The sequence below is a fragment of the Peromyscus eremicus genome, chromosome 1 (genome assembly GCF_949786415.1).
Source record: "Peromyscus eremicus chromosome 1, PerEre_H2_v1, whole genome shotgun sequence".
NCBI classification, from domain to species: Eukaryota; Metazoa; Chordata; class Mammalia; order Rodentia; family Cricetidae; genus Peromyscus; species Peromyscus eremicus.
The window spans coordinates 14,273,037-14,505,732 of record NC_081416.1 but is presented as its reverse complement, the minus strand read 5'-3'; the positions used below and the strand labels follow the sequence as shown (position 1 = coordinate 14,505,732).

At 44.4% G+C, this 232,696-nt stretch overlaps 3 protein-coding genes, 1 long non-coding RNA gene and 1 pseudogene across 6 annotated transcripts; 1 reads left to right on the top strand and 4 right to left on the bottom strand.

Annotated features, from left to right (window-relative positions):
* Nucleotides 1–4,458: 4,458 nt before the first annotated feature.
* Col17a1 (collagen type XVII alpha 1 chain) lies at nucleotides 4,459–51,468 on the bottom strand. Its single transcript, XM_059256711.1, has 54 exons — nucleotides 51,279–51,468; nucleotides 45,723–45,802; nucleotides 42,704–42,748; nucleotides 41,377–41,481; nucleotides 40,185–40,316; nucleotides 39,224–39,271; nucleotides 38,274–38,309; nucleotides 37,284–37,331; nucleotides 35,702–35,845; nucleotides 34,173–34,334; nucleotides 33,291–33,362; nucleotides 31,863–31,934; nucleotides 31,126–31,194; nucleotides 29,960–30,121; nucleotides 29,488–29,568; nucleotides 29,044–29,088; nucleotides 27,992–28,207; nucleotides 27,223–27,438; nucleotides 26,901–26,930; nucleotides 26,521–26,547; nucleotides 25,662–25,688; nucleotides 25,490–25,552; nucleotides 24,856–24,960; nucleotides 24,016–24,078; nucleotides 23,360–23,395; nucleotides 22,747–22,800; nucleotides 22,475–22,510; nucleotides 21,971–22,006; nucleotides 21,073–21,135; nucleotides 20,064–20,099; nucleotides 19,739–19,810; nucleotides 18,520–18,546; nucleotides 17,638–17,673; nucleotides 15,763–15,798; nucleotides 15,434–15,514; nucleotides 14,426–14,461; nucleotides 13,693–13,770; nucleotides 12,808–12,861; nucleotides 12,643–12,684; nucleotides 12,414–12,467; nucleotides 11,796–11,855; nucleotides 11,038–11,088; nucleotides 10,460–10,582; nucleotides 9,848–9,985; nucleotides 9,335–9,397; nucleotides 8,798–8,938; nucleotides 8,305–8,394; nucleotides 8,100–8,210; nucleotides 7,418–7,564; nucleotides 6,867–7,223; nucleotides 6,222–6,359; nucleotides 5,918–5,980; nucleotides 5,729–5,809; nucleotides 4,459–5,416 (listed from the first exon to the last, which is right to left on the bottom strand). Exons 2-54 carry the CDS (start codon nucleotides 45,772–45,774, stop codon nucleotides 5,364–5,366), a joined length of 4,413 nt encoding a protein of 1,470 aa, XP_059112694.1. The 5' UTR covers nucleotides 45,775–45,802; nucleotides 51,279–51,468; the 3' UTR covers nucleotides 4,459–5,363.
* A 30,852-nt stretch (nucleotides 51,469–82,320) lies between these two features.
* On the bottom strand, nucleotides 82,321–84,970 carry LOC131905906 (uncharacterized). The gene is made up of 2 exons (XR_009378071.1): nucleotides 84,068–84,970; nucleotides 82,321–83,514 (listed from the first exon to the last, which is right to left on the bottom strand). It is a non-coding gene; the product is annotated as an uncharacterized LOC131905906 (long non-coding RNA).
* A 23,898-nt stretch (nucleotides 84,971–108,868) lies between these two features.
* On the top strand, nucleotides 108,869–113,923 carry Sfr1 (SWI5 dependent homologous recombination repair protein 1). 3 transcript variants are annotated; one of them, XM_059246121.1, is made up of 4 exons: nucleotides 108,869–109,151; nucleotides 110,228–111,108; nucleotides 111,797–112,189; nucleotides 113,199–113,923. In XM_059246121.1, the coding sequence occupies exons 2-4, from the start codon at nucleotides 110,254–110,256 to the stop codon at nucleotides 113,388–113,390; spliced, it is 1,440 nt and encodes a 479-aa protein (XP_059102104.1). In that variant the 5' UTR covers nucleotides 108,869–109,151; nucleotides 110,228–110,253; the 3' UTR covers nucleotides 113,391–113,923. The 3 variants fall into 3 exon arrangements, with proteins under 3 accessions (XP_059102104.1, XP_059102096.1, XP_059102099.1); XM_059246113.1 differs by lacking the exon at nucleotides 108,869–109,151 and adding an exon at nucleotides 109,158–109,272; XM_059246116.1 differs by lacking the exon at nucleotides 108,869–109,151 and adding an exon at nucleotides 109,723–109,841.
* A 2,407-nt stretch (nucleotides 113,924–116,330) lies between these two features.
* On the bottom strand, nucleotides 116,331–223,127 carry Cfap43 (cilia and flagella associated protein 43). Its single transcript, XM_059256700.1, has 38 exons — nucleotides 222,983–223,127; nucleotides 221,550–221,803; nucleotides 217,024–217,120; nucleotides 209,667–209,834; nucleotides 198,866–199,016; nucleotides 191,367–191,526; nucleotides 188,028–188,095; nucleotides 186,052–186,183; nucleotides 181,701–181,817; nucleotides 173,810–173,890; nucleotides 171,141–171,289; nucleotides 162,978–163,081; nucleotides 161,270–161,410; nucleotides 159,998–160,170; nucleotides 158,262–158,411; nucleotides 155,426–155,556; nucleotides 153,563–153,719; nucleotides 151,729–151,815; nucleotides 151,045–151,122; nucleotides 149,671–149,796; nucleotides 148,006–148,110; nucleotides 146,866–146,982; nucleotides 145,383–145,610; nucleotides 143,698–143,904; nucleotides 142,116–142,205; nucleotides 141,802–141,882; nucleotides 140,751–140,876; nucleotides 134,235–134,354; nucleotides 130,825–130,932; nucleotides 129,239–129,325; nucleotides 128,475–128,563; nucleotides 125,615–125,828; nucleotides 124,306–124,418; nucleotides 123,045–123,204; nucleotides 119,122–119,286; nucleotides 117,597–117,677; nucleotides 116,872–117,025; nucleotides 116,331–116,698 (listed from the first exon to the last, which is right to left on the bottom strand). Exons 1-38 carry the CDS (start codon nucleotides 223,045–223,047, stop codon nucleotides 116,532–116,534), a joined length of 5,001 nt encoding a protein of 1,666 aa, XP_059112683.1. The 5' UTR covers nucleotides 223,048–223,127; the 3' UTR covers nucleotides 116,331–116,531.
* Nucleotides 223,128–232,549: 9,422 nt separating this feature from the next.
* Nucleotides 232,550–232,696, bottom strand: part of LOC131902771 (small ribosomal subunit protein eS12-like) — a 2,383-nt pseudogene continuing 2,236 nt past the window's right edge.

Genomic DNA, 232,696 nt, shown 5'->3' with positions numbered 1-232,696 from the left:
TACCCTTCTCACTGAACATTACTGTTTTACAAACTTGCTTATATTGCCACTTAATATTTATCCTAAAACAAATGTACAAAATTTGGGAAGATGAACGAACTAGCTTTAAAATGTGCAAATTGAACATACAGAACTCACCCCAGTCAGTAGCACAGACTGAGCTCCCCCACTTACTCCCTCATAAGAAGCCCACATCTCAGCAAGTTCAGTTTCTCAGTGGAAGCTTAGAGGCCTCTGTGCCCCGAGCTTCGGTCACGACTGCTGTTCTGAAGCTGGTCTTAGAAGAAGCCTTTGTCCACAAAGGATTTTCATTCAGTATCAGGCACACATGCAAAGTGACACTATATTGTTTCAAATGGGGTTATTCAGGTGCATTTTGGTTTTAGCTTGTTCCATGTTTAAATTAATTACTTTGAGTCAGAAAAACCTGAAACCTTTATCGTGTGGTTGCTGGTACATGTGATTATTAATGAAATGTTCACTCTTCGTTCCTTTTGAAGCTCAGCATCTCACCGGCGTCAGGTCAACAGTATTATAAACAGCACATTTGCGAATGACGCTTGCTGCCTGCCATTGGCGACCTGCTCTCTTCTAAGAGTGCTGGGTACCAAATTGTAAACGTTTCTGGTTTAGTTATATTTTGAGGTTGGTGAAGACTAGAAATGTCAGTGTAATGTTATGGAAACACCAGTTCATATTAAGAAAATGTAAATGTTTGTAGTACTTTCTTGGAGTTCATTCGAAAACTTTGGATGCTGAACTTTATCTGGTTTAAAAATGCATGTGTAATTTTAATTTTATAATTATTTTGACAAGCTTAATTTTCTTGGACAACCTTGTAGGTAGCCTTAACTTTCAGCCAATTTTGTTTTTTATATAAATATATATACATATATATATAAAATGTATGGTTGTAAATTCATACACTTATCACATGAATGTGTTACTGTATACAGAATCCTTAATGCTTTATTTTCAGATGCTGGGTTGAAAACTGTTTGAAAGCCTTTAAATATATATCTTTATAAAGTAATATTCAGGATGATGATGGAAATTGTTTATATTATTATGATAAAAGACGGAATTATGTTGCCCAGTGTATTTAATGATTTATTTGAAGAGGGAGAGGGGAGGAAGGCTCTTATACACCACTTTCTCCTTTGAATTTTTCAGTTTACTGGATTTTTACAAGTGACTACTTCAGTCAGTGGGCTTTCTTTTCAGCATCATTTAGGTAATTGTAGACATGATTTGGTCTGACTATCTGCCCTTCCTGGTCCTTTTCAGCTTGACATTTAGAGTATCGTATCTGGGATGGAGGCTGGAAGGGGTGTCTCCCTGCAGCCTGCCCTCCAAATTCCCTGCTGCTGCTTGAGGTTTCTTTCAAGCATGGCTGTATTCCTGTGGGTGCAGGGACTGTCCAGTGGTACACGTGGGGAGGGGGACACTCCTCTCAACATTTCAGGTTATATATAGAAAGTGTTTTGTAATAGAACATGCTCTTTCTAAACTTGCCTGCTTCTTGTAAGGCCTTATGCCATGTAGATAATTATGACCGTTCTTTGCTGCATGAAGTGTAGGTGGGGAGTGGCTGGGGGCACAGACTTCTTTGAATCTGAGAGTACAGTCAATCTATCCCCCGATTAAGTTGTTTGGTTGCTGTGGCAGAATGTGGCCATCAGTGCATAAAGGAAATTCTCCATGGAACCTCCCCTTTCCCTACATGCTTTGGACACGCCACACCTCCACCATATTTCTGCAGGTCCAGCTCCTAGAGCCCAAGTGCAGGGTTTCCGTAGACCTTTTGACCCACAGGCTGTGGGTTGCTGAGTTAGCTGCTGTTTTAGGTGGAGTCACAGTAAGCTCGCTCTTACCCTTTTCTGTGGGTGAGGAGGAAATTTAGAGTGCTTTTACTTTGCTGAAAATGGTGGAACCTTCCCACATGACAGGACATGGCAAACTGTAACTAAGTAAGAAGCAGAACCGGAGCTACCTCTAAGCAGTGTTTTCTCAAGCACACGATCTCAGGCACATGAGACCCTCCCCGTGGAGGCTTCTCTGATTTCTTGAGCATCAGCAAGTCTCAGAAGTGACTTTTTTCTACTCTTCCTGGTCCCCTGCACCCTCATACTTCCCCCATTCCACACTGTGCTTATTATATGACAGAGACTCTTTTAAGAAGCCAAATTCGGCCAAATTAATAGGTAGGAGTATTGCAGAGCAAAGACGCGCCCGGGACTGCAGTGGAAGAAGGGGGTCCGTTCTAATAGCCTTCTGGTCCTTCCTGGGAATGGTCCTGGAGGACACAACACAGGTGGTGTTTTCAGTGCTTCTCTTACGTCAGAGGCAGCAGTTAATGCCTCTGCTGTTCCTGTTCTTTGGCTGACATGGTTTTGATAATGCTTTAAAATTTCTGCTACAAAGCTTGGGATAGAGTGTTTACCAGTTTCAAATGTTGGCTGCAACTTAAAAATGTTATTCTTCACAGTGTAATAAGTTCACAAGCTAAATTTTCAAAGAGAATTTCTTTTCACATTATGCTTCTTGTCTACTTGGAATCAGAAACATGCCTTTTCAATCCCAGGATTGTCAAACAATAAAGTTATTTCTTAATCTATTTTGGGAAGCATTTTTTTTTAATTAAAAATCTCAGACATGAGGTCGTCCTGCCTGAGACACTTTGCAGTTTTTTTTTTTTTTTTCTCCTTCCTTTTTGGTCCTAGTTATATTTTTAAAATTTCACTCTTCTCTGTCTTCTGGCCTTCCATGTTTATCATCGGTCCTAGTCATCTGTGGTAACCAATCTCTCTCTCCCCTGACATGTACTTTTTAACTTGCTGGTAAGTACCTTCTAACATGCAGACTCCTCCTCCAGGAGGTACTTCAAATGTCTATTGACATACAGGATGTGTGTGCTTATATTTCCTTCTCTTCTCCTTGAAGATAGAAAAGTTGTTTTACCAAGTGTTTCAAATCCAGTGAAAAATCCTATGCTGAAACCCTCTTGTTACTTGTCAGTTGATGTGTTCAGCACCGCTCATAGACGCCGGCAACCCTGCTTGGCGTGTGTGCAGCTTGGCTAGAGGGAGGCTGTGACGTCATTTTCTAATCTCAGAGCGTTGTTCACTGTTGAGCTCACTCCTGACCACTCCCCCTTTCCCAGTGAAACAAAAGAGGCTCAGATCCACTGCTGTCCAGCTGAAGACATGACTCATGTCTGTCGGTCCTCTCTCTGGGTTTTGTCTGGAGAAGGTGGTACAGTTGGACTTTCCTCCCATTTCTTCTGAGTGTAGAACTCTGTGAAGACTTAGATATCTTTGTAAAGTCTAGTAACAAGGGAACATTTCCTAGGTCTGATTAATCAGGGTAGGAATCATTAACATGTAGTACTGAGCCCCAAAGTAAAAAGTACTGTTTCAAAAGGTTTTTATTATGAAACTGATAAATTCTTTAAAAATTAAAAGACACATTGCAGTCTTTGTTTTTCACAATAGGTACTATTCTTCCCTGTGGGCGGTAAAACAAGTTATCTGAAATTGTGAAGGCTGTATGAATTCATGTACAAAGATTCTCATATTGATTCTTGTGGGTAGCCATCAGGATATAACAGCTAGGCCGAGAGACCATGCAGCATTCTGATGATGCAGCGTTCTGATGCTAGGCTTGTGTTGATGCTGCTGCAGCTGCTTGTTGGAGTGAAACTAAATCATGTCTTTTCTCTGGGATGATATGTGAGGTACTTAGGAGAGAGCATAGAAAAGGAAACTAAGTCCCACCGGGCAGTAGTGGTGCACACCTTTAATCCAAGCACTTGGGAGGCAGAGGCAAGCGGATCTCTGTGAGTTTGAAGCTAGCCTGGTCTACAGAATGAGTTCCTGGACAGCCAGGGCTACACAGAGAAACCCTGTCTTGAAAAACTAAAAAAAAAAAAACAAAAAAACAAAAAAACAAAAAAACAGAAAGAAAAAAAATGGTAAATCCTGCCTTGGAAGGGTAGAGATGTCAAAGTGGGTTTACATTAATCCCATGCTTATTTACCCAGCAATTGAGAGTCGCAGCTTGTGACAAATTACCACTGCCCGCGTGCAGACCCCTCTGGTTTCACCATGCATTTCTGTGGGGTGTCTGATACGTGTACATTTTCCTTAGTAGACATCTTTGTGGTCCGTATATTTGCCCTCCAGTCATACATTCATTGCAGAGAAGCTTGCTGATCTGTTGTATGTGTGTTTATATGTCAAGGAACCTAGAGAAAGCAGACTGCTTTGTCCGGGGTGTCCAGGTTGGTCTAGTAGCTTCAGATAAAAGCCTGCCTTTAGAGATCGCAGTGATAAATGCCGAAGGCTGGGCCTAAAATGCGACCAGTCTTCTCTGCTAATTTTGTAATAAACCATGTTAGAGTCAGACCCAGTTAACTCAGATGCTTTTTTTTTTTAAACTTTCTTTCTCACATGATTCATAATAAACATACTAAAAAAGAAAAAAACTTTAATTGAAAATTTTACAGTTGAAATGATTTTTCATCTTACAGATTACATACAAATGTTTTTAGACAGTGAAAAGTGCTTAAAAACCAGCTGCACCCAGGCTCACGTGCCATTTCCTACGTACAGACAGGGCCTGTGGAAGCCATGTTTCCCTAGCATCAGGGATTCCCTCTTCTCTTCCTTCCTTGCCCACTGCCCCTCTTGTTCTGTCTGCTGTGGTCTAGTGTGGTATCATAATTGTTACTTCTGGCATACACAGGGACACGGACCATAGCTACGTCTAGTCAAGCTCGGGAGGCAGCGGGAGGTGATTGGCATCTCTACTGTGATACCTATTTGAAATATCTCCTCCTTTGAGGAAGTGAACTTCTCAGTTGCCCTTCTTGTCTGAGACTGGAGAATGCAGAGTGAACAGGAAAGGAGCGGAAAGCATAGCCTTGGTAACGACCAGAAAGCACCCATCAAGTGTCACCCCTGCCAAGGCCCCCATTCCCGTTTCCCGGGCTCATTTTTTAGGCAAAGCGCCACGACTCCCCAGCCAACGTTTATGTACCTGGCTTCTCTGAGGCTTAGGCCTGAGCTAAGTGTTAAAGAAGCCAGGGAGCTCAGATCTATATAGCAGAGAGGTTAAGTCTCATATTAAATTTTGCAGCTATTCTGAAGGCCCACCCAGTCTATGAAGCCGTTTCTGATTGTGTGTCTTCGAATTTTCTGGATGTATATATTTTGTTTAGACTAAAACAAGTGTTGCTAGGTGATGTGATCTCAGCAAGATGTGGACCAGTTCCAGTTTTCACCTACAGGGGACACTTGACATAGGCACCAAGCACATTGCAAGAACTGGTCTGAGAAGTTGGTGGCTCTGCCAGGTGCAGTTTATGGCTTGATGGCAATACTTCTCTTCCTTCTCCCAGTGTAGACTTGGTCTCCTGAAAGTCCAGAGGTGAAGAGGGGTTAAATATGTCATGGCCTGTGACCTTAGTAGGACCAGAGATACCAACAAGTGATTGCTAAAAGTGGCTTGAAAGGTTAAACCTTTGTAAAACTTTTTTCTTCAAGTTATTTCCCCTATTTTGTTACCAGATTCTTTCTCACTCTGTGACAGCTCTGGTCTTCTTCCATCCCAGCTGTGCTAAATACCTTTTTCTGCGTTAGTTTGAGTTTCTCAGGCTAGTCTGGAAGTAAATTACCTTTTCTCTACCAGGCCCTGGAACCTCAGAAGCCACAACATCAGTACTCACCCCTGTCTCCTTTCTCTCCTTTTTGCCCTTGAGGGCCAGGTAGCCCAGGAGGACCTCGTTGGCCAGCAAGGCCCCTGTCACCTAGAAGCACAGAGCGGGTGTGACGTTAGTGCACGAATACAGGGCTGAAGGTGTGGCACAGTGTGGCACCAGAGGTGGTCATAGCACGTGATCCCTGCTGCCACCTACCTTTGGGTCCTGGCCTGCCCACCTCTCCCTTTTGCCCAGGTGGGCCTGGAATAGCTCCATATGCTGCAAGGAAAAGAATTTGGCTTTAGACTGGAGGTTGCCGGAGGCTTGGGAGGCCAAGCGGTTTGTTCAGAGCAACACAGGTAGGTAGTGGTGGGATCTGGACAAGGGACTGGAGCTAGGCTTCACTGGTTTGGGCATCTCGGCTACAGGGAGGAGGAGGGTTGTCAAGCTGGTATTTGTGTGTCAGCCCCATGTGAGACTCAGCGGGTTAGTGCTGGGGAAGCCTCGGGGGTATTCTTACTCCGGAAGAAGTCCATGAGGTCCTGTGTCACGTTGCTGTAGGCAGAGAAGACCTTGCTGATGCCAGGAGGACCTTGGGGCCCAGGAGGGCCTGGTGGGCCCTGGACAGTGTAGGCCATCCCTTGTAGCAGGCCTTGACCTGCAGAACACCAGGATGCAGGTGTAGGAAGCAGACTGCCCTGTGCTGTCTTCAGACTGCCTTTCTCAAAGCAGCTAAACTAGGTGAAACTGCCCTGAGAAAAAAGCCCTGCAGCCTCCTTCCCTGTTCTGAGACCGGCCAGGCCTGTTGGGACATTGCTCGGGGGCATTTGGACTGCAGGACTGTGCTGATAGCTAGAGGGAGAAAGGACTTCCTGGCTAACAACCTCAACAAAGTTCCATGCTGTTGTCACCGTCAGGCTTGCTCTGAGCAGAGCACCAAGCCCTTCGGTGTGCCCTGGTCCCCACAGCTCAGGTATCAATACTGGGGTCCCCTGCACTGAGACAGTGGAGACTTAGGGAGGGGTCTCCCCTCTTTCAGTCCCTGCTCATCTGATTTCAGAGTTGCTGTCTTCACGTACACTAAAAACAAGGGCCAGTCTGTGAGACTTCTATGCTAAGGTGCACACATGCTCTTCCCCTCTGAGGTCCGAGGGTTCTAACTTACGCTGCATGCTCTCCGACACCTGCACTGCCAGCTTGTTGTAATCCAGGTCTCCAGGGAAGCCAGCCCGGAATGAATCGCCGTTGGCGCCATACATGCCTCCTGCACCTGCCCCATAACCTCCGCCTGGGCTGACGTCAGTTCCATAGGGGCCCCCATCTCCTGTACCAAAGGTTCCACCTGCGCCCAGGGAGCCTGCGTTGGCCCCCCCTAGGCCCATGGAAGAGCTGTAGGAAGTGCCCCGTCTAGCCGAGGAGCTGCTACCCCAGTTGTAGTTCTCCCTTAAGTGACCGTCTCCAGGTGGTCCTTGGGGCCCCGGAGGGCCTGGAGGGCCAACGATGAAGCTGCGGACATCGGGACCTGTGGGGTAGGAAGATGCATTAGCCCAGACTGTGGTGGACAAAAGACTTGGGAGCTAGGGATCTCTAAACTTTGAGGCCCTTGTACATGTACAGAAGGATGCTGGTGAGTAAGAAACTGGTTTGTCTGGACTGCTGACAGTCTTGTGCCACTCAAAAGTCACGAAGGTCTAGAGAGGGAGGGAGGGCACCTACTTGTGAGGTAGCTGATCAGCTCGCTGCGGAAGTTGTCACTGTTTTCAGCTGCATAGGTGGCCAGAGCTGCTGAGACACCTGGGGGCCCTCGAGGACCTGGGGGTCCAGGAGGACCTGGAGGGCCTGGGATGGAGGACAAGCCAGCAGCTGTGTGGGAGGAGAGGGTAAGAGGAAGGTCAGGGTCCTTGGCAGAGAAAGCTAGATTCTTGATGTCCCTTTCGCCTACTGTGGGCCCTCCATGGGTGGAGAAGAGGAGGGTAGGGGTGTCTACTGGGCCTCTTGCATGCAGGAGGAGAAAGGAGGCCTACGTGGCCCCTTTCTGGCATCATCCAGGAATGGCTGCTTCCAAGGGGCCCTTCCATCCCTCAACCCACATCTGTTCTCCTTGACCGTCACTACCAGGCATTAGAACGCTTATTACACGACTGATTCCACCGCTCATGAGTTCTGCAAGGGCTACAGTTAAGAGCTCTGTTTCTTCCTGTTTTTTCCCCTGCCATGGCTCATGGCTCCTCACAGCTGTGGGGCCCTCTTCAGGGCCCCAGGACACATTCCTGTGCATGCTTCATTGGGGAATGGCACATTGATTCACTTCTCCATGGTGGCCCTGTCGAGGACTAGGGATGCCCTCAAAATAAGGCTGCAGCCCTCTGCCTTCTCCTCCTGCTCCCTAGTGTCCTACTGTGCAAGTAAGACGAGAGGTCCTCCACGCTGATGCTGGACCACGCGCTGCCTGGCATCCCGGGTGGCCCAGGTGGTCCTGGAGGTCCAATGATGTCCCTATAGTCAGACCCTGGGACATCAATGGGCAGTAAGGAGTCACAGCCTGAGCCAAGGGTTCAGTGTCCGTCCCAAACCTTTTGATGGATGTCCCTAGTTGGCCTTACCTCGGAGCATGGTGAGTAGCTCCTCGTAGGATGTTCCTGGCAGGCCAGGGGGTCCTGGTGGGCCAGGATGCCCAAAGCTGATTCCAGAACCTGGGGAATAAGGTCCCAAGTTGTTGGAGACTCACGTGGGACAGGGGAGAACAGACACAAATGGCCTGTCAGGGAGGAGGGCAGTTTGGACAGAAGTGGGGTCTGAGGACAGGAAAGATGGAGAGGAGTGAGATGCAGATGTAGTCTGGGCAGTGACACCCAGTGGGGAGGGCCCTGAACAGAGCATAGGTCCACACTGCTTAGCAGTGCTGGATGTGGAATGTGCATGCTTGTGCATGCATAGTCTCAGGTGCTCGTCTCTCAGACTTGCTCTGGGGCTTGCACTTTCTCTGAGCAGCTCTGGAGACCCTGCAGGGGTCAGTGCAGCTGGCAGAGGGGCACTGGTCAGTGGCCATCTCAGTGATGTTGGGTGCTCTAGACTTCACTTCCCCTGACCACTTACTTGACATATAGTTGAGAATGTGTCTGCTCAGCTCTCCATAGTCCAAGGACAGGAGGGACCCATCTCCACCAACTCCTGGGGGACCTGGGGGACCTGGGGGGCCCACCAGGTGCTGACGTAGGTACTGCCACACATCATTCCCTGGAAAGGAGAGGGTATGCTTTATGGATCAACCCAGAAGCCCAGTCGGGCCCACCTGCCCAGCCTGGCTCCTAGTAACCGCTGGGAGTTCTTGTTTCTTGGGACACACACACACACACACACACACACACACACACACACACACACACGCAGGTCAGGGAAACCAGCCTGCTTGTAGGTGCCTGCAGTGGAGGAGGGTAGGAGATTCACTCTCTCATTTTTGATACGTTTGTGACTCGGCACACAGGGTGGAACAGCGAGTGAGTGAGTAGCTCCCTGTCACAGAGGACTTCCTCTTGTAGTCCTTACAAAGCTCAGCCTGAGACCAGTGTGCCCACCAAGTGAGGTCAGAAGAGAGCAAAGAGGCCTTGTTCTAGCCCACGGTAGGTGACTCACGTCGCAGCATGGCCAGGATATCTTCTGAGGAGGCAGAGGACAAGCTGACACCGTAGCCTGACGCTGTGGGAAGAAGACCTCAGGTTAGCTCCCTGGTCTCAGAGCAGGCCCTCTCTGTCCAGACTCTGAAAGGTCAAGTCAGCTAGGCATTGTCTTTGGGCAAGATGAGCAGATGGAACACTTCAGGATAGTCAGGAGGCCCAAAGAGGCCCAAAGCAGATGTTGACTTTTCATAGGGAATGCCATGTTCTAGAATATGCTTTAGCCTGACTAGATACTGCCAGGCAAGGATCTCTCTTTGTGAAATGTTTTTCACGCCTGCCCCTATCATGCCTCTGTTCCCAGTGACCCAGTGTTTGCTGAAGCTGGACCCCTGTGGCCCAACTCTGATGAGTATAGAACCGAAGGTTCTATAGTTAGGGGAAGTATGCAATACATAAGAGAGGAGGTTCTGGGAACAAGGGGGACTCCTTCGGAGGAGGGTCTTAGAACCTAGAAGAGTGACGAACTTACTCCGCAAGTAGCTCACCACCTGGCTTGCCAGCTGGGAGTAGTCCAGAGTCTCTCCTGTGATGGTGATGACAGGACCCGGGGGCCCTGGTGGGCCTGGGGGACCCTGGGCTCGAGAGAGATAAGTCCTGATGCTGTCACCTGCCAACAAAGGGGTGAAGCAGTCACGCCTCCTGCCAAGAGCATCCGACCTCCCTGTGGTCACAGGAAGGAGGGAAAGTGTCCTGGTCTACACAGGGCCTGAGCCATGGCCAGCAGGGAGCCTGGACTGCTTTGCTACTGATAGAGAAAGAGGCTGAGGCCTGTGCTGTCCATGAGGGTGTGGGCTGACAAGACTCTAGTAAGCCATCCATTTGATACATCACCTACATATATATATATATATATGTATATATATGTATATATGTATATATATGTATTCATTTTAGTGCATGTGTGTAGTATGCACATAAAGATCTCCAGGTAGGATGAAGATGAGGCTTACGTGTGGACAGGTATGTTGGCCAGATCTCTGACCTGCAGGCCAGGCTTCATGGGTGGAGACGTGGGCCTGCCACATACATGACTACCCTTCTCCCTCAATCTCCTTCCCAAGCTGGGTGACCGGGCACTCACTCTGCATGTACTCTGCGATGTAGTTCTGGATATCCTGGCCAGAGCTGCTGAAGGAGCCTGGAGGCCCAGGGGGCCCTGGAGGGCCAGGTGGGCCCTGCATGTACAGAGTGCTGGATGATTCCCCTGCAGGAAAGAGAAAGTGTCCTGACTAGATGTCTTCACTCTGGGTCAGGCCCAGGCATCGTGTCCCTGCCTGGTCTAAGGCTTTCTCTGTGGAGAACATAGAGAGTGGTAAACAGAGGGCCGACCCAGGCCAGCTCTCCTACCCCTTCCTTTCCTTCACAGTCTCTCACGACCTCACAGCCTCCCTCCTCTCCGGCCACCCGTAGCTCCCAGGGCCTGCTCCATTCTCATCTTTGGTCCCCAGGCACGGTCCGCTAACTGTGGATATGCGTGCACCTTTCCTTCCATCCACACAAGCCTGTGGCCACCTTAAAGGTAGCTCCTGTGGAGCCTCTGAGGAGCTCCCAAGTTACCAAGGAAATCAGACATGAGATGAATGGAGGGATCACCATCCTCATTGGAACCCTCAGCCTCACTGGGAGGATGAAAGAACTTCATTCTCTTTTAGTTCTTACCGTGAGAGTGACCACCAGGAATGCCAGGAGTACCTGGGACACCAGGATCACCTGCAATCCAAACCCAGAAGCCCTGTTTGTACCACCTCCTCCAGGCAGCTCCCTAGTTAAGTGCAGCACCCTTAGTGGGTGGCTCAGCAATCTTTGCATGTCTACTACAGTCTTGCTTGCAAAGATACTACATCTCCCTTTGGAGAGGCTCCCTAAAATCCACCATTGCTGGGCCTGCATCCCTCTTTGAGCAGTAACACACACACACACACACACACACACACACACACACACACACACACACACCTGCACTGCACTCAGTTCTGTACATACTTAGTTATTCACAGTGACTCTCTGATCTACTTGTGTGGAGCAAATGCACTTTGAATAAGCTCAGAGTTCTTGAGGGTCAGCTCTTGCTACCTCCCCCCTACCCCAGGTTGTGTATCATGTACCCTGATGTCCTCTGAGGCCCGGATGGCCTTGCAGAAGGACACCTACTGCCAGATACTGATTTCGATTGGCCCACTGTGAGGGGATGGGTTTTCCGGTGTTGGAGTAGACAAAGTCAATCAGGTGGGGATTATTGGCAGAGTTTCTGACCACCCTGCCACTCTCCTACTCCCATCCCATTCTGCAGGCTGCTGAGCTTCTCATGGGACATGGCAGAAGTGCCCTTGCCTGTCCAGCCTCATCCAAATGCTTTGGCCACCAGGCAGATGAGCAGAGGACACTGGCTTCTGAGATCCCCGAGACACAGATCTTACCTTGGTCTCCCTTGGGACCTGGGGGGCCAGGTGGACCCGGAGGGCCAGAGAAGAAGGTTTCTGCGAGGAAAGACATAGTTGGAGTGTGGGTCACATGCTTCTGAGGAAGCAGCAGCTAGCACAGTGCTGGGCACACTAGAGATGCTCAGTTAGCACCTGTTGTCGTATATAAATGAACAGAAAGATGACTAGGTAGACAGACGGGGGAGAGGGTGGAGGAATGGGTGGATGGATCTTCTACAAGGAACACGCTCTGGCTAATGCTTATTCTTAGGTTATTTCCATACATTGTTGTTAATATTGTTGCCCTTATTTATTGCCTGCATCTTTCCTACTTGATCAGATCCCTGCTCCCTGCGTACAGGAACCAGGCCTCCTGCTCACCCCAGAGTCTCCCAAGGGCAGAACTGGCTTTTCCTTCTGGTCAGGTTCCCAGTGTAGCTGGGTTGATATGACATATTTTTCCAAAATGCAGCAAATAACGGATTCTGTATTCACTTTCCTCTCTAAAGCCAGATTGGGGAAGGCTGGGGAGCCAGTCAGGATGACCGCACTGCTGAAACCTCACCAGGCTAGGTCTGAGGGAAGGACAGGTGTGACTGGATGCCCCAAAGTTACCTGAGTCAGCCAGGAACGATCCTGGTGGGCCCGGGGGGCCTGGCACACCTTCCCCTAGGGAAAAGAAGCCCAGGACTCAGTAGTGCCAGCAAATGAGCCAAGAGCCCTCTGCCTGCAGAGGAGGCAGGGATGCTCTTCCTGGAGCCACCCCAGAAGGACAAGGCTCTGCGCCTCCTTGTCTCCCGCTTCCCCTGTCCTTGTCCCTCCCAGCAAAGAGTTCAGCTCTCACCTGGAGGGCCTCTGGGTCCTGGTGGGCCTGGGATGGAAGGTCCTGCAGAAGGCAGAGAAAGTACTGGCCTCAGAGGGCTGGTTGACTTCCTGACTTCCTCATAAAATGCCTCAGGTCCCCTGGCCCTCAAGACTCCCCACCTCCCAAAGATCAACGAGATCTCACCTGGTGGTCCTCGTGGACCAGGTGGGCCTGGGGGACCCCGTAAGTCGACACCTTCTGTAGAGGGAAGCAAATAGGACCAGAAGGCTATGGCCAGGCTCTTTACCATGCTCCTGATCTCTCACCGGGATGGCTAGTCTTGGGGCTGCAATCCAGGTCCTGATTACACAACCCTCTCTAGGGCCCCATCTGCTGAGATGCCCCCCATTCAGAAGCAGGATGGGCTGCAAACTATATGGGGGTGGAGTAACAGCAGGAAGTGGACTTCCGTGACAGCCAACCAGAGCTGAATGCTCACTTCTGTGTAGCTAGCTGGCAACTTTAGGCAACTTTTCACCCTCTCTCAGCCCGTCTCCTCCACCATAAACCACGGTCACTGAGACCTGCCCCGTAGGGATGCTGAGATGACTCAGACTCAGCAAGATGCCACCAATCCTGAGCCCCTAATGTTCTGCCTTCACACCGCTGGGGCTGGCTGCCATCTTTGATCCTCGATGACACAAGTGTTCAGGTGGGAGGTCCAGCTGCAGCTCCCCTTGGGCTCTTGACAGAGCTTTGTGGACAGGAGGCCACAAGTGTTGGACCTCTCACCATTGTTCGCTGAGTTGGGTATGCATGACTCCCGCCAGCCACACTCACTCCCGAGGTCTGATCTGACCCAGGTCCTGCTGGAAGCCCAGAACCTGTCAGCTGTCCCATCCTGGTGACGGCCTCTCATGCCAGACAGAGCCGGCTCTTACCGGCTCCCATCGCAGAGCAGGGAACGTGATCATTCTGACATGAGACTTTGCAGTGACTCACACATGCAGCTGCCCAGGCCCTGACAACGCTGTCACCTCTTCCGTTCCCTCCCCAGTGACACCTGCCCTGGACAGTGGTCGCACTCACGGGCAGAGAGGACCTCGGAGATAGAGCTGCCACTGGTTATGAGTGAGTCACCGGCAAGTCCTGGCTCCCCTCGTGGGCCTGTGGGGAGGTCACAGAGTTAGGGTGCACACACACACACACACACACACACACACACACACACACACACACACTGCCTGCAGCAGAAGACTCCTCTGGGGTGGGGCCAGATACAGGGTGGGGCCTAGTTGGAGGGTGTGGTCGAGTCAAGGAAGGGCAGGGCCCAGTGAAGAGAGGCTGTATTCCAGTTGAGCCAAAGAAAGAACGGCTGGTAAGTGGAGAGCAAGGCCAGGCCACTGATGGCTTCAGCCTGTGACCAATGCCCATGGCGACTTGGAGCAGTTTTCCCAAAGTCCACTGTTCTTCTAGTACTTGGAGAAATCGCTGGACAGTAATGTTATTATCAGGGTGGTTGTCTGAAGCCCAAGGCTATGAACATAGTCTGCTTAACCTTGACCAGGGCACCACAGAGCCTCAGTCCTCCTGTCCTGAGGACCCTAACCCTCTCAGAAATAAGGGGAGGAATGAGAGGAGGTGGCTTCCACCACGGTGGAGGCTTTGCATGTATCATGGTGAAAAGCCTGAAAGGCCCCGCTGTTTCTTCCAAAGCACATAGCTCCCCTTTTATCTAAAATTCAGGGACTTTGACCCCACTTGGGAAGAATGTCCCCCGAGCCCAGCCCACAGCCTGTGATTTTACAGGCTGTGACAATACCTTGTTGTCCTGGGAGACCAGCAGGGCCAGCAGGACCTGAAACAGTTAGTTAGGAATTACAGAAAAAGCTAAATCACCCCCCCCACCCCAGGGTCGCAGGAGAAGTGGGGGAAGGGGCGGCTGCCTGGGGATCCACAGGCATTCTCCCACAGTGTGGACTAGCTGGCTATGACGGGAGTGATTAGCAACCCGAGGTCAGCCCTGCATGTAAGACTCTCTCTGACAGGAAGGGGACCCCAAAGTGGGCAGGGCTGCCCCTTTTGACACTTTCTTTACCAGTTGGGGGACATCTATGTCTCTCAAATGTCCCCCACTCACTGGAGCATGCTTGCATAGGACTAGAGCACACTTGCTTTGGGTATAAATCATGTACTTAACTTGAACATAAATATTTTAAGTAATTGAAACACATAACAAGATAGCAAGCATTTGGGAGAAATAGGAAACAAATCACAATCGCTTCACTTCTGAGCATTTTGTTTTGTTTCACTTCTGCAATTTGTTGTGTAAGAATGTGGTTGTAACCACAGAGCTCACACATACCCCCGACAGTGAACTCTTTTACATAATGCTGCTACCTCCTCACAGCTTTTCTCCACATTTCTGCAGCCCTTTCATGCTGCTGGAGGATTTGGGGGTACTTCCTCCTCATAGAGCACTGGCATTTGTGTTTCCCTGGATACTGATTAGATTATTTTCTAAGAAACAGGGAGTTCAAGACCCTTCATTCTAATTGGGCCCAAGCTTCTGGGGGGCGGAAACCCTCCCCCGCTGTTGGTTGGCTGTGTGATCTTAGGCAAGTAATTTACCCACTCTGGTCTCAGTTTCTCATGTGCAAATGCGGAGAGTAGCATTGGGTCCCCTGTTGTGAGCAAGGGCTTTCTGGAACCCTCTTTTCTCTCTTTCCGTAGTTCCTGCCCTTGGTGTCAGGATTTGAACAAATGTGGCTAGAATCTGTTGCATCCATATCTTGCTGCTGATGGAGGCAGAGCAAGAAGACAGACTGACCTGGGGTCCCTGGAGGTCCCGGGGGTCCCATGGCACCAGGAGGTCCGGGAGGTCCGGGGACAGTGATTGTTGATGATCCCTCTGGAAACAAGGGACATGGAACACTGAGCCCCACTCATCCCCTTCAGAGGTGCCAGCACCCCGGTAGGCCATGGGCGAGGCAGGCCAGACTCTGCTTCTCACCTCGCAATGCCTCTCTTTCCCTGTGCTGTTGACTCACAGAGCTCACCTTGACCTAAGCGCCACCCACCCGCTGGCAGAGCTACCCTAGCTGGCCCACATAGGACAGGCAAATAGAACTCAGGGAGGGACCCTCCCAGGCTGCATACCTGAAGTCACGACTCTGCCTGGAGCGCCAGGTTCACCTGGGGAGGACAAGAAGCGTGGACAAGAGGATTAATCAGTGGCTTGATAAATCATCTCCAAAGTTTCTCATTGCGTGTGAGGAACACCTGCGTTTGGCCCTCTCACCCTCAAGCTAACGAGGTTTTAACAGTGAAGGGTACACTGAGCATTTCTCTCTCAATTGAGACCCAGGGCCCAGAGCATCAGTCATCTCTCAGAGAAGGGGTTTCCTGGGAGGCTGTGGAAGAGTCGGCCCTTCCATGAGGCCAGAATGGGGCTAACATGAGACTCAGTCTCAATCTCACCCACCCCAGTCTTTTCTTCCTCTAATGGCCATAGGTGGGGAATCTTTCTGACGGTCAAAGGGTAAATAAAAGCCATGATCTTGTGTGTGAATTCCAGTTCCCTGGGTGACAGGATGGACTGGACAGCAGGAAAAGGGTTTCGGCACTTGGCAAATCTGGGTGATCCTGAGTTACATACAAGGTCACGGCTCTTTCATGCCATTGGTCTTAAGTGACAATAACGCAAGCATGAGTGACGGACTTCCAGGAAGAGCACCCAGGATTTGTATGTCCCCAAGCATATCCACCACTCAGGCATCTCTTGACTGACAATCATGGGTGGATGGGCTTGGAGACAACAAAGGAGCAGGTAGGACGTGGAAGAGATCCTGGGCTGGGAGCCGGGCTCAGTGCTGAGCGTGCTTGAGGCCTTGAGTTTTACTCAAAGAACTAAAAAATGAAGCTCCGTCGACCAGGATCCCTCCAGGCACTCTTCAAGTCTGTGAACAATTATTAAGCTCCACAGAGAAAGGGCAGCTTTGGTTTCCTCCCAGGGAGAGCGAAAGGGTAGCTCTGGCACATTCCCCCAGCAGGGCGTCAGGGCCACGGCAGGAGAGAGTGCTTGAGTTTGTTCTGAGAACACAACCTAAGAACTGATAACCTGCCTCTGTAGTACATCTTGTTCCAGGAGGGCCCGAAGCCCCCTTGGACGGGAAGTCACCGAGGAATAGTTTGTGGTGCTGTCCCTGTACCTGTGAGGCCTCACTGAAGCCACCAGAGATGTGTTGGCCTGGGAAGTATGAACTCAGCTGTCGTATTTTAGGGTTGCCTTCATTTATCCTCAAAGATCTTTTTGGCTCAACTGCTCATTGGAAATTACAGTTTTTTAAAAACTTTTTTTCTAGGGTCCCACTAACGGTGACCCTGAGTGCTTGTGGTGGCCTGAGTGTCATGGTTCGGGAGCATGGGGATACAGGGACAGAAGACAGTGTGTCCCTGAGCACCCCGAATTCCTTGCATTGCTCAGGGCTGAACAAGAGTGTCACTGTATGCCTCCGTGGCACTGTATTGCACCAACCAGACGCCTTTTGGTCCTTTGACGTTGTCTCTTAGTGGGGTTGAAATACCCCTTCCTTCCTTCCTTCCTTCCTATGTCAAGAGCTGTTCCTTCCGATCTGATGTCACATATGGGTGGAGGAAAAGGTCTCAGAAAGCCCCAGTCAGCGGGGATGGAGCCTCGGTGACAGGAGTGTTTGAAAGGCAAACAAGGGCTTGGAAAACTTGGGGACAAGCAGCTTCCTCTTCCTACCTTCCTGCCACAGGGCCTAGGACATGAAAATGAGCTCCAGACTGAGAATGGATAGATGGCAAGAGCAGGTGGGCCTGAGGACTCGGGGCCAGGATTGCTCTACACCAATCTGAGCGCCCCGCCTCTCAGCCTTCGGTTGGAACCACTAGATGCCACTGTTGGTCCAGGCTCTGGTCAGACGGACCTCCCGCCTGCCACCCCCTCCCAGCTGTAAAAATGGCTGATGAAAAGAAAAAAAAAATACCTTATTGGGAAAAATCACATACCTTTAGTCCCTGGTCGGCCAGGGCTACCAGGAAGTCCTGATGTGATTAAACACAAGTCAGTCACGATGACTAAAGCCCAGCAGTTCTGAATGTCTATGCTCCCCCCCCCTCCATCTGGCAGTAAGCAGCACTCTGTCACTCAGCATGGCCACACTGGCTGCCTGATCGAAGCGGCAGGACTCAGGTCTTGCCTGGAGTCACCTGGAGTGGGAACGGGAGACTCTCACCCAGAGCCTGTCTGTGTTTGGGAAATGGAGGCACACAGCAGGCTTGGGTTGAGGCAGACAGAGTCTCTGAGGGATTCCGGTCTCCCTGGGTTACAAAGCTGCCACCGTCCCTCTTCCTGTCCACAGCAGGACCTGCTGTGTCCAGAGCAGCAGCAGCTGATGGCCTTTGGGTAGCCTAGGCTTGATTTCACTCTGACTCTTTGTCCAGTTGCTTTTTAGAAAATAAGGGGCTGGGCGTGGTGAAGATAATAAAAACCAAGCAGATCTTACAGGATGGCTCTAACACAGCCAGTGTCCCCGAGGGAACCCCGAGAGGCAGTGCAGTGTAGGGAGCAGGGGAACCTGGGTCTGCTGGCTAAGAGAATTCCTAGCCAGCAGTGTTCTCATGGCTCGGGTCTTCTCCTGGGCATTCCTGCACCAGAGGGGACAGAGCACAGCACAAACAGGATCTGATGTCACTGACATCAGAAAGCTATCTAGATTATTCTGTGTGTGCTTTTTTTCTTACGGCGCTTCTCAGGATTCACTAAGGCAGAAACTGAGCCTGTTTTGCTGAAGCTGGGGAGGAAAGGACAGGGTCATATCACTAGGGAGACACTGGCCAAGGTGTCTGGCCTGGGAGGAGATGGCAGCTGGGAAGAACTGGATGACTCACCCTGAGGTCCTTGGGGTCCTGTGACACCTACAGAAAAGAAGACATAGTTGAAGGGTTAAGGACTGTCTCCAAGGAGCCATAACCTTGCCTGCAGGAGCCAGTGGGCATGACAGTGAGGGGTCAGAGGCTGCGGGAGGGTAGGCCTCGTAGTGGTGCAATCCAGAGTCCTGTTGCCACTGGGCAGAGAGTGGTTCTGTGAGTTTTGCTGCGAAATGATCCAAAGTCTGTGGTTCTCGACTTTCCTAATTCTGCAATCCTCTAACAACATAGTTCCTCAGGCTGCAGTGACTCCAACCATAAAGTTATTTTCATTGCTACTGTTATGCATTGCAATGTAAATATCTGATATGCAGGATAGTCTTAGGGACACCTGTGAAAAGGTTGTTTGACCCCCAAATGGGTTGTGACCCACAGTTGAGAATCGCTGTCCTAAACCCGTTTGGATTTATAGATGCTTCAGGAATATAAGGAGGGCCAGGAACCCAGAAAGTGCACTCTCTCTCTCTCTCTGTCTCTGTCTCTGTCTCTCTCTGTCTCTCTCTCTCTGTCTCTGTCTCTTTCTGTCTCTGTCTCTCTCTCTCTCTCTCTCTCTCTCTCACACACACACACACACACACACACACACACACACACACACACACACGATGCCAAATGTTACCACCAACCCCTCCATTACAGTTCACCTAGGCACCAGCCAAGGATTCCTTGTGTCAGGATTCCTGTGTCCTCAGTGTCTCAGGGAATGGTCACCTTGCCTGGTTCTGATTTGTTCTTCCCACGCACCTGAGAATCTTGCTCTTGTCTGGCCCTCAGTGGAGATACTAAGAAGGCCTCTCCTCTCTGGCTGGTAGATACTAGTGAAGGCCTAGGTATAGCTCCAGGAGAGGAGACAGGGAAAGGCTTGGGCAAGATATGAGCTTGAGTTCAATCTGCAATTTTAAGAGCACCCCAGAACCCCCTGCTTTCATCTGTTAGTCCCTCTTTTCCAAATGTCCAGACTTGGTGACTGATGCTGGGCCCATGCCTACCACACAGCACAACTTGCCGTTAGAGTTCTCTGCTGAGCTGCTCAGGGCAATGGGGTAAGGCTTATGCACACACATACAATGAAACACCCATGAACCTACCACATCCTCACAAGTGTTCATACACACCTGACAATGCCTGAGTTGCACACACACACTCAGAAGACTGTGGCTTTCTTTTCCTGTCTCATTACCTGGCTTTCCTGGCTCTCCAGAGGGTCCTGGGAGGCCTCGGGTTCCAGGCATCCCCGTCAGGCCTTGCTCACCTGCAGAGAACATGAAAAATGGGAATGCCTTTCCCTGGGGAAAGCACCTCCAAGCCAGTGGGTTTTCCTGAGTGGCATGCTGGCAGATAGGCAGGAGGAAGCATCGTGACCAAGACGGTGTTCATCTCCACACGCTGCATGCCCCTTTGTCATTAGGATGGAGGGCCGAGGCATGCATGTGGGGGTGAAGGAAGGCGGGGAGGGACAGACAAGGGCAGCTGGTGAGAATGAGGACCATAGAACAATGACTAACCTCTGGGGCCTTGCTGTCCGTCAGGGCCAGCGGGACCTGGGAAAGCAGAAAAGTGAAGTGTGTCAGGTACTCTTGAGGGGTTGTTCTGCGACTCTCTCTCTCTCCCTCCTGTCCCTGGAGGCTTGGAGCACACGGTCTCCTGGGTGGTAGGCTCATGTAGCTCTCACTGTGGCTGTCAACCTCAGGAGCTTTGTCGCCGTGGTACCCCAGGGTACAGCCTCCTTCCCGCACCTTCTCCTAAGCCAGCATTTCCCCGCTGGGAATAGTCCAGGACACCCTGTCCCCCTTACCTGAGGACCCGGAAGTGAAGGTCCTTCAGGCCCTTGTCACCTCTGCTCTAAGCATGTTCCTAGCCTCCTTCTGAAGTGGAGCCCCTCTGGGACTGGTCTCACTGGCCACCCCTCTGTCACCTCTGCGTGGAGAGTTTCCCAAAGTGGCCATAATCAAATGCTTCCTAAGTTTTTAGGAACATCTGAAATGCCACTTCCTCTGTCCTCCATGCTGTAAGCAGTCTCTTCTTGGATTGTATCCTAGGTCTCTGTGCCTCTCATGGTCCCTGTCACCAACCACAAGCTTGGTCGTAGCTTGAGGGGATGAAGCATGCCACTTCCCAGCAGCTTACTTGTCCTGCATACAGTAAGCGCTTACTAATGCTTTGTTAAGTGAATGGTAGCGTAAGTGTCACATCTCCATTGGTGAAGCTTGAGCTTCTGTGGGACTCAAGGCTGAGGCCAGGCTTCCTGGAGCTTCCCTGTCCTGGCATAGACACCTCAGTGATGGCTAGTCAAAGGGTGGTGGCCTGGATCTGGCTTTGAAGCTCTCTACCCCTGAGGTGAGCTACTTGGAGTTCAATGACCCTCAACCCTTGTCAGTCCTTAGCGGACGGGAGGTAGCCGGGAAGGAAGGGTCATGCTCATTCCAGAGCAGTGAGAAATTCCCAGAAAACTGCTGCGAGCCCCAGGAAGGACACCCAGCTCGAAACTGTCACCTGTCTGTGTGGGACACTTACCCATTGCTCCTTTGGCTCCAGGTTCACCCACAGCTCCAGGCAACCCTCGGGTGCCAGGCTCCCCTGCAGAGAACAACAGGTCTGCTGCTGGAGGCTAGCAGGGCTACGCCTGCTTCCACCGTTGGCAGAATGCACGTGCCTGCTTCCACCGTTGGCAGAATGCACGTGCCTGCTTCCACCGTTGGCAGAATGCACGTGCCTGCTTCCACCGTTGGCAGAATGCACGTGCCTGCTTCCACCGTTGGCAGAATGCACGTGCCTGCTTCCACCGTTGGCAGAATGCACGTGCCTGCTTCCACCGTTGGCAGAATGCACGTGCCTGCTTCCACCGTTGGCAGAATGCACGTGCCTGCTTCCTCCTGCTGCTGCTTCTCTCAGAGGAGCTGAGGGAGGCAACCTCTGCCTTGATGCCAAGGTCAGAACCACCCATCCCCTCCACTCCGTGGGCAGCAGGTTCAGACTGGCTCAGAAGCACATGTCTGAGTCTGCTTTCCTTGGAAACAGCAAGCTACCCTTTGTGGTCAAAGCATTATTACTTTCAGCTTCCTTTAACCCGTGCGGTTGGCAGGAGGTGAGCAGCGGAGAGGAGAGGGCCAGCAGTGCACGCTTTATGCTTTATGCACGTTTAATTTTCCCATCCAGATTCCTCCAAATAATCTACGGCAGCTATAACCTCTGCACCAGACAGACACGGTTTGTAGCTAAATGGATTGCGTCGAGAGTCATGCTTAACCTCCATCCTGACCTATGTTATTTTTGTCGGGGCTTTTCTTAGCTCATATGAGCTTTGAGGGCTTGAGATGGAGATTCTGCCTCATCTTTCTGTATTTGTCTCGCTGTCTGGTGACTGCTAGATCTAACAGGTCACAAATGAGTTAAATTCCTGGTTAGGACTGACCTGTGAGGCCTCTGGGTCCTTTCTCACCCTGGTCACCTAAAACAAACACGGAGTTGGGAGAGGAACCGTTAGTTGAAAGCAAGGGAACAATCTTCCCTCATGATGAGGAGCCCTGTAAGGTACCTGCAGCAGGATGCTGGTGAGTCACTGCATTGATGAAGCTGAGGAGCTGGTCCGCCCATGGTCCACCCACCAACTGATTTCCCCCAACCTCTGCTGTGGACACATATAGGTGTCCTGGGCACAAGGAGGACAAGACCAGAGGGCAGACACCTCAGAATGTGCCTCACCACCGTGAAGAGCACTCAACCCTGCCCTTGTGATGTGGGTACTTTGTTTCCCTTTCTGAGGCTCTGGAGAACAATGAACTCTTAACCCCCTCTAACCCCAGGGCCCAGGAACCAGATTCATATGTGCTCTGGGATCCTGTACACAGGTTGTGTCTGGGTGCCTAGGAGCAGAGGAGACCACGGTAATGAGTGAGCGGCAGTGGGAACGGTGTACCTTTGGGTCCTGGTGGTCCCACAAGTCCTTTGTCACCTGAAAGGGAAACAGATACCTTGGTGTAGAAAGCCACGTAGGGGATGACCAAGAAGGGTCACTGGCTGACTCTGAAGACAGACAGCTTCCCCTCCATAGTGGTTTCAGCCCCCCCCCTTGTACTTTATAACTTGTGGGTCATGTCCATCAGACCTCTCTGAGCCCTGAACTCCCTGATTCCTGTTTGAATGAGAGATCTCCACAGTCTTTTACTCCATGCCCCTCCCCCAGCTTACCTTTGACACCAGGGAGTCCCACTTCACCTCGGAGCCCTTGGGCACCCATAGAGCCTGCCCCACAGAGGAAAACATATGGTCAGAGGAGTGTCCCATCTTTGGAAGGGATGGACACACATGTATACTTGTGCATGCACACATAGAAGCACATACACCCTGAAGCAGAAGTCAAGGGCTGCTTCCCGTGGACTCCGCATCTCCCCGTGCTCCTGCTGGCCATCCTGGCCCACAGTCCTTGTCCCCGCCAGTCACAAAGCTCAGGTATTAGAATACCCCAAAGGGTCCTGACAGAGAACTGGCTGAATCGCAAGCTCTCAGGGTAGCAGGATGGTTTATTTGACCCACTGGGACAAGGCAGAGGCAGGATGGGAGCTTCCTATTGGTCAAGTTACTGAGAGGTCTCAGGCCTGACATCAGTCCAGAAGTGATTTGGATAGGACCTACCAGGACACCCAGGCTCAGCCACAGGGTACGCTGTGGACTTCCATTTCGTATGTCCAGTTGGCTCTTTCTGTAATCACTTCTTTGGCTTTTAAAAATGTTTGGTTTCCCCTTTAACACCCGTTTCTTTACCATGGAAGCAGAACCTATTTACAAGAAGCAGTACACTTACCTGGGGGTCCCTGGGGACCAGGAGAGCCACTGGGACCTGAGAAACAGGGGGAGAGACAATCAGAAGGCCAGGGACTGGCTGGGACAGCTGATCCTAGTGTGAAGGGCAGGTGAAGGACAAGGAGCTCATCTAAGGGCCATGTGGCCCTTGCTGGGACAGTACACCAGGGGGTTCAGTGGTGTGACCCTAGGGCCATGTCCTCCCTTGAGGGGAGGTGACAGCTGGGCAGGGGCCAGAGACCTTTGATTCTTCCTAAGACACTGAGTCCGGCTCTGAGGTGGAGAGAAGAGGTTTCAGGTGCGCATCAAGTGCTTGCTGCGTTGTGTGTGTGTGTGTGTGTGTGTGTGTGTGTGTGTGTGTGTGTGTCTGGGTCCTAGTCAGGGCAGGAAACCATCTGGTTTCTGGTACAATCCATCCAGTTGCTTAGACACCACCTAACGTGGCCACTGAACAGAAACAGAAATGTGTCCCAAGCCCCACTATAAAGCCAGAATTGTAGCCCAGTCTTGACACCCAGAACTGCCTTGGGGAAGAACACTTTGTGTGGCCATCTTGTACAAATCTGGGGCTGCCAAGCAGCACTCTTGGGGAGCCCAGGACCTTCTCCTCTGAATGTGGCCCCTCCCTGCAAGCTTGGGTTGGTCTTTCTGACATACCTCTGGGACCCACAGAACCTGGGACACCAGGAAGGCCTCGAGGACCTTGTTCTCCAGCAATCCCTGAGGAGAGATAGAAGAAACCTGTTGAGGAAGTCCCAGCCCATAGCCCAGCAGTCACATTTGGAAGGGAGGCTTTCCACCCTGACAGTGGTACGGGGACCATTTGGTGCCTCTGTGAGACCACTCTTCAGTTCCTGCGCAGAGAAGTCTGGTACCTAGAAAGCACTCAACAATACTGGCTCATTCTAAGGGCCATGTGGGTCTTTGCCAGGACTGGACACTAGAGGATCTGGCAGGGACTTTACTTGAGTGACCTTTTTTATTATTTTTTAAAGAGAATGTGAGTCTAATAGCTTCCCTGCAGGTTTTTGGCACCAAAAGATGCCTGGTGCCCTTCTTAATTTCCCCGTAAAGTTAGTCTCATGGTTAAGGAGCTGAGTTCCAAACCTCCCAGCCCCCTGAAGCACTAGGCTTCTGACTCAGGCCTTCTGCCTTTTGCCCTGCTGAGTCCCAGCTCCCAGAAGCCACAAGACCTCACCTTCACCCCACACCCGGCTGTGCTCCCAGCTCCGCTGCCCTTTGCTCTCTGCCCTGACCTGGCTTGGCTCCTCACCCTCTCTGGAAAGGTCATATCCTCGGGACCTCTTTCTCTGGTTAAGTCCCCAAATCACAGCCTGTTTCTTGGCCTGACCATCCTCCATCATTAGTGTCTATAGGGTTTAGTACCGAGCGTCTTCACCGTCCACCTCTGCAAGCGCTCAGCCAGTGATGCCGGAAAAGGGTGCAGATGGAAGGAAGGATGCAGCTGGTCCTCTTGGTAAAAGTGCCGCCTCTTACCTCTGTCTCCTTTCTCTCCAGACCCGGGAGGCCCAGGTTCACCACGGGGTCCCATGGGGCCTTCTAGTCCTCTCTGGCCGATGGGTCCCTCCATGCCAGGATCTCCTAAAGATGGAAATGGCCCCCCTCACAGTTAGGGTTCCATGCCATGGCCCTCAGACAGCCCCTCCCCCGCAGAGCCTCTCCTGGGACTCCTGTTTCTCTTCCCCAGCAGCCTCACTCAGCCCAGGACCAGAGTGACCCTGTCAGTACATGACGCCCCTCCTGCCTTTGCCCCAGATCTGCAAGTGGCTTCTCACTTCCCCAGGAGTAAAGGCCATCTCTATGCTGGCTTTGCCTTGAGGCCGCCCACGGCTTGCCGCCCTGGGCCAGCCCTTCTGCCTCTTCAGCTTTCAGTTTCCTTATCTACCTGGTGTCCTTCGAACTTGCTTTTGGGGCCTTGGCTTTGGCTGCCCCCTCTGCTCAGAATGTGGCCCTAGGTCTTCTGCCGGCCACGCCCTCTCCCGTTTCAAATTCCAGGTTTAACTCCCCATCTTTCCCTGTTGTGGTCACCCTTGTCTCTAAAACAAGATCTCCTTAATACACGCTCAAGACACAAGCGGGGAGGAGACAAGAGAATAGAAGGGGCCCTTACCAATGCTGCCTTTTTGTCCCTTCGGTCCTTCCGGGCCGGGGTGGCCCAGGGGCCCAGGGGCACCTGTGGGTATATAAGAAGACGCCAGTCTGTATTTCCTCCAGAAGTTGGCAGCCAGGACTGGTATACCCAAAGGAACACACCAGGTGTATAATCACTGCAGGATACACACCTGTAATCCCAGGAAGGCCTCGGTCTCCTGTGGGGATGAAAGTAAGGGAACTATCAGAGGAGGGCATGGCCTGGTCCCCCTAAGGAGCCGCTAGCGGGACTCAGAGGACTCAGATGGCCTTCCAGGGAGCAAATGCATCCAGTTACATTCAAATTGCTGCTAAAACCACAAATACGTTTTTGGTATCGTTAGGCCCCATAAGTTGCTTGGGACCCAATTATAGTGAAAATTTGATGTTTTTCTGAGTCCACCTGTACTCAGGAGTCCTGTACTCTACCTGACACATCCCCAGAACCACCAGCCCCCATCCTAAGCAGGAGCAGGAGGACTTGGGATTGTAGGTCTTGGGAGGTGGACTTAGGTAGGGATCCAGGGTATGTGTGCTGAGGTTGCAGGTGTGTGGAAACCATGAAGGAGCTAAACAGGAGTGAAGGGCGGGCAAACAGAGGAACCCAGTTCCTGCCTGGGGTCTCTTGGGAAGTGAGTTAAATTGGAGTCACGGATGGAGATGGACCTTTCACCTGGAATGGTGATTCTTAGGGAAGGTACCCCGGGTTCAGAATCCCTGAAGACAAGAAGGTTCCTGGGCCCGTCCACATCCACTTAATCAGAGGCTCTGGGAGGGGCTCAGGATCTTTGAGTAGTTCCTTCCCACTCTAGAGTCGACAAGACCCTCAGTGATATGCTTCAGGGAAAGCTGCCTTGTGTCTGGAGAGGGGCAACTCAATTGGAAGCCTCCTCCTCAGGCATGTGCAGACTACAGCTTGTTAAATTGCCTTTCTCAGCCTGAGGGCTTTTCTGCTTGCTGTAAAGCCCCACCTCCCCAGTGTTTAGGGTAAATTGTTTTTGGAATAGTTACCTTTAGGGCCTTGACTTCCCATGTCACCTAAAACCAGAAAGACAGATACTGTGAGATGGTATATTAACCAGAAGCTGCTTTCTTGCCCATGTTTCACAGCCGTTTGGCAACATGTGAACCACATATCACAGTGAGATCACAGTGAGAGATGGGGCCCTGTCAGAGGCACCCCGGCACAGACCACTAGGCTTCTCCTGGACGCTGCCTAGGCTCCCAACCCTGCTGTGATGTCTGACTGGAAAGTCAACGCCCTCCTCTTTGACAGACAGATAGGTGGTATCCGCACTCTCCCGTTTGGACAAAGAGAAGAGGATTCCAGTCCCGGAGAAACATGCCTCCCTGCAGAAGTGAGCAGAGGAAGGCTTGGGCCACTCCAGTACCTTTTGGACCAGGGTTTCCTCTGAGATTTCCTACAAGAAAGAGTAAACTTTGAGTCAGTCTCTCTCTCTCTCTCTCTCTCTCTCTCTCTCTCTCTCTCTCTCTCTCTCTCTCTCTCTCTCACACACACACACACACACACACACACACACACACACACACACACACACAGAAATGGGGATCCCAGCCCAGCTCCCTCTTGCTTCTTAGGGCAATGGAGGGTGGGATGGGAGGGAGAGGGGCTGAGCAGTGTCCCAGGACACACATAAGGCCACCCAGGCCCCGGGTTCTGGGCTAACTGGCCTCGTTGCTGCCTGTTCTCACCATTTTCCTGCTCTGTCATCAGCTTGTTCCTTATGAACAGCCAGATCGCCTCCTGGCTGTGGCCGTCCAGCTCCGCTTTGCCTAATCCGGGTCCCAGGAAGGGCGCCTCACCCAGGAGGCGGTCCTTACTGCTTCTCTCCATCTTGTCTTCGGAATAGTGCGCCCTGCTCTTCTCCAGCTCATCCACCCGGGCTTTCAGCTTCCTCACCTCCTCCGCTGTGACGGACACACGGGGACCATCCATGAGGACCGGGTCTGGCTCTGCCCTGGGCCCTGGGCCTTGGGGAGGGGGCTTCTTCACACCCCTGGGCACATATTTCAGGAATGCTTATGCAGAGACAATCCTTGTGGCCAGTAGCAGCCAACATCCTCCTGGGCCTCGAGGAAGCCTGGCCCTGTCACCACCCGAGCTGAGCACAAAGCTGGCTCTCCTTCCTCTGGGAGGTGGAGAGGGAGATGGCAGGGAAAGAGACGTAGATGCTCAGGCAGGGTAAAGGCCTGAAGACCACAGGGAGTGAGGCCTTATTAAAGGCCATCAGTGCAGGAGCCGAAGGTGGAGCCAGGGCCTTAGATTCCAAGTGCCCTGCTTAGTGACCTCGAGACTTGGGCCAGGTGCCTCGAGGGGCCGTTTCCTGTCTGTAGGAAGACCCGGTTTGAGCTTGTAATCTCCAGCCCCTTGGCTACAACACTCAGGACTGCTTGTGGTTTCTCATCCCTAGGAAGGGGTAGAGGGGCTAAGGACTTCAGGCTCTGTGGCCTCGGCACCTACCCAGAGCAATGAGGCCGAAGAGCAGACCCAGCAGCAGCAGCCAGGTGAGCAGCAGACCCAGCAACCACTTCCACCAGCTGCAGCAGGAGCCACAGGGGCACCAGGCGGGTGCAGCCCCCCACGTTCCTCCGCCACCGGCGGCACCGCCGCCACCACCGCCGCCATGGCCTCCTTTGCCTCCGCCACCACCGCCACCTCGGTCATAGTTGTGGTTTTCTGTGGAAGGAACAGGGAGGGTGAGCTGAATTCAGGAGGCTCCTGCCAACCTCCCTTCAAAATGGGTGGCATCATGTGGGTCGGGTAAGAAGGTTGAGTTTATGTGCAGCTTTTCTTGAACGCAGGCTGGAAAGTAAGTCTGAAAACCCGGGCTTTGGCTGTGTGATTCTGACAAGACGGTTCTTTATAAAATGAGGTTAAAAGATGACCTGCTTCATGAAACAGTTATGGGATGAAACAAAACAAGATCCTTAACTAGTGGAGGACGTAGCCCACAGCACGGGGTTTAAAACATCTTCATCATGAGGAATGTCACATGCAGCTGCCACAATGCCTGCCCCTGATTAGCCCTGGACCTGCATCTCTGGTCACTAAGCCTCACTTGACACAGCTCACCCTTGGTGGTTCCCACAGCGCCTAGAGTTACACTTAGCACCATAAACCCAAAGCACATTTTAAAAGGTAAGGGCGGGCGGTTCTCTAGGGAGATGGGAACTTCATGCGCTTCTCTTCTAAGGCAAGGGGGGAGGTTAGGAAAGAGCAGCGGGCTGAGCAGGCCCAGGACAGTGTCATCTTGGGCCTGTCCTGTTGTGCCTGCTCTGGTGGGAGACTGTGGGCCTCAGGGACCATGGTGGCTGGCCATTAGGAGCTGTGAGGCCCATGGGACATCTTTGTGACCTCAACCTGTCCACTCTCATTTCCACCCTTCTCCCTTTGGGGCCTTTAGGAGGCCAGATCTGGGTAGCTCATGTGTGCACAGGCGAGCGCCATCACCTGTCCCGCAACCAGGGCCAGCCTCTCGATCCTTCACAGCAGGGACCCCCATTCTTACTCACCTATGGAGGTGGCCTTGCCCTTTGTGGACACAGTATTCAGGTCTCCTGAAAGTACAAGCACAAGTTGGGAGTTGAACTCGAGGGCTGGAAAAGCACACAAGCACATGCACACATACTCCCACACACATGCCCCCTCCACACGTGAACCCACACAGTACAACCCACACACATGTGCACCCATACACACATGAACCCACACAGTACAACCCACACAGTATACCCACACACATGTGCACCCATACACACATGAACATGCATACACACATGCCCATTCCCTCATAAGAACTGCAACTTCCCACCCAGCAAATCTGAGGAGGACTGGATCCTACACTCCTAACACACTCTTGGGTGCTACCAGTGGACCCCACTTTGTGCGTTGTGGTCCCAGAGGACAGAGAAATGAGGTGTGGCTTTATTGAAGTAGGCAGGGTCAGTTTGTCTTACCGTTGAGACCTGCCTTTAGGCCGGTGTCAGCTGCATATGCGGCCTGCTTTTCTTTTTTCAGGGTGTCTTCTGTAAAAGAAGCTGTGCACAGAACCAGTGATAACCTGGTCTATCCTCCCATAACTCTCCCTGTCTGTCCCCCCACTCTCCCTGTCTGTCCCCCCACTCTCCCTGCCTGCTCATATCCCCTCGATCCCTGGGGAAGCCTGGTAGGAAGCAGGTCCAGTTTTCCTGGGTTAATCTCCTTCACTGAGGCTGTGGTTAACCTCCCAGTGTCCACAGACTCCCTGAGGGAGCTCCAGAGATTTCCAGGCGCTAACTACATTCAAGGCAGGTCCGGGCAGGTATTTTTCCATTAAAACGGGATCCCGTTGGCTTGATGACTAATTGGGCTCAAACCACCTTGTAATGGCATTGGGCCTCCCGCACAATCTGCCCCTCTGAAGCCCACGTCACCCAAGCTCTGGCGTACTTGAAGAGATGCTGGCAGGGGAGGCGGTGAAGACCTTCCCACTGTCCTTGGTCATGATCAAGAGTTCCATCTCCTTCTTGGCTGGCACGTTGTCTTTCTCCAGAATCAGGAACTTACAGTCTTTATGCAGGAGGTCATCGCTCTGGACACTGGTGGTGCAGGCTGTAGAGGGGAGATGTGGCTGAGGAGGAAGGGAAGGATGCCAGAAGAAAGGAGAGGGAAGACATGGACAGAAGAGGAAGCGGGGAGGAGGAAGGAAAGGGGTTTGCCACTGTGTTTGGGGGTTCCTCTTTTAGACAGTGGTGCTATGAAGCATCTTGGGGACCCTGCCGGCTAGGTCTGGCCGTCACGAGGTTGGACCAATGATGTCAGTGCTGGGGACTGGTCTATGAGGCTACCTCCCTGAAGACACAGGGTCTTCATTGACCTTGCCGAAGTCTCCTTCATCAGCCAGGCCCTTCTTTAACTAACATAATAGATTAGTTTTACCATCCTGGGGAGGCTTTTTCTGACCTCTTCCCTAAAACTGTGCACTCTCATACCCGGACCCCACGTCCGCCACATCGCTTGTTTGCTTAGGAATCACATCCTTGTCTGTCATTGTCTGGTATACTTCGTCTTTGTCCTCGTCATCTGCTCACTCCACTGGCATTGTCCTGATCTCACCAGGACTCTGTCCCGTCTTGCCCACCTGCTACTCTTGGCACCTGGAAAACCCAGCTGCCTGTCTGATATTAAATAAGTGCTCAGTAATTTTTTATTTTAAATGAATGACTTGCTAATTAGAAGGAGACACGGCAGGACCTAAGCACTGGAGGAAATAGCTCATTGCATGGGGTGAACCCACATTGATGGGGTCTGTAGAAAGCAGTGAGGGCGTTGGCAGCTTCGGAGGGGCTCCCAGCCTCTCCTAGGTTACAGGTAACGAGAAAGTCAAGAGTTTCTGGATAAGTGTGGCAGCTTGAGTGTAACAGCAGGCAGGGGTGGGGGTGGGGCTTCCTGCTCCCGGGAGGAAGACCAAGGTGAGTTCAGAGTGTGCTCATCTCTGTAGAAACCTCCCTGAGACCACCCACGGATTCCAGCCTCTTTTCCAGGACACCGTGCATCATAATGGCACCTCTCACTATGGGCCAGCCTGGGCCCTAGAAGTTGGTGATAGCACTCACTGGCAGAGGTGGACACACCGGTGCTGGTGACTGTGGGTGGCTGTGGCACGTTTTTCTTCACACCATATGCTGTAGGAGAGAAATTACCAATGAGCTGGGCGAACATGGGATGGTGGCTTGGGAGCAGCCTGATCAGGTAAGAGGAAGCCTGTGAAATCAGGCTTAATTTCCTAAGTCTTTTCCTGGTTCTTAAGCCCACTTCCTTCAGGAAGTCCTCTTAGACCTCATCACTCTTCCCTTAGTTCCTATTGTTTTACGGGGTTCTCTTATTGCTTCCTATGGGTTAGATGTTCTACTCCGACTAAGGAGTGGGCAAGTTGAGTGCAGGCGCTGAGCATCACCCAGTTCCCTTGCTCTAACCCCCAGGTCTGCACAGGCGCAGTGGCCTGGGTGGTACACCATGAAAACAACCACGGAGATTTATTTGAAGTGACAGTGGGTGGCACAAGAGTGGGCTATGAGCTGGAGAGACCACTGTCCTGACCAGCTGGGCTGAGAGATACATGAACAAGATGTCACGGGGTGGACATGCTGGCTTCCCAGGCTCTCCTGTGTGTTTAACTCACAGTGGAGACAGTGAGGGATGAAGGTTGGCATCTCTAGGCTGGGAGCGGGGCCTGTTTGACTGATGGGAAAGGCCTTTGGTCTTTTTAACTCTGTGAAAAGGTGTGATGGGAGTTGTAGGGTCTAAGGGGGGTCCATTCCCAGTTCCTGAGCTCCAAACGTAGGCTACCAACCTGTGGAGGTGGTAGCTGTGCCATGAGATAGGACAGAAGAGCTGGGGGCCAGATTGTTCTGCATGCCAAACACTGCGAGAGAAATGGAGAATGGGTGAGAGCCGTGAGTGGGAGGATGCCCTCTGGATGCTGCAAGCATCCTGAAGCCCCCAGACCATTTTCCTGAAAACTGCCTCTACCAGTGGCAGATTGCAAAACTTTCTTGGTTTGCACACTCTTAGTAACATGGTCATCTCCCACCCAGAATAAACTTTATTAATGATTGTTTCAGAGTAAGGGCCGTGCGACTAAACAGCAGTAGTTCACACAGGGCTGACAAATACTACTGCCCCCCTTAACAATCTGAAACAATCTGAGTCTGTCCCTGCAGCCCTCTCCGGCTCGTTGGTACACGGAGTGGGAACTGAATACAGACACACTGAGCTGAGAAGCACTAACATGGCAGGTTTCTCCCTGTCCTTTCAACTCTTTCCTCTGACTCTAATACGTAAAACTCCCTGGTCCCCACCTCCCTTTGAGACAGCGTCTCTTCTTCACACCATACGCTGCAAGAGAGAGAGAGCACCATGAGCTGGGCCAACATGGGAAGGCGGCTTCCATGGCGCGGGAGCAGCCTGATCAGCTGAGCACGTGAAATCAGCTCTCTCCAGTGGGGGTGGGGTGGGGGGTGGGAGACTTAATTTCCTGTGCCTTTTCCTAGTTCTTAAGCCCACTTCCTTCAGGAAGTCCTCTTAGGCCTGTTGTTTTACGGGGTTCTCTTATTGCTTCCTATGGGTTAGATGTTCTACTCTGACTAAGGAGGGGGCAAGTTGAGTGCAGGCGCTGAGCATCACCACGGTTCCCTTGCTCTAACCCCCAGGTCTGCACAGGCACAATGGCCTGGGTGGTACACCATGAACCACTGAGATTTATTTGAAGTGGGCTATTTGAAGATCCCCTTTTGAGACAGCACATCTCCATACAGCCCTGGAACTCACTATGCAGATCAGTATGGTCTTGAACTCATATATCTATCCATCTCTGCCTCTGGAGTTCTGGGATTAAAGGTGTTTGCCATTATGCCCTGCTAAATCCTTGCCCCGATTTTGACTCCAAGGCTTGTGATTGTTGGCTTAACTGTCAACTTGACATAGCCTGGAATCACCCAGGAATCACCCAGTTTTCAGTGAGAGATTGTCTACCTTGAGTTGGCCTGTCGACATGTCTGTGGGGGGTTGTCTTGATTGCCTTAACTGGTGTGGCTCCCAGTGCCTATATGGAAACTTAAGTTCCAAGTCATCTCATACCCCTTCTATCCCCTGCAGGCACTTCACACTCATGGTGAACAAACATCCATGCAGGCAAAATTCTCGTTCACACAAAATAAAAATGAATAAATGATTTCCAAAACAGTGTGAGAGGAAGAGGTGACAGGATGGCGGCACTGACCTGAGGAGCAGCTGCTGAGTCCGGGGGGCAGGGTGGGAGAGCAGGACGCCATGTTATTTGGCATTCCGAAGACTACAGAGGGGAAAGAGAAGGAAGCTGACAGTAAGTCTCAGGGCAAGGCAAAAGCTCAGATGCTGTGGACGCGCCAGAGGAAAGGCTCGGTCTGGCTCGAATGTTCTGTTAGATTTTTGATTTAGAAAAAAAAAACACCTTTAATGTTCAGTTCTCTCTCTTTGCTTCAGAGAACCGGACATCAGCCTGTGGCACCCTAGGATCTAGCCAAAGAAGATCTTGGATAGCTAGACCTGGAGTAGACAAGTGCGTCCAGTTAAAGGCTCTCCTGTTAGTGGCCCCATTTTATAGAGTGGGATCTTGGAAAATTAATTGGATTGTTCAAGATTCCCACAATCAATTCACACTCGTTGATACATGGTGTCCTTATCTATTTTTAGTATTCCTTTCCATTACATTTCTTCTGATACTACACATTGCCTGTTCATTCTTTTGTTTATTTGTTTGTTTTTTTGAGACAGGGTTTCTCTGTATAGTTTTGGTGCCTGTCCTGGATCTCACTCTGTAGACCAGGCTGGCCTCAAACTCATCAAGATCCACCTGGCTTTGCCTCCCAAGTGCTGGGATTAAAGGCGTGCGCCACCACTGCCCAGCGCACGTTCATTCTTTTAAAAACAGCTTCTAGATTAAGTTGAAATGAATGATGTTCCAGTGGGAAATGCTTCGGACATTTGGCCAGACAGACAAACAAACAAATCCTTCCCAGGAAGCCCTGGGGATGACATACACAGAGGGAGTTCTTCAATAGAAGAGGAGAGCTGTAGCATTCCCCATTCTAGAAGTGAGAAGCCAAGAGCAGCCCACACCCACCTGATCCTGCTGAGTAGGCGTTGGTGTTCAGGAGGGACGAGCTCTGGGTTGTCGTCATGTTGTTGTGATAGGTCCCCATGGAGGACCCTGCAGGCAAGGTGGAGGACCACATGTGGGAGGGAAGGTTGGTATCCAGGATCGTCGTGTCGTAGGTTCCTGATACTGGAAAGAGAAACACACGCATACCTCACCGTGAGACAGATGGGCGCTCCTGCTGGTGAACTTGGCTGCTTGGCTCCCTGGGGCTTCCCTGAACTTAGCACTGAAGGTCCATATCCCAGGAACTCCCTCCATTCAAGACAGCCTGGGGCACTTAGTCATTCTATTTTGACTGAAATCATTGATCTCTTAGATCACAAAATTCTTGCTAGTTCTTGGTGAAATATGAAAATAATTTTTAGTGTCCACTTACTGTATCTCCTTCTAAGTTTTTCTTTCTACATCTTGATGGCCTCTCTCTACCAGTGGGGATGTCCCCTTACTGCTCTGCCATTTTTAAAGATGCCAAGGGGTAGTTTAGTCAGGAGCTGCTTCTAGTCACCCTAGCAAATGTGGGGGATGCATCGGACTATGCACTTGGGAGGCAGAGGCAGAGGCAAGCGGGTCTCTGTGAGTTTGAGGCTAGCCTGGTCTACAAAGCGAGTTCCAGGACAGGCTCCAAAGCTACACAGAGAAACTCTGTCTTGAAACAAACAAACAAACAAACAAACAAACAAACAAAACAACAAAAAACCTCCTTGAACATAGCAGCCTTCTTGGTTAGAACCCCATTAAAGCCTCTCTGTGAATCAACCAGACCCAAAGGCTCTCTGTCCTGACAGGGCTTTTCACGCTTCTTCCAATCTGATGCCATTCCTACCTATTACTCTGTGAGAAGGAGCTGGCCAGACAGCTGCTAACATGCTTGGAGACTTGGTTTTATAGGGAGGCCACACAAGGAAGGTCACGGTATCAAAGCTTTCCAGAAACAGTAGGACATTTACAGAAGATGTGGCTTGTCCCCACCTCTCTGTAGCTCTGCCAACTTCTCTTCCTGTCATCTGAAGAAGTATTTCCCTCATGGAAGACACACGTCCCATGAGGCTGCTAGGTACTATTCATCCCACGTGACCCTAGTCTCTTGGCTTCCTGTTCAATTCCCTCAGAGACCCTCCCTTCCACCAGGGCATTGACCACGCCTCTCTCGTCCAGAGCCTTTTCTCAGGGATTGACACAGAGCAGGCATAGGATAAATACTTCCTTCCCAATGATGTAAGTGCTACAACTTCCCCTCATTCTTCTCTCGGGGAGCCTGGACAACACATCTGAGGATGTGGTACCCAGCTCTAAATCCTCTCAGAACCTGCTGGGGAGAATCTCAGTCTCAGGGACTTAGAGCTGGGTACCACATCCTCAGAAGACAGCTGAGCAGGTGGATAAGAAAGCCCTGCCCAGACATTCACAGTGTGGAAGAGCAGACACTCAGAGCTTTCCTAAGTCTGGCACATTGTCCCTAACTCCCCATGGCAGCCTGGGGCTCTCAAGCTTACCTGAGTGGGAGCTTGCTGTCACCGTTTTGGTCTCTACAGTGCCTTTCTTGGGGATGGGGAGTGTGTTCGAGGCGTTTCTGGTGGGACTTGCACTTGCAGATCGGCTCCCCTTAAGCAAACGCTTGACTTCATCCAGTTCTGTCCCTGTGAAGAACCCCAGACCTTCACATTAGGCCTCGGACCCTTTTCTAAGTCCAAAGATCAGGGAACGAATGTTGATGGCATTTTGATATCAGAGAAGCTGGCATCTGCCTCATAAGTGGGGATACTTTCCATTGGCTTTATAATTTTGAGTTTTGACAATTTATAGCGCTTATGAACCTGCTGGTTTGTAACCGGAACAGCCTCATAAATACAGTGCTTCACACACGGAGCTCAGAGCCCTTGGGAGATATTTCCTCATCAGACCTCATTAGGCACCACAGGGGTGACTGCACCTGGGTGACCTGGTATGCCTGCGAGTGTCAAAAGGGATTCAAGGTCTGTTAACTCCTAAACATTACACTGTGTTCAATGTGCTCTAGTTTCAGGTCCATTTGGCTGGAACTATTTGTAACAAGGTGAACTATAGAGCAGGGTCCTTGTATCCCTTTAGACTGGCAAACAGGGCGGAAGGGAGGTATCAGGCAAGGATAATGAGCAAGAGACAAGCAGATTGGTAGACAGCAGGTGCTGGGAAATGCCCTGCCTCTCTCCCCGGAAAGCTCCATCCGCTGGGATCAACATCTCTCAGTCTGGAAGGACTCAGGTGAGAACGCATTAGACCTGGAGTCAGATCCCATGACCAGGGCAAGCTCTGGGGCCAGCCCGGCATGGGGTCCTGAGTCACCTACCAGCTCCTCCTCCTTTCACTCCTTGTCTGTGGATTCCACCCTAAAAGTCAGGCTCATTTCCAAATGTGCCCAAGGAGCCTCTAACAAGGGCACCAGGAATCTAAGGTTTCCAGGGCCCTGAGACTGGTGAATCTCTAACCTTGGAGATGAAGTTAAAGCCCTTATTTTTGACTCCCAAACCTTCTCTAATCTGCTCTCTCCTATTGTGACTCTGTACAGAAACGCCCTTTGAATGTCTCCAGCTAGCTCCATCTGCTGAGCCTAACTCTGGTCCAGCCTTCTGTCTCTTCAGTCAACCCCAATCACAGGAAGGCTTCTCTGGCCCTTTCCTCTGTCTCCATCTCCCTGGGCTGTGTGCTCCCTTTCACACTGAGCTGTAGGGGTTGACTGGTTTTCCATTTTCTGTATTAGACTCTGAACTACTAAACACTGGCCATGACCCTTTTACTCAGCAATTTATCTACAGACCCTAGGCCAGGGGCCACCCCCAGGAAGCTCTCAAGAATGTTTGATGATGCATGTGTGTGTGTGTGTGTGTGTGTGTGCGCGCGCGCACGCGCGCACACACACACACACGCGCGTGCACACACACACACACTGAGAGAAAGAGAGAGAGAGAGAGAGAGAGAGAGAGAGAGAGAGAGAGAGAGCGCATTATCCCCTGACTCCTCAGTGCTGTTCCATCTGTTTCTGATTTACTCTGAGGATTTCCTGGGCACTTTCATTGAAGCAGGATCGTGACCACTTACATCTGGTGGATGGTGACGCACTCTGCAGTCGAACTCGAATTTCGCTCTCTGTACAAAGGGAGAGAAGAGAAAGAGAGGCTGTGGATGAAGGAGTCTGCACCACTGTCCTGGACCCCGAGTTCTGAACAGAGTGTGACTTGTTGGACTACTTTGTGTGTTGCTACAGAAGGGATATCTCTTCCCCCACTGCACTTGCCAACTGCACACTCCTAGGTACCTGAGACTTAACGAAATCCTAGGCTGCGCAAGGAGACCCCATGACACTTTATCACCACCCACTTCACTGTTGCCAGCATCAAGCATCTTTCTGCCTCTGAGCTCACTTGAGGTGGGACAAGAGAACTCCAAAACCTCCAGTGTTCACTTAGTCATCTGAACAGGAAGTCAGCAAGTCAGCAGTTTAACAGTATTAACTTCAGCTAGAGAGTGGGCATCTCTTAACTCTCATCCTAAAGCTGTGGGTGCCTGGTGTAGCCCGAACTTAAGCTCCTGATGATGCACAATGGGAGCATAACGTGGTCACGAAGAACACGCAGAGCCTGCAAAGGACTCTGCCTTCAGCGCAGTCTAACACGAGGCTCCCATGATCATGCAGGGCTCTGCTAGGGTGGCTTTTCCTAGGGTCTTTCTCTCCTCTATCTTATCTAGATGATTACAAAATTGTCCCTTGCAATAATTTGAAAAAGAAGTGCTTTTGCTTGTCTTTATGCATAAAGGCAATCAAAGCACATCTGGGAAGCCAGCTGGGAAGACAGATGTGGCATCTGTATCTCTTAGATTGTCACTGTGTTTGGGTTCCTGCCTGTGGAACTTTTTAGGTTGTTCTCAGATGCTCCACTCCTGTGCTCATGACATTGTCCGGGATTCCTTCGGTACTCTGGACTCCTCAAGCAGATGCTCTGTCTTTGCTTCTGTGCTCTGCTTCCTGGCTCCAGGCTACAAGTACTGTTGCTCAGAGTGAATAGAACTGAATTCAGTGGTGGCACTCACCTCGTGTTTGGCTTCGTCCTCTGGTTGAAGAAGATGCTGAGAAAGAGAGAAATGTGGTCTTAGGCACATATAAGAGTTGGCATCCTGAATATATTTTGACACTTGGGGATATTTTCACGGCGTCTAAATCCAGATGGGGGATTTTACTGTATAGAAGATGCTAAGTAAATGATGCCCAGATGCTGAAGGGCAAATCATGTTTTTGCAACATCTCCATGCAATTTAGCTGAGCAAATGTTGAGTTAACTGATGCTGAGAGCATTGTGTCTGAGATATGTGTGTGTGTGTGTGTGTGTGTGTGTGTGTGTGTGTGTGTGTGTGATGCATTTGGACCAGCTGAAAATACTGTCAAATGGACCAAAAGACTGCTAAATCTTTAATTTGTTTATTAAAGCCTGCCTTGGTTTTCCCAAAGTAAGCAAATATAGACAATTATAACCATTATGTAACCACCGGTCCTAACCTCAGTTCTTCTGTATATCAAGACTCTAAGAATATAGACCAAAGACTTAATTAAGGTCAAGTGAACACACAGCTTAGCATGGCACAGGTGTGTGATGTGGCCCTTGGAAGAGAGCTGTAGAGGAGGAGTTGGGACGTCCAGCATTTGTACATGTGACTGTTGCTCCTTCTTGGTGGCAGGTCTCTGTGAAGCCCATGGAAGGAAGAATCCCTACAGTTGTTGCGTGGCCTTAGGGGCTTATGTGCCCTAGCATCAGCATTGTACACAGCTTACCGTTTTAATAGTGTCGTGAGCCACTGCTGACGACAGCAAGTTCATAGGACTGGCCAAGATGTGTCAGAGCCAATGGGAAGCAAGTCAACAGGACTCAAGCTCTTTGAGAAGAAACCATTTGGCTCATGGTATCCCCCGCCCAGCATCCCACCATTCAGGCATTTTCTTCGTGCCACATTAAAGCATTTTGATGGCAAATAAGGAGAGGACTTACCGAGTTCCTTCCGTGGGTACTCAGGGGAGGAGTTGCCACTGGAGCTCCCTGGAGAGTGGATGGAACGCTTAAGGCTTCCTAGGGGGTGGGGGTGCCAGCCACTGCAGTCCCAAGGCCGGAAGCATTTCAGGAGGGAGTGAGTTGCTCTCTTAGCAGAGTTCACCCAAGCAGGGGCCTTCCTCCTGACTTTCCTGTTTCAACCGTTGGCACCACCTTGAGCCCAGTCTGCGTTTGAACCCTCGTGGCACGGCTGTTTCCGGTTCTACTTACGTTCATATCAGCTCCAAAGCCTGACAATTCTGCCTCTTTTATCTCCCACCTCCCAGCCCCCACTTTACTGTTAAAAGCTTAGTCCCAGCCCAGCTTTCTCTCTTCTCGGCTACTGAAGATTTTCTTTTAACTTGTCACCTGCCCATGACTTTCTGGGGCTCAAATATGATCAACTGTTTGGCTCAAAAACCTCTGTGTGTTCTTGTGTGGAGACTGAAGTCTTATCTAGCACAGAATCTGGGCCTCCCAATCCCTCTCTGGCCCTGGACTGTCCTGTCCTTCCGTCTATGAGTGGCATCCATCTAGGATGCCAAGGCTTAGCACCACCTCCATAGAGTCACCCTTGATTTCCTCGGTGGAAAAGAGTGACCCTTCCACTCAGTGTCACTGCTTCTTTCTGTCACCTTAAAGGGTCTATAGACTAGAGGGTTCTTGAAGACAAGATCCATGAGGCATTTCACACAGCGTAAAACATGATAACGTGCTAGCTGAAAAGCGACTAAGTGGCTAAAAGAATGCATGAGAGAGATAAATGAGTGCATGACTCTTCCAATGACGTGAGTCCGCAAGAGCAACCAAGAAGGGAGGAGAAAGATGGGGTGGAGTGCAGACCCAGGAGAAGCCAAGAAGCCAGTATGCAGAGGATGAGCAAAGTCACACCAGGAAGAGAGGCGCTCTCTTCTGCGGATACCTTCGTAAGTTCCATGGCGGGTCATGTGAGTTTTCCTTTCAAAGGTGGAGCCTGGAGAGTTGGGCAGGGTAGAGGCCGGTGAGTGAGCTCTCCTGTAACTGGAGGTGGAAGTGTTGCCCCGGATGCTCCCACCTGCCATTGGGAAACAGTGTAAATTCTCGTGGTACCACCTCACCAGAGATGCTCCTTCCTACTACATGGAAACATGGTCCTATTAGCCAAATAACCCCCAGAATACTAAGTGAGGGCCCCGAGTGGGGGGTAGAGGACTCCAGGGACACAGATGGAAGGCAGGATTGCTGCTCCTGTCTTTTCAGTCAGATACTAAGAGGTAAGGATGTCCTCATATACACAGTACGTGGGAGTTGTAAGGATGCCTTCGAGTTTTCTTGAGGACTTGATGTCAATCAATTCATTTTAATTTTCTCTACCACATCCAATGGCTTCCAGAGTTGGTTATGTGACCGTGTTTGTTTTGTCATACTTTTTCTGTCTTTTGTTTTCATGTGAAAGATTGCCTCATAGGGAACAATAGGGTCATGGTGGGTGCTTGCCCGGAATACTGCAGCTCAGAACTACATGTCTTTAGACCAGTGGTTCTCAACCTCCCTAATGCTGAGACCCTATAATATAGTTCCTTGTGTTGGTGACCCCTAGCCATAGAATTATTTTCAATGCTACTTCATAACTGTGATTTTGCTACTGTTATGAACTGTCATGTAAATATCTGATATGCAGGATATCTGATATGTGACCCCTATGAAAGGATCATTCAGTCTCTGAAGGGGTTGTGACCCACAGGTTGAGAACCACTGCATTCAAGTTCCTCAGCAGATCAAATCTGTCTTCACCTTTCGTTCTGATTGTAAACCTTAAACATGCACAGCCTTTCCTAAATGATGTGGCGTAAGCAGAGGGATTCAGTGGGAAAGCAACAATCCCCTCTCGAAGGCTTCTCAACTGATGAGTGTTACCTGTCCTGGAGACGAATGAAAATGGAACCCATCTCATGAAGGTGCCCAATGCTGATGATTTGGGAGTCATACCCTCCCTTGTCATTTGGGTGAGTGTTGGGGGCATGTGGAATGATCGGCAGACAGGGCAATGGCCTCCCTCATGCAGCTACCGCAGAGGGTGGATTTCCACTGTCTCTCACCTCTACCCCCCCCCCCTCGTACCAGCAGCTGCTTACTTGAGTTGATGTAGCCGCTGCTGCCGTGAGTCAGGCTTTGTTTCTCCAGCCGACCCCCTCCACTGAGAGAGCCTGTCTTAGCGTATCCATTGCCGGCACTCCCTTCTGCAAAAGCAGGTGATGGTCTCAAGGTGGATCCAGGCTAGGGGGTCTCCCCATCCTCTGCTCTACGGAGCCTTCCCCACTTTCTCGTCAGGAGCCAGGATCTCTCTTCTACCACACTCCAAATTCCAAGCTGCCCTTTTTTTTTTTTTTTTTTTTTTGGGTTTTCGAGACAGGGTTTCTCTGTGTAGCTTTGCGCCTTTCCTGGAACTCACTTGGTAGTCCAGGCTGGCCTCGAACTCACAGAGATCCGCCTGGCTCTGCCTCCCGAGTGCTGGGATTAAAGGCGTGCGCCACCACCGCCCGGCTCCAAGCTGCCCTTTTGGCACTACTTATTTTCAACACCGAGGGCTGGAATGAATACCCTGCTTGATGTGCATGAGAGCTTTCTGGTGGAGCACAGAAAGTTAGTCCCTAGGAAAAACAGACTAGGCAGCTGAGCGATGCGAAGCCCCCTCCCCCACCCCAGATGAAGGTTGGGCTTGCGCCCCCCCCCCCCCATGCCTCATCAGAACCCAGACACAACAGCCACTAGAGGTGCCGGAAGGACTCGGGGTGGCTCTGTTCCACTTGCTTGCTTCCCACCCTGCTGTGGCCATTCCAAAGCCCTGTGGGCTCAGGGGTGGTGTTGGGGCTTGATCTCTGCTATGAGAATCCACCAGGAGGATTGGAATCCACTAAGACTCCTGAACAGAGGTGGAGTGAGATGAAATGCTCAGGGAGGACAGGGTTTCCAACACTCTGCTGACTGTACTAGCAAATCCACAAAGACAGGCAGCAGACATGCCCTGGGGCCAGGGAGAGCAGAGGGCAGCGGGGCATGACCAGAGGGCTCATTGGAGGGGGTGAGGGGAACATCCTCGAATTAGACCGAAACAAGAAGCTGCTGTGCACTCCAACCGTGAACCACACAATTCCGACTGGTCGCTTTTGTGGTGTGTAGACCAACATCAGCATAACTACTAGCAAAAGGATACACCAAGCTGGGTGGTGGTGGCGTACGCCTTTAATCCCAGCAAGCGGGAGGCAGAGGCAGGCAGATCTCTACAAATTTGAGGCCAGCCTGGTCTACAGCCAGGGCTACACAGAAAAACCCTGTCTCAACCCCACCTCCCAAAGAATGTATTCCAGAAAGCCTGGATTTTCTCAGTGGGAAAGTGAACTCTGTGTTCAAGATCACAGCATGGGGTCTTCCCATGGGACCTACTGAGACAACGCCACTTACTTGGTGGTAAGGATGTGAGTCTTGTAGTTACTGTTTCCGTGATAACTGAAAAAAACAAAGAGAAGAGGAGATGCTGTGGCAGGTACTGACATGGCCGGGCTTTGGCATGGCCTGGTGTCTGTCACAGGTGAAGCCCTACTGTCAGGCTCAACAAAGGTTTCACATAGCTGTGTCTTATGACAAGAAATCTGATCTACTCTACACGGAAATGTGAGCAGTGACGATGAGGCTCACTGTACCTAGTCTGTAAACTTTCTCTTGTGCCTGTGGTGTCTTGAATAAAAATGGCCTCCCATAGGCCCATAGGGAGTGGCACCATTAGCCTTGTTGGAGGAATTGTGTCACTGGGGGCAGGTTTTGAGGTCTCAGATGCTCAAGCCATGCCCAGTGTGGCATTCTCTTCCTGCTGCCTGCAGATTGAGATGTAGAACTCACAGTTACCTCTCTAGCACCATGTCTGTCTGCATGCTGCCATGCTTCCCACTGTTGTGGAATATTATTTTAAGAAGTGTTACATTAGTTTATGCTGAGGAATATTTGTTTAATGATACAAAGATGTGTTGCATTCTTTTATGTTGCATTTGTTTAACTCTTGAAGCTCTGTTACTTTGCTTGTCTAAAACACTTCATTGGCCTAATAAAGAGCTGAATGGCCAATAGTGAGGCAGGAGAAAGGATAGGTGGGGCTGGCAGGCAGAGAGAATAAATAGGAGGAGAAATCTGAGAAGAGAGATAAAGGAGCAAGAAAAGGAGGAGGAGGACACCTGGAGCCAACCACCTAGCCAGATATAGTGTAAGAAATAAAGAAAATATATACAGAAATAGAGAAAGATAAAAGCCCAGAGGTAAAAGGTAGATAGGATAATTTAAGTTAAGAAAAGCTGGCTAGAAACAAGCCAAGCTAAGGCTGAGCATTTATAAGAAAGAATAAGCCTCCATGTGATTTATTTGGGAGCTGGGTGGTGGGCCCCTAAAGAGCCAAAGAACAAAGAGTTAAAAAAAAACAACAAACCCTACATCCCATCATGGCAATAATGGATTGTAAGCTGCCCAATTAAATGTTTTCCTTTATAAGAATTGTCATGGTCATGGTGTCTCTTCACAGCATAGAAACCCTAACTAAGACAGTGCCTAAAGAAGTTACCCACTGATTGGAAGAATGAGTTGTCTTGGCACCAAGACCTCTCAATGATCGTTTCAGTCCAGGCCTAAGTTTGAGTTTGAAAGAGGGTCAGCTTTTCTTATAGCCACACATACCATCTCTGCTTTGTTCCTTCCCAAAGACCCCTGGGCCAGCTGGGGCCAACACCCTGATGAAGTTGGAGGTGTCTCTAGGATACCATGATTCGTTCTGGAGCCCTCAAGGACATGCGTGAGTGTGAAAGGTATGGAAAGGAAGGGCAGATTGAAAAAAATCACTTTTGGAGAGCAGTGAAATGAGCCATAAATAAATCCCAGAGGCAGACTTTGAGGAACACCGTCTTACACCACACAACCCAGAATTTCTCTGGTGTCAAGTGGTGCCACGTATACAGAGAGGCTAACAGCTTCAGGTGTCTGAGAAAACACTGTCCAGAAACAGGACCTCTTTCCTCAGGAGTCAATCCCCTGAAGTAGCATGAAGTTTGGGTGGATTCCCAAAGCCACAGCAGGGCCAACGTTTTATCTGACTGTGGCCATCAACACTACCTCCCTCACTCTTGGGCCTCATCTGGCTGAGGCCACTGCGTGTGTGGGCATCCATGTGCCACAGTATGCGTGTGGAAATCAGAGAACAACTTGTAGGAGTCAGTTCTTTCCCACTACCATGTGGGGCCTGGATATCAAATTTAAACTATCAGCAGGTTAGCGCCTCTACAGGCTGAGCCCTCACTGGCCCTTTAAAGACTTTCCTGTGTGGATGTGCACATGTGTACAGATGTGGTTATGTAGAGTGCATGCAAACGTGCACGTGGGAAGAGGGTGAGAGAGCAGGGTGGAAAGAGATGGTTCGGACCACTGTGTGCCACGTGAAGTCGGCTGTTGCTGGAGCTCCAGCCATGCTGTCCGTCTGTCCCTGTCCTTCACATGACATGTTTCTAATTAGCTCTCTCACCCTCCCAGGAACACAAGGTTATGAATGCAGTGAAAACAGCACTCAAGACATAAAAGGGAATGGTTTTTCACAGGAAGGTGGCAGCTCCATCTGAATAATGGCCCTTGAGCTCCCAGTAACCTCTCGCTGTACAGACCTTTGGGATTTTTTTGACACATAAAAATAAATTATTTTCTAACCTAAGGTTCAAAGTCTGTGCAGCCAGAATTTTTTGTTGTTGTTGGAAATAAATGAAAGTTACATGTTAAGTGGAAAAGTTCCCTAATATGGAGTTGCTGGAGAGACAGTTTAAACGCCCCTGAATTTATCATTTGGACAGTTCCACAAAGTAAATGTATGTGTTTTCAAGTTTTAGTGTAGATTTGGATTGTGACACGTCTTATTTCAACCTAGTCCCTGACACAAATAAGACATTATACTTCTAGATTTCTATTGTCCTACATCCCTATGTAGAGAAGAGTTACATAAAAGAGTTAAACCACAGAGGAGTAGGTAGTCATTAAATAACAGAGTATTAGGCAGTTATTAAAATTCTGCTCATGAAAACTATACATAGAAAAGAAAATCCTTCTTTCTTCTTCCCACCCTCCACCCCTCCCTCCTTTTCTTCCTTTATTTCTCTTTCATTTTCTGTAGTACTGGGGACAGTGCCCTGAGCCTCATGTGTGCTAGGCAGGTGGTCTACCACCAAGCCACACCCCTGGGCCCAGAAATGGAAATTTTCACCCAGAACAAGATGCAGAACTCATTTGGTTATAAGCATGTGGAAGTAAAAATCGAGAAGAGCGCTCCCAGGAAAAGGAGTGGAGTCTGTCTGTGAAGACATTTGGAGATACAGTGGTGGCCGAGGGATTAGAGCAGATTATTGACTCTGTTTCCAAACGAGCTAAAACAGTTCCGAGGAAAAGAAATCCAAACACTTACTTCTTTCTGTGACTTCAGTGCCATCTCGCTTGTTTTTCTTGGTCACATCCATCCCATAGCCACCTGCAGGAATCAATCCCCTGAAGGAACAGAAGCCATTGCTTTTAGCAAGCCTAGCCCCGACACACATCCAAGCTCTGAATAAAACACCTGTTTCTTAGCACTCAAAGCCTGACTCCTGTGCATGCTTTGTACAGACACCATTCCCAATCCTGGCCATTGATTGTAAAAACAAAAATCCAATACTTCCTCTGTACAGCCTGTTCCTTTTAGAATCTAGTGGGACAGCCTGCCCTCTGCTGAGCATCCAAGGGCTTCGTCAGGCAAGGTACCCTGACCTTTGTCTCACTCTAACATCTATACTTCGCTAGGGTGATGGAGAAGCACAGGGTGTGTGCTGAGGCATTGGTGGGATTGACTAAAGTGTTTTGATGTGCCGTGTAGTGTTCTGTGTTCTAGGGCTGGGAGGGGCTCCATGGATTAAATGCTGGTGAGATGAACGTAAGGACCAGAGGGTAGATTCCCCCAAACCCTCATAAAAGCCAGGCAGCCATGGTGGTTATTTGCCATCCCAGCACTTGAAAGGCAGAGACAGGGGATCCCTAGGACAAGGTGGCTCATTAGAGTAGCTAGAATTGGCAAGCCCTGGGTTCAGCAAGGGATACTGTTCTAATAAATATGGTGGGGAGTGATGGAGGAAGACACCTGTTGGCAGCTCTAGGCCTCCACACACATCTGTACACACTCACATTTGAGCACTCATACACAAAAGAAAAATAAAATACCAAACCCAGCATTCTGTGTTCTAGGTGGAACTCTGAATGTATGACCTGCATGCTGTGTTAGAGTTTGGGTGTGAAAATGGTGCTTGGATAAAAATCACATTCTATACTTGCAAAGATCTTTAGAGTTTGCAAAGTATGAAGTGTGCTCTCCACAACAGACTAGTCCCAGAGACTTACATGCAGACGCCAGCAGGAAAACGCATGCAAACCAATTGCCTTGCCCTTACTGTGCTTTGGAAGGAAAGAGATCTTGGCCGGCATGTTCCTAAGCACAGGAGGCATCGGGGAAAGGTGATGGACTGGGGGCTGCAGGTTCACACAGAGGAATGGACAGGAAGGATCCCCGTCCCAACGGGGCTCCTCTTGCCGTGGTGCTCAGCACCAGCTTGTGGGAAGACTCAAAGCCAACCTTTTCCCTGTGCCTCGCTTCTGCTATGCTTCTCTTCAGCTTCATCTTTCGGTGCAATGCTGTCCATATTGTAGAATCCGAGCTGTTTCTGCCCAGGGTGCCCCCTACTCCCTTCACCTGCCTTATGGTTCCATGTTGCCTTACTACTTTGGCACAGGGAATAGTGGACTGCATCTACAACGTGCTTTTGTTTGTTTGTTTAATTTTATGGATGAGTGTTTTGCTGCACATATGTCTGTGTACCACATGCATGCCTGGTGCCTGTGGAGGTCAGAAGAGGCATCAGATCCCCCGGAACTGGAGTCACAGATGGTTGTGAGCTGCCATGTGGGTTCTGGGAATCAAATCTGGGTCCTCTGGAAGAACAGACAGTGCTCTTAACTGATTAACTGTCTTTTTAGCCCCACAACATGGTTTTGGGTTTGTTTGTGGTGTGTGTGTGTGTGTGTGTGTGTGTGTGTGTGTGTGTGTGTGTGTGTGTGTGTAGGAACCATAAAGTTATTTTAACTTCTTTTAAAATCAGAAGGGAAATAAATATACTCTAATCTGGATTATGTTTTTCTTAAGAGGTTTTTGTTTTGTTTGTAATGGAGGAAGGAACCCACAAAAGCAAAAATATCTAAGACTCATCCATGCAAGTCATAATGCAGCCTGAGGTGACTTCCTTGATGAGACCATGACAAAATAAGACCAGCATCAGCAACCTGGTGGCATTAGCCAAGACTGGCAAGAGTTCGCTTCGGGGACTGGCTGAGTGTTCCAACTCCTTGTTCACTGGTGTTTCTTAAGCCTAGCTCTAGACAAGGAATGTGGCATCATGGAAAAAAATTTAGCTGCATCTGAGATGCCACAGAATGTCTTTACAGGTGTGTTTCCTGGGGCTAAGAGGAACGGCTCCATAAACAGCCTAATAGGGGAACCTAACCTTGTTAAAGGCCAAACCTGGCTGGTGACCATGCCGGAAGTCTGGCTATGGCCTATTGGACTGTGCATGCCAGTCTATGTGAAGCTGGACATCCTCTTTGAAATCATTAGTTTAGGAATTAATCATCTCAGGACCTCCGACATTCTCTGTCGTGTTGTTATCACTGTCATTATCATTAATTTTTTTTCAAATTGACCGTTACCACGAGCCAGGAGGAATTTGAGGAGATTAAACATTTCAGTACACTTGGATGCTGGTTAGGGCAGTGACTGGCTGTCTAGAATGGTACTTAATCAATAGGAAATATTACCCTGAAATCTCTGTTTAGTGTAATGTCTGAATCCTTTACTATTCAAGGTATCATTTTTTGATACTTCCACGAGTGGTACTGATGGGATTAACTGATTCTCCTTGTAGCTATGAAGGCAGGTGGGTGGGTGATAGCTCTGTGAGAGTCCAGTCTCCACAACTAACAGGCTGATTCTGCTAGTTTTCGTGTATCCAGGACAATAACAGACATTCCCAGGCTCTTCATCTTCCCCCTGAGTTCTAAAAAACGAGCCTCCTGTTTCTATAGCATAAAGCCACAGGTTCCCCAGCTTCCAGAAGAAGAGACAGCTTGCTATAAAGGCAGATGTCTTTTTGTGGCTTCCCTTTCTTTTGTGATTTTGAGCCATTTCTAAGCACTACCTGTGAGTCCCTCAGAGGAAGTACACTGTGGTAGGCACAGACCTGGCTGGGATTGTCTCATGGCAGAGAAGTTTTTCTCACAGAACTTCTGTTTGAATCATTCCAAGAGCTGGTAGTTTTTTTTTTAAGTGTAACATCAGGGAAAAGACAGTTTGGTCGGCTTCGTGCCTGAACCTGCCATTCCTGGCAGTCCTTGGCTGTGCTCTGGAGATCCCAAAGTACCACTTAATGGGTGCTTTGTCTTCTGACAGAATTTCTAACTTCCTAGATGTTTGGGCTGCCTCACTAGCATGAAGGAAAAGTTCTTAATTGCAAAGTTATACTGATTTCCATCTCTAGCCCCCCCCCCCATATTTATTTTTATTTATTTTGAGACAAGTTCTCATTATGTAGCCTGGAATTTGCCATGAAGTCCAGGCTGGCTTTGAACTCATATCGATCCACCTGCTTTTGTGTCCTGAGTGATGGGGTTAAAGGTATATGCCTGGCTCTCAGATTTATTTTCAAGTTCCGTAGTAAATGTGTGTTATGATTAAGTGCATGTACCTATGCAATGATCCAGTCATGGTAAAAGGCATTCCCATCTTCTTAAGCCATTACCTGTTCTTTTGAGCATTGCTACCTACAAACTTTTCTTCTAGTTGTTTATAGAATACACACTAAATCGCTGCCACCTCAGGCAGCCCCTCGTGCTGTGGGACACAAGCTCCCCACCTGACTGGTAACTGCCAGGCAGCCCTGTCTCTCTTCACCTCTCTGGATTCCTCAGCCTCCAGCAATCACCATTCTTACTCTTTCTATGACGTCAACTTTTTTAGCCTCCCGGTGGGTGAGAACATGCCCACCTTCTGTCCTTAGGAGCTGCTTTATAGTTATTTCATGGCTAATGCTTTTTTTTTAAATATCCAAACAACCCCACATGACTTTTCTATGTATGAAAACAAAATTTGAAAATCATTTTCTACTTTAATGAGTATTTTCCTCCCTTTACACTTTATTTGAATGGTGTCACATCCACTTAAAACTCTTCAGGCAGGGATGTGGTCTAACACACCCACAAGCAAAGACCAAGTGCTGTCAGTGTGACAGCAAACCATGGCCTTGACCTTGTCTTCTAAGGACATATAAAACACCTGTTCTCGACAGAGGAGAGGATGATGAGGGTAAATGCGTGTATTTATGGCTTTTAATCTTAGGAATAAAAGCTCCTATATTCTGCTAAAGAACCAAAATGTTTTTCAGCTTTTTGTTACTCCAGTCTCTATAGACATTACATTTTAAAATAAAGTAACATCGAAATTGCTGCAGAACAAGAAAACCATGCCTTGGCCGTTTATCTGACGGCACACAGGAGCCAAGCAGGTTGAAGGTCAGGGAAGCCAGAGCCCTGGTGCTCGTGTTGTGGGGTCGTGCCGTGGGTAATGCCCTACGTTTGCTGCCTCGTACATTTGGCTACCTTAGATTTTCATGACCACAGCTAAGACATCAGCTTATGATTATGTCAGCTCACTGGCCACTGTGGCTGCTGCCACCGTTGATGGTGAATAAGCCAAGCATTGCCAACAGACTACTACTGGTTACAGTCTGACTGTGTTTGGTACCTTGTTAGGCCTGATCCGTTTCCCCAGTCAAAGGGGTTTCTGTGCAGATTTAAAGCAGGGCTTTTCGCTGTATCTGACCCATGTACATACTGGTCTGACTCTTGTGAGATTTTGCAGGGCCTACGAGCAAGACAGACCCCCTTATTATCTGAGGGCATCCATCAGCAGATGGACATGTGTTAGTTTTTACTTAGGTTCCTGCCTCAGCTCCAAGAGAGGACACAGTCCCGGGTTTCCAATAAGTACCTTAACAACTTCGCCAGGTTTTGAGGATCTAACAGTTCCAAACTTTAGGCTGTGGAATAACCACTTCTGGAGAGAAGTGAGATGGCAGAGGTTTGCCTGGCTTTCAAAAATGAAGGGACGGTGTGCTAGTTACCACAACTGTGGTCCAGTTGGACCTAAACTGCTAAGTCTAAATCCAAAGTGATTTTTTTGGGAGGAGGGAAAAGAGAGGCCACATTGGCCAGTGAGAGCATATACACAGAAAGTGTTTGCCTCTCTCTCTCTCTCTCTCTCTCTCTCTCTCTCTCTCTCTCTCTCTCTCTCTCTCTCCTCTCTCCTTCCTTCCCTCTCTCCGTTACTTCCAGTTTGACTCTAGGAAATCCCTGGACCAATTACACCATTCAAAGATTTCACTTTTTGTTAAATGAGGGATGAGCAGCAATGTCTGCTTAGGCCCAAAGCTTAATGTGAACCTTGCTGCAGCAGCAGAGGCCCGGGGCAGCCAAGGCTGTGCCTGGGGGGGGGCCTCTGCTCACCTGAACTTGAACTCCCCTCCTGGGCCATTCCACTCTCTAGAAGGAAGAGAGAGACAGAGGGAGGGGGAAGCCACCCGGCAAGAGCAGTTTACTACAAGCCGTTTTTCAGTACTGACAATAATGGAGTAAAGTCCTTGCTGGAAGAGCCCACTGGCTCTCCACTGGCCTTCTTTGCTTTGCCTTACACGGCTCTTCCTTGGTATTCCTTTAAAAGACCAACCCTAAGCAGCATGCATGCACGAATGTGTGACCAATTATCTGCTCCAAGCAGAACGCCAGGCATAAATTTCCTCTTACTTTTCCCCCCATAAACATTTTACAATCAAAAGCAAGCCTCAAACCAAAGTCTCAGAAAGGGAGAAAACGCCGTGTTCCCATAACTCACCTGGCTTCGAGTCTGGAGGAACTGGAAACAGCTTCGAGCAGACACCCCCTCTCTTTCTTCCTCGGATACCTTTCTTCTAGAAGTTTGCAGTGGCACTTTTTTTTTTTTTATCCAGACCCAGCCAAGGTGTGTTAAAGCTGAGTGATCTTTCAAAAATGTTCGCTTCTTCTCGCCCTCTTGTTTCTTTCAGCGTTTTGCTTCCAAACAAGTCCTGACAAAGGTGTGCCGAGGTTTGCAGTCTTACTCCACCCTTCCAATTATCTGACACTTGCTGGATTTAAAAAAAAAAAAAAAATCTGCCTCCAGGAACCAAACTTTATAGAAGGCTGGCAGAGAACTGCTCCTGCCAGCTTATTAACCGTTTACAGACCTGTGGGGAAGGGAACAAAGGACGGGCCCCCAGGAAATACCCTTCACAACTTCTCTCTATCTCTGGTACCTGGGGAATAACCATAACCTAGCAGTTCCCTTCCTCCAAACCACAGGGTACCTGAACCCCAGTGTACGTGATTCACAGGGCATCTCAGCTCATGAGGGACCTGTGGGCAAAGTGCCTGAGCTCTGGAAGAAGCATGAAGAATGTATATTTGAGATGTTTCTCCTATCCATGCCTTTGCCCTCTTTCCTCCATTCTGGCCAAGCCAGGCCAGACTCACCTGGATCAAACAGTGAAGTGATGCCTAGGTAAATGCCCAAGACAGACGAGCTTGAGCAGTTGGTGGGTTAAGGTTGCTTTTTTGAAAGAGGTTGACCTGGTATGTGATGATACCTAAAAGAAGCACCATGTTGGTAATGGGCATTCAGCCACCAATGATGGAGAAAGATGCTCATAGAGAGGGCTAGGGAACTTCTTGTCCTCCACATCAGGTGACCACACATTTCTTGTTATAAGGCCACCAGTTAGATCGCATTAGGGCCCATCATAATGCCCATTTAAACCAATCACTTCTTTAAAGGCCTTTTTATTCCAATACAGTCACATTCCCAAGAGACTTGTGGCTAAGACTTCACACATGACTTGGGTGGGGGTGCATGCCACAATTTGATCTGCAAGAAACAATATGTATGTAAGGTTATATAATTAGGAACGTGACAACTGCTGTAAAAAACAGTTCTGGATACTGTGAGGAAGCAGGATTGTGAGTAGAACTAAATACGTGACATTTGAATTGATACATAGCAGAGATTGCCTAGGTGAGGGGAAGGTCTAGAGTATTTTAGAGCCTGGACAGAGGCTCTGAAGTGGGACAATCCTGGTGAGTTGGAGGAGCAGGGAGGTTCCCCTCTTCACACACGGCTTCACATCCTCGGCAGGGGAGTGGGTTATGGTACCTGGAAAATGTTCTTAAACTTTCAGTCTTTACAGGCTCTCCCTGAGTGCTTGAGTTACACATCTGGAGGAATAACCTGACAGAACTAATTTTCATGAGGCCTATTATATGCTATTTATTTCACACACATTGTTTTAACAGTCCCTGTTGTATAAGGGATTATGTCAGTTCTAAGAACTGGGCTTCATTATTGTCCCGATTTTTATTATTATATGTATTTATTCATTCTCTCTCTCTCTCTCTCTCTCTCTCTCTCTCTCTCTCTCTCTCTCTCTCTCTCTCTCGATGTGCACATGCCAAGGTTCAGAGCCAACTTTTGGGAGTCAGTTCTCTCCGGTGGGATTGAACTCAGGCTGTCAAGTTTGGCTGCAAGCGCCTTTACCTGCTGAGCCATCCCACTGGCCTTGTCCCCACCTTTGTAGCAGAGAAAGGGTGATGTTCTGAGCAGCTGGGCAATCGGGTCAAAGGCCCTATACTTCACAGAAGGCTGAACCTCTAGTCCACTTGACCTTTGATCCCTTTTACCACTGCCTTGTAGATCGTTAAATTTAAGTATACCCTTGGTTTGATTTTCTTCTGCTTTGAGGTAGGATCTCATTATGTAGACCTAGCTGGCCTAGAACTTGCTGTGTTGACCAGGATGGCCTGGAACTCACAGAGATCCACCTGCCTCTGTCTTCCAAGTACTGGGATTAAAGGCGCACAGCGGGATGGCCTGGAACTCACAGAGATCCACCTGCCTCTGTCTTCCAAGTACTGGGATTAAAGGCGCGCAGCATCATGCTCAGCACACCCATGGTTTTGAAAAGGGGGAAATAGTCACTATCAAACAGATCAGACTGCCTGCAAACAACAACCTAAAATAAAAAATGTGCACACGGTGGGGTTTTTCAGTCAATAGCATTAGGATACTGAAGCAATTTATTGATAATAAAAGGTAAGATAGAAATCTGTTTATTAAGACAACCGACTAACTACGGCTACTATATAAAACATGCTAAGCAACCACTGCATAAACATGGCTGGGCTTTCCACCTTCTGGTTCCTGTAATAATACTGATATTCTCCACATTCCGTGAAAAAGTCAGACCCTTGAACTAACTTAGCAGCTAATAAGCCTGTGTGTACATATAAGCACATATGCTCCTACATATTCATCTGTTTGTTTGAGTCCTGCCCATAGGTTTTACACTAGGTACTTTGGGGAAGAAGAAAAGGAAAATTCAGTATTCATCCTCTGCCTCCCCAAGGTCTTTAGTTTCCAGCTCTTGACAAAACTGTATGAGACTTTCCATGGTGCATGGAGAGAGAGAAGCTGTGTTCTGCCAATATTCATGTGTGACACTCTTAGTACTAGGAATGTTCTAGAATAACTAGAAAACAAGGGACTTCCTGCAGAAGTGAAGAGGCAGAGAGTCAGCTTCCCGAAGCGGAAATGACTAAGACACCAGAAGGCACGCTGTTCATCTCTCCTGTTTACAGCCAGAGCCGTGCTAATGAGTCATTAATCAATTTTTTAAAAAGATGGATTTATTTTCATTTTATGTGCATGGGGACTTTGCAGGTACTAAGAGTGTGAAGTACCCTACGAGGCCAGAAGATGGAGTTGGGTCTCCCTAGAACTGATGTTGCTGGTGGTCATGAGACACTATGTGGGTGCTGGGAACCAAATCAGGGTCCCCTACAACATCATCAAGAGCTCTTAACAACCACTCATCATCACTTTAGGCCCATTAACTTTTGACTGGCTAGGAGTCCAATCAAAGTTCTTTAAAAGACACCCAAAATATTCCTATTCCCAAGTGTATCCAATGACTTTTAAAAAGGCTGAGAAGAAAGGATGCCTTCTCACATGTGGTGCAGGTGGACGTCACATGACCAGATTCTTCACTAGCTGAGCAGTGTGGGAACGGGTGGACTCTCCCATCAATGACAGACCCATTTCTGAAAAGTGACAAATAAACCCAGGTCTTGGTGGCTTTTGTTAAGTACTTCCTGTATATATCTTCATATGCACACATTCTCCTTTATTTGGTTGGTTTTGATGACTGTGTCTCACAGACTCCACCTATTCTGTGGCCTTCCTCCCATAAAGCATCATCAGTTGGTAGTGATGCTTTAGTACTTCCTCCCATCAGACAGCATCAGTTAGTAGTGATGCCTTAGTACTTCCTCCCATCAGACAGCATCAGTTGGTAGTGATGCCTTAGTACTTCCATCAGACAGCATCAGTTGGTAGTGATGCCTTAGTACTTCCTCCCATAAAGCAGCATCAGTTGGTAGTGATGCTTTAGTACTTTTATCCAGAGATCCTAGATTTTGGGTACTCATTTGCACATTGTTCCTAAGAGACAATCAAAAGTAAAGGGCATTGCTGGACTTGGTGGCCCACGCCTTTAATCCCAGCACTCAGGCGTGGGATCTCTGAGTTCAAGGGCCAGCCTGATCTACAGAGTGCATTCCAGGACAGCCAGGGCTACACAGAGAAACCCTGTCTCAAAACACAAAACAAAACAAAAAAGTAAAAGGCGTCAAGAAGGGAGTAGGGAGAAACAAAATAGTTTTATATTTTTTATATATTTTGTGAGACCACTCTAATCTCTATATCTGTTGATTCAACTCTTTTATTGAACAGCAAATCCACTGATTTTTTTAAAGAACTAATCCCCACGTATTAAAATAGAATACAAAAACTACTTTTTGTGCTTTGTTATTGCTGCTGCTAGGACTAGACAGCAGCAGTCTGTCTGCCCGGACTTCCCTGGTGACCATGTGTTTCTGGGTAACAGAACTTCTCCATAAAGAATTATGATAAGGACATGTGTTACAGTTTGTGGAGAAGTCTGGCTACCAGAAAGGATGTGGGAAATGGTAACAGCCTCCCTTCCCATGTGGCTTTAGGTCTCTGTTTCTTTTCCTGTCTATAATCCTTCCTGAACAGTCTGTCCCGGATATGCTCCTTGCTTCCTTCATTATAATAACAAAGGAGCTGGTTTTCTCTTTTCCAGTTCCAACTTCAGATCTATTCACTCACTCATATAGCCACCCCAAACTCACACATATTTGCTGAATGAGGAAACCACCACCTCCCGAGTGTGGACCATGAGCAAGTCATTGTAAAGTGCCTGGTGTCGACTGAGGTGGACTTCAGTTGTACAAACAGATATATTCAGTATGTATGTGCAACACACAGAGAATGTAAACAATCAGAACTTTGGAGACTCCTCTAGCCTGGGACACCACTGGAGCCAGATCTTGAGGGTTGGGTGGTATTAGAAACTGAGGTTGGAGGAAGAACTTCAAGTACAGGGTACAGTGGGAAAGAACAGGGCTTGGAGGAGGATGGGCCAGCATAGTGTGAGCAAAGGAGAGCAGAGGGGAGGGGTGGAAGGCTTGGATGGGTGTGCAATCATTCCGAAGGTGAGGGGGAATTATTGAAGGTGGAGACAAAACGGTGAGTTCTGGGCCGAGGAATGAATGACCAACGACAACACAGAGACTGAAGACAGAGACTGAAGACAGAGACAGCACAGTGGGATAAAGTAGTGAGACTTCAGGGAACGATAAATAAAAAGAGGGCTTGGGAAGATCGCTCAAGCGGTAAAGCGTTTGCCATTCAAACACGAGGACCTGAATTCAAAGCCAGACGAAAAGCCAGGCACATGGCTTGTGTCTGTAATCCTAATGCTGGGGAGGCTGAAACAGGAGGATTCCCGGAGCTGGCTGGCTAGCCAGTCCCGCTGAATCAGGTTCTGTCTCAATCAGGGCGGAAGGAGGTCTGTGGCTCAGCAGGTCAAAGTGTGTGCCGTCAAGTCTACTGCACCGAGTCTCATCTCCGGGAGCCACATGGTGGAAGGAGAAAACTGACTTCTGCAAGTTGTCAGTGACCTCTGTGTGTCCACACTCTTGCACACGAAAACACACACAAATAAAAATAAATAAATAATAAACTATAATTTTTTTAAAAAAAGGTGGAGAGTGAGTGACGAAGGAGCCCATGTTGACTTCTGACCTCCTCATGCCTGGGTGACCCCATGCACACTTGCACACACACATGTGAACATGATCCATTAATTACAAAGGAGCTTGGGGTGGGAGGTGATACTAGTGAGGCAGGACAGAGACCACAGCATTTAGTGATGGTTGTTAGTCTGCAGAGACACCGGGCACTGTGAGGGTGTTGAGATTTTTCCAAGGTGCCCGCCGACCACAGCAATTTACCTTCTCTGCCAATCCTCAAACCTCCCTGAGTTAGAGCTTGCATTCCAGTGGGGGATATGAAAACAATAACAAGATTATTCCTTTTGTTTCCAGTCTCCCCTGCTCCCACCCCCATTTTGACCTATGTTCACCCCCGACCACATTGTAAATGGGAGACTTAAAAATAGCCCAGTTTTCTGTCTTGAAAGAATTTAGGAATTAAGCAATAGAAAAATACTAGACCATGTCACCTCTAGGTGACACATCTAATTGGTGGGAAACCACCATATGCTATTTCTGACACATACCCTACAAAAAACCTGACATTTATTTCTAAGTATTTAATATTCATACTCTTTCAGCAAAAGAGCACAATGTACTCAAGAAAAATACCTGATGGGCTGGCCTTAGTAGTCGCCTGCTTTTACTGTGGCCACGGCCTGTTCCACCAAGGTCACATGTTGGAAACTTAATCTTAAAGCAGCATTGAGAGAGGAGACCTTTCGAGATGATTAAGGTCATAGGGAGTCTGCCCTCATGAACAGACTGATGCCACCATTGGTTCGTGGGGTCCACACAGGAGGGGGAGCTTGGCCCTTCTCTTTTCCTTCTGCTCTGAGATGTGTTCAGCCATGTTAGGAGAAGGCTGTCATCAGATTCTGGGTCCTCAATCTCCCAGAGAGACACGTCCCTCCCCACTTTTTTCTTTTAAATTGTCTGTTTCTGGTAGTCTGTTATAGAAGCACAAAACAGATAGCTTTTATAGCTGAGAAAAAGTTCCCCTGGGATGATAAGACAGTCTTTCATTATTAGTGGGAGAAAGGCAAATCCTTGTGTCAGGATTGAAGCCCTTTGTAACCTTGAGCTTGGTGGTGTTCCCCGGCCCACCCTGGTGGAGAGAGCCTGGAGCAGGCGGCTCCTCCTCATGGTATTTGTTCAGAAATGTCTCAGGAACTGTCAGAGCATAAGCAAAGCTCAATACAGGGAAAGATGTGCTCTCAGAACCGAATTATTTTACTAAATGAGTTGTTTGAGATTTGTGTTCCGCTTGATCCCCATTGGGGAACAGGAAATAAAAACAGTTCGATGAAGCAGCAGGAAACGGCTTGACAGCTGGATTAATTAGCAGATTTTTATGCTTTTAGGCCAAGAAGCTGAACGATCTGAGTCAGGCGGTGATCATTCTCTTGTGCTGTAGGCCATGATTCAGGAGCTGGGTTTGCTTTTCATAGACATGTTCACACAAAGACTATCTTCATTAGCATGAAGGCCGCACCCTATTATCTATTCTGTGGTTACCAGTGTATTCCCCACGGGTATGTCTCCAGCGCATAGACTCACACTGAGAATCAGGTCTCCGTGCAGACACACCCATCGACTCAACATGCTGCTGGCTAATAACATTCATCTAGAAGTTCCTGAACTAATTACACCAGTGGTCTCCACCTTTGAGGACCCTGGAGCTTTAACAGTTCACAGTGATGTGCTGCTTGCTTGTTGACATTCAGGAAAATTGACCCTTTCTGATGTTCTGGGTTGGTCTTTGTGCTGGGGATCTGGCCCAATGCTTATTTGTTCTCACTGAGCTACACCTTTAGGCTCTAGGGAGTTTAGTGAATGTTTGTAGCCATGTAATCACCACTATATCCAAGACACAGCGAAATTCCTTACACCCCCAAATTCACTGGTGTTCCACTTTAGTCCGTTCTTATTTCCAGTCTCCAATCACCTACCACAACTACTGATCTGGTTCCAGTCTGTGGCTTTGCCTTTTTCCAGAGTGCTATTTACAGGGACTGAACAGTATACAGTCTTTCCTGTTGATATTTGAGAGTCATCCACGCTGTAGTATACATTAGTCTGACTTTGTTGTGGAGTAATTTTCCATTGTTTACGTCTCTTACAGTGATGGACATTTGGATTGTATCAATTGTCTTGAAGTGTCAAGACAGGGCAGGTTAATACATATTTAGCTTCATAAGAAATAACAAAAATTTGCACTGTACTGTTGGGACTCAGAAAACATCTCAAATTGTGGTACTTTGATTTTTTTACTTGCTGAACTGGGAAAAAATAATCTTAGAATCAATGTCCCTGACCTCTAGCCTCCCTCTCCCAGTGGGGACAGTATTGGTGTGGCAGCTGATGGTTTATCACGTGTTATGGCCACCAGATTTAACCAAAAGAACTTGTATGCCTTCTATTTCCACCTTGAGGTCCCACTACGTACTACAGAGAAAGAGGCTGAGAAATGCAACCTTACCTGAACGGACTGTGTTACAGGACAGTGCCTGTCCTCTTGGCTCACTCAAATTCCAAGGAGAATTATTTTAGAGGCTAATTTCTCTCTCAGGGTCCATTTGCTCCCCTAATAATTATTCACCATTTCTCTGAGTTGCCTGTATTCTCACATGTCTTTTTCCCTTTGACGAGATCATTACACATGGGACTCCACTGGCGTCATGTGTAATCACACTGCTGTGATTCATTCTTCTGCCTGTTAATACATGTGTGTATCTTTTCTCCTATTGATTTGTTATCACCGGGGAGAGAAAACAGTCCTGTGGGGTGCAGGTTGTTCCAGCAAACCTTCAGAGGGCAAAAGAAATGCTTTCCCTGAATCCCACGCTACTGTTTTCTCTCCCCAAGAGCAACATAAGAGAATTCTAGGTGTTCCGGATCCTTGTCAGCTCTTGGTATCATCTGTTTGGTTTTCGCTGTTCCAGTAATTGTGGAGCAGCATTCATTGCCATTTTACTATATACTTCTATAACGAGTAGATGTAGATCATCTTGCCATAGGATTATTTGCTATTCATATATTTCCTGGCGAGGTCTTTGTAAGAGATTTTGTCTATTTAAAAATGGAATTGTTTTATTGTTGTTGAAATTTGATACTTCTTTATACATTCTGCATATTAATTCCTTATTAAATATCTAATCTGCCAGTGGCTATGCTTGCCATTTTCTTCACAGGGTCTTGTGAAAACATGGTCAAATTTTTATTTTTTTTCTATTATGAATCCTACTGTTGGTATTGTATATAAGAAATCTTTGCTTAACAAAGTTCACAAGGGTTTTTTTTTATATATTTTCTTCTAGAAGTGTTATTATTTTCAGCTTTAAAAAATGATTTTGAGGACTTTTGTTTATGGATTGAGGTTCTTGGTCTTATTTCATTGCTTTTTTCAGATCAGGCCTGGCTGGATATTTGTGCTAAACTTTCTGTAGCTGTGACAAATAGCAAGAAAACAGCTTGAGTGGGAAGGGGCTCTCTTGGCTCAGGATTTCACCCATGGCAGCTTGTGTTGGTTTGAATGTAATTGTCTCTTCACAGCAATAAAAACCCTAACTAAGAAAGAAGTTGGTACCAGGGCCTGGGGTATTGTTGTGATAGGCCTGACCATGCATTTGTTTGGAGTAGTATGTATGTACTTCGGCACTGTGGATTATAAAAGCAGTTGAATGTTTTAAGCGCTGCTTAATGGGCCATACTAGTAGGAGCATGGAAGACAGTGATGCTGAGTGTGACTTGATAAACTGTGGGGATCAAGAGGTTTGAGAGGAGAAGAACGTTACTACATGGCCCAGAGACTGGTCTTGTGATATTGGAGAAGAATGTGGCTGCTTTTTGCCCTTATCTGAGGAGTCTGCCTGAAGCTAAAGTGAAGAGTTTTGGATTAATTCTGTTGGCAGAGGAAATCTCAAAACAGCCTAGTGTAGATTCTGTAGTTTAGATATTAGTGGTAACTCTAATGAAGATTTATAATGAGAAGGAGCAAGCTGAGCAGGGTAAATTATAAAATGTAAATTTTGAGGAGAAAAAGAGCACCAGGGAGTGGAATGGAGCTAAATCCTGTGTTCAGGGAGATAAATGGATTAAGAAATGGAATAAAGGGAGTGGTGACCTTATGGCAAGATCCCACTCAGCTTAGCTTCCAACTTGTGGAAAAAACTAAAGAAAAGTTTAGAGCCAGATGTGGTGTGGCACACCTTTAATCTCAGCACTAGGAAGGTGGAGGTTGGTGGATCTCTGAGTTTGAGGCCAGCCTGGTCTACAGAGCAAGTTTCAGGACAGCCAAGCTTAGGCAGTGAAAGGCTGAAAGCTGTTGAAGATGTAATTGAATGATGTGGCCATGTTCCAACCGAAGCAAGCAGCAGAACTTGGCAGCTTAAGCCACGTGGTTCTGTATTTAGAGTTAAGAAAAGGAAAAAGGAGTTATGGAATAGAGCCACTGAGGCCAGGCATGTGTCAGGAGTCTCCCTGAATGAAGGCCCAGAGAAGCCATTGTGTGAAGCTGTGAAGTTGAAGCCTAGATTGCCTTGGAGAATCCAAGATGTTAAGAGATGCCAGAGTTGTTGGATACCTGCCAAGGAGAGCTGCTAACAAGAAGTGGAACCAGCCCAAGAGAAAGAAGTGTGCTGCAGTCAAGAATGCTGAAAGGAATTGGAGATGTGGAGAGCATTTTGACATGAGGCACGGAGACGCAAAGTTTGGAGTTTGCCCAGCTGGTTTTGGTCTTGCTTTGGTCCAATGTTTCCTTGCTATGTTCCCTTCCCTGCAATTTGGAATGGTAACGTATATCCTGTGCCAATATATGTTGGAAGTATGTGATCTGCTTTTTGACTTTGATTTTATAGGGGATTACAGTTAAGAGACTGTGTGAATCTCAGAAGAGACTCTGAACTTTGGATAGACCAGGGAGACTTTTGAAGTTGGACTAAATTAATTTTGCATCATGATATTGTTACAAGATTATGGGGGCCAGGGAGTGGAATGTGGTAGTTTGAATGTAATTGGCCCCCATAATCTCACAGTGAATGGTATTATTAGGAGGTGTGACTTTGTTGGAGAGGGTATGGCCTTGGTAGAGGAAGCGTGTCACTGTGGGGGGGGGAGGGGTTTGAGGTTTCCTGTGCTCAGGATACCACACAGTGTCTCAGTTGACTTTCTGTTGCCTGTAAGGTGTAGGACTCTCAGCTACCCCAGCACCACATCTGCCTGCATGCCACCATGTTCTCTACCATGATGATAATGGACTGAACCTCTGAAGAGTTGTAAGAGTTGCCATGGTCATGGTGTCTCTTCACAGCAATGGAAACCTTAACTAAGACACAGCTGTGTCTGGTTTGTGGTGAAACAATAGCTCATGGTGGCAGAGGGGGATAGTAGAACAAAGTAGAAATCACAGCAGCCCAGAAGCACACACAGAGCGTGCCTTCTCTAGTGAACTATTTTCTTTCCTTTCATCGCTTCTGGGTCCCCAGCCAATCGGATGGTGCCATTCAGGGTGGGGTTTCTCACCTTGGTTAATCCTCTCTGAAAATACCCCCATAAATATATCTAGAGATTCATTTCACTGATCTCCTAGGCCTCTCAATCCAATCAAGTCAATGGTCAAAATTAACCATCACAAGTCCAGTCCTTGTAAACTTGATACCTAATCACATCACCTTAAGACATAAAATCTCACCCCCTGGACCTCAAAAGGTTCCTGTTAATCTTAGAATGCAAAATTCATTCAGTCTATCTCTAAGAACCCTCCTAGGGCTAGCATTTCCAACATTGCTCAGACTCTCTTCTGAGATGCAAGGCAAACATTTATCTTGAGTTTTTGTAAAATTAAACAAACAAAACCACAAATACCTTCACTGTATATAATGCCACAGAGTAAGCATTTCCATTCCAAAAGTGGGAATAGGTGACGAGCAAGGAAGTATCAGTCCAAAGCAAAACCAAGACCCTGCAATGAAAAAATTAAATCCTTTAGCTCCACGTCCTGCATCCTTGGCACATGGTATTGTGATATGAGCTCTGGTGGACTTGGTACTTTCTGCCATAAGCTCCCCGCTCTATGGGTCTGCTGCCTGTAGCCCACTCACAGCAGACACTCCAGTCCACATTCCAAATGTCTCTAACTTCCTTGTGTTTCTTTTGTACCTGAAGCTTTGCTTTCACTGCTCCATGGATTATGATATAATCATGCCTAGAGAACCTGCTCCTGCTGTGTGTACATTCTCTAGTCTCCCAGGCTGTCCTTTGAAATCTGGGTAGAAGTCCCCATGACCTTTGTTGTGGAATATTAATTTAAGATGTGTTACGTTTGTTTATGCTGTGGAACATTGGTTTTAATGATGCAAAGATGTGTTGCATTCTTTTATGTTGCCTTTGTTTAACTCTGTGAAGCTGTGTTACTTTGCCTGTCTAAAACATCTGATTGGTCTAATAAAGAACTGAATGGCCAATAGCAAGGCAGGAGAAAGGATAGGTGGGGCTGGCAGGCAGAGAGAATAAGTAGAAGGAGAAATGTGGGAGGAGATAGAGGAGCGAGACTAAGGAGTGAGAAGGGGCCAGCCACCCAACTATACAGCCAGACACAGAATAAGAAGGAAAGAAAAGATATACAGAAATTAGAGAAAGGTAAAATCCCAGAGGCAAAAGGTAGATGGGACAAGTCAAGAAGTTGGCTAGAAATAAGCCAAATTAACTAGAGCTGGGCATTTATAAGAAAGAATAAGCCTTTGTTTGTATTTATTTGGAAGCTGGGTGGCTGGTCCCCCAAAGAATAAAAAAACAACAACTACAGACCTTGTAACTTTTGTATTTTGCATACTTACAAAAGCAGAATCATGTTGATTGATGCCAAGGTCTGCTACCACCTTGAGGAGTAACCAAATCTCTTGGGCCATGACTACAACAGCTGCTCAGTGCCTAGATGGAGAGGGGCCTTTCTAGGTGGCCCTGGAAAACAAGGAGCCCTGAAACTCTTTTCTTAAAGCAAACTCTTTCCAGTGAATTCAAACTTCTATGTCTTTGAGCCTGTGAATGGGTTGGGCCCAGCCTATTTCTAGATGCCCTGAAGGCTGTTGTCCCACCGTAAAGAGCGTGGCTTCTGTTTGATTAACCTAATCTCTTTGATAGCTGCACTATCTCTGGCCTCAATTTTGCACTTCCCTCCCTACAGACCGTTGGTGTTAGTGCTAACAATTCTTACTGTAAACTTGGGTAAATAAATACCTATGTCACAGCCTGAATGCTGAACTGCCTTCCAGATTCCTTCCACCAGTTTGATTAGTCCATGACCTTTAAACTCCCACAAAGTGTTAGAGCGTGGATGAAATGTAGACAAGTTCTCTCCCTAAGGTAATGCAAATAGCCTCTAGTCCTAAGGGAGTCTGCATTCTCCCTTGAGACCTCCCGAGCAGGAGCCCTCATTTCTATGAGCATTCTGATCTTTTGAGTTCCTCCCAGAATTGATTTAGTCTGCTTACAGCATTCTAGGTTTCCAGTAGTCTGTGTAGATGTAACCAACCGTCTTATTAAATAAGAAACACAGAACCAATGCAAAGAAGAAAACCAAGAGGTCAGAGCTAAGAGCTAAAAACCTTACCCTTCCTCTCGTGGTGGTCCTACCTCTCCGAAAGAGACCTACTTCCTGTGTCTGTCTTTTTTTATAGAGTTTCTGTTCTGCCTTCTCATTGGTTGTAAACCCAACCACATGACCTCCTAGTCACTGCCTGTCTGTACAGACCTCCAGGTCTTCTATGGTTGGTATTGAGATTAAAGGCATGAGTCCTCCATGATGGCTGTATCCTTGAACACACAGAGATCTACCTAGCTCTGCCTACAAGTTCTGGGATTAAAGGCATGCACCACCACCGCCCAGCTTTCCTATGGCTTGCTAATAGCTCTGACCCCCGGGCAACTTTATTTATTAACATACAAATAACATTTTAGTACAAATAAAATATCACCATAAGTCTGCATTTCCAAAAATTCAAAATTCCTCTGGCAAATTACTTCAAAGGTGCCCTGTAGGGGAGTTGCAGTAATGACCTACTTCTGTTATGCATTTTATGTGCTATCTAACTTTCTTTGTCTGTAACAAATATAGTTGAGAAATGACTTAAAGGAAGAAATGTTTCTTTCATCTCATGTCTCCACAGGTTTCCATTTGTTAGTTTTCTGAATCTGTTTGTGGCTACTATGCATCATGGCAGCAAGGCATGATGGGAAAAAGCTAGTCACTGCACAGTACACAATAGCCAGGATGGGCAAAGAGAGAGAGAGAGAGAGAAAGAGAGAGAGAGAGAGAGAGAGAGAGAGAGAGAGAGAGAGAGAGAGAGAGAAAGAGAGAGAAAGAGAGAGAGAAAGAGAGAGAGAGAGAGAGAGAGAGAGAGAGAGAGAGAGAGAGAGAGAGAGAGAGAGATGCTGCTCACATTCCAAGATTTTCTCCTTAGTTAATCATTTTTGGAAATGTTGTCATAGACACCCCTTTACTAATGCCCCAGGCCTGTCTGAATCCAATCAAGTTGACAATCTTGATTAGCTATCAACAGCCCAGACTGGTCTTGAGCTCATAATCTTTCTTAGCCTCCCAAGTGGGAAGATTACAATCATTTGCTAATGTTGTGCCCAGGTCGCAAGATCCCCAAGCAAGACCACCACAGAGCCGATATCCAATGTAAGCACATAGGACTTTATTAATAACAAAGCAAGCCCGGGCTTTGTCCGTGTCCAACACCAGACACAGTGGGTAGAGGAGGACAGCCCTGAGCACTCACCTCGAGGGGTTTATATAGGAAAGGTTTATGTGCAGAGGGTTACATATCTTGGGATTGGATGAAGGGACTAGGGGTGAGATAGCCCTTTGAAGTTACTGGCTGAACTATAAGCATGAGGTTACTAATGGCTAACAGGATGCAGGGTATCTAACCAGACATAAATTTTTTATTCCCTATGTCCTGTTTTTGCTGAGCCCAGGATATATAGATTTATTGTTTCAGCCTTATCCCATGAGTTCGACTTCTGGTCAGTTCTAAAACTGCTGGTCAGCAAATACCTTTAGAGGAGGAGAGGGGAAAGAGTGTCTCTCAAAAGGGCTACTGATTTTTTCCTTTCACTACCATATCTGGATCCTTCATACATGCATGTATTTTTGATGCCTGGTAAAAACCTACTTTTAAAAAAGTCATGTATGAGACACTTTGTTTATTGGTAGGTTTCATAATTACCTTGTTTTTGAAAACTTAGTGTTTTAAATAACATAGCAACTCTTAAAATCAGCAACTTTTAAAATTCACTTCCCTGTCATTACTAATTGCTGCTTTTTATTCATGAGTGGTCTCAATTAGGTGACAAAGTCTCCATTCTGGTTGTGTATGGACAATAAAGTCTCTACCCAGTTGACTTAATGTGAGCAAATAGATCACCTTAAATGCTTAAGCCAATAAATGTCCCCATCTGTTAAGTTATTCTATGCATGTAGTAGGGCACATGCTCAATATTCATCCAGAGAGTTGACTCCTCCACCTTAACCTTTACTTCCTGCTTTCACAGAGCCTTACAATTGTAACGAGAAAAGAAAGACTTGAGACTTGGCTGAGTGTGTGTGCAGGCATATCCACATTTCTATGCATGCATACAGTCTTCTAGCTTCCTAGAAACATGTTAAACACCAAACAGCCCTCTTGTGTGGTGTTTTGATCACATTCTGACAATAAAGTTTGCTTTGAATCAGAGAGCAGAGCTAGCCACTAGCTGACCAAAATTAATCATAGAGGTTTTGGAGGACTAAGGACAGATAGAGAGACAGGGAGTAGTAAGGCATAGCTTAAAGAGAATCTCAGTCCCTTTGGATGGAGAAACAGAAGAGATAGGATGTCACTGGTTGCTTCTCTGATCATTCAGGTTTTTACCCTGATATCTTTGACTCCTGATTTTTTTATTGATAAAGAATGATTAGATAAACACATCATCTGGCATCCAACTTGGGGCATGAAATCATGAGATAGTGCTCGCCCTTGGCCTTGCAGCCTCCAGAGCCGCAGACATAGCTGCTGGAATTGCCGCCACCAGCTGGGTTTTCCTCCCTTGCCCCAAGCCCTCTGAGTCAGTCTGGGATTGTCTTGTTGTAGTCTCTCTACATCAGCCTCCAGCTGCTGCCCAAATTCCACAGGCCCCAAACTCCACAGGTGCCTAAGCTCCAAACCATGGAGTTAGTTGCCCATGACCAGCTGGCTCTGCCTTTAGGCAGCTCTGCGCTCTCACTTTCTGCCATGTGTGCTTCTCCTCTTGTTCCCCTGTGTCCACTTTTTCAGATGATTGGATCCTTCTCCCTATGGGTTGCAGGCTTCCCCTGGACCCTCTCCTCAGCCATTGCCATACCAGGTCAGCCACCTCAATACACCCTCAGGCTTCTATTGTGGTTGTGACCACCACACACTCTCAGCTCACAGCTATACATGAGCACAGCTAGGCTGTGCACCACATGTGTTCTCTGCCCAGCCATGCTAAACAGAGACAGGCAGCCACACACTTCACTGTCATCATCAGCAGATCTGGTGAGACAACTTGGAATTCTTAAAGGGGGGAATTAGTTTAAAAAAAAGGCTTTCCCCCCCACATTAAAAATAGGAACTATTACAATGCAGGTTGTTAGGTCTCTGTATAGTTCCACAATGGATGGTTTGAAAATGGAACAATTAAATGAAGAGATAATCAACTTAGCTGGGATTGACATAATGTCAACTATAATTATTATCATTTTGATAATTCATGTTTTATCCCTAAAAAAGTCATTTGATATCAATGTCAAATATAAAAAATTGATAAGATAAAATCCTTAGAAAGATACACTAATGAAACTAAGAAAAATATTCATACATGGACAGAGGAGTTTAGAGCAGAAGCTACTGCACCATGGCATTATGAAACTAAAGAGGAGTGGCCCAAGTTTATTAGAAAACCAACCTTAATTTATCCAGTTACCATTCAAGAATGACCATCAGATGATAGGTACCCCCAAAGCTATTCAGAAGTTAGCTGGGATCCTATAGAAATGCTCAATTTGAAGAGATTTAAGGAAGCCATAGTTTCAATATGGTATGAATTCACCTTTTATGAAGCATATGATAAATTCATGGGCCACTGGGAACAGAATTATTCCACAAGACTGGGAAGATTTAGTTACAGCAGTATTAGAAGATGGTCCTCAGTTACAGTGGAAAACATGGTGGAGAGTTGAAGCTAGGGTCATAGAACAACAAAGTAAGGCTAGAGATTATGAGATTTCCCAAGAAAAAAATTCTTGGTGAGGGCCATTATGCTGATTTGGAAAGACAGATTACATGTGATGATCATATCTTGGTCCTATGCCATACAGCACCTTTGAATGCTTGGGACAAGATTAAAGAATCAGGAAAGAGGACTGAGCCATTTACTAAAATTATACAAGGCCAAAAAGAAGCCTTCATTAATTTTTTACAAAGATTGACTTCGGCTGTAAATAGAATGGTATCAGATCCAGAAGTTAGATAAATATGATTGAATCTTTGGCTTTTTAAAATACTAGTTAAGAATATAAAAGGGTGATCAGGCCTTTGAAGGCAAGATCAGCACCTATAGATGAATGGATTAGAAATACAGCTGATATTGGATCTCACACTTATGATGATAATTGGATAGAGAAGAGATTTCTAAAAATTTTAAGAAAAAAAATCAAAAGGTTAGATGTTTTAATTGTGGTAAACCAGGTCATCTGAAAAGGGATTGTAGGCAAGGCATTCCTAGGAACAATGATTTTTCTATAGATAATCTAAACAGAAGGCCCCAGCCTTCCAGAATACGCAGAAAGCATGACAAGGGCCAACATTCGTCTAATGAATGCAAATCAACATGGGACAGCCAAGCTAACTCTTTGTCATCAGGAAATGCCTTAGGGGGGCCTCTTGCAGGTCCTCTGTGTCAAATTTGGTTCAATCATTTCCTGTCAGCATTGGAGAAACTCCTCCATGGATCAATTAAAAGACTTAATGCCTGTTATGGAAAACCATACTGCTCTGGATGACAGAACAACTTTAGAGGATAAAACAAAATTTTTGGAGAAACCATAAAGCAAACATTTTGGCCAACTTCTATGAAAGACGAAAGTTAAAAATATGAATAAATGGCATTGAAATTGATGGTTTGGTAGACATAGGGGCAGATGTAAACAATAATTGCACCAAAATCTTGGCATCTAAAATGGCCTCTTTCTGGAGGTAAATGATAAGCTTTCAGGAACTGGAACTTTATCTCATGTAAAACAAAGCACAAGATAGGTTGAATGTATAGGGTCAGAAGGACAGAGAGGAAAATTAAAGCCACATGTGACTAATATAGCAATTTAAGGGGATGTGATTTGTTACAGCAATGTAATACCCAGATTAACATTCCTTCAATCTCAGAAACAAACCATAAACTAATGTATGTTTCTGAGAAAAATATGAAAGTGTATTATAAAGAACAGTCATCATCAATCATTCAGGTTGTACATAAACAGGGCACAACAGCTGCTGACCTTCCAAAGATACCAACAGCCCTACCTTTAAAGTAGTTAACTGATAAATCTGTCTGGGTGAAACAATGGCCTTTGACATCAGAAAAATTACAGGCATTAAAACAGCTGATACAGGAGCAGTTAAATGCTCCATATATTGAAGAATCTACCAGTCCTTGGAATTCTTCTGTATTTGTCATTAAAAATAAATCTGGAAAATGGAGAATGGTAACAGATATAAGAGCTGTTAATAAGGTGATTCAGCTAATGGACTCTTTACAGCCTGGAACTCCCTTACCTTCTCTATTACCTAAAGGATGGTCTATTATAGTGATTGATTTAAAAGACTGCTTTTTAAAAAAACTATACCTTTACAAGAAAAGGCTAGAGAAAAATTTGCCTTCACAATGTCTACTTATAACAATTCCCAGCCTGTTAAAAGATATCTGTGGAAAGTTCTTCCACAAGAAATGTTAAACAGCCCTACCTTGTATCAGTGTTTTGTACAACGGCCATTGGAAATAATTTGTAATCAGTTTCCTTAATCTATACTTTACCATTATATGGATGATATCTTACTAGCTGATTCAGATGCAGATACCTTAGAGAAAATGCTTTAAGAAGTAAAGAAAATTTTGTCTTGTTGGGGAATACAAATTGCTCGTGAAAACATACAAAGAGGAGATTCTATTAATTGCCTAGGATATAAGATAGGTTTACAAAAATTCAACCACAGAAAGTACAAATCAAGAGAGATCACTCATGAACTCATGATTTTCAAAAATTGCTAGGAGAGATTAACTTACTATGGTTCACAATTGGATTGACAACTCAAGAACTAAGTGATTTATTTCAAACCTTACAAGCTGATAAGAACTCACATAGTCCAAGAAAATTATCAGCTGAGGCTGAGAGAGAATTGGCTTTGGTAGAAAAGAAATTACGGGATGCACATGTGGATCATTTGGATCCAGACTTGCTTGTATTGTGGTTATTTTACCTTCTATACATTCTTCCACAGGAATTCTTATGCAGAGAGAAGATAATATCTTAGAATGGATATTCTTACTACACAAACAGAGAAAAAAATTAAAGACCTATGTAGAAAAAGTTTCTAAATTGATTCTGAAAGGAAAATTAAGACTTCATCAATTAACAGGAATAGACTCATCTAGGAATTGTGGTACTTATAACACAAATTGCTAAATGGTCTTATAATAAAAAACCCAGAGCCAGATACTGGCGTAAATGCTGAAAGATCAGAGAGACAAAGGTGCAAGCCACTGTCAAGTCTTACCTGTAGGACTCTTCAGCATGAAAAGCTTTTAGTTCCTGTTTCCTCACATCTTATATACCTTTTTCCACCCAGTCATATCACTACCCTTCTCAACCTCTCTAGTGCTGGGACTAAAGGCATGTGATTCCCAAATACTAGAATTAAACATGTGTGCCACTATTGCCTGGCTCTGTTTCTCTTCTAGACTGAGTAAATCTCATGTAGTCTAGGGTGGTTTTGAACTCACAGAGATCCAGATGGATCTCTGCCTCCTGAGTGCTAGGATTAATGGTATGTGCCACCCCAGCCTGGCATCTATGTTTAATCTAGTGGCTTGTTGTATTATCTTTCCTTCAGGCAAATTTTATTAGGGTACACAGTAAATCACCACAGGTATCTTTTACTAATGCTAAATTTCCTCATTATGAACAGACAATGAACATTGGCAAAGGGCTTGCAGGATTTTTTTTGGAGATATTAACAACAAATATCCCAAAAGCAAGAGACTTCAGCTTATAAAGAAAATTGGACTCTTCCTCACATTGTACAGGGAACACCAATTTCTGGAGCCCCTATATTCTATACTGATGCAAACAAATCAGAAAAGGCAGTTTATAAATCAGGAAATTTAAGTAAAGTGTTTCAAAGCCCTCATGATTCTTATCAAAAGTCAGAATTATATGCTATTCTCAAAAGTCATCTCAAAATTATTAGATTTTCCAGAACCTCTTAAATATAGTTTGACTCTCAATATGCAGAAAGAGTTGTTTTACATATTGAAATTGCTGAAATTATTCCAGATGATTCAGAATTAACTTTGTTATTTATTCAATTACAAGAAATAATCAGAAATAGAAATAATCCCTTATATATAACACATATCAGATCCCATATGGGTCCACCAGCCCTATAGCACAAGTTAATGATGAAATTGATCAGCTATTGGTAGAAATATGCTAGAAGCCTCAGAATTTCATAAGAAACACCATGTTAATAGCAAGGATTTGAAAAAAGATTTTTCTGTCACTTGGCTACAAGCCAAGGAAATTATAAGGAAATATCCTACTTGTTCTTTGTATAACCAAACTCCACTACCTTAAGGAAGTAACCCAAAGGATACTCAAAGAAATGAAATTTGGCAAAGGGATGTGTTTCATTTCGCAGAGTTTGAAAAATTAAAACAGGTACATGATACCATAGATATATATTCAGGATTTCAATGGGCAACTGCTTTGAATTCTGAAAAGGCTGATTCTGTAATTACACATTTATTAGAAGTTATGGCCATCATGGGGGATATCTGCACAAATTAAGATTGACAATGCTCCAGCATATGTCTCTAGTAAAATAAATATTTTTTGCATATTACAACATAAAGCATATTACAGGTATACCACACAATCCTACAAGGCAAGAAGTTACAGAAAGATCTAATCACACTCTAAAAGATATGTTTAATAAACAGAAATGGGTAATAAAGACCCCCAGAGATAGATTGCACAATGCTTTATTAACTTTTAAATGTTAATGAGAAAGGAAATGCAGCTGTGGAGAGACACTGGATAATAGAAAAAAACTGCTAAATTAAATCATCCTGTATATTTTAAAGATGTGCTGACTTCAGAATGAAAACCAAGATATGTGTTACATTGGGGAAGGAGTTTGCTTTTGTTTCCACAGGAGAAGAAAAGCTGTGAATACCATCAAAACTGATAAAGATTAGATTCAAACAAGAGAGATCTCTTGATTAGAAGAGGCAATAATTCATCAAACAGCATGATCATTCAATTTAAACTAACTTATAAGACTAATAAATGCCTTTATTTGATCAGATATAACCTGCCAAAAAGGAAACTCCCCAAAGTTAAGGTTGGGGCAGGGTTTTGTTCTTGTATTTCCAGGAGAATGAAGGCATCCGACTAAGGAATCTGAAGACCACCGGACAAATGAGACATTTGAAGACTAAGGACAAATCATCCAGAGAAAATGTCCCAAGAAAAAGAGTAAATTGGCCTAATAATATAGCACATTTCTAACAGGATAAAATTTCATAAATTTCCCCAAATGTTTGTTTCTGCTATTCTCTACAGACATATGAGGTCTCTAAGACATATATGGTCTTTTTGTAGTCCCAGTTCAATTAAAAATTAAAGCTGGCTTTGGGGTTGGAACATGGCTCTCTCCTTCTCTAAGCCTAAGCATGCTTGTTAAAGGAAAATCCAAAATCTCTGTCTCATGTCAGAAGAACCTCCTGTTATAGGACAGAAGAAAAATCAAAATTAAGGGACTATTCTATTGCCACTAATTTCATAATCCTTTGGTTTTATTTTGACTCTTTAAAACTTTTCTCAATGTATAAATATTATCTCAACATTTATAAGATATATATATATATATTTTTTTTTAAACTTTCAGTTGTGATATTAATGGTCATATAGAGTACTAATTCTAGAAAAAGGCTTAATCTAGCTTCCTATACATGATTTTGGGCCTGGGTCTAAATCGGGTAACTAGGAATTAAGTTTTTGTACTCTGGATGTACTTAACAAATTGTGGTCCTTTAACCTCTCTGAGATCTGCTGCATATGACTTTAAAATGTTTAAGTTTTCTGCAGTGAATAATGAACATTCCTAACAGTGACCTTTAAAGTCTTTGAAAGGATGGGGCCCCACAACAGTGATTCCACCTGGATTGTGGTAGTGCCACTAAGCTGACAAACACCATCCAAAGATCAGCTTTGGACTACAAACTGCTCAGGACAATTTCAAGATGGTTTCCTGAGACAGTCTAGCCTCATGCACTATTCCAGCCAGGACTTCAGATAAGTCCTACATTTTCCCATTACACAGAGTCTGACAACAAATGATACAGCCAGCTCTCCCAGGACTTGACCATTATCCCAATCTTTGCAGAGTCCCCTAGAGATGCTGTGGCTCCCTACACAATAGGAAGCAATCTAGAGAACATGGTGCCCACATTTCCCAAGAGGTGGGATGGGTGGCTTTTGGAATTCACTGGGTTGTGGATATTTGTCATCATTGGGGGGTTAGTTACAGGTTGTTGTTGGTAATGACCAGGAAAAAAGCTGAACAAAGGAGATTAGATTCAGGGATCTTGTTCTGAAAAGAAGAAGGGGATATAGAAATGATAATATAAAAGGGTAGATTATTGAATCTACATTTAAACTAAAAAATTAACTACTAGTCATAGATATTTTACATTGGTATGAATTTTTGTATATTGATACAAATTTAAGGTTATTTTTGTTATACTGTATATGTTTCTACTCTTGTTTACAATATTTTTGTATTTTGATATAAATTTTGGTTATTTTTTGTTAGAACATAGTATACATATGTTTCTATTCTTGTTTAAGGTATTATATCTATGCAGCACATTTAACAATGTAGTATACATTTCTAGTCCTTGAAAGTTATTATTACAAACTATTTAAGATAATAAAGAAATATAAGTTAATAGTTAGTTACTTATTACAATCAAACTTGTAGTCTTGTTAGTTAAGTTTTCAAGTCAAACAGAGACATATTTTAGATAGACAGATGGTCTTCAAATACTTCAGAGATATATAGAATATGGCATTTAAGATGTTTTAATAATACAAGGATTTTTTTATTATTTTTTTATATTTATTTTTACAGATTTTATACAATTGAGACATGTCTGTTCCTGGCAGTACCAATCTACTTCAGAGAAGATGATGGGCATCAAAGAAACTCCATATGGAGTTTACTTTCTTTGTGGCCAAAGTTATTCACTGGGCAAGAAACTGCCCTTTCCTCGACTGCTGACAGTATGCTGTCCAAGTGGGACAAGCAGGACACAAAAGAAAGTGACTGCTGAGCCTTTCCAAGACAAAGCAGGACAGTCCTTCAAAATTTCTGTTTCACAGAAAAGTCTGTCAGATATTCCAAGCCTGTAGGTTGAAGATGGATGCTCCAATGATACAGAGGAACCTTGGGTGACTGTCTAGGCAGCCGGGTGTTTCTATCATTTCTTACTTTTGGAAGTTGTTTTCTCTGCACTTCCTATTTACTCAGGTAATATTTTATTCTTCTTGGATCTCTGATGGAGTTGATGACTAGATAGTTATAGTTTTCCTTGTTAACAAATTCAGAAAAGAAACTCACTAAAGAGATATAAAGTGTATAAGGTTGAGAGACATAAAAGGACAGTTTTGGGTTGTTAATGCAAGTTAGGACAGAAAGTGAATTAGGTACAACACTTTGGACTCATCAAGATAAGATAGATAATGGAGTATTTTCTCTGAATTTGCCAAATGCAAATTTAATGGACATTGTGAAAGTAATTCTTAGCTGATAATTGTTCTTATTGTATATAGTTTTACTATGTTACTTCCCTTTCTATTTAGACAAAGGGGGAAAATGTTGTGTGATATTTTGATTGCATTCTGACAAGAAAGTTTGCTTTGAATCAGAGGGCAGAGTCCCTAGTCCCTAGCTGACCAAAATTAACCATAGAAGTTTTGGAGGACTGAGGATAGATAAACAGGAAGTAGTAAGGTGGGGCTTAGAGATGATCTCTGTCCTTTTGGATAGAGGAATGGAAGAGATATGAGGTCACTGGTTGCTTCTTTGCTGCTTCTCTGATCATTCAGGTTCTTACCCTGATATCTGACTCCCGATTTTTTTTAAACTTTTTTTTTTAAAGATTTATTTATTTATTATGTATACAGTATTCTGCCTACATGTAGGCTTGCAGGCCAGAAGAGGGCATCAGATCTTATTACGGATGGTTGTGAGCCACCATGTGGTTGCTGGGAATTGAACTCAGGACCTCTGGAAGAACAGCCAGTGCTCTTAACCTCTGAGCCATCTCTCCAGCCCCTGACTCCCGATTTTTTATTGATAAAGAGTAATTAGATAGGCCGGACGGTGGTGGCGCACGCCTTTAATCCCAGCACTCGGGAGGCAGAGCCAGGCGGATCTCTGTGAGTTCGAGGCCAGCCTGGGCTACCAAGTGAGTTCCAGGAAAGGTGCAAAGCTACACAGAGAAACCCTGTCTCGAAAAACCAAAAAAAAAAAAAAAAAAAGAGTAATTAGATAAACGCATCACAGCACTCATGGACATCTTATTATCTGTTGCCTCAGTCCCATGCAGTGTACAACTGCATGCAACTGTGACAAATACTCTAGGGAAGGGCTTGTTCTACTGAGTGAGTTCTGGGTCAGGTTCAGTGGCAGTCACCTTAGGCCTGGGGATGCAGTTCTGTAGTGCTTGCTTATCACGTGTGAAGCTCTAGGTAACAAGAGTAACAAAAGGAGATAAAATGGTAGAGATGATTTTGCAAGCTCCTACCCCCATTTTCATGTTAGCTTTTCTTTTTGTGTGACACACTGACTGTAAGTGTAGTTCTTCACATGGCGTGGGTCGGGGGTTGTGACTGGAGCATGGGCAGCTAACCAACATCTACAACACTGACCCCTCCTCCTTCAGTATTTGTTAAGTGCCAGTGGCCACTCCTCGATTCATGATGGAATCATTGATGGGGCCAGTCGTGTGGAATTCTGATGCAGATAATCACAGCTGTGTGATTTAATGAATGTAATGGCCATGTCATGTCAGCACTGGTCCCCGTCAGCAGTCCCATATAGGGCTGAGCACTAAACAGATCTCACCTGACTAGTTTTGTTCTCATAGTCTTTTCAAAAATCGATTAATTATTAATATTATTGAGCTTACTTATTGTTTTTGTGTTCCCAGTTTCATTGTCTTCTGATGTGTTTATAATTTTTGTCTCAAAACAGGCTTCCAATTTTGTTTTACTACTGCATTTTTTGTCCTTAAATGTTTTAATTTTTTTTAAAAATTACATTTATTCATTCACTTATTGTATGTGTGTGCATATGAGCATGCATGCTGTCATGTGCATGGATATCAAAGGATAACTCTTGGTTGTCTCCTTCCCCTACGTGGGTCCCTGGGATCAAACTCAGGTTATTAGTATTGATGGCAAGTGCCTTTACCTACTGAGCTACCTTGCCAGCCTTTGAGTGTTTAAGAAAATACATTTTTTATTATGTTCATGTACATGATGTGTATGTATGGGCACATGTGGCCCAGAGTGCTTGTGGAGATCAGAGGAAAACTTGGTGGTGTCAGTTCTCCTGTTCCACCTTTCTGTGGGTTCCAGAGACTGAGTTTGGGTCACCAGGTTTGTGTGAAAGGGTCTTCACCCACTGAAAGATCTCTGTGGTCCATTAGTACTTCCTAATTCTCCTTTCCCTTTGCTTTCAAAGTTTGGAACCCAGCCCAGGACCTTGCTCATGGTGAGCAAGTTCTTCATCACTGAACTACACCCCTAACCTGGGTTAATTCATTATTTCTCTGGATGGGGATGTAGACACCTGATTTGGGACATTCATTCTTTTTCTAATGTTACATTTACCACTATAAACTTCTCTCTAAGCATAGCTTTTGCATATACCACAATTTTCTCTATGTCATATTTTCATTTTCATTTGGTTCAAGATATTTTGTGATTTTTCTTGTGATTTTCTCCTTGACAATGAATGAGCTGTTTAATTTTGAAATGTTTGGAAGTTTTCTAAATAGTTTCAGTTATTAATTTCTATTTTAATTATACTATAGTTAGCAAATATACTTAGTGTGATTTCAATTCATTTCAATTTATTATATTTGTTTACATTCTAGATAAAGTCTATCTCTCTCTTCCTTTCTCTCTCTCTCTCTGTCTTTGATATACTATCTTGTAGTCTGGGTTGATTTCCACCTCAAATGTAGCTGAAGATGACCTTGAATTTCTGATCCTCTTGCCTCTACATCTTGAGTCCTGAAATAATAGTCTTGTACCAACATACTCGGTTTATGTGGTGCTGCGGATCAAACCTAGGACTTCATGCATGCCTGACAAACACTATACCAACTGAACTACATCCCCAGGCTCAAGATTAAATCTTTCATAAACTGTAAAAAAAATAATTTGTTTTACTTTATTTATATGAGTGTTTTGCCTGCATGCATATATGTGCAGCACATATGCCCAGAAGAGGTCATCAAATCCTATTGGGCAATATTATTGTAAGGTGTGTTATTTTAGTTTATGTTGCATTTGTTTAACTCTGTCGAGCTGTGTTACTTTGCCAACAGCAGAATCCCGTGGAACTGGAGTTGTGAACAGTAGTGAGCTACTGTGTGGATAAGGAGAACCAAATCTAGGCCCTCTGCAAGAGCAACAAGTGCTCTTAACTGCTGAGCCAATGCTCTGGTCCCAGAACAGTCTTTTTAAATGAATATTTCCTATATACTTGAACTAAGACTTTAAAAACCTACTTGGGTTCTTCTTACACATTTGGAAGGTGACTGGAATTTCTGCCTTGTGTTCTATCATGGGTGACCCTCAATACCATTCTCCTTGGAGAAATATTATTGTTCCTAAGATTTCAGGTTATTTGAACAATTGAGCAATCCAGAGAACTACTTTGACTCTAGTAACACTTAAGATAGATTTATATTTATTCTTCACAATAGCACCTGCACATATTTATAGACTACTATTATTGTCTTTGGATGTTTTCAATTCCTATATTCCCACAGCAGTGATACCTTTGTGGCTGTGGTGCTTTAACGGATCCACATTATATCCCATAATAATGTCTGAAAAAAGAAAAGGTCTCTCTCTCTCTCTCTCTCTCTCTCTCTCTCTCTCTCTCTCTCTCTCTCTCTCTGTGTGTGTGTGTGTGTGTGTGTGTCTTCTTAGAAGCCATTAGTCTTCCTCAAAAGCCCATGTCAGACTTCTCTTCAAATACCATCAGCTAAGAAATGGGCCATGTTAATTCCTAAATCCATCACTGGTACGGACAATGGATGAAGAAGAACAGTTTGGAGGACAGAGTGGAGAGGCACCCACCATGGCCACTATGATGCACACTGTATTCTCAGTCTGCAAGACTGCTGTGCACAGACCCATTGTAATAATGCTATGTGTGCTGCCTACTTCTGTTCCCAAGACCCTGAAAATTCTTGATTAACTCTTCTTTATAAGACCAAAGTCTATTAACACTCAGGACACTGTTAATTATTTATATTCTTACATGGAGATAAAAATCAATTAATGGTTCTGCGATGCTAGAGGTATCACAAATTACACTGCAGAGCCTTAGTGACAAAGAAAAAGATCAAAAATATACATTGGGAAAAACCCCACCTCTTTATAAAACAAGAGGTATGAACTTCAGGATAAATACTTATAATACTCTCATGAAATTTGTAAGAGCAGTCAAGTAGTTATTAATAAAGGCAGGCTTGGTGGCTCACACCTATAATTCCAGCGCTTGGGAGGAGGAGGCAAAAGATTCGAAGTTCAAGGTCACCTTTGGCTACGTAGTGAGTTCAAGGCCATCCTAAGCTACATAAGACCCTGTCTCAAACAAAACAAAAAGAAGTGATTAATAATATGTTGCCACAACTTAAACTGTAAAATTTAAATGGGTGATTTTGGAAGCAAGGGAACAATTTTAATTGAGAACCAGAACAACACTAGACATTACTGGGAAGAAACACCAAGCTGATTGCAGAGCCATAATTAATATCCTACATGGGAGTCCTCATGTCGATGCTCAAGGCTGTCTGTTTTTCAGTGGCACTGTGGGTATAAAGCAATGCTCTTGTTATAGAAAAAAAAAAGTACAAAAGAGGACTTTTCCTTCAAGGGAATAAAAATGCAAGAATCTGCTCCTCAGATTTCCATTTTTCATTTGTGTAGGTCAATTGAGGTGTCTGAGGAGGGCCTGGGAGGTGAGCTGCTTGTGTGAATCTTTGTCAGCCTGTGAGAACTTTTAGAGGAGACAGAAACAAATGAGTGGCTGATGAAAGGCATGAGTTTCCTTTGATGCTCACACAAATGGAGTTGGAGAGGTGTAGTGTGGGAGGTCATTTCCATTAACTCTAAGGCCTCACTAATTAATGGTCAAAGGGAATTTCAACATAAAAACTGGGAAGTGTTTCTAAAGCGGAAAATAATTTCACGAGTTCTTGTAAGATAGACTACATTGCCTACAGCAATGACGTGCTTACAGGATAGTAAAAAAAAATTCTTTTTTGAGAGAAGATCTTGGTATAGAGCCCTGGCTTGTCTTGAACCCACAATCCTCCTGCTTCAGTCTCCTAACTTTTAGGATTATGAGTTGGTCAGTTTTAGTCAACTTGACACAAACTAGAGACCCCTGGGAAGAGAGGAGCTCAGCTGAGTAATTGATTGGTCTGTGGACATACCTTGGGACATTTTAATTAATGATTGATGTGGGAGGGCCCAGCCCACTGTGGGTGATGCCACCCCGGGGCAGGTGGTCCTGGGTTGTATAAGAAAGCATGTTCTCCATGGGGAACAAAGCCAGTGGGTTTCTCCATGGCCTCTGCTTCAGTTCCTGCCTCGCCTTCTCTCAGTGATCAGTTGTGACCTGGACATGTAAGCCAAATAAACCCTTTCTTTTCCAAGTTTCTTCTGACCATAGTGTTTATCACAGCACTAGAAAGTGAATGTGGTCAGATTACAAATAATCATCACCAGGTACAGCTTTACCCCCTGGACATTCTTACAGCCCGTTAGATAAGGACTACAGGAGCAACATAACTGTCATTAGGGAACTGGGGAGCAGCTAGGCACGGTTAACTGCTTGTAAATGCTGCTGAGGAGGTTGGTTTTGTGTTGAACTCTCTTTAGGACTTTATTGTAAACACACTATAATGTTTTCCCTTTTCTTTTTTTTTTTTAATTTTTTTTTTTTTATTTTTTCAAACTTTCATTGATGCTCCTGCTCTCGGGCCCTTGGGTCTGGCTCACCCACACTCACACCGTGAGAGCCAGTTCTGCTTTGCTTAGATGAAGTGCAGGGCCCTCCCTCCTGATTGCTGTAGAGGACAGAGAGGGGAGGGGGCGGGGTCAGCTCTCCTCAAGCACTTAGGGCTGGCTCACCTGTGCCCCCTGACAACAGGGTCAGCTCTAGAGTGCTGTCCAGGCTGGGTGCAGGGTCTGCTCTCCTGTGCACCGCAGCTGGTGAGAAACAGGGCTCATTCTCCAACTCTCAAGATCCTGGGGCCAACCCTCTCGCCTGCTGTGATAGCAAGGAGTGAGGAGAGGGCATCTTTCCCTCACCCATGCCACCACATGGCAGATGGGGGGGCCGGTCCGCTCTGCTGCTCTCACTCCCTCAGGGCCAACTCATCTGCATCCCCGACACAGGGTCAGCTCTAGGTGAGGTGCATGCCCATGGTGAGGAGTGGAGCCATCCTTCTGGATTTTGGGGGCCAGCTCTCTTGCTGCAGTGACCAGCGAGGGGCAGAGCCAGCTATTCCAGGGCCAGTGAGGGGCAGGGCCAGCTCAGCATGGTCCTCGGACTTCAACACGAATGGTTCCTATGACCCTCCATGGGCATGGACAACAACACAGATCCCAGCTGCAGCAGGACCATAGACTCAGACATGGCCCTCGGTCGCAGCTTGGGCCTGGGCATCACTGTGGTCCCAGTGGCAGCACAGGCCACCCAGATCAGTATGGCCCTGGTGGCAGCACAGTCTTAGGACACCAACATAGTCTCAGATGGCTGACCAGACCCTGGGCATCTGCATGGCCCTCAGTGGTAGCATGGGCCACAGACATCAACTCAGATCCTGGTTGCTATAGAGTCGTTGACCCAGATGTGGCCCTTGGCAGCAGGCCTGCCCCGAAGGACACCACGGCTCCAGGTGACAGTGCAAGCCACTCAGATCAGCAATGGCCCTGGCGGCAGCATGGCTCCTGGACACCCACATGACCACAGGTTGAGGCCTAGACCCTGGCCATGCTTGTAGCCTTTGGTGGCAACATAGGCCACAGACATCAATACAGACTCTAGCTGTGGTAGGACCAAAGACCCAAACATGGTCCTAGGCCATAGCCTGAACTCGGATGTCACCATGGCCCCAGGTGGCAGTGTAGGCCACCCTTTTTGGCAGCATGGCCCTCAGACACCAACATGGCCCCAGGTGGCAGCCCAGACCCCTGGCATTGGCATGCCCTATGATATCAGGAACTACAGACATCTCCACAGACCCTGGCTGTGGGAGGGTCACAGACCCAGACATGGCTCTCAGCAACAGCCCTGGCTCGGAGACACCGTGACCTCAGGTGACAGTGTTAGCCACTCAAATCAGCATGGCCCCTGCAGCGGCACAGCCCTCAGACACCAACATGGTCACAGGCTGTGGTCTACATACACTCTGGGCATCCATGTGGCCTTTGTGGCATCATGGACCACTGGACATCAATACAGACTCTGGCTGTGGTAGAATCACAGACCCAGACCTGCTCCTCGGCAGCAGCCTGGACCTTGATGTCACCATATCCCAAGATGGCAGTGCAGGTCATTCAGGTCAGCATGGCCCCCGAGGCAGCATGGCCCTCAGCACGAACGTAGCCTCAGGTGGTGGCCCAGACTACAGGCCTCTGCACAGCCCTCAGTGGCAACAAGAGCCACGGACATCAACTCAGGCCCCCTTGGATGCTTCAGGACCTGGGACCAAGACTGGCTCTTGGCAATAGCCCAGGCCTGGACATCACCTTGGACTCGGGTAGCAAGCAGGCCATATACATTAGTGTGTTCCTCTCCACCCTCACCTCCTCAGATCCTCGTCTCCCCAGCCCACGAGCCCCTCCACCTTTCTCTCTCTTCTACTGTACTTGTTCACCATAACGGTGCCCAAACGCCTGGTGCCAGAGGCGTGGATGGCACGGAGCTGTTGCTGTGCAGAGCACAGGCACGGGCAGCCTTTTGATTGAGTCCTGCCCCTGCCAGGCACATGGCATGGCGCAGGGCTGTTCTGTTTTTACTCTCCTTTAATTTTCTTCTGAAAATCAGTAAAATCACTAGAGTGGGGCATTCAGGTCCTTGGATGTCAGCAGACAGACCCTTTATTCCCGGCAGACCTGAGCAGGGAACTGCCAGCCACATACCTCCTTTCCTGATCACTGGACAGATAGCCCTCACTGTTTCCTGGCTAATTTGGACACTTTACAATCGCTCTGTGAACAATCCTAATAGCTGTGGCTGAAGACATGGTTCAGTCACGACCACTCCAGACAGCCTGCCCTGGCTTTAGGAAGCAGCATTCTAAGCAAGACAAGCCTTGACAAACTCCAGGTCACTCTGTACCCATTTTCACCTAGGCAGAACAGGGAGCACTTCCCACAGCGACCCGGCCGAAGGCTTGCATCAGTGTGAGCACGCTACCCCACCCCCTTCTGACAGTATGACTTATTTTTCAGCTTATTTTTCCAGTCAGCTAGGGAACACCTTCCTGTTCTTTTTAGTAGTGTAGCATCTGGCCCAAGAAAGCCTTCCAAATGCTTCTTCTTTGTCTACTTTTGATTTTTATCACAAGTAGAGAGGGCTGAGATGATAACGCAGAGCGGAACAGTAAATATAAAACGGCAGCCACAGTGGCAAGGGGGCACCCGAACAAATAGTTCCCGAGAAGGGATTGGGGCAGAGACTGCAGAGGGGATAAAGTGTGGTCCAAGTAGGAAGGAGGCTGTGGAGAGCTAAAGCCAGGGGACTGTGTGCTCTGCATTCTGACACCCAAGGTTCGTGAGCTGTAACAGCAGGACCAAGGGCCCAACACACAAGGCTCAAGAGCTGTAGCATTAGCTGCTGTGATGAGCTGTGGGTCCCAGCATCCATGGCTTGGGAATGATGGTGCTAACTGGTCCCAATGGCTACTGCTGTCTGCTGCTGCTAGGAGTCCAGGATTGTGTTAGCTACCAAATGCCAGGCCACTGGCAATCAAAGCTCAGAGCAATTTGCCTGCAACCTGAACACTTAGAAACATAAGTCTTCCCCTGTAGCCTGGAGCCAGAAGAAGCCTCTAGTTCTCAGCAGCTACAAGCTTCTGCGTCTGTCTGTCTAGCCCATAAGCTCTCGGTATTGAAGAACCCTGGTTGGCCAAAATTAGAAGACCTCTTCCTTTCCTAGTTGTGACTTCCGAGTACAGCAAAGAGACCTCAGCCAGCTGATTGGTAGAGCTGACCATACAGAATTTGATGGACGCGTCCTTCCCCAAGCTTGTTCCTGATCCTGCAAAATGCATGGGAAGAAATGTAAGAGGTCATTGGGAGTTCAGCAAAATCTGCACTACGTTAAACCTCCTAGGGTCATGAGGCCTTAAAGTAGCCATGGGTTTTCCTTTCTTACATAAAGAGAAAGACTATCCCCTACTGAAAGATCGGTATGCACTGAAGAAAGGAAAACCAACAACGGAAGAGCAGCCACTCACAGACGAAGCCAGCTGGAAGAGCTTGGCCTCAATGTGGCTTCAAAGGTCAAAGCCGCGTTTAAGACCTATGGAGACCATCCTGGCTGCTTGGCCCTACGAAGAAGCTGATTAGCTGGCGTTTTCCACTCCTCTACATGGAGTAGATCTGACCACTTTCCTCTGGATATGCTCAGGATCTTGTCCTTACTCTTATATCCTCGTTCCTAGCTCTTTCAAGTTTTCCTAAAGCCATGGGAGAAATGTGGTTGGTGTTGTATCTTTCCCTGTAGTCTCAGCTACAAACTTCACACATAGGCTATTCAGTACGGCTTTTTCCCGAGAGTGTCTGGCTGGCATTTCCCACTTGTTGCCCACCTCTTGCTGCCACATCCGTCCATCTCAACATGTTGAAAATGGGATCTGCCACTTCCCTCTGCTCCGTTTAGTCCTGGCCCTGCAGTGCGGTCATCTGTGTTTGCCAGGGCCTGTGTACTGGGCTTACTGCTGGACTATCGAGAGGGGGCCTCAGGGGAGGAGAAGGGGAAAGGATGAAGAGATATCTAACATTAAGAACACCACAAAGGCCACAAAGGCAGGGGAAGAGAGAGAGGAGGAGGAAGTCGACTGAGAGGGAAAGAGGGGATTTTAGGTTGGATTTCCCCAACCTTGAAGGGGTAGAATTAATTCTAGAACCTTCCCGAAGGAGAGCTAGAACGTGTGTTCACTTCCTTTACTTCCTTTCCAGTATTTTCTTCAACTTCCTCTGGTAGGTAGGTCAGATCTTGAGTGTTCTGGGGGTGTGGCGAGAGCAAGGGCTTATGGGCACAGTCCCTGAAGATGGCGTCAGGCTGAAGATGGCGTCAGGCGCTGGATTCATTTCCACTATGGCGTGTGAGTTTGTGTAACAGTTGTTACACACGGAAAGTGTGACCAGGCCCTTGTCTCTAACCTGGTAAATTCTTTCTTTGGTGCTAGGGGTGGAATCCAGGGCCTTCCACAAGTTAGGTAAGCGCTCCACTGCTGAGCTACGCCCTGCCCCAGCCCAGCCAGCCTCCTGCTCCTTCAGATCATGATCAGAAGTGGAGACCTGTTTTTCCCACAGGGAGCCAGCCATCCCTTGGTTTGCCTCAGGAAGGAAAAGAAACAAGCTCTTGCTTGCTCTTCTGGTCCCGGAGGGTTGATTGCTATGTTTACTTTTGGAGTTCTGTTGCCAGCTCCTTTAAAGTTAGATGCTCTGATCGCTGATCTCTTTGAATAATGACATGTCACAACTGTAACCTCGAGACATTTACAGGTAAAGGCAAGACACGGGCACTCCTTGATTTTGTCTGTGGGAAGTGTGTTCTAGCCCTCACAGAAAGCAATCCGTCACTGTCAGGAAACTGGAAAAGCCGTGCTGGCATTGGCAGCTTTGAAGGGTGCTTAGAGGTCTGTGGATGAACATTTTTCAGAGAAGTAATTTTAAGTATTTGTTTGTAAGTGAGGCTTAGAGAGCACCTCTGTTTTTTTTAAGCCAGGGTAAGCACCCTATTCCTTTTTTTTTTTTTTTTTGGTTTTTGGAGACAGGGTTTCTCTGTATAGCTTTGCGCCTCTCCTGGAACTCACTTGGTAGCCCAGGCTGGCCTCGAACCCACAGAGATCCGCCTGGCTCTGCCTCCTGAGTGCTGGGATTAAAGGCATGCGCCACCACCGCCCGGCAAGCACCTTATTCCTAAGACAGCTATCCTCACTTGCCTCACATTGATCTACACACTAGCTTTTTGGGGCCACTGTATTTTATTATTATTTTTTTTCCAACATAAACATCCTGAGTCAGGACTTGAGGCATGGCCCAGAGGACTGGAGGCTCCTCCTCTTCCTCCTCCTACTTCATTTTTTTTTAAAATACAAAACTGTAAGAGTATTTGTAGAAATAAATTATTTACACAGTACAGGTTTTAATTAAGAGTTTTCTGTAAATGTGAATGAATATTGAAAATACAACTCTATTTGTTGTCTACAGGCATAATACTAGGAAATTATGCAACAATATAGATTAAGGCTCAGTACAACCACGACAACCCAAAGAATTGTCATAGAAAAAAGCCCTGAAGTGCACAGTCAAGAATTATTTTCACAGCTAGGTGATGGTGGTGAATGCCTTTAATCCCAGTACTTGGGAGGCAGAGGCAGGCAGATCTCTGTGACTTGGAGGCCAGCCTGGTCTACAGAACAAGTTCTAGGGCAGCCAGGACTACACAAAAATCCCTGTCTTGAAAAAAAATCATTTTCATGTAAGAACAACATATTTATCAGTTTTTCTTTACCTCTGCCATGTCATTCTGGTATCCAAGCTGTCTTGAACTTAACCTTCCCGTCCCTGCCTCCTAAAGGCTGGGATTACAAGCATGTGCTGCTACACCTGCCAGCATATCCATTCTGAATAAAACAAATCACACGGAACATACAGCAATGGAATGAACACATGGCTCATTTTAATTATTATCATTATTTAGTGTGTGTGTTTCCCCCCGAAGGTCTCATATGTAGCCCAGGCTGGCCTCAAAATCACAGAGATCTAGTTCCAGAATGGCTCCTTTTAAAATGGGTCCCAATAGCATAGAAATCATGAAAATCCCACATATGAGCCCTGCATCCTCTGGCCATCATTTATTTGTGTAGCTCTCATGACCTAAATGTATTAAACAAGGGCTCCTCAGAAAGAGAACAGATTGACTTGCTCAGAGGGAGGGTTTCAACTTCTCTTAAACCTGCAAGTCATGGCAAACTGTTGGGTAATAATATTTTCAGAAACGAAGGCAATTCTATATATTTTCTATGTAAAACTTGTAATCTCATGGATGAAGGTTTCTAAATAGGAATAAAGATGAGTGATGTGGGAAGGAAACTCGGCTGCTTTGAGACCTCCTGTGGGCATCAGCAGGAAGGATGGAATGTAGGGGAAAAGTCAGAATTAACGAGTGTCAAGTGCCCACTCCTGTTTTGTCAGAACTGAACTCAGTTTGGTACACCGCTCAGATGGAGGTCCTGGGAGAACCATTGAGCAAGTCCTCATTATTATGCTTAGAAGTGTAAGAACAGATGTCGGAGTTTTTAAAACTTTTATTTTCTTAGCATTCTAAGTAATTCCCCCATAATCTTATCTCTTTAATAATTTTTTTTTATAAAGAAGAAACTTCACCGAGCCTAAGATGATGGTGAATCTAGTCCTTCTCAATACTCTGATATAATATAAAGTCAACAATGTTATCTAAAGCAGCTCAAAGCTGTTGAGATGGGTTTTTCAACATTGTGAACTGGTCAGCCACCAGGAGGCTATGTTGGTGTAACCTCAATATTGTTCAATTTAAAATACTGGTAAACTCATCCCATAACAACTTTGGACTGTTTTCTTCCCCCTTGGGGTAGTAAAGTTGTTATGTTCAATATTTAAAAAGTGAGCTAGTTAATCTCTTCCCAGTGCTTAGAGTGGACATGTCCAACAAAATTCACTCTTCAGGACCAAACTGCAGTCTTAGAATTTCCCTTTAGCCTTGAGCATTCACCAGAAGCCATCTTGACCTGCTCCTTCTGGGCAGGAAAGAACAGCTGTTCGCTTTTCCCATCAGCACGTTAGTCATCTCTGTCACCCTCGGGAATGCAGCAGAAGCAGCCAGAGAACAACCGCTATGCTCACATAGAAAAGTGTACTGAGCCTCGTGAGATGACTGAGCCAGGAGCGGGATCTGGCGCATCCTTGTCCTGAACATGTGTTGATTCAGAAGTATGACTCACAAAGCCCAAATATGGGAGCTGCGGTCAGAACGGCACATGGCCAGTGTTCCTTCCAACATTCCAAGAACATTGACACGTCTTTCCAATTATCAAAGACAAGTGGAAGGCAGGCTTGCTCTGAAATCTTAGGCCTAGAAACTAACATCTCCTGCTCAACTGCTTGCTCCTCAATTTAAAAATGTGCCTGCTATTTCACTTAAGTCGTTGACTAACGGCATAAGAAATTCATAAAGAAGATAAAACCAATCAGTAATGGAAGTGAATAATCACTACAAAAACTGGATGAAGCTGAGGAACTAAGATCAACTTGAAACTACCTACCTAACTCTAATGAGGACACCTATCACTATACATCTGTTAAAACCCACAGGATTAAACAAAACTGGGGTTTTCCACGGTGGTTCCAACTTCCATTCCCACTAGCAGAGTAGAAAGGTTCTAGTCAGTTTCTTCTATATTGGTCACACTAATAATGGTATGGCCGATCTTTCTCACTTCTGCCTCTTTGGTGGATATGTGGTGGTATCTCATTGGGGTCTTAATTAGAACTATCTGACCACTAATGAGATTTTAAAATTTCCTATTAATTGGACATTTAAATGTAATCAACATGAGTGGATCTTGGTGTCAGTTGTGGATTTTAATAAATAATAATGTCTCAGTATGCCTCAGCAATTGTAACAAATTGTACCACAGTAATGATGGAAGATGCCAATGAAGGTCGTGCTTGTGTATTTGTGGTAGACGTGAGGACACATATGGAAACATTTTCCTTCCCAATCCTTTCGTAAACCTAAAAGTGTTCTAAAAATAAAGTCCATTAATTTCAGAAGGAGTATTTCAATGTGTATATATCATATAGCCTCCACATAGTTTGTAGAAAAACTCCATGCTGCTTCAGAATCACTGAATTCAGAAACAAGAATATATCTCAAAACACTTTTAATTATTTAAACTTTGTATCTATTTACATTTTTATTTTATTGCCTGCATGTATGTCTGTGCACCAGGTTTGTGCTGGTGCCCGAGAAGGTCAGAAGCGGGTGTCAGATCCCCTGCAACAGGAGTTACTGATGGTTGTGAGCCACCGTGTGGATGCTGGGAACCAAACCCAGGTCCTCTGGAAGAGCAGTCAGTGCTCTTAACCACTGAGCCATCTCTCCAGCCTAATTTTTCATCAATTTTTTTACACAGAAGAATAGTACATATACAGAAAAAGATATAAGCCATCAGTATCCAGCTCCCTGACTGCCCACAGAAATGAGCACACCACATAGCCACCATTTACAGAAAGCACCTGAACACTGCCCAGGAACCCCACTTACTAGGGACTTCTAACACTATAAACTAGTTTCGTCTGTTTTAAAATTAATAAAAGAGTCATGCACTGTCTGTTTTTGGGGGGTGGGGGCTGGTTCTTTTTGTTGTACATTGTGCTAATGAAAGCCATCTGTGGGTTTGTGTAACGTATTTTCATTCCTATACAGTTTCCCATTGTGCAAATATAGTAAAATTTCTTTCCTCCGGGTGGATAGCATCTGAGCGGCTTCAGACTTTATTATGAAAATGCAGTTACAAACATTCTTGTGTCTTTTGTTGAACATGTGCATAGCATTCCCACTGGCTGTATGCCTAAAGGAGACATTTCTGGACAAGAGGGCACATGTGCATTTAACTTTAGTAAATAACCCCAGGTTTTACGTGATAATTGTTCTGAGTTCTCTTCCCTTACCACCAACATTTCTGGTTGCTCTCTGTCCACCCCAGCCCTGGTACGGGCAGCCTTTCTTACTTCTGCCCTGTGGGTGAGCACGTGGTTTTACTTCATTGTGGTTTTAATTAGAATTCCTCTGATTACTGATTATTCTATTTTAATATTTATTGGTCATTTAGACGTCTTTTATTGCATAATATTTTTTGATTATTTGGGGATTTTACATCATGAACCCTGATCACACTCAATTCCCATGTCTCCGAAGTCAGCCCCTTACCCTTGTGAGGTTCCAAAAAGAAAAAAAAAAAAAGAAAAAAAGAAACAAAAAAGTCCAATTTGTGTTACCCAAGCACGGTCAAACTGCCAGGGGCCAGCCTCTTAAAGAAAACTGAGTCCTTCCCCACCCACATCCCCACCAGAAGCCATCAGTTGAGGAGAGCTATACTTCAGCATCTTTATCACAGTTTTAAAGAGTTCTCTTTTAAGGCTTTCTGTCTAGGCTGTCACTTTTACTTTTTGGGGGGTGGGGTGGGAGCAGGGGTTGTCACAGAAGCCTTCTCTGTCCCTCTTTATCAGCTGTGAGTCTGCAATCATCAATTCCATGGCAGAAGTAGCTTCCTTGCCCTTTACAGTCGGGGAGCGTGGATCATGGACTTCCATGTGGGTTCTGGTGACAGCATGGGCCATGGACATCTACACAGTCTCCAGCTTCAGCGCATGCCGAGGGCCCCAGCATGGTCTCCAGTGGCAGTACAGATCATGGACATCAACATAGCCTTCTGCTGCAGCACAGGCCACAGACAGCACCATAGCCCTTGGTGGCAGCATGGACCACAGACACCAGCATGGCTTCAATATGGCTGGCCCCTGGTGGCAGCACAGCCAACAGACATCCACGTGGCAACAGGCAGTGGCATAGACCATGACATCCACATGGCCTTCCATGGTAATTCTGACAAAGACACACACACACACACACACACACACACACACACACACACACACACACACTGAGGAAACGGTTTCATTTTCCCCACATGGCTCTTCAATTGACTATTGCTGTTATTAAAAGACAGGCTGTGGCTTGGGCATAGCTCAGTGGTAGAGCCCTCGTCTGCTCTACAAGGTCTTGGGTTCAGTCTCTAACACTTAAACGAAAACAAAAAGGTTTATCCTGTCTCTTTGTGGTGCTATCATTTTCATGCTATCATCCATGAGTGTGCATGGATGCTTCCAGACTCCGTTTCCCACTGGCTTTCATGCACTGTCCCTGCTCCAACTCTGCAGGGGCCCCCGTGTCAGGTCAGCTAGTGGAGTAAGTCACCGTCCTTTCTGTTCTTTCCCAAGACACCTTGGCCACTATTTTGTATTTTCAGGCAACCCTCAGAACCAGCTTCTTAATTACAATGATACACAAATGCATACATATGCTAGAACCTGCTAAGAATTTCTTACAAACTGAAATTGCACAAAATCCACAGGTTAACTTGAGGGAAATTGACATCTTTAGCATACAGCGTCCTCTAGGTCATGAGCTCTTTTTATGCCTCCATTTACTAAGGCCTAAGGTTTGGAGTAATATTTCATAGTTTGATGTATTTTATATGTTTTATAAACATGTGGTTTATATGTCTTAATGTTTATGTGTTTGTTTGCTTTACAACAACTTTTTATACATTCTATAGTTTACTTTGTGTGTTACCCTGGCTGGACTCCTTGGCCTCAAGCATTTGCCCCAGACACCTGAGAAGCAGGGCCTATAGACATGCGCCATTGTGTCTGGATGTGTTTAATGTGTTTGGCACCATTTGAAACAATATCCACGGGAATCTCATTTTCTGTTAGAGACTTAAGAGATTTTTTTTACCATATTGCCTTGTATGTAGTGAACTTGCTGCACTTGGTATTAGTGAACTTGGATGTTGAGCAATGTGTTTAAAGGTTCTTTTTGTCTTTTCATAATCTCATTCATATCTTCTGCAAATGTTATATTTTTCTTTCTAATCCTTATACATTATATTTCCTTTTCTTCCCTCATTCTTTTGGGTCCTCAGTAGAATCTTGAATAGAAACGACTATAGTAAGCATACTTAGTATTCTGGATTTTAATGATTTTTTTGTGGCCCTGAGGGTTAGTCTCAATTTTAAAGGAAGAATTTCAACATTATACCACCATATTTATCATGAATTTTAAAATTAAATCCTTTATCAGATAAAGAATCTTCTTTAATCATCGATTTCTATTCTATCTTTCTTTTGCAGTGCTGGGGATGAAACCCAGGGCCTCTTATATTTGGGGCAAATGCCCTGTCATTGGACAACCCACTCCAGTGGTTTTTGTGTTTTGTTTGAGATAGTGCCTCAAATTATCTGGCCTCCGACTCACCATCTTCCATCTCAGTTTCCAGTGTGCTAGAATTAAAGGCCTATGTCTGGTTCTGTTTCTCTCTCTCTCTCTCTCTCTCTCTCTCTCTCTCTCTCTCTCTCTCTCTCTCTCCCTCTCTTCCCTCGTGTGTGTGTGTGTGTGTATGTGTGTGTGTTTGTGTGTGGTGTGTGTTTCACACTTGCCATGGCACAGGGGTGGAGGTCAGAGGCTAACCTGTAGAATCATCTCTCTCCTTTCACCTTTCAGTTTCAGGGATCAAACTCAGGTCATCAGCTTTTCATCCTGAGGCAGCAAGGGCCTTTGCCCACTGAGGTAGATGCTAGCCCCAGGCCCTCTTTTCACGTGGGTGCCCGGGATATGAACTCACGTTCGCACAGCAGGCACTCTACCTGTGGAGCCCTTCCCCTGCTCCAGTGCTTATCATAACTTCCTATTCGGATGGTCGTGTAGGCTCCAAATGTTTGATTCTGTTAATGTTATGTTTATTGTCTAAGATTTAATCAGCTCCACACTCCCATAGTAAGCTTACTTTGGTCATTTTTTTTTTATGCCTTAGTTTACCTAAGAGTAAAAAAAAAGAATCTAGTGCTTTAAGTCCCAAGCAGATAGAGCACAGGAAAAGATTCTGTGGACTTAAGACTTCGTTCACTATATGCTTACAATACCAGGGGTCAGTACCCACAATGAAATAAGACCTTTCCAGGAAAAATTTCTAAGAGAATTTAGAATTAGAATTCTGAATTCTCCTTGTTTTTAAAACTAAATCTAGGAGCTGGAGACATGGCTCCGTGGTTAATCCTGCAGAGGACCCAGGTTTGATCCCCAGCACCCATGTTAGGCAGCTCATAACAGCACGTAACTCCAGTTCCATGGGCTCAGACGCCCTCTTCTGGCCTCCATGGGCACTGCACACATGTGGTGCACACGCAGAGAAGCAGGCACACACACATGCATGTAAACAAAAATAAACCTGAAAAGTGATGTTAGCTATAAAACTTTTTAAAATAAATCCAACTGTAATCAGAAGGTGGAATCGCTATTCCTAATTTTTGTTGGCCTATCAGATTCACTTATAGTAATAAAACCAGCAATTAAGACAAACAATAAGCAAAAATTCAAATTAAATATATAGTTAGGATAGCTCCTCAAATGTAAAGCATTATTTACAAAGCTGGAGCTCAAACTGATGTGTTCATCCTGGTGTTCAGTGGGATGAGACCATCCAGAAAAGCTGGGTATGGTCCCCAAACCATGCCATGTTCTTCAAGTCTTTCTACGTGTCTGAACAGCGAAAGCCCCTTTCTTTCACACCTCTGACCAAGCAAGAGAAACACAGAAGGACAGATAGCAAAAAAGCAGCCCCAAGCTGCCATTTGATGAAGGTTGCCCAAGGCTGATTGACAGACGGGTGTCTGTCAAACCCAGGGAAAGTTCTAGACTCACCTGCTTATCAGGAGAAATAGCCAAGTTACTTACTCTGAGCTTCAGAGAATTTCTGAGGCAAGAATTAACGATTGTGCTTCCCAAGGCTTGAGCAGCTCCCTGTGTTGTTACAAGCTGTTCACTGCTAGTTCTCACTTCTCAGTGGCTGGTGGAGCACACAGCTAGGGCAGGATGTCCTTTCTCTGAAGTTCCATTTTTCCTTGTGCCTACGCTTTGGGATGTTCTCAGGTATTGTGTGGCCACTAACAGTAGAACTATGCAGCAGCAGCAGCAGCAGCAGCTACTTTGTTGTTTTAAGTCTGTATTTATAAAGATGTACTCCTTTGAAGTAGAGCTTAGGAGAGGAAAAAGCTGGGCTCTCTATGGACGTTTTAACAGTCTTCTTTGGGGGTGTTTTCAGAACCAGAATTCAGACCAACAAACAATGGGTCCTGGCAATAGCAGACCACACAGTTCTATAGTTGATCAAGGGTTAGAGTGCTGGGGGACATGAAATAAAGTCATTTTGTTACATTGTGGCAGATGTGGGGTCTCCCAGTTCTATTCTTCGTGGGTATGAATTCAGTCAAGAGACATAGACTGTTTAACTGTAAGTTTACTTAGCAATGCAGCAGTTTAATTCCCAAAGCTAAAGGAGCACTCTAAAGGGACTGGAGTGGACTGTCCCAAGCTGTGGAACAGCGTAGTGGCTTCTGTGTGGATTTTTAAAAAAGGTTTAATGAATATTTATGACATGGATTGCATGCTCATTAGGTAAGGTGACTCTTTTTCTGTCACAAATCATGGCAAACTAGATCTTCCTTTTAGAGTATTTTCTACCATGATCTACACAAAAGGGGAGGGGTATAAAAACCACAGTTTGAGCAATATTATAATGACAACATGACTCCCATAATGAGGATGCAAACCCTTTGTGTATTAGACAGGGTTCTCTAGAGTAACAGAACTTATAAGATGAATCTCTTTATTAGAATGACTTACAGCTGTGGTCCAGCTAATCCAACAATGGCTTCCTATGAATGCAAAGTCCTAGGATCCAGTAGTTGCTCAGTCCATGAAGCTGGATGTCTCAGCTGGTCTTCAGTGTACTCTGGAATCCTGAAGAAGTAGGCTCTAGAGCAGTGATTCTCAACTTTCCTAGTGCTGCAACCCTTTAGTGCAGTTCCTCATGTTGTAGTGACCCCAACCATAAAATTATTTTTGTTACTACTTCATAACTGTAATTTTGTGCTACTGTTATGAATCATAATTTATATATCTGTGTTTTCCAATGGTCTTAGGCAACCCTTGTGAAAGGGTTATTTGACCCTCAAGGGGGTTGCAAGCCATAGGTAGAGAACCACTGTTCTAATGCCAGTGAAGGAATGGACATGTTAGGGAAGTGAGAGCAAGCAGACAAAGAGCAGAATATTCATTCTTCCATGTCTTTACATGGGCTACCAGCAGAGGACATGGCCAAGGTTAGATAAGGATGTGTCTTCCTCAAGATCCAGATCTTTTCCCAGCTCAAAAGATCTGGATTTGAGGTGTGTTTTCCTACCTCAAAGATCTAGATTAAATGTAGTCAAGTTGACAGCCAAGGTCAAAGCTATTACACTTTGTTAATGGATGTGTGAGCAAATGCTACTTTCTGATAGAGTAGGGGGAACTTAGCTGTAATGTCAAGGATACTTACTTCAAAAGGGTGTTTGTCAGGAGACACAGCTTCTAAGATGCAACTGTTATTTTCCCTGGTTACCCCATATCTAGCTCCTTGTCTCTGGGGTGGTCTGTGGCAGTCCCTTCCTGGAATAGTTGTTTTAGAAGCCATCCTTACCCATAATAATAGTCAGTTGTTTTAGAAGAACTAGAAGAATCTGTAAAAGAAAAACTGTTCTGGCCTGTGCTCAGGGAGGCCTCCTGGGTGCCAGTGAAAGATTGCCTTTGTTCATTTTCTCTGCACTCCCATCCTTCATCTCACCTGGTCAGCTTGGCTTTCTCATGGCCAGATGCAAGACCTCTTAATCCTCACCTCCAGCATTACTGATCTTGTCATTTTAATACCAATGGTCCCTTTAACCCTAATATCTGTTTTCACCACAACAATGTGAATTTGGAGCAGTCATACTAGCAAGAAAGTGACCAAATGACATGTTTACACGTATTTAGAATTGTTTTTCTTTATAGCCAAGGCTGGCTTTGAATTTTTTATTTTCTTGCTTCAACCTCCTGAGTGCTGAGTGAGGGGCAAGATAAATTTAGGCAAATAAAATGGATAAACAGGACAAATAAAACATCTGTTTTTCAGAGAAGTAAAACATGTACGTTCTTACATCATCCCTGAAAAGATTCATGTCTCTTTTTTTCAGATATTGTACTATTAGCATGGTATTTAGCAAAATATAAAATTTGTATTTTTTCTAAGTTGTATCTTTAATTAGTAAATAATATTTGTATGTTAACAGAGTACAACAGGCCATCTAGATACCTGTATACAACCTTGAAATGAAAATCAATATTCTCTGTATGCTCTCTAGCATACACTTACTTATGCTAAATTATCTGACATGTTTTCCTAGAGCTGGAATATGGGTTGATTTCTCCTGACCTTACTTCATTCTATCTTCTGGCTACATGGACAATGTATGCCACTGCTCATAAGAAGAGTGGGCAAGGGTTGTATGTGTGTTATTGTAACAGGCCCCCAGACCTTAGCACAACTGACTCCATGGTGGCAGTAACCGTTCTGACCATAAAACTCAGCATGTAGACAGCACCACCTGCCAAAATGAAAGCAAAGACCTAGCTCATCAAAGTCCATAGTTCTGGAAAAGTCTCTAAATGTACTAACCTTGCTTTCTGGCTTCCATAGTTCTTCTGGCTAATTGTTCTTGTTAACTGAAGTATGTCAAGCCAGGATATGGTTTTTATGCTTAAAAGCCCACCATGAGAAAGGCTTGGTTCTTCATTAGGATCCCAAATACCTGTTGTAGCCACTGGCTGGCTAACAAAGATTTTCTACTGTTTTAAACCCATATCTGAGTAGTCTTCTATGGTGGATACCCCACAGCATTTCTGGAGCTTCCTGTAAGGTCCCCAGAGACTAGACCTCAAGACACAGGGAGTCTCAGAGCCTCTTGGAGTAGGGAAGAGTATGGTGGTCAAGAAGCTCCTAGGGGGTGCACAACCTGAGTTCCATGTCCCCAAGACTGCCTTTGATCAATTGCTGTTTAATGCTTCAGAAGAATCTGACACCTCCACCCTAAAAGGAAACAAATTAAAAAATTGCCTGGTCTGTCACCTCCAGAGGTAAGTCTGGTTAAGGCACCTTCTGTTTGGGCACATAGGAGAGGTTGGACAGGGCAACGGATCCAGAGTCCAGGATCAGTGTGAGATGTCATCAGATTTCCCCTGACTGTTCAGGTGTGTGGTTGCCTTCCCTGCTTGTCTTTACTTTCCACCTCTTTTCTCTCTCTCTCACATGACATGGGTGCATGGAAATAGCAAAGCCTCTATAGACCAGCACAAAGCAGGTCAATGAGCCCCCTACTCTGGACTGAGACTAAACAAAAGGCATTTGAGGCTTTAAAATCAGCTCTGACTTCAGCTCCAGCCCTAGCTGATGGATTCACAACACGCCCCCACGGTTGGGCGTGTTTGCGCATGCCTGGCGGACCTAGACACTTCCGCCTAGCCAGTTCCAGGTCAAAATAGCCATTTCCGGGTCAAGGTGTCTCTCGTGACTTTTCATGGTTGCATAAGAGCGCGCAACGCAACCATGTGATCTGTGCATGCATGGAGTAGTTACGTCGACCTGTGTACGCGCGTGCACCACCCAGCCTTTATAAGCCGGCGCCATATTCCCAGCTTCTCCTTCTTCTTCTCCTCCACACACGTGTCTCTTCCACAAGCCTGAGCACTCGTCTGTCTCTTTTATCTTAATAAAACTCGTGTTAGTGGATTCTGTCTTGTTTCGTGACATTTCCTCGCAGGGTAAGAGCGCCGCTAAATAACTAACACCAGCACTTCCAGATGTCTCCAAACCTTTCCATCTGTTTGTCCATAAAACAAAAGACAAAAAGGGTTTTAACCCAAACTTTGGGACCATAGAAATGCCCTGTGACATCCCTGTCCAAACAATTGGACCCTGTAGCCATAGGCTGGCCCATCTACCTAAGAGCTGAGTCTAATAAAAAACAAAAAACAAGTTAACTCTGGGTCCCAATGCCATTGAGGCCCTCCTCTGAGAAACACTAGAATGCTGGCTGTTTAATGCCCGTATGACCCAGTACCAGTCCCTACTCCTAGACCACCCTCAAGTCCAGTTTGAGATCACCATCAAAACTGCTTGATGATGACCTCTCTCCCGATGACAACTGGCAGGTGCTCATTCATGACTGTCACAAGATGAAAGATGAATCCTGGTCTGTGGGAGCCATCTTCTCTGGTAGATACCCCACAGCCTTATGATCTGAATATGAAATCTCCCCACAGGTACACGTGTTGGATACTTGGTTCCCAGTGGGTTAGCTATTTCAGAGGCTCTGGAAACTTTAGGAGGTGGGACTTAATTGGAGGAAGGTCACTGGGGGCATGTGTTGGAAGGATATGCTTGGACCCACAGTCCTTTGCTTGCTCTCTGCTTCCTGTCTGCCATGAGGCAAAGAACCCCTTTCTGTCACACACTCCGTCAGTCACAATATCCTGCCTAAGCACATGGGGCAAAGCAACCATGGACTGAGCCCTTGGAAAGTGTGACTCAAAACAAAAAACCAAAACCGAAACAAACAACAACAAAACCAGGATCTTTTCTCCCTTAAGATTTTTGATGTTCAGGTGTTGGAGCATGGCTGGAAATGATGAGGGCTAACTGATGAGAATTAGTCTGGAGCCCTGGGCTTGGGAGGGTGATCTACAAAGGGTGTTACAAAAGGAAAGGGGCCATCACCTCTCTACCTGAAATCTTAGCATTCTGGGGACTCAGGAACATCAACAGTTTCCATACCAGAGCTGGAGAGATGGCTCTGTGGTTAAGAGCGCTTATTCCTCTTATACAGGACCTGACTTTGATTCCCAGCACCATATTGGTTCCTAACTGTTTGTAACTCCAGCTCCAGGGGGTCTGATGTCTTTTATCTGGCCTCCACAGGTTTTTGCAAACACCTGAGCATGCACATAAATATTATATATATAAACAAAAATACATATTTTTTAGAGAGGAGTTTATGACCAGCTTGGGCTACAGAATTAAACCTTGCCTCAATGAAGAAATAAATAAGGGAGGTCACTAAAGAAAATAATTTCTATGCCAACTTTCTCCAGGGCGGGCCCTGACTGAATCTATGTGATATATACTGGTGTCCAATTTGTAAACTCCTTAATATATGTTTACTTCCTCCCACCCCCCAAAACTAGCATATCTTATATGGTATTATCATATTCCTTATTTCTAGGACATTTTACCCTTAACCACTTCTCTGGAGGAAATTGGTGATTTCTGTAGTATCAAAAATGAATACAAACTGAACTATGGAAGCACAGATCTGGATGCTCTGTCCAAAATCCATGAAAGAACACTGAGGGCATACAGTTGTGTCACTTGCCATAGTTGAAAAAGAGCTCAGCTCCTCTGAACAATTCATCCCTATCCCATGCTGAAGCCATCTTGCCATTGGAATGAAGTAATGAGGGGTGGGGGGAATTGCAAACATTAGTAAGTATCATTTGCATCCACCAAAGTTTGTATTCAAACAAAATCTCCCAAGATTTCCCCACGTGTCTCAATTTAAACTGACAGCCCGTGATTATCTCTCTTGAGAAAAGATTTAAGCAACCTCACCTTCCCCATTTGTGACCACAACACATTTCAGCCCCGATTCACTGCACATAGCAGCGAGAATCAACAAAGATGAGGTCTAGCGTGCAAAGGGAAACCCAAAGAAGCAAGGTCTGTGGCTTTACAGCCTTGGCCATTCAATGGTTTCCTTACTATAAAACACAGCTTATCAAACTTACAAGGTATAATCAGGTTGAACACGATTATCATAACATCTCACCACTCCTAAGAAAGCACACGTGTATCCGTAGTACCTGCTTACGTCTTTATTAATGGCAGAAAATTGACATATCATAATCCTTTATATTCAATTATATCATAAGGCCTTAAGAACATGACTTTTCCAGATTTTTTTTTATTTTAAATTTTATTTATTATGTATACAGCGTTCTGCCTGCAGGCCAGAAGAGGGCTCCAGAGCTCATTACAGATGATTGGGAACCACCATGTGGTTGCTGGGAATTGAACTCAGGAACTCTGGAAGAATAGCCAATGCTTTTAACCACTGAGCCATCTCTCCAGCCCCGACTTTTCCAGAATTTAGTTCAGTCAATGCACTCAGAGTTTACAGGGTTTGGTCTGTTGTTTATAGCTCAAAATCAGTTTAAATCTGCAGAATCATTAATTCTATGGAGTAAACAAGTAGTGTAGTCAGTAATTCGTTATGAAAAATAAATGTCCCTGAACATGAGCTGTTTTGCTTCAGGGCAAGAAACAGTTCTTTTCTCTCTCTCCCTGTCCCTTCCTTGCCCCAGTTCTCTCTTTTCTCGCACAATCCTTGGCAGAAAATGTTTGAACACTCACGAGGGGCCTTACTGCAGTTAGGAACACAGTGGTCCAGGGATGCTTGCTGTATCAGCTTCAGCAATCATTGATCGAAAGGGGATGAATTTTCAAGGCTGGCTTTGGGAGCTGCTAGTTAGTATGCAAATGTTTAATTTCACCTTCCTAAATACCCTCCTAAATTCACACAATTCTTACCTGTGGTCTTTCAAGCATGCAATAACATGCCATTTTTTCACTCATCAAAATCAAGCCACCAGGTCCCAATCCACTCGGTCTTCTCTTTGATAACTTTGAACTTACTTTTCTCAAATGAATTTTCTTTATTTGTTCTAGGAAACTTAATTCTATTATGAGGAAGGGAAAATTCTGATTGCTAGTTAGAAGATGGAGTCTTTTATATTGTAAAAATAGGAAGTATTCAGTGCAGACGGGTGGTATTGATTTGAAAATGGGTTGATTGATTCACTCTGAAGATTAGTGTCTGAAAATAATGCCTGGAAATAAGTTTTCCTTGTAGATAATTATTGGAATGACACAAGGTCAACTTGATGGCTCCCCAAAACCCATGAAAAGTAGCTCTGAGGAAAAACATGAACCAACAATGCTATTTCCTCCTCTATCCCCTCCTCCTCTTTGCTCTCCCCCTCCCCTTCCTCCCTCTTCTTTAAGCAAGAAGGGCTTGCTGAAGATTCACTCATTCCTTTAGGCTTAGCTTAATTACACAAGCTTTATGCTAATTACTGTTGTGCTGCAGGTTTGGCAGTTTTACAAGAATCTCAAACGTGTGCACACAGGTTCAAAAACTCTTTCAATGGCCTAGAGTTAGATCAGGAAGGTGTTTCAGATAATGCCAACCCACAGTAAGGCTGTCTTTTTTTTTTTTTTTTTTTAACTCTTGTGTAGCTTTTAATTTGTAGTTTCGTAGGAATTTGTTTAACTAATGTGTGGATGTGATTAGCTGCCTGCTAATCTAAAGCCCAAATCTATAGTCCTTAGTGTCTGAGTATGTTGACTGCTAAATGACAGATACAAACCTAAGAAGTCTGAGTCTCCTAATGGGTGGGTGCTACCCCTGCACTTGCCAGGTATCCTCCTCACCTTCAGCAACACAGAGGCTGCATTTCCAATATTCAGCACTCATAGACAGCTGTAAATTCACAAGTCCTAACAGGGCAAGGGGAAGGAATAGACTAAGTCACTCTTCTCTCTGAGTTTGTGGGGGTGGGTGCTGGAGAAGAGTTTTCTCAGTGAACCATTTCTTGATTTAAAAAAGGGGTTGAAAGTACCTGTAAGAAAAGGACCCTTGACTTGGAGGAAGTGAGACACTGTGGGTGCTTGATAAACGTATAATAATAGTTGTAAGAGAATCCTTTGGCAAGAAGCAGAGTGTTGCTGGAGAATTTCTCTCCAGCTCCCACCACCAAGTCCCGCCAGTCTCAGAGCCCACTTATAAAATAAACACACAGACTCTTACATTATTTAAACTGCTTGGCCATTAGCTCAGGCCTGTTATTGTCTAGCTCTTACTCTTATATTTAGCCCATTTCTATTAATCTTTACTTTGCCACATGGCTTGTGGCTTACCGGTACTTTACATCTTCCTTCTCCTGATGGCGGCTGGCAGTGTCTCTCTCTCAGCCTTCCACTTCCCAGAATTCTTTTCCTTGTCCCGCCTATACTTCCTGCCTAGCCAATGGCCAATCAGTGATTTATTTACTGACCAATCAGCAACACACTTGACATACAGACCATCCCACAGCACTTCCCCTTTTCTTTTCTTAAAAAGGAAGGTTTTAACTTTAACATAGTAAAATTACATATAACAAAACAATTATCAAGCAAGAATTACAGTTACAATATTAAAGAAGAGATCCTATCTTATATTTGTAAGTTTAAGGTTTTATATCTAACTTATCTTTTATTATAACTAAGGAAAATTGTAAGTATCTAGTCTTTAACCACATCAAAGACCTCAGAAGGATATACTACTACCTGAGAAATGGAGAAGGATATAAGCAACTTTTAGGAGTCTTGTAGGGTAGACAGAGACAGCTGGCAGCCTGGACAGTCATTCAAAGTTCTCTTGTAAAGTTGGGGCATCTGTCTTCAGCCCACAGGCCTAGAGTCTCTTATTCACTTTTCTCTGTGTCCTGTAGAATGTCTGGCAGTTTTCTCTGCAAAGCAGGAACCTGAAGGACCATTTTGTCAAGCAAAGTTCAGTGGTCATCTTTCTATGGGTCCTGCATGTCCAGTTGATCAAGCAGTCCAGGCAAGAACAGTTTCTTGCCCAAATGGCTATTTTTGTCAAGGTGAAGATAAACTCCATATGAGTGTCTTCGATGCCCATCCTCCTCTCTGAAGTAAATCGGTGCTGTCAGGAGCAGACATGTCTCACTGTCCAAAAAGTCTAAACTTTTAAAACATTTTAAATGCCATATTCTGTAGGTCTTCGAAGTGTTTGAAGACTACCTATCTATCTGAAATATATCTATGTATACCTAGAAGACTTAACTAACATGGCTACAAATATTATCATAGATGACTAACTATTAATCTATTTTTAATTATCCATTACAATTTTAAATGAGTTACATAAACATAATACCTCAAACAAGAATAGAAATATATATACAGTATAACAAAATTAAGTTTAAATTTGTATCAATAAACTAAAATCTATAGCAATGTAAAACATTTTAAACAAGTTGTTACTCTTTAAAAGTAGGTTCATTAATCTACCCTTTCATCCTATCATATCTAAACTATCCCCTTTTTTTCTTTAGAAAGAGATTGTATTTATAATCAACCTGATTTAAATAAAAATATTGTTTTTTCTCTGTCCCACACCAGAGGGCTCTTCTGATTTGGGACACAAGAATCTCTTAACCATTTTTTTTTTTTTTTTTTGAGCAATATGTCTGGGTTTAGAGGGGGAGTGAGCCAATTCCATCTCTAAAGCCAGCTTGGTATATTTGGGAATTTGGGCGTAGCTTCTCTTACTACTTCCTGCTGGAGGGGGGCGCTGTATCTTATGGGGACACGAAGAAAATTTTAGGATCATGGAGTAGTCCATGAGGCTGTATCGTCTGAGCCAGTTGCCTTGAAACCATTCTGGATGTTGAATCATCTGGGCCATGGTGTCACTGGAGACCTTTCAGGGGGTCTTGGCTGGTCAAACCTGATGTATCTTAATCTGGAACAAATCCATAGTCTCTGGCTTTCTGTGGAAACAAGAGCAGAGACTCTTTTCCAAAGCAACATATCCTTATATCCAAATTTTGAAGTCAAGGTACCTTTAAAATATACATTTTGGCATAACTCAACAGCTTTTACAATCAAATGTTTTTCTGCAGTTACGAATATCAAAGAGAACATAATCCAGATTCTCTGTGTGGTAGTCATCTTTACGTGGCTTTTTTTTTATATTAGCTTGAGCCTATTGCTTTAAAGTGCAGCCTTCTAAGCCTGAAACGGCGCAGTGGCTGCTGGCTCCGCCCACTTCAGCTTCCCAACATGGCGGCGGTCCGCTTTCCGCCAGCTCTGGGAGCCATAACTCTCAGAAATAGTGGGTCTACACTTTTACCAAAGTAGCGTGTAGCCCAGAAACCTCTTTTTTTGTTTTGTACTAGCAAAGGCTAAATTCACCACACAGTTTAATGTGCTACTTGCAGAGGCCTCATTCCCGCCATACTGCAGGTCGAGCATGCACGCCAGGAACCCGCCAGTAGCTCAAACCGGCAGCTGCCGCTTATTTGAGAGAGACAATTAGGAAGCTGTTTTTAGGTCCGTTTTAGAATCTTTTTTCTAAGTTTTTAGGTGGAAACTCTTGCCACCACGTTGGACGCCATTTGTTGCTGGAGAATTTCTCTCCAGCTCCCACCACCAAGTCCCGCCAGTCTCAGAGCCCACTTATAAAATAAACACACAGACTCTTACATTATTTAAACTGCTTGGCCATTAGCTCAGGCCTGTTATTGTCTAGCTCTTACTCTTATATTTAGCCCATTTCTATTAATCTTTACTTTGCCACATGGCTTGTGGCTTACCGGTACTTTACATCTTCCTTCTCCTGATGGCGGCTGGCAGTGTCTCTCCCTCGGCCTTCCACTTCCCAGCATTCTTTTCCTTGTCCCGCCTATACTTCCTGCCTAGCCAATGGCCAATCAGTGATTTATTTACTGACCAATCAGCAACACACTTGACATACAGACCATCCCACAGCACTTCCCCTTTTCTTTTCTTAAAGCAGAGCTAATTAGAAATTGAGTTAAAGGTTGTTAACAGAATCTAAGTAGCTGGGTAGAGCGTGGAGGACCAGATGAGGCTTCTATCCTAGCTTCTTTACAATAAAGCTGCTAACTGAAGTTCCTGGGGGAGGGGGATGAGTTACATCTACATTAACCATTCAACAAGGATGACAGACTGATTAGAATTGGAACATGGTATTTGGGGCAACCTGAATCTATGTTCCCAGGCAATTGTCATCATATTTGGGTCCATTATAAATTATCTCTTATTCCCTGTGAGGTGAGAGCTATGCTTTTGTGTCAACAATATTTATCTATGCAAAGATATATTTTCACTATTAGAAAATAGTGAAGTCATAGACCAATTATGGGCCATCAGCTTCATCATTAAACTTGTATGTTATTTATACAAAAGTGTAATGGAGTCAGAAAGCTAGTTAACTGACAAGTCATATGATTCGGACGATGAGCAGGGAACAAAAGCAATGAGTAGAATCTTGGAAGCGGGAAGGAGATGGATGAAGAGGTGCGTCTGCCCAATGAAGTCATGGCTGCATCTCTGGTCATGCTTCTGTAATGGTCCCCACTGGGGATTCTGCTGCCTCCTCAGGAGCTCTGCATCCAGCATGTTTGACACTGCTTATGATTTAAAAAAGGGGTTGAAAGTACCTGTAAGAAAAGGGGGATGAGTTACATCTACATTAACCATTCAACAAGGATGACAGACTGATTAGAATTGGAACATGGTATTTGGGGCAACCTGAATCTATGTTTAGTGAACCAAACAAAGCTCATGGTAGAAATCTAAGACATTTTGTCTTCGCAGTAGAGACTTGGTGTTTTCTCCTGACTAGTAGGGCAGTAGGAAAGAAATTCGGTTTTAGTTTAGCTTTTGCATCCTGAATTACGGTACAAAATTTCTGGTTAACCTAAATTCACGTGTTTGATCCAGTACTATATTTATCTTCAAAGCTTGCCAAGGGGTGGAAGAGTAGACGCCAAACAGCAGTAAGATCCTAAAACATGGCAGAGTGGTCTCTTAACTCTCATTTCTTGCTTTCTCTTCCAACTAAAAAAGTCCCCAAGAAGATTTTACCCTCAGGACTGAAACGGTAATGAGAGGCAAGGATAGAATACTGAATGGACATGTTTACCGGCACTTCAAACAGATTTCAATACTGTGAAATTATCATGGGAGTTGCTATCTCTCCAACTTCAAGGTGGTTAAAGATGATTATAAGACAAGTTTGGTTGCTCAAGGAGTTGCTGACACCTAATGCCTTTTTTCTTCAAATGAATTCAAGGGCGACATTTCTGAGTTAATAAAAGATCTGAGAAAGATGTGGCCCTGAGCAATACTTTAATCCTTTCTCTTTTTATTCTCTCTCTCTTCTGCCACTATCCCCCTTTCCTCAACCCCACGTAGCCCACGTCCTTCATCACCATTGCTACTCTAACTTGAATCATGCCGTTCTTTCCGAGGGAACAGCACACCCAGTACCAGCCGTAAACCAGACACCTCTGCTTCTCTAGTCTACAATGGACTTGACCAAAGTCCAGAGCCTGTAGACTAAAAGAACAGGAACTTCACAGGAAGGGAGCTCTTTAGGTTTTTTGTTCAGTTCATTATTCTGCACCTTGGTTATCAGCAGCTTTCCCAGTTGCCCGTGTTAGAAAGGTTTCATCACAGCAATAACATCAACTCTCATCATCATATCTCCTCATTCTAGGTACCCGCCGTACTTAGTGAGGCAGAAATTTAGGGATGCCTAAAAACAACTAAGAGCCCTTTCATCTTGGGGTTTAAAATACAATTCCTTCATGATCAATATAGCTGAAGAACAGTAAAAAAAATATTCACAGAGGTCCCTTTGGTAATAGAGTATTTGAAAACCTCTAAAAGTAGATTAATCACACATTTTTTAATTCCCCATAAGATCTTTAGGTAACAGAGAAAGAACAAGAAACATATAGTCAATTATTCTCAACAGGAAACTTGAGAACTGACAGAGCAATAGAACCCCTCTACACCATTGATAGGTCTATAAGATGCCGCGGGCAAGAGAAACCTAGACAAGCATCCTTGAAGGTATTTTTCCATTTACATACAAGAAAATGTCACAGGAAATAGTTAAGAAATTTTACTGAATTTTTCTTTTGTGCTACATATCAACTTAATCCTGTGGATTTTATACAATTCTTCACACAAATGGATTATAATCATAGTTTTCCAAGTGTTTATATTTTAAGAAAAAAAATCCTTTAGATACTAGCTGTGTCTTCATGAGACAATTTTGGGGGTGGGGGTGGTTTTTTTTCTTTGTCTTTTTTTTCGAGACAGAGTTTCTCTGTGTAACAGCTCTTGCTATCCTGGAACTCTCTCTGTAGACCAAGCTGGCCTTGAACTCAGAGATCTGCCTGCCTCTGCTTCCCAAGTGCTGGGATTAAAGGCGTGTGCCACTGCTGCCTGGCTCAAAATGTTTGTCAATATAGAAAAGTCTATAAAATAAAATAAATTATCCTGAGTTAATGTGAGGTTTTTGTTCTTAAATGCTAAAGCTTCAAGGTTAAAATAAAAAGAAATTTACTGACAATTTTAATTGTGCTTTAAGGTACCTTTATTGTTGCATTGGGTAAAAGAGAGAGGAAGGAGGTAGGAGGAAGAAAGACTATATACTATTGTTTTCCTGCACTCATAAATTTCTAGGTATATGTCACCATGCCATCAATAGTAATCATAGAAGAATGGAAGACACATTTACCATTTAGGTATATGTCATCATGCCATCAACAGTAATCACAGGCTAGAATGGAAGACACATTTTACCACTCCCTGATGAATAATAAGGGCGTCAACAGTAACCTTGGGAATTGAAGAAACTTAAAAACACAGAGAAAGTCTGACTTAGGATGAAATTAATTACTATTATCCCTGAATCCTAGAACACTTCTCCCATTGTTCTCTGTGGTAGGGTAAGGAGTCTTTGTTGTCTGGCTCATAAGGCAGCACTTTTACTACTTGAAAATTTCATATGAAAATACAAACGTCTTATGTGACAAACACTAAATGCTTTGTAGGCAAATAGATTTGATATCACCAAAGTCATGGAAATATTTGTCTAAAGACACATGGAAACTTTAATGGAAAATTTTAATTAGGTTTTTTTTTTTTCCAGGCTAATGTTCAAACAGGGCCTCATGAATGACAGGCAAGCATCTTACCACAGAGCTTCATCTCCATTTGAGTAGGGGTAATTTATACATATTCCATATTTTTTACACTAAATTGAGGATGGTAAGTAAAATACAAACATATGGGAAGAGCATTGGCACTTAACACACAGAAGAGATAAAAATCAGCAAACGCACATTTCTGAACTAACAGGTTTTCCCGAACACTGTTTAGAGGTCCTTTGAAAGTTTGGCCAGTCTTATTTTAATACAGCAGTTTCACATAAAAACAAGTCAGAACATTTGCAAGGCAAGATACTATTTTCTTTTATGTAGCTAACAAAAACACAGCTCTAAGATTAGGTTGTAATAACAAAAGGATTTGGGTGCAGCTGATTTTAGACTCATAAAAACAACTCACCCTTATGCCTCAAGGCATCGAGAACATGCAGAATGTGCATTGTGTTTCAGTGTCAAGGCAAGTGAATCTGCTTTTTGCAGCGAGATCAACTCATATCAAGGAAAAAAGAGAACTAGTGTAGAGTGACCTGTGAGTTGGCGAGTAACACCTGTATCATAAAATCATACATTCTGGTTTTGGTGTCCTAAAGTCGGTAAGGTTAATTTGTTTCCTAAACATTTAGGAGTGGGATATTTATTAATAGTCATATACGAAGGCTCCAAATTTTCTTGTATTTATGGCTTGTGTGGAATTTTGGAGAACACAGCATCATTTTTTAAAAAAATCCGTGCCTTTGGGAAGAAAGGTAAGGGATAAAAGCTTGTGATACATAACTTTAAGTCAATTAGGGAATGACGAATATGCTTGAATAAAAAAAAGACATTAAATGTTTCTTTGGTACTTTGAATTGTTCTATCTGCCGCTCATAAATTATCATTTAATTTTCCTGTCTCTAGGAGGTATTCTTTTACCAAACCATCAAATTGAGATACACGGCCACTACATTCCATAGCAAAACAACAAGGAAAAAAAAAAAAAAAAACCAAAAAAACACAAAGAAAAAACTCAACCCCCAAATCGCCAGGGTACCAGGACTTGGAATGGAGGCAATTAACTGCCTGCAACATTTACAGGCCTAATCAATTACCTCATTAAGTTTCTTTGGGTTCTGTATTTATAACTGTCTAATCACTTTTTTTCTGGCTACTTTTAAGGCACCATTAGCAGACGTTGGTAAAGAGAGTCGTCCCTCGTGTACTACAAACTTCCAAGTGACTCACAAGATCCTCAGCTGCCTTTCCCTACCCTCAGGGCTCCACCCAAGCAGGTTCACTGGGCCGTTGCATAGCAACAGAACATCGCGAACACCGGAGACCGAGGGGCGTTTTTAGGCTAAGATGGCAGCCTCCCAGGGTCTAACAAGGGGCTTAGGCCTCCAACATCTGAATTCTGGACCGACCCAATCGGTTGCTGTCCTGCGCCATAATAAACTTCCTTAGGTCACGTTTTCTCAGATTTGACCAAAACACGTGAAGCCAAGCAAGCAGGGGTGGACGCAGCCCCAAATCGAGGGGCGAGAGGAGAGCAAGGCCAGCAGGAGATGATCGCCAGGGACGGTGCGGAGACGCCCCGCGAGATTCCCATCATGCCTGCTTCCTCACAGCCCGCTCCTTCGTGACCACAAAACGCTTCTGCAGCCTTCGCCAGCAGGGAGCCGACCGGGCCCCTCGGCTTCCGGCCCTGCCACGTCTGAGGAAAAGCCTTCGCTGTGGGGAACGCGGAGGCCCGACTGACTGCTAGGGAGCCGGGGCGCGGGGGCGGGGCTCCGGGGCGCGCGGGGGCGGGGCTCCGGGGCGCGCTTCCCCGGTGCACCCCCCACGCCCCCAGGAGGCTGCACGAGCAGGCAGCCCGCGAAGTGGCCCGCGGAAGCGCGCCCCCCTCAGGCCGGTTCGCAGGCCTAGCGTTGTCTTTCCCCGGACGCCGTCCCCAGGCTGGCGGCCGCGCGCGCCGAGCGGAGCCCCGAAGCGCGCCGGGCCGATCCTGCCAATCACGAGCCGCGCCCGCTTGGCCCCGCCCCGCCCCGCCCCATGGCTGCGGCTCGCGGCTCTGCGCACGCGCGGGGGCCGGAGCTGGACAAAGCACATCCGCCCGCTGCGGTCAGGTTAGCCAATCGCGCGTCTCTCCTCCGCCGGGGCCCCGCCTCCGGGGCGAGGTCCTTCTCCTGAGGCCGCTACGCTGGCTGTGGGTGTGTTGTTCTGCTGCCGAGGGCATGGCTGATAAAGGTATTGTGCTCTCTCCCGGGGGCTGGCGTGAGCGTCAGGCCTCCCGGGGTCTGTGGAGCTGATGGGGAAGCGCTTCCCGGAGCCGCGGCAGCGCGGCCTCCCTGTTCTGTGGGGTAGAGGGTCGTCTGTGGTGGGGGGGGGACGGGGGAGGGGCGAGGCTAGATGGCTTTCTGTGGTGAGGCGGGCGGGGAGGCGCCGCTAAGGGACGGGGGGGGGGAGGAGGGGACGGGGGCGAGGGAGGGACGGGGTACAAGGCTTTCTGTGGTGAGGCGGGTGGGGAGGCCTGGGAGGGGACGGGGGGGGGAGGGTCGGGGTACATGGCTTTCTGTGGTGGAGGCGGGAAGGGGGCGGAGAGGGAGTGGACGTGGGGAGGAGTTGGGGTGGGAGGAGATGGGGAGTGGGGAGGAGCTGGGGGAGGGGCTGGGGAGGGGGGCCGAGAAGGAGTCGGGGAGGAGGAGATAGAGAGGAGGGAGGAGATGGGGCCGGGGCAGGCTTCTACCCTAGTAAACCAAAACAGGGCAGACGCTGCTTTCTGTAAGGCCTCAGGACTGGAGCATTCCTGGTTCTAGGTACAAAGCTTTTAAGATTCAAGATGTTTACATTATTCTGGCTGTATTGCTTTTATTTACGAAATTATAACAAAATTTAAAATTCTCGACAAGGTAAAGTTAGTTCCCCTCCTCCCTGAGGTGCAAATTTTTGGAGACATTTTGAAAGGACAGTGAGAGTCAATTACATACTAGCCAGTGAAAAAAAACAAAACCTTGCTACTTCCCATGTGGAGAGGTAAATGAAAAACTACAAAAAGAATTGGAATAGATTACAGCTATATATAATTGGAAGAAATTACTGGCTTTTTGGTGTTTTTTGTACACTAAAGAAAATTTTGTTGATAAATATTAAGGTGTGTGTTGAGATATTAATTTGATCACCATCCATGCCTTTTCATTTTTAGAAGGAAATCAGGAGTTTGCTCCCAAGATGGAGGGCCCATCAGATTCAGCATCCACCAAGAAGGAGAATATATCAGATTCAGCATCCATCAAGATGGAGAGTGCATCAGATTCAGCATCCATCAAGATGGAGAGTGCATCAGATTCAGCATCCATCAAGATGGAGAGCACATCAGATTTAGCATCCACCAAGATGGAGAGCGCATCAGATTCAGCATCCATCAAGAAGGAGAGCGCATCAGATTCAGCATCCATCAAGAAGGAGAATACATCAGATTCAGCATCCATCAAGATGGAGAGTGCATCAGATTCAACATCCACCAAGATGGAGAGCGCATCAGATTCAGCATCCATCAAGAAGGAGAGCGCATCAGATTCAGCATCCATCAAGATGGAGAGTGCATCAGATTCAGCATCCATCAAGAAGGAGAGTGCATCAGATTCAGCATCCATTAAGAAGGAGATTGCATCAGATTCAGCATCCATCAAGAAGGAGAGCTCATCAGATTCAGCATCCATCAAGAAGGAGAACTCATCAGATTCAGCATCTATCAAGATGGAGATTGCATCAGATTCAGCATCCATCAAGATGGAGATTGCATCAGATTCAGCATCTGTCAAGATGGAGAGTGCATCAGATTCAGCATCCATCAAGAAGGAGAGTGCATCAGACTCAACATCCATCAAGAAGGAGAGCTCATCAGATTCAGCATCCATTAAGATGGAGAGTGCATCAGATTCAGCATCCATCAAGAAGGAGAGCACACCAGATTCAGCATCCATCAAGAAGGAGAGCACATCAGATTCAGCATCAACTTTACCTAACACTCCTGAGATGAGTGAGAATCCACCATCACTCAAAACAAATAGTTCAGGAAAACAAGTATGAAAATCTTGATATTCACCATCATTCTGTGTTTCAAACTATTCTGGTAGTGGCAGTTTTAAGGACACTGGAGTGTGAATTAATGTATAGCCTGTGCCTTCCTGTCTTTGCCAGATTTTCTTCTTGAATCAGTTCAATTTGTTGAGTTTCTTAGCAGGTTATTGAGAATTTTCAAATTGAATCTGTACACTATTCCTTAGGGGAAGTCTTTGGTGGCAGGTCTTTTTCCTAGTCTGCAGTTTTGAAGCTACAGTTTTGAAGTATTGTCAGGCAAATACTAGCTGCTGAACAAACGCTCCTGATGACTGGGAGAAGTGTCTCAGGCCTATTTTGGGAAGTTAACCTTGCTAAAGTAAGACTAAAGGAGCTTCTGGAAAAAAAAGACATTGGTAATGCTTCCTTGAGATTTGTGGAGACAGAAAGCCACTCAGGGTACCTACCATAGAAGTGTAAAGTCTTTATTTCTAATAGATTTACTTCAAGAATGTTTTCTTAGCTGGGCAGTGGTGACACAGTCTTTAATCCAAGCACTCGGGAGGCAGAGGCAGGTGGATCTCTGAGTTTGAGGCCAGTCTGCTCTATAGAGCTAGTTCCCAGACATCCAGTGTTAACATAAAGAAACCCTGTCTTGAAAAACAAACAAAAGAACGTTTTCTTAACATTTTTAATGTTTTGTGTCTTTCAGCCTATGAGTGGAACACTTAAAGAAAGATTAAAGAAAACAAGATCTTCATCTCATCCTTTTTGTAGTGTGGTGAAGCGACTTAAAGTAGAGAATGAAGAAAATGATGAGATTTTTTCAGAACCAGGAGCATCTTCAAAAGAAGAAAGCTGTTCAAAGTTCCAAGAGAGTTTGAAACACATAGACAATGAATCTGAAAAAGATAGCTCAGAGAATATAAATACATGCAAATCTAAGTCACTTGATACGGGGTCATCCAGTGCCCCCCAAAATGAGTCTGTGAATGAGAATACTAAAGAAAGATTGAAGGAAGAAAAAGCAAAATTGGCAAAGCAGGTTCAAGAGAAGGAAGACCTTCTTCGGAGATTAAAACTTGTCAAAATGTATAGAATAAAGGTAAGAAGAATTTCAGAACCATTGCATAATTTTTACATAAATTGCAGTAAAGTAATTTCAGAATTTGGAAATCATTTTGGTTGATAAACAAGAAGCCAAATTAGGAGAAACCTGGTTTACAGGAGCTTTAACTGAAGTAGAAATAATTGATTTAGAATGAGGTAGAACTTAAGAGCTTCAGCGTTTGTCCAGTACACAGTTGAAGCTTCTTGGCTTTAATTTCTAGCCAGTAGCATAATTAGAAGTATAAATTGTTAGATGAAAGTACACTGGGAACAGAAATAAAATACACTGGGAACAGAACTAAAAATAGACCACAGATTACAGTATAAAGTACTTTTAGTAGTGATCTTGTATCTCTAAAATGTCAGGCATTTTATTTGAGAAAACACAGATTTTAGGTTTCAGCTCCCATAGTTTGAATTGAGTAGAACCTGGATGTTTGGAAGGAGGTGACGTCTTTATCTGGATAGTTCTTACCCATATAACACCTCATTCTTCCCCAGAAACATGGAATAAATGGTAGGACAGTGTATCTTATTAGTGGTTTTGAATTTTTGACTTTTCAAGAGGTGACTTATTTCTAAATGTTGAAAATACTTTTAACTTGAATATTTTCACCTTTAAGAACAGTTTGAGGGGTTGGGGATTTAGCTCAGTTGTAGAGCACTTGCCTAGCAAGTGCAAGGCCCTGGGTTCGGTCCTCAGCTCTGGGGAGAAAAAAAGACAAAATAAAAAAAGAACAGTTTGAGGTAAAAGTTAGGAAGGTACAACATAGCATTATATCTTAAAAGTATAGTAGTAACACAAAAGTATATTGAGAACTTCAGTTTCTTATATTTAATATGCAAATTTAATAATTTTTTCCCCCAAGGTTAAGGTTTGCCCAGAGGTTGTAGTGCCCTGGGGTATTAGCCTTTAAAGCTAGACAGGAACTAATTTAGCTGCTTTGATGGTGTAAATTGAAATGCAGGACTGTCTGATTATTGACTTATTTTTTCTGTTTCAGAATAACCTGTCTGAGTTGGAGATGTTAATAAAGAAGTGGAGGAAGTGCAGCCAGCAGCTGCTCTATGAGCTGCAGTCAGTTATGTCTGAGGATGATGAGAAACTCAGCCTCACCGAGTTGATCGACTACTATGGGGTAGATGAAACAGTCGTGCACTATAATAGAAGTGAAGAAGAATTTACAGGGGTTTGATAAGTTTTTTTGTTGTTGTTGTTGAGCTTTATTTTCTCTCCTTTTGGGGTGATGGGATCATGCCCAGGGCCTCAAATGTGCTCTTTTCCTGAGCTGTACTCTTGGCTCCTCTATGGAATATCTTTGAGAATGACAATGTGAAAAGATAAGTGTTTTAAAGGGAAGAAATACGTAAGCTGTTGTTGTAGCTTAGAGAACAGTATCTTGAACAGTTTAGGTTATTCTGGTACATACACAAAATTATAAAGTGAAGCTTAGTATTTTGGATATGTTTGCTAAAGAAAATATTTAAGTATTAAAAAATTAAATGATGTTTAAAAGGAAGTTTGGATAATTCTGGAAACCAGGTTTAATACATGATTTTGTGGCAAAAGGTTTTATATTCAGTGTTAAAAAGTAGTCTATTGAATGTCTAAACCTCACTTGGCCTAATTGTAACCTGCCCCTCCTGAGTTTATGAACTTTGTCTTCATCTGCTTACTATATCTTTCCGTCTGCTAATCTAGCAAGTAATTAAACGTGTATGTCCACAATTTTTCTCCAGATTTGTTCCTTGTTTTCGTCATTTATTAAAACGGCTTTCTCTTTCTTGGGGAGCTTCATATTCTTATTTCCCACATGGAAGTGTTTATTCTTGGTGTGAAAGGTTCTTCACAGTTGCCTTTGTAGCTTTCTCTGTGATGTAAAGTGGAAGGGCTGGTGAGTTCATAGTGAGCCCTCAGCTAGAAACCTAAGTTAAATAACTAGGATACCTATCAGCTGTGTGTGGAGATGGGCCTTAAGCTGGCTCAGTTGCTGAGAATTTAGAATGATCCCAGTGGGAAAAGCATGTTGCTGTTGCTGAACCTGTTGTATAACCTTGGGAGAAGCAAGGCTGCCATCTTTAAGTATAGCAGGTCTGTACAGACTGGTGGATGGAAGGAGAACTTTGTGGATCACTGTCTTCCTTGTTCTGTTTGCCAGTTATTCCTGAAGCCTTCACAATTTCTGCTTTGGGATCTAGAAAAAGTAATTCTATATTAGTTTGTAAATGGGCACTATTCTTGAGCTCTCTCCTAAGAACTTGCTTTCAGCTGAGCAAAGCCCCCACCCCATTCCCTTTGCTGTTTGATTAAACAGGGAACTCAAACCTTTTTTTTTTTTTTTTTTTTTTTTTTTTTTGTGGTTTTTCGAGACAGGGTTTCTCTGTGTAGCTTTGCGCCTTTCCTGGAACTCACTTTGGAGACCAGGCTGGCCTCGAACTCACAGAGATCCGCCTGGCTCTGCCTCCCGAGTGCTGGGATTAAAGGCGTGCGCCACCACCGCCCGGCTAGGAACTCAAACCTTTAACACACCCCCAGCTACACACAAATTCCGTCTTGCTCTCTGTGTTTGTGGGTCTAATTTTCCTGTACATAAGGCTGTGCCATGCTTGACCTAATTGACTATAGCACTTGTTGGTAATTAGTTTTAAAAAGCTATGCATTGCTGTCCTACAGGAGCTGAGAGGCATTGGCACCATGAACAGTACTCAGAGATGAGTTAGGGCATGGTACATGCACCCTTCCAAAGCATCTTCTGCTTCTAAACATACTATGAGAGCAGGTGTCCTTCAAGCCCAGCTCATCTGTGCCTCCAAAGCTGAGGAAGGACCACCACCTAGAGTTGGTGATAAAACAAATAGCACAGGCTGTTTGGTCTATTAAGACCAGAATTAGCCAGTGGAATTGAGGACATTGTCTTTTAGCTAATGGAGTATCTAGGCAACTAATTTAAGTGTCATGGCATTTGTAAACTAGAAAAGAGAAAAATCAAAGGTATCCATGGTTGACTCTGCAATTGCCAGAGAACTGGCAATCCCATGCTGAGTATAAAAGTGCCTGCTGTATCTCTCACCTTACACACGCTCTTGGATCCATCTCCACGCTTCTCAGAAAATGCTGTCTCAGAAATGTTACCAATGGGTTCTCTGCTAAATCAGCTAAACTGACTACTTGTAGTCATTATAGTTGTGAGGGAAGTCAGTAAGATGGTGTTGGCTCTGCTGCTTACCTTACGTCCCCAGGAAGCACTGAGCACTAATGAGGTAATCAATTAAACCATGTTGAGGGTTTTTTCTAAGTGGAAGGTTTTTTTCTACTTAACATCTGTGATAAAAGGTAGTTTTGAATTTTTTTTGCCCTTTTATTGAAAATACTTTTTTCCTCATATAATATATTCTGATTATGGTTTCCCTTCCCTTTTCTCCCAGTTCTTCCCTACCTCCTCTCCCATCCAGATCTACCCCCTTTCTGTCTCTCATTAGGAAACTAAAACAAGCTTCTAGGGGAAATAATAAAATAGAAGATAAAGACTAATACACTGGAATAGGACAAAACAAAGTGGAAATTTTTATTATTTGAGGTAGAGTCTCATTTAGCCCAGGCTGGCAGCCAACTCTCAATCCTTGGGATTATAGGAATATCCTCTAAATGAAAGATTTTTTGGTTGTTCTTTTGCTTTATCTGTTCTAGTTTGTATTAGATACGGTGTTATGTATTAAGCTTAAATTTAGATTTTAAATTTCAGAAAAGTGGGGCGTAGACTGCACTTGGAGACGACGATACATGATCCTGATGAGGCCACCTTGGAGTGCAGCAGACCACAAGCTGTGGAAGGGTGGACGGATTTTTGTTTGCCAAGGAGTCTTACTAAAGAATTAGTATTGGCTACATGAGTAGAATGAACTATTTCAAGGCAATGAGCCCTTGTTTACTGAACCCTGTTAATTCTATTACAATAGGTAAGGAAGACTATGTTTCCAAACAGAATTTACAAATGACTTAAGTCTTAGGAGAAATGATGGTTTTCTTTGGTTTCAATGGTAAAGCCTCCAAAATTCTGGTAATTTTAATTGAACAAAATAAGTCTTGAGTGTTTCCTGGCTGAAAAACACTGTTCTTTAATGAATATAATTGACACTTTGCGGTATTTTACTCATTTATTTATGTAGGACAGGACAAATAGTTGTATACTGATTAACCTAAACTTAATTTATTATTAAAAACGTGCAGCTAAGAGGTGACCTACTTAAATTCCCTGATAGGAGAGAAAGGGAAGTCGCTTTTCTCCAAGTGACACTATTTTGGGGTAAGTAGTTTGCCTTCTGCTCTTGCTGGTGTTCTACATTGGAATAAGAGCAGGGAATGTTTTCATCCTTAATCTTTCGACTTCAGCCTGCAGTATTGAAATCTGCTCAGCTTGCTGTTTGGAAATGCTGGTCAGCTTCTGCTTTTTCAGTAGGTTCTCGTATCGTTCTTTTGCAATCTTTTCACAAGTCAGCGTAGACCCTAGTCCAGAGACGGAGAAAGGAATTAGTTGAATTATTTGAATACAGAAGTAACACCTAAGATCATTTTGTGGAAGAGATGCTGGTAGTGTTTTGATGGTTGTTCAGATAACTGATACTGGTTAGAATACCAGTACCAATTACCTTTAGTTGATTGAAGGAAAGAGCGCTCACCAATTTCATTGCAAATATCTTGTCTCTCGGAGACAGCTACCAGCTCTTCCCGTAGATTGCAGCTCAGCGTGTAATTTGCTATATCTTTCTGATTACTGTATCGTCCCAATTTTTTGAGTAATTTTTTGCAGTTTTGTACATTCTTCTTGTGAGTCTGAAATTTTTGTTCCCATAAAACCCCAAAAACAATTTTGAAAAAGTTTTAAACATTTGTACCTTTAAAATATTTTATCATCACTAATATAACGTACTGTATCCCTAGTGCCTGTTTTATGGTCTGTCCATAGTAGACACTCAATTTTTTTGTTAAAAGAATGTTAATACTACACTTTAGAAAGATTTTGTATGGTCTTAAAAATGAACATTTTAAAACCTTTGCTTCCATCTTATAATCTATGTAGTAAAACTGATTTTGTTATTCAGTTATATAAAGAGGAAAAGTTCAAAGTACCAGGAAAACTATAAGTACTTATGTGGCTCAGGTTTAACTAATGTAAAAGCAAATCCACATGAATTCCTAGATACTAATCCTAATATCCAGAGAAATGCTATAGTCTATCACTGGCTTTGGTTGCAGAGACAACATTCGGGTACCCCTGATTGTCATGAACATCAGTAAATTTCAAGTTACTTTAGCTTCTATCTGAGTTTATGACTCAATTATTACCTTGCCCACATAATTCACAACTGTTGGCATTATAATGATTGATATGCTTGAGACTGACCTTATCTATAACATTAATTGTTTGCTCCATTATTCCAATCTGAATAGCAATCAGGTTCTCGTAGTTTGGTTCATTTAGGTACTTTAAGAGGGGGAAAAAGAGATAATCACAATACATGTAAGGATTTTTTTCTATTTCTTTTAGTAGGTAACTATGAACAGTTTTGAAAATAACAGTGTCATAAGTAGACAGTAAGTAACAGTATCAAAGTAGACACAAAGACAGATAACATGACCTAGCCTTCAGGAAAAAGAACACACAGAAATGATTGGTTACCAGAAGATATGTCAAGTGTTAGCAAATTCAAAGGCAGTTTGTGATGGAGTAGGATTTCTCTAGGCTTGGGAAATCAAGAAGGCTGGTGGAGAAAGTGGCATAAGACAAATTAGGTAGATGGGAGGAGGGGAGGGGACCAGGAACAGAGGAAGGGAAGAAATAGGAGAGGTTAGAAGATGTTCCAGGTTGAAGAGCTAGTGTGAGCAAAAGGCAATCCATTTGGGCACTTGGGAGATGGCTCAGTTGATACAATACTTGCCACACAAGCTTGAAGATCTGATTTCGAATTTCCAGCACCCATGTAAACCTCTAACTCAGCATTAGCAGGTTCCCAGCACCCATGTTAACCTTTAACCCCAGCACTAGGGGTCCTGGAGCTCACTGGTCAGCCAGTCTAGCCAAAATATGTGGGGAAATTCCTGAGGAAGACATCTAATGTTGATCTCTAGCCTCTGTACACACCCACCTCTCTTCCTCCCTCTCTTCCTTTCTCTGTCCCTCCCTCTCTCACTCCATTTCATTTAGAATACTGATGAATAAGAGGTGTAGTGGCATCTGTTTCTCTTACTTGCCCTAAAGGCAAGTTGAAAGACACTGTCCACCCAGGGACTTCCTAATGTACTTGGTGGTTAAAGAGTATTGTTTAATATAATATTTGACCAGGGTACTGATGTTACTAGAATCAAGTAGGAATTCAGTATGACAGCAGTGTACAAATAATGACATGGATTTTGAGAGAAGGGAGGGGAGAGGAAAGGGACGAGAGAGAGAGAGAGAGAGAGAGAGAGAGAGAGAGAGAGAGAGAGAGAGAGAGAGAGAGAGCGAGCGCAAGAGAGCGCAAGAGCGAGTGCTCAGGTCAATAGGCTAATTTTAAGACTGCATATCTTTGCATATCTTACTTCAAACCAGAGAAAATGGAGGGTTAACATGGCTAGGCATACCAGCAGCAGAAACAGGAGACAAAAGATAAGTAACTAAACTGGGAAAGACAGGTATAGTAAAGAGAAACACTAAAGCTGACTCAAATTTTTAAGCCAGAGTGAGTCTCTAGAGAGATGAGAAATAAGCATGTGAAGGGAACAGCCATGAAATTAGCAAATTAAACCTCTGTAAGAAAAAGAACTCAGATGTGTTCACAGATATGTTAGGAATATGCTTGGAATATGCTTGCCATCAGGGAAGTTTCCTTTTAAGTGAATATTTGTGACTGAATGGGTGAGGTGAACTCTGGGGGCCAGGGGAGACTTGCCTTTTGACGATCTCGTGAGAAGAACAGCATCTGGATATCCCAGGCCTTCTGGTTTAGATCCTCCATCTCCATCTCCATTTTCTTGTGTTCCCATTCAATCTGATAGATTCCTTTGTGGACTTCTTTACTTTCCATCATGCTGGCAACTTTCTTTTGTCCTTGAGTCTAAAATGGTACATCAACAGTCACACTGATTCTGTACACAGAACTACAGACTATCTGAAGCTGGTTTTTATGATTTGAACTGTAACCTGTATGTGTGAACCCTCCATGTCTTTGAATTGACTCTCTGGATAAAGCATGTGGTTAACATGGCTAGGCATACCAGCATCTACCTGGCAGCTAGTAGCAAAGAAAAAAGATATGACACTTAAAACACTCGGCTATTTTGTACTTCATTTGAAATAACGGTTATTCAATATATTTTACTAGGTTATATATTCATATATTCAATGTTATATATTCATATAGGTTATTTAATAACATGAAATTCAGGGATATTTTAAAGTAAACAATATTAAATGCATTAAATTTTATCAAATAAAATATTAAATACTTAATTAACTCTTAAGTATTAATATTACATGATCTCAATTTAATATTAATAAAATTAAGGAATATCAATATAAACAATATTTAAATTAAATAAAAATTGCCCTGAGATTACTAAAAATGAAATTACCATGTCTCTAAAATGAATTTATAGCCATGTGTGGTGGCTTCTACCTGGGATTCTAGGACTTGGGAGGCTGTGAAAGGAAGATTGCCCCAAGTATAAGGTTAGCTTTGGCCACATAGTAAGTTCTAGGCCAGCCTGGGCTGTACTGTCAATCAGTCAATCAATTTATGTAAGAATCCCACCAGTTTCCATTTTGCATTCTTTTTCTTCTTTCTTCTCTTTCCAAAATCTAGCTTTTTGAAGTGCATGCCACTAAGCTACACCCCACTGCGTTCTACCCTTCTATTATTTTCATCTTTTGATCATAGCTTGGGCACTGAACTCCTTGCATTTCCTACTTTTAATGACTTTTAAAAATTGTATTTCAGTCACCTTACCCCCATGCTCACACACTTCATCTGTCCATCAGTAGCTCAAAATTCTAAAGTTTAAGCATTTCTCTGCAGGAAAGCATATTGGCCCAGTAGAGGGTGTGCATGGTGCTAAGCAGCCTACACAACATAGGGCAGCCCCTGTGGAACACAATCTGTCCCAGATGTCAAGGGTGTTAAGGTCGAGGGCCAATGTTTTAGAGCTACACCTCCTTTCTGTTTTCACCTCAGCCATTGTTGTAGGATGTGCTTACGTCAGTGGATTTACTTCCCCATGTCACGTGACCGCACCTTTACTCGGGGCAGCCTATCCTCAACCCTCTCCTGAGATGACTGCTGTCAAGTTGTTGATGCTGTGTACACGTCTCTATCTACTCCTTGGAATCTTTGTTCTTGTGGTATCCAGGAGACAGTAGCCTAGTTTTCTTTCCTGCTTTACTAGAAGCTGCTCCTCCTTCCCTGTTTCCTTCTGTGTTGGACCTTTCAGAGCTGGGTTGGAGGTGTAGACACAAACTCCCTATTTTTTGTCTACCTAACTTCCTGGGTTGTCTGGAGCAATCTCATGGCTTAAATAACCTATAAGTAGATATCTGTATGTAATAATCCACATGCAGTTATTTACATGTGTTCTATAGAGAGCACATCTCAACTCTGAACTCTGTCAAGTTGGACATTCCACTGGAATGTTTTAAGTACATCTCAAATTAACCAAGGTCAAAACACTTCATTCTATGACTCCAGCCAAAGCTACAGTCTCCTATCTTTCTACCATCAGTTAATGATATTATCATCTATTCAGATGCTCAACCTACAATGTTAGTAATTTTAAGATTTTCTGAGACAAGATCTTGGTATGTAATCCAGGCTGGCATTGAACTTGTATCTTTCTACCCTGGCCCCTGAGTTCTGAGATTACATGTATCACCAAACTTGGCTAAGCATGGCGTTTTCTGCAACCCCCCACTATGTGCTTACAGGGAGAAGGTGGAAAGTTGGCTTTCAGTCACTGAGAGAACAGCAAACCCTGTCTCAGAAGAATGATTTTGGCTAGGGAGAGGGTAAAAGAAACAAAAATAGAAAAGGCAAAGCAAAGCAAACTCTCCCAAATCATATACTCCTAGAGAAGAGATGAGGAAGAAAATATAGAAACCAAGAAAACGGGAAGAACACCCGCTGCAAGCCCCGTCAACCAAGAACTGAAGAACCTTGTAGTTACAAAAACTATGTTTCAGAAATGAAGGCTAAGCTGCCCCTCCTGTAGTCCTAGTACTCAGAAAGCTGAGACGGAAGGATCCTAAGTGTGAGGTCAGCCTAGGTGATGTAGCAAGACCTCAAAAAACTAAACAGAGAATGGGATATTTTTTTTTTTTTGTTTTTTCGAGACAGGGTTTCTCTGTGTAGCTTTGCACCTTTCCTGGGACTCACTTGGTAGCCCAGGCTGGCCTCGAACTCACAGAGATCCGCCTGTCTCTGCCTCCCGAGTGCTGGGATTAAAGGCGTGCGCCACCACCGCCCGGCTGGGATATTTTTAAATGAAAGACAAACGACATTTTGAGAGGAGCTAAGTGGATGGAGAGAACCCACTGTAGTGGACTCGCCCTGTAAGAAGAGACGCTAAAGGAAGTCCTTCACACTGAAATAAGGGATAGTAGAAGAAACTCAGAAAAAGAAGGGAATAAAAACTCTACCTAAGACTATGAATACATATGTAAATGCAAAATTCAGCCTGGTCCCTAATTACTCCTTTTCCCTCATATAACTAAAAGGAAAAGCCACACAACAGTCACCAGGAAGCAGTGTTAATGAGTACATACTGTGGAAAGACAGTATAGCACGGAGGGGGAGGGGCAGAGCGTTAGGGGGGCAGAGCTTTGAATACTGCTAAAGCTAAGTTGACATTAATTCAAATTTTCTTCTGACAGTTAGGAAAAAGAATTTGCATCAATAATTTAACTTTATGTGCCAGAACAAGAACAAGCTAATGTAAAAGCCAGCAGGAAATAGAGTAAAATGGAGCTAAGTGAAATAGGAAATAGGAAAACAATAGAATCCATGAAATTAAAGGTTGGTCCTTTGAAAAAGATCAGAAAGATTGGCAAACCTTAGCTAGATGAAAGCACCTGTCGGGGTGGGGTGAGGTAGCTCCTATCAAAATCCAGAACTAATTAGAGATGTAGCACAGCTATATAAATCAAACAGATTATAATATGCTGAGAATTACATAAACAATATATAAACTAAGGTATATTAGAATGGACATTTAGCCTCACTGTCTTCAATTTTAAAAAATACTTACATTCTGGGCACATTTACAAAGTTCCATGGGTGATTCTAACGGCAGCTACTGAGAGGAAACACTGAGGGAGCTAAATTAGAGTTACTCTCTTAGTCAGGGTTACCACTGCTGTGATGACACACTACGATCAAAAACAACTTGGGGAGAAAAGGGTTTGTTTGGCTTATACTTCCACATCAGTGTTTATCATCCAAGGAAGTCAGGACAGGAACTCAAGCAGGGCAGGAACCTGGGGGCAGGAGCTGATGCAGAGGCCATGGAGGGGTGCTGCTTACTGGCTTGCTCCTTCTGGCTCACCTAGTCTTCTTTCTTATAGAACCCAGGACCACTAGTCCAGGGATGGCTCCACCCACAATGGAATGGACCCTCCCCCATCAACCACTAATTAAGAAAATGCCCTACAGGCTTGCCTACAGCCCAATCTTATGGAGGCCTTTTCTCAGTTAAAGTTCCCTCTCTCCAGTGACTCTAGCTTGTGTCAAGTTGACAGAAAACCAGCTGGCACACTTACCATGGGAATGAGAGACACTATAAAGCATTTTATACGGAAGGCAATATGTTCAAAAACTATAGTTACCCGAATCACAGAATTCAAGTCTTCAATTATGTTCTTATTGATGAGAATTGCATCAGAATATTCCAGAATCAACTGGAAATTCTCCAGTTCTACTTGTCCTTGTTTAAGAAGAATTTGTATGGTTAAATTCACCTGGAATTTCACTTTCTCGTCCTGTAATCTAAATGGGAAAAGACTTCAAAATAAGTATTTGTAGAGTATACTTAGGTTTTCAACTTCATTTATTATCCAAGAAATAAAATCCTAACCAGCCTAAGGAATGCACCCTCAGTGGAATGAAGAGCAGCATTTTCCCAAAGACAGTCTTCCTGGAAGTCCCTCCAAGTGCCTCCTCACTTGATCTGGAATTCTAGTTGGATTGCTCAAACAACAGTATGGACAGAATTTGTCATTTTACTGTAAGATTAAGAAAAAACTGGGTAATTTTAATTGTAATGAAAAGAATTTTAAAGTGAAGTAGAAATATTTTGAATGGTAAATCTATTAAAATTATGACCTTATAGTTTTTTTTTTTTTTTTTTTGGTTTTTTGAAACAGGGTTTCTCTTTGTAACAGCCTGGCTGTCCTGGAACTCACTTTATAGACCAGGCTGGCCTCAAACACACAGAGATCCACCTGCCTCTGCCTCTTGAGTGCTGGGATTAAAGGCATTCGCTACCATCACCCAGCAACCTTATTGATTTTTGATAATACACCAACAATATTAAATCTATATTCTACTTGTCAAATTTATTGCCTAATTCATATTCCCCCTATAGCCTACATCTAAAACCGATGTATACTGATGAATTTGGGACCATCACTGAAGTGTTTATGCATGTGGGTATACATACGGCTTTTTTGAAGCAAAGACTTTATACAAAGCACTTAGTAAAAACCACCAGGCTCCATAAAGATAACACAAACCTGATGAATGTTTATGGAGAAATTGTTTGGAAATCTGCTTGGTTCCACTCAGCCTTAAGCCCGGAAGTCTCCATGGGCAGAGACCGGCTCTTTGTATATTTATGTGGTAGGGGCAGATTTACACAAAACTATGACTCTTTCCCCCTGAAGTCTGCTTTGTGTTAAGAGCACACATGGCAAGGCACATTCTCTTTTGAAACAAGTCTTGTGTAACAAGGCACTCTCTATAAAAGAGAACATTTAAGCACGGTGCCCAGCCAGGATTGAGACGGACAGAGCCAGCTGTGGCCCAGCCAGGCCGGAGGCAGGCTCCGCAATGACAGCCCAGCCCAGACCGTGGGGAGGCTCGAATTACCTGAGGAGCTCCTGGAACACTCTTTCGATCTCACGCTGCACGGCCTCATCATCCTCCAGTCTTTTCCGGAGAAAGGTCGTCATTTCCTGGAGGCCAGCGGCCTTCTGTTTCACCTGGGAAAGCCAACCGCCAGTGTGTCAGAACATGTGGAGACAACATCTGTCTTGGACTTTTCCTAACAAGCCCACCTTTCTCAGAGATTAATAAACATTTACATCTCTGCCAGCAGGTGAGTTATGTAAAACATGGCTGGCATATTCCATGAGAGATTTAAAGAGTATCAAATTGGCCTCTTGCTGAAAAGCAAGTACGCAATTGACGTGTGTGTGTGTGTGTGTGTGTGTGTGTGTGTGTGTGATATACATATCTATATCCATCTTGAAATCTGCTATCATTTTAGATGAAATTCTAGAATCATAAACACTTAATAAAAAATTGTCAATCCAGTGTATGTGCACTAACTTTAGGGAATTAGAGAGAGGGGCCAGAGGTGGTCAGGAAATGGAAAGGTCTCTTCACAGCTGACCATGTTCTCATACCTTCACCATTACTACAGCCCCATCCTCTCTTCTAGCAAAGGATGAAGCTGCCTCTGGTGAGTTAAATATAGTCTGTGCAAAATGCGGTCATTTCTAACAGTGCTGTCCAGGAGAAAAGCGATATAACAATATGTGTAATTTTAAATTTTGTGACAGTCACTTTATAAAAAGTGAAGTGAAACAGATTAACTTAATTTTACAATACTTTATATTGAACACAATCTATCCAAGATATTATTCTGCTTATAAGCAATATAAAAATATTCACAAGACATTTTCCACTTGTTTTATGGTAGGTCTTCTAAATCTGTATGTGTTTTCCACTCAAAGCACTTTTCAGTACTGGTCACATCTCTTTCCAGCCCACACTAACTGCATAGCAGCAGTGGCCATCATTTTGGATCTTGAAGATTTACAGCAATACAAATAACATTATTTGACTTGTTATGTTATTATTAATATTACTAACTACTACCCAGCAGGGGGATCTTTTTTTTTTGTTGTTGTTGTTTTGTTTTTTTGTTTTTTTCGAGACAGGGTTTCTCTGTGTAGCTTTGCGCCTTTCCTGGAACTCACTTGGTAGCCCAGGCTGGCCTCGAACTCACAGAGATCCACCTGGCTCTGCCTCCCGAGTGCTGGGATTAAAGGCGTGCGCCACCACCGCCCGGCATAGCAGGGGGATCTTAAAACTTAGTTTTTCTGGATGTGCTGACAGATGTGATATTTGCTATTAGTACACTTAAAATAAAATTTAAAACGAAGTTATATACTTTGTATTCATTTTCCACTTTTGCTCGTCTGGTTATGCAGAAATGTTCCCAGACTGTGGGGTCCAAGCCTTCTGGCATGTTATTGATACTGTCCAACTCATCCATGGATTTCATTAGCTGGATAAAGTTTTCCTTATTTAACTTGCCAGATCCTGGTCGCTCTCCATAAGGAACAAGACTGTTAACATCCGCGTGTGTTTTCTGTTTGTGAACCCTGGTATCAGCAAGAAAAGACCATCAACCTTTCATACTCTCACAAATACCAAACCAAACAAAACAAAACAAACACAAAACAAAACATACTGCTAAGTGACAGACCATTAGCATAAGGCTGACACTGTATGTAATTTCCTTTGTGACTTCAGGGCTGGTGAGTGGTCTACACCAGAGATAAGCGCCCACTTTGTCATTCCATACTCTAGGTCCCCAGACATGCCCTGGACTTACAGGCGTCCCTGATTGTTGCTGCCACTGGCAGCTTTCCCCATGCTAGGAAACTCTTTTTTTTCTGTGTGTTTTAAGCAGGCAATAGCAGTGTATGTGCCCCCTGGGTCTGTCTGGCATAGCCACTTCTGGTCTCTTTTCTTCAGTAGGATATGCCTGGACATATGTAGAGCTGGAGAAAGGCCCTCTTTGTCTATATTAATAACTTAGTTTTCTTGGGCTGCAGCTGGGGAGGGACGAAGGTTACAAAGAGCTGGGCTAGGCACTCCCCTTGGAGATACTCGACAGTGTACAGCCATAGTGATGGTTCCACCCATATCTAGACAGGATAGTCAGGTTCTGGGAGAAGTTACTGGCTCAAGGCCAGCTTTGGGTCTGAGAGACAGTGGAATCAGATTCAGAAAAATTCTATTTGATGATCAAGTGTTTCCTGTAACACAAATTGCTAAACGGTCTTATTAATAGAAAACCCAGAGCCAGATATTGGGGTGAAAGCTGAAAGGTCAAAGAGGCAGAACACCCAGCCACTAGCTTACTTCTACAAAACCCTCAGCCTCAAGAGAGTGAGTTCCTGTTTCCTCACACCTTATATTCCTTTCTGTGTCCTGCCATATTACTTCCCAGGATTAAAGGCATGTGTCACCACTGCCTGGTTCTGTTTCTCTCATGTAACCCAGTGTGGCCATGAACTCACAGAGATCCAGATGGATCTCTGCCTCCTGAGCGATAGGATTAAAGGTGTGTGCCACCACTGCCTGACCTCTATGTCCAATTTAGTGGCTGGCTCTGTCCTCTGATCCCCAGGCAAGCTTTATTGGGGTACAAATATATCACCACATTTTCCCCTGGGTTTATAATTAGCACACTCCTAGCCAGACCTGGTAGGCCACACTGTAATCTCCGCACTCAAAAGGCAGAAGCAAGAAACTAACTAAAAGTCTGAGGCCAGTCTGGACTGCATGTTGAATTTGAGGCCTGCCAATCCTCATAGTTAAGACTCTGTCTCAAGAGATGTAAAGTAAAACAAAAAAATGAAAAGTGCTCTTCTGAAATAGGGAAACTGAGCTAGGGAGCTATCTCCATCAGTACTGAGCAGGATAAACACCAGAGCTCAACCCCCGGAAGCCCACCGCCGTGGTACACACTTGTGATCCATCCCAGCACTGGATGGGCAAATACTGGAGCCTCTCTGGCTAGTCAGCCTAGGAGATTTGACAGGACCCTGGCCAGTGAGAGAATCTGTCTCTCACAGCAACAAACAACCCCAAAGGGTGGAAGGTAACAGAGGAGTCACACACCACAGGTTGATCCGTGGCTTACACAGACAGACAGACACACACACACACACACACACACACACAGAGAGAGAGAGAGAGAGAGAGAGAGAGAGAGAGAGAGAGAGAGAGAGAGAGAGAGATGGGGGGGACTAAGATATGAGACAAGTCCTAGGCTAAATTCTCAGAGTTTCTGGTAAGCTGCCCAAGGGGAGAGCATGAGTTTGTATCCCTCACATAAACTGTCTCACTCCTTGGTGACAGACAGCACACTTATATATTGCATTTGAAAATTTCAATTTATTATATTAGCAGTCAGCAAACTATTCCAATATTCCTTCCAGCTTAGAAACATTTCAGAACTCTAGATAACCATTATTTTGAGCTATCTTTCTTTTGCATTTTTTATTTTAAACTTTATTATTTAAGAAACATGGCAAATAAAAATTTTGCCACGAACATGAGATTCTCCGAGGAAAAGCAATTTGTGGTCAGATACATTGGGAAGATGTTGCTGACTCATTTCCTATCCCTGGAAATCCAAAAGCCACTAGCAAGTTTTGGGAGGTTGAGCAATAAAGAATGCCACCTAGCTGTAAAAAGCAGTATTTCCTCAGACGTGTTTAGTCTTAGAAACTTGTCTCATGTAAATATGATTTACACCATAAAGAAAGACTTCACGTTTTCTCGGAATATGTCTTGGGAGAATCTGTAAGCCAGCTATGGTTTAAGACTTTTCATGTATGAAATAAGAATACAGACACTTAACTATTTTTTAACAGTGGGAAGAAACCGTTACACTTCATTCCTGATCAAAAGACACCAGCATGACCTCAGGATGTTTAGCTGGTTATTTCTATCTGATTGGGAAAAGGTAAAACTTTATAACTATTTTATTTTTGACATTTTTTTTGCTAGTTTGTTTATTTTTGTACATGTGCATACATGTATGTGTGCCATGGCGCATGTGGAGGCCAGAGGGCAACTTGTTGGAGTCAGTTCTCTGCTTCCACCACGTGGATCCCAAGGATACCACTCAGGTTACCCGGCTTGACCCTGCTGAGCCATCTCTCTGGCCCTTATAATTCTTGTTAACAGGCCCTGCCCTCCCCATCTCTCCCACGTATGATAGAGAAACAAACCTTGGCCGGCGTTTAAAAAGTTTGTAGAGTATATCCACGTGGTGACCAGAAACGTCAGAAAATTCCCTTTTGAAGCTGCGCTCCAGAACCTAAGGACAAACACATCGTTTCCAGGATTGCAGACACACGCAAGTCTCTCATTAATTAATGCAGTCTCTGAACTGCAGACAGTATCACTGTGATGTAAAGACCTGGTTTTTACAGTTGTTGGAAAGCAACTCTTCTCTATGCGTCTGTTCCTAGAGAGTATGCCAGTGCACTAAGAATGTTATCATATTTAAAATAAGAGATTTTTAAAAAGCATCTACAACAGAAGGATCCCCAAATAATACTTATTCAGAAAACACGCAAGTTACTGTTCAATCCATTTATCTTGCTCCTTACCCACCTCATTGTGTTCCATCTTGTTGCTATTCTAGCTGTTGTTTCTGCTACAAACTACTGGCCCTACTACTAAGCTGATTTTTATAAGCAACTCATGGGCTTCACCACCCCAAGTTTGAGATCCCTAAACTTGATGACCTCACAAATGTTTTTTTCCCCACAAGAAAAACCTTAACGTAAGAAAATTAAAAAAAAAAAAGTCTTTCTAATCCCCAGGTTTTTACAGAAACGTATAGCCATACAGAACGAAATTCACTCACAACTAAAGATGACAGGAAGAGAACAATCCATGAGGAAATAAATTTATCCTCATCACCACCCCCCTGCCAATCCCAAGTGCAACAACTCGGCATTGTCCAGTGGACGAGCCCAGGACTCACTTTGTCTTCTGCCACCAGAATGTCGTGTTGCTCCTTGAACACATCCAGGTCTTCTCTAGCTTTCTGGATGGCTTCTGAAGTCTTGTTCTACAGTAATGGCAGGGACAGTTAATGGGATCTGGAGAGTTCTCAGGTTAAACAAAGCTACAGGTGATTCTAAGAAGATTAAGAAATCTCATAGGCCTCCTCCTGGGTCAAAGATGTCTAATCGTCTGCAGGGGTGTTGTGATACATTTCAGATATAGTCTTGCTATGTAGCCCAGGCTGGCCTTTAACCTATGGTCTTCCTGTGTTAGCCTCCCAAGTGCTAGATTACAGGAATGTGCCACCATGCCTGATAAAAATTCTTGGCATATGTTATAAACAAGCTTTTTCTTTTCTTTTGGTTTTGTTTCTGAGACAGGGTCTCTCTTAGTAGCTCTGGCTATTCTGGAATTCACTATGTAGACCAGGCTAGCTTTGAACTCAGAGATCTGCCTGCCTCTGCCTCCTGAGTGCTGAGGCATGTACTACCACTCCTGGTCATATAAACAGACTTTAACAGTAGGTACATAAGTCATTTATGATGCAGTAAATGTGTTCATACTGTGCTTCATTAACAATATCATTGTAGGTTGACACCTGTTGAAACATTATATATTAATAATCAGCATTGATGCTCATCTCTTTAATAAATCTTAACAATTCATGTTTATATTTAGTGTTTCTGAATATGAAAGTTTCCATTCTATAGTCTAACCCATCACTTCCAGGTTCAGTGACACCTTATAATTCTTGTTAACAGGCCCTGCCCTCCCCATCTCCCACATATGATAGAGAAACAAACCTTGGCCGGCGTTTAAAAAGTTTGTAGAGTATATCCACGTGGTGACCAGACCAGAAATTCCACATGGTCCATAGAGGACTATATTTCCCTGGAGAATGGCCTGTAAACAGCTTCAAAGATTGTGTGCTTTGATCAAGGTCCTACAGCCAGTCCACGGTTAAAAGCTGTATTGTTGTTACTGTTCTGTTTTTTGAGACAGGTTTTTCTATGTAGTCCTGGCTGTCTTGGAACTCTCTTTGTAGACCAGGCTGGCCTCAAACTCACAGAGATCTGCCTGCTTCTGCCTCCTGAGTGTTGGGATTAAAGGTGTGCACCACCACTGGCTGGTATTAAAAGCTGCATTTTTAAACTTTATTCTGAGAATCAATTTGGTCTTGTCTTCTATAACAGCATGTCATTTTGAAACTAAAGTATTTTGAATCTGAGATGCAGAATGAGATGCAGAATCACATCACCTAATTAAGAGACTGACGTGGGTCCTTCTACGGGGTTGTCTGGCAAAGTCCCAGACACGGAGTTGATGATGGGCATGGCAGAATAGGAATGGCCGAAGGAAAGCTATGCGGTACAATAACCAGACATCATTGTAATGGTACCCACTTGTCTTCTCTTTAAGGCATTCCTCTTGTATCAAAAGACCACTTGATTAGAGTCTTTGACTCTAATCAGATAAAGGCTCCAGATATGGGACCTGTGTCTGAGCGAGCTGCGCGGATGCTGGAGAGCGAGCGCCACCAATGCCAGGGAACCCCAAACTTACTTTCTCCTCCTGCTTCTTCAGAAGGTAGTTGTTCAGGAACTGTTCCCTGGAGCTCAGTTCCTCATCCAGCAGCAAAGAATACACGAGGTTGTTTATTTTCATTTCCTCCTGTGGAAATATGAAGAGGAAGAACGTTGAAGGTCACCACCATTGCTAGCTGAGAAAGAACGTTCTGTTGGTGGTCATAGACTTGATGCTAAAAAGATAAGCTTAGGTGGAGAGGAGGAATTCCTTAAATGGAGGCCTTAAAGAAAGGTCCAACAGGACCTCTTCCAACAGTATTTGGCTATTTTCTTTCATTCATCAAAACACATATACAGAAAAACACTGACTACCAATCAGTTATTTGATGGGTTTTGATACAGGCCAACATTCTTGTCATCACCACTCCAGAAAAGATCTGTTTTGCCAGCACAGAACCCAGGCGTCGTCATCAGGGGCTTGGCCCCAGCAGTGAGCACTGTTTGGACTAAACACTAGCAAACTCCCATGTTTCCACCATCCTGCCTTAGTGGGAACCCCTGGCACAGAGGCATAACTCATCCATTAACAGTATTTTGTCACGTCTTCTAAATCTCTTAGAAGCTGCATGTCCTCAGGCTGCCTTCTCTCCTTCAGTTGTTTGTAGCCATCGGCAGTCTGTACTTTTGTGTCTCCCCAACTGCTTACTCCAAGTGCAGTTTTTTAAAATTTTTTTTCTTTATTAAGAGATTTTCTGTTTGTTTTACATATCAACCATGGATTCCCCTGTACACCCCCCCCCCCCCCCCCCGCCTTCCTCTCCCCTGGTGAGTCAGCAGAGCCTGGTACATTCAGTTGAGGTAGGTCCAGTCCCCTCCTCCCTGCATCAAGGCTGTGCAAAGTGTCTCAGCATAGACACTAGGTTCCAAAAAGCCAGCTCATGCACTAAGGACATGTCCCTGCTCCACTGCCTGGCTAAACAACTGTCTCGCTTATCCAGAGGACCTAGTCCAGTACCATGGGGGCTCCTCAGCTATTGGTTCACGATTCATGTGTTTCCACTAGTTTGGCTAGTTGTCTCTGTACTTTTTCCAATCATGGTCTCCATATCTCTCGCTCATAGAATCCCTCTTCTCTCTCGTCGATTGGACTCCTGGAGCTCTGCCCCAAGTGCAGTTTTTAAAGTTCCCAAATCCCTTCTAGTCCTTGAAAATTGGCAGCTGGATCCAGAGGCCTGGTCAGACCTTGGTTGGAATCTTTGGTAATAACCGTTTGGGTTATTCTGTGTTCTCTGGTCAGGACTTACACAATAAGTGTTGTCTTTTGGGGATGTTTGTAGCTATGGATGCTCAAAGCACAAGCCCAGTAAATCTACTCAGAGTTGCAAAATAATCATTGTCTGTTTTCATTTTCTTTTTTCATTTACTAATTGAAATATTTTATTTCTTCTTCTTCTTCTTCTTCTTCTTCTTCTTCTTCTTCTTCTTCTTCTTCTTCCTCTTCTTCTTCTTCTTCTTCTTCCTCTTCTTCTTCTTTTCAAAACATGGTTTCTCTGCATAACTCTGGCTGTCCTGGAACTCACCCTGTAGACCAGGCTAGCTTTGAACTCGGAGATCCACCTGCCACTGCTTCCCAAGTGCTGGGAATAAAGGCATGCATCACCACTACCTGGCTTGAAGTATTTTATAAAGAGATGTTCTACTTATAATTTTATCGCCTAGGGGTAAAGTTTGTGTAGAAAAGTCAGTTTGGATATTAGATACTTTACAGTTTGGGACATTGCTTATTGCCATTGTCTGAAGGTGACAGATGTTGGTGTTACTGTTAACTTAAAAGGCTCTAGTGTCACCAGGGAGGGGCCTCTGGGCATGGCTGTGGGGAATTATCTTGATTACCTTTGAGGGAAGACTCACCTTGATTGTGATTGGGATCATTTACTGGACGGGGGAGGGGGGGAGGGGGGGGGAGGGGGGATCACTGGTCATATAAAAGGAGAAAGAGACATGGGCAGCACACATACATTCATTGCTCTTTTGACTGGATATAAGGAGACCAGCTGCTTCAGATTCCTGATGCCTGGACTACCCTGCTATGACAGACTATAACTTTAAACTCTGAGCTAAAACAAATTCTTTCTCCCTTAAATTGCTTTTGTCAGAGTGCTGTGGAATAATCCTCTTGTACACTATAAAGATTTGTCACTCAAATTGGTTTAATAAAATGCTGATTGACCAGTAGCCAGGCAGGAAGTATAGGTGGGGCAACCAAATTAAAAATGCTGGGGCCGTGCAGTGGTGGCGCACGCCTTTAATCCCAGCACTCGGGAGGCAGAGCCAGGCGGATCTCTGTGAGTTCAAGGCCAGCCTGGTCTCCAAAGCGAGTTCCAGGAAAGGCGCAAAGCTACACAGAGAAACCCTGTCTCGAAAAACCACACACACACACAAAAAAAAAATGCTGGGAAGAGGAAGGGCAGAGTCAGGAGTCACTAGCCAGATGCAGAGGAAGCAAGATGATAATGTTGTACTGAGAAAAGGCACCAAGCCACATGGCTAAACATAGATAAGAATTATGGGTTAATTTAAGTATCAGAGCTAGTTAGTAATCAGCCTAAGCTACCAGCTGAGCATTTGTAATTAATATAAACCTCTGTGTGGTAATTTGGGAAGTGGCTGCTGGGTATTTGGAAGTTGCTGGCAGGACAGAAACTTCTGCCTACATCAGAGAATTTTATCACAGCAACAGAAAAGGAAATCAAGACAATGGTCAACTGGCATTTTCTTTTTAAAATGTCACAAATCCATGAATTTGGAAAAATTTGATGAGTTTCAACAAATTGCAATAATAATAATAATAATAATAATAAATATATGTAATAATAATAATTGTTGCTGTTGTTATTATCATTGTTGGTGCTAGAGTCTTGCACATGCAAGGCAAGTGTTTTACTTCAACCTTTTATTTTTGATTTTTAAATGGTTTCTTTAGAGCAGAAGTGACTGTAGCTCCCAAGTCCTTCGGACATTTCCTAGTAGTCTGCCCCCCCCCATCATGTGTACAAGAAGATATTCTAAGCATGTTTAAGAAAAATAACAGCTTTATTGAAGCATTTTCCACATACCATTTATTTCCCCCTCTTGGAGTGAGCACAGCTATGTAGCCATCACCAGAGTCAAGTTCAGAGCATGCTACCATTCCTATTTTATATCTGTCTCTCCCAGAACCTCTTGGAAGCTCCACTCTTTCCATAAAGCAGCTACTTATCAGGACCCCAGAGAAGAAGTGAGCAGGAGAGAGAGGGAGTATAGCAGCATCTGGCTGGAGGAGGCTGGGGAGGGGCCCACCGGCATGCAGGGCCTCGGCACCAGGTGAGTATGGGGTCAGCTCCTAAGAGCGATGATGTCCCACAGACTACTTAAAAGGTTAAGATACAGAAATGAAGCCTTGTTTACCTGGTTAACAACCATCTCTGCCTTCACTCTCCTTTCAAAGAGTCTCTTCAAGTGTTCATCAAAGTTCTGTGTGCTTTCTTGGATAGAGTTTTGAAGTTTCTTCATTTCTGCTTCTAAAGACTAAATTGGAGGCAACAGAATAATTAAATGCTTATCACAATTGGTATTTGCATTTTGCCACATGGAAGATGCAGAGGGAAGGCAAAGAAGTACTATCTGGACCAATCTAAAATGCTGCGCGTTTGGAATTTTTGATTTCGTTTTGTCATTTTATTCCCTTTTTTGTGTGTGTATTTGTGTGTGTTGTATATGCATGTGTGCATACTTATGCACATGTATATGTGTGTGTGTACATGTGCCTGTGCACACAGGTGTGAAGGCCAGAGGATGATGTTGGGTGTCCTGAGTTATCAGTCTCTGTTTCATTCCTTTGAGACCACTAAACTTGAAGCTTACTATTTGGGTTAGGCTGGCTGGCCAATGAGCTTTCAGGATGTTCCTGTTGTGCCCCTCCCTCCTACATCCCCTGGCTCTGCCCCCCATGTCTTCACTGGGGTTATAGACGTTCACAGCCAGGTCTGGTTTTCTTAAAGTGAGAACTAAGACTTTGAATTCAGGTCCTCATACTTGCACACACAACAAGCACTTTTACCAGTACATTGAGCCATCTCCTCAGCCTGGATGTTTGACAATTACATTGGAGGAAAACCATATTAAAGATCACTAATCAAGGAGGCCTAGTAAATCAAACTGCAGCAAATCTTTCCAGAAAAATTCTGACTACAGATAACAATTTACTAAAAATTTTGCTCCCCCTCCCATCTTTGAATACCTTGATTTTTTTATATTATACATTTGTTTTGATATTTAATTTAAAATATTTACTTATGTGTGTGTGTCTGTGTGAGGGTAGATCTGTGGGATATCTTTCTGTATGTTGTGAATATGTGTTGCTCTGATTAGTTGATAAATAAAGCTGCATTGGCCTATGGCAGGGCAGGACGGACCCAGGTGGGAAAATCCAAAGGAGAGAGTGAAAAGAGGAAAGGCAGAAGTGACACCATCCCACCATCCAGCAAGCAGCATGTAATGGCACACAGGTAAAGCCATGGAACACATGGTGACATAGAGATTAATAGAAACGGCTGAGTTTAGTTGTAAGAACTAGCTAGCAAGAAAATTGAGCCATAGGCCATGGCCATGCAATTTGTAATTGATATAAGCCTCTGTATGTTTATTTGGGTCTGAGTGGCTGCAGGACTGGGCTGGACACAGGAAAACTTGCAGCTGCATTTGGCTGTCCAACCTTTTGGCTTGATTTGCCACCTAAAACTTGAGAGAACTTAAAAAAAAGATTCTAAAACAGAGCTAAAAACAGCTTTCTAGTGTGTCTCTCAGGCCAGCCACAGCCTGTGGGCTTGAGCTAAACTATGGCGGGTTTGTGGCATGTGGGCTTGACCTGCAGCATGATGGATCCCCACTGCAGTACACAGAGGTGTCTCCAAGCCATGCAGCATGCTGTGTGGTGGATTTAGCTTTTGCTAGTACCAAAAAAAAAAAAAAAAAAAAGAAAGAAAGAAAGAAAAAAAAGTTTTCTGAGCTACTGCTGGATGGAGGCATGGACCCATTGCCTCCCAGAGTCAGCCAAGAGCATGGCTCCCAGAGCTGGAGGTGAATTACCTCTACCATGCTGAAAAGCTGAAGTGAGCAGAGTGAGCAGACAAGGCTGCTGCTCCAGTCCTAAACATGCAGTTTAGCAGTTTAACATCTCTCCTGGTCAGAGAAGGATTATAGATTCACAATAAGTCAGATTCAGATTAAATAAAACTCTAAATGGTTTACAGTGTGTGTAAAAATGTATGTAGGCTTGGAAGAGAGAGGAAAAGGAGTATATGTAGTTACATAAAGAAATGGCTTTAAAAAATAAAGTCTTTTAAAGAGACAGTAAAAGTAATATAAAAGATAAGCCATGTAAAGACAGAAATCACACATAGAGTCTGGATTATATTGTCTTTGGGATTTTTTTTTCAAGACAGGGTTTCTCTGTGTAGCTTTGGAGCCTTTCCTGGAACTCACTCTGTAGCCCAGGTTGGACTGAAACTCACAGAGATCCACCTGCTTCTGCCTCCCAAGTGCTGGGATTAAAGGCATGTGCCACCACTGCCTGACGTCTTTGGGATTTTTAACTACAGAAAGACATTTGATTGTAAAGGCTGCTGAGTTAAACCAATAAGTATATTTTAAAGGCATCTTGACTTCAAAGTTTGTGTCTAAGGACACGTTGCTTTGGAAAGAAGTTCTGCTTTTGTTTCCACAGAAGAGGAGAACCTGTGGATTGCTTCCAGGCTCATATGGTTTGATTAGCCAAGACCCCCTGAAAGGTCTCTGATGACACCATGGCCCAGATGAATCAACATCAAAAACAGCTTCAAGGTAACTGGTTCAGATAATGCAGCCTCACAGACTATTCCAGTCAAGACTTGAACATAATTCTTAATTTTCTCAGGATCCCCATAAGATTGCCAGCTCCCACAACCAGCAGGAAGTAGTACGAGAAGCTATGCCCAAATTCCCAAAATATTGTTTATAAATGTTTATTTTTATTTAAAGGGGGTTGATTATAAATGCAGTCTCTAAAGAAGAAAAGGGGATATAGATATGATAGGATGAAAGGGTAGATTATTGAATCTACTTTTAAAGAGCAACAACTTGTTTGAAATGTTTTACATTGCTATGGATTTTAGTTTATTGATACAATTTAAAGTTAATTTTGTTATACTGTATGTATATTTCTACTCATGTTTAGGGTATTATGTCTATACAACTCATTTAAAATTGTAATGTATCATAAAGAAATACAGATTAATAGTTAATCATCTATGACATACTTGTCATGTTAAGTTTTCTAGATATACATAGATATATTTCAATTAGGTAGGTAATCTTCAAACACTTCAAAGACCTATAGAATATGGCATTTAAAATGTTTTAAGAACTTTGACTTTCTGGTCATTGAGACATGTCTGCTCCTGGCAGCACCAATCTACTTCAGAGAAGATAATGGGCATTGAGGAAACTCATTATGGAGTTTGCTTTCTTTGTGGCAAAAGTTAGCCACTGGGTGAAAAAGTGCCCTCACATTGACTGCTTGACAAAATGTTATATAAACTGGACATGCAGGACCCATAGGAAAGTGACCAATGAACTTTTCAAGATGAGATGGTTCTTCAGGTTCCTGCTTCACAGAGGAGACTGCCAAATATTCTACAGGACACAGGGAGAAGTGACTAAAAAAAAAAACTCTAGGCCTATTGGCTGAAGATGGATGCCCCAATGTTACAGAGGAATTTTGGATGACTGTCCAGGAAGGCAGCTGTCTGTCATTTCTAGATTTTTGGAAGTTACTTGCAATGTACTTCCTGTTTACTTAGGTAATATTATATCCTTCTGGGGTCTTTGATTTAGTTGAAGACTAAGTAGTTACAATTATAATTTTCCTTAGTCATAATAAATTAGATATGAAACTTTAGACTCACAAATATAGGATAGATATAATATTTTCTTTAATTTTGCCAAACACAAATGGACTAGATCTTATTATAACTGTAATCCCTGCTTGTTAATTGTTCTATTATATGTAATTTTACTATGTTAAAGTTAAAACCTTCTCTTTTGATTAGACAGAAAAGGGGAAGTGCTGTGGGATAATGCTTTTGTACACTGGTTTAATAAAATGCTGATTGGCCAGTAGCCAGGCAGGAAGTATAGGTGGGGTGGGCAGAGGAGGAGAATGCTAGGAAGAGGAAGGGCAGTGTCAGGAGTCACCAGCCAGACACAGAGGAGGTGAGATGACAAGGCAGAACTGAGAAAAGGTACCAAGCCACGTGGCTAAACATAGACAAGAATTGTGGGTTAATTTAAGTGTAAGACTTAGTCAGTAACAAGCCTGAGCTAATGGCCGAGCAGTTATAAATAATATTAAGCCTCTGAATGATTATTTTATAAGTGGCTGTGAGTCCGCAGAGAGCCAAGTGGGACCCGAGAAACTTTCCAGCTTCAGGGTAGGTGTACGTGTGTGGGTAGGTGTACATGGAGACCAGAAGAGGGTGTTGGATCCTTTGGAGCTGGTGTTACAAGTGTTGTGGATAACCCGATGTGGGCGCTGGGGTCCAAAGTCCTTATGATTGAGCAGTAAACACTCTTAACCTCCGATCCATCTCTTCAGCCTCCTGAACTTGATTTTTATATTACTGAAAGAGTAGTTTGATGTCCAGTGTTAGGGAAGAAGACTGGGTGTGTGAAATGAAACAAGATTAGCTGTAAGTGGATCTATGTGACAGTGTGAGAGTACCAGGCTGAGCAAAAAGAAAGACAACATGGAAAAACCCCTTAAAATTCCAACCGAGATTGAAGTTAACCACCGAGGGTAAAACTACATTTTGTGTTTGTCTTTTGTTTTCTCTCTTCACTGCATGAGAGCAGGTGCCGAGGAGGCAAGAATGCTGTGCCTGTTAATGTTCTCTCAGCTTGGTACAAGCTAGAGACATCTGGGAAGAGGACATGAGTTGAAGAATGGCCACCATCACATCGCCTGTAGACAAGTCTGTGGGGCGTTTTCTTGATTAATGACTGATGTGGGAGGGTCCAGCTGACCACCCTGGAACCACCCTGGGCAAGTGGTCCTGGGTTGTACAGAAAGCAGGCTGAGAAAGCCATGGAGACCAAGCCAGTAAGCAGTGTCCTTTCTCTGCCTCAGCTCCTGTGTCCAGCTTCCTTACTTGAGTTCCTGCCCTGACTTCCCTTCGTGATGGATGACAAGCTGTAAGATAAACTAAACCCCTTTTTCTTCCTCAGGTTGCTTTGGTCACTTTCGGTCATGGTGTTTTATCACAGCAATAGAAAGCAAGCCATGACAAATAGTAAATTTAATCAAGGCTGCGGTTTCACCAGAGAGCTACAATGGACACTCAGGGTGAAGGTAGGAAACTACATTAAAACATGGATCGAACACTGTTGAATGGTCACTACTGGTCTTAGCACTTTCTATTGCTGGGATAAACGCTATGCCCAAAGGCAACTTGGGGAAGAACATTAGCTTACATGTCCTAGCCACAGTTCATCACTGGGGGAAGTCAGGGCAGGAAGTGAAGCTCGGCCATGGCAGGGACTGTGGAGGAAGCTGTATGCCAGCCTGCTTCCAGACTCATGTTCAGCTACTTTATACCACCTAGGACCATCTGTCCAAGGGTGGAACTGACCTCAGTGGACTGAGCCCTCCCACATCAATCAACAATCTAGAAAATGCCCCACAGACATGCCCACTGGCCAATCAAATGGAGACATTTCCTTGATTCAGGTAATCTTTTCCCACTTGACTCCCATTCATGTCAAGTTGACAAAGCCACCGGAGCGCCACCCATTACTCTTTGGGCATCTACCTCTCCAAACCTTGACTTCTTCCACGACTAGTTATTTGGGCTCTTTAGGCTTTTGCCTTTTAAACTTAGTTAAAAATACAAGGGAAATCTTCAGTGAATAAAAATATAAGCAAGTTAACAACAGATTCAAAGAAGTTGCTGGAAGTATAATGCTATGATAAAGCTGGTAAGTTGTACTATCCTATCTTGAGTGATGGTGTGGTTTTATTGCCTTCATAAAAATATTATTTGCTCTGCTATATAATGTCAACTTTTTTGGAAGGCTCTTATTAGGTAGCCTAGGTTTCTTAGACTCTCCTTGACGTGCCTGCTCCACCTTCCAAGTGCTGAGATAGTAGGTGTGCACTGCCATGCCCAGTTACCACCAACTCTTAGGTCTCCACTACAGCATAAGCTATTTTAATGTGGGGATGTTTCTTGGAGCTGGAAGAACATAAAAATAGAAATATGTTGCAAAACCCTCAAATAAGACCTGAAATATGTGTCATGCTGATTGTATTTTTGTTTTCTCAAATCCTTTCCTTAGGATTGAGATAGAATCAACCAGAAGCATTACTGAATGCAAATAGCTGTAGCCAAGATGGAGCAATCCCTTGTAGTGTCTTGCATGTGCTAGGTGTTCCTTGAACATGTGGACGAGGAACAAAGGATCAAATGAATGATAAAAGTGTGGAAAGTGTTGACGTCAAGAAGAACTTTAAAAATGTTATGTATTTCTTTTTTTAAAAAATGTATCCGGCCGGGCGGTGGTGGCGCACGCCTTTAATCCCAGCACTCGGGAGGCAGAGGCAGGCGGATCTCTGTGAGTTCGAGGCCAGCCTGGGCTACCAAGTGAGTTCCAGGAAAGGCGCAAAGCTACACAGAGAAACCCTGTCTCAAAAAACCAAAAAAAAAAAAAAAAAAAAAAAAAAAAAAAAAAAAAAAAATGTATCCGGTCTTCAGGTTTTTTTCTATCCCAACCTCTCTAGGTTCTCAAGGGACTTTAAGCCAAATCACTATCCTTGAGCTCTTAGAGGCATTAGGAAAAATCTGACCTAGAGATTCTAGAGATGTCTTATTAATTTTCTGTTCTTCTAACCTTTCTGTACTTATCTCTCTCTTCATTTAGCTCCTTGACTTTTTTCTCATAGTCTTTGAATTGCTTCCTTTCTTCTTCACTCCACAGAGCATCAGCTTTTGCCATGAAAGCAGGTTGAGGGATCACCTGGAGACACAAGGAAAAAGCATGCTCTAGCATCTATAAGCTACATCAGTGTAGCACTACAGTAAAACCTCCCAGCTCAGATGGCAGTTAAAAGGGGAAACATCAAGGGGAGTAACCTGATGCTTTGATGGAAGAATGTGGGAAAGCCTTACAACCGAGTTCCTAGTTCCTACGACTCTGAGAGGATGGTGATAATTTTAGGGTTGCCCAGACTCTTAAGTAACAAACTCAGGTGGTATTGGTATCTATGTAGCTAGAACTTCAGGAAGACCTGGAATGTCATGTCCCTGGTCTTTGAACAACTGTAGGTGAAGCAAGATCACCATGCACAATGCTTGTTTGTTTGTGCTCATTATTTCTCCTTCTTCTTCTTCTCCTCCTTCTTCCCCCTCCTCCCCTCCTCCTCCTCCTCCCCTCCTCCTCCTCCCCTCCTCCTCCTCCCCTCCTCCTCCCCTCCTCCTCCCCTTCTCCTTCTCCCTTCCTCCTCCTCCTTCCTCCTCCTCCTCCTTCTCCCTTCCTCCTCCTCCTTCCTCCTCCTCCTCCCCTCCTCCTCCTCCCCTCCTCCTCCCCTCCTCCTCCTCCCCTCCTCCTCCCCTCCTCCTCCCCTTCTCCTTCTCCCTTCCTCCTCCTCCTTCCTCCTCCTCCTCCTCCTTCTCCCTTCCTCCTCCTCCTTCCTCCTCCTCCTCCTCCTTCTCCCCCCTCCTCCTCCCCCTCCTCCTCTTCCCCTCTTCCTCCTCCTCCTCCTTCTTCTGGTGGTGGTGAATGTTTGTGAGAACAGAAGGCAAATTTGTTGTTGGTCCACTGTGACATCTGTCTAGGTTAGGGAATATTGGGGTTGTAGAATTTCTAAAACTGAGTTTTACAGGGAACAAAAATGATGAACTTTATGCATTGCATTTTCCACAAAGACGGCAAAATATCTCACCATTCTCAAGATGTCCTCTTTCTTGACTTCCAGAACACCTCCCATCATGTCCATCAGGCCTCTCTGTCTTGCATCGGAGGCCTGGGAAAGAACCGGGATCAGAGAAGGCATTTAAAACAGAGAGGTAACATGTCAGGCGGTGCCTGCCTGCCATTAGAATGATACCTTTGGGACTTGGGAAGTGACAGTGATATGGGGGAGGGAACAGAAGGATAGCAGCTGAGATTCAAGTGACCTCCGGACTGTGATAAATGCATGGTGTGTTTCAAGGACGGAAAGAAGGTTCTGGGTACCATTTGAGCAAAACCACATACCCGTGCTTGTTGCAATTGCTCCATTCCAAAGGGTGTGGTCATCTCTGTTTTGGCTGTTTGCCATGGAGGAACGTGTTTTTGAAATGAAATCTGAAAGAGAAAGAATAGGTTTTTTTTTTTTTTTTTCTGAGTTCTTAAAAAATATCAAACCAGATTTTCCTTCCACATTCTGGGAAAAGCTAAATGGTATTGAGGGGGAGTTAAAGGAACATTCTAGATTTTCAACCAAGTTTTTTACAGTGGTATGAAGAAGGTCTAAAATAAGAGTGCTGGAAAAATGAAGCCTCGCTTATCTATTAACTCTCAGGGACTGTCTCCTCTAGTAGGAGGTTTAGAAGAATCACCTAAGTCATATCCAAAAAGATAGATAGTTAAGAGCCTGGGGCAGTCAAGGAGCCATGAACCAGAATGTGCAGGCAGAACAGGAAACTCACTAGGCAAGGAACAGGTGAGAGAAAGGGCCGGCCGATGGGCTTTATTCCCACTGGTGGCGTGAGTAGCCTGTGCAGGGCAGGCAGATCAGGGGCAGCAGAGATGTGCCAAAACAATTGTTTTCGCGAGCGTCGAATGGCTTTGAGCTACAGCTAAGCGGAGCTGGGGTTTCACTAACACTGCAGAAGTGACTGCCATGACTGGGGACCTCAGAGAGTGACAGGGTGAGGTCTTGGTTGTCATCTTGCTCCAGGTCTCAGGATGCACAGTGATAGCTAAGGAAAAGAGAATCAACAAGCACAGCATGGTGGAGGGAAGCGACTGTCCTCTGACTGTGACAACGGACAGTGTTCAGCTCTCAGCTCTTATCCATGAGCTGGGAGACTGTGCTGAAGCTACTTACCTTCTCTGTGCCTCACTTTCTTCATCTGTGAAATGGGGATCAAGCTTGTATAATCACAGATTTATTCCAGTCTTACTGGGGCACTTAGAATGGTACCTGGCATCTAACTTGGGTCACAAAAACTGTCACTTACTTCTAGACATGATTGTCTTTTGCCTCCAAATAATTTCAGTTTATTTCTTACAAGTCAGAGGTTTCCTTTGTGTATTCTCTGCATTTTTAACTCTAAAAAGATGATATGTAGTCCTTTCTAAATACTTTGGCTTTTTATTATCAATAAAAATAAAGATCCATCCATCCCCTCCCCCTTGGGCCTGTATTGCCTCAAATGACCTAGATAATTACCCAAACTCCATCAGTGTCACTGGCCTATTGGGGTTCTACTTCAAGTACCTGTACCCGAGGTGGGCCAAGGAGCTCCTTCTCAGGCACACCTGGAGTTGGAACTGGAGAGTCTCACTGAGATGAGCTGTTCTCTTTAGTGAAAGAGACGCAAAGTGGAAATTGCACAGAGACACAAGCTAACTCTGAAGACCCCATAACATTCCAGCCTTGGGCTCCTGCTCCCCCTAGGCTGGATGTTTAGATCATCCCCAAATCCATGGGATTCATAAAAGAATCCTTTCTGCTGCTGTGGCTACACCACCTGCATTTGTTCCCTGTAACTAAGCACAGACAAGAGGATGGACAACCAGAGCTAGGAAGACCTCCTGAGACACAGGGAGGGATAAGATGGCTGGCCTGTACCTCATCATCTTCCACAACAAGAGCTCTTTCTGGCTGCTCACAGTCTTCAAACACTGGTTGCCAGACTTTTTCTTCCAGTTCCAGGTCTGAAATAATTTCTTCAATTCTGACATTCTTTTCTTTAACGCGTGCAATTTCAAACTCTTTTTGTTTATAGGCAGCATCGAATTCACTATTGAAAGCCTTTTTTACATTGTAAATGATATCCTGAAATAACAATAGGTTACTGAAGATACATCATATCTTATGTCTTTTCTGGTAACACAATTCCATATGCACCTCTAAGATTATTCTAGAAATTATCATTTAGGAAGGCCAAAATCATCTTCCCAGACTGGTGCTTATAGCGAATCATTTCTAGGTTTAATAATCTACAGTGGTGGCTAGCTGGGTTTGGATTAAGGCAGCAGCAAGATTTACACCCTAACCACCTCTCTCCTGTAATATGAGCTGTGTTACAATGCAACATGCAGGGCTGCTGGGAAGTACTGATGGGCACTTGGAAGCTTATTGGACAATTCTACTTTTTTGTATGTCCTTAAAAATCCACCATAAAATTTTATAAAGCAAGGTACAGAACTCAGCACTTCTTCCTTGGAAACTCGATGTGGAGAAAGAAAGCAATGGTGTTTGGAGAGTCTTCCAGAGAAGGACTGCTGTGCCTGGGTGCTTCCTGTGTAGAGTTGAGTTATTTTCAAATAGAAGGGGGAACATGAGTTAGCCAACTAGGTCAGCCAATAGCTATGGTGACAGCAGGATCCAAGGGGATTGCTCCAACTCAACTCAAGCACTAAAGGTTCAACCCAAAGTGGCAACTCTGACTCTAACCCTGGTTTATGTTAAGCCAGAGTCTGGTCCATTAGCTTCTCCCACTAAAGAGGAAATCATTAAAGTATTTTAGGAATGAATTTAACATCTGGCACCAGAGGTATTTTAGGCTCAAATGACCTCCTTATAGATACATGCAACAAGAAGAGGACCAGAAGCCGATCAGAGATGACTAAACAGTTCTGTGTGTAAACAAACAGATGTGCTATGGGTTGGAAGAGGAGGAGGAGAAGAAAAGGATGGGAAGCAAGGCCTGAGCGACACGGAAATAGGAACACAAACTGCAGACACGGCTGAAGAACTTTTAAGAATGGGAATAGCTAATGGAATTTCAAACCATCTACAATCTTAGTTGTTGATTAAAAAAATATTCATTAGCATCTTCTCCGTTCCAGGTGTGTTCTGAGACTGACTCATTTGACAGAAGTCAAGGAGTGAGAGCTTGCAGCCAGAGAGCCTCATACTGATTTTGAGGCCATTGTATTTCTCTGAGTCAAGCAGACAGATGAACAATCATATCCTGACCTTACAAGATTCCGAGTGATGCATGAGTTACTGGGCACAGGGAATTAAAGCATTTCTTTGAGCCAATTAAATTTCTAATAAGAACGTCTGTTGAATCAGTTAAGGAAAAGCATTCCCTAGAAAACTTGGCATCATCAAGTCCAGTTAGAATGGGTGGGAGTATTTTTTCATACAAGCTCTGTCTGTAAGACTTGGATGCTAGTCATCCATGTATTCCTCAAGCTTTATAGAGATATCACTTGACTACTCTACACTTCGGTGTGAGCCCTTGAAAGGCACCTTGTGGGGCAATGTCAGAGATTTTTTTTTTAATAAAAAAGAATTTCACTCACTTTTAGTAATATAATTTGATTGATTTTCTCCTCTCTGGAATGAAGTTCCAACTGGTTCGTCAACAAAGAGGTATCTGCCCCAAAATCAGGGCTCAAACTACCAAGTAGGTAATTGGGCAGACTGGTGTCTTTTATTGTCTTTTCTTCATCCTCTTCTTCTTCATCATCCTCTTCATGATGTTTTTTAATCAAAGTGGCTGACTGGACCTCTACGATTTCCTTCCGTAGCTAAGTATAGGGGAGAGTGACATGGAGGTCATGTAATCAGAATTCCATAAAGGGCAATTTTCAGGTGATTTAATTTTTTCAACAAGCATTTTAAGAGGTTAAATTGTCTTGCCAACAATTTGGTTCAATGTGATGGATGCTGAAATGGCTGCAGAAGAGATTAAAGCTTCAGAAACTGATTCACTGTAAATCAAAAGAATAAAAGCAACCCTTGCTAGTACATAGTATTTACGTTTTTGTGTCAGGATGATACCTGCTTGTAAATATTCTGAGTCTCTCTTGGTACTTAAACTCGAAAAATATATCTTCTCCTCATATTTTATCAAGGAACTTGTTCACATGGGATTAGAGCATGTAAGTTGATTTAGGTATGCCTTCATTTTGTACTTCAGAAGAAGAGGTGGTGCAAAGCTCCAGCCAAAGGGACACTTTTTACTGCTTTGATGGAGACTCTGGTTTAGAAATTGTAGCTGGGATTGCTTTAGGAAAACCATAAATTCCATCGACATAGATTTAGTTTCATCTTTGGTCAATGACCATAAAGCATGGCTGCTAATGTAAGGAAGGACAAAGCAGAGATTGTAGACCCGGACAACCTCCGAGCAGGACGTGAACAGCACCCAAGTCACATTTTAAAAAAACGCAAATTCTCATACTTTAAGACAAATCAACATACAGGATATAGACTCCATTTTTTATTATTTGGATATAGGATTATAAATTTATGAGGATATAGTCTATAAATTAGCAAGAAATATACATTATATGCAAACTTAGTATTAATTTAATCTCAGCATGAATCCACGTGATGGGGACTGTCCTAGTGAGGGTTTGTTTCTGTTGCCATGATCAAACACCATGACAAAAGCATCTTGGGGAGGAAAGGGTTACTTGGCTTACACTTCCACATCACTGCTCAGTCACTGAAGAAAGTAAGGAAAGAACATGGAGGCAGGAGCTGATGCAGAGGCCACAGAGGGGTACTGCTTACTAGTGTGCTCAGCTTGCTTTATCATGGAACCTCAGGCCACCAGCCCAGGGATGGCACCACCCACAAAGGGCTGTGCTCTCCCACATCCATCACTAATTAAGAAAACGTTCTACAGCCCGATCTTATGGAGGCATTTTCTCAACTGAGGTTCCTTCAATTCCGAAGACTCCAGCTTGAGTCAAGTTGATGTAAAACTAGCCAGCACAGGGACCCTTAATAAATGACATCACATATGTAAATACACACGTGGGGTTAAAGTGGTACCTTAAGACACTCGGCCTCAGTCTTCTTTTGCTGCACAACCCTCTTCAACTGCTGCAGCTCTTCTTCTGTGCGCTCTTTCATGGGGAAGTTCTCAACCACATAGGGGATATGAAAGCACTCGGGGGGAGATCAAGACAAGATAGGTTCATTTTCTACGATGCTTGTGGGCATCAGGGAAGCATAAAATCACTCCAGAGGCTGTTACACAATAAGTGAAATTGACCCCAGAAACCCTTAAAACAAAGAGTGTGGTGCTGTTCTAATGGCCATAACCTTTCACAAGACAGCATGCTTTTCTGAAGGGATTCTTTCTAGGGCAGTGATTCTCAACAACTACTTTCTCCACATTCCCCTTCTCTCCTGGAAATTTTGGGAGTGTCTTGAGACTTTTTCTGTTGCTGCTATGGTAGTATGAAGATGTCCCTGTTAGCAGATAGCGGCCATGGAGGGTGCAAACACCCATCAGTACACACGACAGCCTTGTCAACAAAGAATCGTCTGCCTCCACAGGCACCACATGTGCTACCCAATCACATAGATGCACAGTGGCTGTAAACATTATCACCCAAATGGGGACAGGGAGGGAAAGGCCTATTTGAAAGAGGGAAATGGTGCTGTTAGTAGCTATTTAAGGACCTAAGCATAGACGGAGGTGTCTGATCACCCTATGTGTACCCTACACTAAGAGGTAGAAGAGTGGCTGGTTACGACACAGGAAGGTAAGGGAGGTAGAAATGTGAACGATGTTTTGTCTACCTTTTAACCTAGTGGAACATGAGTTAGACAGCCTTTTGTGGTGGAAGGCATTAAGAGGAGGATGCGGGCAGGGCATCAACAGAGGACAGAGGAAAAGGTACTAAGACTAACCTGGAAATACACTGTCTTTGAAGCATGTGAGACTGAGCAGAGGGATGGATGAGTTAAAGGAAAGTCACATTTCTGGTGGAATTCAGGGCAGCGGGGGGTGGGGGTGGGGTGGGAGGTGGGGTAACAAGGCCTGCTCTGGATGCTCTGTTGTGTGGATTTTCTTTACTTTTTAAAAAAGTTACATGATGAATTTTCTTTCTTTCTTTCTTTTTTTTTAATGAAAATTCTCATCAGTGGGGATTCTATGCCTGGGGTTGTACATCTATTTGTTACCTTTAGGGCTCGGCCTTTCACAGCCATGGAATTCCAGCACTCTTCCCTGATGAGCTCAGTTAAGTAGCTCTTGGCTAAGTTATGCATCTCCACATCTTTTCTTATCTTGGAGAAAGGGAAAAGATAAAAGTGAAAATATAGCCCCTTAGGAAAAAATATGCTATCATCAGCTCACTAACTAGTCAGAGCTGTCCACTTAGTGGGAGTGTTTTTATAGGATTTCCCCCACACCTTAAGCTGCTCTATGCTGTGGTGAACTTCTGAGTCACACAGACTTATTTTGAGAATGCTTCCTAAGGCTTGGATCAAGGCTTAGATTCCTGCCTTGAAGACTGATGTGTCAACACAAATGCCTGTAAGGGTGGCCAGATCACATCCATGAACAAAAAGGGTTGTGTGGACAGACACCTCCTGGGGTAATGAAAGCAGGATGACTGGTCTAGACAGACCTGGGGGAAGTTCCGTGCATGTCTTCCTGGGCTCTCTCTGTGTAGAAACATGCGCATGCATGTGTATGCACATGCTAGAGGACAAGCTCAGGTGTCGCTTCTCAGGATACCTTGTCTTTTGAGACAGGATTGCTCACTGTCCTGGGGCTCTCCAGGTAAGCTAGGTTGCTGGTCTGTTGAGTTTCAGGGACTTTCCTATCCCAGCCTTCCCAGTGCTAGGATTATAGGTACAGGCAGCTACACGCAGTTTTGTTTGTTTTCAAGTCTTCCCAGTCCCGTCTTCCTGTTTAATCAAAAGAAGACTGAAATCCATACTTGTATGTGATGTAGGAGGATATTCAATGCTTCATTCTGGTCAAGACATATCGAAGGGCCAGTTCATGGCCCGTGTCTGAAAGTGTTTACTTAATTCCTCTATTATTTATGTTTACAATAAAAAGAATACCCACTTATCTAGGGAATTAGATTATTTACTTTTTAAAAACTTATAAGCGTATGTGTAACTTCAGTTGGCTTTATCTGCTGATATCCCTTAATAGATAAGCAATTACGTGTCCCTATGTCAGAGTCTGCTCAAAGGCGTGTGTATGAACAGGTGTGAGAGTGAACCACAGCAGTCCTTGTTCCTTAGGCTCCTCTCTAACCACTTCCTTGTGTTTCACTTTGGTGGCAGGATTATTTACAAACTGGCTAAGAATAATCTCTCAGATTACTTTTTTCACATTCTTTTTTTATTTATTTTGTTTTCTAATCAAATGACTTTGATTTGCATTTCACTTCTTTTTAGTTCTGATCCACCGTGTCAATGGCTGACACAGTTGTCCTTGACACACCAGTTGTCTTCAGTTATCTTCTAGCCTCTACCCGCCTGCTGAGGCTCTTCCGTCAACTCCTTCAGATTCAGTGTCCAGGATGGTGACCAGGCTTTGTGTCTTCCTCTACTGGGGGACCCCAGTGGCCGGGGCTGACTAAAGCCCTAAGGTCACTGAGACCCCTGACTCGGGGTCCCACCTCTTCTCTCGTGGACTCAGGTTTTGTTCCCAAGTGTGGTAATAATGCCGCCAGCTGTTAGTCATTCTCTTCAGGAGAGCTAAATCCAGGGCTGGTATTGTTTCCAAAGACCAGAGTTTCAGGAAGCTAGCATGGGAAGAGCCTTTCTCGGCATCATTTTATGTGTTTTATGTCATTTGGGGGCTTCAGGGAGGCACCTTCCTACCTTTGCTACCTCTTCCTCGCTTTCATCGTGAAGTCTTTCCAGCTCCTCGAGGTCCAGGCAGAATTCCTGTTGCTCTAATTTTGCGATCGGTTCCACCTTTTCATTTTCTTCCATCATACTCATAATCTGAAGTTTGAAATAAGAAAGGGTGTTGGCAGGTAAAGAGTTGAACAATAAAATAGGCGTTGTATTTCTCTAAACATACTATGGAATAAAGAGTTTGATTCGTGGTTATTAAAGTTTTAGGTTTTGATACTTAGAAATTCACTCATCTAATAACAAAAACAATGATTTGTCACTGTGGTGGAGCAGATTCACCGGGAAGACAAGTCTCTGGTCAAACAGGTCAGGAAGTTCTTTGCTTCGGGAAATGGCTATAGAGAATTACATTGGTTAGGTTAATTGAGGTAGGAAGGTTCTCTGTGAAAGTCAGTGGCTCTTCTCTGGGCTTGGGTCCTGAACCGAATCAAAAGGAAAAACTGGGAAACTTAATTGCTTATTTATTAAAGGATCTAAATGGATAAAGCTTGTTGAAGTAACACATGGGCTTCTAAACAAAAACAAAACAACAACAACAACAACAACAACAAAAACTACCTGGTCCCCAGATTAAGTGGGAATTCTTTTTATTGTGGACATAAACAATAGAGGAACTAAGCAAGCATCCATTGTTCTCATCTTCCTGAGTGCAGACATCATGTGACCAGCAGCTTCAAGCTCCTTCCTCCTCAGCTTCCCCACCAAGTACCTTGAACTGTGAGCTCAAATAAGCCCTCCCGACCTTCAGCTGCCTTTGTCAGGGTATTTTATCAAAGCAACAGAAAAGTAACCAAGATAGTCACAAATGGGTCTTAAAATTCAAATAGCAAAGCAGATGTCCACAAAATATGTTTTGAGAAAGAAGTGTAAAGTCACCTAGTAACCATACACATGGTCAAGCAATCCTCTAATGCAGCCCTGCTGTGTGAAGCAAGCTCAGATCTCACTAGGAAACCTCTGTGGGCCTCCACAGGACCCCACTGTTTGTTTAACATTAGAGTGTGATATAGCTAAGTTTTGACCCTGTTAGAACACCCTGGAAACCTCAGGAGTTTAGATCCTCATATCATGTGAAACAAAGTAAGATGAAAATGTAACATTTGATGGAAGGCTGATGCATTTCAGTGCATGCAGCCATATGTAACATGTGATGGCAGGCAGATGCATTTCAGTGCATGCAGCCATATGTAACATGTGATGGAAGGCTGATGCATTTCAGTGCATGCAGCCATATGTAACATTTGATGGAAGGCTGATGCATTTCAGTGCATGCAACCATATGTAACATGTGATGGAAGGCTGATGCATTTCAGTGCAAGCAACTATGGCACTTACAATTCTAGAAAGCTCCTTGATCCCTCTTTTGATCTCTTTTCTCTTCTGTGAAAACATTTTGACCTCGTTTTTGATGGCCTGAAATGGAGCAAGCACTTCACTTAATAAGGCAAGAGAAGATGACGGGGAGAGACAATGAGTTACTTTGATACATATATAGGTAGCACTTCTTTAAAACTGAAATAGAACATTTGCAAAGACTACAGTTTTGGCTTTCCTGGACACTTTTGTTGGATTTCAGGTTAAGTATATAATTTTTTTTTCCTTTTGGTTTTTCAAGACAGGGTTTCTCTGTGTAGCCCTGGCCATCCTGGAACTCGCTGTGGCTTAGATGTATATTTGCTTTTAGGAAAGTAATTTGTACAATGCAATGCACTGCAAGGAGTGTCTCACATAACATTCTAACTTTCCCCTAGGTTTCCATAGAAACAGAATGCAGTTGGCACATCACAGAGTGTTAATTCAGACCCATCTCATGCTTTATAAATACCTTTCCATAGGCTGGGCATGGTAGTGCACACCTTTAGTCCCAGCACTCAGGAGGCAGAGGCAGGCAGATCTCTGAGTTCAAGGCCAACCTGGTCTACAGAGTGATTTCCAGGACAGCTAGAGCTGCATAGAAACCCTGTCTCAAATAAACAAGCAAACAGATAATAAATAATAAACAAACAAATAAATAAATACCTCTTCCCTTTTTTGTTGGATCCAGGAAATTTCCTTGTTAGGATTGATGCCTAATTCCTCTTGTGATGAGTCCAAGCTCAACTTTTTCTGAGAGAGTTTAGAAGCAGACAGATAGTTCTTAAAAACCATCCAATTCTTTTCTCACCTTACTTCACTGAATCCCTTTGCACTTGTCTCATTTAAAAATAGCTCCAGACTGTGCCTGCCTAGATGAAGTCTTTAATCCTCACACCTCTGCCTCCATGGAAATAAAGATGTTCTAAAGACTAATTGTCGTGGAAATTACTTCAACTATGTAAAGATGTGTTACATTTGTTTTTGCTGTGGAATATTTAACTGTGTAAAGGGGTGTTACATTTGCTTATGCTGCATTTGTTTAACGATGTAAGAATATGTTACACTTGTTTGTGCTGTATTTGTTTAACTATGTAAAGATGGGTTGCATTTGTTTCACCTTGACTGCCTAAGGCACCTGATTGGTCTAATAAAAAGCTGAACGGCCAATAGATAGGCAGGAGAAAGGATAGGTGGAGGAGGGGCCTGGCGGGCAGAGAGAATAAATAGGAGAAATCAGAGATCAAGAAGAAAAAGAGAGAAGGCAATGGGGAGAAAGAAGGGGACACACCCAGGGCCAGAAGCCAGGCAGCTGCCAGAAAGACAGACAGAGACAGCAGGAAAGATATACAGAAGGAAGAAAGGTAAAAAGTCCCAAGGCAAAAAATAAAGAGGAACAGGTTCATTTAAGTTAAAAGAGCTAGCAAGAAACGAGCCTGTGCTGGGCTGAGCATTCACAACTAGTAAGTCTCTGTGTTATGTTTTGCTGGTCCCCACACACCACATACCAAGTTCCTTGTCGCTCTGTCGTGAGTTCTCTGGCCCCTCCTCTTCGCAAGGGGGCACCCTCTCTATGTCTGATTTTATGGAGAGGCTAGTCCAGCAAACACTGCTGTATGGACCATTCTTATCTCATGGATAGCACTTGTTCACTAATCAGCTGTTTGCTTATGTAACTGTCTCTCTGAGTACCAGCAGCCCCATTGGAATGGAACATCAGAAAAAAAAAATTCTTCTCCATCATGGTTGTGTCTGTCTTAGACTAACACTTCGTAGGTACCCAATAGTTATTTGTTGAACCACTTTCTACTCAGTTGTGATAATTCTCCTTTTGTGGATCCATATTTAAAAATATAATAGGCAGAGGCAGGTCGATCTCTGAGTTTGAGGCTAGCCTGCAATACAAGCGAGTTCCATGCCGGCCAATGCTATATAATAAGACTTTGTCTTAGAAATAAAAACAAAAACAAAACAAACAAAAACCAACCAACCCATAATTGGCAATGAAAGTTTAAAAATCACCCTAAGCAAAGCTTCATTGCTTCTGAACGCCCATTCTAACTGTGAAAGCCAGCGAGGTGTACGGAGTGTGAGCGTGGACATCTATGGCGGTAGCTCCCTCAAGCTGACTAGATGAGAAAGTGATTTTTATTTCATTTTAAAAAGCATTTGTTGAAGAAGCAAATAAACATTGCTTTCTAGCCACTTTCTAAATCATGACTCTGATATGAAGGCACGAGGACTGCTCTGATCAGACACCAATATTGGTAAAAACATTTTTTTGAGCAAAAGCAGATCTTACAGTCTAAGCGAAATTTGAGATATAATATTTGTGATCATTTTAAGAAAAGCTGAGTTTTCTATCAGATGCAGCTTATACTCTAGTTGAAAAATCACTGAACATCTGGGTAAGAAGAAATAGCATTAAATATGTGCTTAAAGAAAACTCTAAACCGAAAACTCCCATGTTACTTATAGAGGGAGAAAGCAAGCTAGCTACACTGGATTCAGCTGGCTCCTCCTCTTCTTGCTCCACATGTTTGGAAACTCCTGATGCAGCTAAATATTCATTCTCTCTTTCCAGTGTGTTGTTCAAAGCAGCTGTTAGTTGCTGGTAGTGTTCAAAGATCTCACTTGTTAAGTTTGGTCCAAGCCGCCTAATATGAGAGAGAGAGAGAGAGAGAGAGAGAGAGAGAGAGAGAGAGAGAGAGAGAGAGAGAGAGAGAGAGAGAGAGAGAAAACACATAACCATAAAAATCTGCTTAAAATAATCACATTTAGCAGTGTTATTTCCAGATAACCACACAAAGAAACATGGGGGAGTTCTCCACGGTGCCCTCTATCCACTGGGCCTCTTTTTCTCAGAAGAGGACCCTTCATGGACTTCTAAGGACACATGCTCCTGATCCTTCTTGGATGGTCTCTCCTTATGTTTCCCTGTACCCTCACCCAAAAACGGAAGAGCCACACAGAAGAACCACAGCTGTAACTGAGCCCCCAGAATGCACCAGGCTTCATCATACGTGATCTCATTATTGGATCTATCCCTCACAGCCCACCCCAAAAGGATATTTCCATGCCACACACCAGGGCATCTCAACCTTCATGCTAATATAACTGGGAGGGCTTGGGAAAACACATTCCTGGGCCTTTTTACTCTGCTGGCTAGTTTTTATTGTCACCTAGGAAAAGGGGCCATTAGTTGAATTGCCTCCATTAAACTGGCCTGTGATCACGTCTCCTGGACATTATCTCGATTGCTGATGTAACAGGGCCCAGCATACAGTGGGTCCTGTTACATCCCTTAGTAGTGGGTCTGTGCTGTATAAACAAGCCAGGGGAGGTGAGCCAGCAAGCAGTGTTGTTCTGAGGTTTCTACTTCAAGCTCCTACCTTGAGCTTCTGCCTTGGCTTCCCTCAATGACAGACTACAAATCTGTAAGCTGAAATAAACCTTCTCCCCAAGTTTCTTCTGGTCGTGGCATTTATCAGGGCAACAGAAAGGCAAAGTAGGATGGGTGTGACACTCTGAGGCTGGCAGAGGGGGTGGCACCCATATACGGATTTCCAACAAGTTCACAGAAGCTACAGACTACCAACCTTGAGCAACACTGTGAGTCTCAACCTTGCTAATGCTGTGAGCCTTTAATACAGTTCTTTACATTGTGATGACTTCCAACCACAAAATTATTTTGTTGTTATTTCATAACTGTAATTTTGTTACTGTTATGAATCATAATGTAGATAATCGATGTGCAGGATATCTGATATGACCCAGGGGTTGAGAACCACTGACTTAGAGGTATCATCGAACGCCTATGGGTCATAAGGCTTGCAAGTCCAGGACCAAGGTTCAGGACTTTGTTTAGTGTGGAGTTCAGATGGCCTTCCTTTTCTAAACAGAGCTCCTACACTTGTTTGCTGTTGCCCAAGACACTGTTTATTCATCGACTGTAAAGGGCATGTTACGAGTTATTTAATAAGATGCAAGTTTCTCTTTACTCTGGACAACTCCTTGGGGGAGGGGAGCTCTCACACCTAGGGCAGTTGTTTCTCAGCTACTAACAGCCTCAGGGTCAAGTTCCTACAACAAGAAGTTGCCCCTATGCACCAGAACTTGATGATCTTACCCATCCCAGCTCAGTCTATCCTTCTAGATCCTTCTTTTGGAAACGAGAGCTCTGGCCATGTTTCTTCCTCAGCGTCTTTATCTACCCTGGGGCTTTCTACATGGCTCCTATAGCAAGCATGGTGTGCCCTCTCCTCTCAGATCTCTGCATCCAACAGTCTGTTTCTTGAGATACCGGCCTTCTGAATTTAAAATACCATACCACGTAACATTGCTTACTGTGTGCCATACATACTTCCATTTGAGGTAGACCAGGGTGCCGTCATCTTTCCCATTCACCAGGATGTGTTGTCCATCCATTGACATTCTGATGCACTGAATACCATGACCCTGATGAGAATGACTTCGACACCGAGCAAATACTTCCTCAATGGTTTTAGGAATAAAACAGAGAAACGATAAAATGCAATTCTCCAGTATTTTTTTTTTCTAACATAGTCACATATACTTTTGCTTATGGGCAATTTTTTTGTACTTCTAATGACATTTTAGTTGCTACAGAGGTAGTTCTTGATAATACACAGCACTTAAAACCTCTAGTTCAAGCCAATATTAATTTATTTTTCCAATACTTTGTGTGATGTGGAAGGACTGGGATCAGAACCAGTGGCTGACAGCAGGCGGCCAGACATCTGCCAGTGTGCTTGCTGAGGGCTATGGAGTTAGGGGAGGGACCTTAAGTGAGCAAAATGAGGCAGGATTCATGAATCATGAATCAGGCAGGATCTGTTTTGTTTAAAGCGGTTGAGTGTGATGGGGAAAGGTGATGAGAAACTCACAGAAGGAAGAAAACATGCCCTGGGGTGTGCTAATTAAACCAATTAAGTAATCCAAACAAATACATTGCTGATGTATCCTACACAGGATGACAGGTTAAGCTCGTTGAGTAAAAACCAATGGATGCTGTTCTGGTACTCAGGCCTGACATCTTTCCATGTTCCTTTTTGAACTGACAATACATCCAAATAAATTAAAGTAAAAACTATCAGTGAGGCTGGCACGGAAGCTCTTCTGACTCCACGGCCCAGCATTTCCCTCAAAAGCTATGAATACAATACCACCAAGAGCCTTTCAGAAAAGAATTTATGAAAACATGAGTTTTTTCACACAAATTATAGAAAAAATATATACATATATATTAGGTACCTTGCTTTTGTATTTAACAATGAACATTACCTGGGAATTTTTCTGTATTGTTACACAAGGCTCTCCCTATTCTGTCTCAAGCCTGCCTGGTAGTCCATATTTTACCTGTGTATTGATTTTGTACCCTAAGTCATTTATTTACCTAGTCTTCTGCGCATGAAACTTAGGGTATTTCCTTGCTTTAGTGGCCACGCCTCCATGAATAACTCCATCTGTGAGGGTCTTTGCCTCGCCATGTTGTACCACTATCAGCTGCACCAGCTTCAGACGGTGCAGCAGAGTTTGTGAATCATTCACTTAAAAGCAACCTCTAGGCCTGCAGAGACGGCTCAGGGTGTAAAGCGCTTTCAGGGCAGGCTTCTCAGCCCGAGTTCGAATCCCCTGAACCCACATAAAGACCAGAGGAAGCAACGCAGGCATCCGTTTCTCAGCACATGCCCACAAAAACTCCCGAAGCTTGTGGGCTAGCTAGCAGGGCTTTGACAGCAGTGAAGAACAAAGTGAAGGCCATCTCCTCAAGGGAAGCTTGTGCTCTGACCTTTCTACCCCTCCTTGGTGGCCTGTGCAGGCCTGCACCCCACAGTGAACATCAATATTCACATATCTCACACACCAAGAAGAGAGGAAACCCAGTCCCTAAGAGAGTCATGATTCTCCCATAGAACAGTGTTGAGTTTGTCCACATTTGCTTCCTTCTAAAGGAGAAGTAAAGAAACTGCCATGTGCCCAACCAGGGACACAGGTATCTGTGGACATGTGGGAGAGTGCTGTTGCATGGGTAGTTATGATATTTCCAGTGTCTGGAGGAGAGGGGTGGAAAACTGGGTAAGAATCATTGAGCAAATTAAATCACACAGGCAGACGGTACAATGTAGTCTCCAACCTAGAAAGCATGCTTGACCTTCTAGGGAGGAGCAACTATTCTCCGTTTCTCAGAGTCTGCGGGTAGTGGAAATCAGATGCTAGTGTTGGCGGACTCAGACAAGGGTCTCCCTGCCGCCTTCTGCTCTTTCAGCATCTTCGAAGAGTTGAGGAGGACAGCGACAATAAGCCAAGGCCCTCCAGGCCAGAGGAGCATCCCTGCCAAGCACATCATTTTCAAAGCAGTTTCCTTCCCTTGAGCCTTTAGCAGGCAGGGAGCAGGTTCCCTAACTTCACTGCAGAGCACTGGGAGTTCAGAGCCCCTCAGTAAGTTTCTGAGGAACAGCTTGCTGGTAGGAAGCTGGGCAGGAGCTCACCTGCATTGCCCTGCCCATGCCCTGTGTGTGCGGGTCTCAGTGGGCCAGCTGGGGCTCCCTCCTGTACAGCGGCAGGCCGACTGCATTAAAAATCATTGATACGCTCAGTGAGTGAAAAAAAAAAAAAAAAAAAAACGGGTCAGTTTTCTTAAGGAAGTTCTGATTCCTCTTCTAAGGATTTTGTTCCTGCCTGAAATCCATGTGCATGCCCCACACTGTAGAAACTATTCCTATTTAATTATGGATATGTGTGAGTATGTGCACAGGAGTGCAGATGCTGCTGGATGCCAGGGCATAGGATACCCTTGAGACAGAGTTACAGGTAGTTGTGAGCCACTTAACCCACCTGCTGGAACCAAACATGGGTCCCCTGGAAGAGTTCTTAACCTGGGAGCCATCTCTCTGGCCCCTACCCCATATCTTTTTTATATAATTCTTTAAAAGATTTCTTTTCATTTTATGTGTGTGAGTGTTTTGTCTGCATGTATGTATGTGTACCGTAGGTGTGCCTGGTGCCTATGGAAGCCAGGAGAGGGTGCTGGACCCCTTGGAACTGGTTGTAAGGCACCAAATGGATGCTGGAAACGGAACCTGAGTCCCCTGCAAGAGCAACAAATGTCCTTAACCACTGAGCAACCTCTAACACCACCACCCCCTCCCTGATTAGATATTCTTTTTAAAATTTACCAGACTGAAAATATCTCGGATAAAGAGAAATCCACATTTAGCTACTGTCAGGAGCCATAATCCATGTGAAGACATACAAATCATTCCAGATCCATACTGTTTGCTTTGGACTTTCTGGTGTGGCTTAAGTATACAAGTGCCAGTGTGGTCCTGTGAATCAAAGCAAAGAACAGCGTTATGACAAAGATCAGGCCACTGGCATCTTGGGCTTTGTAGGTGTGCGTTACATAAGTGGTCAGGTTCTTGTCTGAGAATGTTGTCCTTGGAAATAAGTCTGTATGGGACAGAGTAGGCACCTGTGTTTATTCCACGAATTAATTGTGTCTCTACAAATAAAAGCTGGTTTTGCTGACCAAGAAGCATATTTATTTATTTATTTATTTAGATACTGGGATGGAACCCAAGCTCCTATGCATAATAAGCAAGTACTCTTAACCACCGATCTACATCCCAGGCCAGGAATGGCTTCTTCATACATGAGTCTGCCATTAAGGGCCCAAGCCTACACTGAGGGTCTTTGATTTCAGCCATCATTTTTTATTTTTTTATTATTAAATTTTTTAAAAATTTATTTTACATACCAACCACAGTTTCCCCTCCTTCCTCTCCCCCTGTCCTCCCACTCCATCTCCTTTCTACACTCTCCCCATCCACTCCTCAGAAAGAGTAAGGCCTCCCATGGAAGTCAACTAAGCATGGTATATCAAGTTGAGGCAGGACCAAGTCGTGTCCCACCCCCACATATCAAGGCTGAGCGAGGTGTCCCACCATAGGGAATAGGTTCTGAAAAGCTAGCTCATGTGCCAGGGACAGATCCTGGTCCTACTGTCAGGGGCCCCGCAAACAGACCAAGCTACATAACTGTCACCCACATGCAGAGGGCCTAGGTCGGTCCCATGCAGGCTCCCTATTCAGCCATCATTTTTAAATACCATCACACACAAATCAAAATACAAGTTGTCAATGTCCTCACTATGTGTCCCATGTATCCCCCTTCTCCACGCTTCAGACATGTCCTTCTCAACTCCATCTCACCAATCCTGTTCCACTTCCCTCCTTCCTCAGGGTGCACATGTTATTTTTCCATGTCCAAATCAAAGTCTAACATAGACATTGCTTCTTCCACAACAGTTTCCTCAAATCTTCCGTGACCACAAACTATCTCTTCTTTTTCTTAATTTCTATGTCTAATACCAGCTGCACCGAGAGAGAAGAACTGAGAGAAGGTAAAGATAATTTTGAGAAGCATGGGGTAGAGGCTCTTCCCAGGGATCTGAAGACAGGCATCAGTGGGGGATGCTGAGTGGCCAAAGGCAGCAAGCAAGACACTGGGCTGGGATGCACAGCAGGAGGTGCCCCAGAATGGAAGCAGTTTAAAGAGAGGAAGAAACACGACAGAAACATAGTTGAAAATTATTTTGTGCAATTTTACTTAGGACCCGGGTATAAAATATCACTGAAAATGACCTACCTTATAGCCGCTGGCATCTATGGAAGAGATCTAATGCCAGATATTTGTAAGGCACTAAATAAATACTCTATCACTTGCATGTTTATCTGACAAGAATGCCGTCTGCGGTATAAGCGTGTGGTCACTCAGTTGTATTTGGGATGGATTAACCAGCAACTCCTGTGCATCTGGTTGAAGGAGATGCTACTACTGTAACAAAGCCATTTGCTGGTTGAATTAATTAGTCTGCTAAGGCAGCCAAGAGGATCTCTGGAGTCTGGCGTACCTTTTCAGGAAGCAGATAGCTACAGATGTATGGCACCTGGCTGCAGAAGCCGTAGATCTTGTCGCTTTCAAAGCCCAGCACAGCCGAGGACAGAAAGTGCTCCACCTCATACAGGAACTTGTGAACAAAGTCATCCTTCAGTCTTCCTCTTTCATCAGAAAAGATAGGAGGAGCTAAAGAGGAGGAGAAGAGCAGAGCTCACTGCGCCTGAGATCTCACTCTGGAAATCAGTAGGAACAGTTATGAAACGCAAAATAAAAAGTTAAACAGCCAGGTGGTGGTGGCACTCGCCTTTAATCCCAGCACTCAGGAGGCAAAGCCACATGGATGTCTGTGAGTTCGAGGTCAGCCTGGTCTACAGAGTGAGATCCAGGACAGGCACCAAAAAAAGTTAAACGTTTGATTAATAGGTGAGAGGCCATTTGGTGATTAAAAAAAAAAAAAAAGTTAAAATAATTTACCTCAACCAGAGATACTTAACACTGATAGTCAATAAACTGTATTTCACAGCCTTTCATTTCATAAATTAGCTTAAAGATTAACATTAAAATAAACATGACAATACCAAGATTTTTTTTCTTGATTTTTTTGATAAAAGTGTTATTGGCCTCAAACTTGCAACAGTCCTCCTGCCTCAGCCTCCTGAGTGCTGAGATTTCAGACGTTAGCCCTCCCTCCTGCCCTCCTTCCCTTTCCCTGCTTCCAAAAAGCTTGAATTAAAGGCTGTGCCACCATGCCTGGCTTTTTTTTTTCCTTTTTTTTGTAGATTCTTAATTAAAACATAAAAGTACTTTGAGGTTTTTCTTCTTATTTTCTGTAATTCTATGTTTGCAAAAATTCTAGCTAGATAAATTTGTCATCCGAGTTAAAAAGAGTATCTGTTTCCTCATGCCTTTTAATCCAGTGAGCTGGTTTTCTAATTCTAGGTAACTCCACTGTAAAGCATCCGAATTAACTGTGAATATTTAAAACTGCAGAATAGGACCCATTACAAAATGACAGATCAACAGAGCATGGCAGCTGTTCTTGTTTCTTTTCTCTTATTAAAAAAAAAAAAATCAAATAAGCATTCCTGAGTCCTGAGGCATGGAAGGAAGTCCACATTTCACACTGCTTAGCCCCCTTCCCTGACCTCCTCGTCCAGTTTTCATTTTTAAAGACTCGCAGAGGGCAGCCACTTTACCTCCTTGCCAAACCAAAAGGAACTAGAAAACAACTATAGCAACTCCTCTGGGCCAGGCAGAAGGAGGCGGGCTGCTTGTTTTGCGTCACCTTGTGATAACATGATAGGCAGGCTGAAGAATTCCAGCCTGCTTCTTCCCACTTCCCGAAGCAAGGACAGCACCAGCACGTCCACCACGTCTGACGCCGGGAGAGACACCGTGGATATCTGCAGAATGTCTTTGCTCGTCTCTGAAAGGGAATGGGTCAGTGGCTGAGTTTGAAAACTCTTGCATTATTCTAATTAAGATACAAGAGATTCTACTTTTCCCCAGTTCACAACATGGTCTTTTGTTAATATTTAATATTTTGTACACACATACACACACACACACACACACACACACACACACACACACACCAAGTTGTATTTTTGTGTGTCAAAATAGAGACACTATTCTTCACTCAATCCCCAGTAGCAAATTTTATTAATTGATTTTGACAATGACATTTAAGCAGGAGTTATGGGACATTTGTGATGAACTGATAGGGTATTTTTCTGATTAGATATCTGAATTGCATTTTCCAGCCAGATGGATTTAGTCCTGCTTGTGTCTAACGGGGTGCCTTCCGGTGTCTGTCATCTTTGTTCCTCTCATCTGTAGCCTGTGTGTCTATGTCCTGGCTCTTTGAACAGCTGTGCCCCCCAGTTCCAGGGCTCCTGCACTAGGCAGCCCCACATACGGGTGTTCTTGGCATTACTGCATGTGAGGTGGAAATGCATCTGATTCTGAATTTGGCCCTTGGGAAATCCTGCTCATTAACCCGTGCCATGTCACATTTACCTCTCACCCAACACTGGACAGACAGATAGACAGCACAGCCAGTTTCTTCCTCCTTGCAAGGCACTCAACAACTTGTCTTCTACCTTCCATAGAAAGGGACTGGGAACAGCTCAGAAAATTCAGTTGCAATGACCTTTTCCTAGATCTTACTTTCTTTCTCTCTTTCTTTTTTCCTATTTATTTCCATCATCTCTCTTCATTTCCTGGCCTCGATGGGATGCAAGGGTCAGTCTCGAGTCCGTCTGTGATTCTGAGCCCATTAAGACAACACACCTCCAACCACTGCTTTTCATCTCTGTGTCCTCTTTGAGGCCTTCTCTTCTTCCTGCAGGAGGCCCCGACTTTCAGCTAGGGACCTTCCTTCTATTTGCCTTGCCCTTGACAGTTGCTGCTTTATCTTTCAGTCTCTGTAAGCCTACCACATCGTCTCGGCATATACTGACTCCGTTTTCTCACCCATTTCCTCCATGAACCATCAGCCTGTCTCTCGGGAACACCGGGTGACTGAGCCACACACGGGGACTTCTGAGCCTGTCTACTCACACTTGTCTGAACTTTCACCCACTCCGTCTTCCTTTAGCTATTTCTGGGGGATGGTGCAGGCCCCTCACTACTCGGAACATCCTTAGTTTTCTTCACTGCTTCCTACTCTGTTTGTAGTTTCAGTGAGAGGTGAGGAGGATGTCTGGTGGATTCCCAGCTTTTTCTCTCCTTATAATATCAAAATGTTCAGATACTTCACTAATTAATTCAGTAGTTGATATAAGACTTTTTAACATCAAATGCATACCAGACAACTCTAATATTCCAATTTTCTCTAAATATAACATGGGAATTTAATTTCTATTTAAAGTATTCATTTTCAGAAAAATAATGATGTATGCAATTGTTTTGCTATAATTCAAATTTTTAACTTTAAATTATTTGGTGTAAAGTGATCTAAGTTTAAAACAAACAAATATGCTGTAGCATACCAGTATATCCAAAAATCTGAAATGAGTTTGAGGGTTTGGCATCAATGACAAAGATGTTTCCGTCCACTGTACCAACTAACAGAAAAATTCCTCGCTGGTCGTAACTAGGAGAAAAGAAATACAACATCCAGATTATGCTTGTTTCATCAGCTTGGTGGTAAGTGAGCTTGCATGCTGTGGGATGTCATTCTGTGTGCTGTGAATGTGTATTGCTCTGACTGGTTGATAAATAAAATGCTGATTGGCCAGTAGCCAGGCAGGAAGTATAGGCAGGATAAGCAGACAAGGAGAATTCTGGGAAGAGGAAGGGCTAAGTCAGGAGTTGCCAGACAGACACAGAGGAAGCAAGATGACAAGGCAGAACTTAGAAAAGGTACCAAGCCACATGGCTAAACATAGATAAGAATTATGGGTTAATTTAAGTGTAAGAGCTAGTCAGTAATAAACCTGAGCTAATGGCCAAGCAGTTATAATTAATATAAGCTTCTGAATGATTATTTTATAAAAGGCTGTGGGGCTGTGGGTGAGAGATTTGTGGGCCAGGTGGGATACAGGAAAACTTTCAACTATACTTGCAGGATGATTGAAAAGCAATCACTCTTACAGTGTGTGACATTTACTTATATATTCATTTATTTTGTGCTGCTGGGATGGAACTGAGGGTCTTGTGCATGCAAGACAACCTATCTACCATTAGGCCACATCCCCAGCCCTAGGGTTTGTGATTTTAAAATATTCTCTGACCTTATAAAAACCTACATCTACATGTTGAGGTAGTCATTCCCCTCTGAGCCAATGCTACCCCAAATTTAACTTACAAATACATAATCAAGAAGGCTCAGGAGGGCTGGGGATGTATCTCAGTGGTAGAGGGCTTGACTAACACATAGGAGGCCTGGGGCTCAACCCTCAGCACAGAAACAAAACAAAAATAGACATCCAGCCTACCAAAAAAACGCTCAGGAAACACATAGGCAGATGTTTCATGGCAAATTGGTAGAATGCATTGGCAGAGATTTACCAGTGATGGATGTGACATTTCAGTACCTTACAGCTGCCACATGGACAAAGGGGAGGAACGTAGTGAAGTATTTCTACAAGTTTATCAAAATAGAAAAGAATGAAACAATATGAATCAGAGAAGAAAAAGAAAAAAAAAAAGGTCTGGGGATGAGGCGGCCCATACAAGAAGACATGGAACAGAAGAACAAGGGCCAAAGAAGGAAGTCACTCTGACTTCCTCTGTGCTGGAGGTCACAGAGATCAGCAGGGACAGTTTAGACACCGTGAATAAATTGGTTTAATCTCAGAGATACAAGGTACATTCAACATGTGCAAAATAATATATGCAAAACAACATACAAATAGACTTAATAATAGGAATTACCTAATCGTCTCAATGGACACAGAAAAGGCTTTGACAAAGTTCAATGTCCCTTCATAATAAAAGTCCTAAAAAAATCCGAGGAATTCAAAGAACATATCTGTGTATAATAAAGACTCCATAGTCCAAATTCTAAAATTTAGGGAACATTGAGAGCATTTCTATTAATACCTAAAAGCAAAAAGGATGCCAACCCTCCACTCTATTTAATGCGATGCCCAAAGTCTTAGGACAATAAGACAAGAGAATGAAATAAGAGGGATGAATATAGGAAATGAGAAAATCAAAACATCCTATTTGCAAGTCACATGATACTGTACTTAAAAGACCCTATGGACTCTACTAGAAAACTCTTTGATGAGGAAACACTTTTAGCTGGGTAACAATATAAAATCTACACTCAAAATCCAGTATCTTTCATGAAAAAGTGCTGTGAAAGAAACTTAGAAAAACATCCCATTCACAACAGATCAAAAAAAAAAAATATCTAGGAATAAACCTAACCATGGCAGTGGAAGACCTCTGTGATGAAAACTTTACACACACTGAAGAAAGAAGGTGAAGACATAGAAGATGGAAGACCTTCTGGGTTCACGGATTGGCAGGATTAGTGTTGTGACAATGTCTCTATTACCAAAAGTGGTCTTCAGATGTGACACAATCCTCATCAAAATTTCTGTGACTTTCTCCATAGAACTAGAAAAACATAAACTTAAAATTTATATAAAAACATGAACGATCCCTGACTACAAAGGATCATTTTCAAATACATGTTTGAAAAAGTATTCCCCGTTCCTAGGCATCAGGGAAATGCAATGGAAACTTCTTTGAGGGCCTACCTCATCCCAGTTGGTATGGTTATCACCAAGAAAACAAACAAATGCAAGTAAGGATGTAGGGAAGATGAACCCTTATTTGCTGGTAGCGGGGCTCTACACTTGTGTAGCCAGTATGGGAATAAGTATAGAAGTTTCTTAAAAAACTCAAAGTTGAAATACTACATGACCCAGTCTTGGGTAGCAGCTTCCCTGGAGATTAACGTCTTTCATCTAGAAGACAAACTTCTGAAAACCCTAGGTGTAGAAAGGGGTGTTCGAGTGTATGAAATAACAGGATATTTTAGGTCAGATGTTTCCAGGAAGGTGAAACAGGACATTCTAAGGGAGGGTGAAACTTTATATATTGCAGCAAAATGTGTTTAGGCTTAGGCAATAAACAACTCAAAACAGCTTCGAGAAGTCCCTGAAACTGACCAGGTTCACTTGGTCCCTCCCTTCCAAAGCACTTGCAAGCAGTAAGTCCTGCTGAGAGATGGGCTCAGTCAGGCTGAGCTGCCCACAGGAGGCTCTGCCCAACCCCAGCAGCCTGAAGGAAAGAGACCCGCTGAGGTGCACAGCAGACACAGAGGCCAGTCAAGCTGTCTGGAAGAGGCTCAGACCAACTGAGCCACCTGCAAAGGACCCTCTTCTCCCTGTTGAACTTCCTACAAGCTGTGCAGTGTGCTCCAGGTTTCCAGCGTTTGTGAGCTGTCCCATTCTTGGGCGGGCTTTGGTGATGCAGTTGTCTTTGAGTCATTTCTGCTTCCTATAAGTAACCCTCATCCAGAGTCCTGTAAGTAACTCTGTTGGTTGGATTTTGTCTGCTTGGTCAACTTCAAACAAGCCAGGGTCATCTGGAAAGAAAGAACAACTAAGAAAAATGACAATATCAGATTGGCCTGTAGGTAAGTCTGTGGGGGCATTTTCTTGACTAATGATTTATGTGGGAGGGCCAAACTGTGGGTGGCATTATCCCTGGGCAGATGGTTCAAGGCTGTATAAGAAAGCAGACTGAGCAAGCCAGTAAGTAGCATTTCTCCACTGCCTCTGCCTCAGCTCCTGGTTCCAGGTTCCTGCCTAGACTTCCCTTCACGATAGACTCTAATCTTTAAGATGAAATAAACCATTTCTTGCCCCATTCCCTCTCTTGCAAAAACAAATAAACAAACACACAAAACCCAAAAAACAACAAAAAAACAAATAAATGACAGCTCATGCTGGTGAGGAAGCAGAGTAAGGAGAACCCTCATCCATTCATTGCTGGTGGGAGTGCAAACTTGTACAGCCACTATGAAAACTGTGTGGTGGTTCCTCAGGAAGCTGGGAATAGATCTACCTCAAGATCCAGCTATATTACTTTTGGCTTTTGGGCATATACTCAAAGGACACTTCATCCTACCACAGAGACACTTGCTCATCCATGTTCACTGTTGCTCTATTCATAACAGCCAGAAATTGGAAACAGCCTAGATGGCCATCAATGGATGGATGGATAGATGAAGAAAATGTGGTAGATTTACACAATGAAATATAACTCAGTTTCTTGCAGGCTGCAAGAATATATTATAGAGATTCAGCTGTGTATTAAAGCTGTACTTTGACTGGCCAAGGGTCTATCAAGAGGCAAGCCATTTGTTATGAATATTTGGTGTTATCCAGCCTTTAATATTCCAGCTGTCTTCTACTATGAAATTCTTGCCTGCCCAAATATTTCCAGACATGCTGAACTCCTAGGTTACTAACTCCCACTGCTGAACCTAGGAGACAAACTGGCCAGAGACGCATAGCATTGTTTTTTGTGCAAATGAAGCTCTGACTATCTCCTCACCTTGAGGCCTAGTGACTCTCCAGAGCAACTGACTGAGAACAAAAGAGGTTTTTACATATTAAGGTGTGAGGTCGAACAACATTCCTGAGGAGCAAGAGAACCGAGTGCCCAGGGAAAGAAAGGGCAGGTAAGAATTTCATAGAAGTATTTTCTGTAGAAAGAGACAGAACAGCAAGGTATGCCAAAGAGAGAAAGACAGAGGTTCTGTAGAGGGTAAAGCAGATCTCAGATAGAGTTTTCTGAGTGCAAGGAGTAGAGAGTAGAGGAAATGGAGAACGAGGAAACAGAGGATGAAGACGAGGCTGGAAGCATAGGAGTTTAGTCATTAGCAGGACTATGAGTTAGGGAACTGGACGGAACTGAAACTATGTAGACAGGATTTCAGACCAGAGAAATAAAGTAGATGGATAAAGAGCTTGGTATGTCTAGAGTTATTCCTGCCCTGAATGCCTGACAGAGCCATAGCTGTATTGATAGAATTTTGTCTTAGAGGGATAAAGTTAACAGACATAAGAACATAGTGTAGATAGATTTTTTTTCCCTCAGATATCCCATGCTGGATATAGCAAAATCCCCAGGACCCTGGGAATTCAATATCAGCTATGGAAAAAAAACAAAGAAACAAAAAAACAAAACATGAAATTCACAGGCAAATGGGTGGAGCTAGAAAAAAATGATCTTGAGTGAGATAACCCAGACCCAGAAAGACAAATACAGTACGTATTCACTTATATGTGGATGTTAACTGTTAAATCTTCAATAAGTAAGCTACAATATGTATGACCACAGAGGGAGTGATGGATTCACAACATGCCCCCAGGGTTGGGCATGTTTGCGCATGCCCCGTAGACCTAGACACTTCCGCCTAGCCAGTTCCAGGTCAAAATAGCCATTTCCGGGTCAAGACATCTTGCATGACCAGGACCCCGTGGCTTTGCTTGGTTGCGTAAGAGTGCGCAACACAACCATGTGATCTGTGCATGCGGCGCATGCGTGGAGTAGCCACATTGTCCTGTGCACGTGTGCGCCACCCAGCCTTTATAAGCTGGCGCCATATTCCCGGCTTCTTTTTTCCTCTCCTTCTTCTCCTCCACACACGTGTCTCTTCCACAGGCCTGAGCACTCGTCTGTCTCTTTCATCTTAATAAAACTCTTGTTAGTAGATTCTGTCGTGTTTCATGACGTTTCCGTTTCCTCGCAGGGTAAGAGCGCCGCTAAATAACTAACAGTTAGGTCTTGGGTAAGGGACTAGGAGAGATGGATGGATCTCCTTAGGAAGGGAAAATAGAATAGATATGGATAGATGAGAGGGGAGATTGGGTCAGGAGGATCTCATAGGGAGAGGGAGGAAAAAGGGAAGGGAGGGAGGGAATATGGGGAAGAATATATATATATATATACACACACACACACTCTAAATGAAATTACCAAAAATGGAGGAGACAGAGCCCCAACTGGATATCTCTTGTCACCAAATGAAACTTCAGTACTGGAAATGGGTTGCATCTAATCAAGTTGTTGGCCAAAGGGACTCCATGGGAACCCCCAAAGAACCCAGGCTATTGCCAAGGCTGTTGGTTGCTCTCTACAAACTGATAGCATAGCTCCATTGCTGAAGACATCACCTATACAACACCCTGAACATGGAGAAGTCGAGCTGGTGCCTGCACAGTGCCTTCACCCCCACTGACGATTCATATTTACCCCTGTTCACAGCACGGGAAGGTACTCTTGTTGCTACCAAGGGAGAAAGGTAAACACCAACCCAGCTGCACACCCTTAAGTCTACAATGGTGACCCACCCACAAGATGTGCTAGTGTAACAGTGGCACAAGGCTTCTGGAAGTCACCAACCAAATCTGACTGGATTTACAGCCCACTCCATGAGACGGAGTCCATCCCTGGCTAACACTCGAGGCTGGATAAGTCAGAGCCCTAGGGGAAACCCTAATACTACTGTTCTGCTAAAGGAACGCAGCCATAACATGACTCCTAATGACTTCCTGCTATACTCATAGGTCAGTGTCTTGCCGAGTCACCATCAGAGAAGCTTCCTCCTGCGGCAGATGGGAACAAATACAGAGACCTACAACTTGACAGTGTGGGGAGAGTGAGAGACCTTGCAACATCCAGTCCTAAATGGGATGTCTCCACAAATGCCCTGCCCCACTTAGGGCTCAAGGAACCCTGTGGAAGAGGAGGTGGAAGGATGGTCAAAGCCAGAGGGGGTGGGGAACACCAAGGAAACAAGACCTTTTAAACGCAGGGGGACCGTCGCACATCTGAATTCACAGAGACTGGCAGCATGCACAGGGCATGTGTGGGTCTGTGCCAAATGGGGTCCCAGCGCTGAGAGAAGTGGACATGTGTCCCCTCCCCATCCGAGAAGCTGTAGATGCTATCTCCAATTGATAGCTACTCACAAATGGAGAACTAGTTCTCCCCAACAGTCTCCCTGGGGATACAAACCACTCTTAAGGGTAGGCCCCATGTCTTTCAGTAGATGGCCTACACAAAGAGAATTCAGTGGCATCTTTGAAGATTCTTTGTCTCAATGTTTAGACAGGACATTTATTTTTTAAATTATTTTATTTTATTTACATTATAGGTACTTTTCACATATATTATGGTTTCCACATTTGTGTTTTTATGGGATGGTGTGTGTGTGTGTGTGAATCTGTGTTTCTCTGTCTAGATGTATTTTTTGTGTTTTTTCCTTGGCTCTTTTTCTTCTATTTGTTTTGTCCGATTCTGATTTGTTTCTGTCATATTTTATTATTTTTCTTTAGATGGCTGTTTGTTTTCTAATGAGAGTCAGAAATGGGGTGAATTCTGATGGGAGGGGAGGTGGGGAGGCTCTCAGAGGAATTGGGGGTGGGGAAACTGTAATCAGAATATATTGAATGAAAATACCTATTTTCAATAAAGGAAAAGTAGAAAGAAAAAGAGTAAAAAATAACTGTAAATGAAATCATGACCTCTTAAGAAAATGGGTGAGACTGGAAACTGTTACGGTAAACTAAATAGGCCAGATTCAGAAAGACAACACTGCATGCTTTATCTCACATGCAGAGTCTAGATTTTAGTGTGTGTGCATGTGTGTGTGTGTGTGTGTGTGAGAGAGAGAGAGAGAGAGAGAGAGAGAGAGAGAGAGAGAGAGGGGGTGGGGGGTGGGGGAGAAAACTAGAAGGGTCATAAGAGGGAAGAGAGATCTTAAGGAGGGAAGGAAAGAAGAAAATAATGAACCATGGAAGCAGAAAATGGATCTTGAGGGCAGCAAAGAGGAAGGGAAATGGGAACAGAGGTGAATGAAAACCAAGTATGAAAACGTTATCACGAAACTCATCACTTTCTATAACAATGTTAGAAACCAGCAGAGATCTCCTTGAGAATATTGCTTCAAAGGATTTGAAATAATTTAAACATCCATCAGTGTACTACTGTTAGAGAAAAATGATGAAACGTGGATAATGGAATCCCATGCCACCGTACAGAAGCATGAGGCTGGCCTTTAATATGGATGTTGAACATTCTCCAGTGGGGCTGGCGAGACCGCTCAGTTGATAAAGTACCTGTCCCTCAAGCATAAGGACCAGAGTTTGAGCCCCAGAATCTGCCTGAAAAAAAGCTATAGTGGCATCTGTACATGACCTCAGGGCTGGGGAGGTGGAGACAAGATCTCGGGCCCTCACTGGCCAACCCACCTAGTCTAACCCAATCAGTGAGTTCCAGGCCCAGTGAGAGAACTCATCCCCCCAAAACAAGTTGGATGGCATCTGAGGAAATAGCTAAGATTGGACTCTGGCCAACATGCTTGCACACATTCATGCATCCTCACACAAGAGCACACACTCCAGCCTCCCTCATTATTTGAAGACCATGTAAGTGGAGAGAAATTCTGGTCTTTTGTTTATTTGTGGATAAAAACGTCTTTGAACGGTGATGTTGGAAATGGATTACAGGCTGCTCCTGGGAGGGAGCTGTGTGTGAGATTTTCTACTCTATGTGCCTTTGTACGTTTTGAATGCTGAACCGAGTGGGTGTTCAAAATAAATGAAATGTGTAAAACTGAAAAAACAGACATGCTTTGCTGGAACCCCCTATTGATAGGCCTGATGATAGGAGATACTTACGTCAAGATCTTCACTGGTGACTCGGAGAGGAAGGTCCTGTGAATCACCCGAGGGAACTCCACGTTCTGGATGTCCAGGAAGTATAGATAGCCATCCATTGTCCCCACGACAGCTGACAAGGAGGAAGGGGAACAGGCTACAGCTGTTGCCTGTTTAAGATAAAACCCCAGAGAATGAGGCCTGCTCCATATACAAGACACCTACTGGGCTGGGCATGCAGCGCAGGGCTGTAGAGCTTGCTCTTAGCATGCTCCAAGCCCTCTATTTCATCCTCTGCCTGCCCTCACCCCACCTCAAATGCTTAGCATTTTTGAAAAGCCTGCAAGCTTGTTATGGTACATATTTCTTTTCAGAAAGTCAACATTCCTGAATTGGTCAGAGTGCAGAAGCGACCACAGGAAGGTCTATGTGGTGTTTTTATGCTAAAAACGAGAATAATAGGATCTAAAGAGGATTTAAGAAAACTAAGCTGTAGCATCACAGGGAAATGCAGGGTCCCTCATGTCACAGGGAAACATGGGGTCCCTCATGTCACAGGGAAGCACGGGGTCCCTCATGTCACAGGGAAACATGGGGTCCCTCATGTCACAGGGAAGCACGGGGTCCCTCATGTCACAGGGAAGCATGGGGTCCCTCACGTCACAGGGAAGCATGGTGTCTGCTTACAGGTTATACATCTCATATACAAAGGGATGCAGAATGGACTCAGGTAGAAACCCAAGGACATTTTATTGGGATTTGAGAAAGAAAACAAGAGGGCAAGCCAGATGGAGATCTGTCAGCTGTTGTGAGAACAACAAATAAAACTGGGCTGATGACAGCGTCCAGACGAGCACTCAAGGCTCTGACTTACAAAACAGAGCATTGCATGAGTTTGTGGTGCAGTGTGTGCATGTGCGAGGGTCCACATACATGTGTGTGTATGTGCAGTTGTAGGCCAAAGATGGTCATTGGCTGTCTTCCTCGATTGCTTTCCACCTTATATACTGAGGCAGGGTCTCTTGTTTGAACCCAGAGCTTGCTGACCCAGCCACTACAGCCAGCCAGCTTGCTCCACTGAGGCCTGTTTCTGCCTCCCACACACTGGGAATACAGATGCCCATCACATCTGCACAGCATTTACATAGGTGCTGGGGATCCCAGTCCTTAGACCCGCACAGCAGGCGTTTTAAACACCGTGCCCTCTCCCGGCATGTGCCTCTACCTGGCTCCCTTCAGTGGGCTCTGATTACATAAGAACTGAAAGCCTTTATAGGATAGGGCCTCTGCAGAGAGAGAGAGAGAGAGAGAGAGAGAGAGAGAGAGAGAGAGAGAGGTGCTTCTCAAATTATCAACTGAAATACTCCTCCATTCTACAGCTATAGTGAGCTACTCTAAACAGCAGTGGCCAAGGGAGTCTCATGTCCTCTCACGGGCAACAGACAGCAAGGGAAGCTTCTGCAGTATGGGCATCTAGCCATGGTGGTGCTGGGCTGGGCTCCTTGAGAACTACTGCCTAAAGTGTTCACAGGGAAACAGCTACGGCAGAGGCAGAAATATTTGGCCTCAGCATCACTGGGTCTGTCCAGTGATCATTTCTCTGTAGTGCAGTGGGATTTACCATAAGGAAAGACCTGTGTCTCCCAAGCACAGGCTGGACCACAGCTATGTACCAGACTGGACCACAGCCTTGTACCAGGCCTGGCTCGGAGCTCAGTGAAGGCTGAGCAAGACCTGACAGTGACTGTATTCTGCCTTGTCCAAGAGGAGCAAGGTGAATCCTGGTTATACGGCCTCCTGGGGGTTTTGTTACCCACTTGCTTTTTGTCCGCAAACAGAGATGGATGTAGAACGTCTCTTTAGTTCTAGAAGTTCTCATAGAAACTGATACATACAAGCCTTTGTCACACAGATTATGCAGTGTTCTATATTTCATGGCTTTTAAGACAAGACTTTTTATTGTTACTTTTCTGGGAGGGGAGGTATCATTTTTTTTTTTTTTTTGCAACTTGTAACATTATATGGCATGATGCTTAGTATCATTTCTTATATAATTGATTGATATAAGTCTTTTATAATTGAGATTTTTAATTTTGTAGGAGAGAAGGACTGGAATTTCCCTACCTTTTAGGATGCAATGGAAAAAATCCGGCACCATTATTATTTATTAGGTCTTTACATTTTTTTACATTATTTTTATGCAAAATGTACTGTGACTCGTGCAGAAGTGATGGCATATTGAGGAATCTGTCGTGGGTGTTTGCCAGCTGGTATCTAGATGGCTTCCTTCTACAAAAGTCTTGAATAACCGTGGAGAAATCCCTTCCCATAATTTCTAGGGCTTGGTGGGATGAATGTGACCTATTTCCAGGGCTGAGCTTACGTTGATTAGTGTTGCTGGTCCTCTTACTCACAGGGATTGCTCCCTTAGAAGACACTCTTGGGGACCTTCAGAGAGGGGGACCTTCTGCTGTGTCTTCATCCCCCCCCTTCAGGATGGTTCTCTTCTCTGACACTGTGGTGTGAGGTTGGCACTGTGCCAGGTGAGTATGACTAAATCGGGGCTTCTCAAACTCTGTGTGGGTGAAACAATGTAGTAGCGAGGATTTCCACAGACCCCTGAGATGAACTAGAAAGGCAAGTGGAATTGGAATAAATATTTTGAACACTGATTTGTCAGGTACACTTACTTGAGATCCCAGAAGAATCTTGCTTATACAAGTGCCATCCTCTATCCACAAAATAGTGACTTCCCCTGAATTTGTGAGCGTCTGTAGGAGAAAGAAAGGTAACAGTGAGTGGAGGGCTAGGGTCCGCTGTGGGAGCACATGCTAGTAGTCTAGTACGTTAACCTGGGGGTCAGTTAAAAGCTGTTTGTGTAGGTTATTAATAATTTATAAATTCAATCTCAATTCTTATTTTCTGAAGGAATGTTAGCTATTACCTTTTTCTCTATCCTCCTGTTTTCTTCTCTCTCCCCACCTCTTTCTGTCTTCCTGAAACAAGGTTTCAGTGTAATCCAGGCCAGGTTTGAACTCCCAGTCTCCCTGTGAAATATTCTTTTACACTGTGTGAATACATGTCACTGTGATTGGTTTAATAAAGAAGCTGACTGGCCTACAGCTAGATAGGATAAGGTTAGGTGGGAGAACCAAACTAAGAGAATGCTGGGGAGAAGAGGGGCAGAGTCTCAGGAGTCAGGAGGAGATGCCCTGAGATGTAGATGTAGGATGGGAAGCATGTCGATGAGGTAAACAAGCCTCAGGGCAGCACATAGATTAATAGAAATGGGTTGATTTAAGTTATAAGAGCTAGTTAGTAAAAAGCCTAAGCTATTGGCCGAGCATTTATAATTAATATTAAGTCTCTGTGTGGTTATTTGGGAGCAGGTTGGTGGAATAAAAAACCCCACCTACATCCCCCATCTCCCTTCCCACATGCTAGGATTACAGGCACAAACTATCATATTTAGGCTCCTTTTGTGTTTTTAAACAATTATCTTCAGCACTTGGGAGGCAAAAGAAGGTGAATCTCTGTGAGTCTGAGGCCAACTGGCCTATTTAGTGAGTTCCCCACCAGCCAGGGCTGCAAAGTAAAGATATATTCAGTGGGCAAAGACACTTACTACCAAGCCTGATGACCTGAATTTGATCCAGGGACCCACAAGGTAGATGGAGAGAACCAACTCCCACAAATTCTCCTCTGACTCCCTTATGTGAGGGCGTGTATGTGTGTATACAATAAATAGATAATAAATAATAAAATGTAAGAAATAAAACAGGTTATCTTAACATAATTTTTTATTGATTCTTTAGGAATTTCACATCATGTACCCCAATCTTATTTCTTAGCCCTCCATATTCACCCTTACTCTGTAGCATCCCCCCAAAAGAAAATTTTAAAAAAATATTAATTAAAAACAAACCAAACCAAACAAACAAAAAAGCCACTTCAATCCTCCATCTTTCTTGCCTCTCCAGTACCTCTTCATTTGTCTTAGTGGCACTGGGAGCTGCTTCATGCAGTATAATCTTCTGTCCATTCAGCTTTACTTGCAAATGTTCACTGCAATGAATTATTGGTCTGGCTCAGAGCCTCTGGCTTCTTGTACACCATCAATACTGGACCCTCACCGAAACTCCCCTCAAATGTCCTGCTGTTGCCCTGAGTCATGGAGATCCTGTGGCTATGGTCCTATAGGACCTGTCCCTTCACACACTCCAGCATGTCATAGATTGGGTAGTTGTTGGGGTGGGCCAACTCAAAGTCCTGGATGTGGGTCCAGTGGTAGCTGATTTGGCCAGTCTGGGCCACTGGGACCACTCCCCTCGGGTGAGGGACAGAGCCAGCTTTCTTTGCCCAGCCAGCTCTTCTATGCCCATGCCATTGGGGCCAGCTCCAATACCCATGGTGAGAGGTGGGGCCATCTCCAGTGTGGGGCCAGCTCTCCCCTGAGGGGCAGGACCAGCTCTCCCAGGGCCAGTGAAGGGAGGTGCTGCTCAGCACAGCTCTCGGATTTCAACATGCTTGATTCCTATGGTTCCTGTGGTAACAGGAGCTGCAGTTAGCAATACAGATTCTGACTGCCATAGGACCACAGACCCAGACATGGCTCTCAGCTGCAGCCTGGGCCCAGATGTCACCATGGCCCCAGGAGGCAAGCAGGCCACCCACATCCCACAAATCGTTTTGATTTGTATTTCTCTGATGATTAAGGATGTTGAGCATTTCTTTAAATGTCTTTCAGCCATTTGTGATTCTTCTTTTGAGAATTCTCTGTTTAGCTCTTTAGCCCATTTTTTAATTGAATTGTTCAATATTTTGATGTCTAGTTTCTTGAGTTCTTTATATACTTTGGAGATCATCCACATCCGCCTGTTCCTCACCACACTTGCTTCTTCAGTTCTGCCTCTTTCCATAGCACATCAACTAGTCCGCTTCTCCTTCTCTCCCAGTTCTCCACCATGTATTTGCTCATCATAATGATGCCTACCTGCCTAGCACCTTGTGGCACCAGGCAGGTCTGTGGATGTCTTCAGCTAGTCTAGGGCAATAAGAACCCAGGCAGCCCCAAAGAAGTTATCTTTAATAGGATTTAACTATCATAACTCGGTTAAGAAAAGTGAAATAAGGGACTAGAAAATATGGCCTAGTGGTTAAGAGTACTGACTGCTCTTCCTGAGGACCAAGGCTTGATTCCCAGCACCCACATGGCTGTTTACAACCCTCTGTAACTCCAGTTCCAAGGGATCCAATGTCTTCTTTTGGCCTTTGCAGGCACCAGGCACATATGTGTGCACAATAATACATGCAGGTAAAACACCTACACACATAAAAATAAAAATAAACATTTCCCCCACAATCTACTTTAAATAAAAATCCCCTGGAAATTCAGTGGGACCATTGCCTAATGATAATGATTAAGCCCCGAAACAGGAAATTATATACTGTTCTTTTAAAATTCTCTTACTTTTAGAGTACATTTAGGACTATAGAAGTTTGAACAGCAAGTACAGTGGACCCCCCCCCCCTTCCAGTTCTCTGTTGTTAACAGCTTGCATCAGAGTGGAACATGGGCTACAGCATACACGTCCACACTGATAGTTACTGGCTAATGTCTACAGTTTACATCAGGGCTCCTTCAATCTTTGTGTTGCTCATTCTGAGAGTTTTGATGAGCTTGTAGTCACATGCATTTACCAGCACTGTATATATAGAAGACAGTTTCTTCACCTTAAAAAATCTCCTGTCTGTTCCTGCCTCCTTCCCCAAACCCCTGACAACTGCTGATCTTTTTTACTGTCTCTGTGGCTTTGCTTTCCCCAGACTGTCCCGTTAGATTCATACAGCATGTCGGCTTTTCCACTCTGGCTTCTTTCACTTAGCACTATACATTTATGACCCTTCCAAGTCTTTTGGTGGCTTGACAGCTTTATTTCTTTTTATTACTGAGCAACAGCATATTGTATGACTGCTCCAGTCTTCCCATTCTCTGGTGGATGGGTACCTCAGTGGTTTGCCAAGTTTGGGCCATTATGAACAATGCTGCTTATTTTTGGGTGGCGTTATGTTTTCAACCCATTTGGATAAATGTTAAGAGGAGTAACCACCAGAGCATATGGCACCTGTCTAGTGTTCAAAGAAACTGACAAGCCATCTTCCAAATGGCCGTGCCTCTACGCAACCAACGAGTGCTTCAGCCGCTCCGCAGCAACCTTCTGTCATCGCCAGCGTTTTAGATTTTAGGCATCCTAATGGGCAGTGGTATCTCATTGCCCCAACATATAATTTCCTAAGGACGATGCCTCCAGCATCTTTTCATAACTTATTTTCCATCCATATGTCTTCTTTAGTGTGGAGTCTAGTCATACTTTTTTTTTTTTGCTCATTTCTGAACGAAGTTGTTAACTTTCTTTTATTGATTTATATTTATTTATTTTACATCCTGACTGCAGTTTTCCCTTTCTCTCCTCCAAGTCCCTCTCACCACCACCCCACTCCCCTCCTCCTCTGTTTCTATTTAGAAAAGGGCAGGCCTCCCATGGATATCAGCAAAACAAGGCCTATCAAGTTGTGGTAAGACTAAGCATCTCCCCTCATAGTAAGGCTGGGCAAGGGAACCCAGTATGAGGAGTAGTTTCCCAAAAGCTGACAACAGAGTCAGAGACAGCCCCTGCTCCCACTGTTAGGAGTCCCACAAGAAGACCAGGCTATACAACTGTCACATATATGCAGAGGGCCTAGGTCAGTCCCATGAGGGCTTCCTGGTTGTCAGTTCAGTCTCTATGAGCTCCTATGAGCCCAGGTTAGTTGATCCTGTGGGTTTTCTTGTGATGTCCTTGACCCCTCTTACAATCCTTCCTTCCCTCTCTTCTTCAGGATTCCCCAAACTCTGCCTAATATTTGCCTGTGCGTCTGCATCTGTTTCCATCAGTTGCTGGATACAGCCTCTCTGATGACAATTGGACTAGGTAACAATCTATGAGTATAGCAGAATATTGTTAGGAATCATTTCATTGACTTTTTTCAAGTCATATTTGTTCTATCCTAGGTTTCTGGGCCTTCCAGCTTCTGGGTCCTGGCATGCCAGGCAATGTCAGGGATGTGCTCAATATCATGGCATGGGTCTTAGGCTGGACCGTCATTGGTTGGTCACTCCCACAATTTCTGCGCCAGCACATCTTGTAGGCACATCTTCTAGGCAGGACAGATTGTAGGTTGAAGGTTATGTAGCTGGGGGTTGGTGTCCCTCCACTGGAAGTCTTGCCTGGGTACAGGAGATGGCCTGTGGTGATAGGAGATGGCCAGTTCAGGCTACCTATCCCTTATTGTTAGAAGTCTTAGATGGGGTCATCCTTGTAGATCCTGGGAGTTTCCCTTGCACTGTTTCTATCTGACCCTAAAATGGCCCCCTTTCCAGTCATCTCTTTCAGTACTCCCATCCCCCCAATCTGATTCCTCATATTCCCATCCCCACCTGCCCCAGTTCACCCAGAAAAATCTCTTCTATTTCACCTTTCCAGGAGATCAAAGCGTCCCCCTCTTAAGCCCTCCTTGTTACCTCATTTCTCTGGATCTGCGAATTGTAGCATTGCTGTGGGATGTATGGCAAATGTGTTGCTAATTAATCAATAAAACACTGATTGGCCGTTGGCTAGGCAGGAAGTATAGGCGGGGCAAGGAGGAGAATAAAGCTGGGAAGTGGAAGGCTGAGTCAGAGAGACACTGCCAGCCGCCACGATGAGAAACAGCTTGTGAAGATGCCGGTAAGCCACGAGCCATGTGGCAAGGTATAGATTAAAGGAAATGGATTAATTTAAGCTATAAGAACAGTTAGCAAGAAGCCTGCCACGGCCATACAGTTTGAAAGCAACATAAGTCTCTGTGTTTACTTGGTCGGGTCTGAGAGGCTGTGGGACTGGCAGGTGAAAGAGATTTGCCCTGACTGTGGGCCAGGCAAGAAAACTCAAGCTACATAGCATGGTTATCCTTTATTTTATAGCTAATATCCACTTATGAGTAAGTACATATGTTTGTTTTTATGGGTCTGGGTTACCTCATTTGGGATGATTTTTTTCTAGTTCCATCCATTTGCCTTCAAATTTCCTGGTGTGCTTGTTTTTTGGGTTTTTGGTTTTTTTTGTTTTTTTGTTTTTTTTTTGAGACAGGGTTTCTCTGTGTAGCTTTGCGCCTTTCCTGGAACTCACTTGGTAGCCCAGGCTGGCCTTGAACTCACAGAGATCCGCCTGGCTCTGCCTCCCGAGTGCTGGGATTAAAGGCGTGCGCCACCACCGCCCGGCTTGTTTTTTGTTTTTGTTTTAAACAGCTGAGTAATACTCCATTGTGTAGATGTATCACATTTTCTTTATCCATTCCTTGGTTGAGGGGCATCTAGATTGTTTCCAGGTTCTGGCTATTACAAATAAAGCTGCTATGAACATAGTTGAGCAAGTGTCCTTGTAGTATGATTGAGCGTTCCTTGGGTATATGCCCAAGAGTGGTAGAGCTGGGTCTTGAGGTAGATCGACTGCCATGTTGATTTCCAAAGTGGCTGTACCAGTGTGTACTCTCACATACTGTTGAGTCCCAAGTACTCTTTGCAGATCTGAGACCCTGGTCCTTTGTCAGCTGTGGCTTCCCTTTCCCTAGCAGAGGGTGTGCCTGGGGCTTTCTACTCCAGAGATCTTTCACAGAGCAGACCATTCATTCATGTGCAATCTCCCAATTTTTCCCTCCGTAGACTGTACTTGGTATTGTAGTTAAAGCGTTTACCACCAAGCCCAAGGTAACTCAGATTTTTCATCATCTTTTAATAATTTTATAATTTTGCATTTACATTTGTCTACAGTTGATTTTAATTTTTTGGAGAGTATAACTTTTGCATCTGGGTTCAAACTATTTAAATTATATTTATTTGTGTGTGTGAGTGTGCACCTGCCATGGTGGGTGCATTGGAGGTCATGTGCAAGCAGAAATTAGTTGTTTCAGCACCTTTGTTGAAAAGATGATAATATTTTTACTGAATTGTCTTTGCTACTTTGCCAAATGTCAATTACTATGTTAGGCATGGTGGTGGCACTTACTTATAATCCCAGCAAACTGGAGAGTGAGGTATGAAGATTATAAGTTCAAGACCAGCCTGAGCAACTCAGCAAGACCCTTTCACAAAATAAAGTTTTAAACAACAAAAGATCAGTTGATTATATTCACGTGGCTTCATTTGGGGGCTCTGTTTTCTATTACATTTATCTATTATTTTATTCTTTCACCAATGCCAGTCTTTATTATTCTAGCATCAGTCCTGTTTCTCAGTATTGCACTGACGCCTCCTTCAATAGTTTATCGATTTTTTTGCAATGCTATGCAAATTTTACAAGCAATCAATTTTTACAAGATAACTTACTGATATTTTGACAAGAATTATACTAAGTCTGTAGCTCAATTTGGGAAGAAGTGACATGTTAGCAAAACTGAAGCTTCTTATCCATGTCAGGGTGACAGGTCTCCATAGATGAAGACGATCATTTTGGTTCTTTTGTCGGGGTTTTGCGGATTTCTCATATGGAGCATGCCTATCTTTTGTTAGATGTATTCCTAGTTCATTGTATTGGTACTAACGTAAACAGTATTGTGTTTCTAACTTTGGATTTTAATTGCTCATTGTTTGGTATGTGTGAAAACAGTTTCTCCCTTTTTGTGTTAACTGATTCTCCTGCAGCCTTGCTCTGATCACCCAGTACTAGGGGTGTGAGCCGATTGTTTGTGACTTTCTTTGGTGGCAATCATGTCACCTGAGCACAGAGTCAGTTTTATTTCTGTCCAGTCTGTATGCCTTTTACTCTTTTTAAAAATCTTATTGTATGGGCTCAGACTTCCAGTGTGATATTGATTAGGAGTTATGTATTTTGTAGATATACCTACTACAGTGAGCCTCTCTATTGATTTTTGAAATATTTTTATTATAAGTCAGTAACAGATGTTGAGTGCTTCACTGACTGATATGATGACATGATTTTTCTTCTTTAGCCTATGATGCTTATGATGCTTAGTCATGATGTGATGGAGTACGCTAATTGATTATTTAATGTGGAATCAGTGTTTCAGGGTTGCATACCTGAAATAAATCACCCTGAGGTATGTAATTGTTTTTATGCATTGCTAGTATTTAATGGAGGATGCTTGTCTTTGGGCTCAGGAGAGACAGTGACCGTAGTTTATTCTTCTTGTGGCGTTTTCTCTGGCTTGGGTGCCAAAGGAAAGCCTTAGAGAATGAGTGAAGAATTTGTCCTGCTTATAACTTTTAAATGGTATTGTGGAGAATTGGTATTTTTTTTTTTTTTGCCTTAAATATTTAGTAGAATTCACTAGAAAACCCATCTGGTCCCAGAAGTTGCACTTTTGGAATGTTATTCGTCCAGTTTCTCTGATAGGGCCTTTAGAATATCTTTCTCTGAATGTGGGTTTGAAAAACTTTGCCTATCAAAGAGTTGGTCCAGAGATACGAAGTTCATGAGGATAGGAATTTAAACCATGAAATACAACAACTTTGATCCTGCAGTGTCCCAGGAGACCACTTCTTACCATGAAATGTTTGGTTCCAGGTGTGACAAAGTCCATTGCTATAACTTTCCCATCACAGGCTTCTAGGACTTTATCTAGAGCTGGCTCTTCACCAAATGTGTAGATATAAACAGTCCCCTGAAAAATGCACACAGAGAAAAGAAAACACATCGTATAATTACTGCACATGACATTAATTCACCACGGACTTGTTTAATGGCCGCTGTGTGCAACACACTATTTGGGACTAGATGACGGAAAATCACAGACTTAAACAAGGTCCTTGAGAAACTTAAAATACAGAAATCTTATTTATTCATTTAAATGAGTGAATGACCTAATGCATCAATAAACACAGCATGAGACAAGCATGTGGGCCATCAGGTCAGGGATGGCATATGGAATGACATATTTGTCGATGTTGTGAAGGGTCATTTAAAGCATGGTGTTTTGGGCCTTTACTCAGAAGGAGAAACCACCATGGGCTGTGAGTGGCTGAGAGAAATGCTCTGTCTGTATCGACAGCTATGCCAAAAATACACTGTTCATTCCATCACACATGTAGAGAACTCATGGATCACTCCATCACATGTGTAGAGAAGTCTATTAAAAATCTTCTGCTCGGTTTTTCCTAGCCATTCTGTCATGTATTATGTACATTTGTGGCTATATTGTTAGGTACTTGTGTGTGTTACATGTTCATACATTCCGATAAATTTCATATTCTACCATCTGAAAATAAGGGATTTTTATCTTCTGAATGCTTTTTACCATGAGGATGTATTCACCTAATGCCAACAGAGCGCCCCCAGATTCCTTCTAGTTGGTGTATGAATGCATGTTCATCTTTTGCTGCTATCTCACTGGACCTTGATATTTTAGATGGGCTGTCAAAGTGAACAGTTGGGGTTTGCTTCTTTGATTTTTTTTTTTTGACCTTCTACTTGGGATCTTTTTCCCTTTCTTCTCATGAAGTACATTTATTTTAAGAGTTTTCTCTAGTAACAGCCTGCTGGTGGTGCACTCTTGGTTTTAAAGTGTCTGAGAATGTATTTGAAGTAATTTTTCTTCTTAACTCGTTTAATTCTTAAAAAGGATTTGTCTTTGTTTTTCAAATGGGTCATCTTGGGAATTGTTAAATGTGGATGTCATTCTGTCCCTACTTTGGGATTTACTGTGTCTCTTAAATCTGTGAACTTCTCTCTTTATTAGCTCTGGAAAGCCATGTCAGTATCTCCTGAAGTATTACCTCTGCCCCCCACCCCAGGACTTCAATCAGAATGCTATTTTTCACTGTATAATTGACATCTCTTCTCCTTTCTTCTGGACCTTCTTCCATTCTGCTTGTCTAGGCAACATTCTCAATAATCTCTTCATCTACCTTCCATGTCAAGTCTTTTGTCAGGTATGTTCTTTTAATTTTTTAACATTTATTTTTTCTTTTAGGTGTGTGGGGTGTTTTGCCTGCATACATGTCTGTGTGCCACATGCGTGCCTAGTGCTCATGGAGGTCAGGAGAGAGGTAAAGTGTCCTGGGACTTGAGTTACATAGTGTATGTGAGCTGCTTTGTGGGTGCTTAGAATGGAATAAGAGTCTTCTGGAAGAGCAACCAGTGCTCTTAACTATGACTCATCTCTCTGGCCCCCAGATATGTTCATTTAGTGTTTCCTTTGTTTTTTTTTTTTGTGTGTGTGTGTTAGTAGTTTTGTTGGTATTTTCTCTTTCTATTAGGATACTTTTAAAAATAGTTTCTTGTTCTTAACAGGTATTTGAAGTTTTTTCATTTATTTATAAAACATAATACCATTGTTTTGACATCCCATATTTAAAACCAAAATATTTAACTTCATTTATCATTAGTCCAATGTTGTTGCCTAACAATACAGAGGACTGGTAACCTTGACTTTTAAGAGTCACTTTGTTAATTAGGGGTCTTTCTAACTATATAACTCAGAAGTCATTTGTTTAACTCTGCACCGATTCTTCAACCTTCTTTTCATACAGAACTCATATTTGGGTGAGTTGACTGGAACCAACGTCCAAGGGTAGAGATTTGATTGACCAGTCAGAGCTCAGACTTCTCCTGACTGGAGTGACTGATACAGGTAGATGGGTGACCAAGTTAGTCCAACACACCTATATTTTGGGACATTTTTATGTTGTAGTTGGTAACTTTCTTCCCAAGTTACCAATAGGACAGAAATGTAAGTGTGAAGAGTGGAAGACGCTAAATGACAGAGGGGACAGTCTGCAAGGAAACGGGGCAGCAAAGGAGAGACAGCCGAGAGACATGGAAGGCAAGGTGGGGGAGGGGGCTAGGGTGCTGGGGGGAGGGGGCTAGGGCGCTGGGGGGAGGGGCTAGGGCGCTGGGGGGGAGGGGGTTAGGGCGCTGGGGGGGAGGGGGCTAGGGTGCTGGGGGGGAGGGGTTTAGGGTGCTGGGGGAGGGGGCAAGGGCGCTGGAGGGGAGGGGGCTAGGGCGCTGGGGGGGAGGGGGTTAGGGCGCTGGGGGGGAGGGGGCTAGGGTGCTGGGGGGGAGGGGTTTAGGGCGCTGGGGGAGGGGGCTAGGGCGCTGGGGGGTAGGGGGCTAGGGCGCTGGGGGGTAGGGGGCTAGGGCGCTGGGGGGTAGGGGGCTAGGGTGCTGGGGGGGAGGGGGCTAGGGTGCTGGGGGGGAGGGGGCTAGGGCGCTGGGGGGAAGGGGGAGTACTCAGGACCCTAGATCAAATTTGCTCTTTCCTCTATTGGTGTGTATACATAAACAAACAGATATTTTGGGCTGTGGCGGGGTCAGGGGTTCAAGACAGGGTTTCTCTGTGTAACCCTAGCTGTCCTGGAGCTTGCTCTATAGACCAGGGTGGTCTTTTTTTTTCTTTCTTTCTTTCTTTCTTTCTTTCTTTCTTTCTTTCTTTCTTTCTTTTTTTAAAAAAAAAATTTTATTTTATTTTATGAGCATTGGTGTAAAGGTGTCAGATCTCCTAGAACTGGAGTTATAGACAGTTGTGATCTGCCATGTGGGTGCGGGGAATTGAACCCTTGTCCTCTGGAAGAGTAGCCAGTGCTGTGGGATGTATGGCAAATGTGTTGCTAATTAATCAATAAAACACTGATTGGCCGTTGGCTAGGCAGGAAGTATAGGCGGGGCAAGGGGGAGAATAAAGCTGGGAAGTGGAAGGCTGAGTCAGAGAGACACTGCCAGCCGCCACGATGAGAAACAGCTTGTGAAGTTGCCGGTAAGCCACGAGCCATGTGGCAAGGAATAGATTAATGGAAATGGATTAATTTAAGCTATAAGAACAGTTAGCAAGAAGGCTGCCACAGCCATACAGTTTGAAAGCAATATAAGTCTCTGTGTTTACTTGGTCGGGTCTGAGTGGCTGTGGGACTGGCAGGTGAGAGAGATTTGCCCTGACTGTGGGCCAGGCAGGAAAACTCCAGCTACAAGCCAGTGCTCTTAATTGCTGAGCCATTACTCCAGCCTCCAGGTTGGTCTCAAACTCAAGAGAGATCCTCCTGCCTCTGCCTCCTAAGTGCTGGGATTAAAGGCATGAGCCACCACTGACCCATCAACATCTATTTTTTATTTGGGTCTTATGTTGTGTGATATTTTGTTTGTGTTCTGACAAATAAAGCTTGCCTGGATATCAGAGGGCAGAGTTAGCTACTAGTTAATCATAGAGGCCAGGTAGTGGTGGCTCACACCTTCAATCCCAGCACTTGGGAGGAGGAAGCAGGAAGATCAGGAGTTCAAGGCCACCCTTTAATACATGAGATTGATCCAGTCTAAAAGAGAAACAGAGCCAGTTGGTGGTGGCTCACACCTTTAATCCCAGCACTAGAGAGGTGGAAACAGGAATCTAAGGCAGGTGGAGACAGAATCTGGCCCATTCAGTCTGAGGATCCAGAGAGACAGGATCACCCATTTGGTCTGAGATTTCGTAGAGATAGAAGTCTTTGGTGGCTGGCTGCTCTGCTTCTCTGATCTTTAAGCTTTCACCCTCCATATCTGACTCCAGGTTTTTATTGTTAAGACTAATTAGGATTGTGGCCGGGCAGTGGTGGCTCACACCTTTAATTCCAGCACCGGGGAGGCAGAGGCAGGCGGATCTCTGTGAGTTTGAGACCAGCCTGGTCTACAAAGTGATTTCCAGGGCAGGCTCTAAAGCTACACAGAGAAACCCTGTCTTGAAAAACAAACAAATGGAAAAAAAAAAAAAGACTAATTAGGGTTGAGATTCAGGTCTTTGTGCACATGATACTTTCCATTTGCAATAGAGTTCTGATGAGAAGAGACTCATTATACAACACACCCTGTTCTTCATCCCCATCACACCGACGGTGTCTGAAGACCACATCCGGAATCACTATCTAATGTACCTTGTCCGTTTGAATCAGCAACATTTTATAACTAGGGGAAAACATTAAATGTGCCACTGGTCCATCAACCTCAAGAAAATTCTTCACTTGGTACTTTGAATCTTTGACGGTGAACGAGTATATCAAGCCATCCTACAGACCAAAGACAATGAGACAGACACAAAGTCAGTCTTCGCCAATGCATGGTCCACTTTCGTCATCAGACAGGGCAGGCTCAGGGACTGCTGCCTTCCCCTGTGTGAGAGCACCATTTGTGTTTACATCTAGAATGGGCTGTCACCTTTAATTCAGACCACGTTTAGCCATGCTCTTCACTCTGCAGAAGGCAGGACACATGAGACAGTTTGCATGGTGTGTACGTTAATTCTCCTCATTTCAAAGGGCATTCGTCTGTGGTGATATATTGTCTACCCTAATAAAATGTGCCTGAAGGTCAGAGAGACAAAGGAACAAGCCACCTCTTACCTCTAGGACTCCTCAGCCTGAAAAAGCTTTCCTCATCTGAAAGACTAGTTCCTGTCTCCTCACGCCTTATATACTTTTCCCCACCCAGCCGGCACTTCCTGGGATTAAATGCGTGTGTGCTTCCCAGTACTGGGGTTAAAGGTGTGTGCCACCACTGCCTGGCTCTGTTTTCTCTCCTAGACTGAGTCCTAAGTGTGTTTTTAAATCATTACTATGTACATTTTTTAAGCACCTGTGTGACACAAAGGTAGAAATGTGCCTTTTAGTTACTTTAGGTCCTCTTCTCCATTCCCCGATACAGTGCTAGAATGTGGCAGGCGTTCAATAAAAATGGCTGGTCAACCAGTTGCTGATAAATAGACTTAATGGAATGATTTCTATTCTAAGAGGAATGTGAGTTATTTCTACAAGAGTTAAGAGGCTGGGGGGAAAAGGCAGCCACCGTTTTCTAGGTTGAACCTCATGGTAACTAACACATTTAAGAGATGTGACTTCACATGGCTGAGACTTGGGTGGTGGGGGAGACACCCAAGCTGCCTTCCCCAAGCTCATCATCATCCTCCATCCCTCATCAGGACAAGGACAGTGGCCTTGAAGAAGATAAGAGTCTTAAAGGCCACAAATGTAAACTAAATGTAGGAAACGGGAGGCAATATTCTGTTAAAAACTCCAGGAAGGGAAGTGTAAGTAGGCATGGCGGCTCAAGGTGGCTTCTGCTCAGTGGAACCAAGCCTTTCATCCTGATGCCATGCCTCACTGGCCTCAAGGTGACCTGTGACAGTAACAAAGCTAACAATGGACCTGGGGCAGCTTCAACTAGACTTGAGATTTCCATGTGATGCTGTCACCAGTCTTATCATTGATGACACTGATTATAACTATATGGAAACACGTGATCTGCCCCCATTTCAAACTTCCTGGGACTGTGTGTTCTAGTAGGTAAAAGCACAGTCCTTGGGTGCACTTTCTGCTGACTGCTATGAGATGTGATACTTTCACCTGTATAAGGAGCATGTCAAATTTCTACCTGATGAAGTTGTGAGGATTAATAATACACTTTGCATGGTTCCTGGTTCGAACTGTGGCTAACTCCATCTGTCCAAACAAATGGACGTTAGTAATACTAAATCTCATTATCAATGCGAACAGACAAAAGACCTGAGCTCATATCTGACACCCCACCTTACTACTGGAGAAACAGGCACAGTCTAGGCTGCAGAGAATTGGGTGCTTTCCCCCCGGGTGGGAGGGACAGCAGCAGATTTTTAAAGCCCACTTTCATTTATTTGCAACAACATAGACATGATCCTTCATTACCTGTCTTCTCTTTTTTCATGTAATGGAAAGTCTTCCTAGTAAATTTTTTATCATAAAATTCAACAAGGAAACAATTGTAATTGCTAATCTGAAAGAATCCAACATGCCAAAATATGACTCATAAACGTAAGTGGCAACAAAGGGGACTCTGCTTTTTCAAGAATCAAGGAATTCTGAGAAATGGAATACATTACAATTCCAGAAGCGAGCATGCCATCCTTCTGGTACACCAGCGTGAACGGACTGATAAGCTGGCCTTCATCTTTGGGGAAATAACAAACGAGAAATTAGATAACATAATTAAGAGTAACAATGAACAGTAAGAGCTGTGTGGGAGTGATTAACTGTAGAAGTCCAACAAGTTGTGTTGGAGGTCTAGAGTAGCGATCTGTGGACTCACGTTAGAGAACCATATAGCAAATGCATTTCTGTTTTCAGAAAAGCATTGACAGGGATTGGGAAAGGCTGGTGGCAAAGACCCACGAACTCAAAATTATACTACTATTGGGCTGTGTACTTAAGATTTGTGCGTTTTATGGCGTGTACATTTATATCAATAAATAAAGCACATTAGGAAAAAAGGTTCTTCAAGAACACTTGTTATTAATAAAATATTGTCTTGGGGGGGAATGACAAAACTGTGTTGCAGTTTATGTAGGAAAATATGGTAATTACCGTTAAGGGCTCAGACAGCATTCATCAAAATGTTTGTTTGATGCACAGAACATGTCTGATGTTGCTGGCTCCTGGGAAATCCGGCCTTTCCTTCAGTTACTGCCCACTGCCCAGCCATCCCCTCTGCAAGCCAGCTGCCACTGAAGTCTTACGGTCTGCTCTAGGAGTCTGCTGCTTACAGACACCTACTTTGAGGACATCCTTCCTGAACTGTGGCTAAATTAATCTGCAAAGGAACAATTCTGATTGACCTACACCCCGCTTGGGGGATGTCTGTATACTCTCAGTCCCCTGGCTATGTTTATTTGCCAACCTGTATTTGATAATATTGATGTCCCTAGAGGATGGAAATTGTATGACCATGTACTTGTGATACAGGTAACCTCTACTGCCCCTTGACTGGCGCTTTCCACATTATAGTTAGTGGCACTTGAAAAAAAATATGTATTGCTTTAAAAAAAAAAAAGGGTTGTTTGTATGCCTTTTTGGTAATCTAGGCTGGTTTCAAATTTGTAATCCACCTGCCTCAGCCTCCTGAGTGCTGGGATTACAGTCTCTTGTGCCACCACACCTGGTTGATAAATAAATATTTGAAAGCATTTATAATACACAGTAAAAGAAACTGTGAACAATGTGTAAGACAACATGATTAGGTGTAATCGTGTAACCGACACTAGAAATGCGACGGGTATTCAGAATGAGAAGCACTGCTGTATCCTTCACTCTGCAAGTGCTTGCAGAGGCCACTGGATTCTATAGTGGAATTAAAGAGTGACGCAAGCCTCTCAGTGACCTCAGCCAGCGGATGACCCAGAGAGAAGAGAGGCTTGGGGACAATGTGGTAGCCTAGGGTGAAGCTCCAACTGAGTTGTAGAGCCCATGGTATTCCAGTGTGAGCTCCTAATGAGTGGGAAGGTTGGGGTGGGGCTAGGGAAGAGTCCATAGGGAGTGAGTAGGCCAGAGAGAAATGGACATCTCTAACAAATTTAACTACAAAAGGCAGCCAAAGAGCACAAGAATGATGAGAGGCTAAAACTGGTTTAAGTGGAATAACCTGATGATGGACTGAGCCAGCAGAGGCTTGCTCTTAGAGAGCATCCAGGCAACACTGCAGATCCTCCATAGAGAGGAGCAGGGTTGGAGGGGCAGTCACAATGAGGAGGGGCATGTGGGAAAGCTTTGCTGGGAAGTGAGTCAGAGAATGGGAGAGGGAGTCCATGAAAGATACTGAAGTTGTAGAAAATTTGCAAAAGGGAGTGATACCTGAGCCAGACACCAGGTAATATGGAGAGGAGAAGAGGCAAGAGAATGATCAGGAGGCAGATCTGAAGCGCCAGGAAGAAACACTGGTTAGCAAAACCCATCCTGGGGCCAATGGAAAATGACGTCAATGTGGCAGCAAGGACCAGAGGAAGGAGGCGGGACATCAGGGCAGCACCACCCCTGAATTGGGTGTTAAACGTATGTCTTCAACATGAACAATTTGATGGTAACCAGCTGTTTGTTTTGGGCTGGATGTTGATTAATGTCAGAAAAATGATATTTATTGCAAAAAATCAAGGTGTGAAAAAATGAGCTGGATGATTGAGTGAACAGTTGCAGGCTTGAGTTGTGGTGATACGTTGCGCGATCACCACATTGAGTAGCTGGCCCCAGGGAGCTTCCCTCCCCAGAGCCCATACTTGGATGGGGGTGGGTTCTTGTGGTACACTGGCCACAGCTGATGGAGCCAAGAATGGACACTGGATGTAAGGGAGAGATGATAAGGTGGTCCTTGAAATAACAAACCACACGGAAGGAGGTTTGTTTTAAATCTTCAGGATGGATGGCAGATTTAGAGACAGCTACCACAGGAAGGGGGTTTGAAAGAAGTGGGAGACAGAAAAAGACATAATTAGCTGATTAAGCAGAACTGGAGATCAGAACTGGGGAGTCCGATGCCTTGGTCCCTGGATTCTGGTGTCAGCCCCACAGCTTATGTGAATGTGAGTTTGTTGGATTTGAGCTCATGTGTGGTGGGAGGGGAGGATATGTGTGCCACAGTTTGTATGTGGAAGTCAGAGGACAACTCCATCCATCCATGAGGATTCTGGGGATCAAACCCAGATTGGCAGTGCAGGCACCTTAACTTGGTGGCAAGCACCTTGACTTGGGGGCAAGCACCTAAACTTGGTGGCAAGCACCATAACTTGCTGAGACATCTTACTGGCCCATGAAGATGAGGACACTTTTCAAACCTCATGTGTTGTAGAGCCATAGATGTATCTTCTTATGGTGTGCTGAGGATTTCATGACATGAGCACGTAAAGCAGTACTAGGAGACTATTAACACTTGGTAAACACTGATTAGGCACAAGGTGTATCCACAGTATTTGGTAATAGAGGGTCAAACTGAAGAGGCCTGAGGATATCTCTAAAAAGAGAAAATCCAGGACCAAAACTGTTGTGGGATATTTTTACACTATGAAGATGTATGGTTGTGATTGGTTTAATAAAGATTGGAATGGCCAATAGCTAGGCAGGAGGTATAGATGGGACTTCCAAGGAAAGAGAGGAAGTTAGAAGAGGAATCTAGGCATGCAAAAGCTTGGAGAAACAGAGAGGAAACAAGAGATGCAAGATGGAAGAGAGTATAGAATATAGAGTAATATAAATGGGTTCATTTAAGTTATAAGAACTAGTTAAGAACAAGCCTAAGCTATAGGCCAAGCTTTCCTAACTAATAAGAAGTCTTGACATCATTATTTGGGAGCTGGCTGGTAGGACAGAGAAAGACTTAATACACAAAACACCATCTTGAAGGGTGTGCAAGGCTGACCCCACAGCTGTACTTCTGGACAAGCAGAACAGTTTCTTACCCAGAAATGGTATCTCTTCTGCCTTCTGAAGCACAGTCACCTTCAAGGTCTCTGCATTAATCATCAGAAGGTGACCCTCTTCACACCCAACATACAGGTCACTTGATGGAGTCCAGCAATGCATAGTTGGGTGAAGCAAAGGATATATATCGTCTTTCGGCTTTGGGGAGAGAATAGCATTCATGTGTTAAGACAGCAGTCATGGTCAAGGCCCACAGAAACACCCACCTCCACAACTGTCAAAAGAAACCAGAGTGAGCGGCTAGTGTGAACACACACGCTGGCCTTTCATTTTCAACATTAGAGTCAGTTCTCTACATTTTTCTCTGTATATTTGATTTCACTATGAACAACCATGTCCTGCCAACGCATTCAGAGTCCTCTTTTTACAGACTCTGATGAAAGTTTTGACAAGCACCCCACTGACTGTTTCTTAGTGGCCACCTTTGGCACCTCCAGACCTTGGCTGGCTACAAACACACCCCTTTCAAGGACTGTCATTAGCACCCCATCTTCTGGTCTGGCAAGGGTCATTAATGTCAGAGGTCAGCTTGGGGCCTCCACTTGGCTAGCTTTCAAAGGCAGTGATGAGCTTCAGCCTGACTCTGGCTCCTCCAATTTGTTCTTGATCATTCCATGTGCCTTTTGATTCCACAGAAGAGGAAATACACACAGTCAGCAGAATGTAAGTAGAAGCTGACTTGGGCACTGAAAACAGTTTGCACCAAGCATAAAGCAAGTTGGGTTTTTTTTCCCTGTAAAAGACTAGAGAATGGGTATTTCTCTAGGTTTTGTGGACCACACAGATTGAGTCACATGTCCTTGCTTTCTTCTTCATAACCTTCAAAGGTATAAAAACTCTTCTTAGATTTGGGTCACAAAAACAGGCCATACTTTGTTCAGGCTTGCCTTCAGTGGTGATGTTAACTGTTCCTCCACAGCCTTTGGCACTATGCTCAGCAAGGAGAGACTGTCCCCTGTCAGCAGGGCCAGACCCCAAGGCCTCCTCTTAGTAAGTCTTGAACAGACCACAGACTCTCCTCCCTGAAGCTCAAGGTGGCTTTGACAACCATGTCAGAAATGTTGCCTGAAGCACCAGATTTTGAATTCAGGATACTAGAATATGGCCTCCATTTTCCCCTCTCTCCTTTTCCCCCCTCTCTCCTTCCCCTCTCTCCCTCCCTTTTCTCTCCCTCTCTCCATCTTTCCCTCTCTCTTTTCCTTTCCCCCTTACCCCCAGGTCTCCCTTTGTTCGTTCCTTCCCTCTTTTCTCTCTCTCTCCCTTCTTTTTGGACAGTGCTAGGGGCTCTCCCATGCTAACAAGCACTCTACCACTGAGCCACATCCCTACCCTGCTCCTTTCTATTTAACTACTGAAATGTGTGTGTGTGTGTGTGTGTGTGTGTGTGTGCGCGCGCGCGTGCATGCACTTGTGTGCATGCCTGCAAGTGCATGTGTGTGCACATGTGTGTGTGGTGAACTTCCTGTAGTTCTGCACAACTAAGAGTTGACCCTTATTTCTTTTCTGGCATCCTCGTACCCACTGACATAAACTTTGTCAACAAGGTAGGGGCCAAGTTCCCTGCATGCTTATATGCTTTAAGAGTTCTGTGTTTGCACAGTGGTGATGTACACCTTTAATTCCAGCAAACGCAGAGGCAGGTAGATCTCTGAGTTTGAGTGAGGCCAGCCTAATCTACAGAGTAAGTTCCAGGACAGCCAGGGCTATATAGAGAAAGCCTGTCTCAAAAAACCAAACCAAACCAACAACAAAAGAGAGGTCTGTTTTATGCCCTGTTTATTCAGGTAAATAGGGCATAAACTATTGGGTTTTTTTTGTTTGTTTGTTTGTTTTTGTTTTTGTTTTTTGAGACAGGGTTTCTCTGTGTAGCTTTGCACCTTTCCTGGATCTCGCTCTGTAGACCAGGCTGGCCTCGAACTCACAAAGATCTGCCTGCCTCTGCCTCCTGAGTGCTGGGATTAAAGGCGTGCGCCACCACCGCCCGGCAAACTATTGTTTTAATGTTCATTCATCTAACAAATTTCATTGAGTATTTGGCCTTTTCCAGATGCTCCACATGCGGTAGGGAATGATAGAGAAAATTCCCTTGCCTCATGGAGTTTACCTTCCAATTAGGGGAAACAGAATAAAAAATAAGTTGCAAAGTTGAATGTGGAGAATGTGCTGAGAAACATAAAGAGAAGTAAAGAGGAGGCAGGTGCTACACTTGGGAAGTCCTGGTGACCACATGCACAGCCATCTCCCATTATGGACTCCTCGCTGTGCTAGCCACCTTCCTAATAAACACTCAGTTGTTGATAATAGATGACACATGGCTTTTAGTTTATGAAATGTTTGTAGATTCACGGAAGTGACAGCAGCAGTCCTACCAGATTCTCAACTGACACAGGTCATTGATGTTACATATTCCAACACACACGCGCTGGCTGTTGGTCATATGGCAGCCAGTGCGTCCAGTCTAGTTTCTTCTCAATGGGACACTCATGTAGAGAAGTATGGTGATATTTTATTTGTACTGAAATGTGATTTTATTTGTATGTTAATAAATAAAGTTGCCTGGGGGTCAGAGCTAATAGCAAGCCATAGCAGAAACTGGGCGGTGGTGGTGCACACCTTTAATCCCAGCACTTGGGAGGCAGAGCTAGGCGGATCTCTGTGTGTTCAAGGATACAGCCAGCATGGCTTTAATCTCAATACCAACCATAGAAGACCTGGAGGTTTGTACAGACAGGCAGTGATGAGGAGGTCATGTGGTTGGGTTTACAACCAATGAGAAGGCAGAACAGAAAGTCAATAAAAGGACAGACACACAGGAAATAGTTCCTTTTTCTGAGGGTAAGGATGACAGCAGCAGAGATGGGTAAGCTCAGCTCTCAGCTACTGCTCTGACCTCTTGGGCTTTTAACTCTGCAATTGGCTCTGTGTTTCTTATTTAATAAGACTCTTCTCTACAGAGAAAAGTCAGTGAACAGCAGAATCAAAGAGCAGACAGTTGATGCTGACACAGGCACATGGGTTACCGGAGCAGGGATGATAAGGCCGAGTGAGGAGAGTGGAGAGAGCCATTGTTCAGGTGGACCTTGAAATACAACCAAGGCAGTGTTCAGACGGAAGATGCATCGCAGTGATATTTTAAAGGGGGAGGTGGCTTGAATTATATGATTGATCTATTTCATGTCCTCACAGACTTGGATAGTTGGAAAATAAAAGCCTGAATAATCACCACGCCCCCACCCCACTTTAAAAAAAGGCATCATCCACCCACCAACCAATGGGATTAGACTGTGGCCAATTAATGGCTTTTCTGTGGGATTTGACTGGGAGACACCCACTGAAGCATGGTAATTAAACCCTCTTGAGTGGCTCTGATGACATCTGATGGAAGAAATCATAGAAAAGACTCTAGTTTGGCACAGCTAAGTGTACTTAACATTTTATTTACTTATTTATTTTGAGATAGGATCTCACTGTGTAACCCAGGCTAGCCTGGAACTTTTGATCTACCTGCTTCTGTCTCCCCAATGCTAGGAAAGTACACTAGTGTCCAGCTTGCAAAATCTTTTAAAAAAAGACACCTCCAAGCCGGGCGGTGGTGGCGCACGCCTTTAATCCCAGCACTCGGGAGGCAGAGCCAGGCGGATCTCTGTGAGTTCGAGGCCAGCCTGGGCTACCAAGTGAGTTCCAGGAAAGGCGCAAAGCTACACAGAGAAACCCTGTCTCGAAAAACAAAACAAAACAACACAACAAAAAAAAAAAGACACCTCCAACTCTCCAAAACAAATGCCACCAGTACCCCAATACCAGTGGGGTATCTGTGTATGAAACAGATGTGAGGATTAAGACCTGGGAATTTTCTGGCTGTGGAAAGTTAAACTACAATTAGATACATTTTTTTCTTTTTCATTTTTTGCACGTTTGATTTTGTATTATTTTAATAATGTAGTTGGTTATTTAAGAATAAATGTAGGGGCACATGGATTGTATGAGTCGATGTCATGACTTTTGGCTCTGCATTGTAATTGTGTCTAAAACACTGGCCAACTCGGCCTCCTTTCCTAGTCCTCTGGGATCACACTTGCCACATTCTGGTCACTTCTAGACTAAAATGGAAAAATGGGACTCCAACTTTACACTGAATAAAAAGCTGGAAAAACACAAAGATGTTGAAGAATATTTGAGCTTATCAAAGAGATTCTTATTTACTGAACTGTGTGTATGACTTTTAAAGGTTGATGGAACAAGGAAACTGGACCCTTGTGCTTAAATTCATTATGTTGGATTTGGTTTCTGCCCAGGTAATGTTTGCTTTTGATTTTCCCCACACACAACTGGATAAGTTTCTATTGCCCCTGAATAACTTGCATAATGTGTATCGGGCCTATTTAAAGGCCTACGATGTGCCGTTCTAGCAGTAGCTACAAAAAACGAAAATGGGATTATTAAATGTCTGTAATCTTGTAAAAGTCTCCAGCTTGCCAACTTTTGAGACTCTTACGTAGATCAAATCATCATTGATTTCTTTGCCGTTAGTACCCAGGTCACAAGAAATGACATGCTGGAGAGATGGCTCAGCAGTTATGAGCACTGTCTGCTCTTCCAGAGGACCTGGGATCAGTTCCCAGCGCCTACACGGCAGCTCACACATGTCTGTAAGTCCAGTTCCAGGGGACTGGACACCCTCTTTTGGCCTCCTTGAGCGCTAGGCATGCACATGGTACAGGCATACATGCAGACAAAACACTCACACAGGATATAAAAATGAACAAAAATTCAAAAATATTTAAGAAAACAGAGATGGAGATTCCTGGGGCCTGCTGGGAACAGAACTTCTAAAAGGCAAATATGTCTGGACGGCTGAGGTTTATGCTTGAGATGAAACGGAATTCTACTTGGGCAAGAGATGTGCTTATGTGTATAAAGCAAAAAACAGCATGGCTAGACACCTGGAGGCAAACTAAACAAAGCCAGAGTGATCTGGGGAAAAGTGACTCGGGCCCGTGGGAACAGCAGCACGGTTCGTGCCAAAGTCTGAACCACCTTCCTGCAAAGCCCACTGGACACAGAGTCCGTGTGATGCTGTACCCATCCTGGATTTAAACTAATGAAAAGTAAATAAATAAAAGTGGGTTTGTGGGGGAAAAAAAACAGAGAAATGACATTCAAAGGAAGGAAATTGAAGCATTTGACAGATAACCTTTTCCTGTACTTCTCATTGGACAATAACTAATCAATGTTTTATCTACTTTACTCACTGTGTGTGTGTGTGTGTGTGTGTGTGTGTGTGTGTATAAAACAAAGGGCAAGCTACTGGGAAATTAGATTTCTAAGTTAAACTCTGTAATGTGCCATCTATATGACAGAGTTTTAACACTGTAGCATTAAATTTCTACTTTCAGAAAATGGTGAGAACACACAGAGCAGAAGGCCCCAGGAAGTGAAGCTATTTAGTTTGTTTATGAGCCTTGTTTAACACAGCAACTCCATGTCTAGGCATTCACTTTTTCCCTCTGTGTGGTGTGCGCGTGTGTGTATGTGTGGAGGTGCAGATGTGCACTCTCAGAGGCGAGAGGTCAACAGCGGGGGTCTTATGCCCCTTCACCTTAATTCTTCAGACTGAGACTCTCACTGAAGCTAGAGCTCCTGATTAGGCCCCATATGCTGAGCTGACAGGTGCACACAGCCGCACCCCTACGCCGGGCTGACGGGTGCACAAGGCTGTACCCCTATGCCGGGCTGACACGTGCACACGGCTGCCCCCAGGCCTCACACTTGTCCATGGCTACTACCCAGAGGCATTTAAATGAGGTGTCTCATAGCATCTTCCAAAGGCAAAAGACAGTTGCCTGGATTTTAAATGTTTTATGTTGGACTCATTATTTAGTGTGAAGTATGAAATAGGACTCCACACATTTACTGAAAGTGGGGAGACGGGGAGAGAGGACTAGAAAGAAAGGGAGGGAGGGTGGGAGGGAGAGGGAGGATGAAGGGAGGGGAGGGGGAGAGAGGGAGAGACAAGGAGAGAGAAAAACAGAAAGGGAGAGACAGAGAAAGATTGGGTGATTTCAGGCACCAAATAACCACTGATGGGATGCCTTTTTATTTTGCTGCCCTCTTGTGGCTGAGAGTGGGTGATGCATCCCCCCAGAACCTAGACCAGACAAGAATTAGCTGCGCTTCCTAATTTACAAAAGTGAATTACTGCCATTTGTTAGAAGACATGTTATGGACATGGGTCTTTTCTCTTGTCTGCCCGCCGCAGACATTGCACGATCATCTAGTTTTTCACTGTGAGTTACTTGTAACGCCCATCGATTCACTTTTGGCAGTACCGTTTCTCTGGGGCACACATCCACCCTTTATCCTTTGCTTAGCTTCATGGGACATTGGTGTAACAGGCCCCTGTGGCCTAGGGGACTCGTGCTCCTCATCTTCATCCCAAATGCCTTGCCCTGTGACTTTCTTGCTCTCTCTCCCTCCTGAGCATCATTCTGAACCACATCTAGCATTTTTACCCTCATTCATCGGAGCCTCTCAAACATGCCCACTGTCTCCTCACCCCAGGGCCTCTGGACATGCTGTCCCTGGACCTGAAACAGCTCTTCTGCTTGTTACTGCTCCTTGTGCTTCAAGTCTCAAGAAAGAGGCTCGACTGTATGGCCATCCCTGCCCTGCCCCCTCACCCTGCTGTCACAATTATCACCCTGAGTAGTGAGTTAATCTCTGTCTCTCTGTCTCTGTCTCTCTGTCTCTGTCTCTGTCTCTGTGTGTGTGTGTGTGTGTGTGTGTGTATGTGTGTGTGTGTGTGTGTGTGTATGTCTGCTTCCTCTGACAAGGTCCTTGCGGCTTGGTCACCAGGTTGTCCCCTGCCAGAAAGAGAGTCTACCACATGGAAGGAGCTTGTGTAAATGTGTGAAAAGCAAGCGTGTGTGTGTGTGGGGGGGGGGGGTGAACGTGAAGCTGTTGACAAATTCTCTCATTTTAACACCCTCCCACCCCCCACCCTCCGCCCCGCCACCGTGTTCCTCTCCCCTGCATTCACTTGTCCTCAGGGCTGGGCCTTCTTGCAGACTCCCCTTCCTCCTCCTGAAGTTGGCAGTGCCCTCTTCTCCATCCCTGTTCTCATCCCTCAGGCCTTCTCAGCTTAGTCCCCAGTACCTCCCCTTTGCCTCCAGCTGCTGCCTGTGAGAGCCACACTAACATCTGCATCTCCATCCCTGCCACTTCATCCCCGACACTTGCCAACTCCCACCCTGCAGCTCTACTTGGATGCTTCCCAGTCTCTCAACAAAACTGTGGATCACATCTGGGTACCTGGTGCCTGCTACCACCTTCCTGATTGTCCAGACTCAGGCATATGGAGTCTTCGCTTCTGAGGTAATGCAGTAACAATCAGGATGGTCCTCCATTCCCAGCTGTCTCATAATTAAACAAGACCTCACTTCTAAGACTACGACCTTGGAGCAAGCAAGAAAATTACCCTGAATGTCTCTGCCTCTTCTCCCACCAGCCCAGCAATGGCTGACAGTGGCAGTACAGGCCCATAAATGAGATCTTTTCGCAGCGAGGTGGGGAAAAGCACATCTGTTTCATTTACGAGGGACCCATCTTCCAGAGGTAGCTTTACCAACCTGTAGATAAAGGAGACATCCAAGTAAATGGAGTAACAGAAACCAATGACGGGTGGAGGCTCTGTGTATCAGTGTGAGAAATGGGGAGCTGTTCTGCCATAAAAACACATGAGAATGTAAGGGCCAAGAAACAAGTTTTAAGATATATGCCATAAAGTGACAAGTCATGTGTTGTTAAAAATGAAGTGCATGGGATTATTGAGAAGATACAAAGTTAATGTGTGAAGCAGAAACTGTAAACTTGAATGCTTTGGGGGCTGGATGCAGGTGTGTGTGTGTGTGTGTGTGTGTGTGTGTGTGTGTGTGTGTGTGTGGTGTGGTGTGGTGTGGTGTGATGTGTGTTTAACCAATAGGAGAGTATCCTTCTCTTGTAAAGGTGACAAGTACCACTCAGTTCCAGCCAAGAGAGTTGCTGATGTGCAAGAATTTTGGTTCTAAAATACCATCACCTGTATATTTGTGAGAAATATCTCAAATTTTGAGTGTTGGCAACTAAATCAAATAAAAAACACATATATAGTCAGAACTCAGCTACCTCTGCAATGTCTGGTGACAGAAATCCATCTTGAAGTTTCCCATCTATCTACTTTCTGCTCATGATGTGGCTATAAAAGTGGGTGTGGAGAATTTATGGCATTAAATCAGAGGCTTCTTTGGTTGTGCTCTATGAACGGTGAACTGGAGAACGCTGCCTGGATCTGGGCTGAGTGCTCTGGGTCCTGACAACCCTCTCAGGTGTCCCTCACTTCGCTGGTCTATGAAAAAGTTACACCAGTCAACATTCAGAAATGCAATGGAACATTCAAGAGACTCACAGAAAGAAAGGGTGTGTGTGTGTGTGTGTGTGTGTGTGTGTGTGATAAATCAGGCCTGCCCCAGTGTAGCAGCACTGGTAGACATCACCTGCTCTGTTAAGAGACAGTGTTGTGAACAATGACTGGAGAGAGACTCGCCCACTCACTGGGCTCTTGTGAAAAGAACCTGAGGGAGAAAATGTGCTAATCAGAACTCTCAGATGCCTCCAGTTTGAATAGTTGGCTTTTTTTCCTTTTTTGGTTTCTTTCGGGCTCTACATGTTACCTAAGGTGGTTTTTCAAAAATTGCAATTTCAAGAGTATGTCTCCCCATCATCCCTTGAACTTCACTGAAAATGGTCAACCCTGTGGCATTTTGGGACTTTGAACTCTTCGCAACAAACATCCATCATCAACTATCACTATTTGTTCCAGGACTTCCCTTTGACACATTTCTTTTTCAATGGGTAACTCCTGTGATTCTACGCTGTGTGGACCCTGGCTCGGATAACATGGCTGACTGTAATACTGACTCTGCATGCTTCCAATAGCCAACAGATTCTTATTTTAGAGACTTTAGTAGAGTTCCAAAGAAATGGGAACCAAAGGTCACTGGGGTCCTTTTTTATATAATAGTAACTTTTAAAAACGTTTATTTGAAGGCCACAGCAGTCAGAAGAACAGGTGAGCGACCCTCCTGCCAGCTGAACTGCCCCGCTCCTAGGTTCTGTTCCCAAAGACCCATTCCACCGACCACCCCTCCTACCTCATCACCAACCCTAAGGCCAGGCCCTGACTCCACCTGGGGGACTTCTGGACAAGCCACACCAGTCAGAAGAACAGAGAACAGAGAGCCCTGCTGCACCAAAGGCCAAGCTAACCTGGAGAAGGTCTGCTCCCAACTTGATCAGAGGTCACACAAGCTGCCAGAAATCCAGGCCACAAAAACTAAAAGACCAAAGATGAAACAGAAACCAAGGAACAAAACACCCATCCAACAAAGATAAACTCAGAAATCAGGACCTAGCTATAATCAACCCAGACCCAGATGCCTAAATGCCAGTGTAAGAATACAATCAACAACAGCCAGGGTAATATAGCACCACCAGACCCCAGCTATCCTACTATAGCAAGGCCTAGCTATCCCAACTCAGCTGAAGCACAGGAAAAATGCTTTAAAAACAACTTTATGAAGATGATAGAGGTCCTTAAGGAGGAAATAAAAAACTCCATTAAAGAAATTGAGGAAAAAACAAGCAAAAAGTTGGAAGAAGTCAATAAATTCCTTAAAGAATGCCAAGAAAACCAAGAAAGAAACAAATGGGTAAAGGAAACTATTTAAGACCTGAAAATTGAAATAGAAGCAATAAATAAAACACAAACTGAGGGAATTCTGAACATGGAAAATCTGGGTAAGCAAACAGAAACTACAGACCCAAGTATCACCAACAGAATACAAGAGATGAGAGAGAATCTCAGGTGTTGAAGATATGATAGCAAAATGGATTCACCAAAGAAAATGTTAAATCTAAAAAACTTCTTACACAAAACATCGAGGAAATCTGGGACACTATGAAAAGACCAAACATAAGAATAACAGTAATAGAAGAAGGAGAAGAATCTCAACTCAAAAACCTAGAAAATATGTTTAACAAAATTATAGTCCTAATCTAAAGAAGGAGATACCTATAAAATTACAAGAAGCTTACAGAACACCAAATAGATTGCATCAGAAAAGAAAGTCTGCAAGCCATATAATAATCAAAACACTAAACATGCACAACAAAGGAAGAATATTAAAAGCTGCAAGGGAAAAAGGCAAAGTAACATATAAAGGCAGACCTATTAGAATTACACTTAACTTCTCAACAGAGGGTCTAAAAGCCAGAAGGGCTTGGACAGATGTCTTGCAGACTCTAAGAGACCATGGTTGCCAGCCCACACTATTATACCCAGCAAAACTTTCAATCACCACAGATGGAGAAAACAAGATATTACACGATAAAGTTAAGTTTAAACAATATCTATCCACAAACCAGGTACCAAAAGGAAAACTCCACCCAAAAGTAAGTTAACTACACCCATGAAAACATAGGCACTAGATAATCTCACACCAGCAAAACTGAAAGGAGGGAAACACACACACACACACACACACACACACATACACATGCACACACACACACCACCACCACCAACAACAACAACAACAAAATAACAGAAATTAACAATCATTGGTTATTAATATCTCTTAGTATCAATAGACTCAATGGTATCATTAAAAAAAATTGCAGGCTAACAGAATGGATATAAAATGTATGCATCCTTCTGCTGCATACAAGAAACACACCTTAACATCAAAGATAGACATTACCTCAGAGTAAAGGGTTAGAAAAATATTTCCAAGCAAATGGAACTAAGAAGCAAGCTAGTGTAGCTATCCTAATATTTAACAAAATAGACTTCCAATCAAAATTAATCAAAAGAGATGGAGAAGGACATTTCATACTAATCAAAGGGAAAATTCACCCATGTTTCAATTCTCAGCATCTATGCCCCAAATGCAATGGCACCTATATTTGTAAAAGAAACATAACTAAAGTTTAAATCACACATGAAGCATCACACAGTGATAATGGGAGACTTCAACACCCCAACCGAGAAATAATGGAGCTAACAGACATTATGAATCAATGGATCTAACAGCTATCTACAGAATACTTCACCCAAACACAAAATAATATACCATCTTCTCAGCACCTCATGGAACATTCTCCAAAATTGACCACCTACAAGTCTCAACAGATACAGAAAAATTGAAGTAACCCCCTATATCCTATCAGACCACCACGGATTAAAGCTGGATATCAACAAAAACAGAAACAACAGAAAGCCTACAAACTCATGGGAACTCAACAACTCTCTACTGAATGACTGCTGGGTCGAGGCAGAAACAAAGAAAATGAAAGACTTCCTAGAATTCAATGAAAATGAATATACAACATACCAAACTTATGGGACACCATGAAAGCAGTGCTAAGAGGAAAGTTCATAGCACTAAGTTCCTCCACAAAGAAATTGCAGAGATCTCATACTTACCAGCAACTTCCCAGCACACCTCAACACTCTAGAACAGAAGGAAGCAAACACAGCCAAGAGGAGTAGACAGCAGGAATAATCAAACTCAGGGCTGAAATCAATACAATAGAAACAAAGAGAACAAGACAAAGAATCAGCGAAACAAAGAGTTGGTTCTTTGAGAAAAACGGACAAGATTGACAAACCCTTATCCAAACTAACTAAAAGGCAGAGAGAATATCCAAATTAACAAAAAGAAACAAAAGGGGGATATAACAACAGACATGAGGAAATCCAGACAATCATTAGGTCATACTTAAAAATCTGCACTCCACAAAATTGAAGAATCTAAAAGAAATGGACAATTTTCTTAGTAGATGCCATTTACCAAAGTTAAATCAAGATCAGATAAATAGACTTATAACCTCTAAGGAAATAGAAGCAGTCATTAAAAGTCTCCCCACCAAAAATAAAACAAAACAAAACAAAACAAAACAAAACAAAACAAAAAACCAAGGCCAGACGGTTTTAGCACACAATTCTGTCAGATATTCAAAGACCTAATACCAATACTCCTCAAATTATTCTGCAAAATACAAAACAGAAGGAACATTGCCAAATTCATTTTATGAGGCTATAGTCACCCTGATACCCAAACTACAAAAGATTCAAGAAAGAAATACAATTACACACCAATTTCTCTCATGAACATTGATACAAAAATACTCAGTAAAATACTGCCAAATCTAATCCTTGCAAACCAATTCAAGAACATATCAAAAAGATCATCCACCATGATCAAGTAGGCTTCATCCCAGAGAAAAGGGATGGTTCAGCATTCGAAAATCTGTCAATGTAATCCACCATATAAACAAGCTGAAACAAAACAAAACAAAACAAAACAAAAGACGATCATCTCATTAGATGCTGAAAGAGCCTTTGACAAAATCTAATACTCCTTCATGATAAAAGTCTTGGAGAGATCAGAGATACAAGGGACATACCTAAACATAATAAAGGCAATTTACAGCAAGCTGATAGCCAACATCAAATTTGGAGAGAAGCCCAAAGCAATTCCACTAAAATCAGTAACAAGACAAGGCTGTCCACTCTCTTCATATCTATTCAATATAGTATTTGAAGTTCTAGCTAGAGGAATAAGACAACTGAAGGAGATCAAGGGGATACAAATTGGAAAGGAAGAAGTCAAAGTATTGCTATTTGTAGATAATATGGTAGTATACATAAGTAATTTCAAAATTTCTACCAGGAAACTCCTACAGCTGATAAACATCTTCAGTGAAGTGGCAGGATACAAGATTAACTTAAAAAAAAAATCAGTAGCCTTCCTATATACAAATGACAAATGGGCTGAGAAAGAAATTAGGGAAACAACACCCTTCACAATAGCCACAAATAATATAAAATATCTTGGGGTAACTCTAGTTACACTCAAACAAGTGAAAGACCTGTATTATAAAACTTCAAGTCTTTGAAGAAGGAAAATGAAGAAGATATCAGAAGATGGAAAGATCTCCCATGCTCATGGATCATTAGAATTAACATAGTAAAAATGACCATCCTGCCAAAAACAATCTACAGATTCAATGCAATTCTCATCAAAATTCCAACACAATTCTTTATAGATTTTGAAAGAACAATACTGAATTTCATATGGAAAAACAAAAACCCAGGAGAGCTAAAAAAAAAAAAAACCTATACAATATAAGCATTTCTGGGGGTATCACTATCCCGGATTTCAAGCTGTATTTCAGCGCTGTAGTAATAAAAACTGTGTGGTATTGGCTTAACAACAGACACATTGATCAATGGAGTTGAATTGAAGACCTCGGTGTAAATTCACACATCTATGGACACCTGACTTTTTTTTTTTTACATGACAGGGTTTCTCTTTGTGTAGCTCTGGCTATCCTGGAACTTGCCCTGTAGACCCACCTGGCCTCGAACTCAGAGATCCACCTGCCTCTGCCTCCGGAGTGCTGGGATTAAAGACATGTTTCACCACCACCTGGCAGACCCTTGATTTTTGATAAAGAAGTCAGAAATATACAATGGAAAAAAGAAAGCATCGTCAACAAATGGTGCTGGTCTAACTGGATGTTGGTATGTTGAAGAATGCAAATAGATCGATATTTATCGCCATACATAAAACTCAAGTCCAAGGATCAAAGAGCTCAACATAAAACCAGATACACTGAGCCTGACAAAAGAGAAATGAGGAACAGTCTTGAATGAAATGGCACAGGAGACAACTTCCTGAACAGAACACCAATAGCACACGTACTAAGATCAAAAATTAATAAATGGGACTTCATGAAACTGAAAAGTTTCTGTAAAGCAAAGTACACCGTCCAATAGGACAAAATGGTAGCCCATAGAGTGGGAAAAGATTTTCACCACCTCCACATCTGACAGAGGGCTAATATTCAAAATATATAAAGAACTCAAGAAAATAGACATCAACAAACTAAATAATCCAATTAAAAAATGGGGTACACATCTAAACAGAGAATTCTCAACAGAGGAAACTCAAATGGCCAAGAAATACTTAAAGAAATACTCAGTATCTTTAACCATCAGGGACATGCAAATCAAAACAACTTTGAGATTACATCTTACACCTGTCAGAATGGCTAAGATAAAAAACACAAGTGATAGCTTATGCTGGCAAGGATGTGGAACAAGGGAAACATTCCTCCACTGCTAGAAATCAATATGGAGGTTTCTCAGAAAATTGGGAATCAATCTACCTCAAGACCAATTTATACCACTCCTGGGCACATACCCAAAAGACTACGCTCTATCCTATCACAAGGACACTTGCTCAGCTATATTAATAGCAGCTTTATTTGTAATAGCTAGAAACTGGAAATAAGCTAGATGTCCATCAACTGAAGAATGAATAAAGAAAATGAGGTACAGTTATACAATGAAGTATTACTCAGCTGTTATAAACAATGTCATCATGAAATTTGCAGGCAAATGAATGGAACTAGAAAAAAATCATCCTGAGTGAGGCAACCTAGACCCAGAAAGACCAACATGCTATACACTCACTTATAAGTGGGTATTAGCTGTAAACTAAAAGACAATCATGCTCCAGCTCACAGACCCAGAGAGGCTAAGTAACAAGGAGGGCTTAGGGAGAGACACAGGGATCCCCCAGGAAGGGAAATGGAATAGATTTTGTTGGTGGACTGGAGATGAGTAGGCATGGAAATGGGAGGGATCAAATGGTGGGGGAGTAAAAACTTGGATAAACAAATGGAATTGGGGGTTTGGGGAATGAGGTGTGTAGCAAGAGTTTTCCTGCCTGGCCCACAGTCAGGTAATCTCTATCACCCGCCAGTCCCGCAGCTGCTCAGACCCAACCAAGTAAACACAGAGACTTATATTGCTTACAAACTGTATGGCCGTGCCAGGCTTCTTGCTAACTGTTCTTATGTCTTAAACTAATCCATTTCTATAAATCTATACCTTGCCACATGGCTCGTGGCTTACCGGCATGCTGCTTGTCATGGTGGCGGCTGGAAGTGTCTCTCTGACTCAGCCTTCTACTTCCCAGAATTCTCTTCTCTGCTTGTCCCACCTATCCTTCCTGCCTGGCTACTGGCCAATCAGTGTTTTATTTACTAACCAATCAGAGCAACACATTTGACATACAGAACATCCCACAGCACTTCCCCTTTTCTTTTTTTCAAAAAGGAAGGTTTTAATCTTAACCTAGTAAAATTACATATAATTTGGGAATTTGGGCGTAGCTTCTCTTACTACTTCCTGCTGAAGGGGGGCGCTGTATCTTATGGGGATACAAAGAAAATTTTAGGATCATGGAGTAGTCCATGAGACTGTATTGTCTGAGCCAGTTGCCTTGAAACGGTTCTGGATGTTGGATCATCTGGGCCATGGTGTCATCGGAGACCTTTCAGGGGGTCTTGGCTGGTCAAACCTGATGTATCTTAATCTGGAACAAATCCATAGCCTCTGGCTTTCTGTGGAAACAAAAGCAGAGCCTCCTTTCCAAAGCAACACATCCTTACATCCAAATTTTGAAGTCAAGGTATCTTTAAAATATACATATTGGTTTAACTCAACATCTTTTATGATCAAATGTTTTTCTGCAGTTAAAAATCCCAAAGACAACACAATCCAGATTCTCTGTGTAATATTCATCTTTACGTGGCTTATTTTTATATTAATTTTACTGTCTCTTTAAAGACTTTATTTTTTAAAACTATGTATTTGCTTATATAACTGTATATATCACCTTTTTTTGTCTCTTTCAAGCCTACGTATATTTTACACACACTGTAAACTATTACATCTGAATCTGTCTTATTGTGAATCTATTGCTTTAAACTGCAGCATTTGTAAGACTGAAACAGCACTATGGCTGCTGGCTCTGCCCATCTCTTCCCAACATGGCGGTGGTATGTTTCCCACCAGCTCTGGGAGCTATCGTGGGTCTATGCTTTTATCCAAGCAGCGTGTAGCCCAGAAACCTCTTTTTTTGTTTTGTACTCGCAAAGACTAAATCCACCATGCAGCTTAATGTGCCACTTGCAGAGGCCTCATTCCCGCCATACGGCAGGTCAAGTGCCCATGCTAGGAACCCACAAGTAGCTCAAACCAGCAGCTGCTGCTCAATTGAGAGAGACAATTAGGAAGCTGTTTTTAGCTTTGTTTTAGAATCTTTTCTCAGGTTTTAGGTGGAAAGCTGAAGTGGGCGGAGCCAGCAGCCACAGTGCCAGCGCCCTTTCAGGCTTAGAAGGCTGCAGTTTAAAGCAATAGGCTCAAGCTAATATAAAAAAATAAGCCACGTAAAGATGGCTACCACACAGAGAATCTGGATTATGTTCTCTTTGATATTCGTAACTGAAGAAAAACATTTGATTACAAAAGCTGTTGAGTTATGCCAAAATGTATATTTTAAAGGTACTTTGACTTCAAAATTTGGATGTAAGGATATGTTGCTTTGGAAAGGAGACTCTGCTTTTGTTTCCACAGAAAGCCAGAGGCTATGGATTTGTTCCAGATTAAGATACATCAGGTTTGACCAGCCAAGACCACCTGAAAGGTCTCCTATGACACCAAGGCCCAGATGATCCAACATCCAGAACCGTTTCAAGGCAACTGGCTCAGACAATACAGCCTCATGGACTACTCCATAATCCTAAAATATTCTTTGTGTCCCCATAAGATACAGCGCCCCCCTTCAGCAGGAAGTAGTAAGAGAAGCTATGCCCAAATTCCCAAATATACCAAGCTGACTTTGGAGATGTGTAAAGGTTAAAACCTTCCTTTTTAAGAAAAGAAAAGGGCAAGTGCTGTGGGATGTTCTGTATGTCAAATGTGTTGCTGATTGGTCAATAAATAAATCACTGATTGGCCAGTGGCCAGGCAGGAAGTATAGGCGGGACTAACAGAGAGGAGAATTGAGAGAACAGGAAGCTGGGTGAGAGAGACACTGCCAGCCGCTGTCAGGACAAGAAAGATGTAAAGTACTGGTAAGCCACAAGCCACATGGCAAGGTATAGATTAACAGAAATGGATTAATTTAAGCTGCAAGAACAGTTAGCAAGAAGCCTGGCACGGCCATACAGTTTGTAAGCAATATAAGTCTCTGTGTTTACTTGGTTGGGTCTGAGCGGCTGTGGGTCTGGCAGGTGAGAGAGATTTGTCCTGAGGTGGGCCAGGCAGGAAAACTCTAGCAACAGAGGTGGAAACCTAGTGCAATGGAAACTCCATGGAATCTATGAGAGTAACCCTAGCAAAGACGTCTAGTAATGGGGGACAGAGAGCCTGAACCAGCCATCTTCTGTAACCAGGCAAGGGTTCAAGTGGAGGGACTGGGACACCAACCCAGGCACAAAACCTTCGACCTACAGCTTGTCCTGTCTGCAGAGTGTTCTGGGATCCAGCAGAATCCTCATCAGGGACCAGAGAGGCTTCACCCAGTAACCAATGGGAGCAGATGCAGAGTCCCACAGACAGACATTAGACAGAGCTCATGGAGTCATGGGGAGGAGGGGAAGGGAGGATCGGAGGAACAAGAGGGGTCAAGGGACACCACAAGAATACGGCCCACAGAGTCAACTGACCGAGACTCATGGGGGCTCACGGAGATCAGGGAGCCTGTAGAGGCTATGGCTGAGTAGCTTGGTGTTCTTGTGGGACTCCTAACAGTGGGAATGGGGGCGGTCACTGACTCTTTCGCCTCCTCATGGGAGACCCTTTTCCTCCTACAGCCTCCATTTGATAGTATGTGCCTGGCATTATAGTAGCATATTATGCTGTGTTTGCTTGATGTCCCTGGGGGGCCTGCTCTTTTCTGAGGGGAGACAGAGGGAGGGTGGATCTCGGGAGAAGGAAGTGGGCAGGAGGGGGGACATGGGGATGGGGGAGGAGAATCTGTGGTGGGGATTTAATATATGAGAGAAAATTTTTTTAAAAAAGTGTTAATTTGAGCCAATCAAATTTTGTAAAATTAAACATGTTGGAACAAGCTCTTAGAGGACTTGAGAAGTCAAAGAGAATCTGATATGTGAGTAGCCACTCCAAGCTTATGACAGATGCAGAATACTGTTATAACTTATAATAAGCTGTGTGTGTGTGTGTGTGTGTGTGTGTGTGTGTGTGTGTGTGTGTGACCATGCTTGTGGTATTGTATGAAGCCACTTAATTTGTCAGAGGCCCAATCAGGGCTGTGAATGCGAAGGAAGACCACCACGTGGTTGTGGAACCACAAAGGCCCCACCTCATCCTGAAATGATGGTCCTGGTTGCTTCTCTCAATGGTCCACAAGCTCACTGTGCTTGAACTTGATAAACACATTTGGTGCCAGTTCATGGGGTTGAAGGACATCTGACTCACATCCATTCCAGGCTGTGATTTCCTGCACAAGATGACACTGGATTCCCAGTTCCTTAGAGGGAAACAACATTTGAGGAAAAATTAGCTTGTTTTAATTTTAGATATGAAAAATATCTTAAGACAACTCACATCAGCTGGGGCATAGTTGGTGATATAATTTGTATAACCTATGACATAAACCCCAAATTTTTAAATGACTATATTTAAATGAATCCTTTAAGAAATGAAATACTATGTATGTTTAATATTGTACCAGGGCTATTTTGTCCTTGTTTGACCCGAATTTAACTCGCTCAAGCCTGGGAAATGAAAATATTATCATATTCGCTGAAAAGCAAGTGTTGTGTCTCCATCTCCAAGTGCTGAGTGCTGCGTGCTGATCTGGGTGTCTGGCACTCACTGATGACAGCAGATCATTTACTGGAATTTTTAAAATCATTTTAAAATCGACTATTTGATTTGCTCATTTGAGAAAATAGCCTCAGATCCTACCAGCTAGGTCCTTTGCTAGAGGAATGGAAAACAAACACACACTAGACTGTGGAGGTTCCTTCACCCTAGGGGCCAGGAGAGCAGTGATTAGAAAACAGACTGGTGTTTCCTGAATGTGCCTTGCTCCTGCTTCCCCTGCCTTCGGGGCTGGCCATCCCACCCCAACCCCTTGCCCATCACAGCTAGAGTCTTGTCAGAATCTCTGGCTCCCTCAGTCCTTTGTCTTCTTTCCTCGGGCAACTGACAAACCTGTCAATCCTGGATGGATTCAACTGGAAGCCTACGTCTCTGTGGGCACAGGAGCAAGGATCACAGGGCATGTGTGCCAGTGACGCTAGGAAGCCCTAGTTATTACCTAGTGAATTCACGTTGACACAACCTAGATCCTGTTTCTCTGGCTGGTTCTCTCTCCCATGCTCTGCAGCTGCCATTTTAGATATTCTTCGGTCTCCTGAGGCCTTTAGCCCATCCACCCCTTCCTTCATATTTGTGAAAAGTCTCAGATGGAGTCCCAGATCCTGTTGTCCAATCAGCTCAGTTTCCAGCCCCTAACAGGTTTAACTGCCACCATCTTTCTTCTCTCCTGTTAGTGATCAAAGCCCACCTAAAGCCTCTGGCTGCATAGGCGCTGGATCTGGTCTTGCCTCCCTGAACATCTTTATCCAAATGCTTGTCTTCTGTACCCTCAGGCTCCTCCTGTCTTCACTGTCAACACTTATGTGCTCAACTAAACCATCTTAGGAGAAAAAAAAAATCCTTCCTCTCATCTCACCTGTCCACATTTCCCTTCTTTCTACTTCCAATCCAATGTCTTGAGAACTTGTTCTAAACTCCTTGTTCAGCTGCCTCTCCTCCACTCCTCTTCTTATCCCAAGACACCTGTACCCCATCACCATCATTCCCTTGACATACCTGTGTACAGTATTCATAGACATCTGCCTTCATCCCAAATGGAGCAGGTCTTTATCTAGCCACCCTGCCACATTTGGCATGCTTACAATTAATTACCTTTTGGAAGAACTCTTGACCCTCTGTCATACAGTGTCAATGGGACACCTCATTATCCCCTCAGACCCAGCTGTGTCTGATGCCTCATCTGCCTTTCCCACTGATGTAGTGGCTGTCCAATTCTCTTTTGACTGACTCTGCATGGCACATTCTACCTGTCTCTTACTTCACCCCTGCTTCCGTGTGCCCAAGGACTTCCCGTGGACCCCTGGTATAAAATCTAGGGGATGTCAATAAACCTGACAGTGCAGAGGCATCAACACCCTACTCAGTGGAACACAGAAGTCAGCGGACAAACTGACTCCGCCCCCTTCCCTGGAGTCCACCTTCAAGACAGCTGTGGCAGGAGCCAAGCAGTGGCCACTCCTATTGGCCCCTCCCTTCCCTGGCATCTTAGCATGACTGAAGAACTAGTCCCTGAGGTTTTGCTTCAGACTGGACTCTATGGATTCTGGGAAAGGCATATTCTGGACAACACTTCACCAAGGGCTCCTCCTCCTCCCTCATTCCTACAGCTGCTCCTTTTGAGTCCCCATTGGAGTTCCTCTTTTCAGTAGCTTTCATGGGCGTCCTTCTGGGACTTTCTTTAGGTGTTCTTGTTTACTTTCAGGACTTTGACTATTTGTTTTAACTGTCCTGTATTCCAGTCCTGGATACCTGTGACAGAGACATCTTGTGTTCTCTGTTACTCCTCTGAGTAACAGAATCCCTGGGGTTCGGCCAGGCACACGATTGCCCCAGATTGCCGTTAGACATGGCTTGTGACTAAGTTGGCAGTGGTATGTGTAACCTCTAAGCCATGCTTTTCATCAAGAAGTCTTTTCCTTTCCTCTGGCTCCCCCAAATTCATGGGTGGCATATTTTAGACAAGTAAAGAGGGCAGCACCCTGGCAATAATGCAGAAACAAAACAGTGAGAAACTGCCCCGGATACTGAGGAGCCACCATACTGTCCAAGGGCAGCCCATACTCAGACAGCGCCTCATGACTGCTGTCAGTGACCCGGCTTTCTGTTACCCCAGCCCCAACTGATCCATCAATTGCCCAATAGACATCTCTCCTTAGTTCTGTTAGTCAGCCTGGGTTAGCTTGGCCCTACCCCAACTTGTGGTAGAACATTATTTTAAGGTGTGTTACTTTTGTTTATGCTGTCTTTGTTTAACTCTGTGAAGCTGTGTTACTGTGCCTGTCTAAAACAACTTATGGTCTAATAAAGAACTGAACGGCCAATAGCAAGGCAGGAGAAAGGATAGGTGGGGCTGGCAGGCAGGGAGAATATATGGGAGGAGAAAAGAAGAGTAGCCAGAGGAGGAGGAGGACTCCAGGGGCCAGCCACCCAGCTAGCCATGGAGTAAGAGTAAGATTAGAACAGGAAAAGCCCAGAGGCAAAAGGTAGACAGGATAATTTAAGTTAAGGAAAGCTGGCTAGCAACAGGCCAAGCTAAGGCCTGACATTTATAATTAAGAACAAGCCTCTGTGTGTGATTTATTTGGGAGCTGGGTGGTGCCCCCCAAAAAAGAGCAAAAACAAACAACAACAACTCATCTTCCTTCATTGCCTCCTTCAACTTCCTTCCATGTCCTTGATACACAACGACGTGTCCTTTAGCAGGGCTTATGGGTATGTCCAGGGGAACCCCACTTGAAGCCCATTACTCTTTATTATTAAGAACACCCCCTTTCACTCTCAGAAGTGTCCTGATTTAGATGGTGGATGCCTATTAGGCTGCTCATGAGCCAGCCTCACACGGTATCTCTCTCATGGCTAATGTTTATTTATTGTGATCTCTTAACTAAAAACTGGTCATGTGGGGCAGCGGAGATAGCTCACTCTGGAAAGTGCTTGCCTTGGAAACAGAAGGATCTTAGAGCCCTCAGAATCCAGCTTAACAAAGAGAAGCTGGGTATGACATCACACACCTGCAATCCCAGCGCTGGGGAGGTAGAGACAGGCTGATACCTAGGGGTTCAACACACACACACACACACACACACACACACACACACACACCCCTGATGTATGTTCTTTGACCTTGTGGCCTTTGCACGTGGCACTTACTTGACATCCTGGCCTTCTTAAGGCTGGTCCTGACTTCAATCTTATACTTTAGGTATTGCTATGGGAGAGGCCGGCATTCATATATCAGTCCTGATCTTCAGAATATGACCTTATTTAGAAATAGGATTTTTTTTTATGGAGGTAATCAGGTCAAATGCAGTCATTAGGGTGGGGCCCTAATTTAAAATTGCTGTCTTCCTAAAAGTAGGGGCGTTGTGAGACAGACACATGTGTGTGCTGTGTGTGTTGTGTACGAATGAAGACAGAGATCAGAATGGTATGTCTATAGGCCAAGGAACATCAGAAATGGCCATCAGATCAGCAGTGGAAACTGAGCAGGCACAGAACAGATTCACTTACAGCCCTCAGAAGTGACCAAGTCCCCCCACACCCAGAGTTTGGAATTCTGGTCTCCAGAACTTAAGGCAGTGGATATCTGTTGCTTCAGCCACCTGCTTTGTGGTATTTGTTAGGGTGATCTCAGAAAACCAATGAGGGTCTGTTTAAATGCCTTTCCCTTCCCAGGAGTCCCTCCCTGACCCCTCTCCCCTCATCCACTCTTGGGTTAGATGCTCTCATGTACCTAAGGTTACTGGAAGCTGTGAAATATCTCAGCCCCTCCAGGCTTAAACTCTACCCAGCCATTTAACAAGTAGCTTCAGAATAAAACAGTTCAAACATGAAGGAAGAACAGTGGGCTGTTTGTTTCTAGCATGACGTCAAGAAGCGTTTCCAACTTGCTTCCCTTGACAAAAGTGAACTTTGCTTTGACCCCATCCGACACGCCAAAGAAAACTTTGCTGACCTTCTTTACTGATTAGCAGGCCACATGATAAGGACAAACATGGCTTTATAGGGTGGAGTGTTCAACTATGAAAAAGTGGGTGCTGTCACTGTGTCGCCTTGGAGAACAGCTCAGTCAAGTGCCATGGCATAGAGACTTACAGAATCGTAACTATTCTCATATTCCATCCAGAAGTATTTAACCACCCCCTCCTCTTCAGTTCAGGCTCATGAACTGCTGCTGTCTATGGGTGTTTTGGTCCCTCCTTCCATTCATATGTCCAGGTGCTTTGGATCATGAAGATAGTGGTCATAAAAGGATCATAACCCTTATAAAAAGAGACTCTAGATAGCTATCATGTGACTAGATTGTAGTTGGTTTTTTTTACTCTTTGCTCGTAGGGGGCACACCAATCAGCTCCCAAATAAATACATGGAGACTTATTCTTTTTTTATTTTTTTGAGACAGAGTGTTTCTGTGTAGCTTTGGCACCTTTCCTGGAAGTCACTCTGTAGCCCAGGCTGGCCTCGAACTCACAGAGATCTGCCTGGCTCTGCCTCCCGAGTGCTGGGATTAAAGGCAAGCACCACCACTGCCCAGCTTGAAGACTTATTCTTACTTACGAATGCCTAGCCTTAGCTTGGCTTATTTCTAGCCAGCTTTTCTTAAATTATCCCATCTACCTTGCCTCTGGACTCTTACCTTTCTCTACTCTATCTGTCTTTCTTTACTTCGAATTCCATTGCTGGCTTGTGTAGCGGGTGAATGGCCCCTGGTATCCTCTCTCCTCCTTTTCTTCCCTTCTCCTCTCTCTTCTATTCATTCTCTCTGCCTGCCAACCCTGTCTGTTTCTCTCTCCTGCCTAGCTATTGGCCATTCAGCTCTTTATTAGACCAATCAGGTGTTTTAGACAGGCAAAGTTACACAGCTTTACAGAGTTAAACAAATGCAGCATAAAAGAATGCAACACATCTTTACATCATTAAACAAATACTCCACAGCATAAAAGAATGCAACACATCTTTAACTAATATTCCACAACATTAGATGGTATATCGGTTTCATGGAACAGCAAAGAAAACAGTTGAGATGTACAGTGCTAGCAGATTTCCAAACCATCAAGGTGCATGAAAGCAGACAGAACAGAAGGGATTATATAGCCCCTGTGTAGGAAATGTTTAGAAAAAGCAAAGGAATCCAGAGTGACATAAACACACCAGAGGCTGACTAGGGTGAGGGTGAGGGTGGGTAAAGTATGTATGGCAAGGAACAGCACCAAGGCTGTGGGAAGTACAAGGAAACTGTGGATAAGGGGTGTATGATTATGCTGATGGCTTCAACGGTGCTTGCACTACCACAAATTGAAACTTTGTATACCTTGTATGTGAACAGTTCATTACACACCAGTTATATCTCAGTAAAGTTGGGAGTGTGTGTGTGTGCGTGTACGTGTGCATGTGTGTGTGTTGCTAAGACTCAAACTTAGGGCATCAAATATGATTGAAAACATTCTACCAGTGAATTACATCACCAGCCTTCAATAGAGTGCTCCCTTCCTCTTCCTCTTCCTTTTCCTCCTCCCCCCTCTCTCTTTCTTTTTCTTCCCTTCCCAGGGTTTTATACTTTAGAGCAGGAGCCCAGGTTGTCCCAAAACTGTGTAGCCAAGGCTAGCCTTGAAGTCACCATAATCCTGCTATCTTAGCCTCCCAGGTGCTAGGATGGTAAGTGCAAGCCGCCACGCTAGGCTCAGCTTTGGGTGGCTCGGCAGTTCGGAGCACTGAATGCTCTTCCAAGGGATGTAGGTTCAATTCTCAGAACCCACATGCAGACAAAATACCCGCTAAAACAAACTAGTGACGTACAATAAAGTGGTACATAAATTTGGCTCTCTGAGCTGGGAATCTTAGATTTTCGTGTAGAAGTGCTGGTGTACAAAGACTGGTCTCAATCATCCAGGAACACTTTGCACTTCCCATTAAAAAAAAAAACAAATCCCAACTCCTGGAGAGGTTTATGTCATAGACGAAAGAGAATGCATCTACAAAGTTGGCCACATGACAAAGCTCAGCACAGGCACAGCTGTGTCTAACCCACAGGTCTCCCTACCCAGCTGGCCACGGTGGTAGAATGCTCCACTCCGAACACAGTGCTCCAGTGTCGCCGCGCACTGCTAACTTACCTGAGCTCCGATACACAGACCAGCCTAATTTCAACACAGGCAGAGAACACGCTAATAACTCCAAAGACCCATTTGCTTTCGGGAAAGGTGAAATTTTCTGTACTTAGAATCGCTTCTTCACCTGGTTAAGGAAATACTTGCATGAGGAAAGAAAATGGCCCAAAGGGAGTGGTGCTTTTAGGAGGTGTGGCCTTGTTGAAGGAGGTGTGGCCTTATTGAAGGAGGTGTGGCCTTGTTGAAGGAGGTGTGGCCTTGGAGGAAGTGTGTCACTGTGGGGGTGGGCTTTGAGGTCTCTTTTCTCAAGCTCGACTCAGTGTGACAGTCAGTAGACTTCCGGCTGCCTTTTGGTTAAGATGTAGCCAGCACTGTTTCTGCCTGCGCACCACCATGCTCCCTGTCATGGTGATAACAGACTGAACCTCTGAAACTATAAGCCACCACCTCAATTAAACGTTTTCTTTGCAAGAGTTGTGTCTCTTCACAGCAATAAAAAACCCCAAGGCACTGCGCAAGTCACTAAAAAGGGGAAGACGGTAATTCAGCTGTCACAGTTTTTGTCCTGACAAATTTCATGCCTGAGCATAAAGATGATGTTAAATCACGTGACTAGGATATCTGTTCTTCCAAGCTTTCCTTGTTTGGGATTTTCATGTGAGTCCCCTTTGGTGAAATCCAGAAGGTGAGACCTGGAGGAGAGAGCAGTGTGGGGTGCTGACTTACCAGAGGGCCAGCTCAAACTCCGGGAGAGACGAGTAGCTGGCCAGGTAGGTGCCACAGTAGCTGAAGCAAAGTAAAGTGTAGTCCAGGAGGATGTTGCCTAAAATACAGAACCCATGACAAGGACTTGACTGTCACATCCAGATGATCTCACAGCCTCGCAGAATGCTTCCCTTTCCTAGTGCTTTGCATGTACCTCTAAAGTACTTTGTCAGGAAGTGAGCAACCTCCTGGCCAGTGTCTAAGATTGTGAACAGAAAAGTTAAGAACCATTTTAGACCATTTTTTATGCTTTTGTTGGCGATGATTCTGTCTTGTTTTCTTTCAAACAGGGTCTTCCTATGTAGTTGAGGTTAGCTTCAAATTCATGATTCCCCTGCCTCTGTCTCTCAAGTGCTAGGATTATAGGCTTACTCCACCACACTCACTAAAATCCATTTTTATTAAGACCATTATGTCATTATCTTTAGACTTTGGTGCAGTACTGAGCAAACCATGTCATAATGTCCCAGCCTGATTTGAAATGAATGTCTCTTAATGTCTTGTAAATATGAGACATTGGGATTAGAACAGTTTTATTCAAACTTCAAGTGTCTTAGGAGGTTGTAATAATTCTAGCCAATATTTTAAATGGGTGTTATAAATAAGGATTTATAAATCCTTAGGCCATATCTTGCCCTCAACTCAGTTTCTTCCAGTTCTTAGAACAACTTTCTTTATATGTCTAGCTGAAGAAATGCAGCATTGCTTTAAAAGTCTTAGCAAAAAGATGTCTGCAAGGTGGCTCTTGGGGAAGCTGGGTGAGGAACAGGCTTATTTCTGTCTTGCAGGACAGGGCTAATTTCCTCCTCACCAGCTTGTCCTTAGTGTAGTTGCACAGGCCCAAGGTCAGCCTTGATATTAGTACCTGATTGTTTTGAGTATTCTAGTGACTGTTTCAGTTTTTACAATTCTCATTGTGTGTGTGTATGTGTGTGTGTGTGTCTGTGTGTGTGTGTGTCTGTGTGTGTGGTGTGTCTGTGTGTGTGTGTGTCTGTGTGTGTGTGTGTGGTGTGTGTGTGTGTGTGTCTGTGTGTGTGTGTGGTGTGTGTGTGTGTGTCTGTGTGTGGTGTGTGTGTGTGTCTGTGTGTGTGTGTGTGGTGTGTGTGTGTATGTGTGTGTGTGTCTGTGTGTGTGTGTGTGGTGTGTGTGTGTGTGTGTCTGTGTGTGTGTGTCTGTGTGTGTGTGTGTATGTGTGTGTGTGTGTGGTGTCATGTGGTATGATGTGTGTGTGTGTCTGTGTGTGTGTGTCTGTGTGTGTGTGTGTGTATGTGTGTGTGTGTGTGTGGTGTCATGTGGTATGATGTGTGTGTGTGTGTCTGTGTGTGTGTGTGTGTGTGTGGTGTGTGTGTGTCTGTGTGTGTGTCTGTGTGTGTGTGTGTGTCTGTGTGTATGTGTGTGTGTGTGTGTGTGTGTGTGTGTGTGTGTGTGGTGTGTGACATGCTTGCAGATGCCTGCAGAGGCCAGAGGAAGCTGTCAGATCTCCTTCAGCTGGAATTACAGGTGGCTGTGAACTTGTGGGTGCTGGGATCAACTCGGGTCCTCTGCAGGAGCAGCAGGTGCTCTTAACTGCTGTCTCATCTCTCCAGCTCCGTACTTCTCATGTTAAACTGACTACAGTATATCCTTAAAGTGTGACTTTGTCATTAAATTTATTCAGCATGGCCTAGTCAACAAAAAATGTATTTATTGAGCATGTTATGAAAAAATAAATATTCTGTGGGATGAGACCTTAATACAAATATTTTATATAATTTCTTTACTTTTTCTATCATCATCAACATTAACATCAAGTAAGTTCTAATTGTCACATAATATTATAAATGTTATTATACATTCAAAAGTTTTAAATATATGATATTTTGAAAATAATTTTTAGAAGGCTAGAGAGAAAAATATGTATTTTTGTGACCCTAACATCAAGTTTGATAAACTTCTTCCTGCTGTTTCTTTTTTTTTCCTTTCAGACAGATTCTCATGTAGCCCAGGCTGGCCTTGCATTGACTATGTAGCTGAGGATGTCCTCCTGTCTCTTCCTCCCCTGTGGTGGGATTACAGGTGTGCATTACTGTGCTCAGTTTCCTTCTACTATGTGTTTACACGTAAAAATACATGCGCATAAACTTCCTGTAAATATAACTTCACAATTTATAGTTGTAATAAGTATTGACTATCATGTACAAAATGCTCCATTTAAAAATATAATTTAGATCACATACAGTGTTCTATCTTATTGGCTTCCTTGTTTACATCACATTAAGCACTTTATCATGTTCTTAATATTTCTTTAAAATTTTGGTTTGTAATGCTTGCAATAATAACCCTGCATGGGATCTTTAACATATTTACCATTGTTCATATACCAGGGCTGTGGGCTGTTGTCTTTACAATTATGATAATACTTTTATCTCCTGTGCACAAAAATGTATAACCATATTTCAGGCCACAGCATTTCTTAAAATTGAGTTCTAATTCTCACAGTGGCCCCAGAAAGGGCTCTATCAGTTTATGTTCCCACTGCCAGCAAGCAAGAGGCTACCAATTTCTCCACACTCTGACGGGCTCCGAAAAACTGAACCCAACTGACAGAAACGTAGGCCCTGAATTTACACCACACTACAAAACTGTCACCTATGTTGTTACTGTGCATGCGTGTGTGTGTGTGTGTGTGTGTGTGTGTGTGTGTGTGTGTGTGTATGAGCACGGGCCTATCGGAGGGCACCTGGACGGGGTCTCTTTCTTTCTTCCTGCTTCCATGTGGGTGCTGGAGTTTCAGTTCTGCCTAGCAGGGTGTGTGAAGCAAGAACTTTTATCTGCTGAGCCATCTTGCTGGCCCTAAGCTACATTTTTTTTTAAACAAATATTAAGTCAGATCATCTTAACCGATCGTTTACGTCTGGGAAAGCTCCTTGTCATTGATTCCCACGAGATGTCAATCTTTTTCTTACTGCTTCATAAACGCTGTGAGGACGTTTGATTATATTTTTCCCCATCTATTTTCCTCATTCTGTTATTTGCATGCTAATTTTTGTGATCCATCTGGTCTTTTACATTTGTAGTAAATAAGCCAATCCTTTTAAATAGTGTACTAGGTTCTTCCCCGCCCTGAAATAATGGAGTCCTACTATATTTTCTACTACTTCTCAAGTGAGTTTGCTTCTTGTTGAATCCTGTCTTCATGGAATATGTGTAATGATATGCAGGATGTCTATCTTGACACATTAGTTCAAATATTCAAATATTTTTCTAAAGATCACTGCTGAACAATCCATGTCCCCTGGAGTGTGAGTTTCTTCACCATAGACCTCACTTTTCTGGATCTAGCCTTCTTCACACCGCCACTGATATGGGGGTCCCCAGGGAAACCTTACTCTCCTAAATCCCTGAGCCTCGTGATGTTACAAAGACCCTCTCTGCCTCGACACCTCCTTCTTTTGTTTCAGAAACACTTTGGAATTATTCAAGTACTCCCTACTCTCTAAAACAATGAGCCCATGAGTGAGTTTCTGTGACAAATATTAGAAATATATTTATTTATAACAATAATGATTTCTATCCTGGAATGTCTCTTTGGAATTATATATTTAAATATATTGTATAACTATTTATTTAATGTATATTTAAGTCTGGGTCACTGAAATGTCTGAATTATTTTTAAGTATTTAATCTACTTGTATGGGCATTTATTCTGAAACTAGTATCTTGCTAAGCATTCCTTCTTAACTACTAGCAGACTATTGCATCACCCATAATTTTCTTTCCTACAGCTATACATTTTTGTTAACTATTTTACTGTATTGGTTAGATCTTCTGGTTGATACTAAATGACATTGATGTTAACGGTTATCCTTGATGATTTGTTTTTATTGTGAATTCTTCTAGGGATTCGTTATGCAATATGGATATTGTCTACTAGTTTGAATCAACATCCAATTGCTTGCCCTGTGCATTTTTGAGGGAGTGGTTGTTTCTTTTTAACTTGCCTAGGCTGGTCTCCAGCTCATGGGCTCAAATGAGCCTCCCTTTGCAGCCTTTAATTTTCTGGGTGCATAGGTGAGTGCTACCACAGCAGGCCGATTCTGGCCTTTTGGGTAGTTTCTGAGGCAGCATCAGTGTTGGCAGGAAGCACAGCTAGTCAGAAGGCTATTGCCTACTCAATGAAACCTGTGGTGGTCAGCTTGGCCCCTTCTACTTAAAACAATCCTTCCATAATCTAAACCACCTTCATTCGTAAGAACTAGATTTGCTCACATAAAAACATTCTTCAGCTGCCAGGTGTGGTGCTGTACCCCTTTAATCCCAGGTCTCAGGTAGTAGAGGCAGGTGGATCTCTGAGTTCGAGGCCAGCCTGGTCTACAGAGTTCCAGGACAGTCAAGGCAGAAACCCTGTCTCAAAACAAAACAAAAACAAAAAACCCAAACAAACAAACAAACAAGAAGTCCTTCAGTTCCGGGGTGGGAGGGCAGTATGGGGAGGGTCTCCCAGATACCTTTTAATTTGCCTTTTCTGGACAGTGCAGGAAAGCTGTATATGTAGATGACGGGCTTTAGTCTGCGGTCAGAGAAAGCCACAACTTCACCAGGAACGTTAGTTGCCACAACACCCACAATTCCATTAATACACTGGAGTACAGTCTTCTTCTTGGTGTCAAGGTTAATGAATATTACGAAGTTCCCAGAAGGGTAGCAGATGGTGTGGTCATTGACAAAATGAACATTCTGACTAGGGAATCCTTGCACCCATCTTTGAGAAAAGAGAGATCGCCATCAGTATAATACATTCGCTTTTCCTTTTTAACACAGCAACTAGAAAACCATCAAAGTCTCTGAAATACATCTGTTCCATTTTTAACGCCCTTTCTGCTCCAATCACTCAGATAAACACATATGCTCACTGTGAGACCAATATGAGTGATTGAACTATAGAAATTTAAAAATCAATACGTCTTGGGCCAGTGAGGTGTTCTTTAGGTAAAAAAGAGAGCTTGCAGAAAACAATGTATCCAGGGCTCCTTTCTTTTAACTGTTTTTTGTTTTTTTTTTTTAAACTAAATAAAATAAAATAAAAAGCCAACTAAACAAATAAAAACCCCTTTGAGCAGGACAGCATGCGCTCTCGTTGTAAGCCACATAAGCTGCTTTGTAGTTCACACACGTGAAGAACATGGGGCCCTGTTTTAGACCTAAAAATACAAATAAACGCAGGAAACAAAAGGATGTGAAATCTCCGGGAACAAAGGGGTTAGAACATGAAAGGTACATTTTAGGTGAGGTTTGTGCGGTAGTTATATAGTGGAAGGGACGTCTGGGATAAGGAAAATTCCATTTTATTTAAATATTAAGGATACATTTGAAAATAGTGGAAAGAGAGTGAAGGACAACAGGTTTCCTGAGTCCCCTCACGAAACGGAAGCGCACGGCAGTGAAAGAGCACGCTGAATCGCAAGCAACACCCCAGAACGTGGAAGGAAACAAAGGTCTTGTTATACGTCTTTCAGATTTCTAAGCGCCAGCACCACTGCGCATAAATCCGGAGAGAAAACGGGGGAGTAGGAAGAGACCCATGGGCCCTCAGATGATAGGAATCGCCTAAGGCCACGCGGATGAAGAGAGGGGCAGAAGAGGCAGGAGCCGCGGGTCAGAACGTGCAGGGGATACCGAGGCGGGAAAAGGGTGCAGGAACAAAGGGCGGACGAAAGAAATACTGGGCAAACAAGTGAGGGTCCCTGTAGCAGGACAGCGGTGTGGTGGCGTGGGAAACTGAGGGGCGGTCATCCGGGGAGGGGGCCCAGGGGCCGGACAGAAGAGGCTGCTCAGAGGTTGGGAGGGGAGGTGGAGAAGCAGAGCGAGTCTGCAGGAGGGACGGAGGGGTGGGGGTGGCGGCAGGGTTTTCCTGAAGCCCCCCGCATCCGCGATGCCGCACCTCACCGACAGGGAGGCACCGGCGAAGTACGTGGGGGCATCTTCGCGCTCCCGGCTTTGAGCCATGCCCACTCAGTCCTCAGCCCACTCCGGGCTGCAGCCGTTACTCCGTGCTCCGGCCGGGTCGGGCTCAGCGCCCGCGGAGACGCCACTGTTTACATCCGTATCCCGGAGACCGGGAAGCCCGCGCCTATTGGCTGGAGGACCACGGACGCGAGGGTGGGACTCCTGCATGTGGAGGCTGGAGTGGCTCAGTATTAATACATGCCAAAGCAGCTCTTAATTTTGCGTGCTGCCCCGGCCACGTTGCTCCTAGCGACACACCGGAAATATTTTATTTATTTCCCTGGCTGCCTGAGTCCGCTTTCCACCTAAAGAAAGTGAGAAGCAGGAACTTGCCTACGATTGCAGAATCCATGGGCTGAAGGTCAAGTCAGAATCCAAAGTGCCAAGGGTTCAATGGCTGTGTAACACTTCAGGTGGCCCCTCTGATAGCTCAAGGAGGCAGACGGAAGTAATCTGGTGAATGATAGGCCCGGATCCTCTCCCCTCATTCTCTCTCTCCTCCTCCTATCTAATCCTCTTCCTTCCTGGGGCTTCTTCCTCCTTTCTCCAGCTCTTTCCTTCCCACCCGGTCACTGTGAACCTAAAACGTAAACAAAACCAAACCAAAACAGAAGTTCTCCAAAGAAAATAACATATATTTGGGAATGGCAGAGCTTGGTCCCGGGGAACACGAAGCTGTGTTACAGCTCTGGGAAAGGGCTTCCCCAGTGGAAGTGTTACAGCTCTGTTGGGAAAGGCACCCTGGCAATCAGGAACCAAGGAAAGTCATACCACACAACACACCTCATACAAGAGATTGATCGGGAGGGAAAATCCCAGGAGCGCTGCTGCCTCTGCTAGAGTTTCGTAGGGTTTGGAGCTTTTCAGGGTGGCCTGGGATTGGTAGGAATTTTGTGGCCTGATCTTGGGGCAAGCTCAGGGATGAGTGGGATTCTTTTTCTTGGCCCCAGTCTTGGTCTTCGGGTCAAATCAAGGTTTGGGTGTTCTATGGTGGTATTTTAAATGTACTGGAATGTGATTTTAATTGTATGTTAATAAATAAAGTTGCCCGGGGGTCAGAGCTATTAGAGCCATAGCAAGAGTGTGGCGGTGGTGGCGCATACCTTTAATCCCAGCACTTGGTAGACAGAGCTAGGTAGATCTTTGTGTGTAAAAGGATACAGCCAGTATTGGAGACACTCACCTTTAATCTCAATCCCAACCATAGAAGACCTGGAAGTCTTTACAGACAGGCAGTGATGAGGCATGGGTTTACAACCAATGAGAAGGCAGAACTGAAAGTCTTTATAAAGACAAACACACAGGAAGTAGGTTCTTTTTGGAGAGCTCTCTTGGCTGAAGCAGGAAGGGTAAGGCTCTTAGTTCTGACCTCTTGGCTTTCTTCTCTGAATCAGCTCTGTGTTTCTTATTTAATAAGACGGTTGGTTACATCTACATTGTTCGTTCCTCGGCCTTGATCTCGGGGTCAAGTCAGCATATTTTTCCCCCTGGCCGGTTTACCTTACAGTAATAAACTATGGGTGTGTTCAAATAGGTTGAAGCAAGGGCAAGTTTTAAAGAGAAAAACAAGGAAGAGTATATAAAGTATTTGAAGCAATAATCCACGGCAACAATGTTTAATAACAAGAATGATGAGGTAGGACAGAAAGATGGGAAACTATGGAGCCATGGGAAAGGAAAGGGCCCTCTAATCCGAGTCTGGCAGCTGAGAACCAAACATTCCAACCCATTAGCATTTGTGTGTTTTTTTTTAAAAATTTTTTTATTTTATTTTATTTTATTTTACAATACAATCCAGTTCTACATATCAGCCACGGATTCCCTTGTTCTACCCCTCCCGCCCCCCTCACCTTCCCCCTAGTCCACCCCCCATTCCCACCTCCTCCAGGGCAAAGCCTCCCCCGAGGACTGAGATCAACCTGGTAGACTCAGTCCAGGCAGGTCCAGTCCCCTCCTCCCAGGCCGAGCCAAGCGTCCCTGCATAAGCCCCAGGTTTCAAACAGCAATGAGCACAGTACCTGATCCCACTGCCTGGATGCCTCCCAAACAGATCAAGCCAATCAACTGTCTCAACCATTCAGAGGGCCTGATCCAGTTGGGGACCCCTCAGCCATTGGTTCATAGTTCATGTGTTTCCATTCGTTTGGCTATTTGTCCCTGTGCTTTATCCAACCTTGGTCTCAACAATTCTCGCTCATATAAATCCTCCTCTTTCTTGCTAATTGTACTCCTGGAGCTCCACCTGGGGCCTAGCCGTGGATCTCGCATCCCAGATCCCTCAGTCATTGGATGGGGTTTCTAGCACGACAATTAGGGTGTTTGGCCATCCCATCACCAGAGTAGGTCAGTTCGGGCTGTCTCTCGACCATTGCCAGCAGTCTATTGTGGGGGTATTTTTGTGGATTTCTGTGGGCCTCTCTAGCACTTTGCTTCTTCCTATTCTCATGTGATCTTCATTTACCATGGTCTCCTATTCCTTGTTCTCCCTCTCTATTCTTGATCCAGCTGGGATCTTCCGCTCCCCCAAGCTCTCTTTCCCTTGACCCTCGCCCTTCATTTCCCCCACTCATGTCCAGGCTGTTCATGAAACCACATATAAAACCCCACACATTAATAGTGGGAGACCTCAACACCCCACTTTCACCACTGGACAGATCTCCCAAATCGAAACTTAACAGAGAAATAAAGGACTTAATTGATGTCATGACTCAAATGGACTTAATCGATATCTACAGAACATTCCATCCTAACAAAAAAGAATATACCTTCTTCTCAGCACCCCATGGAACCTTCTCTAAAATCGACCACATACTTGGCCACAAAGCAAATCTCAACAGATACAAAACAATTGGAATAACCTCCTGTGTTCTATCAGACCACCACGGTTTGAAGTTAGATTTCAACAACAACAAAAACTACAGAAAACCTACAATCTCATGGAAACTGAATAATGCTCAACTGAATCACCGATGGGTTAAGGAAGAAATAAAGAAAGAAATTTAAGACTTCCTAGAGATCAACGAAAATGAAGACACCACATACCCAAACTTATGGGACACTATGAAAGCAGTGCTAAGAGGGAAATTCATAGCACTAAATGCCCACATAAAGAAGTTGGAGAAATCTCACACTAGTGACTTAACAGCACACCTGAAAGCTCTAGAACAAGAAGAAACAAAGTCTCCCAGGAAGAATTGCGTGGGGTCTTATTCCCTTCCCAGCTGTAGACCTGAAGTTTTCTAGGACTCTCATTGGAATTTGCCTTCACAGTGCAAGGACGTGTCTAAACCTCCTTGTGCAATTCCAGTGGCGGCTCCTGGTCATACCTCATCATTTAAACCCCATTGGAGGCACCTCCTGTAATCTCATATATAAAAAAAAAAAAGGGAAAAAAAAGGGGGCGTGGTTTTTAGCAGCCTTTTGAGATGTAACTTGAGAGCTGTCAAAACTGTGTATGAGGTTATACTAAGACACTCAACTGGAACTCTCTTGAGAATCCCACATCCACACTAGGCTGTTTTATTCTTTCCCTGGGAATCTTTCTTTCTCTTAAGCCCTGTACTTAGAAATCTACGCTAAGTGTGTTTGAATAGCCTCTTCTCTGAGAAGCCCACACCCACGCCCTTGGGGTGCTTTGTTCATCCCGTGAGTTCTTTCATTCTTTCTTTTTTGAGACAAGGTCTCGCTATGTAGTCCTGGCTTGACTCAGATTTACAGAGATCTGCTTTCTTCTGCCTTCTGAGCACTGGAATTAAAGGCATCTGCCACCACATTAGACTTTTTTTTTTATTCTTAACCAACTCCAAATCTGCTCCCTACTGGCTTGTCCTGAAATTCCTGAGTGTGCATACATGGGTGTGTGCATGCATGTCCATGTGTGTGCCTGTCTGTGTATGTGTGTGTGTAAGCCATGAATTCTGGTCTACCTGAGTTAGGACACTCCTCCACTCCTTTTTTTTTTTTTTTTTTTTTTTTTTTTTTGGTTTTTCGAGACAGGGTTTCTCTGTGTAGCTTTGCGCCTTTCCTGGAACTCACTTGGTAGCCCAGGCTGGCCTCGAACTCACAGAGATCCACCTGGCTCTGCCTCCCGAGTGCTGGGATTAAAGGCGTGCGCCACCACCGCCCGGCTTTTTTTTTTTTTTTTTTTTTTTTGGACTCCTCCACTCCTAATTAGGTGAATTTCTCAGGTTAATTTCAGTGACAGATTGGAGGTGTGGAGCCACACTTCTCTCCCAGTCTTCACAGACAATGTCAGTGAACGAGTTACTTCAGAGACAAAAATGATCACATTTGTGTCTTTCCATATGTTAGACTTTATTTTACAACAATAAGCTCACAAGTTACACTAATTCCCCTGGCTTTAGTTAATCAGCTACTTCTGGTTTCACTAATCACAGTTCCATTCTGATTACTATTATGAACTCTTTTTTTTTTTTTTTTCTGAGACAGGGTTTCTCTGTGTAGCTTTGCGTCTTTCCTGGATCTCGCTCTGTAGACCAGGCTGGCCTCGAACTCACAAAGATCCGCTGGCCTCTGCCTCCCAAGTGCTGGGATTAAAGGTGTGCGCCACCACCACCCGGCAAAGGCAATGGGGTAAGTGATGTGCGAAAGTCTCCGTGGAAAGAAGCCTCCTCACTCTAAGCCTATCCAAGCTCTTAAATTACACATTGTATTATACATATGCACACAGAATATATGTTATAGAATGTGTATGTTATGGAATGACTAAGAAAGAGTTAAAGAGGCTGAAGGGCTCAAAGGGACCTTAGTGAGGGCAAGAGTGGAATTTGTGTAGATGCAAAGAGAGAGACCACAGAAAAATAAAGAGGACACCAACAGGAACCCAGCACCAAAGTGTTCTGACATGAGGCTTTGGTGCACAGAGCGCCAAGCAAGGCTCACTGGGCTCCAACAAATGGCAGTTTGAGTGAGCCAGTCGGAAAGGGGATTGATACTGAGCCGAAACCCCACGGACGGAGCTGGGGGGTCCTTGCCTGCAGATCCTGTGATGTAGGCACGTGGTGGTCTACTGCTTCCTAACCCAGTGATGGGCACTCCATCTTCGATCTGATCCAAGGGATGGGTTTGCATCACTTGTGGGTTAGGTTTACCTGATGTGGTTTGGACATACCCATGTGACCATGTACTCCTGATTTAATTTGTTAAGTTTATAGATGGTAATAGTTTGTGTAAATAATTTATCAGTCTGTGTCTCATGGCTGGTATTTCACAAACAAAAGAAAGAGAGTAACTCAGCCTCAGAATTTGAATTATTTTATAATATAGGGTCATTCAGGGCAAGGCACAGCTGGAAAGCTAATGCTCTATGCAATGGGAGTAACTTAGAGCAGGCTGAAACCTGGTTGCTGTAGTCTGAGGTTGAACACACAGTAGATGGACAAATGTCCCATGGGAGTGCTCTTTGTATGATGTCTCAGCGGCCTCTCTGTGGGGTTGTAATCTGCAGGGATTTTTTTTTTTTTTTTTTTTGTGGTAGCTGTTATCATGTATACAAGACCCTTCCTTTGTAAACTCCTGGCTGGATTTGCTTCTGGATTTGCTTCCTCAGCTTAAACTCGTATTAGTTGGTAGAGTCACTCCATTTTGACTCTCACAACTTACACTTTTTTTTTTTAAAGATTTATTTATTATGTATACAGCATGTATGACCAGAAGAGGGCACCAGATCTCATTACAGATGGTTGTGAGCCACCATGTGGTTGCTGGGAATTGAACTCAGGACCTCTGGAAGAGCAGTCAGTGCTCTTAACCTCTGAGCCATCTCTCCAGCCCAACTTACACTTTTCTTTTCCACTGTCTTCTCTCCTGGATTTCCTTCAGAAGCATCTGAACATCTCCCATGCACTCAGGTATGTGTCAATCACTTGGAACAAAATGAAAATTTTCCTTCCTTGGTGGAACCCAGGGGAGATGGGTAGAGATCTACTTCATTGTATAAATACAGACTTTTGATAGACTCTGCTGTCGCCGACATCACCAGGACCCAGGACAGGGGACAGAGACGGGAGAAGAATGCTTTATTGATGAACAGCTTGGGTGATGGTGGGCCAGACTCACTTAGCAATGATTAAATAAAGTATTTCCCAGTCTCAGCACAACCACACTTTTGGACTGGACTTGGGTGGTGGGCTCTCTCACTGTAGGAAGTTGAGCTACATCTCAGATAGGAGCAATTCCATTGTTGTGGATATCCAAAAATGTCTACGGATATTCATGGGAAAAGGAAAAAAACCTCTCCTAGCTGAAAAATATGAAGTCAGAGTATTAAAAATGTCAGCGTGTTACATAAATCCCGGGTCTTCTTGTCTGCTCTGAATCTTGTAATAAGGCTGAGGGATTGCAGATGCTGAGAAACCCCAGGCTGGAGAAGGAAAAAGTGCAAATTTGCTCTGACAGAACATATGGCAAGTTCACTTGGTACTGTAGTCTTGAACAAAGCATTTTCAGATGATCAACCAGTCTACAGGCAGAGCTAAGTAATAGGTTTTCTATAGCCCAATAATAGGTTTCTTCACCAAGGCAGTAAGCCAGATCAAGCCAAATTGAAAAAAATAAAAGAGTAGGTTTATTTGAGCAAAACAACTCCCTGGTGAGTTTTCCAGTCCCAGAGATCAAGGTCAGAGAAGTCATGCATCAGAACTAAAGCAAGGTGGTATATAGCCTGTAGGTGAGGGGTGATGATGTGTCCACCACAAGCTGGGTTTGTGCCCAAGTATGGTCAAAAACTGAAGGCTTTGGGTGGGGAGACTTGGGTGGTTGGCAACGTTAGGGGAGAAGCTGCTACACTTTCCAAGAATTGGAAATGGGCGTTTTGGCGCCTTTTCTTTGTTGGAGATTCTCTGAGAGGGTGGGGTTTGGAGAGGGGGGGGGGGCGAGGGCTTCTGAGACTGTGCACGAGGGAGCTGGAGGTTCCAATCGAACACTAAGCAGTGTCCACCATAGTGTGAAGACACCAGGCCTTTAAACCCATTCTAGCTGCCTACCAGGTTGCTGTGTAGGCTCTGGGAAATAGTCAGTGTTTTTAGTAAAAGTCTCAAGTTTCTGCAAAGTAAGCAGGGCAGCCATTACAGTACATGTCAAAGGTGTTATTTCAGAGCACCCCTGGTGGGACTCCAATAACGTATTGCTTAGCGGCATGACCTTGAGAGAACATCGTGACTCTGCTCTGAGGAACTGTCTGACGATGGAGTTGGTTCTGGACAATGACAGGGCTTCTGGGGGATAGGTTCCTTGCTAACACTTCCTCCTCTTTGTTTACTGTTTGTGCAGCATCTGAAGCTACGCTGGTTTCATCTTGGTTTAGTCACACGAACTCACGGAGTGTAAACATTCTGGCCTTGGGGCCCACTCTGTTATTTTGTGACAATGCTGTTGACAGCAGGCTTCTCCTGGGGAACCAGCTAAAGCCTCAGAGGTTTGCTTTGGTGGCTTTTTGGTTTTTTGTTTTTGTCCTTTTGCTGGGTTTCCTATCTGTCTCAATTTGTCTTAACTTCTCACAAAAGCTTAAAGACAGTAACATCTATAACACACTCTATTTTTTATCATTTGATCTGACTTTCTGCTGATTGCTTTGTCCTTTGGGGTGTTTCATGTTTCCATGTTCCTTTGGACTGGGGAACTGTGCTTTCCCAAACACGTGCTCTGTGGCGTTTCTGTCATGTCATGGTGAGTTAAGAAAAAGTGCTGTGTTGTGCTGTAGACAAAAGCCTGAGTCCACAGGAAGTAAGTGCTGATGGAGTAGTGACTTGTTGCTTCGGAAGAAACAATGCGAGAAGAATCTTTAACACTTGGGAATCTGAGGTGGAAGGACTGTGAAATCAAGGCCAGCCCGGATGACACAGCAAAAGTCTGTCTCAAACAGAACACAGTGGATTTTTTGCATAGAATGTGCACTACAAATGTGTGGCCCTGGTTCACAGTTGGTCTAAATGGAGAGCACAAATGTGGCTGCTGATACCTATGTTTGTTCTTAGTTTTCAAAGAAAACACAGTTTTCCTGAAAGAGACAAAGCTTCTTAGAAGGAGGGCTGTGAGGGAAGCTGACTGTCTTGAGCTAAATGTAAGGTAAACTGGGAAGGGGAGATACCTGTCAATCACATTTCCACAGAACTGGAGGACTTTTACTTTGCATTTATTGAAATCAGTCTTTCAAACTCAGCCAAACTGTTTTCAGAACACAGCTTATGTAAGAGTAGATTTTTTCCCCTGTTTTAATCTGTTGAGTCTAAAAAAGGAAATTGCAAATAGCATAAATTAAAAGGTGGCTTCAACCTGCTCTTTTTGAACCCAGCTCTTTTGAATTACGTGTCAGATCATGCCTGTAGTCTCCTGTAGCTGTGACCTCCCAGCACCAACCACCCCTTTGCCTACAATAGCTTTTAATTTAAGGACACAGCAAACGTGTTCTCTTACTCTCTGGGGATTTTATTCCAAGCCATGGGATTCATCCTGTGAGTTCAAACTGGAGTGGGGTTGCCACTCGGCCTACAGTGGTTTTAAGACATATCCCTGTTTTTGGAGGTGTTAAGCTGTGAGGAAATGTGACTCTTAGAGTGAATACGATACGGTAGCAGCTTAAGGAGAGTCTAGGACCTGACTGCAGTTGGAAAAACAGCTCTGCCCTTTCAGAGTGTATTGATTTTTGAGTTAACCCCTGACCTCGTCTTAGTTAGGTTTCTATTGCTGTGAAGAGACACCATGACCGTGGCAACTCTTATAAAGGAAACGGTTAATTGTGGTGGCTCACATACAGTTCAGAGGTTAAACCATCATGGTGGGGAGCGTGGGGACATGCAGGCAGGCATGGTGTTGGAAAAATAACTGAGTGTTCTACATCTTGCAAGCAACAGGAAGTCGACTGACTGTCACACTGAGTGAAGCTTGAGAAAAAATCTTAAAGTCCACCCCCACAGTGACACACTTCCAAGACAAGGTGTGGCCCAGATTAAAGGTGTGCCCTCCAGCCTCAAGGTCTGGGTTAAAGTCGTGTGTCATCCAGCCTCCTCCAATAGCCACACCTCCTCCAACAAAGCCACACCTCCTCCAACAAAGCCACACCTCCTCCAACAAAGCCACACCTCCTCCAACAAAGCCACACCTCCTCCAACAAAGCCACACCTCCTCCAATAGCCACACCTCCTCCAACAAAGCCACACCTCCTCCAACAAAGCCACACCTCCTAATCGCGCCACTCCCTATGAGCTTATGGGGGCCAAATACATTCAAACCACCACCTCTAAGTTTCTCTTCCATGACACGACACTATTGACAGCACACGATTCTTAAGAACAGAATTTTACAGGTGAACAGTCAACTAGATTATCTTTTAACATGCTGTTCTGCAGCATTTTCATTTAATGATGTATTTTGGACATGTTTTTATAGTTGTATAAATAACTCTACTTCATATTTTAGACAGTTGCCTTTTAACAGTAGAAGTTTTTGTACTCTTTTTCCTCCCATGAGCCCAAATTTTATGTATTCATTTCTTGTATTTAAAGTACTCTTTGGTGACATCCTTGGGCTGAGAGTCGTTGCCATAGTTCTTAAACACTACACAAATGCAACCAACAACTTTAAACGGTTTTTCCTCTCCACCAGTTTTACAGAGGCCTACCCATTCTCCTAG

What these genes read in the sequence shown, in the direction of transcription:
- Sfr1 (XM_059246113.1), top strand. An exon ending in CAAATAGTTCAGGAAAACAA is followed by an intron (nt 111,109 to 111,796) that starts GTATGAAAATCT and finishes TGTGTCTTTCAG; the next exon opens with CCTATGAGTGGAACACTTAA. An exon ending in TCAAAATGTATAGAATAAAG is followed by an intron (nt 112,190 to 113,198) that starts GTAAGAAGAATT and finishes TTTCTGTTTCAG; the next exon opens with AATAACCTGTCTGAGTTGGA.
- Col17a1 (XM_059256711.1), bottom strand. Translation starts at nt 45,774, where the DNA reads ATGGATGTGACCAAGAAAAACAAGCGAGATGGCACTGAAGTCACAGAA. An exon ending in CTCCGAGGTCCTCTCTGCCC is followed by an intron (nt 12,862 to 13,692) that starts GTGAGTGCGACC and finishes TTCCCTCTACAG; the next exon opens with AAGGTGTCGACTTACGGGGT. An exon ending in TCCTGGTGGTCACTCTCACG is followed by an intron (nt 10,583 to 11,037) that starts GTAAGAACTAAA and finishes TCTTTCCTGCAG; the next exon opens with GGGAATCATCCAGCACTCTG.
- Cfap43 (XM_059256700.1), bottom strand. Translation starts at nt 223,047, where the DNA reads ATGGCTCAAAGCCGGGAGCGCGAAGATGCCCCCACGTACTTCGCCGGT. An exon ending in GGTGCCTCCCTGTCGGTGAG is followed by an intron (nt 221,804 to 222,982) that starts GTGCGGCATCGC and finishes CTTTTCTCAAAG; the next exon opens with ATGGGTGCAAGGATTCCCTA. An exon ending in AGATTCTTCTGGGATCTCAA is followed by an intron (nt 171,290 to 173,809) that starts GTAAGTGTACCT and finishes TATCTTAAACAG; the next exon opens with GCAACAGCTGTAGCCTGTTC.